Source organism: Phalacrocorax aristotelis, chromosome Z (assembly GCF_949628215.1).
Source record: "Phalacrocorax aristotelis chromosome Z, bGulAri2.1, whole genome shotgun sequence".
In the NCBI taxonomy this organism is placed as follows: domain Eukaryota; kingdom Metazoa; phylum Chordata; class Aves; order Suliformes; family Phalacrocoracidae; genus Phalacrocorax; species Phalacrocorax aristotelis.
In genome coordinates, this window is record NC_134311.1 from 28,036,624 (window position 1) to 28,323,702 (window position 287,079).

General features: G+C 43.3%; 2 protein-coding genes across 13 annotated transcripts; both read right to left on the minus strand.

Annotated features, from left to right (window-relative positions):
* Positions 1 to 57,595: 57,595 nt before the first annotated feature.
* NRG1 (neuregulin 1) lies at positions 57,596 to 241,555 on the minus strand. 12 transcript variants are annotated; one of them, XM_075080069.1, is made up of 13 exons: positions 241,242 to 241,555; positions 209,868 to 210,045; positions 203,407 to 203,531; positions 195,385 to 195,435; positions 192,388 to 192,438; positions 90,559 to 90,688; positions 83,753 to 83,811; positions 77,482 to 77,505; positions 72,822 to 72,924; positions 69,372 to 69,498; positions 67,541 to 67,671; positions 66,826 to 67,029; positions 57,596 to 62,801 (listed from the first exon to the last, which is right to left on the minus strand). In XM_075080069.1, exons 1-13 carry the CDS (start codon positions 241,450 to 241,452, stop codon positions 62,150 to 62,152), a joined length of 2,046 nt encoding a protein of 681 aa, XP_074936170.1. In that variant the 5' UTR covers positions 241,453 to 241,555; the 3' UTR covers positions 57,596 to 62,149. The 12 variants fall into 12 exon arrangements, with proteins under 12 accessions (XP_074936170.1, XP_074936169.1, XP_074936168.1 ...); XM_075080068.1 differs by lacking the exon at positions 83,753 to 83,811 and adding an exon at positions 84,465 to 84,532 and having other exon boundaries at positions 67,541 to 67,668; XM_075080067.1 differs by lacking the exon at positions 83,753 to 83,811 and adding an exon at positions 84,465 to 84,532 and having other exon boundaries at positions 241,242 to 241,554.
* LOC142050847 (uncharacterized) lies at positions 162,415 to 163,758 on the minus strand. The gene has a single exon (XM_075080081.1). The coding sequence runs from the start codon at positions 163,646 to 163,648 to the stop codon at positions 163,487 to 163,489; it is 162 nt and encodes a 53-aa protein (XP_074936182.1). The 5' UTR covers positions 163,649 to 163,758; the 3' UTR covers positions 162,415 to 163,486.
* Positions 241,556 to 287,079: the final 45,524 nt, after the last annotated feature.

The window sequence follows — 287,079 nt, forward strand, 5'->3', positions numbered from 1 at the left end:
CTAGTTAACATTCCTTTTGTGATGCTACTTAGCCCATTTTCATTCTTTCACAACTGTTCCTGACTCTTAGGCCCCCCCAGTGCTCTTATCTGCTGCACTGATATGACCTGGTCTCATCTATATTCTCTTGTATTGCATGGACTGAGATTGCCTCTTAACTGCTCTCTGACAGGTTAAACGTGTTGAGCTTCTCGGGCATCTTATGCATCCTGTAGATCTCAGTGTAGTTTTGTGGATCCTTTCTCCTCTGTTGAAGCTGTTCTTCAGCCACCTTCTCAACCCCATTTCCACTGAGATGCCTACAGGAATGGAAAGCAGATAATTAATCATGTTTACTGATAAAATGATAACAAATTCAGACATTTTAACTATTAGGATCCAGTGACTGCATGTGCAGCAATTGCACATCAATCAAGTCTTTTAGTGTGCTACATTCACACATTCACTTATGTCTTTTCTTGACTTAAGTCATGAGCCCATGGCTTGTTTCTTCCTTGCTTTTGGGACAAAACGATCCCAGACTTGCAAAGGAAGGAGCAGATAAGGAGAAAGAGAGTCCTTTTGGCCAGACAACAGGAAGAAACTCCTGCTAGCTCTCCAAAGAGCACCTTCATTTTGTTTAAGCTAAGGATACCATGCTGAAGGAAAGAACATTTTTATGAAAATCACTCAGCTGAGTAGGAGCATCCCCTGCCAGACCACAAAGAAAGAGGCTCTGTAAGTCAAGATTGTGCTTCCGCAACCTGCCACATGTGGAAAGTGTCTCCAGTTTTCAGATGTCATAAATACTGTGGCTTTCAGTGCAGTGTTTCTTATGACAGGTTTGCTACTAAAAGTGATGTCTGGTCTGCAGTTATGGAAAAGGATGCATGAAAAAGTCACTAATGCAAACTACCCAATTAGTTGTTCAACAGTGGAAAAGACTGTCTGAGAAGAAGGGTCTGCTGATAACATGAGTTATGCCATGGGCATAAATAATCCTACTGAGTTATTCTGAATAGTTCTGTGTCAGCTCAGAGTTGTTGAATGTTTGTACAAATAGAAGGGACCTCTGGCTCCATCCCTGAGCGGTATCCATGGTGTTAGGCTCAGTACTGGGAGGAAGGCTGGAGCTCTGGATACCATGTAGCAAGAGTGGGAGCTATAGGTTTAGTGTCAAATCCCTATGACCTTTGCAAGTCAGTGGGACTTTGGTCTTGTTGGGCCACCATGGAGGCCTTGTCACCATGGACATTGAAGACAAATGATCCAAATCAAACAAAAGGTGTACATTTCCCTTGCAGTAATCGAACTGCTGAGAGTACCGTGTGGGCATTCTCTTTCAGAGTTGAAAGGGTCATAATTCTGCTGAGTTTAACTGACTTAGGACAAGAATTGAGTTCAACAAATTAATGTCCAATTAAACTAAACTGAGGTCATAGGGCTTTAGTGCAATTTAACAAATCCCTTTTCAAAGTTATTCTGAATTAATTTCCTCAAATGTTCCTGTGCCAACAAAGAACAAATGTTTGTCTGCAAAGGGACATTAATTTCGTTAATGTTATGGGATTAACATAAAGCAAAAGAGTGATTTGTGGTTCGCTCCCTGTGCATAAGCCATACTCACGCTGGCCTAAATATACTAATTTAATCTAATCTGCTCTGGAGCACGCGTTGTGGAGGGGACTGTCAGGAATAGCTCTTCCAGAACAAATCCTGGTACAGAAAAGGGCTGAGTGCTGCAGAAAAATCTGTTCCAAAATACCAGGCCAAATTTAATTTCTTAATGTGTTGAATGGCAGTCCTTTGTTACCTTTGCAACACAATAGCACAGAAAACTTATATCTTCTTCTTCTGGGCACTTTAACAGCATTACCTTTTTTTTTTTTTAGTGCTCAGACTTGAAACAGATAAGGAAAAAAAAGTAAAGCAGTAATTTAAATTCCAAAGCAGTATTAGGAATGCATTTTGGGCTAGCTGTGCTGTATGTAATTGGAAATCTATAAATACATCAGGCTGACGCTGGCTAAAGCAAAGCCAGGTTTACTTCTATTACTAGTAATCTTTGGAGTGGTCTTGTTCTTTCTCTCCACTCCTGCCCCCCATCCCTTGTGACAGAAAATTGCACATTCCTTTTAATGTAATTACAGCTGCAAATACTACTACATGTATAATTTTAGTAACACTAATTCTTGAAATTAAATCCAGAGTAGTAAACTAAACAAACTGAATCAGAAATTGCACAGCAAGTCATGACCATGAAGGTGAAGAGAAAAAGATGGATCCTTTCTGCTTGCTTCGGAGCAGAGAGACATTTTCAGACCAATTTCCTCAGAAAATGAAGGTTATGCAGTAATTGTGTGCATGCCCCAGCAGTCTCAACATGTTTTGAATCTGTTGGCCAGTTCCAACCCACTTTGACAGAAGAGGAGAGATCTCAGTGATAATTGCATTCCCCCATCCTAGGAGGGGGACAGAGAAGTCTCCGCTCACTCTCCTGCTGAGGAGAGGGCTTGTGTTAGGCGTAACTGAACCCACACAGGAGACACACTGGAAAATGCACTTCGTTATTTCTATTGCTCAAGGAATGGCTTGGTTTTCCAGGAGTAGACAACCAGACATCCCCAGATTTGTCCCAGCTGTGGGAGAACACAGAAGGATTGTCTGTCAGTGATGGTTTCCAGTCAGTCTCTGCTTCTCTTCCACCAGGGAGGACATCAGCTCTTTTCCTGGCACAGCTCACTGCTTCTTCCACCGTGGAGGAAAAGGGGTTGGCTAGGGATGAGGAAAGAAGGCACTGGGAAGCCGCAGAAAACCAGCATTTTACTGTCCCTGGGGGAGAAAATTATTGCCTGCCCTCAGAAAGTTAAAATGCAGTGCTGTGGTGGCAACAGGTTGGGGTGGGACAGTGGAGTGGAAGCTCTGCAGCAGCGTGCTGAGGTAAAAAGACGCTGTGGAGAGATGGTGGGGGTGTGTAAGGCACGTCAACATTTAGCAACCAATATCCCATGGCAAGAAGGTCTGCAGCTTGCCCACTCCCATCTAGGTCACTCATTTAGCTGCAGACACCAACGTGCCCCTCTGTCCCCCTGTGTATCCCCAGAGCGAGCTGATGAGCATACTGCATGCACTGCAAGCTCAGTGCAAAGCACCAGTTGCCTCCAGAAACTTAAGGGTATGAGCAACAGCGATTTACATAGAAGTGCTGTTTCATTCTGGAGCTTTTCTGCCCCTTTTTGGCTTTTGTGCAGCTGATGAATTATTTAGTAAACAACTGACTGTCTTAAGAAAACTGCTTTGACTGCATGCGTCCACTAAGATGCTCTGGTGACATTCAAGAACAAAAGCAATTTAGAGAGGGAGAAATACCAGAATAGGCTCTTAGTAAGTCTAGGAATATTCGCAGTGCAGGCCTTGCATTGAGATCAGAACATTGCACAATGAATAAATTGTGGCTGACATTTGATCGGTGACTCATTGCCCAAGTATTTGGAGAGGAAGTATTGATCCCAGTGTGCTGGAACACCCCAAAAGTGTTGATAAAAAAATGCCTATTTTAATGAAGCCTTTGGGGAAAAAATAAAGAAAAAGAAAACATTTAGGACCTTTTTGTTATGGCTGCTGGCAGTTTCTTGACATTAATTCTGGACTCTCATTCCAAGCTTGCAAATACTTTCCTCTTTTTCATGTTTTCTCATTCTTTTTCCTATAGAAAGCAAAACTGTCAGACTACAGGGATATTCCCTATTTTTGGCCGACAGTGGCACCGTTTCTTGAAATTTAATGGTATGTGAACAGATTTGGAGCAGATGACTGAGATTGCCCTTGAAGTTAAATATCATTTATGTACGTAATAATAATAATGGGGTGTGAAACCATAGAGATTATAATAAAACAGCTTATTATAAAAAAAGGTATTACATTATTGCCATTCTGAGAAACTGATGCCTGCTAGAAAGGCAATATCATTGAAATTAAAAGGCAGCTTTGGATCCTGCCAGATGACCGTGTCCTCACACAGAGGGGTGCTGTTCTGGATGTACTGTAGTGCTGATAAATCAAGCATGTGATTGATACTGTGAGCAACAAACCATGTTCCTACTCATAGGTAAGGTCAGATTTCCTTCTCTGCCTCCCCCAGTGTACGAGTCAAAAGCAATCAGGTCTTTCAGGGAGATGTGGAACATAATGATCCCTACTTTAGATTTTTGGGGAGTCTGTTTTTTCTCCTCTAAGCACATTGTCATTGTTGTTCTGGAGGAGAAAGCCCATCTCTCCACTGTCTGCACTACAAGGGAACACAGATGAGGTTCCCCTGTTTCCTGCCTCCTTTTGGAAAAGTGAGGCAGGGAGAAGGGATTTGGGCTGGATGTTGCTGGCATGGATGTCCAGGTGCCTACCACACATGGTGTGTTCCTTGGAGCCATGGTCTGGCTAATCAGGTATTCAGCCTCCACTGGCTGTGTCCTGGTCTGTGGGCTTCTTCCACTGTCCAATCTCTTGTCTTCACCTTTCAGTGGAAAGTCCTCACATTCTGTATAGGGGTGAGTGAGAGGTCCCAGATGGTTTTTGTACAGCAACCCTTTCTTTTTTGTCTACATCAGATGTATCCCTTCTTGTTCATCTCATGCCACAGAGAAGGCTTTTGAACAGATAGCCCTTCATACCTGGCTTCTGATGCTATCTTGCTGTATTTCTGTGATTACAGAGGAAAACCTTGAACTCAGGAAGGTCATCAGAAAACCTTGTAGCTTTGGGAAGCAATGAAGCAATGAAGTTAAGTAATATGTAGATGAAGCTAGTACTGAGCTCCTGGAGGTGGAGGTAAGACAAGTGACATGCTTTTTTTCCTTCTGCCATGGACTTCAAAACTTTGTGCACCACAGGAAACCTCTGTCACTCTGTGACTTTGACAAGACTGCTGTCTGTACTATGCCACCAGTTAGGTCCCTTGAGGGATGCTGCATTAATGTGGAGCCCTACAGGATGGATCTTCAGCGTGCACCATCCAGAACACCATCACCTCTCTCTTATCCAAGTAGCGTTACAAAAACCTCTATGTTTTGTGAAGCTCTTAGAGCTGAAACAGTGCAGTGACTTCATTGTTTCACAGATTAACATTAGAAGTCCCCAGGTAAATCACTCAAAAGAGGCCCTAAACCAACAACAGCTCCTCTGTGGAATATGGTTCTGCACTGGTCACAGGTGGTTTTTCTAGCCAACAAGCTTTTTTCTACTTGCCATTTTAGTACCGGCAATTATTTTAAAACCACCTCTCAGTTGGCAGATCCTTTTTGTCATTTGGCAAGGAAGGGAAAACTTGGCATTTCAGAAGTAGAGCTGAGGAATGAGAATAGGTTGAAATTACACAACAGTGCTGTCTGCCAAAGAGTGGCATGGCACTTAATCAGCTGAGAAGTGCTGTGTGCTTTACTGGAGAAATTAATACATGAAATTAAATGTTTCTTTCCTCTTTTAAAAGAGAGAAAAAAGAATGCTTAATTTAAAAAGTGAGGCTTCAGTGCCCATATCTTGTCCAGAAACAGCTCTGAGGTGAATAAAATACATATTGAGATCAAAGTTCTGTGATGAGGTGGCACGTTGCTCCTGTTCAGAGTATTACCTTGCATTTCTTCTGCAGTGCACTGTAGCAAGTCAGGCTGCCAGGGCCAGGCAGGCAACATCCTGGCTCACCAGGTCTGAGTCGCCAGCAGTCAGGCAACTCTGCGCATAGAGGCAGCTTTTCACTGCCATGGTGAATGACTGCACCACACTCTCCAAATCCAGACGGGAGCTAGTGGCTATGAAGAATTCAGCAGGAAGGTGGTGGGGAGGTTTGAGTGCTTGGTGCCAGCTCTGCTTAGGAGGTGTCAGAATTTTAGTCTTCTTGGCTTAAGCATTGCCTGCTTTATGCCTTTCTCTTTTGGTGTAGTACTTCAGCTAGACTGCATTGTTCTGCCTTGGTTTCTGTTCCCAGAGTGAGCTGAGGTGTGCTGGAGGCAAATGGTCCCAGTGAGTTGTCACTGTATACACTGATGGCTTTGTTGCTGGGACACCACAGCAATGGCAGGTGGTAGAGCAATAGCTCAGAATATGAGATCCAGCCTTGCTATTTCTCCCCCCTCCCAAGCTGGGCAGTGGAGGAGAAGTGGGATAGCAGCCATTGTGCCAACAATTTTGCCAGCTGCAGGGAGCTTTCTGTAGGCTAGGCTGCGCCAAGGCGAGGGCAGAGCACAAAGACGCCTCAGTGTGCAGGAGGCATGGGCTGCGCGGGTGCAGGATCCCAAGTTCCCCATCTCCAGGATGTGTAGGAAGACCATGCATGGATATCTTGCCGTGTAGGGAGGTCTGGCTCTTTGCCTAGCAATCATCTCTTCTTTCAGGGAGACGGTCACACACCAGGGCAGAAATGCTGAGGCTTGAACTCATATAGAGCCACAGAAAGGAAGCGCTTTTGCATGTGGGCAGTGAATTTTCACAGCTGACATCATTAGGATAAAGGCTTTGTGTGACGGTGCATTACCCAGCCCCCTTCCAGCAAGACAAAGGCTGGCATTTTAATGCACAATCATTTTTCCTTGGCTCCTCTTCAATGCTTTTCAGACTGAGGAACATCATTCAGCAAGTTTAGAGTATTGCTGGGACAGTAAAAAAACCCTCTCTATGTGTCTGAAAGTAAGAAACATGGAGGAAACAGGGATGTAATATAAAGTAAGTTGAGCCCAAAGTAAGTCCAGCCCAAAACATCCAGCATGAGAACAAACAAAAAGGATGACCTGCCCAAAGAAGTCCTCTCTCCAGTCCACAACTCTGAAGAAGAAACCATCTACTTGGCCAGGACACTACTAGAACAATTTCATGGAAAATACACTCTTCCCATTCTCTTGCACACTTTCTTGATATTTTTTTTCTCTCTACTTTTATTATAACTCAGTCAAAGGTTGTGATGCCCAGAAAAACATTCCATGGTAAATGACCAGTCTTCAGATCTCTCTCTAAATTAGCCACAGCTTTGGCAAGAATGTAGTCCATACACTATTTTTCTCCTAGGAAGCTAGAATTATGTTTTTCATGCTATCTTATTTTGCCAAACCTGACTTTAATTTGCTTGGTTAACATTCCTACTGGAGAGAGCTAGAGTGACCTTTCTGACTTGCAGGATGGATAAACACATAAAGTAGTTTAATGTGAAGCAGTGTGTGATTTGATGGTAGTATTCACTTGAGGGTAAAGACGCCTTGCTTTTCTTCTCCCTTTGCCACTTACTTGATGTAGGAGCTCAGGGAGCCACTTTGCCTCTTTGTGCTTTCCTGTCTTGTAAAATTAGGCCATTTATCTCTCTAGGAAAGGTCCAGATCTGTCTGTTTGCAGGGTGTGTGCCACATTGGGACCCCAGTTCCAGCAGGGACCCCATGGCATTACTGTAGTGCAATGCATAGACAGGTTCCGCAGGACGAGCCTCACCAAGGCAGGGGGCTCTCTTCACATTAACAACCAAAATATAAATCAAACAGCCTGAGTGCTCTCTCCAAAGAGCCTGCACAGCTGAGGAGTGAAAAGCTCCTCCAATACAGTCCACTCATCTTAGTCACCTGTCTTTTGGAAGAACTGCAGGCTGGAGGTGTCGAACCAAGTAGACAGGAATCAGATGTCTTGGCTGCACTAGACATAAGGCTACACATGGTTGAAGTGAGAGACAGGGACTCTTGTCCCATGAAATGACCTAGTTCTGGGTTCAGAGGAGGAGAGAGAACTAGCAGATATGTAGAGATGAAACTGACAAAATGCAGCTCTAACTGGAAAGAAATATTAATTCAGTAAATGAAATTCTTGTTGCCAGTGTTGTGTTATTTCTTGCTGATGGTGCATATTTATGGAGTAACAGAACTTTCTCCGTATTAATGAAATATAAGCAAATTCTTTAAACCCTTTTAAGTCTTAGCCTTGCTTAGGTGAGGAAATACTGGGCAGAATGTACTATTCTGTGCCTGGGCTGCTTTCCTGGGAAATGTAAAGTGATAAATGAACTTGCTGGATAAAGGTTAATTGCCACCTGCAGAGTACTAAGACGATATATTGACGAAATTGTAGATGAGCAAATCCAGAGTGAGCACAGTACACCAGAGCTGAACATTTTACAACATTATTCTGTTCTGGATCTGTTCACTTTCAATTTAAGGTTGAGACATTTTAGATGTGTGACAGATACAAGAGGATTCTCCACTAGTCTACCAATCCATGACACGGGGTTTGCCTGCACAAAACCAAGTTTATCTTGCAGTAATATCTTGATGTACCTGTATCACTGCAAACAGGCCACACTATCCCACTAGCTTCATGGTTTCACCATGAGTTAATATTTCCACATGTGGTTCAATGGTAGTATCTTCTTAGTCTTCCACATCACTCCTGCATAATGAGCATTGTGGAGATATTTCCATGAAGTTTGCTCCTGAAACTCCATTTAATTTTCACCATGGGTGTGTCATGTTCACATGTCAGACTTCATCCTGATGTGCTACTGCAAGTGTTTTAAAAGCAGTAATGGCAATTGCAGCTGATCATTCTTCACTTGCTATTTGCTCAGACTGTGGAGAGTGGTGAGAGATAGCTTGCTGCAAATGCAGAAATCATATTCTATCTCACTGAGGGACCACTATGAAATGCATACTCTGCCAGTCTAGGTGATCTGACAAACTTTGATACAGAAATGACTTGATAGCATTCCAAAAGACGTGTTTCTGAGAAACTTTTCCAGTTTCTCATAATCAAAAATATCATTGCCTTTTTTTTTTTTAAGACTGCCAACACAGTGCTGTTCAGTCAGCGCATAGCTATTATGAGGCTGTGAAATCTCTTTCTGAATCTGGCTCATGAAAGATGTAGATGATGGTGGAAAAGCCCAAATGTGGAGAGTACTGTGGAGAGTACCCAGGAAAGAGGTGCAGCTGGTGCATTACGGTCCCAGCATTTGCTCTGGGTAACAGCAGAACACAGGACTGCTCCTGAGATATATTCTGGAAGCATAAAGAGGATCAGGGCCATTGAAAGCACCTGCCTGTGAGTGCTTCCTCTCCTCAATGCCATCCAGTCAGCCTCCAGTGTCCTCCTTAAAACATGGCTCAGTGTTAGAAAAACATATACAAATCCTACTAGCACAGAAGATAAAATTTCTGCAGTTTCTTTTTCTTGCTATCCATCAGTGGATGGATAGTGGATAGTGGATGGATCTTTCCCTTCAGTGGAGTGCTGCCCAACATATGCCAGGGTTTCTGTGCCCCATACTCCTTTGGGATGTTGCTGCACAGCTTCAAGATGTGAGTGGGGTCCACAGGCTCTTTGCCTTGGGCCACAGTGGGAGCCGGAGAGGGGCTGGCATGGGCCCAAGTTTATGAGAGGCAGATGGGTACAGAATGAGAGAAAACTCTCCCAAGCAGCATCCTAGCACAGGCATACCAAGGCAACAGTACATCATCCTTGCATCAGGAAAAGAACCAGTGCTTTCAGGACTTGATTAATCCAAATTCCTCTGTGGTCCAGTTCTGTGCAACCGGGCAAGAGAATCATAAGAATACGCCTACCTGGTACTTTTCTCTGCATTAGGGATATCACAGAGCCAACACAGGAATAATTCTCTTTGCTCATATGAGAAAAGCATGCACGTGAATTACCAGCTATCCAATGTGCACTTTGTTGGTTGCATTTCTGATTCTCTGCAGCTTTCCAGTTTTTCCCAGCATTGCTGTCAGATGCATATAGAGCAGCATTTAACTGTTGTGGTGTTCCCCCCACCATTATGTTAGAAAGAAAAACTGTTTTCCACCCTTAGCTTTAAAATGGGTAAATGTAGTTCAGATGAATTAGAGCCTCCTACAGATCCAGCTAGGAATCACTTGTACTACCCAAGATGGCCTGCTGAAGCTGAATTGAGCGCAAGCTCAGGTCCAAGCAGTTTGCTTTACCTAGTATTATGAAATATGTTAATTATCTTGAACAAGTTAAAATCACATATCTAAATCCTAGACTAGATGTGGCCGTAGCCTTATGTTGCTCAGAAAGGGCTTGATCCCAGCTGGTGGACGTGGGCAGAACAATAATAGTATCCAGCTTTATGGTAGCTGGGGAGAATATACAGCCCCTTTGTTCTGGACACACCGCCAAGTAGCAGGCCTGGCCCACAGGCAGTTTAATTGCAGCAATACTGACAGCATAACACTGAAAGACAGAGCTAATAATATCTAAAAATTTATTAAGGGAGGTCTTGCAATAAGTTCAGAAAAATGCCCACTTATGCCACATACCTTGGCCATTTTTCTCCACACACCGTACTACTCCGACTCTGCAAACTAATCCAAAATAGGGGTAAGGATAATTGGACTGTTACATACTTGCAGGATCAGGATCCTTTGATCCTGCTTGTACCAGAACAAAAGAAGTCAAAGATAATAGAGAATTAGGATGGCTAAGCCCGAGGTTGTTCCTAAACTCCTGTTGTCACTTTCACATTGCTGGTTTATGTGACTGCATACGAGGAAGTTGTGCAAGTCCTCCTGCCAGTAGTACAGCAATGATCAACACCCTGGTACTACCAGTGAAAGACTTGATCCCAGTATAAACTGATGTTCCAAGAGCATGGTTTAAAACAAAAGAAAGACTAAACTGGTACCAAATGAGGTAATACATTGTTCAGGATCCTCTGGAAGTTTCTGCCTCCTTCCTGCACATCTCTAATCTTACTAGTTTTCATAATTTTGTCTCTCCTCCTGCCTGTTGGGGATCAGCATGTGTTAATTTATTCCTGCTGAAAATCTGAATCTTGGCTTTGGAGACTGCCGACTGTAAGACAGAGGAAACATTTTTCCATTTCTTCTTGAAATCACAGATTTCTAATTTGAAGTATGATCACTGCAGACCCAAAAGCAGGAGGTAGTCCTAAGAAAACCATGGAGATTTTGTATGTCCTGGTTCCTGTCTCTCATATGTAAAGAGACTCTTCTCCCCTGAATTTATGCCTTGGATCTTACTGCAGAGGGAGAATTAAAAGGCTGTTACCCTCAGGTCTAGTTTTGATAGATTTTGGTTTTTTTCCTTCTCACGGGGCTAAAGAGAACTGAAGAAGGGAAATGCCTTGTGACCGACATGACTGCTGTGGGAGAGAAAGGGGAGAGAAACCTGGCTGGGAGGAAGGAAGAAAAGTTTATGGCACCCTCCAAAATGGTAAAAGCCTTGTTTAACTAGGAAAAGATTGGCCTGAACATGGTCTTCATGAGCAAAGTTTGCATGTGCATGAGCAATGGGCAGGCCATGACACATGAAAACCCGGAAGAGGGATGGCAGTATTGCATCTCACCTCTCTGAGGGTGTTGGCAGTTATTTCCTTGTCTGCTCCATATTTGTCCAGCCTAGGCAGGTCCTTAATTATCTTAATTTTGTCACTTCATGCTTGAGTCAGAGACATTCAAAATTAAATGGTTTGTACCCAACAAGTTCTGTTGAAGAAGCTTTTGGTTATTATATTACAGATCCAGTCCTGCAATACAGTCCCCTCAATACAGTGTCAAGAAGTAGACATCACACTGAAGTCCACCTGGGATTCATATATCTGGCCATGTACTGGAATGGCAATATGACTTGCAAAGGCACTGTAGCCTCCATCATGTGATTATGATTACAATACCAGCCTACCTTTTATACAGGAGGAACTTGTCATTAGGACAGTCTAAGGTGTTTTTAAAAGTGTAATTATTTTCTGATTTTTAGAGGTAAGGAAACTGAGACAAAGTCAATCAAATTGCCCAAGGTCAATCAGAAGTTTAGTGACAGAGCTGAATTCAGACATTGGGCTGACTGGTGGGTCAGCACTAGGTAAATGAGGTATTTATAAAGCCATATTATTTCCTAATATAAAAGTGTCCACGCTAGAGGGTGCTGCACTGCTTTTTGAAAGTAATTTCCTGTATTTAATTTATTTAAGCAAGTGCTGAACTCAGGTAAGACTTCTTTATGCTTGACAATGAGAGTCTAAAGAGCAGGAGCTGTTCTTGGGTAACTGCATGTGGGCATGCACTTTTGTTCTGGACAATTAAGCTCATAAGTAGGAAACAAAACTCTTTTTTAGGTCAGTGCATTTGCAGGTGCATTTTCCCAGGAAACCCTGTACACATACGTAACTATACATGTGGATAAGCTCTCTTTTTTTCATAAAGCCAATGAAAAAATTACAAAGAAAAATTCAGAATTTTAACAGAGGTGGTGGAACAGAGTTTTGAAGTGTTTTTTAAAAACAGATTCAATCAAAATGTTGACAGTGAAAATTTTATGGGCAAATATATAGATATAATAGATTGTTTTACCAGAATTTACTCAAATTTACCAGAAACAATCCAACTGACTTTTAAATATCTTTCAAAAGTATGCCTACCGATTTTTCAACCGTCCCCCTCATTTTCCAGTAAATCTAAGAAAATTAACTTTGAATTCACAAAAACCTCTTAATTTGAAAATTGTCTGAGATGAATTTGTGTAGCTCAGAGCCTGTGAGCACAGGCTAGCTATGACATCAGGAGGAATGACATTTCTAATCAGTCAAGGGATTGGGTGAGATTCTGCACCCTCTTATAAGGGAATAAATCCAGAGAAACATTGTTGAGGTTTATGGTGGCATTAATTTCAGGTTATAGCATCAGCACCATGTTACCAGAGGTGTGAGCTTATGTCCTTAACAAGAAACATGCATACACATGCATGCGTAGATGTGCATGTGTACACACACAAAGAGCGTGAACAACAGCACGTCTCAGCTACATTCTTTGGAATGATTTTTTTGGCCTGAGAGTGGGAAATCAATTTTGCTGCTGGGAATGTAAGAGCCCAGAATAGCTATTATAGAAGGAGTTAAAGGGTAGTTTTCTCAATGGGCAACTCAACAGGTCTTAAATCAAACACCAGTGAGAGAATCCATACCATGTGGAATTGAAATGGACGTAAATTATGCTGCTTTTTTTCCTAAGCTCTCTTCTGTACCTTATGTTAGCTTTAGCCAAATTACGGCGTCTACTATATTTTTAGATATCAGACTGTGGGTACTTGTGAGAATAAAGACATTACCTGCACGCAGATCGAGAAATGCAGTTTTGAGCTGTTCTTATCAAACCATGTCTTCTCCCTGATCTTAGGTCCATTAACGTGTGCAGGCATATTCTCTAAAAATCTATGTTAAGGAATGTGATTTGCATAACATCTTTCATGAAGATTGGGGGAATACTGATTACTCTGGTGAAAAATTTATGACTGAGATCAAAAGGAAGGTTGTCAATTTTTTCAATTAAGCTGCTACTAGTCACTTTTCAATAAATTCCCCTATAGTCACTGTTATATGTCACAGAATCCCGGAATCACGGAATCCCAGGTTGGAAGGGACCTCAGGGATCATCTAGTCCAACCTGTCTAGGAAGAGCACAGTCAGCACCCTGTCCAGCTGAATGTTAGAAGTGTCCAATGTGGCCGAGTCAACCACTTCCCTGGGGAGATTATTCCAATGGTTGCCTGTTCTCACTGTGAAAAATTTCCTTCTCATGCCCAGTCGGAATCTCCCCAAAAGCAACTTGTGTCCATTCCCCCATGTCCTCTCCTTGTGACTCCGTGTTAAAAGGGAGTCTCCATCTTCTTTGTAGCTGCCCCTTAAGTACTGGTACATAGTGATGAGATCCCCTCTAAGCCTCCTTTTCTCAAGGCTGAACAAACCCAGTTCTCCCAGTGTATCCTCGTATGGCAGCTTCCCAGTCCTTTGATCATCTTGGTGGCCCTTCTCTGGACCCCTTCCAGCCTGTCCACATCCTTTTTTTGTAGCGGGGACCAGAACTGTACACAGGACTCCAGGTGTGTCCTGACAAGCGCTGAGTGTAGTTGGATGATGACGTCTTTATCTCTGCTGGTGATGCCCTTTTTGATGCAACCCAGCATCCCATTGGCCTTCTTGGCCGCAGCAGCACACTGTTCACTCATGTTGAGCTTCCTGTCCACCAGGACCCCCAGGTCCCTCTCCACAGAGCTACTCTCCAGCCAGGTGGATCCCAGTCTGTGCTGCACTCCCAGATGATGTTTTCCCAGGTGCAAGACCTCACACTTGTCCTTGTTGAATTTCATAAGGTTCTTGCTGGCCCACTCTTCCAGCCTATCCAGATCTCCCTGCAGAGCAGCTCTCCCTTTTGGAGTGTCTACTTCCCCACTCAATTTGGTGTCATCTGCAGACTTCATCAGGCTACATTTGATGCCATTATCCAGATCACTTATAAAGATGTTGAATAACATTGGGCCCAATATTGATCCCTGGGGGACTCCACTAGTGACAGGTTGCCACTTCGAAAAAGAGCTATTTGCCACCACCTTTTGGGTGCAGCCTGTCAGCCAATTCCCCACCCACTGCACAGACCACTTGTCTAGGATATAACGCATCACTTTTTCAAGGAAGAGGCTGTGGGGAACCATATCAAAAGCCTTGGAGAAGTCCAGGTAGACACCACCTGCCCCATGTCAACAGAGCAGGTCACTTTGTCATAGAAGGCCACCAGGTTTGTCAGGCACGATCTGCCCTTAGTGAAGCCGTGTTGGCTTTTCCCAATCACCTGCTTCATTTGACTTGTGATGGTCCCCAGGAGGATTCGTTCCATAACTTTTCCGAGGGTTGAAGTAAGGCTGATGGGCCTATAATTACTCAGATCCTTCCTTGAACCCTTCTTGTAGATAAGGGTAACATTTGCCTTTGTCCAGTCCTCTGTCCTTTTAAAATGTCTTTTTAAAATGACTGCGTGGCAGTGGAACTTGTTATGTGTGGACCTGAAAAGACAATATGGCTGGAAAAGTATGGTATGCATTGATTAAAGAAATGTCTCCCAGCTTCCCTCAGAAAGGCAAATGCTACAATTGGAGGGAAGAGACTTGCAAATTAAAAAGCTCTCTCCACAGCAGCCAGCCAATGCTGCATTTGACTGCACCCATTTTGGAGCTTTTCACTGACTGTCCCCAGTTTCTGTGTTGAATTTCCACCTCTCTATAGCTGCAAACCTGTGTGGCACCACTGGTTTCCCTGTTCCCTGGCTTTGGGAGGAGTCCCACTCCCTCTGCTCCATGGCACACTTTGCTATGGCGAAAGCTCTACCCTCATACATCTGCTGCTTGTGGTGTTTGGTCGCCGCCATAAAAACAATTGGTTTCATGTTTGCATGGAAGCAGTTCAGAGGTGATAGCTTTATCAGAAACTCTGGCAAGTTATTCTGAAATTCTGAGCAGGCTGTTTAGACAGGGGAGATAATTCCAGGTGCTTGAACAAGGTGTCATCTGCTTTTGCCCTCCAACTTTGCCGGTCTGATATGTTACTCCAGGTGGCTGCTCAATGGATGATGACAACCCCTCACCATGCTGAATTCCTGTTCAGCAGCAGTCACTTCAAGAAAATATGTTGTGAACGCTTTTTGCACAGGTGTACTCTTTGCATGCCATGGCTCAGAATGCAAGGCTTATAAGGGCCCCAGCAGAGCAGAGCTATCCAGCCTGGTGAAGGAGCTTTCCCTGAAGGAGGAGCTGGGCAAGGCAGATAGAGTAACCTATTCCTGAGCCCTGCTTTGTGGTCACCACCAGGTTTGGGAGGCAGTGCATGTCTGGTCAGGGCTCTGAGGTGCCCCTGTCATTTCAGCATCTTTGCACGGTGGAGATACTTCACCCTACACGATACAGGTAAAGCCAGCCAGGGACAAGACATGGTGCATCCTTCCATTCCAGCAGTATAAAATACATTGGATACTCATTTATTGCTGTGCCCTCTGCACCTTCCCTTTCAGCTCATGGGATGTAGGTTTCATTGCTGTCAGAGGATATTGCAGAGCCACCGTTCGAAATCCAGATACACAAACTGTCAGTCATGATTTATATTCAAAGAATTGTTGTTGACTGAAGAAGATAATACTGGCATTTCATTGCATTTGCTTCCAGCCAGGCAACTCTGCACATCATGAGCCTTGTGAGAGTGAGATGCTCAGGTCCTAGGACAACTGTTCCACACCAGGGAAGTCAGAGGGGTAATGCTCTTGTTGCTGCTTTCTTCTCCACTGGCACTTGCAAGGTGATGCCTAAAGGCTAGGCTAGCCTGAGATCCAGCCTGCTAGCAGTCCAATCAAGTGGTATCTGGCACTGAGGCAGTGAGAAGATGGCTATATATTTCCACTCTTCTGAAGTGGGGTGCAGAAGTCTAAGCCACAGCCTCCTTGCCTACACTACCCTTATTGAAAAAGTATCTTTGGCCATGGGAAAGCCAGGCAGAGAGTGTAAAGCTCCAAGGAAACACTTTCTGTTTCATTCTGAGAACCTTTAATCATCATTAAACAGCTGCAATTTATTTGAAGGTGTCCAGTAACTTTTGTCTGAAGGTCAGCAGGGAATTCCTCCTGAAGTTGAGGAAGTATTCATGTTCCTCTCTGGCTCTTCAACTCACCTACTTTTCATTCTACTATGAGTTTGTTCTATACTTTTTCTGCAGGATGCAGAAAGAGGAGGGCTTTTTCTCTGTTTTGGCCCTAAATAACTTCTGCCTTCAGACAAGGTGCTTAAATGGGTACCCAGGCCATCCCACGTTTACTCTCCCTGTGAGAGGTGCTCTTCCTGTATTCATTACCACGTTATTTGTAGGGAATGAAGAATCAGCATCTTAACGAGAAGACAAGAGTCTGCTAATATCTTTTACCACAGAGGAGGGATAGGCTCACCTGTCTGGGGGAGCATGATGCAGGGCGCAATCTCACTTGTGCATTCTCAGGCTCCCTTTCAAGCCAGATCTCCTAAAACTGCGTATTTAAGTGGGCATAAGACGCACACTTCCTTTACCACATTGTTTGGCTTATGATTCATTGTGGTTCCTCTCTTCGCTAGCTGGTGACATTAGACCTTTAACCCAGGGAACAGCAATGTCTGGTGATGCTTGTATTTCAAAACCTGGTGGACCACGTGGGTGGGCTGTTTATTTGCACGTGGCACTATTTATATTGTCTTGTGTTAAAAACCTAGGAAACTGCATAGAAATATATATATAAATTTCACCACATGTTTCCAAGAGAACATTAGAGCTAGAGGTTGAGTACTTGGGAGTTAGGTAATGCCAAAAACACTTGAACTCCCTCCTGTGTGTACATTATGAGACAGTCTCAAGTTACAGGATCACATTACTCCTGTTTCCACAGGACAGACAATACTAGGTGCTGTAAGTTGGAGGAAACCTTGATTCCCTTTCTCCCCTGCTACTGTGACAGAAATTAGGGGCTAAAACGCAAAACAGCAAACTGTGAGGAAAAGGGTAGGGTTTGGAAACAGGTGTAAGGAGGAAAATGAGCCAGTTAAGATGCAACACCTTCAAAGTGTGCAGTAGTGTTTGGCATAAACGTTCTGACAGCAGGTTGCATCTGCCTTCATACTATTCCCATGTGCTCTAGTCTGCCCTGGGGACTTTATGCTGAAAATTGTAATTATGTCAGGCAATAAGCTTCACCAGCACAGGAGAAATAGAAGGGAAGGGGAAAGAGTTGTAGAGACAAAACACATTTTGCTTTCCGATTCACACTGGTGTTCCAGAGGTGTGGGAAAAGGAAGGGATTTCATAATACTAAGTTACAGAGTTATGTGACAGGTCAGCATTTCTGCTAGGTTTCTCCTCCACATTGGCGTGGAGTATCAAACTCCATGCATTCAGGCGCTTTGCAAGTATTTTATTGTTTATTCCAGGGAGCATAGTAAACCTACTGTCCCCAGGCGTGTGTAGCAGTCTGCTACATAGTAACACTTTGTTGTTATAGTAAAGAAAAAATCTTTACCCAAAAAAAAGAAGAAAAAATGAAGAAAATGAAAGGGGAAAAAAAAGAGTGTAAACATAGCCTGACAATATCTTCACTTTGCCAAGACTTCATTCATAATAGTAAGAACATTTTTATTAATATTGAATTAACTTCAAACAAACACCGAGGACTGAGGTAAAATGGGTGTCAACTAGAAGAATGGCATAGGAACAGAATAGATGAAAAGTGTCCTCAAGGTCAGCTTTAGGACATCTGTTGTTCATAACGTGTCTATATATAAATATAAAATTACTTGGATGAGGGTGCTGAAAACCTAGGCAATATCCAGCTCTGGTTTCCGTTTGCTCATTCTGGAGTAATTCCACAGACTTTAGTGGAGAAGGTCCAGATTTCCCCTGGTTAAAAAATGGAGAGCAGAATCTGACTGGAGAGCTCCAAGTTTACAGATGATGCAGAAACTGGAGGATGAGCAAATAACAAGAAACAGTGTAACCAGATTCCAAGGGATTTGGCTTATATTTAGATTTGGAGCCAGCAGATGGCAAATGCAGTTCATTGTCAAAATGATAAAGTAATGAGGCTGAATTCAAGGAGACAACCTAGGGAATAACTGCTACATACAGCAAATGTCTCATCATAACTAGAAAAGAGATTATGGAAAAATGATTGAAGTCCTCAGCCTGTTACACAGCTACAGAAAATAAAAAGCCCTGTGAGGTACTATGGTTAAGTGCTGCAGTAGAGGGAAAGAATATTAAAGAAGGTGCACAATCGCCATGCTATCTAGGGCACTTACTAGGCAATTGTCTCTGGTTCTTATCAGTATACAGGAAAGCTATCCGATCATGTTTCTCACCTCTGAGGTTTGGCACTGATCTGGGCAATGCAACTTAGGAGAAAGGACACCTTGCTGTGGCCTTGTCTCCGTCCTTTCTTTCAGTACAACTGCTGGGTCCCAGTTGACTGATGAAGATGGAGAACATCTCAGTGACACAAGCATTGTACACCCCTGCAAGAGGGACTGAAAACCCTTAGGTTCCCCCCAGAGAAGAGTGCTTTAGGCTGGTAGGTATGTCAGCATTTCAGGAAATCTACATATTCTGCCTAGGACCTGTATGTTGGTCCAGCCTTGTGATGAATTCTGAATGATCAGCGGGAACATAAAATGTTCAAGAGGAAACAGTCTATCTCTATCCACACATTCATGCTCTGTGCTGGTTCATCCTGTTCATAAAAAACATTCACATTAATTAACTTACTTTACAGAATCTTATAAAAATTAGAGATGGAAGTAACCTGTTATTAGATAGCTAGTAGTCTCTTCCCCAGGGGAGTGATAGGACATTGTTTCCTATGCTATAAATTTCTAATCTTAGTGCAGTCTTAGTTCAGCAGTTTGCCTTTCTTAATTTCTTGATTCTGCTCATTATAGTTACTAGACCTGCCAGCATCACTTTGGAGCCAAAATGCTGATGTGTTGAAATAACACTTTTTGTGGTGATACTATTGATTTTGACTAAATACACAAGAGAGTGAGGCTGAAGTTTCGATTTTAATTTCAGCTTTGTTCTTCCATAATCAACCTCCCTGGTAAAACAACTCTGCTTGTTTCAGTGTTCTTGACTTTTCTAATTTGATTGTGATTTGTTCTGTGTCCTTTGAAACTTCCTGTGTGAGGGCAATTCTGGGTTATATAGGACACTGCTGGTTATATCTTCTCTGGTCCTTTCTTAGCAATTGCCTCATTCTCACTCTGGCAAGCAGGGCTGAACAGTGCACCACCTGCACAACCCTCTGGCAAGGGCAGGGGGTGGCTTTGATCGCAGCAAAAATGTAGGTGGGGAAAAGTGCGTGAGATAGATAGCAATGCACACAGCGACACTTGCAGTGGATCAGCAGGTGTGTGCCAGCCATGTGCTTAAGCCCTAGCATTTTATAGAGGTCTCTCTGCTCTCACAGCACAGACACCCTCTCTGGCAAAAAATTTCCTGCCAAACCTTCACAAAAATCACAGCAGACATCCAACATGCAGAAACTGCAAAAAGATCTGAAAGTTAGTTCTGAAAAAAAAAAAACCCACGAAAAGTAGCAAAGTGGTAGAGGAGAAGATCAGAAATATTCTATGAACTTACTTAAGGATGCTCCTCTCGCAATTACTTCTATGTGAAAATGCATGGATCCTGTGTTGTGGACCAATCTAAAACCTAACAGGAGAGATTTCTATCAGAAAAGTCCATGATCAAGCAGTTTAGCAGTCAGCATTTCATAGATTTAAAGGTCAGTAGGGACCATTAGCTCATTTAGGCCGACATCCGGTAAAGCATACAGCCTGTAGGACTTCATCCAATTACCTCTGCATCAAGCCTATAGCTTTTATATGCCTGTAGCACATCTGACTCTGAAGAAGTGGATTCCCCTGGTCAGCCACTTTCACCACCAAACGCATGTGTTTTTCTAGCCATTTGGATGCTTAAAAGCTGGAAACTCAGCAGTTTACAGCCAGTCGCACCATGTCTGAGACTGCAGCATAAAGAAGGCATGTGCAAATCACACAGCTCCAGGATCCACAATGTAGTGAGGGCTGAGGACACAGGGGAGAGTAGCAAGTGGAAGGTGGCTCTTTTTCATGGATGACACTGTGATGAGGCTCACCTGGGCACCCAGGCGTGTCTCCAGGAAGACAACAACATCTAAGCTATGAGTTACAAGTGGTAATTTTGCCTTTATAGTCTCATGTCTTTCTCTGTGTCAGACAAAAAGTGTCTATCAGACAGCAAAAAAGTTTCTAAATGAAGGTTGCACTAGTCTTTCAATTATCTCTTTTACCTAGCAAGGTTTCTTCCAATATTTCCAAGTTTAAGAAGAGGTATGGTTGTGGTTTCCAATTTAAGGCATTATTGTCAATCTGGAAATTCAACTAAGAAATAGATATGTTTAAAAAATCTTTTGAAACAGAGATGAGCAGAATTTATTGAAAATTTTGTCCTTTCTCTCTTTGCAACCTAGTCAAGAATGAAATTATATTTCACAAGAAAATTACTCTTTAGTGATAAACTGTTATAAGTGGCTAATTCTTTCTAAGGGGGGTGGTGCTTTAATTTCCTGTATCTATTGTTGGATTTTTTCAATAAAAGAAGCACGAATAGAAGAATTTATGAATACTTTTATATATGCAAAAGAGTCTGTTTCACTTCTATTGAAATACAAGTCTTTATACATAGAGGTGGTGATTCCTCAGGTAATGTTAACAGTGAAAAATTCTCTGCATAACCAAGGAATTAGCAGAAATCAGGAATATGCTGAACATCCCATCTGCGTTGCAGGAGTAGGACTGAGTGTATTACACAAGCATTCTCACCCAGATTTAGAAAAAATGCACTTTGTCCAGGGGTCACACTAAGGAATAATCATGCAAAATACTAATAAAGAATAGATGTTTGAGTGCATGTCTCCAGCCCTACCTACAAACTCCCTGTGAACATACCTCAGCATAGTTACTCATCTCTAACTGTAAAACCTGCCTAAGCCCTATCCTGTCTTTGACATGCCACTCTGCTGCAAGGGGCTTTCTCTTGCAGCAATTCAGCTCCTCCCGGTTTGACGGAGTTTTCTGAAGTGTTTTGTGGCTAAGAAATCACCGGCTGCTGCATGATAATGCTCCTCAGAAAAGGTGCTGGGCTCTGTTCCAGCTCCAGTGGCAGGATCAGAAAAATATGCAGAAAAGGAGGTGAAATGGATGAGTACACAGTAAGGAGTTTAGAGAGAGGCTGTCACCCAGGGATGAGGTTCAAGCTGCAGAAAGGAGTGGAGAAAGGAGTGGTAGAGGAAAGGGGTGTCAAACGGTGATAAATAGCTGGACATGCAGCTGTCCCCACACCAAAACCCCAACTCCCCCTCTGCCCCATGCACCTAGGGAACAACAGTCCTGAGGCAGCAGCCTTAGCACCTGGCACTCATTGGGGCTGTGCCTTCAGAAGGGTCATGAGGATAGAAGGTGAGGCAGATGTAGCCTGGTCTCCCACTCCCGGCTGAGGCCAGTGATGCAAGGAAAACCTTGCAAATGTTATTCCATGAGCAACAAAAGGGGGTTCTACTTGCTGAAGCACCAGCACTACCCAGCATTCACAGTTTGGTACCCAATCTGGCAACATGTGCTGCAGCAGCCCTCTTCCAAAGCATTCATGTTTTCCCTCAATCGTTCTCTAGAGGCTGGAGGCCTTCTGTGGTTCTGTGCTTATGGGAGTGGTGAGTTGGATGAGCTCACACCATTCATGCCTGGTAAGCTTCAACACTAAGCGTAGCTCCCACAGTCATTCAACACGTACATCCTTCTGCGCTTTCATCTTGGAAGGCAAGCCTGGCCTCACTAAACTTTGCTCTCCCACGCCAGCCTCCTTGTTTACATCAGAGTAGCAAATCTACTGAGAAGGCCTATTAATTGAATTGCGTCTGTGGCCAGTTTGATGCATTGAGCTAAATTCTTAATAAAGAATAATGGGAGATGGTGCTGGCCACAGAGATTATTTGGTTTCCAGGAAACAGCTTGCAACTGAGAAACCAATATGTTCAGTGCTAGGTGCCAAACTGCCAACACAATCCTCCTGTTTTGTCCTGCAGGCAGCTAGCGACCGGCCTCTGGTGAGATCGGCCGGCCTGAAAAGCAATGGGAGGAGCTGCCCTGAGCTCCCCTACCTTGTCAGATTTCCAGTAATATGTCAGAGCAGCTGACCCCTGGATGACTCAGCCACATCTCAGAAGCAAAATGCCTGGCAAGAAGATCATGCTGGAGGAAAGGTTTTAACAGCTGGGAGAAGCAGCACTGTCATTGTGGCAGAAGAGGAAAGGAAGAAGGGGAAGATTGAATAAGGCAGCATGAGTTGGCCTACTCAGAGACCAGCATGTAAAGCTCTGGGGACAACAGATGCCCCTGTTGATGGTGGGCTGGGGTTTTCACAAGACAAGGCCATCTCAAGAGCCAGAGGGATCAAGCTCTGGGTAAGCTACTCTGAAGATGAGAAGTGTTGTATCCTTACTTATGTGTTTTCTTACAAAACTCAGTTAGACTGTGATTTCAGAAGTCATTGGCCAGGTTCACCAATAAGCTCTGTCTGCTTTGCTGCTGCTCCAGGGGCTGAAACAAGACATCAAAGTGCCTTGTCTGATGAAAGCATGTGTGTTCTTCTTTATGCAGCCAGAGCAGCAACAAAGGAGATGAAACATGCCAGATACTCCAACCCCTTTGTGTCTTCTCAAGGGTGGGATATGTGTTCTAACAGAAACAAACAGCCAGCACCACATGAGGAGAATTACTGCCATTACAGACAGGCTGTTCATGGACCACTGTAGCTATGGAGCTTATGTTTCCATGGCTTCATGTCCCATAGCTAAAGCATAACGCCCCCCTCCCCCCCCTGAAGTCTTCTGCACCACTCATTTGACACAGTATCCCCAACACTTTCCTATCTCTTACATGGATATCCTCTACCTTCAGCTGTCTCTGTGGCCCTTTTATGTACTTGAACATTTGGCTTACAAAATCAACTCGAGGGCTGAGCAGAGACCAGAACAATGACTATCCCAGTTGTGAGCAGTGGGACACACTCAGCAAACACATGAGCTTTGCATTACATGTGCGTATTCCTTTCCAAATATCTCAGTCCTCTGGGCCATCTCCACTGCCCTTTGGGCACAGCTTGACTTGCTGAAGTTCTCACGGAGTGAACAAAGATCCTAGCCAAAGATGTTACTAGGTCCAGACCCCCTGAGAAAGAAACCAGAAGTCCCAAACTCTCTGAAAGGAGAAGTACCATGTCAATGTCAGTGGTAGTCTTTTTAAAGAATAAGCCATGGTTGTTTAAACATCTGTGATATCTATTGCTTACACATGCCCTCTCTTTTATGTCTTTCTTAAACTCCTCAGGTGGGAGGAAATTCTCCTATCCTGAAATGTAAGCCTTTCAGATAGGGATACTGATACCAGGATCCTGCAAAAGCAACAAGGATTAACAAAACCCCTTTCTGAATACTTGGATTTCAGTAACCCAGGAAAGTGTCCTGTGATCTGCCTGGAGCTGGTTGGAGGTTTTCTAATGTCTCTGGGTACAAAACCAGGAGTCCTTAACCATGGTGCAGGTGTGCTCCAAGCCAGGGTTTTCTGCCTTCTCAGCTGTTACTGAGTGAGCATCCAACACCTGTCTATTTCTCTGGGCAGCTGCATGATTTGGTAGCCATCAGACAGTCCATCTCTGACTTTTGGGGTGGAGCTTTGGTCTGATCAGGACTTGAACGAAAGAAAAGAAATTATGAATACGAAAAAGAAAAAGCCATTTCCTGAATCCTGGCCATTTACTTGTTCAGGAATTAATAATAAAGAGTTCTAAAAAGACTTATACCTGTGTTTAATACTATAATCAGGAATAATTGCACTGAGATTAATGGCACTATTCACAAGATTAGCTTGCTAATATATATAACTTTGAAGGTTCAGTACCGCGAACTGCACAGTCACCAGAGGTGCAATACACATATGCTGTAAACCTGTGCATCTGCCTTCCTCATCCCAGATTTACAAACCTAGTGTCATTGTTCACTCATGTAAGGAAATCTTGCATTTTCTTGTGCAGAAGTAAATTCAGGCAATATAAAAGGCTATCTTAATCCTCTTCTCTATGATCTCCCCTGTGCCTGACTCCATGCTTCTGAAAAGTTTGCAGTTCAGTCCCAAATGTTACTTCTGTCACTCTTCTGGGATGAAACATTTCTCTTTACCTTTCCTTTCAGTCATGCCTTATAGAGTGGGTGGCCCATAAAGGCTGTTTCCCTCTTCAGTGTGTTTGAAGGCTTTACTTTCTATTTGAAATTGCTATTTTCTCCCACAGTTGAAAGGGAGAAACCATTGTCACTTTGCAAGCATTTGAGCCTCCACTGCCACACCAGAAAGGTACACTGCTCAGTACAAGTACAAGCAGCAATAAACTGGCACGCAGGAGCCTTATGCTCCCTAAAGATTCATCCATGTAACTCATGTTTGTTCCTCATGCGAGTACACAGTGGCTCTGGTTCTCACTTGCTCAGTTTCTTTGACTCTAAGCAGATTTCCACCAGCAGAGCACTCAGCCCCTGCATGCCTATTCTGCTGTGTAATGAAGTATTTTCCCTTGTATTTTAATATGGTTTTGTAATATCACAAGCTTATTTATATTTCCTTGTATTTCTTCCCAACAACAGAATAGATAACAGAAAGCTGCATTAATGCTGCAGTGCTTCATAATGCTCTGACTTTGCTCTTTGCAGAGTAGAATTGACTGCCTTATCACACTAATGGAATATAATGTAGGGACATTAGAAATGCTCCAGAGATACAAAATGATAGTCAGTTTAGTCCAGGGACTGCCGACAGCAGTGACTGGCAACCAAATGTTTTGGAGGAAGCAATAAAACATGCATAATATTCCTTTCATTGCAAGACTCTTCTTCTTCCCATTGCAAGCACAGGGAACTCCTGTCCCAAACCCAGCTGCAGATCAGTTTATTCCCCAAGCAACAGGGCTAAGTAACCCACAGAAACGTTATCCCAAGCAGAGTAATTACAAATGCAGATTGTCTCAATTTAAGGCTTCTAATCCCTTTTTGGGAGTCTTACTGACAAGTCTGCTTCTCTGCATGGCAGCCCGAATTTAATTAGGCTTTGTACAAGAGGAATTCCCCATCAGCCTGTGCTTGCCTGCCTTTTAATTCCATCACCTGCCCTTCTCTCCCAGGGTGCACAGATAAATACCCAGGGTGCACGGCTTGATTTTCCCTTGCAAGATGAGCCTTAAGGGTTTCATCCTGGGGCTGCACATTCAGTGCCTGTTCCCCGCAGGACCTGCAACCTGGCTCACTGTGCAGCACCCTGTTCAAACTCTCTGCCGTGCTTTTCAATAGTTCCAGCAGAAAAGGGTCTGTTCAGGTATTGTATGCCTTCTCCTCTCCCCAGGGCCAACTCTTCCTGGGCATCTGTTTATCATTGAGGTCTTTCCCCAAATTCCCCTCTGAGAAAATCAGACCTGGAACAGGCCCTTAGCAAGAACTGTGGAGATACCTGTCACACAAAAAGTCTCAAGGACGGGTTTCTGGCTGGAAGGAAGGGAGGTTGCCCATTGGAACAGGTGGGGAGCATAAGTGAACTGGGCTGCTGATGTGGGAAGGGTGGATGGCAGGCTATGTTTGAGGAGCAAGCTGTCCGGAGTCTGGAGTTTTTTAAAGACAGACAGATTGAAAGCATAAAGTGTTTTTTTGATGAGCCTTTCTTTTGACATTTCCCTGCAAAGCTGTCCTCTGCAACCTTCCCCCCTTTAAAACTGATTTTGAAAATATAATAAAAATAATTTTGTCAAAATCTCAGTAAAGGCTACAATTCTTCACTTCAACTTTGCCATTTTGTCCGTCATAGTGCCATGCAAGTGTGCCAAATTCATCATACCAAAAGCTCCAGCTTGGCAGAAATAAAACACTTTTGATAATTTTCATCAAAACTGGCATGTTTCTGTGGAATGTTTCAATGTAATCAAAAGGGCATTTTCCGTCAGACAGCTGTTCAGTCAGAACATTTTTGACCAGCTCTAATCAGACATTTAGCTAGTTTCCAAATGCACCCAAGAGATTTAGGCACTCAAGGCCCAGTGCAAGGTTGAGAAGTTTCTTGCTCCTAAAACACTTGGTGCTGGTTTGTGTTGTCACTCTTCTTCCACTTAACATTCAGCAAGACCAAGTGGTGACAACAGAGAAGCAGAAAGTAATTCAGAAATTGAGGTAAAGGGTCAGAAATATCATCAAGGACCAAAGCTGGGATGGAACTCCATCTGAGGCAGAGCTAGCTGCTGTAACGAATAGATCTAAATACACGCCCACAAGGGCACAAAGGAAGAAAATGAGACTCAGGGAAGGAAGGACTTCAAAGAGGGATCATGGGTATTGGTAGTTATTCTGCCGGGGAAAGTCCCACCACACTGAGTTCTTTTACTGGCCAGGAAACTTTCCTAAAAGTTGTTGGAATGAAAGAACCACACTCAACCGCCAAGGCTATGCCAAAGGCCTGTAACATAGATCAATCTCCTTCTAAACTGACATCCTCAGTGCAATGGACCCAGAACCACTGAGGTGAATGAGCAAGGAACCAACCACTCATACCTGAGACTGTGTGGCTGGGACAGTTTATAGCATATCTTCTCATCTTGCTCTATTCCTGTACTCTTGCTATCTTAATTATTTTTACTTTTTCCCATCTTGAAGATTGTGCCTTACAGAACTGAGAACTAAATGCATTCAAAAACATGTAGGTAATTGCATATAAGACCTTTGACAGCTTTAATCAACATATGGAATTTAAATATATACTGCTATACCCCTGTGGATTAGTAACACTTTTAAATCCGCCTTGAAATCAATATTTTGCATCAGTGACTAAAGAAAATTAGCAGTGGGCTGGGACTGAAATTGAAACCTGCAGCTATCCTCACCACATCCACACAGTTCTGTCCCTCTAGGATACTGTGCCATCTGGTATATTGTGATCAGGGCAGTCAACAAAATTGAGTTGAGGAGCTTTGGGAGCTAGGAGCTCTTCACTTCAGACTTTTACTGAGATTAGGAACAGATCTTTCGCTTCAATAATCACTGTGGGCTATAAGTACTAAACCTCTCATGCATGCCCTTTCCCACATCAGAGCTGCTCTGAGTGTCAGAAATGCCTTTGCACCCCATTTCTGAATCCACCTCTCCAAAATAAAGTTTTCCCACTGAAGCTATCTCATCTACGTTGGCTGCTAAAGTCAACTGAAAGTAGCACCTGAAATAAATTTTCCCAGTGTGACCTTTCTGCAGGACACAGGCCACAGAGCCCAGGCCTCTGATGCATCTCAATTTTCCATTGGCAAAGTGCTGTATGTGTCCCTGGCATGCCTACATCCTCATCTGATCTGCTGCAAGACATGTGTGGCTGGTAAGTTGTCATAGTTGGCTCTGCAGGAAGATGCATAGCTTTCAATGAAAAGAGAACCCACCACTTATCTTTCAGCAATTACTCTATCTGTCAAACATTTCCATCATCTTTTGTTTTTGCAGCTCCTGAATTTAGAAGGATTTTTAAATTTTTTTTTCACTCTCTATTATCTTACCTTCTTATTGTTTTGCTATTTGCAAACCACTCTTTATAAGACTTCAATATTTACATACTCCTGAGCATTTTCCCATGCAGTCCAGCAAATTTTAAACTTCTGGTCATGCTTAGTTGTCCTGCGTGGTTCCTTGCCAGTGCATCAGTAACCGCAGGATGAAAACCACTGCTTTTAGAGTGAGCAATCTCCCATCCTTCTCTCTCTAAATAAACCAATGTGCTTGAAGCCTGTTACTTCAAGGCATCATTCTCAGACCTTGCGTAACTTATGTATCTGGTTTCTGAGCCTTCCATTTTTCCATTTTATGCTACCTCCCTTTGCCTCCTCTAGCATCCTCTCCATACCAGTGGCACCAAGCTGGACACAGCAGGCCAGGGATGGCGTCACTACGGTTAGAGCCAGCAGTCTGTAACTCCGGGTCCCCACTCCTTGTTCAAGGCTCTGGTACAGGAGGATGGTGTTAACCCTTTCAGCTGCAGCTTCTCACTCAAAATGTATGATGCTATGCTGCCAGAGGCACTGCTTTCCAGAACTGTCTGCCCCATCATCACAAACTGCTTCTTACTAATTTTTACCAGGCCTACACAATGGGCCATACACAGTGTAGCAATTTGGATTTCCCTGAGGAACCCTTCCTTAACCATTCATTATTCTATGCATTCCTGTTTCATCTGCAAATTTTATCAGCAATGATTTTCATGTTTCCTTCCAGATTATTGATTAAAGTATTGAACAGCACTTGGACTGAAATCCATCCTCAGGGATACAACTAAAATCATCTGCATTCATAGATGGGTCCACTTGAACAATTACCTTCTAAAATCTTTTTCTTTTTGTCCATTTTTAATCCATTTAACAGGCCTCATTGATTCCTAGACCATGCTTATTTTAAGGAAGGGGTACTTTAGAACACAGTGGAAAGATATTCATTTGGGAAAGTGCATTCATTCTGGTCCTGGCAGCCTAGGGAATTGATGTTGACTTCGGTCCTCATGACGTAGCATTTATTTGTGTTTTTCCACTATTTCCTACCACAGTTGGTTGCTGTCCAAGCAATACGAAGTATTAGAAATTAGAAATACTACCATTATTTCAGAGATGCTGTGCTTTATGCTCTTCCTCACCACCTTTTTTTTACAAAAGGACTTGCCTTCTTAGTGGCAGGAGTTGTTAATTACCACTAGGGGCCAGCGTTTTACACCTGGTGTGCAGAGTTACTGCCTGAAAGTTTCAGGACTATTCCCAAACAACACTTTGTTTTAAAAAGATGAAAGGAGGAAACAGTGTTACTCTCCAGTTTAATGCTTTCGATATCATCCAGGCTTCCTTTGCTGGCAGAATCATTATGAATGCCAAGTATGATAGAAAAAATCCCTGCCACTTTGACATATTGGAAATGGCAGGCTGGTGGACCCCTTAAAAACAAATTATTTGTCTTTAGCTGCACTTAACTCTGTGTATGCTGTTCATGCAGGCAGAATTTGTTTTGTTGTGCTGTGGAAGAGTCCTTTTCAAATATATGGCTATTGAAACTGACGCTTTCAAGTGTGTTGAGGGCCCAGGGAAGGCTTTCACTCAAGAATTCAACTAAACAGTTCTGGAAAAACATTATCCGAAGAAACATTGCTTTTAAGACTCCAGGCACACACAGTCGATGTGTGTAGGTTTTTGTAGTGTGCGTAAGCAAGACAAACCCCAACAATGAGCCAGCAGTATAATGGAGAGTCTGTCCTGACTCCCACAGAGAAACCAACCCCACATAGAAGCCAAGTAGCCTGTCTAAACTGAGGAATAAATTAATGCGATCACCCCAAACAATAGCAGCCTGGGAATTTCATTCTCCCCTCCAGGAAAGCCTACAGGGCACAGGAGCACAGGAGATGTTACTGTCCACAGCACATGTGTCATTGCTTGCCAGGCAGGTGCATCACTGCGCAGCTCCCATGCACAGACCACTTACCCCAGAGACTGGTCTGGAAAAACTCAGTGAGAAAGAGGAGTTTATCATGACATTTTTTGGACATTGCAGGGCAGTCCAACGCAGCTTTAGCAGTGCAATGCAGCTGAGAAAAGGATAAATCTAATAGCCAACTAACAAAAAAAGGTGAGAAATGAGCCACACAGTGGGCACATATATTGCCAACAGAGAGGAAGATGGAGGCTATTACAGTGCCTGCATATGAATACAATATGTATAAATATCTGCTTAAGATATTGGAGGAGACTACATAGAGACTTGCTTGGCAGGTGTTGTAAAGGTAGTAAATCCCTCCATGTATCTAGACAGATTCTTAGGGAATGCTGGACAGGAGGTGATAGTGGTGGACAATCAGTTATAGCTGAAAAAGGGATGGGTAAGAAGGAAGATTCTGCATACAAAATTTATGGCTTTAAACAGTATAATCTTTGAAAGTCCTTCCAGGAGTGTGTTCAGGGCCAGTCAGAGATGTGGAAAAACAAAGCCTTAATGTATAGCTGAGTAAATAGGGAAGGTGTGAGGGGGAAATGTTTCATTTCATCAAGAACTGCCAAGGAATAGATTTCTGGAGTGGAGGGACTTCAGCTAATCCAGCACAGAAGCAGTCTGCAGCTAAAACAGTTCAATAGCAAATCAGGAAAAGAAAAAAAAAAAAAGGCAAGCAATTAAATACAGAAAACACACTGTATGGAATGATGCCTCTGAGAGAAAGTGTACCCCTCAAAAAATGGGTAAAGTAGAAGCTCATGGAAAAGAAAAGAAAAAGAGCAGTTTGATGCGATAACGATTCTCATTTAAGCAGAACACAGACAATAGGAAATCAAATCATAATATGTATGTACATACATAGGTATTAATATAAATATATGTACATATTTCTCAGAAAATATTGGACGTCTTAGAAATAATGCGTGGGAACAGATGACATAGTTTTAAATGAAACTACTAATAAATTGGATGTACTGTAAACTTGGTGGAAGAGTGATAATTAATAGAGCACTGAAATGTCACGCCAGGTGACTACTTTGCCCTGAGCAATGTGCAATGCCTGGTTCAAAAGAAAAAGGCTGACATGATTAAACAGCAGGACAGAAGGTGTACCAGGAGGAAAACAAGTTCCGATACCAGATGAAGACAATAGGAATCCTTCTGGTTAGTCAGCGTTATGAACAGGCAGGTCAAAAACCTTGGAGGAGCAACTTGCCAAGGGCGTATCTTTCTTCCGCACTCATCAGGAGAAGGGTGCTCTTCATGGGCTGTGTAAAAGGTGTGGGTGGTCACAGAGATCAAGGTGAAGAGATAAGGCCATAGCAGAAAACTAAATACATTCTTCATATCTCTGTTTACTTGAAAGGAGCTCTCTGTGGTTCACAGTTCACTTTCTCTTGGGATATGCTGGAGGATCTGTGTCTGAATAAACCTTTAGAACAACTTTATAAAACAAAGAGTGAAAAATTCACCATGAATGATGACATCCATCCAAAACTTCTAAAGGAGCCTAAGTATAAAATTCCCATGTCAGTTACCGTGGTGCGAAAGCTATCACTTAAAAAAACCCCAGTGCAGAAACAGCGGGTGGTCAATATCAGTTTTAAAAGAGCTCTGAAACGGGGTGTTGAGGTCAATACAGGTTAGTAATTCTGGTATCCAAGTTGAGCAATACAAGACAGAATTCATGGATACAACAAATATGATCAAGAAGAGTCCTCAAGTTTTGCAGAGGGAAGTCATATTTCACCAATCTATGAGGGTCATTTTGAGAATCCACTGAACATGTTTGTGAGGGAGATCCAGTTGTTAGGTACTATGTGGGTTTCTAAAAAAGCCTTTGACAAAATGATTCCCTCCAGGTTTTTGGAGAAGCTAAGCTCCAATGAGCTAAGAGAAAGATAGTGCATAAGTAAAGAACAGGTTGAAATAGAGAAGTAGTGAGTGACTAAAAAGGTTTTTACAATGAAGACAGGTTTCTAATGAAGTGGATCTATACAGAAATGGACATTGCACAGCCTGTTTACAAATCATTGGTAGAAAGAGCGGTTGCCTAATGAGGCAACCCACTCCGGCAAGCACACAAATTTGGGGTAGTAAAAAAACAGATGCTAAGAAGGTTTGCATAAAACCCTCAAGATGCAAAATAACATAAGAAAAGGTTGTAGACAAAACTGTGGTATTTAATACAAAGCACTCCCTAAATGGAAACAGTAGTGTCAACACTGCATACAAAGTAGTGAGTTGTGGAAGTCACAATTTCACTAAAATCCAGGTTTTTGTATTACTGTGGGTTGGTCTGAAAAAAACACTAGTTCAGTGAACAGTAAAAATACATTTTTAACAACTAATGTTAAAAATTAGTAGTTGGGAAGACAGCAGAACAGACAATATTCCTGTGTTAATCCATATATACCTAGGATATCTACGTCTTGAATACCAGCTCCAACTCATTTGTCACAGAAGAATTTTGTGCAGCCAGAGATGCACACGGGGATGACTAGTGTGTGGAGAGGCTGCAACATGAAAAGTGATAAATATAAGCAGGACACTTCTTCCTGAGAAGAGGTGGCTGAGGAGAGATATGCTAGAGTTCATGCTAACAATGAAGTGTGATGTCCAAACCCCAGGAAACCTGGGTTTGTAGTGCTGCAGCAGTAGGAATGGATCCCAAAAGAGGGAAATGCACTTGGGTGTTCTGAGCTGACAGAACTTGCTTTTAACTTGAAGTTTGTGTATTCTTGTTGCTGCAGAAGTTTAACTTATTTGTCTCTGTATGTAGAACAGGGATGAGAGCAAAGAAAGGTGAGGACACACTGTTCCCTGAAGGCCACATGCACTGTTGTAGGGAAATATTTCTCAGGAGATACACTTCTGAGACCGACACATTCTTCAGCAGAGTTTTCTTATAAATTTTCCTTAATTCTAAACAAGAACCAGGACAGGCATATAAAGGCCTTGAACATGGTGTGCTAAACTAGCAGATCTCATACTCATTATCATCTGAGTAGCAGCATCTGGAAATGGTCCCTCACTGTGCCAGATGCTGTACAAACATGGAAGAGAAAAGCAGTCTCCCATTGCTCTACACCAGCTTTTCCTTCTTGTGTGTATTAAGCAGGTTGACAGGAGGCCAAGGTGCTAAGCTTGAGGCTGACATTAAGTGAACAGTGGACGGTGAAGGAAGCCATTTACTATATGAAAATCACAAGGCCTCAGATTTTTAAGTTTAGGAAATCTTTGACAATAAAAGGTGCTAATGCAGCCCACAAAAAATGTTAAAAATAATTCCCCCACCCCACCCCCCGATTCTGTTCGAGTGGTCCAGGACAACTGAATGATCTTTTGTCTTTGCAGCAGGGTGGTCCTCATCCACATCATCCTAACTCTTCCACATCACCTGTCTTCCACATCATCTATCTCTCTTCTATGATGCTATGTCTTTGCTACCCAGTCCCCTGGATTGCCAGGTATCCTAGCTGAAAGCCACTCTTTTTAGTGGTGACTGCAATTCATTACTTTACCATATTACCTCTGGATCTTCCATCTTAGCACTCCTCAGTTTCACATTTCTTTAACTAGATCTCTTCACCTCTGCACTCCTTTCCAATCACAAAAGCACCACACTGATTATATTAATCAATTTGGCTTTTGAAAGTAGAAGAGCATTTCTATCTGTGTTCTAGTGTGTGTGTGAAAAATCCGTAATATGAAAGAGGAAGGTCCTTCTTTTTCATGGTGTGAGCAAAAAGCAGAAGTGCCAAAGTCAGGACAGAAAGAAGTTGTAGGAGAGTAGGATATTCTTAAAAATTTTGAAATTCTAGAATGAAACTCCTAAATATGAAACCCACCAACTTGCTCAAAACAGCTTTGTGCCAGCATGGGCTGGGGCTAGTGATGTTTGTGGACTGGTTTCATTGCTGAACACAGAAAAGGCGGTTGGGAAGGCCTTCCTGAGCCTCATATAAACCTGCAGAGCTGTCACTGCTAGGCTGGAGCTGGTGTGAATTTATAACTGATGATAATTTTCAGTATATGGACCATCATCAGTTCAATAGCACCTTGGTCTGCCTTTAATTAGCCAAGTCTTGTACTTTGTTAACTCTGCAAAACAGTGGGAGACAGTACACAAACTGTGGCAGGGAAGGTTTAACCTTCAAGACAATCTCAGCAAACTGGAGATTCTGTTCAGCAAGGACACGCCCAAGGTACTCTATGAGGAAGCAATGCTTCAGCTGCACAAAGAAAAGATGAGCAAATCCTGCCTCAAGACCAGCTCTGCAGAAGGGATCTGTAGCTTAACACAGGTTGTGTTGCAAAGACTGACACCCTAATAAACACTAATTCAATTTAAAAAGGAGTTTCCAGGACTGGACTTCTTAAAGAGCTGCTTAGATTGGCACCTGACAGGGTAGAGAGGGCTGCAGTTGCCCTTGCTCTAGGATATCTGGTGACTTCGCTGTGTGGGCCTATTGCATGACCATGGTCTCTGAGGGGCTAGACTTAGTGATAAAACAAATTCTTAAAGCATGATCATAACTGCTAAGGCTCAGGATAAAATGGCCGGAAAAATACTCATTCAGAACATTGGGCTTGTGTTCTCTGAGTGTTTACTTACAGAAAGTGGGATAGTGACTATAGACTAAGCTGGAATTAATACTGTTTCCCAAATGCCTTCTCTCCATCCATAAACAGACCGAAATAAAAAAGGTATCGGAGGAAACCCGGAGAGATAAGAGCTATTTTCCCTGGACTCTAGTTGTTTTCATCAGACTATGTAAAACTAGCCATGCAGTGTGGGTGTTTTTCTCTTAGCTTTGGTCCTCTTCTGGGCTGTGACCCCTGGAAATACAGGACCTCACTTTTGCTCCCTTGGTAGCCAAAATCATAACTCCCCTCTTGGGACAACTCCCAACATCTTCAATCTCTCCACAGCCCTATTTTTATGGACAGCACCCCATCCAGCCTGTGATCTCCCTTGCCATAGGATGGGTAAAAGTCTAGGAGATAGAGGTCTCTAAGGAAGGAGATAAAGTAAAAGTATGGGGTCAATTATGTGATGTTCTGGAGAGGAGAAAAGAAAGGGAAGGCATGGGACAGAGGCAGTGTTCCTGTTGTGCCTTTCTCAGCCATTGGGCATATGGGATTGGCCAAGTCCCTTGTGAACGAGATATACAAAGTCAGAGTTCAAGCTACTGTGAAACCTCTGTTCTCGTAAATGACTTTTAGGTATTTTATTTAGAAGGAAACACTACATTCAGACAGACTGATGTGATGGGAAAGTCATAGGGAAAAGGTACTGAGTAACTGAGAAAAAGCAAAACCAAGCAAAATCATGAAGCAAGAAAAGGAAGACTGACATGTATAATCAGTAATATTCCAGTGACCCGGCCATGTTGTCTGTATCACTGGAATGAAGAGGTTTAATTCCTCCACAGGTAATCTGGAAGTGCAAGTACACCACAAAAATCGATGGGTTGAAGCCTCCATAATTTCTCTATGCAAAACTTCTCATTCCATTTAGAGCTACACACTGTAAATTAGTTGAAGAAGAGGCAGTTCACACACCAGTCTTAGAATGGACTTTGGAAAGGAAATAAAAGGTGAGAAATCCATTGTGTTTGAATTAAGTGGAATAAACTATTGTCTAGCAACAAATACACCAGACAAATATGAATGTTATGATCTCCTGTGATAGCCTGGATTTTACATACACCTCTACCTTCAGGAGTGATAAGCATGGCAGAATATAATCTCAATCAAATAAAATAAAAAAATAAAAATACAACAACAAAAAAAACCAGCTGCAGGCCATCATGTCTCCAAGTTAACAACGTGAGTATAACAAATGTAATAGACATATCCAGCTAGGAGATGAAGGAAAAATCCAATATCCAGTCATGTTGGTGATTGCTTTGGAGGGCACCCAATGTGCAGGCCAAAGTTCTCTGTCCTGACTATTGAAGACAATTAGTGCTGCAGCAGCCCTTTTTCCAGTCTGATTTGAAGTGGACTGTGTCACTGCTGAACACACCCTAAGAAAGGAGTAGGGCAGCCTTTGCCTTTTCATATCATCTAGGAGACACTTTAAGGCTACCTAAATTTTACCTCACCAGTGAATCCAATAGGTCCCTAAGATGTTGGCACAATGAGTGTTATAGCAGAGAGCCAGCCCAGATATGCCTTGTCCCCTTCTGGCCCATGAAACACTTGCCTGCAGAAACTGATATTTGCTGCAGAGCTGTTATGTATGGGCTAAGGTCACGGCACCTCTCATGGACCTTGTGGCAGGATGACTGATAAAACACATGGCCAGCATTTGAATTAAATCTGGGTAGTGGATTGTTGTTATAGGACATTAGCGTCCTCAGCAAGCCCTTTGACACACTTAGAAGCAAACCTGAAAACAAATTCATGCTACTTGTCCACATGGCACAGAGCCTGCTGAGAGTTGCAGGCTGATTCATGTGACTAGGCTGTTAAGTAAACTGTATCAAGCCCATATGATTTTATGTAAGGCCAAAACTGTGGGCCAGTGGCTGTCCTTCCAGCTCTCTGGCATCTGTTTGACTGCTGCAACCAGGCAAATCTTTGTTTTGGTACCTATATAAGATTTCACGTAACTGAAGGCAGGATGCAGAATGTGGCTAATCCCATGGAAGTCCAGGGGCACTCTAGTCCAGCCTAGCCCTTCCAAAAGAGGGCTTGGTTACTTGCACACAAACAGTTTATGCACATAGGACCTCTCCTGTGCCTCACTGAACCATATCCTCCTGACATTGCCAGGAAACTTTTTCTCTCACTCCAGAGAAGAGGAGCTGCTGCTATTAAGAGGAATCCTTAAGTAGCAGACAGGGCAATGGAGATTTTGATTTTAAATAGCATTTGCCACCAGCTCTTGGCATTCAGGGCCAAGAATAAACTACTGGGTTTTTTTGCACATGGCCCAGCACATTGGATGTCACCTCTGCAGAAAGGCCAGTGCTGTTGTCCAAGACATACATACGCAAATGCAGGTAGCCACCTGGAGTGAAGGTCCAAGTGACTTTTCAAAGGCCCAGCTGTGCCAAGCCACAAAGACACTTCAGATACCAAACCTGAAAGCAAAACTTTGGGCAGGGCGTGTTCTTGGGCTCATATCATTGTGCAGCACCCTCAACAGCATGGTAACTCCCAGCCTATTAGCAACAGGGGCTGCTGAGTGCAGGGACTGTCTGCAGCTCAGATGATGCTGCTTATAACCCATCTCACCTGCACATCGAGGGAAACATGGAGTTACTCCTGCTGTGGCTGTAGCAAAGACCGGGATCAAAGAAGGTCTTACAAATCCTTAAATTGTTGTGGCTGACTCACTGTAATTCATCTGCCAGAGCCCTAAAAGTATGTTTAAAACCTCCCTCAGAAAAGGTGGTTTATCCTGGCCTAACTTTCATTGATATGTTTAGATGTGCAAACCATACCATTTAGTTAAATCCCTGAAAGTGTTTTTACATCAGGGCTTGCACAAAGGGTCAATCTTAGTTAAGTCAGCACAACGGCTACATGGAGGAGAGGTCAAAGAACCAAACAAGAAAAGTGTCAGAACTTACACACAAACCAAGGTATTCCTTTAATTCTGTTACAATACAAGTAGTTGCATTTGCCAGGTAATGTGTTTGTGGAGTCAAGGAAGAATGTAATTGTATCCATGCAAGGAAGGACAGCTGGACTCCATGAAAGCTGGAACCATCAATTAAAAGAGCCTCCTAATATTTTTAACTGGGGATCCAGGTATCAGTGAAAGATCTTTCAAAATGAGCCTCTAAGCATTCTGATGGAAGTTGCAGCATGGCATGATCCATTTTTGTTTTCCTAACAACCCACAACTCTGTTATCACAGATCACAGGCTGACTTGGGGAAACTCCTGAGCAGTGGTGGAGCTTCAGATCACCACTGGCTATGGACAAAGTCCATCAGAGAGTGATGAGAAGGCATCTCAGCTTGATAGCCAAGGCAGTGAAGTGTCATACACAACCGGATCAACTGGGGTCCAATTTCAGCTTTAATGGAGGACAAGACTCAAATTTCACATAATTTGATCCTTATAGAGATCTAGATGACTTAGCTGTTCTTCCATGATACTCTGCTAGCAGTCAGAGCAAAAAAAAAGTTGTGTGCCCTGAAGATTTGTGACTTTAGCATGTTACCCCTCAAGTTCTCAAGAGGAAAATGAAGCACAGGCTGTGATACTGGTAGGACTCATAATTCCTTTCTGGGATGAAATAAGTTTTGGGGCTCTTGTCCCCAAAGTCCACTTCAAGGTGACACCTCCACTGCCCTCCAAGAGACCTGCAGATGCCTCCTTGGTCTTGGGACCATGAAGGCAATAGAAACAGTTGGATTTCTGTATTTGTTCACTCAGAGTAGTAATGAGTTAGAGGAAAAGGCAACTTGTCCACTTGCTTTTCTCATTTTGAAGCAGTGAATAAAGAGAGGTGGGAATTTCATTCCTCTCAGAAAGTTTATCAAACTAGCAGAAACACTAACAAAGACAGGTTTCTCATAACTCCAGCGCACTCTCTAAAGATTTTACAGGATTTCTATCTAAGCAGCATTGCTATTCTTCCTCACTTTGTCCCATCCACTGTTTCACCCCTCCAACTGGTCCTTAAGTGGTGGTTGGACAAGAGACATAAGTTAATGAGGCATCCCACAGGCCAAAGAAAACACTTGGTGAACTCAAGTTGCGGTGCCTTTTTGCAGTGGATCTCCTACCCAAGTTTCAACTTCCAAAAAACTTGTGGAGATTTTATCTACTGAGATGTTGGTGAATACCTGCAATGGCTATTAAAGGGCAGAATGACTGATGGCGAGCAGAGAGCATATTTTTATATCCTGATTCCTGATGAAAATCAAAGCAGGGTTTTTCATTGAGAAGGAAGTTCTGTCTTGAAAGATCCATTTTCTGATATTTTGGGATTTTGACAAGTGAAAATATTTAAGGAAGGGAAGTACAAGCAGAAGTAAATTTTGGTGCTCTCAGAGTGCTCACATGCACATTCTAACAAATGCTGTAAGTATGGATAGTGAATGCAGAAATTTCTGACTAAGGTTTTCTATTTTTATTCTCACCCATACTACTTTATGGTTGTAACAAATAAATTTTCCAACCCACTCTACAAATAAACTCTCCTGCTTGCTGTCATCTTTTTTTGCCCTCCAAACTGCAGAACTAGCTAGAAGGCTACAGAGTTCCCAGCAGCAAGAATGCATTACTTCTTCATACTTGATTATTGTGAAAGTGAACTGAATAGAAAGAGTTCTGCTCCAGGTGACATTTGTCATTTGTCCCTGTCGGCTTATTACAGGTGCAGAGCATTGGAAAGAGGACAGTCACCTGGCTCCTGATGGGAGCAGACTACTGGATGCTGTTGGAGGTCAGTCAAGATGTTATTCTTCATTCTTCCTACCACGTCTTCACTTGTACTTTAGGAAAGCTGATACTAGATGGGCAGACTGGTATGCTATAAAACTACTGGCAACTACAGACAATGGAGTTCCTTTCCAGAGGAAATGGTTTTCTCCACCACCACCTGAGCTCCTTAGATGACTCCAAGGCATTAACAACCTGCAATCCCCACAGCACACCTTATTTTACTTTGCAAATGGTTCTATACCACACACTTTTGCAATACTCATGCTCTTAGAGCAGGGCACGGAAGTCTGTCCTTCCAAGGTGCTGAGTTATTGCTCTTTTCTCCCTGAGGAAGTCCCAGGCCTATACCTATTCAGGCATACTGCAATCCATAATATCTCACCTGGGGACTGAAGTCTACTCCTTAAAAGAGCATGTACACTGCCATTTCTGACAGCAAATGTCAAACCACTCAGTATTTCTTTTGTAATATCCTCTAGGGTGGAAGTGTTTGGGTTTTTTTTTTAACAGAGACGGAAAATGCATTGCACACCTTAATTTCAGGACTGTCATTCAGAGAGGCAAGCAGTAGGAATTGAGAAGAAAGATCCCGTTTCATATGCCCAATGGGCACACTGTTCTGCACAGCATGCTTCTCTGCCTGCTAAAGGAGTGCTGTCAGGTAGTTTATGCTGCAGGCTTGACCTGGTACTGTAGAACAGCTCAGGTGTTTCAGGTATCTTTGCTCAGGCCTTTGGTTTGGTGTAAGGAAATCAATCAACCCATGGTCAACACAGGTGAACTTCCCAAGCTCAGAGTGGAGGGCCATGAGAGGAGTACGGGGCATGAGGAAGGCATTATACCCTTTAACAGTAGGACTTGTACCCTTTAATAGAGAGGCAGATAGACAGTGTATCTCTCCCATTACGTGATCCCCACCTGCTGATTTAATAAGTTTTTCTGGGACCTTGACAAGTCAGAGAAGTACCAATCTGGTACCAATCTGGTACCAGTTGGCATCTGACTGCTATGCTCAAGCAGTAAGTAATGGAGACAATTGCCCACCATAAAAATTATTCATATGCCAAGATTTTAAAACACATTACAACCCCTCTCAGTTCCCTCTTGTCCCCATTGCACCTGCTAAATCAACAAAGGAGGGGTCAGCGGCCCCTGGCATAGGATGCAAAGAAGACATGATAGTAAAATTTATAGAGACAGCAGCATCTATAGAAGGTAGCAGCACTTTGGAAAGGTGGAAGGCTTTTCCGGTCTTCCCTGAGTTTCTACCGGCATGTTCAGTCTCCAGTTTGGAAGAGCACTCTGATATACCAGAGAAAGGTTCCCCATCACTGCCCTGGCAGAGTGTCAGACACAGCAGGCCATCAGAACCGACCCGTCTGTGGATGCTGGTTTTGTTCCAAAGACATCTGAAGTACGCATAACACTCATTGCCACTTTCCTGGCCAGGGCCAGATCTCTGTCACACTTGGCTGTCCAGAAGGCTGTTAGGGCACCAGATATGAAGCATGGTTTCCTCCGGCTGCTGAAATGGCAACACTACTCCTCTGCAGCTCCTGGTGCCAGTCCTCTAAAGCATGTCCGGCAACAAGTGAGCTCATATGACTTGAAAATCAGGATGAAATACCTCATCAATGTGAAATCCATTCTTCTGGGGTGATTGTCTGGATTTTTTTTAAACTTTGTTTTTTTAAATCATTGACCTCAGACAAACCAGTGGATAAATTATATTTTTTCCTATGTCAACTGTTTGTTATCAGAGGAAATGTCCTCAGAGTCAGGACTTGCTGTTTTTTGTGTTTTATCTGTGCAGCAAATTCCATTAAGTGAAATTTAATGCCAGAGCTCTAAGGTCTGCATTCCTGGGGAATGACTGTTTGGGGGGCATTGTCTTTGAATCAGGAGCAAACACAAGCTGATAAAACACTTGTTGGATTATTTAGTCATGCCATCTTTTGCTGGATAGCTAACACACACATACAAATCACTATAGGCAAAAATATTTCCTAAGTGGAACATTGATGATTCCTGAAAGATACAGCAATGGTCTTGGGCAAGGAAGCAACCTTACTGGTGATTAAGCTGTTCCTGACATACATAACAGCCTGAACAAGATCTCCCTTGGCCCCCTCAGAATGACAAATCTTGTTTGTATCTGGCGATGTTGTGCAGCAACGCACATGGGGAAAGAAAACATCATCCTATTTCATCTTCTCAAAAACATAACCATGGCTGATTCTTCATTGCTTTGCACCATGTAATTTAGTAGCAGCTAGAGGAAGCCTAGGAGTCTTCTCATCCCCATCTGTAGAAAGGAAGGCAGAGGAAGCTGGGGCAGTACAGCTGCTTGCTCTGCTAGGGGGCCGAGGGTCTGACAGCACTGTCAAGCATCCAAAGAGACTGACATTTCATTAGGGAGGCACTGCACTGCTTGCCAACCTCAGCCACCATAGCTTGCCATACTTCTCCAACTGGAAACTCACCTATGGCACATCAGTGACCAGAGATGAAGGACTTGTCTCTTTCTCCCCACTTGTCCCTCCTGTATCCTGTTATTTTCAGGACATAAGAGAATACATAGACTTAAGTATCAAAATTACTACTACCTGGTATCAAGGCTCTGTCAAGACCTTCCTACAGCACTGCTGCTCATAACAGACATGAAAGTTTTGTTGGAGCACCTTTAACTTAAGGTTGATGTGCTTATGAAAATCAGTATCTAATCTGCTAGGTTGCAGAATATGGCTTATGCACATGACTTGCATATGGATCAGAAGCTGAGGGATGAATAATGCCCAGATAGTGAGAACTGTTGGATTTGTTCAGACCCATGTCTTTGGCCACTATGGTTTTTGGAGAAAGCTGACAAGTGAACGCAAGGCATAGTGCTGTCTAATAATTGTTGGAACACTAAAGCAGCACAACTGTCATGATGATCCCAGACCTAATGGTGTTCAGGTTATGTGGCTGATACCTACATGGTCTACACCCAATTTTGACACCATGAGAAGGCTGTTAGTTTGAGCTAGCCACTAATCAGTTACCTAAACCTCAGGCACAGGGAGAGCAGAAAGACTTCTTTCAGAATGGGGATAAACCACTTTATGCTTCTCAATCTGAGAACAGGTCAAGCCCAGTCTTCTTCAGCAGTCTCCCTTGCTCAGGTACGTGAGGTCACAGTCAGCCAGAGCAAACTGGCCTTTGCTTTCTTTTACAAAGAAACCATGCTTTCACAGACTACCTTCTCAGAGCTGCCAGTGCTAAACCTGATTTATATAAGAGGAGACAGAAAACCACAGGTTGCAAAAACATTTTAGTCTGCAATATCCATTAATTGACTACTCTTTCCTGAAGGTCCCAGTTTTTGCTGAACAATGGCTCAAGTGTTATCATCTGGCTAAGGACGACTCTGCGTGGTAAAGTGATTGCTCAGCTCTGCAGAAACAGCTGAGGAATGCGCCTCTGACTCTCCTCTGTCTTTAGAACAGATGCAGAGACTTTTCAAAGCAATGGACAGGAAGATTTTAGTACCTGAGGAAAGAGGACGAGCCTACACCTCTCTAAGCCTGACACAAGTGAGCTGCAGAGGACTAGAGCAGAGCAGGAAGAGGTAACCTCTCTCAGGATCCCCAGCATAAACACCTCTCCAGCTCCTAAAATGAGTGCTCCTGTCTTTGTGCATGAGAGCACAGCCCTGCACAGAGCAGCCACAGCCACATGGTAGCTATTGCCTGACTGGGATGAGAGAAGGAGCAGCTCAGATCTGATGGGTCTGTAGCAGGTATGGGGCAGGAACTTTAGTCGTTCTGTCTCAAAGTGAAAAACAGCACTTTATGCACTAGCTTACTCACTACCCCAATGCAGGACTCTTGCACTCATCCCTGCTGGAGCTGCTTGTTGCAAGATGCCTTAGCTTTTGTAATGCGGAAGGCTTTTGCAAATAGGCTTGCTGCAAGTAGAATCTTGCAGCTCCTGTAGCCTGCCTTCTACTTGCAGCTCAGTACCTTTTCACCTGAGATGTTGTGGCTGTGTTTTCCAGACCATCTGCTGGAGTGTTCTCCCTTTATTGTTTTGCTGCTGTTCTCCTGGTCTTGCACCTGTGACTCTGCCAGCGCCGCTGTGACAGACTCCCATGGGAAGTGACGGCCACTGACATGAAAACACTGATTTCCCCCTTTTTGCCTTCCTTTGGTTTATTTGGTTTGTATTCGGGAGCCCCGTTACGTGTATGCAGAAAGCTTAACAACCAGTCAGCGTACAGCACTTATACCTGAGCGAAGTGTGCATTACTGTCTACAGAATCCCATAAGCAGGGAGAACCAGGAGGGACTCTGTGTGCCTAATGAAAAACTTTAAGATTACTATGGGGAAGCATTATGGGGGGATCATCAGCTGCCCTGGAGATGAAATCAGGAAGAGGACACTTGTCTGGGAACCTCCATTGCTTCTCTCCCCACTTGCTTTTCTCTTTCTCTCATTTAATTTTTATTTTACCCCAAAAGTAACTTCCACCATTACAGTCCATGCATAACACCAGCTACAGACTCTGCTAATAAATAGTTGTGCGTTGTCTCAACATACTTTTGTGCAGCATGTTCCATGCTCTATAAATGACAAAGCCAGAGAAATTATAGGCCTTGGGTAAGACCTTATCCAGGACCCCCTGCACTCATTGATAAGGGTGTGTATAGGTTCAGTTTCAGCTCCTGGATTCTTCTGTGTTGCCTGCAGGGGAGCAGGAGTAGTCTGGGGGGCAGCTGCGGGCCCCACTGAGGGCTCCTGCAGCTCCCACTTTGTGAACAACTGCTGCTGGAAACCTCAGTGCAGTTCAACTGCACTGCAACTGCAAATCTGATTTGCAACTGCAAATCAGATCAACTAGATTTGGGTGCCTGAATGTCCTTAGGAAATTGTACGTATGTGGCAACCCTAGCTGAGTGTGCTAGGTCCCTGGCCTGGCTGAAGGAGTGCCAGGTAAGCAGGCTGATGGCCAGAAGTGCAGAGAAGCATCCGCATGGCCATGCTACTGTAGATGCAGTAACACAAATCAGTTGCAATTGCTTTTCAAACATGGCCTGCTAAATTTGCTAGAAAATCATTGATCAACCTGACAAAGTTCATTAACTACAATGGGTCCACAAAAAGCTGCTGTTCCTTTTGCTGTGTAGGGGCATCCATTGGCCCCCTATAAGGAAGGCTTGCCTTCAACAGGATGTGTTTGGGAATGTGAGTGTCCAGCTGGAAAGAATGAGAGCTGCTGTGCAACAGCTACTTCGCCTGATTGAAAGAATACAACTGTTTTGCTGAGCTCTGTTCCCAGTGTTACTGTGATTATGGATTCAGTTGTTCATATTTTGTCATAGGCATTTTTCATGGATTAGGCATTTCATTTCCACACTGTCATTAAAACCATGCTGTGGCTCCAGGGTGCTCCATCCCTCTGATGAGCCATTGGCTTGCTGAGCCTACAGAGGTAAGGTACTTGAAGGGACATGATTTTGTAAAAAATAGGCAGCTTATTCTGCAGCAGATATGAACCATCTGATGCTTCATAGGTGTCAGGTAAACATAGCAAACAGACGATGTCAGCTCTGTGGTAACGAGACAAAACGGACCTACATCCTTTCAGGGCCAGCTTCTGACACTCTCTGACTCTTCTGACTCTAACCTCTGCATTCGTGGCCCTATAGAAGACACTGGAGTGATCTGGGCCCAACAGCTACTAAAGTGCTAATGCTCCGGATATCCCAGGAGCCAGCATTGTCTAAAGGATTAGTACAGTAATTAACACCTCTGCATTTCCAGAAGTCCAGCTTTAATGACCTCACCTCAGAGGTTGGGTTTCCTGGCCAGACTAGAGCCAAGTAAGGGTTATTTGAACTTCAAGCAGTTCAGCTGGGGAGTATAATGATGTCAAAATAGGAGTTTTCCCCATCACAACGTTACCGCACAGGATGTGTCTTTGCATATTCCAGTGTGCATTTGCACTTTGTTACTAAGGCCAGGCTGGATTTCCAAGGATCCAGAAAAGCACCAGGTTACCTTCATGAGTCCAGTTTTGCAGGCATTGCCACTGGGACGTGCAGCTGGGCTTCAGGAAGTCTCAGGATTTAATGCAATGTGTGCAACTGTGGCTCTTCCTGACTGCACAAGTCTTCCCTCTTTCCTCCACACCACACCTCTCCCTGTCATCATGGCAGGTCTGTGACCCATTGTGGGTGGACCTTTTACCCCTCTCCCTGCAAAATTGCCCAGGCAGCAGTGGAAAAGTGGTAGTGAGGCCACCTCAGGGTTACTGCTGGGTGACCACAGCTCTCCATGATAGGGTGGTGGATGTCAGCTGAAGGATGGCTCAGGACCAGGGCATCCCTTGCCAGCTTCCTATAGCAGGAAGCAAGTGGGCTGTCAGCGCCCTGTGCTCCCCTGGCTGTCATGAGGAGAGTTGAACCCACTGCAGCACTGCCAGCCACCCCCTCTCAGGCAGAAAACCATGTAATCATAGGTCAGACACCACCTAGTTTGGGGTCTGGTTACAGTACAGGTGTTGCCTCTGTGCTAAGCAGGACAGGTAGCATTGCTAACACTCCTGCAGGGCTTGGGGTTGGCCCCTGCTTGTTGCCTGAGGGAGTCCTGCAGCCCTCCCCAGAAGTGGTCCTCATGCCTCTTCTACCCCCTTGCCCTTTCATGGGTGGCTGTTTGTCCCAGATCATAATGGCTAGGCATGTCCTGCTCTTTGTTTCACCCTTCCTGGCCTTTCTTTTGCCCTCTCCCAAACTGGCTGAGCTGCAGCAAGCGACAGTCACAGGGGCACTCAGAGCTGGGGCAGCAGGCAGAGCTGAGTCCTCCTTAACCTGACCACACAGCCTTCTCCTCTCCACCTTTTTCTGTCTCTGCTCTCCTGCTTTCCCTAACTCATCTCTCCAGGATGCCCTGCCCCTGCTTTCCCCACCTGAGTGGCTCTGGGGCAGTCTGGAGGAGCCCACAGGAAGAGGCAGGGAGTCTGCCAGCTCCTCCAGGTGCTGCCCTTCTGTCCCACTGTTGGGGCTGCCAGGAGGACAGCTGGTACCCTCAGCCATACAAAGCAGCCCGAGGTACTTAGCACAGAATCTGTCATCTTGTGCCTGAGGGTGAATGGGAGGAGAGTGAAGGGGAGGAATTACCTCTCCCCACTGTGTACAGCTTAGAAAGAAACACAGTTTGTTATGATGGCAGAGCATCAAGCATGTTATTGCTTAATTTGCCTTGCGGGTGTCTTGCATGGCTTACATCATAGCATTTCAGCTCAGGTCCATATGTTATCAGCTGCTAAAAGGACTAATCTGAAAAATATCTGACACTGTATGTAACTCCCCTAGCTGCTGAAATAGTGTAAACAGATATGCTGTGCTTCTGTTAACACTCTTAGACACCCATAAAAATGCTAGTCACACAAGCAGGTAGATGCTTTTGTACCCCTGAAACCAAAGATTGTGTCCAGTTTTGGGAGAGGTCTCATCCTGAAAGAAGGAATTAAAGATAGGTTTGTTGAGGAATAGGAACAGATAAGAATTTCCTCTACAACTTAGTTCATGTTTGTCTCCTTCACCTAGATCTCATACCTATGATCACACCTACGATCACATACTCTATCTGATACTCTGGGCTGCACAAAATGGCCAATATTGGATAAATGCCTTACACGCAAGCACAAGTCCAGTTCTTCAATGTGCAAGGTATTCACAGCTAACCCCAAAGGCAGGGTAAAACTGGCAGAAGTTTGTGACCTAATCAGACTCCACTCCTACCAGCCTGATGTTGTGGTGGACAAAAGGCTTCCACCTTTCCTCTTTCTTTGCCCTTCTGGCTTGTCAACATCACAAGAGACATTTGGCCTTTATTTATGGGTTTGTGTCTTCCATCTGGCCAGTACACCTATCTTTTCACTTCTTTACTGTACAATGTCCATTTCAGAGCCACATTTGGGTGGTGTCACCAGTCTTGCCTGCTGTATTTGTCTCCCAGGCACCAGCTTAGGACAGTAGTGTGATTGATCCAAAAGGTGACCTCAAATTTCACCCTCTGAGGCTAAGATGGCCTCTATGGGCAGTCCTGCATAAAATACAGCAGCCTGGGAGCCAGATGACATAGTGTTGTCATCTATAAACTGGTGGCCTAGACCTGGAAGGGATGAAAAGTGTAGCTGGCTGTAGTCAGTCTGCCTTGAATAAACCTGGGTCTCTTCAAGGCTGGAAGGGAATATTCCCATCCACTTTAAGTGCCTCATCCTGGAGTCCCTCAGAGAGAGAGCAAGTGTGGGCAGAGACAAAACAGCACAGTGCATGCAGCTGGATGAAGCAGATCCACCCCTCCTTATACCATGGTCAAGAGTTATGCCTAACAAGTAATTGCATATTTCAAGGAGATAATTGAATTTAACCCTTCCAGCTAGGTCATAGAGGAGATGCCTTGGCCGAAGCTGAGTCAGTGCCCTTAAACCAATTTTTCTTGCCTGCTGTAGAACAGCCTGAGATAGCTGACGTGACTAAACAGACTAGCAGCTACATTCACAGTCTCATTGCCTCCTTTAAGCATGTCTTTTTTTATGAGACCTTGCAGCAGGCAGACCTTTGATAATGGCCAAAGCATAACTGGGTTGAGCACTGAACAATTTGCACAGCCCATGACTTGGTATGCGCGCATTTAAGCAGCTGGGACTGTGCCACTTGAAGAATACACAGAAGAAAACATTTATTATAGCTGGTAACTAGGTAAAACATTGGAGATCTCACTGATTTTTTTCCCCAGATCCCTTTAATTTCAAAATTAATAATCTGACACTCTTCAAACACTGGTACTTCCTTGCAGAAGACAAAATCAAGGGACTATAGGAACATAGTTACCCTAAAGGGCAACTTAAACTATACCGTGGTTTCCCTTTTGTCCATATTTTTGTCTGTAACTTCTGGAAACCCTTTCCTGTTGTGTTCATTTAGCCTTCAGTGCTCTTAATGTGAAATTGACTTTGCCTGCCCCCTACCAGGGCTTTTTTAATGCACCAGTAGCACTGGATAGAAGAGATCAGCATTAAAGTGAGACCGAAAATCTGTTCAAATTCGTTGCTTACGCTTGTTCCCTACAGCAACATCATCTACACATCCAGAAAATTATTTTCTGGGGGGCTGCACTTCAAAGCACAAGTTGACTGAAAAAAAAATTAATTAACCTTCTTGACTTTTGCCTTGCTTAGGCTATTTCCCACTTCCACAAGTCTGTTTTATTTCTCCTCCCACTGCATAAAAACCAGAAAGTAACTCAGCGCCATCAACTAAAAAAGAAGCCAGACGATGTATTTCAACATTTTTTAAGCCCTTTATATTTTCTTTTTCTAAGTGCAGTTGCAAGTGACAAACTTTTAGATATATTTTCAATCAAAATGTTGTAACAGGGAACAAGGGACTTTCAGCTCCATTTGGTGCAGAGCAAGATAGGGAGGCAATAGAGTGCCAGAGCTGTAGGGTACCCTCCCCAGCTTGTGACCTTACATGGGTTGGATTTTTAAGGGAGATACAGTTTTTAGAAATTATAGCTATGACAGCTAGTATCAGACATAAATGCTCCTGGTGACCTTCTTGTGAGAAGGGACTTGTTCAGTACCTGGTGGACACAGGAAATATGGGCCAGTTTACCAACCCACACGGTCCTGTGGGGCAGGGAGAAAATGTTAACCCATCTGCCGCTAACCCCTCTGCAGAAAGAAAATTCTCAGTTCTCTGCAAGCGAAAAGCTGTGCAGCTGGATGAAGTGTGGCAAGAAAGGAACAATGTTGCTATGGGAAGCTGCCCTGGCTGCAGCCACCCAGGAGTTGATCTGTCATCTCGGAGAAGAACTAGATGGGGAAAAGACCAAAAGGCAAAACTTTGTCCCAGTTTGGGTTGAGAAGCAGAGTTTTGTTTTCTAACAGTTTGTGGTTTTGTTCTCTGAGGCCAGAGTAGAATTAGACACACAGTAACCAGGACAAACATCAGACTTGGGATTAGGCTCAGCATTTATGTGCTGTTTTGGAAGACCGGTGTGTTTCTACTCTGAAGTTTGGAAAAGTCAGAGCAGTGAGGATGCAAGAATGCTCTAATGAGCATAATTCAGACATCACACAGACCTGCTAATTGGCCCAATGCCTGAGATGACCACATAAACATGCCCCAGCCTATTAGTTAAGTCACTCTTCCTCCGTCCTTAGAGTAAATGAGGAAAGGCTTCAGTTTCTGGAATTGTACTGCTGGTAACTGCAGAAATCCATTGTCATTTAGTTTTTGCCATGGAGGGTCTCAGCTTGTCAGGAGGCAAGCAGACCTCTCTCTGCTCTGTGGCAGACTCCCTTGCTGACTGAACAGCACTATTTATTTCATGTTTATTTTCCTCCAGCCCTGCTTGCACAGGGGTAACTTCTAGTGGTCTGTTCCGAGCCACTGTGCACAGTTGTTTGCAATGGAGAAGCAAGTACTGTCGGCTTCTTCAACAACAGCCTGAGACCTTATGAAGCTAGATAATTTAGCAGTCCTATATGGTTTTCTTTATCCTCTTAGTACTTGTTCTTGACGGCCAGGCAGGTGTTCCTGTTAACTTAGGGGATGCAAGAAAGATGACCGCTGTGCACAGTCTCTCTAGAATAAGCTTTCCGTGAACTAATCAAAGCGCTTGTCCTGTCCCTGGCCATTGCACTCTGGCTGCAGCATGTAGGTGTCAGGGAGATGGGGACCATGCATGGGCTTAAAGCAGAGCTGCAACTCCCAGCTATTCAGCCCAAAGGCCTGCGGTGCTGTCCCTAACAAGGGTGGGGTGTTCCTAAGTGTTATAGCAATGCTGAATTCTTGTTCCCTTTCATTAGCAAGAAATTTATGCCACCCCTTCCCAGTTATGCCCTTTGAAATGCTCCTGCCATCCTTCCCAAAGGACTTAAACACTCATTGTCGGTCAACTCTTGCCCTGTTCCACATGGAGATGTCCAAGCAGACTTACTAGCCAGTCCACAGGAAATGGGAGCAGTAGAGAGATGCTTTTTGCTTCCCATCTTTGAAGCTGGTCATGGCCTATTTCACATGCACCCTAAAGTCATCTTCTGAGCACCAGCCATCATGGAACAAGACCAAACTATATTACTGAGCACTCCAAAGAGCTTTGTTGTGTTTCAGCTGCCAGCAGGGGCCTTGAGACATTTTCCTCTCCTTTTATATTAATGACACCAGGCTCAGATGCATTTTTGTTCCAAGGTCCTTCCAAGAACTGGGGCATTGCATGGGATTGGTATTTCGTACTCTGAACATATGCCATTTCCAGCTGAAACTTCCTGCAAATTAGGTGAGAGAGAACCCAGAAGTATGTTAGTGGTAACAAACTTCAGCTGTTACAAGGTTACATACTATACAGCACTGTGACATTATCACTGTCACTTACATTAATAGCATCAGCAATCCTATTTTTAATCCCAGTCGCTGTATTAGCAAAGTGCTATTAACAAAGCGGTTATTCATGCCGGTGCCAATCCTTTGCAGCTTTGTGAATGAAAGCATGAACACTTGTTATCTTTTGAGAAGCTGCAGAGTGCTCATCTGCACAACCAAACTATGGTGATACTGAGATTAATCAGCACATGCAAATGAGGGCTCCAATTGTTGTAAAAGGTTTTCTCCTTCAGGCAAGTCATTACTCACAAAGACCAAGGAAAGCAGTACAGTTTCTCCTGGGAAAGGAATGGGCAAAGGCTCTTGCATTTAACCCAGTTATCTTCATTTCTATATTAAAAGTGAGCAACAACTTCTGTGGGGAGGCACGAAAACATTAATGATTCATAAGCAGGATTCTATTTGCCTAACTACTTTAGAGCTTTTGTACTTCCCAAGCCCTTCCTACAAAAACTGACCTCAGGTGTTTCTCCAGAAATTTCGCCCAAGAGGCAGGATCCATATATGACATGGGTCATTTTGTACTTCGACAGCCTGAGTCAGATATCTTGGGGAGAGGGATGGTGGGTAATCTTCTAGTCTGAGTTCAAGAGTGGGTGTTAGGATCACTATGTTTAGCCATAGAGATAGCTCAGCAGTTCCTGGAAACGGCAAGTTGGCAGATCAATGTTAACTATCACAGCAGAGAGCTTGATCTGCACTTCAGAATCTTTACAGAAGCCTAGCTAAGTAGCCATGTGGCCCTGCGCATGCTAGGCTCTCTGCTGTCACTGCTACCTTGCCTTCAGCAGTGAAGGGGCCATCCACTCTGCTTAGAGGGTTTCAAGCTTGCAAAGTCTTGGGGACTCTCAGAGAGATCAGACCTTTTAGAGTTACTAGGTGAGTCCCCTGGGAGAGTTTACATTTGAATGAGTGCAGTTACATGATTTATGCAAAATAAACATCTTGCATGGGCTTGCGTGGGATAACATCCAGCAAGTTCTTGCCACATAGGTACGATGTTTGTCTACAGGTGGATGGGACAGCTGGTTACAGAACTACAGTCACTGGACACTCATGTCACTGCTTGGATGTACAAGAATGGTTGTGACCTTGTTGTCTCAACCCTAGCCACCAAGAAATAGCACCACTTAAACCAGCTGTTCTCCTCTCCTGCAGAGCCTGCAGTGCATTTCCAGCTTGCACGGTGCAAGCTGAGGCCCCACGTTGGTAGAGGGTGCGGGCATCTACTGTTGAAGTGCTGTCTGTGCCCCCAGGCATTGGAAGCTGAAAGTTTCTGTTGCACTTGACCATCTCAGCTCCCACCCACTACCCGTCCAAGAAATCAGGGAAAACGTTTGCTTATTGGTGCAAGAGATTGTTCAGCTTCTAACTCACTGGATGCCTCTGTTCTGAAGTAATTCTCACTACCATAGCTGTCATAGCAATCTATTGACACAGTGTCTGGTTTCAGGCCAACATATAGAAAGTCAAGCTATGCATTTGTTTCTTCGTCTGGGTTGGAACAAGCACTGCTGAGATCCTGGGTCTCTTCACTGGCTTCAGGAAGAAAGCCCTGGATAGGTGTCTTCAAGCCAAAGGGCTTCCCTGCCAGTCTGGGAGCACTTAACACCCCTGAAAGAAAGTTGCAGCCAAGTATGGCTGACCTTTGAAACCTCCACACATGCCTAGAGCATGACGCACTGCAATGCACTCAGATGGCCGCCTTATTAGAGAAATGCTCTGAATACTTTTGGAGCTCCCAGGTCAGCCAGGTCCCTGGGTGCCACTCCTTAACTGCAGGGGGTTTTGAGCCTCTGCACTGAAGTTCAGCATCACTGTATTCCTCAGGCAGTATGGCAGATTTCCCATCACTGCAGTTTGTGATGAATAATACCTTGCTCGGTAAGTGTAACAAAGCTAAATATGGACTTGATGGCAAAATTGTTTATCTTTTACTCCTGAGACAGAACTCCATAGCATCCTCTTTGTTTTGCTTCCCCCTGAAAGCTCTTCCAATTTCCTCAAATCTGAAAGATGCGGCACATGCATCTGGGAAGGTGGTGGGAAACAGGCAAACTCAGCCCTTTCAGATCTTCAACCAAAAATATTTCTAAAGAACACCCTGGAACTACGTGCTGACATTGATGATGTGATCCTGGTTAAGTATCAAAGAAGGAGCAGCAAGTGTGCTGTTCTGCAGCTGAGAACCTATTGCGATCATCTAGGGACCAAGCTGAGAGCTGTTCTGCTGCTGAGCCAGTAGAGCGATTGTCAGTCAAATGAAGTTGTAAGGCACCAAGTGAAGTTTACCAAAAATACCACGATTGCCACGTCTGAAGTCCTAGTATTGCAATTTTAACTAATTATGAGGGGCACAGAAATATTCAGACAGGGTCTGGACTATACTGGGCAGCCAAATAAAGGAAAGAAAATTACCGTGAAGACAATACTGTTACCTGGAGTTCAGATTACCTGGCCTTCTAATCTGTTACCCGGACTACAGTAATCACAGTTTACTCTTTGGATTTGGTAAACCTGTTTGTAATAGGCCATGTAAGTCCTATTTGAAGGAAGTTGGCACTTGGAGATTGAAGTAATAGGGACTAAAGTATAAGAGTTCCTTTCTGTTGTTTCATTGATATGACCCAGGATGTGTGATTTAGTACCACGACAATTGAGCTGCTGATTATGAAACTGACACAAGATAGCTGTGGTCTGCCAGTTCTTATCTGGAGTTTTATTACTTTAAGCTTTATTTCATAATCATTAGCCATCAGCTAAATATTGCATGTTTTAGTTGAATATGGTATGACAGTATGTGCAGATGCTAAGATGTTAGAATTACAGGACTTTTTTTTAATGATCGAAATGGTTCATGTATCTCTATGACAGTATTATTTTGTTCTCTAAAGCTTTTATTAGCAGATGATTTTAGAACTGGGTGCTGAATTGCAGGGTCCCAAATTTATACTGTGGCATTCATGTAAGTAGCCTTTATTTCCTATAGTTTTGGCTTACAGCTTTCACAGCCCTAGTGGTTCCCATTGCTTTTTCCAGGAATGATGCTGAAGGCACAGGTGTCCGAGTCTCCTCATATACATTCAGCAGATTATTGTCTGTTTCTGTGGAGGATCTGACTCATCTCACCCTCAGCTTTGTGGCCTTTGGGGTATGAAAGCGGTGCATAAGATGGGAAACTCACAAAAGCCAGAACTTGTGACAAGAATTGCTTTTTGGAGATTCTCTTTGCCACGTACAGAGGACCCATCACTTGGGCATCTTCAGTAACTTTCTCTTTGGGATGAATCCTTTGTGTCTAGGGTTATTTCAATGAAATGAGAGACACATTGTCACCCTTGACCCTAGTCTGAGTCCCCTCAGTCTTCCACCTTACCAGTCCCTTCTCAGTTGGGCCCTGTGAAGGCTCCTCTGCAAGCTGTGATCCAGTCTGTCCAATTGGGGAAACAAGAAGCATTCCCTTTCCATCTCTTCAGAGCCGTACAGGTCAAATACCACCCTCATTTTTTTCCTCTCCACTGTGCAAAAGGTGTTTCCTCTTGGATGCAGGCAATTTTGCAGCTGCTGAATGGCCTTGTTGAGGCATTTTTCCTTTCCTGTCGCTAAGCATGCACTGAACATCAGGAAATCATTACAGCAAATTGGGAGACACTATGTGTGTGCACACATAGTGAATACATCACCCAATTCTCTGTAGTAATATGCAGGGTAGGTTAAAATACCTCCCACACAATATTTAGCTTCAGAAGCTTGGTTCCAAATTGGCCATTACCAGAGTAATGATTTAATCAGTTGTTAACAATCACTGTATTCCCCACCAACTGATGAGCATGTAACCTTGCAATGACTCCCTTGCCACCTCCTCTGTTGCTGTCATCAGGAGACCTGGCCTTATTTTGGGTGGTTTCTATGCACTGCCACAAGGGTTCCTCTCTCCTGAGTTCCCAGGGCATTGCATCCAGTGCACAGAAATCTCTTGCTATTCCCAAGGGGAAGAAACAAAATGGAACCTCAGCAGCTGTCATTTATGTTAAAAGTTCAGCTTCCAACTAAAGTTGGTGCTAGGTTACCTCCTGGGCATAAGGGCTTAGAGAGTGAGGTCTAGCTTTCAAGGGGAATTCATTCTGTTCATACTGATGGCTGTGTCTCAGGCTCAGACAATCTGTACAACGCCTAGAAAGTGCAGAGCTCTAAATACCCACTGGTGGAGAGAGCCACACTGTCCTCAACTCCATTGACATGGCAGCCTTCCAAGATATGCATGGGCCTGATCATGTTCCATGTCCTCCTTGCTGGGAGATGTGGAACTTTCCTTAAAACCTTGTCTTGATGGGTGGAAATGGGGGCATCAGGGTGATTTGTGACATTTGTCCTGCCGCACTTAGTGTGGAAACATGGGGAATAATTTTACAATCAGTAGGACTTTCCTAATAAGAGCTACTTTGTAATGACTCCAGCAAAAGGTCATAGCATCAGGTATAAGAAACACTCTGGGATCAGGAAATCCCAAGTCTCTGTGCCTTTTTTCTGAATGGTAAACTGAGATTTAGCTCTGAAGCATTCCCAGTGCCATTGTTAAGTGTCTGTTGTGACTAAAGAAGAGCTCTCTGGCTCATAACCTGAGTACAGTCCATGTTGCTTTGCTTGGGCTACACAGGTTAAACATCAGCAACTAGCTGCAATATCTCAAGGCATTTGAGACAGTTTTCTCCCCATCAGCTGTAGCTGAGACAGAAAGAACTAACTTGGGGAATGCGTCATCCAAATCATGTGCTCATAACTGGGTGGAGTTGGCATGCTGAGAGCATACCCAGCTGTGGGCTGCAGAAATGAGAAGGGTTTGCTTGCTTTTCCTGTAGTGTTCCCTGAGGCCATCTGCTTCCAGACCTTGTGGAGAAGTGCAGAGGCAGTAGCTTGGCAGAGAGAGACAACAGGATAAAGACAGAATAGAGTGACAAACAATGTTTTTGAAAGGATGGTCATTTGGCACACACAAGGATGTGTTCCCTAAAGCACTCTGGTCTGTGTCAAATGGGATATGAGGTCCTTAGACCTCATGACTCTGAGTGGTTCTTGTGGTACTTAATTGCTTCAGAAATCCTCTACCTTCCTCTCCCACCCAAGAAAGGCCAGTGGGGATGCCTGAGTAGGAGACTGTCTTCTCAGAGCAAGCCATTCCCATTTCAACACCCTGCAATGGAATATAGGAGGAACATATTCCTTTCCTAAAAAGTAATACTGTGCAATGGGATGCTGGCTTGGGCTTGCTTTGAGGTGACAAGGCCCCACCCAACTAAGACATTCAGGTGAGGCAAATAGCCTGAGCACCCTGACTCCCAGCTACAGCACCCCTCTGCATGCAATGGTAAGACAGGGAAGTTATCAGAAGGGAACTGAACCTGTCCTGAGGTCTGACTGGCCTACAAGGCCTTCATTGTCTGTGTTGAGAATGGGGTAGGGAGGGTGACAGAAAACCCATACTCCTTCCTCCCTCCCTCCCTCCCTCCCTCCCTCCCTCCCTCCCTCCCTCCCTCCCTCCCTCCCTCCCTCCCTTCTTCTATCCTTCTGTTCCTCTATCCCTCCTCAGTTGGGCGTCTCATTCAGTACCTATAGGTAGGTGGAAGGAATCTGACCTATGTGTTTCTACCAGGCCTGGGAACAAATGGACGTGAAACACATCCAAGATGTATTTGTTGCATTCCTCCCTCCTTTGCTCACTCCCAGCTTTCCTCCTGTTATTTAATGCTTGCCAACAACAAATGACTTTACATACTAATGTTGTGTAACGACAGCCAGATCAGATATCTGCACAGCCCTCTCTCCAAGAGTGGCAGATAGGTGAAGAGGGGTAAGAGCAGGGCAAGATTACATGATATTTTACCTTATACAACCTCCCCATGTTTTCAGTTCAGATATTTCCCATATTTGATGTGGTTTCCAAAGATTTAGTAATTCTCATTAGATTACTGCCTAAGATCTGGACCCATGGAAAATTTTACAATCCACAACCTCTTGCAACAATGCATTCTCCAAGTTCCTTACCCCTCACATGAAGAGCCATAAATTTCTGAATATGATGGCCAGTAGTTTTGACTGATAACTCAGTTTCTTGTATAAGAAGAGGTACTGAACAGCCAGTCCTTTCCTACCCTCTACAAGATGATTATGTTCCCATAGACCTTTGTGATATCTCCCCTCAGTTGTCCTTTCATCCAGACTAATGAGTCCCAGCCTACTCAGTGCCCCCTGGACCTCACCAGCTCCAGACACTTGTTCATCCATGTTGCTCCCCAAACCCTTCCCCATTATACTATTTCTATTCTGAGACAAAAAGACCAGGACCATTCATTGTATTTAAGATCTGTACAAATCATGAATTTATACAGTGGCATGGTGATGTCATCTAATAATTCCTAGTATGTAATTTACTTTATTGACTGTTACTGACCAGTGGGGTGACATTTTTGTAGAGCAGGCTCTCACAGCCCCAAGACTGTGTTGTGTCTGCCCCCATCCATCTTGAGCAGTAATAGTCAAGGTAGAGCTAATAAGCCTAATTTAAGAAACTAAAAATGTTTCACCTAGGAACAAGAGTGTCTGCCAGAGACCTCCATAGGGACAAGTCAGAAAATTCAGGGAACAGTAGCCCACAAAGACAGAACAAGACCTTTACAACAGTGTTTGGATCCAGAAAGATGGTGGCTAGTGACCTGACACAGTCTGCTGAGCAGCTGGGCCAGTAGAACACATAAACAATTTAATCCAGCACCTCTTTTACTGAAAATGAATAACAAAACCTTAATAAATCAACAATTACTTATTGCTGTATTTGGGATAATAAATTCTTTAGTTTATCAGTAGCTTGTGGCTTCCATAGCATGTTCTTTGAACAGTTTGCCTTTCAGTTACATCCCCTTTCTCTCCTGAACAATAAATTAGCATTCATTTTTCTTTTAAAGGAAAAGAGGGGAAAAAGAGGATATATTACAATTTTTTCAAAGCAAAAAGAAAAATGCAACATATTTTTGACATATATCTTAAAATAATATGAGGATAACTTTCTCCGCATGTTAGATGCCTATGTATAAATAATAAAGGATGTTATGTTATTTACAGTGTTACACAATAAACTAAGAAAGTCTGATTTAACACATAATCCATAAAGACAGTAAATGATGAAAACATCCAAGTATGTACAAGATGTATTTACAATAGAATAGAGAATTACAAATGATGATAATTGGCCATGTTCTTTGTCTGCCCTTCTCTGCAGCATTTCATAGGTGCTTTTTTTGTTTCTTACTAGAAGTAAGTCCCAGCTGATCCTAAGTAGCCACACTGCAGGGCCAAGAAGTGTTCAACAGGCTGAGAAGTGTGTCCTTTGAAGGGACACAAGTTTGCTATCCTGGATGCTCAGGAAACTGCTTGCAATGTGTGTGAGAGAAGCAGGGAGATGTAGCGTTGTTTTTGAGGACTGGAAAGAGAGCTTTCCTGTTTCCCTGATAAAGGCAGTGATTGATCTCTTAAACCTGGGGGTATTGGGGTGGCTCAAGTGAGGAAGGGAATAGCTGGGCCAAGAGAAGGGAGTAGATTTTTCTCTGTTACATGCGAACCTCTGTGGAGCTGTAATGATTTACACCAGCTGAACAGGCAGGCTGTACCAGGTTGTGCACAACATATTCCAGCTATACACCCCTGAAGGAAGCCTTTTATCCTGGAGTAATTCCTGCATATAAACACATACACAGAGAAAACTCATGGCTCAAGGTAAATGACATGGAAAGAAACCAGGACAATCTGAACAACTCTTCCATCACTGGAATATTTCCCTCCTCTTCAAAGTATGTTTCTCCTTGCCATGACTTTCAGACAAAAGTTGGCATGGGTTACACAGTCATGGCCCAAGGGTGTTGGGACTGCCTAGCTCAGAGGTCTGGGTAATGAAGCGAATATCCCCAACAGGGGAGCTGGCCTTTCCCGTAGGCACTTGCTGGCTCTGCTCCATGCTGCTGCAGTCTCCAGCCCCTTGGCCAGCAGGAGCTGGCTGCAGCCTGCCAGCAGAACCTGTGGCCATGTAGACTTGCTAACTTCAGGGTGTGGACTTGACTGACAGAAAGCACCCTTGCGCTAAAAGCAAGTCCACAGGTGAGGGGCTACATCCTGCTCCTGCTTCTGTGAGTGCCAAGCCAGGGCAACTCCCATAACTCGCTGTTGCATGAATTGTGCTGAAAGGCTGGATTCTCCCCAAAGACCTAAGGGCTTAGGCAGCCATATCCCCAATTGTATTTTCTTGTTCTTAGGTCCATGTGAAGACCCCAGCCTAATTTCATGCTTACCCTAAAACACACTACTATATGTACCAAGGAGCAGGGACTGCATACCACTTTCACTTCGAGGCACTGCAACAGAAAAGGTGTGACATTTTCCCTTAGACCTACACTGAATAAATATCACATATACAGCTCCCAAGCATGCCATTGCTCCAGTTTTATACTGGCCCTCTATAATCAGTGTTACAAGCCAAATTATTTACTCCACTTCAAAGCAAGTTCTCTTTCCATCTTGATTAATCTGTCTGGGCTATCACAGACACTTCAATGAGAGCTGGCCTTGTGGGCGGTCTGTACTGGAGGAGATAACAGAAGACCTGTGTTATAATCTCTATTCTGCTACTAAGATGGGCGATTCTGGGGCAAATTTCTTGTTCCTCTGCCACCCTTTTTCTGTCTTGTCTGTCCTGTAAGATCTTTGCAGTATCAGACACCTTACTGAAAGGACAGATTTTCAAGTGCCTCTGGAAACTGAATGGTGCAAATCCTTTGGAAACTGGTGGTCTGCATCAGGAAAGCCCACCTGGCACTCTGTACTACTGAGTTGCAGAGTTACTGGGGAGGTGGATGTTCTGCTGCATGGGATTGCAGATAAATAGGCATGACTAAAGGGATGAAAATGAGTGTATGGTATCTAGAATTTGCAGAGAGGTTTTGTTTTGGTCTGCAAAGGCAAAGTATGTTCAAGTACATGCCAGCTAGGGAAAAAATGGCAAAGGGGACTTAAGTCCAGACAGTATGTATTTGACAAACTTTGCCATCTCCCATAGACTTCTCAAATAAGCAGTGCTATTTCAGCCACCACGTAGCCCAAAGCTAGCTAGATTCCTAGCCTTTTGCTTCTACCACCAACATTCTCGTGTACAACCTCGTCATCATCTTCATCTTGTATTATGTTTTTTTGTTCTTTTCCTGCTGAATCTGGTGGTCAGGTTGACTCACCCATGTTCTTACTAATGTGATGTGGTTGATTTATACAGTGAGCAGCTCAGGGATTTTCATCATCCAAATAAACAGCTTCATTTACTAGACTTTGCTTTCAGGTCTCAAATCAATAGGACACCTTGTTCAGCGAAACTCTTACGCGCATGCTTAACTTTATGCATGTGTTGGATGCATCAATGGGAGTCTAGCACATGCTGAAGATAACTTTTGCTGGGATTAGCATAAGCGTATGCTTGAACAATTTACTGAGTCAAGACTTTAGTTCCTCAGGTCTACATCTCACAAAATTTCCTTGACTTATTCTCTTCATTTAACTGGGACCAACATGTGGCCCAAAGGATGAGTGCATTTTGGCTGAAATTGTTTTTCTCTTGACATGGCTGTTATTTAGAGTCCAGTAATACCTGTAGAACATATGTTCTCATTTTCAGAATCCCCGGAGTCTAGGAAAAACATTTGTTTTCCAAATCAATCCTGAGTCTATGCTGTGCCAACTGAACACATAACAAAAATCAAAAGAAGAGAAGAGGCAGAGTGACCCTGACTAAACTGATAGGAATTCAGTGCAAAAGAGGCCACTTGCTTCTGTCTGAACGGATGCAACAGCTTCAGCACTGACAGCATCCTTGTTCATTCCTAGACAAAGACTTCAAGGCCGTCACTGGCTATAGAAACACTGAGAGCAAATAGCCACTCACACTACGGCTGTAACCCACATGGTGTGCTTGCCTTCATAAATGGGCTTTGCATTGGCCTTGCCTCTCTCAACCCAAATAATGGAGTCAATAAAGGAGAATAGAAATGAACTCCATACTCCATACTTCGGCTACATCCTTCCTACTTGCTTATACTTTTTCACCATTCAGCAAATCAGTTCTTCCCTGAAAGTATTTTCTGTGTCCAAGAGCAACCCTCACTCCAACAGCAACTCTAACAAGGTATTGCTAGAAGCTTGTCAGGGTTCCTTCTGAGGTGGAGAAGAAAAAGAGAAAGTTGAGGGGAAACAAAAGGATAAATCACCTATTAGAAATCAACATTAAAAAAGAGAAGTGAAAACTGATTGCACTTTTTTTAGTGGCATTTGTTTTCCAGCTAGATCTCTTTCTTGCTTGGTTACAGATATCTGCTATTATATTTGCCCCATTAACTTAAACTAATATAAATCTTTTTTTTTTCTTTTTTTTTTTTCTTTTTTTTTTTTTCCTTTTTTTTTAAATAGAGTATTGGGTTCAAAGCCTCAGCTAACCTAAACCCATTTTCTAAGGGATAACTAGAACAATTAATATCTGGAAAATAATGAAATGGCAGCTCCTAGTGATTACAAGCTGACCTCTGATTAATAATATATTTGGTTTAAAATCACAGTATTACTTTTGTTCTATAAGTAACATTATTTAATGCAGGTTGGCTTTTTTTTTTTTTCTTTTTTTGTTATCCTGCTGTAATTAATAGTAGCATGCTGTTGGATCTACTATTGTCCCAGTGCTCAAAGAAGCAAACCTTTTGGCTGGCAGAGAGCAGACAAAACTGATTTCATATACAGAAAGCAAATAAAACTTCTTATAGAAGAAAATTTTTTTTCTTTCAGCTTTTTTTTTTCCCTTTTTTTTCAGTATGTGTTTGTGTTTGTGTTTCTGGTAGGGTGGGAGTGCCATTACAGGGCTTTTTGATCTGGGGATTCTACAACAAGCGACCAGAGGGACTTCTGCAATTCTTGCAAATCATACATCCAGTCATTATAATGCAGTGCACAAAAAAGCCAGGACAACTGAGGGCTAGAGGTTTTGCAAAATACTATGGGACAGCAATCATTGTAACTGTACAAAACTTGCTCTCAACGTAACATAACATAAAGGCACCATTGATATCTTTCCCCATTTTTGAAATACTGTAAAAAATTGCTACATATGGCACATAACACATTTGTACATACGTATATTTAATTTATAAAAGTTTTTTTTTTTCCCTCTCCTGTTTTCTATCAGCGGAATTGCTAAAATAAAATAAATTGTTTAATTTAAAGGTGGAATACTTCATTATATAAAATAAAGTTTTACATGTGACTCTATGTGTTTTATGTTTTATACAGCAATAGGGTCTTGGTTAGCTATCACACTGGACAACCTTGCTTGCAACTCTTCTGGTGTGGAGAAGCGATTCGCCGGGTTAGTCCTACTTTCAGCCAGCCGGTAGGCAGCGGCTGGCTCCAGACTGGTTGCCATGGGGTTCGGTATGCTCAGGAATGGTGTATCCTCGCCTATTCTTTCGTCTTCGGTTTCGGTCTCAGAGCTGCTGCTCTCAGAGCTCGTGTCGGAGTCCGCTTCCGCCCTGCTGGAAATGTGGCCATTGGGCTTTGTTCTTTTGACCCTCCGGCTGTTGGTGAGTTTCTTTGGAGGCTCCTGTGCTGGTTCGTACTCCTGCGTGGTCTCGTACTCTTCATCCTCCACTATCCGCAGAGGACTTGGTGGCAGGCTGTTGCTCTCGTGGGCAGGATTGTGGTGAAAGGAGTTGAACTGCTGAAGGTGGTGGTCATATTTCTCACGTAGCCGTGGTGGGGTCACCAGGAGAAGTGGTCGCTCCTCTTCTATGAAGGGACTCACTGCCACCGAAGGGATGGATACAGTCAAGCTGGAGGCCGGTGGTGACATTTTGGAGGGGGGGGACTTGGGAGAAGTTGGAGTGTGGAAATCGACGGGTGACATGCGAGCTGGTGTGGTCATAGCTGAGACATACCTGAAGAAAAGAGATGGGGAAAGGTTGCGAGCGCAGGAGCAGTGGTACACAGATGTTCAGGTGGGCTGGGAGGGAAAAGGCAGGGATCCTTTAAGATCCCCAACATCCTCACACAGGACTACCAAGGAAACCTTTCTGTTGCTATTAATCCTATAAAACTGCTGACTTCTGGGACTCTGGGCAAAAACGTTTGAGAGCAGGAGGAGCACAACAAAGCCCCCAGGTCTCTTCGCCTCAGAAAAGCCATGTAGATGCTGTAAATTATTTGCCAGAAAAATTCCTGGAATTAATCCAGGAATGGGATTCAGAGACTGGGGGGCTGCCAGGAACAAAATGCATTTGCAAGTATTCTCTCAAAATGAAAAACGCTGCTGCACTTCTGGCAGGATTTGACCAGAACATGGGATGCACACAAACAGACAGGAGGAAAGAAAGAAAAGCAACTGATGGACAGTCCTCTTGGGGCTTCACCCTCTTCTGGCAACCAGACTGTCTCAGGCTAAGGAGGAAAGCAAAGTTTGGACAAAATATAGATTCTGCTAATTTTAATCACTGGGGGTAGTCAGAGGCGAATTTGCAGCACTGTCCCAGCAGCTTTGTACTGCTCCACTCCTTGGATGCTAGTTACCCTGGCTTGCAGATCTATCTGCAAAGAAACATGAAGCATTATTTGTCCTCATGTGGGAACAAGTGCTGACAGAGAGGACTGTCTGGCCTAGAGTTCATGACTGCGCTGCAGAATTTGCCCCTATTCCTTCACAAGTTTCTGTGGGAAGCGTAGTGGTCAATGGTGATTTCTGAAAACAAAGCTCAGGTGCCAGTACAGAGCTTGTCCCAAAGAACGAGGACAAAAAATGTGAGGGTCTCAGCTGGTTTGAATCAGTGGAGCTCCATGAGATGCTATAAGGTCATGCAGACTCACGTCAGGGGAGGATCTGCCTGAAACCGCTTGATCAAAGGCACAGTGCCCAGCATGACGTTTTGCATAGTTTGGCTTTGGTTTCATTCTTATCTTAAGTTTACCTGCCTGAATTTCACCTGTGTCCAAATTTAAAATCTTTCTAAACTCCATAGAAGTTATTTCATTTTTTGTTAGTCATTTATTTATCTGAGTCTGAAATTACCAAAATAAATCTGAACCCAACTTTCTTATCCAATCTATGACTCAGTTGCACATATTACACTTGATTAAAACACGAGTTATTGGATAAAAGATAAACTGGGACAGATCCTGAACCAATGTGTAGTAGAGTAACTTGGTTTCAGTAGAGGCACATTGATTTTCATCAACTGAGGAACAGGAGAAAGAAAAACAAAACTGGAATTATGCATGGGAATGAATCAAGTTGGTAGCTAGTGAGAGCAGAGGGCAATTAATAGGCCTGTGCATTGGATGAATGAAGTAATTCTTTATTTTTCCTTCCATGAGTGAGTTTTTCATCCCTTTCATATTTTCAAATAGGCATTGTCTGAAAACCTGAAGCCTTTCTACTTCCCCAGCTGGTACACTGTTGGATGTACATCTTTTTGACACACTGGATTTTAGCTAAACTGGTTCAGTTAATGCACTAAGTTAACTAAATGTGTTCACTGTACTACGCACACTTCCGTCAGTGTCAAGTTACTGTGTTTTGCATTCACACATTTCTGGTGTATTCCCCCACACCATAATGGGACAGTACTAACAAGCTGTTGTCCATGAGCTGAGGCACAGGAGCCAAACACATACAGAACTAGCCCATCCTGAAAGGAAGGCTAAAAGGCAATAGATTGACCCAGCTTCACAGCCAACAAGAGTTAAACCACGCTGGCTTAGTGAAAGGGGACCACAGTGTGTCCACAACCAGCCAACGAGCATTAACCAGTTACATGCTGCCAACTTCATCACATAGTCCAGCCTTTTGTGCAGATGGTGTTTTTTGATCTTGCCTCCTGTAAGATGGCTAGGGACTTTCTAAAATATAGGTGCTTGGGTCTTCTGCTCATGTAAATGGGTGTCAGGGCATGGGATTCAACAAAAGGATGGGGTAATGCAGAAGAACTCCTTGTAATATCTATTCTATTTAATTTCAAAATCGTGAAGGAGTTGTGGGACTGGAAGGTGGAGGGAGCACAGCCTTAATCTACCAATTCACTGCAGAGCAATATTTGATGCCTTCAGGAAATAATTTGTCAGCTCATACATACCTTTACGTTTCAGAGTAATTTTTAGTTGTAAATAACTCTTATTTTCGCCCTTATATACACACACACACGTGCAATCCATCTCAGAAATAATCTACCATGTATTTCCTGCTTGCCAAAAACAGATGAGGCCTAATTTAATGCCCAGGGAACTGTCTTCTGCATTCCAAGTTTATGGTTGTTTCAGGCACAGGCTAGGCCATCAACGCCTGGTGAATTATCACCGAAATGTTGCTGCTTTTCACCTGTAGCATAACCTTCAAGAAACACAATACTTGATGAAATGCATTCTTTCTTTTCATCAGAAGGGGAAGGCACACAATCCTTTTTGCCGCCTAAAATCTAAACAGGTCATATCAGAATGATGCTTTGGCTGTCCCAGGCAATGCGGGATGACAGCACAAATGATCTTTGCTTCTACACACAGATGCCCAAATAATAAGCTGTAGTACTTGCCATTGATGGGTGTGTGGCCATGCATCCTCTACAGTTCCCCGGCAGGAGGTAATGCAGTATTTACTGCTATAGGTCCTGATCCAACAAAGCACTTAAGCACACACTGAGGTCTACCTGCATGAGTAATCCCACTGATTTCAATGGGGCTACTTGCATGATTAAAAGTTAATCTTGTTGAAGTACCCTGCTGGCTTGGGGCCATGGCTGTTTATGTCACATGCGCCACATATCCTGAAATTAAATTCCATGGTAAATAACAGATAACTTTGTTAAAAGGAGAGAACCAGTTCACTATCCCTAGTGGTCCTATAGGCCTTATTCAGAGACCACTCACCATAGTGCCTTATCCCACTGCTAAGCAGTTGGTTTTTGTGTAGCAAAGGGAGTACCACAGAAATGGCTTTTGCTGTACTTGCACATTCATTTTTCTGGAAACCACAATTTGTCTCCTACACAACTCAGTCTCCTTGGGGATTGCCTGGCTGCATTTTTGACATCATGGACATCCCTGAGATCAAATCCCTTGCGATTTCACCATGCTCAGGGAATTGTTCCAGCAACCCTTTGTTTTTCTTTTCTTCTGCCTCTGATTGTTGGGAGCAAAGCTCTCTTTAAATGTATTGTTTCTTCTCAATCTTTCTTTTGCCTCTCTGGGGCCATCCCATGCTCTTGAGATAAAATCCTAGCCTAAAGCTGAGCAGACTTTTTCAGTAAAAATTTTCTCGCAACTGATGCACTTCTAGGCAGGCCTTACGTACTGATGAACCAGCCTTTTCAGAGAAAAAGATTACTTTGTTGGAAAACTCCTGGCCAGCTTTACTTCTAACTACTCTTGATTTAATAATGACCTGGGTTCTTCTGGCTTGCACTTTGTGTTCCTTGCTTTTATTTAATGAAGCATGAAGTGGAATTTTTGAAGGAGATAATGGGTATAGGAGCTGAAAGAAAGTAGGTGGCAGCAGAATTCCTATACTGCTTAGGAGTCCTTAGTGCCCTCCTCTTATGGATCAATACATTGCTTTCTCTACACCTTCTGTGTCTCACAAAATTCCTCAGTTTTCTCACTAACTTCTTCAAAGAAACTGATAATTAGGCAAATATCCATTTTTACTTTACAATGGAAATTTCTAACAAATTACCTCAGTGAAGCTTATCCAAATGTGAACTTCTGGCTATCAGGAATAAAACCAGCAGAGGTAAGAAGGGAAGAAATACTTTTAGTAGACTTTAAACTACTACCAAGCTCTCCACCTTTACAAATGAGGAGATGTATGCCCTACATGAAGAGCTGCACTGTTGCGTTTCCTCTTGTGTGCCCAGGCTCTGAAGCCATCTGGGAACACCAGCCCTGGCCAGCTGAAAGCAATGATGTGGTGTGTCCTACCTTTCACTGTGAGGAGAGTCTCGGTAGGAGTCAGGGGTCTCTCTTGCATGCCGGAGGAAGCTGTTGCCTTCCCGTGGCCCGCTGATGCCATTGAGGCGGCCCCGGGGCCCCGCTGGGCTGGTGTGCCTGCTGTTCTCCATGGAGGAGCTGACGAGCACTGAGTGGCTTTCGGAGAGGATACTTTCAGTGTGGCCATTACTCCAGCTGGAAAGCAGCAACCAGGAAAGGAGAAGAAGGGAGGGAAATGTGAGAGGGTGCTGCGGTGGCAAATGCAGATGAGCAGAAATTTAGCCAGGGCTAAAGGAAGGGCTCTGTTGCTGCTCAGGATGTGCAGTGTAACTTTCAGGTTGGTAACTGGGGCTGCAGTGTTTTGTATGAATCCACATGCATCAAGATGATTTTGCATGTGTGGATAAAAGCAGAGGTAAGGAGGGCTTTCCAGTCACCAGAACTGTCACTGATTTAGCAATTTGCATATACTAGAATTCACTGTAACAGTACTAGAATGCCATTGAGTCAATAAAGCTCGCTCTTTGTAAATTCCGGGAAAGATAATTAGTTAGGTGACATGATATCAAATATTGTTAGTCTTAAAATGAAAACAGTATAAAGGGAGCATAGATTTTTCTGGGTTTGTTTTTTTACACATCTTTTCAGTTTTGAAACAGCAACAGATCAGCTATTACGGGTGCTGTTTGCTTTCCCCCTCCAGTACCTGTGGCTGGGTGTCTGGGTGACTGTCACGGAGTGATGTGTTGTTGAGGTGTAGTGGCTTGTAGAAAATGAGGTCTCTGTTTCTCGCTCGATGACACGCTCACTGGAGATTACGTTTTTTGAAACGTACTGCTGAAAAAACCCAGACAAACCTCAGGTTTACAAACTGTAATTCATAGCACATTTGCAGACATAATTTCCAATCCATCTCCCCCAGTCGTAGCTTTTTACACAGGCCAAAGCACAAACTTTGTCACTTAAATACAGGCAGAAACCACACTGACACACCTGAGCACATTCATGTTCACCTTTGCATACATACCCATCTAAACTCAAAGTAGGAGGAAACAAATGAGGCAATTAGTAAAGGTCTGCATCCCTAGCAGGCTATAACCAACAGACATGAGGTAAAGGTTCTTCAGTGAGAGGATGGTCAGTCACTGGAACAGGATTGCCACAGCACCAAGCCTGCCAGAGTTCAAGAAGCATCCGGAGGACACTCTTAAGTCATATGGTTTAGTTTTAGGTAGTCCTGTCAGGACCAGAGAGGTGGACTCGATGATGCTCATGGGTTCCTTCCAGTTTGAGATATTCTATGATTACACATATTTAACAAGGGAAGGAGAAGCCATCATGGATAGAGACCTGGAAAGGTAACACTCCCTTTACTACCTGATACATCAAAATTCCTAATTTCTCATGCAGAAGACAGAAATAGTTAGCAGTAGGAATTGTTCCCTACAGAATAAGAATCTGGGTAGCAAATAGCTATTTTCAGTGCCCAAGGATGCAGCATGAGGGCAGACCTATTCATCAGGGGATGCTCTGCAGAATGGGCCAAAGCCTCCTGAGATGGGGCTGGAGGTGTGAAGTGCCCAACCTCCTGCACAGCTTTCATCTGGAGCCCCTCCAATGCTGTTGCTGGTAGGACTCTCCATTCTCCTCAGTGGTAGCTTCTGGTTTCCCCTCTCTTAAAAATCCCACCATGGATTTAGGTCTTCTGAGGGGAAATACTGAAAGCTGAGCTCTTCTGAAAAGATGTCTTAGCCTTAACCACGGTTAGTGGAGGTGTTGCCATTGACTTACCAGAGCCAGGGCTCATCCCTGCAATGAGCTGTCATGAATATGTATAGCGATGGTGGAATAGGAAAGCAGGGATAGCTTGAGGTGACAGAAAGGCAGTGTCCCCTATGGGCACCAGGCTTCCCTGGGAAAGGGAAGGAGAGGAGGAAGCGGCTACAGGCAGTATGAGCAGGGCCTCTAAAGCCAAGTGGCTTGGCCAAAGGGTTAGTCGAAGAGTAACTCTCTGCTCTGTTCTGACAAATGGCTGGGGGATGCTGGTGGAGTATCTGCCCCAGTCCCATCTCCCCAGCCACTGATACTGTCCAGGTGAGACCTTCATTCAGACTTTTACTCCTGCTCATAAATGTCACATTCCTGATCCTAGGTGGCTGTCCCTACTCCCCAAACCAATTCCTAGGCCAGGGGCAGTAGGAAGAGCAAGACGTGTGTTTGACAACAATTGATCCCTACAACACTTAACTCTGTTGTAGAGCCATTAGTATTTTTTTTCTGATGTGTTTTTCTTGCTTTTGGTGTCCTAGATCCACAGGCACAGCTGCAGCACTGTGGCATGCCCCAGTAAACTGGCTGTTTGCAGTAACATATCTCATTTTACTGCATATTTTTTGCAAAGCCCCTAATTGTTTCTGTCTGGAGAAAGCCAAGAGAATTCAGTCACAAGCCTGTGGCAGGTAGAAGGTTAAAGGCTGCTGGGCACGCTTTGCTGTGGCACTGGCAGCCTAGGCTGAAATGTGGGCAGTAAAACCTACATTCACCAGCTGGACGTTATCCGGTGGTGGGTTGGGGTGGTGTGGCCCGTTGGCCATGTTCATCACATTGTTCCGTTCCGAGCGCAGGCTCTGCCGAAGGCGGTCGTGCAACTTTTTCCTCTGCTTCCTGTGCACAAAACACGGAAATAATTTTAATAGACAAAGGGAAAGCAGCTGCACCTTTCAGCATGTTGATGATGATGATAGTAATATAACATGATTTTTTTTGCCAGCATTTTCCCCATCATTGCAAGATCTCAGAGTAACTCTGAAGACCATAAGTCTGATTGCAGCTGGAGCTGTGGGGACCTGTGGAGGGGGAAGGATGTGTGGGAACCCTTCCAAGAGTCAGCAGGCCACAGAGGGATGGGAAAAAGTGTGAGGAAGAGAGAAGCCATTTCTAAGCCGCACTCTGTCTCAGGAGGAGCTTTCTTCTGCACTCAAAAGGGAGGGAAGAGGGATTTTATCCCAGTCACCTTAACACCCTCACCATGGCCATGGCCAGGTTTCTGACAGCCTACCAGGTTACGCTTCTCTATTCAGCATAGGGAATCGAGGTGGCCTTACCTCAGGGCTTGCTTGTGGCTGTTGCAAAACAAGGCATGTGCCACAATCATTGTGATCTGGTAGCTACATATGTTTTTTGTGGGATTTGTCCCTTACCTCAAGAGTGCACTCCAGATACATAGCTGTGTTAAAGAAGTGAAGGGTGCAGAGGAAACCCCAGAAATCCAAACTAAGTGAATGTGTGAGGTATGCCTGAGTCTGCAGCCATCCTGGCAGCTCTGGCAGGTTTTGTTACAGCACCATCAGATTAACTCTAGAACATAACGATAACCAGGTGGATGCCAGGACTGCTAATGCATTAATCGACAGAGCCATGCATGAACCACATGTACTAATGGCATGGTCTCTGGATGACTTGAACGCTTCTACTGTGCCCTGTCCACAGCTGCTACTTCCCCAGTTGCTAATCCTTCCAGCTCTCCTCAAGAGATGTTTTCAGGAGATCATTACAAGCTGTCAGTAACAAAACTTGCAGCATAGTAAAACCTGGTGCTGTGAAGACAATGCAGAATGCACTAAATAGAACACCAAAATAAATAACTGGGGAAAGAGCTATTCAATTTCAGGCTTAATTTATCAATATTCCCCAGTTTTGTCTGATTATACTGGAGAACTTCCACCATCCTGCCACAGAATCCAGGGAAATGAAGGGAGGATGCACGCTCCAACACACTGCAGAGTGCATATGACCTTGGCTGTGGCAAGAGCTATAATACACACAATTCCCTAAACTGTACGCAGAAGTACAGATAGTTTTGGCAGGGCAGGACAGTGTAAGATATAACCATTTTCAATCCCGTTTTGAACTCAAGAGGACTATCTGAGCTTTCCAAAAAGGAGGGGGAAGGGAAAACAATAAATATGTTGAAGCTTGATAGCCAGGGAAGCTTAAAGACAAAGAAAACATGACTTGACACACTGTATTTTACATAGTTTCTCTGTGTGTATGTGCCTGGTTAGTGGAAGACGTTTAATTTATGACAGTCCACATGAATGGTATAAGCAGACACAGCTGCCTTGGAAATACTCCTGTCTCAGCAGGACACAGTCCCTGATCCATGTGGGCTTTGTTTTCAGAGGATAACGAGGCATCATCTGAGGACACATGGGTGGTTAAGGCGGATGGAGAGTGCAGTGTGAGGAGATACCTGAGCAGCTACCCAAGACCCGCTTGGGCTGAGAAGCAACACAGAAAAGGATTTAACTTGATTTCACAGCACCACTTCATGAGACCTTGGAGACCTGGGGCACTGAGGACAACCCAAGTCCCCATACGTAGTAAAGAGAGAGGGTTCTAGAGGGAGTTTGAGTTCAACATCTACGGATCTGAGACCCTGGCTCATATTGCCTGGGAATCTGCCCCTAGAAAACCCCATTACTTCTCACCTTCAATGATCAGTATATTTGCATTTTGCATGCTTCCATGTGTGTCATTTGTCCTCTTGTAAAAGGATACTAACTAAAAAAAGAAATTACTCCAGGAAACTGAGAAGAAAGAATAATGGGAAAGCTAATGTCTACTTCATTCATTCCGAGAAGCCTTTCAATAATGTAGGTGACGTGCAAATAAAGCACCTCTAAATTAAGACTCAGTGTCAGAAGATACTGCCTTAGCATTTGCCCAGCAGTATCTCTTGCAAGAAGACCAACAAAATCTAAGCCATTACAGTTTACTCAGTGTGTTCTCATAACACCATTCCAGGATTTCCCCAGGTTTCTGGGATTTTCCCTGTTACGGGGAAAGAGCATGAGCAGAACATGTCACAGACAGCAGTCTGGCATCACTGCTGCATTTGGAGGGCCATGAACTGGCATCTCACTTTCACTCTCATCAGCTGTGTTTGAAAACATTTCACTGTCGGCTGGCAGTGATCGCTGACGTCTGGGACAAATGTGACAAAGCATCCAGACCCCTGACGGATTCTGGGGGCTCTTTATATAGAAAACTGTACTTCAGGACACTGACTAAATGTTTGTTGAAATTCATAAGGATGTGCTGGCTGATTTCAATGAACTTCAGACCAAGAAAGATATCGTTTATATCTGGCTTGCCAGTTGTCAACTCTAAAAGAAGTAATTGATTTGATTCTTTATTACTGTTTCAGTTGTTCCCCACTGATCACTGGCACAAGGTTGTGGGTGGGACCAGCATGTGTGTGTGGCTGGACTCTCACTGAGGGGGTCAAATAATTCCCCTCCTCCCTGCCTTTTAACACATCCATCATTGGTGGGGCTTGCAAGGAAAACCAACAACCCAACTGCCAATCAGGCTCTGCAACAGTAAATCAGGTTTATACAAACGTAGAAGATTTATGATGAGGGTTTTCTGTGTTTTGGTGGGTAGATTTATAAGAGCAGCCAGAAGTTTTGGCAGCACAAATCCTGCTGATGTTCAGTGTAATTTATGGTCCAGAGTGCCTCATGCATGTTTGAAAGTCACCCCCAGTAATTTAGAGAGACTCACAGAATGCATTTAAGTAAGTAAATTACTTTTGCATTGGGAGCACATTCATGTTCAGTTCTCTGGTCTTTGTTGGTTAGTAACTTTTAGCACATTTAATCTTGCCTCAAGTACAAACAAACTACACTGATATGTAAAATTTATGGGTGATAGACAAAGAATTGCAAGTCTGAAATTCGCTCGAGTCACATTTGAAGGGTGAGGAACCTTTCAGATACCTGTCTTATTTTTGCACTGCTGGTGGACATGGAGACCTGCACCCATCTGGCTTGGACCAGAACACCCTGGCCACAGGTTTGTCTTTTCAGCTCAGCTTTGGAGAAACCCAGATACAACCTTATGGTCAGAGGACTAGAAGCTACCATCAACTGGGAAAGCCCTGACCAACAACCACAGATATAAAAAAGAAGGTAAAAGTTTACTTGGTTTTGCAGTAGGCCACCACACACATGATGCCAACTACTAGAAGAGCAATGCAAATGCCAGTTATGGTCAGCACCCGTTTCTGGTACAGTTCCTCAGCTTCTAGAAAGGGACAAAAACAGAGAAGGTCACAACATGGAGGATCATTAGGCAAGGAGCACACAGTCAACAGCTGGCATGCTACAAACCACTGTACAGATTCACACAGCCACACCAAAACACAGCCACCACCTTCAGGCAGACTCATTACTGACTGCAAGGAGAACAGGACTACTTCATAAACTCTTCACACAGTACTGGGGATGAGCGATCATCCATATAATTACAATCGAAAGTAATTTTTTTTTGTTTAAGTCAACACGACTAATATCTAAGAAACAACTTCACAATTGACAAACACTCAGCATTTGCTGGAAATAAAAATGCAATGCACTAAGGTAATAACATAAATTTGCAAATGCTTTGGAAGTTTTACTCCGCAAAGACAGCTGGAATGAAGGCCAATTTTATAAGCCTTAAGAGAAATTTATATTCTTATTATCTTTTTTGGATTGTTTTCATATCCAATGTCCCTCTGCCCCCATGACAATTTGCATCTCAGTTGTCTTTACAGAAGAGAATTCAAAATTTCTTTCTACATTTGAGACATGAGCTTGGCTTGTAATTATACCACCAATGGGAATGAAGACAGGTTTTGAGCTCTGGTGGAAAGATTCAGACTTTTTCTTTAGTGCTCCTCCAAAAACACAGCAATATCAACACACAGCAGTGCCTTGTATCAGAGAAATGCTGGGCTTCTACTTGCATCTTTTGTCCAACAAAGGAACTGCTCTGTCTAGAGTGGCAGCCTGCTCAGTGATGACAACTTGTGACTGATCTCGTTCATCAGAGATATTTCACTGTTACAAAGACGTTAGAAGCACTGGTAATGTTTGGGTTGGAGCTACCCGTGCATTCCAGCCTCGCTCATGCTTGGCAGAGAGCGTCGCTGCATGCTGTGCCGGGGAAACGTTATGCAAGGAGCACTGAAACAGAGGTGAGTTCTGTATTGACGCTTTAGAGATGCAGGCTTGCTTTCCTGCTTTAAGGACAAAAATGGGTGTTCAGCTTTTCTCAAGTCTTATTGTTGATTAAGCAGACAGTCCAGAATACTTGCCCTGGAGGATCCAGACCAGAGGGTGGCCTGAGGTCAGACTACAATATTGACTGGAATACCAGCAGGTGTTTAAAAATAAATGAATTAATAAAAACTGCATAGCTCTACATTACCTTTCAGATAAATGCCAGCATTATTCCTGCTGGAAGGGACTTACATGAACATAAGAGGTCTGTGGGGCAATTCACCAGGGGGTACAGGGATGCGCAATGGTCCCTCACATGTGCCATGAGTCTCTGTCCAAGCTCAGGCACTTAAATGATGTACTGTCATAAATGCCATGCCAGTTTAGGACAAAATGCTCTGTGCTGAAGAGGAAGCAGCCATTCCTCCATTGTGTTTCCTGGGCTTATCTAGTTTAGTTTTAAAGTTGCTGTGGGCAAATGGCAAATATTCCATGCAACAAATCACAAAGCAAAAAGAAATTCTAATTTCTCTGATACAATGCACCTTACCAGGGAATGAACTTGTCCTACAAGCCAAACCCACTGTAAACAAAAACACCAGCAAACAGGTCACGAGCACTGTCAGACAAAATTAATAGCACTGATTATTAACAAGGGGTGAGAAAGGTGGGGAAAGAAGTGAGTTTGAGTTTGGTAAAACTAGGATGCTGCAAAAATGTATTAAAGAAAACAAAAATATAATCCAAGAACAGAAAGTCAAAAGAGGGAAGGAAGGAAGGGCTGAAACTCCAAACCAAACCAAGACAGGACAAAGAGAAAAAGACAAAGGTGAAATATAGGGAAAGACAAGGTTAAAGGGTTGAGAAGTCAACTGCAGGCCTGGCACAGCATGCTTGATACTGGAAAAAACAGAGTGAAGAAATGCTTGGGGACAAAAAAAAAGAGGCTGAAGCAGAGTGTGAAGGGATTTCTCATACAGCATAACTCCTCGCCTAGGCTAGTTAGTGGCACTTGATCCCCTTCCCATTTTGCCCCTTCTGAAAGCGCTTATTAGTTAGCCATGGAAATGGTGTATTACGAGGATGTCACAGGAAACAGGAGAATTGTGCTAAGCAATTTAGGGCAAATTTGCAATGCTTTGAATTATTATTATTTTATTTTTGGTCATGCTGTCAGCTGTTAGCTTGTGAAAGCAAAATGAATAAGGACATATCAACCTGTTTTTCTCGGAGGGGAAGGGAGAGGAAGAAGATTAATTAAGAGTGAAAACTGCTTGGTTCTTTATACTCAGGGAAAAATTGCACTAACTGCAGGAGGTTTACTCCAGGCTGAGGCTGTTGCAAATGAGCCAGGCAGCTGGCTGATGATGGCCTTGCTAAGGCTGACAGTGGGGTGAGGCTTGTTGCTTGTGTGTTGGATGCTCCTGGGCTCCCACCCAGTGCAGGGAAGGGATTGCAGTGAGGCAGCAGTGCAGCCCTGAGCAACACTCCTCGCACTGGCACATCTGCTGAGACTGTATATCTTGAGGGCATGGAGAAGTAAAACCCTGGGTCTGCTTTCATTGCCTTAATTCCCTCCCTCACCCTTTGAAATGAGGCGCTTAGGATGATCCAGCTTTTCATGGTGTGCATGAATGGTGCCACCATGCCCTCCCTCAAGCCAAAGGGGGCATAGCTGCCTGGGAAGGCACACATGTCTGGGCACGTCTCGCCCAGCAAACCTGGCTGCGCTCCTGGCTAGCAGGACCTCCTTCTCCGGCACAGTGGGGGCCGACTGGGGGGATGCCCAGGTCTTCTGTGGGGGCCACTGCAGGTGGCAGCAGATGCTGGCAGCTGGGACGGGATGGGGATCCTGACCACAGCTCTGCAGGAAGTGTGTTGCCTCAAGGATGAGCCTTGGCCACTCTGCTTAAGGCCAGAAGAGTTTTGTGAAGCAGCGACTGATCTTCCACAAGGCACTTGCGGTTATACCGGGTCTTGCTCCAAAACTGCCCCCTCTGACCAGTGTTAATGTTTACAGAGCCAGTTAATGATGTCCAGCCACATAACATGTGCTGTGTTTCAGTGCTCATCAAACTAGCTTGAAAAAAATTAATAGCAGCCTTGGGAAAAAGTCCACAGAGAAATATATGCGCAGTCCATAGAGGAATGTACACGCAGTGAGACTTTAGAAAAGGTTTTAGGCTGTTAAGTATTAAAAATCATTTGAATTAATTTTTTCCACCCTGCAGAATGTTAGGGAAATCAAATCAACATGAGAGTTAAGTCAAGATATTAAATCCCTCTATGTGCAGCTTTCGAACATGCACATTATGCAATTAATTTCACTTCACCCTAATTTATACATAATTGATGCTATATATGGTCTTAAATTTGCTCTGTTTTGAACTTTTTCTTCTTACAGGTCTCTGGGGATTTTTAAAAGAATTTCATTCCAAAAGGTGGTTCCACTGATGTAATTTCATATATAAAGCAAAATTTGCAAGTCAGTTCTTAAAGAATTTTAATTTAATTCCTCATATGTTATTGTAGCCATATATCTTCTACTGCGGTCTTGTACTTATGAGTGAGAGTTAATATTATCTTGTGATAATAATAATAACAGTAAGCTGGGTTGTAAGAGATTTTTTAAATTTGGACTTGTAATGGTTTTTCCACAGTTCACAGCTTAAGTTAATGACATTGTGTGGGGGCATTTTAAATAAGAACATGAACTAAAACTTTGTGAAAATCATCCCTGGCTTGTTCTTCTCATTTGCCGTGAATTTTAGGAGATTCTGAACTAAAACAGTCCTGAATTCCAAGTTAGTCTATTCAAGAGATGGACTACTTGTACCTCTGATTATTAAATGTTAGTTAGACAAGTAAAGTCTTATACTTATAAGGTCTATTGCTATTACATTTAAGCTGGAGCGTAAAAATAGTACCCACTGTCAACATTCTTGGTTGGGTGCAATATGAACTTAGTATTAGAAATATTGAATATATTTGCTGACTTGAGGTTCTGGAGACCAGCTGTAAACCTTTACTTAAGTTCCTAAATAACTTTCAGTTCACTTCTAATTTACAGACCTAGAAATGAATGCATATCATTTACACATATGTATATGCATCTGATTTACATACTTAGCTGTGGGTTTAGACATAAAACTTTACTTGGAAACCAGAACTCAAAACTGTAAATTTGCAGAATTTTAATTGGCTCTAACAGCTTATCTTTTTTTTTTTTTTTAGACTAGTTTGTCATTTTACTTAATGCTTGCAGTGTTTCCAAGATCTGGCAACCCTAGGAGAACTTAGCAATAGCAAATGTCAAAACTAGTCAAAATTACACAGCAAAAAAATGAATGTACACTCTGTTATGATAACTTCAGTAATTGCTAGAACTCCTCAGGTCTGGAATATCCTATCACTATTACCGTTTTAGTGAGCTGATCTCTGCTAACATTTTGACAAGGGTTGTTATAGCTGTATGATCCCTTCTAAAGCATAAAGAAATTGGTTAGGAATTGAAAAGGGGAGGTGGAGAAAAAAATAAAAAGGGGTTTATCTTTCAGGCTCTAAAATCTGCAGGCTAAAAGGAATGATTGGTCCATACCCATAAATTCAATCCCAAGATGCTCTGCCAATGCAGAAAGTTGACAAAAAAAAAGAAAGAAAAAAGAAAAAGTTTCAGAAAAGAGCAATACACTGTACTCAAAAATAAATCACACGTAAGGATTATGGCTATTCTGTGTCTGCACATGAAACAGGACAAAGGGGCATGTACGTGGGCACCACGCGAGTGCGCCTCTGTAAGTTACATGACCAGACCTTCTGCAAGGGTTACACACCAAAATAGGTATGGGAGATCTGAACAGCCACAGTGCAGAGAATGCAGCAGGAACCTTTAACCCTTAAAGATCTTACTGAGATGAAGGGGTCTATGGCCTGAGGATGCCATGTGAAATGGCTGATTGTTTTCAGATGGGAGAATGAGAGCACAGGGATGCTTTCCAAGGGGCAGCATCCCCCTGCAAATGGGTGGTGCATTGTGCTCCCGTCTGGCCCTGCTCCTGTCCCTGGTATGCAGTTCCTTGCTCTTGTGGGTTGCAATCTGGAGGTGGCTGGGACTGTTTGCTCAGCAGTGGGACCCCTTCTCAGGCACTGGAAACGGACTGCAGCAGAGCTCTCATTTCTGGAAGAGGAGCCAACGCCTTTTCCCCTACCTTTGGGCTGCACTACCTTGGCAGAATGACCCGCTGGCTGGCTGGATGCAACCTGGCATGCAGGGTCTGATGCCGTTTACATAGATCACATGCCTAAATTAGCACCCCCAGGCCCCAGCAGCTGGGGTGAGGAGGAACATGGGCTTCCCCGGCAGGTACCCTAGGAAACCCTTCCCACAGGGCTAACACCATAACCGTAGTAGCTCTCACTTTCTTTGTCCTTTTGTGCTGTGAAATTTAAATAAAATTCTAATTTTCTGACGAAATGGATTTTTTATGCAGTTTGTACACATGAGGAATGCCAATTCTTTCCTGCCAATCAGTAAAATTTTAAGGGTTAAGCAAGTTGGAATCCATCCAGGTCTCTTCCTAAAGAGCCAGTATTACATGCCTACATGAACACTGCTAAAAATATACATTAGTTGCATAGAAAGCTTGGTTAAGTCTTCAGTAAAATGAATGACATGCCCATGCACATATATTGCTGTATTTATGCTTGCTTACAGGTAAGACGCCTAGCCTGGATGTCATTCATATCATGCAGTTTCTATTTCAAATAATTCAAATGGAAGTTGGTACATAAAATGGGAATATATTCTGTCTGAAAGCCCTAACAAGAAAACATGCTGAAGAAACATGCATTGCTTATTCAAACCTAGATGTCATGTAGCTCTTATTTATCTTTGGTATTCCTCGCTACAGTCCCTAGACCTGATTAAAACAAAACAGAATATCCCAACACTTCTCGTTTTATAAACAAGTCATTATTTTTGATCTTTTCCTATTTAACCCAATATTATTGCATACTTTTTACATACAATGTGGTTTTAATTGAGTATTTGTCCAGGTGGTCTAAGAAGAAATACAATTAATTATTTTTAACAACTCAGTATTCATTTTGGATGTGATTTTTGTGGAGGCAGTATTAGAAGTAAAAAATGCTTGGGATGCAAGTTTTTTTCCAAAAAAGTGCTCTACAACTACAACTCATTGGATATATTGTAGGATGGCGGGGTCCAGGGTCTACAGAACAAGAGTATGATGCCTGGAAATGCTGGAACAGGTCCTCCAGGACTGTATGCTGTGTTCATGAGTGATGTGCCACAGCTGCTGGGCACCTTAGATTTTGGGGTGGCTACTCTACAGAAATAGGTGGGTGGGTAGCCTGGGGACATGGTGCTGCCCAGTGAGGGGTTAGAACAGTTGCAGGTTTGTGTGGAGACCTTGCACCTGACAAGGAAAGGACCCATCTGTATCAACTGCATGCAGCAGCAGAGAGGTCCAGGGAGACCAAATTCACCTCTGAAGCATTGAGGTGCCATGTGTCCCAACTCATTATTAACTTCTCTTATTAAATGTGTCCTGTGAGTAGTAAGAAATTCTAAAAAAGTTTCTTTTTCATGTAATTTGAATTGAAACCAACCTAAAATCCCTCAAACTATCACAGAGCAGAACCCCTACATGTCAGCCAATTCTGCTTGAGGGGCTGGGATGCTGTGCCCGTTTGTGAAGCTTAGGATACATTTGGATCCTAAATTTTGATTCATTTCAGTGGTACTCACACTGCAAAATTAAATTTGGATGTAGGATGTCAAGTCCTATGGCTCCTGTAAAAGTGTTATACTACAACTAATTTATGTCACATAAGTACAGAAAATGTCCTTTCTTACTTAGGATATCTATCATAGCAATTTGAGCATTTAATGAGCATTAACTGAGCAGTTTGTAGAGAAAAATGTTGTCTTTAACCTTGAGCTGAAGATGGACAATGACATTTTTCAAATCTGTTTGTATCATTTAGGGGTCTTGGTCTCAGCACATAAAGAATACAGTTCAGGGTGCTGAAAATGAAAATTTCAGGCAAGATTGTCTAGTACCCTAATACAGATGTGACCACTTTAGAAATATACAGAACTTGAGAAATACTGAGCTAGTGGAATTGCTGAACAATGGACTTTTGAAGAACTGTAGTTTATGTGGAAAGACTGAGAAATCAAGGCAGTTACAGAGTAACAGTGGTTTTGGTCATCCCTCCAGAATATCATAGCTTTACTCAGCTCTTGCCCCCTTTAATTTCTCAGCCAGGCTCATCTTGACAATATGAGGCAGGGGCTGTCGTCTGAACAGAAATTTCCCTCTGCCTCTCTTGATTCTGTCCCTCTTGCTCACCAAGGATGGCAGAGCTGAAATGAGCAGTTTAAACTGGTGTGCCATGCTGAAACATTTGCCTTCAGGAAGGCAGGGACCACATTCAATTCATGCCCAAGACGGCTCACAGCATGCCCCACAAGTTATTGTATACTCACAATACATACGTAACTGTTAACTAGCAAAGTAAGCAAGTCAATTGGCCCTTTGGGTGGGGTTCTTGGCCCATCCACGGCATTTGGGAGGACAAAGAATTTACCTGTGATTATGCTGTGGAGAAGTTTCCTCAACCTTCTATTAATCTGAAGCTCTGCTAGTGTTTCTTATCCCAAGGATCTTTCTGCATAGCCTTGCTATAAGAGTTGTCATGCATAGCTACATAAAAATTAGCCAAATTTTTTCATGTTAATTCATTACTTTTATTTTCCCCCATTTGCCTTGCTTCCTTACCTTGAAGGGGATGAATAAGTGAACATTCAAATACAGCAAATATATCTGCATGGAACAGATGGGTTTTTGCAACACACTTGTGGACCACCTTCTGGTATCTTACAGACCAATGGTGGGCCATAAGCCTCAAAGTCAAAACCACTGCAGAAAAAGCCAGGGTATTGGAGAAAACACCTGGTAGCAGCTGTGACTGCTGTCCTCAAGGAAAGGGCATTACAAGGTCTGTTAGCTAGACCCAGAGATGAGCAAAACTAGCAGTTTTTTCTTCAGTTTCCCTTGGTCTGCAGTGGTGGTAAGCACCAGCTGAAGGGGAAAATCTGCACAGCTGCAGTGCTGGAGGTAACTGTGGTAGTGGTTTATCTAACAAGCCATGACCTCTCAGCCACAACAGGCTGTCCTATGGTTTGGTGTGCTTGCAAAGCTGAAAACCAAGGACAGTCAGCCTAAACATATGCTCTGCAGTAGTCTCCCTCACATCCATTCCCACTTATGCCCACACTTCCACTGACAGAAAGGAAAGACATTTCTATGGAAGACCTTTTCTTAAAATGGAGATCCATCTAATTTCCTGTGCCCCTTTTCAACTTATTTCTAGTGCACCACAACAACTGAATCCTCCAGGGCTAACCAAACCACTGCCAAGATAAGCCTTGCACTCTGTTGGGACAGGGGATTTCCAGAATGCTCAGCATCGGCCTTGTTTTGATCTTGCAAAAGGCCCTCAGCAAACCTCGTAACTTCAGGACTCTTACAAATACCAACGCTAGGGCGGATTTCTGAAGCTAACTTTTTCTCAGCAGCCAAATATAGAGCCCTAAGATAGTAACAGCTCATCAGTAAGCACACTTGGTGTGGAATCCGGTTCCCTCTTTATTTCCAAATGAAGACAGACCCTTCTAAAAGCAAGTAAAATTAGATAGCACTGTACAGTTCACATACACGCTTTTGTCTCCTACTGGCACTTACGTTGTTTAGCAGCCCAATTTGCTCTGTACTTTGCAAAAGCTGTATCTACGGAGCTAAGTTAATCACCTGCAACACTTGGTACAAAATATGACCTTGGCTTTAAGCTCCAAATGCAACATTTGCCTGAAGATAACTCTCATTCTAATCCCCTCTTTAATGGTATGCTCTGGTCTGTGTTGAGTGTAATAATAAAAAGTCATATAAATGCTTCTTCATTGATTTTTTTTTTGTTAAATATAAACGTACCCTCACTGGACCCTTTACAAAAGTGTCATTTTAATATCTGTAGCAGTTTAAGAAACCTGATTTTATACCGCAGGTGCAGGGTAGGCAGAAGTGCCAGAGTCTCATAGCCATTGCCTGGGGCTCTCAGAGTAGCCCGAGGTAGGTAGTGGTGGGCTCCCCTGCCAGTGCATTTCAAGCAAAGGAGGGCTGGACCAGCTAAGTACTTACAGCTGAGCATAACTCTTGCAGCAAGGCAAGAGCATTTATGCCTTTTCCACAGAGGCAACTTCAGAAAATATCATCCCAGTATCTAATGCCCAAAGATTCCTTTAAAAATTCCAACCAGAGTGAGGAAAATGAAAAACTAATGAAGGAAAACTCACAAACTCACTTAAACCTTTTTTTTTTTTCCCTCGGGTAGAAAAATGAATTTATGATCACCATACAATTCTTCCACAGTTTTCAGGGTAAATTCAGCAGCAAACAATGGAACTTATATTTTACCTGCACTTTTCACCACAAGACACAGAAAAGGCCATTTAAATCTGTTATTTGGTAAACTTACACACTGTAACAGAATAAAAATTTTCAAATCCATAGTTACCAGAGGTTTTTTAAAAATAACTCACACTAATAAAGCTTTTAAAACAGGGCATAAAATACACACTTGAATGCTGGAAGGTTTTGTCTCCAGTCAGCACCCTTGGGATTTACATGGGTAGCTTCCATGATGGGCAGTATGAATTATGTATCGAGATTTTTCATCCATCAGTATAAGAGAAATCTATGCATCTCCTCAGGCTCCAAAATGTCCAGCACATGCTAACAGCTTTTTGTCCTATATACTAATGGAAATTAAATTAAGCTAGCATATAGTCTCTGAAATCTTCCTGTGCTGGCAAGTGATCCATCAAAAATTAGTTCCTATAATACTCCTCTTAGATCACCGTACTTTCTGATGCCAGCAACAATTAATTGCGAATAGTACACATGCATTAAAATGTAAGATGTAAGCAATTTTCTTATATGTTACCTTTGACTTTTCTATAGCCAATGAGAGAAAATAAATATTCAGTGTATTTTCTGTTTCCTCCCTGACAAGTAATAATAATTAACCCGTCCATCCACATGAAAGCTTATGAAATATGTGACTGCAGTGCTGATTCTACCAGCAGTATGACACAGAGTTCTCTGTGTGTGTGTGTCTGTCTGTTACATTTCTTTGGCCAATGAATGTGGCTCTGAAATACCTGATGTCTTGCACCTGTTACCCACAAATAAATATATCAGACCCCATTGTTTATGCTGTCTCTCCCCCTTTTCTTTTTCATTCTGTGCTCTTTCCCCTGAAACTCGGACAATGAGGAGGAAGAACACTTTGATCCTGTTTGGCATGTGCTCATTAGAAATGACGTAAGCATGTCAATTACCTTTAAATTTTAGATCTGAAAGAAATCTCATATGCAAGTAGAGGATTAACTACCTGTCCCTTTGTTGGGGGAGTACTGCCCTATATAGCGGCTCATAAGCCTTTTGTAGCAAATAAAATGTGAGACTTTGAAAACATAATTTTTGCACTTTTACTGCTTGATGTCAGTGGGGAGTCCATATCACACCATTCAGTGTTAATTTCACAGCGTTCCTAGGTCTTGCATTTCCCCATAACCTCAATGCCAAACAATCCAGGAGAGTATTGCAATTGCTTTTTGTTATAATTTTCATGCAACAGGCAGAGACAATCAATATTAGGCCTTAGGCAACAAATCTAGTGTAGATAAAAAAAAAAAACTGGAGGAAAGATGCAGCGACAAGAAAGCAGCACCAATTTAGCATGCTTCTACTGCGGCACAGACAGAAAGGTAGTGGACGTACTGTAGAAGCTGGCCATTACGTAGTTTTGGCAGCGATCACCAGTAAATTCATTTGGGCACCTGAGAGGAAAAACAAACAAAAAAAAATGGTAGAGAAAAAACAGAGAAAAGAGAAGAGGTGAATATATGCTAAGAAAGAAGCTCCTTCAGTGTGAACTGATATGACTTGGTGAGTTCACTTTCAGAAACTGAATCTCGGTTTACCATGTGAAAATGGCTCAAGACGTTGAGAGCAACTCATTTGCTCTGTGGAAATGAAAAGAAATCCCCCCCTGAAAAACAAGCCAAAACCAAACCAATCCAGATCAAAGTGTGTTTCGAGATGTGAGACAGAAATTCACCATTCCAAATTCCCAAATTGCTTTTAGGATGCGCTTTCCGCAAGTCAGCGAGGACACATGATCTGTACATCACTCATCTCCATGAGTTTGCTCTTTTAGGGTTGCACTTTACAGCAGTCTCCCAAACAAGAAAGCTGCTGATACGTGCAATACAAATGCATCTGCGAACGGATGGAAAGATCAAAAATCACACAAATGAGAAACATTTTGGGGGTCAATAATGTCATGTTGTACAGATTTTACTTTAGAGAATCAGGTCATAAATAAGTGCGTAAAGAGGCCAGTTCCAGCTGAACTGTGAAAACACCAAGTACTATTGATTTTGTTGCTGTAGTTGGGGAAGAAAGCAAAGTTCAGATTATTTTAACATACTTTCTTGGTTTTGGATTTTCATGGGCAGAGTTTCAGTACATCTTGCTCCAGTGAATCCAGGTTGGCACCTAAAGGGCAAAAACGTGATAAGCAATAGTACACCAAAACCACTGCACTAACAGACTGACATCTTCTGGCCTATGGAGACGGGAGTGCATTAAGTGACCTCCTGGTTAGGTGTTAGTGAAAAATGATCAGACAAGGGGCAAGAAAGTGTAACCTTTCCAGAAGATAACACTTCGCAAAATTTACAACAAAAATCCACCAGAGAAAAAAATCTAGGAAGTCTTTTTGCTTGTCTGTTTTGAAAAATACAGAAAAATCAGGGCTAGCAAAAATGTATATCAGCTCATTGCTTATTCCACCTCACGAAGGTACCAGATTGAGTTTTTTTAAAATTTGCAATGCAGTGTATAACAGCAATTTGCACTATTGCTTTCACCTGTCACATAAAATCTATGAAAATACCATGATTCCCTTATTTCTGTAATGGCATGGTGTGTCTTCTAGAAATTTCCTTTGAAGGGGGATAGTTAAAACAGCAATCACAGAAAAGCCAAAAAAATTCCAAGAAGCGAGAAGACAAACTCAAACCCAAAGGCAGGAAATATATTCAACATGGCTGACAAATGGAAAAATAGTCAGACCAGTCAATAAGTAAGACAAGAAGGCAGAGGTGCTCTCAAAATTTGAAGCCCCACAGCTGTCCACCCTTTCAGTTCATAAGCTCTTCCATGGAAAACTTCCCTGCAGCTTTCCCCTTGGTCATAGTGAACAAACTTCTCTTTTGTACTTTGACTGTCTTTTCTTCTGCTGTTGGCTGCCAATTCTTCCTTCACCTTTATTCTCCATTTTCGGACAGAGCTAAGGTGTATCTTCCCAAAATATCGTCGTAGCAATGCAGGTTCCTGTGTTTCAGACATAAGTGTGAATGACTGTCCACCACACTAAACATCTACAGACGTCAATCTTCTTGCCTCGTCTATCTTCTATCCACTCTTACTCAGTGTGTAACCTGAAATTACCGAATATCTGCTTCCTAGAATATACCTCCACTTGTCTTTCTGATGCTCTTCACGAGTTTGCCATGGTGAAAGAATCTTCCCTTCTTTTTATGTTGCTGCCAATATGGTGCTAGCCTCCTTTTCAAACTGTTCCATCATTTACTTGCCAGGAGCTGAAGAGCCTTCTTATTTCCTAATGCATGTTGTTCAGAACAATCCTCTACCTCTTCTAGCCATCCAAGTTTCATGTGCATTGAAAGCTGTAGTGATTTTTTTTAATTCCACTCTTCCACAATTGCTTCTAGAGCTAAGGGTCAGGGGTGCTGCCCTTGTAAAAGTGGGACTTCGGAAAAGCACTTTGGCAGAAGACCAGTGTCAGGCATAAACACTAGTATCTTGTTCAAATAAACCATGCAGGGATTATTTTTGTATAATAAAGGTATATTTTGAGGATCTGCAGATTAGTCTTTGGAGATGATTTCCTGTAATGATATATTTTTTTATTAAGGGAGTTTATGTTCTTCAGAGCCAAGGTCGCATCTTTTGATAAGTACCCAGTGTGGAGAGATTCCAGTGAGTCTCCACAGCTATATTAGTTGAGAAAAATGCAACAAGGATAACTGTCATGAAAGGGTGATATTGCTGGGCATGATAGAAGACTTTCTGTGCCTTTGATAGAAAGCATTTTGGTCTGTGTTTCTGAATGAGAGTAAAAATGTTTCATCCCTGCGATTTCAGTTTTATTTTGCACTATGGTCATCTTGTTAAATATCCATCCTGGGAAAGCTGGCATTCACACCCGCATTGGCTTTCATTTCACAGGGACCTCTACATGTTGTTCATCAGGCTCAACCCTACACAATCCCAGTGAACATGCTGCTGATTAAAAGCCTCAGGCTTTGCTCCTGCTTCTGGCTTGTGGTGGTTGCTTGTGCTTGTGTTCAGATGTTGGTGCAGCTGTGGAGGTGATGAAAACAACTCGAGCACTGGTGCAGACAATGCTGAAATCGCTTCCAGACTGAGCAGGGTCAGCCCTGTTGAGATGGCGCTGAAAATAGTTCAGGTGTGTTTATACTCACTCTGAAACTGTTGTCAGCAAATGGACTGCAGCACCTGCTGCTGAAAATGGGTCCAGGGTGGGCCAGCCGAGATGCGAGCCAAGATGAGCCGGTCCGCTTATGATTACGTGTGAACGCTAAAGGCATTTTATTGCTCAGACATGCAGTGCAGCACTGTTTCCACTGCTGTTTGGCAGGTTGTTTACTGTAGACTGTGCTTTTTCAAACAGCTTGTGATGGTGTAGTTTTCAAAACAACTTGTCCTACTTGAAGTTTCCAGACATTATTTCTTGTTGTGTCTTTCTTTTCTAGTTCATTACCCATGTACCATTTTCTTTCATGACACTAGCAAAAGCTGGAGCCAAGCAACTCAGAGGAACAAGTGCACATTTGTACTGCAAGAGCCTTATAATTTCCTTTCTGCCTGAAAGAAAGGCTACTAGGACTATTTATTTATTGTATTAACTGGGTGAAATTACAATACTAAACCACGTATACTAAAATAATTGCCTTTTTCTTCTACAAATATTAGTTGCAAAGAGCAGTTCAGAAGGCACTTCTCAGAACATTGAATGCATATTATCAAACTGTTTTCAGCAGGAGAGGAATGGCTGAATGCATCAGGACCTCACATTTCCATCTCATCCACTGACTGTAAGCAAATGCATTATGGGGGAATGTTTTTTTTTTCATGGGAAGTGCAGTACACTTCCATATTTAATAGTCCATTTCATAGCCTATAGTCAGAGCTAGTATTTCTACCTTGCCTGGTGAATTAATATCTCTGGAACTTTTGCTAGCATAATGAAAACAAATTTTCTCTTTTTGCTGTTTTCAAGAACCTTCTGTAAATTTCTATTCCACCAAGGCCTTTACAGGATGACAGATATAGAAAATGTCTGTATAGTTAAAAAGTACGTAATTCACTCTTTTGCTGTTAAGAAAAGAAGCAGCATCCTTCTATTAGAAAGAAGCATTATTTTCATCCAGTGAAATTTGGACGTAAATTCACTTCTTCAGTAACAACAGAAGCAGTAGAAAAGATGATCTCTGTGAGTAAGGAATCAATTAGTGAGACCAGCAAGGCCTTCATGGTAGGATACTTCAAAAGAACATTCTAAAAGCATAACAGATATTATATTCATATAGATTTTTCTTCAAGCAAGAAGCATACGCTAGGAATCCTGATTTTTTGTCTTCAGGGAAGTTGGGGACACATTTCCAAATGAACAGAAATGACTTAGGAACCTCAGCCTCATAGGAAGCCACTAACATCCAGGCTTCCAAAGTCTATGGTGTTTTCAAAATGTAACTCATACTCCTATGAAACTTCTGAAAATTTTATACAGTAGTTTAAGTAGTCTCAAAACTTCCTTTTCAACTTTAATATTTTGAGATTGTTTTGTTCAGTCTGGGGCCATAATTAAAATACATGTAGTGAACATGTATGCTACCACAGATGTAGCAGTACAATGCATTACTGTGTCTTCACCCATTTCTTGGGTATGTCACATGGTTACCTCTTCAAAGCCGGAAATTTTTTTGATGTTCACACCAGCATCCATGAGAGCAAGATCTGATCCAGTCTGGATCATTATACTGTGCATTTTACAAACCACATTTTTTTAAATACATAGCTAGATTTTAACAGAAGATGGATTTAGGAGCTCCTTTTTTATAATAGAACAGGGGGTTTACAAAACCAGAGATATCACTTGGAAAATTCCGTGGTGGTTGTGAATCTGACTCATGTCTTTTTGGTTAGGGATAAAACCAATTTAGAATGATATGGCTCATGCTTTAGAAATTTTGTTTTTGCTCTCAACAGATGGACCATATGGAAAAATGTGAACTTGCTACTGAGGCAGAAATATGAAGAGCAAGTACCATATTTCAAGCATTCTGTTTCCACAGGCATGTTCTGGGGGAAGATTTATTTTCTCAGAACAATGAAGGCAATGTGTACTGGTTAGGTACTTATTTTAATTAACACTGGAATACTAGAATTAAAAGTAGACATCTGTATTTTTAATGAAATAAGAAGAGAACTGTATTTTGTCTCTTTAGTTTCCCAGTACACCCACTTTCAAGTATTCACACTTTCATTTCTTACTTGGCTGTATTGTGTCCTGTTTTGCTCTACAACATAAAGTTTCAGTTCTGGCAAGCATTAGAGGGCATAGCAAAAGGCCCTGCAAAATAACGGTGGCTCTGACTGTCCTTAGGATAAGAATCCTTTTCCACTGCCTTGCTGTATATGAGATTTACCCTGTCTGATTTTGCAGCTCTGATGCTTTTTCCAAATAGGTCTTGGGCCACCCAGAGAGAAGCACATCTGCCAAATATTGGAATTGCCTTTTCTTTCAACTCCAGCCCCAGAATTAAATGTTATTTCTTGTCTACAAGAGGGAAAAAAATCCCCAGTTCATTCAAGCATCTCTGAGACATTTTAAAAATTAGCCAATCTATAACATCATAGAAGAAGCACAGTCAGATATCTGAATTAAAAAAGAAAGTCCCCATGCCAGTGAAAATGGGATACCTCTGAAATTGTCAAGACAATGCAAGTTATTAGCAAGTCTGCTAGATGCTCAACTCTGCTGGCCCAGAGTTTTCTGAGCAGCTAGGAAGTTGAAACAGGCAGGTAGGCTCTCGTACATGCCCTGGAGAGTCATAGCAAATGCTCATCTTGCACAGCTGGCTTATAAAGGTCATGTAAATTTAACACAAATCTTTCTCTCTCTCTCAGAAAAGAATCAAACCCAGCAGAGCCAGTAATCTTTCCATATTGACTTCAGCTAAAAATGATTCTAGAATCAATGAAATATTAATCACTTCCAGCAACAGAGAAATGTGCGAGAAACCAAAGGAAAACAAAGCTCATAAAGACAGGTAACAGCCTTATACAAAAAAAAAGAAAACTCAAAAGTAAAGAACATTGTGGGGTTTGGTGCTTGTGGATCTTTTTATCTTTTTCTTTTTTTTTTTTTTTTTTTTAATCTAACAGCAGAGTCAAGCAGTCTATGCCTGCCCGGCCTAATGAAATCTTCATAGACCGTCACCTAACTCACCCACCAGAATCATCTTTACAATTAGCGTTGTTTGAGTTTTCAACCTAGAAGACTGAAAATCTACGCAGTTACAGCAGATGACAGTCTTTACTGACAACTGTCTCTTGTCTGTCTGAAAAACAGCAACACCCTCATGGAAGTGTCCCCTTTCCACTCAGTCCTGCTGGGTCCCAAGGATGCTTCCCAAGGTTTAAATGCTGAGTTTCCTCTCAAGCCAGAGAGATGCAGCAACTCACTACAACTAGTTCAGCTCCAGAGGTAAATGCTATATGATGCACTGCCAGGCAGGAGGTGGACTCCAGTGCTGTAGCTCTTCATGGATATTCTTCAACATGATGGACTATTGCAACAGCCTGATACAGCACAGGCCAACATTTGAGAAAGGTGCACAAGCACACCCTTAAAACCACACACATAGGACTTTCTGAGTCAAGATCCTCACAGGAAATAGTAACTTCCACCAATTACCATGACATTAATTGTTTTTTATGCAGTTAAACACAACAGCAAAACTCCAGTTGTGAATCCGGTCTCATCAGAAAGCATTCAGTTACTACAGCAGACAACAAAAATAACCAGTTTGTCCTGTATAAAGGGTACTTATCCAATGCAGTTATCCACACATCTATTTTCGCTATTTGCAGTGCATTTAGTTTACAGCATCTATTTCATTATTTCTAACAAAAGGCTCAAGTTGTGTGTCTTCATACCATGTAAACATCAGTGGGGCTTGCTGTGCCAGTATCACATGGGAAGATTTCCTGGTTAGCCTCTGTTGTGCCTCATATATAGAACACAGAGGTCATTCTTGGTAGGTTATTTTCACACACACATACTTAAAAATGAAGAAATATCTAAAGCTGCAAGCACAGGAGAAGAAATTGTTCAGGTGCTCCTTTAAAGAAAAAAGCATTTCTGGAACCTAGTGGCTCCACCAAAGTATGCAAATAGGTTTTCTTACCTGCACAGGTATCTTGGCGGGTTTGGAAGGTCTTTAACCATGTAACACTCTCCCCCATTTACACAGAAGGCTTTCTGCTTTACGTCACATTTCGTGAGATGACTTGTCCCCGTTGTAGATGTGGAAGTGGCTGGAAAAGACAAGAGTGAAAATATGGATCAGATTGGCTTAGTTTTCCCTCCTGACTGGTAACTTTACTTGTATGTGAGAGAAGAAGTAAGGCCAGGGAGGATCTGTCAAGTCCTCTGAGCTCTCTATCTGCTGCTACCACAAGCGCTAATTACTGACACTGTGTTTCGTTGATTGACACAGGGGCTGGAGTTTAAATGCATTCCTCAGAGATACAGTACCCCACACCCAGCCTGGGAGGAAGGGAGGATTTCACTAGCCCTGTCCTTAAGTTTCTGCAAGTGATGTATGCTTCATTAAAAATGTGTAATTTATGTGCAGTTACTTATATTGCATTAATTGCATTCAAGTGATTTTGGGGTGTGAGTCATTTCAGACTGCTGATATAGTGCCCAATAAAATGAGGCCCTGGATGAGGTTTTTTCCTGGCATTGCCTTGAAGTATACATTTTTCAGTGGAGTTTCACCTGAGGCGCCATGCTGATTCAGCCCCTTAGTACTGAATTCACTTTGGTTCAGCCACTGCCTTCTTCCCAGGGGAGGGGGTGACTGACTGAATGCAGAATGTCTCTTCCCCTTCTCATAAACAAGAGCTGTGGCTGCTCTGGTTTGACTCTGTAGAGAGGGAGAGGACAGGGGAGTTGAAGGCATTGTCCCTTCCTTGTGCGATTATGATTGTCACCGTTGGGTCCACAGGAGTCTTTGATCCAGAGGCCAACCTTGCATCTCCTGCAGATGTGCTCATCTGCATGGAGCATTAACATTTATGGGCCACCAGTGCTGCTAGACACCATTAGGTGTCTAAATTGCTATTAAATGGAAGTACCACTGTACCTGCAGTGTTTTTTAGCTTACCCTCTGCTGTGGTTAGGGAATACCTGGAGAAGGCAGCAGTAGGGTTTGGTTAGCAACCTTTAAAGATGCTGACAGGGTAGGATGAGAAATCCCAGCCTTTTAGAATTGCCCATGCAGGGTCTGTCAAGGAAATGATAGTGCTCTGACCAAAGGGAGCAGCACTGTAGGAGAGACAGTACTCAGCAAAATCCCCACTGCAGCCATTGCTGGTAACCACTAGGGTAAGGTGAATTTAGCTGAGGTTGTCCTAAACTAGCTAACAGTAACAGGAGTGTTGGGGAGGCCATATTATGTTTTCAGTCTCTCACACTGCTCTGTGCCTGCAAAACCACCTCCATGAGCTGAGCTAAACCTAAGTCAGGCATGTATCTGCTAGGCTGCAGCTGCAAACCCAAACTACCCTTTCTGGTTGCCCCCTAGGTTGGCTAAGCTTTGCTCTAAATTCTGCCAAAACAGAGTAGGCATGCATGAAGCCCGGACACCAGTCAGTACCCAGCTCAGGAACCATGCCATTGATGGGATATGTGACCTATAGCAAGTTATTCAGGTTATTCATTTCCCTTGACTTTATCTGCCTAAAACTGAATTGTTTAATAGTAAGGTACTCTCCACCTCTCACAGGTAGAAGCTCAACTTATCCCCACAATGGGTGTGTCTGTCTCCCTACCTTGACTGAAAGCAAGTTTAAGCTCTTTAGTATATGCCCCTATTTTTTTAAATGGCTTAAACTAAGTGAAGTGACTATGTGTCTCTTGAAAAAAGTGGGAAGATTCCTGCAAGTTTTTTGTTTAGCCATCTCCAGACACATAGAAGTAAGAAATTTTGTTAGAGTGCTGAACACATCCCAGTATTTTCATTTCTGAAAGATAGCTTCTACCCTGAGGTGGAACAATGCTTTTATCTACTGACTGAGTCTACTGGAGTTGATTAGAAAGCTGCAAGCACCTACACAAAAGTTGTCTGATATTCAAAGCCTTTTCTAACATGAAGGCACCAAAGGGCCATGTTTATAGTAGGTGATGTGTGATGTTCTACTGTTTGCTGCACACACTGAATCCAAAGAAAATATGCTTTTAGCACACTGGCCTTCAACAAACACCACTTACACATTTCAAGTTCTTTCTGAGAATAAGGATGAAGTAGTCCCTGCAACATTTGATATTCATGTGTTTTGCATCATCTTCCAAGTAAAATTGCATTTTTAGTACTCAACACTTGGGAGAAAGGGCCACCTTGCCTTGCACCATTTTCAAAGTGGCTTTAGCTATCTTGTTAAATAAGACATGAGATAGTGACTGGGATATTTAAGTCTCCCCTTTTACTCCACCAAAATCCCATCTGCCCGTACAGCTAATGCCTCTCATACCACTTCCTTCCTTTGCCATTAATCATCTGCATGCCAGCTTCTTTTTTCTTGCATGACGCCTTGCTTGCATGGGGTACCCTCCTCTGACAGGCCAGGAAAAAACTTCTTATGACCTCTTCCAAAAGTCAAACTCCCTCTTTCTTCTCACTGTTGCACCCACCTATTGTGTCACATCTCCCCAGATCTTGATCTTGACTGGGGCCTCTGGGTGCTAATGAAACGCAAACATGGAGTACTAATTCCTCTAGTACACATTCCTTTCTCCTGGCCCCTCAAAGCATGATTTATAACTTCTCAGACCAGGATAAATTTATGCCTTGTCTAGAGGCAGGAAAAGGGGTCATGTTTTAAGAGTAGTCTGACACTCTTTCAGCTAGCACTGGTTCAAACAGGACTTTGCACCCAATGTTGACAAAAGGCTGGCCAACAGATTGCCATCAGCTCAGCGGTGAAGGGTCGTCTATGCTTGATGACAGTGGGTTGACCACTACCCTTGACATGAGTCTTAGGATGGGAAGATTTGCCTTGTGCAAGAGCCTTTCCTTCTTCACCGGCTTGAAAGGAGTCTGGATTGTTATCCCAAATGAGATGCCTGACATGACAGGCTATGGCATACCAGGACCTAAGATGTGGCAAACGTGGGTAAGTGAATCCCATCCATATAGTAATGCACCTTTTGAAGCTTTTGTGAGAATTAACAGTTAAACTCACAGCTAAGCTTATCCCTGCTGATAGCCTATCCACCATTGTGTCCCTTTACTTCATTAAAAGACTTCAACCTGCGAGACAAGTGGTCTGAGGATGTCCTCGAGCTCAGAAAGCTAATGCATTAATTTGGAAGGGAAAAAAAGCAATATAATCTGCAGCGTTTCTGACAAAAACCCATTTTGCTACCCTGCTGGCTAATGGAATGTTTTAAATTGAATTATAAAGGTAAATCTAGTAGCAAGTGGGCTTGCAGCTATCTATAATTGTTTTCATGGTCTTGCAGCAGCTCACTCAAAAGCAGATCACTGTGGAGTTTCAAAGTAACAGTTTTCCCAGCTCACATAAGTGAGCTTTGGATAGCAGCAATTGCTCTGAACTGATTACTAGAGATGGGAATAATCTGCAGCTCTCAGAGAATTCTCATGATACAAGGGCTTTACACATATTTGTGAGGAGTGCCTCTACCCACGTTTTTGGCATCACATGTTCAAAAGTGTTGTATAAATCTTGTGTGAGAATTTTCTTTGCATTACTGACCCTCTGGCACTGTAGTCCCAAACTGCCTGAGCTTTGTAACTCCATTGGGTGAGGGGAGGAAAAAGTCTCCAGTGAGTTAATTCTGATATTAATTTTTCTTTGCAAAGGATGGATGCATAGTTTTTATGGCATGTTGCCAGTATTCGGTGTATGCACTCTTAGTCTATTTTGCAAATTAAATACATGAAACACTAACTATGGTTTTGGGTTTCACTTAAAGCCACGTAACGGAAGAAATGTGGTGTTTGGGAGCAGGTGTTCATCAGAGCCCACTTCATACAGCCCATAACTAGCCCCAAAACACTGTGTTTCCATACATCTCTAGCAGACGTGGGCTTGGAGGATGTATAGTGGGAATGACCGGCAGTGGTGAGGTAAAGCACAGCTGTAGACCACATATCTATGTGTTGTTCTTTATTCACCTAGTCAAAATTCATGCCTCCTTTCTTTTCTGTAATGTTTTCTTCAGCTATACAAGCACAAGATAGAAAAACTGGTTTGTTCTAGAGTCCTATACCAAACCCCTAGCTTACTGAAAGGACTAAATTACATTCTGTAATGAAATTTGAAAATACCATGCGGAAGATAACATCTGAAAACACTGCATACTCTACCATTTTTTTGTCCTTCCCTGAATGCAGAACTACCACACTTAAAAAAGCAACTGCAGTCAGTATGAACAAAGTCCCCACTAATGCAAATATTCACATGGCACTGAAAAACAGTAAGATTTGCTCCCATCTACAGGAACTGCCTAAAGCCATTAACAAGAAGAAATATAGGAGCTATTGCATCTTTCAAAAGCTACTCTCTAAAACATGAATTACTGTTGTAAAACTACCTTAGGATCATTTAATATCAAGCAGACACAACTTCATTTAGTTCTGACCTTACCTGGGGAATCTCTGACTCTTTCTTGTCCTGGAACAGAGAAATACATTCTCCTCCTCTCTCTCAAGAGAACCTTTCCAAAAAATCCTCTGAAGTTCAGGGGCTACAGCAGCAGGACTCCCAGACCCTGCATAGGTGAGGCAGCCTGCTGAGAGGAGCCCTAAGGATCTCTGAGTACAAACTGAGAAGGAAGGGCATTGCATCATAAACAGAAGAGTACCCAAGTCTCTTTGAATTGAGTTTCTGCAAAGCTGGTATGAAATCAGAGGACACACTCAAAGTTGTGCAAGGTGACTAGTAGATGCTTATGACTCAAAGGAGACAAAGTCAAGCGGCGGCTGCAGCTCAAAGGAAGGTTTGCCATTCTCACTGGAAGGCCACTTACAGGATGTACATAGGTCACCTTATTGGACTGCAGGTGGAGACCTTTCCAGTATCCTTTTGTGAACAAAAAGAGCAAATTACTGGAGAGGAACAGAATAAATACTTCTGCTTATCACTGTTTTCTGACACTAAGGTGTGAGCAAAGCCTACTTGCAGCTTATGCCAATGTTAGAGGAAGGGACCTGCATGGATGGAGGGAGGGGCAGAAGGAAAGGAGGAGGGGGAAAAGAGCACACACAAGCGAGTTTTGGGGTGATGAAGTGTGTGCCCCAGCAGAAAGTCAGCTTTACTAACTCACATTCCCTTACTTGAAGTTCATTAATTTCTTTAAAAGCACAATCCAGTTCCCTCTTGACTTGCTGATGGGCAGTTTAAAGATGTCTAGCCCTGATCTGCAGAGTAGATTGATTTCCCATGTAACCTTGGCTGTAGCGCTTAAACACTCTGTGTCTCAGTTAAACCTTCTACATTTTCTTTCCACTGAGTACTGAGCCTTTTCGACTCACTCCAGCTTCCCCAGTGAGTCCGACTTGCAAAGTACTTGGACTGCAGAAAACCTTAGCATTTCTGTACTGCACTGAATGAGGAAAACTGCTGGTTCCAGCGTAACTGTGGGCAGCAAAAAGCTATATGGGTACCTTCAAGTAGAACAGAAGCCAAAACCTGAGAGCAATCAAAAACTAGTCCCTTTCTGGACAGGCAAAAATTTCCATTTTACCAGGTGCATAGAAGGACATATTTAATGTTCTTCATACTTAACGGTTCCAGAGCTGAAACTGCATCCTTGTAGCTCTGAACATACCAAAGGTTTAAAAAAACTACCAACACCAACAAATAAATCTCACAGAAAAAAAAAAAACCAAATCTCTATAGGAGGCATTTATGGTCTGTTTCATGGGGCTGCTCAGAATTTTTCACATTGCTTTGGTGATGTCATACTCTAAACTGTCTGTTCAATCTAGTTATAAATTTTTTTCAGCTTCTCTCTTCACGAATAACATGCAGTGTAACAGATTCTTGGGACCTTCATAGGAGATCATTTAAGGAGCCTGCTGTTTTGCCAGCAGCTGGAATTAAGTGCTTACAAGTTAGTGGAATTACTCTCTGGCCCTAAGACAATGCTTTCTCACTTTGGCACTATCTCTATGAAGATCAGAGCCAGCAAGAAGGAAACAGGAAATTGCTGGGTCTGCAAGATAGAAACTTCAGGAAAGATTGAGAGCACATAAACTCTTGCTGAACCAAGGCAGCGTGTCCCTCTTCCCCCTATGACACCGACTCGGCAGCAGTTTCCCCTCACAAATCCACCCTTAGCAAAGCAAAGGAAAGGGGGGAAAAAAAAAACCCAAAACAAAATGAAAAGACAGACGCTTTAGCTCGCTGCACCACCCGATCACTTCCTCCCCGATAGGCCAACAGACTGACCCAGTTGGCAGGCGTGCGACTGCAAGACCTGCACAGCATCTGGCTCACCATGGAGGGTCGAGAGGTGACACATGCTAAAGACAGCCTGACCAGGCTCTCTTCACACTGCTGGGGAAGGACCAAGAGTGCCTATGGAGAGCAGGCCCTTGAAACTGCAAAGAAGGCTTAAAAGAGGAAGTGAAGCTTCAGAGAGCAAGAGCTGCCCAGACAGTGGACTCCTCCTTCAGTGCACTGCTAGGAGAGCTAATGCATAAAGAAAAGAAATTACCTGTTGCACACGTGAAAAGCCATCTTCTTCTGCATGTCAGGGTGTAGACACCAACCCCAGGAGAACTGATTGCACCAAACCACTGGGCAGGTCATGTTTTCCTGTTGGTATCATGACCCTGTCTAGTCAAAGAGAAAGGGCCTATTGCACTACCTACAGTTGCATTATAGCCTGGAGAGGTGACCGATGGGACCTAGCTGCAAACCTTCCTCCTGGCAGGAGGACTGGACTTGAGCTATAAAGCAGAGAACTTGGGCTCTTTTCTCAAGTCTCAGATGCCCTGATTCTGCAAGGCAGCACGGGGAGCACCCTAATGCAAACAGCATCATTTCTTCATACAGGAAACAACCATACACAATGGTTTTAACTCAGAAAGACTTTTAATTTAAAAAAAGTGGAAAAATGAACATTTGGCAGGACTGAAAGGACAAACACACAATCACTACAAGGATTATGAAGGCAGATCGCTGTCCTTCAAGGAACTGCCCAGAGAGAAATCCTTACACTATCTTAAGACCCTGCCAGATGCCCAAATCCAACTGCAGGTTTGGCATGGCAGTAAGTTTCCTGAGGCAGCAGGTACAGCTGTGCTTACAGTGCTCTCCCTTCCTCGGCATGCAAAATCTGGATTTTTTTCCTTCTCCAGTTCACATCTCATACTTTCCGTGAGGGTTGATCATGTGGTTCACCATACCAAAATAAATAATAATAAAAATTCTAACTCTCATTAGCTGTAGTTAGTCTCAAGCTCAGATAGCAGAGCTGTCCTACTGCTTCTAAAAGTTACTGTGGCAGAGCATTATATTACAGGTTCCACCTGGCACCAACAAGTTTGCCTTGATGGGTATATAGTGATAGTGACATAACTATTTCCTTGTCACACTGAGTATTGAAATACTTCCATCCTACTATAACATGGTCAGTCAAAATCTGTTCTTACAGCTCTTTCCTCTGAAGGATTTTTTTCTTATTAATTTCAAGTATCCAATTGTATTTCTGCAGATAAGTGCAAAATCTCTTCTCTTCTTTAGTCATATCTGCTCACAGAGATGCAGGGACAGCAAAGAGTATCCAGCAGCTTTTGAAAGGAAGCATGTAAGCTTTCCATTACAAATGATGTTTCATACAGAGTCAACATGATAATCCTTGTCAGGAGCCCTACTTCAGGAAAGCATTTCAGGAGAATATACCTAAAACTGAGCATGCCAGACTACATTAATTCAAGATAGCACTCAAGTACCTGCTTAATTTATAGTCACATTCATTTCCATGTTTTTCCTTGGTGTCTTTAACAAGATTTTCTGAAGTAGAATGGATTTCAGCACGGTGCCTTAAGTGTCTAGCTTTGTTAAAGGCAAAGCTTGTCCACTGAAATAGCCCATGTTAAACAAGTTTCCAAAAGGAAGCTGTGTCTGCAACCTTCCCTTGAATAATTCTAAATGTCCAGTCCAGGATTCCTGGGCATGCATTAATCTGTCTCCTATTGTGTACTCTTCAGTGAAAAACATTTACTAGTTTATTAATTCCACAATGAAACAAGCTTTCATTGATTTTGAGGCACATCTTCAAAGTCATTAAGGGCACGTCCCCTCCCGGGTCACCATCCCCAAAACACAGAAGACTATCTGTTGCTGTAGGTGGCTGTAAGAAGAAGCTACTGGAAGCCTGAAGTATGAAAGGGATGTGCTGGCCCTAAGGCAATTACAACTCAGTCTCTTTAACCAGCCTGAGGTCCCTGAGGGTAGTGAGGAAAAGCAGAGTGGCAGAGATTGGCTCTTCCCATGTAATGGTGGCTCATGGAACACCCTTTGAAACACAGACTAGTACAGAAATATACCTCCATTTCAGAGTCAGAGATATGGAAAAGGCAACTTCTCTCAGAAAACATGAAAGGTTGCTCTTAGGTTGCCAAGTATCTCCTTGATATCTATGATAAGAAAGCATTACAAGAAAGGACCTCAGTAAGACTGGCAGATATGGCTGGTAAATAAAGAACAAGAATGCTTATCAAAGACAGCTTCCTTCCTAATGTTTACTTTATTATTTGTATTCCAGCAGAGATTTCCAAGGCCTCAGATAGTTTATGTTTTTTAAAGGTGATTTACAATTCAAAACAAATTTTGAGAAACAACTGGTAGAAAAGAAGAAAGAATTATTCTCTCCCTGTTAAAGCTTATTCATTACATTTGAAATGGACCATTCCCCTTGAAAAAAGGTATGAGAAAGCATTTGACAGAGCTGCTGGGTCTCTTACGCAGGCTTTGCTACAGGATCCATCCTCCTGGCCTGTTTTGGAGTTGCACACTGAGACCAAGGAGAAAAATCTTCTCCGGCCAAATGCACACGGAAATTTCCACTGTGCTATCTGCCAGAACAGCCATGGGACCTGCCTTTTCTGAAAAACACAGCCTTACCACTTCCCTACTTGTCATTTCTCTCTCCAGAGGACAGCGGTGGAGAGAGACGTTATTAGGTGCTTTGATGTAGCAAGATCCTTTGGACTCTGTAAGCAGGGTCCTTTTACAGCAAACTGTGAAAGCACTTGAAATTCCTATCAAAGGAATAGTTTTCTGCAGTAAGGGAACCTTTTCTCATTTCCCTCCCTAATTTCCATCCTTTAGGTATGAAACTGTCACTTTTTATAGTGCTGTTTGAAAATGTCTGTATGAAATGGTACTCAGGGAAAACATACTCATATCAGTAGAAAGGCAAAGAAGGATGGCCTAGAAAACATGACTAGTGGGGCAAAACCGAAAGATTTCAGGTTTCCTAGCCTGAAAGTTTTTTTCAAACTCTGGGCATCAGCTCAGCGTGTCCCCGGTGAAATCTGCCTGTGATTACTGCCACCCCTGCCCAGGACCTCTGTGAACTGCTGCGGATGGCAGTTGTGAGTGCAGAGGAGCAGGTTCTTCCACCCAGAGCCAGTCCAGCAAGCCTGCCCTCCCTCCTCTGCCCTCACTCCTGTGACTTCTCCACCATCTGCATTAAAAGGTGTGCAGTACTTCCCCTTGGGCTCACTGGCAAACTCCATGGCAAAACTTCAGGTTACTGCAAAGGGAATGCTGTCCTTAATACCTGCTATCAAATTGGTTTTGTAAAAATGTAATGGTAGTATATTTGTTGCAATGGGAGGGACTACCTTCCATCTATCAATAGCACTGTTTGTTCTGGCACTTTATTTTATTTACCTGCTAACCTTATTTTATTCAGCTGTTACTTCTTCAGTGAAGTTATTTTTTAATGTGCTGATACAGTAACTGTCGTTTAATCAGTACCTGTTCTCAGGAAACATCAGAAAGGACTATGCAATAAACATTTGTCACTGTGCCAGACAGTTTTTAAATGTTTATGAAAAGGTTGGCGGTTTTTTTTTTCACTTTAAAAGAAGCACATTAAAACAAGCATAAGGTTATTTTTCTAGCCTCTAAAAAAGTCTGGTAAGAAAAAATACAACCATGTAGAAAAATAAAACGTGTTCATGTTGAGACTAAATGGCACATTTCCTCCAGCAGTTAATTTCTACAGTCTGGTTATAAATCTGTCAAAAATCAAATTTAAAATGGAATGCTAACAGATTCCAAGCAATTGCTGTGTTAATGGAGTCACTGTCATACTCATGTATTTATGCAGACACAGATCTGCAAAAGGAATGGATCCGTAGGAATAAGAAAATGGTTCAACAGCCTGAGCGGTGTGTCTCTCTGCAAGAGGCAGTCTCAGAGTGAAGGACAACATACAATCCAGATGAACATCATACTTTCAACAGAAAGGCAAGATTTTTGTCCCGCTAAAGGAGATGTGGCAACAGCGCATGCACAGTCACAAGGGAAAACCTGTGAACAAAAAATAGACATGGCAGCTGCCTTTCTATCGTAAACCATTTTTGCTAAGGCAGTGCTATCTTTGGTCCTTGCTCTTCAGCTTAGAATGGGTTCTTTGCTGGTATTTATTGTTTCTGTCACTGTAAACAGATCTGGGATGCTGTTGTGTACCAAGATCAAAGAAAACACCAGCCAGAAATGCAGAGTTCAAAGGGCATGTAAAGGGCAAGAAACAGAGGTATGCAGAGATGGGCACACAAGAAAACGTCAAGAAACTCTTCATGGTGGCAGCCAAGACTTTTTGTAGTTTCTTCCACAAAAGAGAATATTCCAAGTAAATGAAGATACATGACTTACAGAGAACCCCTCCAATCAGGGGGCAACATTTCAAGTGGCTGTTTGCACAAGTGTTTTATGGGAAGCAGCACCAACTGTTGCCTAGAGGTAGGAACCTGCACCTGTAGGGTGAGCGGGAGGGAAGAGGGGATAAGCTGTGAGGGGGCTGGCATGCAGTGAGATTAGAAACCATGGGAGGGATGCAGAAGGAAAGCACTGGTGACACGGGAAAAGTCTCATGGGATGGAGGTCCTAGGTGTGTGGGTAAGAGTGTGTGGTGGTGTCATGCACAAGGACACAGAGAGTCAAACGAGTCATCCAAACTCTTCCTTTGAAAGCACTACATGGGGTGAAAGGATCACCTTTCTCCTGTAGACTGGGCCTAATCTTTCAGGTTCATTGCAAAAAACTGTTAGTGCATGTGGTACCCTACCAACGACCTCCTGAGCACTCCATTTGCTCCAAATATTTTGAGTCCCTTTGTATCAAAATGAAAGCACATTTTCATTAGTAAAGCTTTTGCTTTTCCATCTTCTTTCTGTCTACAAACTGAATTGTTAAGGGTTTCCCAAGGGATGCATCACTTTTATGGTGCCATGGGGTGTACCTTCGAGGGAAAAGCCTTACTAATGAGAACTGTGTGTGCCAAATGTGTCATTACCTCCTGCAGGTGACTGAGGAAACTGCCACCTAAGAGGACAGACCCTGGGGATTGCCCTTGGCATATTCCTTGTCTGACAGCATTATTTCCTGGGTTTCAGCCAGTAATTTAACGAAGTCCAAAAGACAACTCAAAGCTGGAAGAGAATTGTACACCTGAGCTCAGCGAAGACAGGTGTGGTTTCCATCAAAAAACAGAATGTTCTTCACATGCTGCAGTTATTGGGCAAATGTATCAATCTTTTCCATGCTTGTTTTAGGATTAGTAACAAAGAGAAATTTCTGAAGGTCTCCAGGACAGGCCAGCAACTTGGCACAAACCAGTGAAAGCGGAAGCTACAAAGTGCTCAGGGCCAACATTTTAGGTGAGCACTTGACAGTGGCAGCAGTGGAGCTGTGTTGAAGTTATGGAAGACGTAGGCTTAGCATTTATTTATTTAAAAATATTGCCTTGCAGTATGAGCTAAAACAAGAAGATCAATAGTCTGAAACATTTAAAAACCCTGAGTCAAGCCTTTAAAATCCCAAGATTAGTTTAGAAGGACAACAGCAGGATATAAAAAAATCATTCACTCAGTGTTTTTATTGTTTTGTTGCTTTTCAGCCTTTGAGTCTATCTTGTTTTGCAAGCCAAAAAGTTAGGCTTTCCTTTTTTCTTTTCAAGTGAGAGCTAAAATGTAGCTTGAAGAAAGAAACCAGTGCTTCAGGGATTCTGCCTACTTTGTGTGCTGGTAGCACTGCAACAACATTTACCATAGCCTGAGAAGCCATGCCATCCACTGCAAAACTGACTCTAAATACTCCTTGCAAAGGGTCCCTGGCTGCTGTACCCAGAGTGAACTGCAAGGAGCAAATTACCAGCCTGAGAGGTGATGAGGGTTTTAGTAATGACCAATTTTTTTTACTCGTAGGACTATTGAGACAAGGTTGACCCTTTTCACAGGACAAAAGTAGTCTCTGGCTGATTTTCTCTGGGGCTGAGGAGTGTGTGTGGGAAATGACTCAGATGTGGTTTATGTGGTGGCCTCATGGCTGTGCCCAGGCAGCTTCACATCCATGTGCTGCCAGAGCTGATGCCACTGGCATGAGACTGCACCTGAAAGCTGCAGGGGCTGCTTGGGGGGAGTGATGCCTCTGCACTTTCTGCCATCAGACCTCCTCTGCAGCCTCCCTTACCAATTTGCACCTCCAGAAACTCAGCAAGGTTCCTGGCACAAAGACCCCAGTGATTATAAAGTAAGAACAGCAATTCTAGCCTAAATCCATTCTGCCTGTCACAGGATGCATTTCTTTACTGGAAAATACTTCAAGGTCAATGAAGACAAGGTAATGTTTGAGTATCTCAGGGCAAAACAGAACGATTTTTTCTTTCTTCAGGGTATTCTCTTACAGCCAAGCAAAGCTGACTTCATGTCTTTTTCAGCTTTCCTGTTAAATCAGAGACCTATGTCAGCTGTCTGCCTTATTTAACCTTGGTTAGCAGGACACAAAACGTAAGTGACAGATTTGTGTTGTGGCAGACACTGTTGTCTTCCTCCCTTTATACAACATGGCTTGCTTCATTCCTCCAAAGCCATGTATTTTGTTACCAGCAGCAGCAATGAAAGTCTTCTGTTGGTAGTACAGCAGTGGTGAGCTATGTTACAGTGCCTATGCAATCTTTTACTATCCCAGTACTGTGCAGATGACCCCTGGGTGCCATTAATTTCCATGGCCTTTATGAAACTCACTGAGTGAGATGAAATTGCTTTTTACTGTGCAAGGAGTCTGCTTTGAGACAAAAGGGCAAACAGGCCATGAGGATTTATCTGCCAGAGTCACTTATGACTTGACTGAAACGAGAAACTGATCCCACAGAGAGAGAGAGAGTCCTTCTCCTCTCTGACATTTTTGCACAATTTATCTGCTTCTATTTACATGCACCAATGAAGAGTGTTCCTTTGAGCACAGTTTTCTTTAATGCTTCTAAGGCTAAGAGCAGCTATTTGAATTAAATAGTTTGAGACACTGCCCACATGAAAATGAGTTAATTTGAGCATCTAGATAAAATTTTTCCTTTTTAGCTAGGGTTGAAAACAAAGACTGGCTTAAAACGTTCACTTGCGAGGAAAGATAAAAGTCTAAATCAGTGGATGATAGCTCTGATTAAAGAGTTGACTAATGGAAAAATTACTTTACAGATAATAAAATGAAACTAAGTATCATATGAAATAAATTTGCTTAACAGCTAGCAGTAAGTCTTTTTTTCTTGTTTTGGTATGTTAGTTTTATGTGGTCTTTCAGAAATTTGCTGTGGAAAAGGATCTTCCCCTCTTTATTTAGGCTGATTAGACGAAATTTGGGTATCAAAGGCATATCCATTAAAAGATGACGCAAGAAAAAATAAAATTAAAAAAATCTTTCATGCATTTTGCAAAGCTAGAAGCTAGTTCAAAAAGCCCAATGAATATATTAAACAATTTTGTGCTTCCGAAAGCATGAGGAACATCTTTCACTTTTAAGTTTTGTTTCCTAACTAGTAATCAAAACTAAAGAAAAAACTTCAAGAAGTCAGTAGATAGCAGTTCAGAAGAATGAAACAGCAGTTAAGAAAAACGTTTACTATTTTTAGAAGGATTTGAAAATAAACAAATTGAAAAGAGGTTTAGGATTTATTTCTCTACATCCTTGGAAAAGAATGGGAAGCCTGACAGTCATACTTTTCCCTGCAAGGAAACAATCACTGTCTTAATTCCATTTATCATTTTGCTCTAAATTGTGACTAAAGACGCTACATGAAAATCAGTTTAAAAAAAAAGAAATAAAGCTTTGAACTGAACAATTATCAACATCTTTTAGGTGTATTGTCAACACACACAGCTCTTGTTGGGTGCATATCCTGTGTATGTCTATCAGACTGACGCCGTACATGCTGTTTTTGTCATGGATATCCATTAGGGGAGCAGAAATTCCCTATATCTGAAAAGTAGTGATACAGAGTTTTCAAGGAATTCTACCAACAATCCTTTCTTTTTTACTCATTTAGTGCTCAGTAGTTGGGATAGCCACAAAGTGATTCCTCTAAAATAAAAGACAGAAGCATTTTGCTATAGCATGCTACTGGTTTTGGTTGGACCAGCTCAAGACCTCTTGGGCTGGTTTGCTTTTCAGACAGGTTGGGTTCATCCTGCCTTGAAGCTGCCTTGAATTAGGGAGTCCAAGCATGGAAATCAAAAATCACCACAAAAATCAGCAGTCTCTCTCTAAAATCTGAGTTTAAATGCAACAGTATGAACTCCTAGTGGAATTAACCCGGATCTGTCTTGTAACTGAGATCAGTGTTTGGCCCAAAGTCAATGGCAGCCACATTTTACAAATGAGTGAGAACAGGATGCCATTCATTACCTCCCGTCTTTCGCACATATTCTGTGTGATCTGGTGGAGTGTGTCCCATTGGAAAAATAAATGGAAGAGGTTATCACTTTGAGATAAAATGGGAAAAAGCAAGTTTCAGGGATTTCATCTTTCACCTGATTATCGCTTGAAATTTGCCAACTAAACACTGTTTCAAGAAGTTGGAAAAGAATTATGGCTGCCTATAATGAGACTTCTGACTCCCTCCAAAGCTGAAGTCCAAGCCTAGCTCTCACTGTTGTAGCAATGGACCTACAGAGCGCAATGTTTAACCCTTTCTGTCTTCAGATCCTTTCACGCTCCCCACAACAGTTTATTTTAGGCTGTGCCAAACCAGCAGTCCAGTCTGCCTGCCTGAGTCTTTGTTTCTCATAACATTTTTTCCTTCTAGTCCTCCAACAGCCCTTCTGCTTCACCAGTTGAAGACATTTCAGTTTCTTCTCCCTACCCCACTTATGCACCCTTACAGTGTTGTCCCTGCATGATGTAAGGACACCAGGGATATTTTGGGGCTACAGAAGCACCAGACCTTGACAAATGCTGCCTTGCCCTCCTGTGGGTTAGCGAGGCATGAGGCAGCAGGTGACATGGTGGGCTCGCAAAGATGCAACGTTCCTGTGATCAGCTTGAACAGGTCTGTTCTCTTCCCTTGCCTCCAGGTATGTGTTTGCCTGGAGGGCAGAAGTGTGTAATCCAGTGAAGTAAGAGAAGAGGGGGGTGGGGGGTGGGGGGGATGTCCTTGCGCAGGAGCAGACTCAACACAGTAACCAGACCCATCAGTAATTGCATCCCCTGCATATTCTGGTGTGCCTGGCTCCTCTCCTAGACTGACTGCTCTCTGGAGACGGGTCTGGTTATATCTTGATACAGAACATGCCCTTGGTGTTAAATAAAGGGTCACAAAGAAAAGCCTCAGTTCAGCTACTTAGTCTGACAAAAAAGGCCTTTTAAAGCATTTTTGAAGTGGTCCATTTTGCTAGGACTTCAGCAGCCTATTTATTATACAGAGCTTATTGCTTTGGATTTGAAATTGGAGGTTCAGCTTTTCTGTGGGTTTCTTTTCTCTAGCCTTTACCTAGGCCTTTCTGGATTTTCAGTAGAGAGTGAATTAGAAGCAAGTGACAGGCACATTATGAGAGGAAATTACCAAGCAATACAGGGCAAGAAAAGTGAAGCAATTATCTGAGCTAATTCCAGCCAATGAGGTAAGGAAGCTGAAGAAAGAACCCCCCCTTTCTTAGTTTGTTAAATAATATAGTTAATTAACCTTTGAGCTTCAACTTTACACAAAACCTAGCCCAGACAGCCTGCTTAAAGCACTACCTTGGTGTAACATGCACATACACCATTCACAAGGTGTACAAGGCATGTCCACTGGGAGACCATGGGCCTGGGTCTCCACCTTGCAGGCTCTCAAATGCCTTGAAAAGTCCTGCCTGGAGTCACACTTTGGTGAGCAGCTCTGGAGGAGCTCAGGTCACCTGGTCCTGCTATATTCAGTGCTAAGCTACGTCCAGCAGAGCTGTGAGAGCATCCTCTGTCTATGCAGTAATGCCAGCCCTGCTCACTGAGGACAGAATCTTTCCGGTCCCTCCTGCAAAAACCTATCCAGCTCAGTGCTGCGTTTTGTGTTCTGCTTCAGCAATGCTCCAGCCACTTGTGGAGCTGATTTAACTGATCAAATGATGTCTTGGTTCAGCCTGTGCTTCCACACATTGCAGCCTACACACTGCAGCCTAGTAATACTGTCTCAGTCCCCCCATTTATGATACATGTAATTTTTTGAGGAGGTCATATCTTTTCTTTTGCAAAAATCTTTCCAACATGCAGTCAAAGCAATACCTAGAGCAAACAAGCATGGATGCAGATCATGCTTGTCAGTCATGATCATTTTATAGTGGCCTCAGGGAAGGTGGGATTTCAAAGACTCAAGTCAAAAGAATGAAATGGAGTTTTGGAGTTGGTGGCATGCATTCTGGCAATGCTCTGCTGCAGGAGGAAGAGAGTCCAAGGTAAATTAAATACTTCAAGAGGTTATTTGCTTATAGAATGTCATAAAAGTTACTTATTCATGTAATGAAGAAAGAATAAGCAGAAGATATATCTTTGGCCATTTAGAGCATGTTTGTGATTCTGGTTTTTTACTTCCTAAGGAGCATGTTCAGCCATTAATCTTACAACCAATATGTAAAACAGACTGCAGTGCTCTAAGTACTTCTGTTCTGAAGGGTCAGCAAACCCTTAAAAGGAAAAGACATGTATGGGAAAGACAAAAGCGTATATGGATCCCAGGACTTAGAGGACTTTAGATCCTTTGCGTATGACTGTTATTTTTGTCCCTTGGAGCGCTTAAACTAAAATGCTTGGTCTCCTGCCTACTAAATATAATGTCTGCAAAACTTTTATTAAAATGACAGATCTCACTTCCAGGTGGACATCTAACCATGTGGAATCACACATCACATTCAATTCCCAATTCCCTGCTCATAGGTCTGGATCAATCCCATCATTCCTTAGAATCAGTACACTACCACAAAAAAAAAAATAGTTTGGCAAGATTTCACAGCTGATGTGAATCTTCCAGAATTCAGCATTGTCCTTGACTGGCTATACTTAAATGTTTATTCAATTAAACCATGATCTCATGTAGTATATTTTTCATAGGTGCTGAGTATGAGCAGCTTTCACTGAAACCAAAGGGACTGGCAGGTGCTTATTACTTCCGTTTAATTAATCTGCTACATTTTGTTCAGACATTCAGGCACAACAGAGATGCCTCATGGTAGTAGGAGCGGGTGGCAGTTTTCACTGAAAGACCAGTGATTTATGATGGGGAAATCTGATGGCACATTGCCAAAGGCTAGCAGGCCATTGATGTCAAGCACTGGTTTTGTGTATCTGAGCTGATCAATGAATTTGGACAACTGAGCATTTGAACTAGCTGAGACTGCCCTGATCAGCTGCATTAACAGTTGCAGTAAAAAGTATGTTAACAGCTCTTCTATTTTCTTTCTCTTAATTCTTCTGTTTTCCACGCAGGTTCAGCACACTAAAGTGACACGCAAGGTACGTGGAGGTAAAGAGACAAGGGACACTTTATAGCTACAGCACATCCAGAAACTCTAAAACATTGGAAAAAGGAGCCTTTTCTAAGGTTCCCATGAGGATCCAGGGGCTTATGCTGTGATTGCTATCAGGGTTTCTTCTTCCAACAAGTTAACAGGCCCACAAAAAGCCCTCATTGTAACTGCATGAACCTATTTCAGATTAGATCTAATCTGAGCTTGACCTCCTCTACTGCAGAAAATGCTTGGCTGCATGCTGTCTTTGAAAGTACTGGAGTCTGAAGGGGAAGGAGGAGATTTTCCTGTCATATGCAACAGATGTGATACTACTAAAACCAGGTGAAAAAGTGGCTGGGAAGAGACCACCTCATTCCTCTCAGGAAGCAGCAGAAGCAGATGAAACTGCACCTTTCTTCCACCTGTGTACTTATTTGTATATGGCTCTGTGGAGGTGCCCTTAAAAGTGCTGAACAAATGTGGACAAGGCTGTGGCAGAAGAGAAATCCAAATAGAGCAAAACCCTATTGCTTCACGCACATGGAACAGCCACTGCTGGTCCCAGGCCCTGTTGGGAGGGAACTGGACTTATAGCTCTGGAGCCTTCTGCCTCCTCCTCCCCCTCCTCCTCGTCCTCTTCTTCCTCCTCTTCCTCCTCCTCCTCCTCTTGCTGATCTGGTTCTCCAGTCTTGCTAGACCTCTAAACCTGACTGACTAAGACCTCAGAAGAAGACTCACGTGGGAGATACCCTGTCTGGCCATGGGGACATTTGCATGAATTGCTAAGGTCCCTCATCAGGAGCAAGACGGAAAAGAAAGCCAGTTCCTGCATGGACCATGGTAGACCTTTGTGCAAGGTTGCTGCCATAGAAACACCGACACACCCATGCCCGATATTGCTTCTTGGAATATGGGTGAACAGGCAAAGCAGCAACAGATGGCTCAGGCCAACAGGACCATATACAGGGAAGGACTAGTGGCTCTCTGGTGTGCTTTCCACACAGACCCTAAATCACATTCCAGGTATGTCTCCACCAGCTACAAGGAGTGCTGAAACCAAGTGGCTTCCTCATTAGAGTGCTCAGAGTTCAGGCTGAATAAACACACGCTCTTCTGCCCTTTCACCTCCAAACCAGGAAAGTAACTTTTCAGGCATCCTATGAAGAGCTTCTAAAAGAACAAACCACCTCATTTCAGGGGTGTCAGCCTGCCCCAAATGTGATGTACAAAACATCTAAAAGAGAGCAAACTGGTTAATATCAGCTGGGTAGGAGCCCAGTGCCCAGTGCTCCGGGCTTCTCTGAGCACCCCAGCCCTACCATGCAGAAACACAGGCAAGAATGACCACAGTCCAAAACCTTGTTGCCTCAAATGTCTTTTGTTCCTGAGATCACAACAAACCCAGTTCCACTGCAGGTGACCATCAGCTCATGGACAGCTGGGCATCACTCTCATGCTGCCAAGCAAGAGGAAGACCTCAGCATGGGCAGCATCACAACAACTAAGAGGGAACCCAATCACAGCCAGAGCATGAATAGGGCAAACAGCTGGTCTCTGGTATCAGTCCCGAAACACTGAAGCAAAGTAGTGTCTGTGGGAGGTCTTATTCATGGATTGTTTTATTTTTACAAGCCCCTGAACAGCAAAGACCTGGGGAAGTTGAAAACCTGGGGTGAGGGTCAGGGTGGATAAAGAAAACAGAGACTTTCTGCTGCTGATACAGTGTGTCATGCCCTGGCACCAGGGTGGTTTAAATATCCTCTTAGTTCGTCTGGCTGCTGGAGGCAGAAACCATCTCCTTCAGCATATGGAAGTGTCTGTGCAATCACTGTTTTTTTTTTTTTTACAAGAGTACAGACATATTATTATAGGAAAAAGATCCCTGAAAGGGTCAATGAATTTCCAGGCTATGGGGAAGGCAGACCAGAAATCACAAATGTACATCGGGATTGCTCTGGGAGTGTGTGTCTTATCCCAACAAGAACTAAAATGTTACTGATTTCATTGTAAGATTTACTCTATTTTTTATTAGTATTGGCAAAAGTAAAAAACGCAATTGATTTTGCTTTGCAGCTATGGTTTGTAAGTGAAAAGATGCGTCAGCTCTTGTATCACACATTGCCTATGCTTCTGTCTCACTGTATTTCACTGTCCTTAGCCTGTTTACTTCAGAAAACTGGACCTGATTATCTAGAAGACTTTCTGTGTCATGTTTGATTTGCCTTTCTCTCTGCTTTACTTTTGAGATAATACATTCTCTGTGTTAACAAAGCATACGGGAAGTTTTCTCCTGTTCTGAGAGATCATTTGAAAACCACAAGCAAGAGAGCATGATATTAAAAGATATCTCTTGTTACAGCATCCAAAATGGGCTGTTTGATAGGGGCTACAGATAGTCCTAGTCCAGCAGAGTGAAAAGAGAATGATGTAAAAAACTAATACTGTTCTATTCAAACCTTAAGTTAGACTGAAACAACTGGGCAAGAATGCCTCATTTTTCTGTCATCAACACTTATTAGTATCCAGAGGAACAGTGAGCATTTTTAATTCAAATCCACCTGTAAAGAGTCAGGTTTCAGACTTTAACATGCTGCTTCTTTCTTTTTTTTTTTTCGTTGAGAGCGGAAGTCTAGCTACATCTGTTCCTAGCCTGGATCCACACAGAACCTGTTGACGGGAGCAAACCCATTCATTTTTATCACGGGTTTTATATGAGGCCCGGATGTAGTCTTCTAGAGACAATTGTGTTTCCTGCAGAGAAGATCTGCATGGTGACAGGAGAGCAGAGTAATCTAAAGCAAACTCTGGTCTGCTCTCTGGAAGCCAATGGACGTTCATCAGCAGCAATACTGCTCTATAACTTTAAGCAAGTTATCAGCTCAGCCTGTGTGTTAGTACAGGTTCTGCTGCTCACCCCTAGCTGCTTTTTCCTTGCCTCTTTTCTTTAGTTATCCAGTTGTTAGGTGTGGGGCTGGAAACAGAGGAAGGCAAGTCTGTGTGGCTAAAGCATCACTTGGCAGCAAATGATGGACCCAGGAGAAAGGCTTGTATGGAGGACTGGTTCTAAATCCGCTGTTGATATTCACCTTGGCAGCATCCCTCTCTTGTTCAGTGGGTTGCCCTACAAGTTTCAGAAGACATTCTGCTCTGTGGTGGGCTGACAAACCCGGTACAAGCCAGAGCTAGAAGGTCTTCCTGCCCATGTGTTACGGGACTGCGCTATTGTGGTGCATTCCTGTCTGTCTGGAAGCGCTGGCCAGCTGCCATTGGAAAGCTGCCATTTTTGCCTCGTGATGCTGTCGAGTGGCCTGAAGGACCCCAGCAAGCTTGGTTTCTGATAACCAGATAGATTAGCCAGCGACTTCATCCGCTCCTTAGCTAAAGCGTTTCCTTCTGCTGACCACTCTCATCTGCATTGTTTCCTGGACTGAGCCAGGGCAATCTCCCTCTTCACCTACACATCGCCTTGGCCCATATTCCTGTTTTGGTGCAGGATTTGAAGTTGGCCAGATACTTCCACTTGTACCATTACCATACAAATAGTTCCAAGAAGAAAAATCAGGGTCTCTGACAGTTTCCACTGAGCAGTTCCAGTACTTTCCTGACAATCCCATGCTCAGAAATCTAATCCACTGAAACATCATTCTGGTTTCAGCCTAATGATTTCCTGTGGCAACAAGCTCCACAGTTTAACCACATGTAGTATAAAGTAAGATTGCCTTTGATCAGCTTTTTACTCCATCAAGCAGTGGGACTGAGCACATCCTTGCTTTCGTACCAGTGGACAAAGAGAGCAGAATCTCCTGCCTACCCTCTCAAGGCTATTTTTAAAATCATCCATCCTCTCCATTACATCCCCCAAATCTTTCAGCTCCAGTCTCCTCACATAGGAAAAACTCTGAGAGTTTTTACAAGCTCTCTGCTATATGTTTGCTGGATCCCTTTCTACTTCCTACTTATTACATGTCCTACTTACTATAGCTTCCCTGCTATTCTGTCTGTGAAATGAAGCAGCAGGCAGCACTCCAGGCAAAAGTACACCACCAATTCATATGAAAGCATCAAAAGATTTTCCCTATAGTTTTCCCATTCCAGTTCACACATTTCCTAACATCTACTTGGGTCTTTGAGCACAGTGGTGTATGCAGAAGAACTCTTCATTTGGATTTAAAAAGCAAAAAATTACTGAACTAGAGCTGTGCTGAGGCAGTGGTGGAGTAAGATGTTTCTATCTCAGAAATATCATAACAGAAGTGAAGACCCACCCCTAAGGTGCTTATAACCCAAAGTGACTGGATAAAAGATAAGAGGTGATGTGCCCTAGGATAGACAGAGAGTCTATAGCAGAGGCAAGGAAAATGCTTTGTTGTCCTTGGCAAAGGCCAGGACTGTGGGTAAGCAGCTTAGTTCTGGCTTTCCCTTTGGGAAACGGACAGTTGGGCTAATTACACCTATGTCCTGTGTCAGCTCAAACAATCTAATAAAGTGGGAAGGTCGAACTGTGAGAGAAGACTGTTAGGATCAGGTCTGTCTCCTATAGTCTGCTTTCCTGCATCCAGGGTCCTACCTTTCCCACTGCCCCTTAAGAGGCTCTCTTCTTCCTTTTTCCCCTCGTATCATGTACTGTTTGCCAGTTCTGTTTAATATGAATCATGAGAAATAACTCTGTTCCTTGAGCTCTGCTCTAACAGATCTGCCCAGAAATGGTCACCCAAGAGACAATGAAACTTTGACTGATCTACTTGTAGCCAAAGTTTAACTTTCAACAAAGAAATAAAAAATGCCTTTGATCCAAAGGTTTCAGGGAGGAAAACAGGAGAAAACCAAAGATAAAAAGTCAGCCAGTTATCCCTGAAAGACATAATATACTCCACAGTATATTTTTCAGGGTAGAGCGGAAGGAGGAAATGGGGAGCTCTTAATTCTCGTTCCTCATTCCAGCTGTCTCAGGGGGTCCTTTGAGTCTTACAGCTGGTCTGAGTTATAAATAGGTGTATCTCTTGCTCTGTGTTTCTTGTCTCTGTCATTCCCTTATTGGCACATCTGGTCCAAGAACAGCCACTAGGCAGGAAACTGTTGCAGATGCTTTAGTGAACTTTCTTACTGAAGTGACAATTTTCCAGTAACCAGACTCATGTTGTTGAGCCTACATGATGCTAAGTGAAGAAGAGACCCTCTATTTCCTCCGTCCCACATTTCCAGCATTGATTTTCTAATCTGTTTCCAGGTGTATGCGTCATTTCAGAATAGAGAAATTTCCACTATTGATATCATCCTCTGTCTAGGTTTAACAAGAGATTGCTTTGCATTTTGGAAGTAGAGAAGTTGAACAAAACAGAAGAAAATTAGCTAACCTTGACATTCAGAGGAAACCAAAATCCCACAGCAATAAAGAATAACCTAATAAAATGGGGGCAAACTTTTCCAAAGACTTAAAAGCAGTCTGTTTCCACTACCAGGACCTGATTTTCAGATGCAGTCCGTCTCCCAGTGTGGCTTTCTGTGGGGTCTGTTGTCTGTTCGAGGTGACACTGAATGCTGCCACAGTGAAGTTTTCCAAACTGATTAGTGCCTCTCTTGCTGGTCCTTTGAGCAAGCTCCCTGCTGACAGGTTTAACCCAGAGCTGAGGTTGCATCATGGGTGCTGAGCCCGTCCCAGAAACTGGCCTTTGATGCATGGAAGAAAGGTTTGAGGTTGCCTAGGTCTGCTGCCACAATGCTGCTTGTAACACTGAAGAAAAGGCAGGAAAGAAGCATGCTGGTTTGGGTTGGACAAGAACAATATCAGTAGGAAAGAGGGGAAAGTGTACAGGCAGGATGGATGGATGGTCAGAAGGAAGTTAGGTTGCTCTCCAAGGGCTTTTTTTCTGCCCTTTTCTGCAGAAATGCAGAATTCAACCCAAGTCTTGGGTGACTGGGAGTTGTTCTGTTAAGCAGACATGCTTTTTTTGTTCGTGTCTATTCAGTAGGAAAAGATGCATCTGAATGATTGGTTGAACCCTACTTTTTTTTGGGGGGGCCAGTCTCCTGTTTTCCCCCAATTCTTCTTTTCCCCCCTCCCTGTTCTGCCCATTCCATTGCTGCAGTCTTACCCTTCCTGTACATCTGAAACTTGGGAACCCCTCCCTTTGCCTCCACTGGGAGCCCAAATGCTGACAAGTGCCTTGATGCAAACATGTTCTTTCACAGGGGCAGCAGCTCTGTGAGATTCTTCTGAAAGGTCCTGGGAGAAACTGGTCTTGGCAAAACCCCTGTTATGTTAGAAGAACTGCCACACCTCCTGCCCTGCACAGAAGGTCCTACTGAGATTACTTTAAAAATTAAAAAGTAGCATTAAAAATGGAAAAGGTTTTTGACTGGCCCCAGTGTTAGAGTGGAAGAGAATGATGTGACCTCTCAGTTTCATATTGACGTTCACACTTAAAGATGTGTGTGGTTAGATCTCACTAAACTCAATATATTGCGTCAGCATATGGGACTAGATATTAGGTTTCCTGCTTTTGACTGGGGATAGGCTAACTTCTGGGTTTTTTGTTCACAGAATCTGAAACGAGAAAACTTGTTCTGCTTTCCCAAAACTTTTGCTTTGTTTCTGTTTTAATTCTGAATCTGCATTTAACTACAGAAAATTGTTTTTGCCAGACTGTATCTGGCTAGGGGCCCAGTCACCCAGTGTCCCCTCTCGGTCAGTGGCCGGTACCAGATGCTTCAGAGGAAGGTGCAAGATACTCTGCTGATGCTCAGTTATGGAATAAGTAGGCCCCAGGGAAAATTTCTTCCGAAGCGCCGTTAGCTAGAGCTTGACTTCTGTCCTGATGCCCAAGGATTTATATTCCTTCCAAAATCTCTTGTTTATTTTTAAGTATTAACCATTATGACTCTGGCTAATGTTGCTCTTCATGTTATGCCTAATCCTGTTTTGAATGGGCCTGCAGTCTTTGGCTTCAGTTATATACTTTGGCAGTGAGATCTACAAGATAATTGTGTATTGTGTGAAAAAATATTTCCTTCTATTAGTTTTCACTTTTGTCTTAATAAAAATGATTTTGCTATTTTATCCCTCCCTCCCCTTTTCCTGTTTTCCTCACAAATAGATTCCAGCCCAGAGCTGGAGCTGAAGGGCGAGGCATGTACTATCGATACAAGCTGTGCCAGTAATTCAAAGATAGGCGATGGGTTGGAAGGCATCAACTGGCCAACCCCAAGCAGTCTGCACTGTGATGTGGCAGCTCCCCAAAAGCAGAGTTGCTGTAAATAGCTTTTAGAGTCATAGATATGTCTAGAACAAAAGTTTGAGTTTGTTTTTTTTTTTTAAACTATATTGTAACAAGTTCTAATTTCAGATATCTTAGTTCAGCCATTTTATTTAATTATTTATTTGTATCATATGTTCACTGCTTTGTTACAGACCAGTGGCCTTCAGGGCCAGAATTGGCAAATGCAAGGGTAAAATTTGCCTTTAGTTGCCAGCCAGCATTCCTCCTTATTCACTAGAGATACTTCCCCGGAAAGGAGACAGATGGCAATGCCAGTGACATCCTTCCTTGGAGGTTTTCCAGTGAGGAAAACTTCCTTAAATTAAAAGCTGAGCTTTCTGAGAAACCAAGTAGAAAAGTCTGCATAAGTAACTTATGACTTACTCTTGAAAGGTTCTTCACATCTCTTAGTATATGGTAGGTGAAAATTACTTTCCAACATTGCCTGTCACCATGAAGGCTCTCTGCTGGAGGAGCAAACTGCCAGGTTACCAGTGGCAGCCATTCACATAGTCTCAGGCTGAATGGGCTCAGCTGGCCTCCATCAAGCTATAAAGATCCATGACCCAGAGACAGGAGTTTCATTTACTCCAAGAATGCATCTTCCATGGCTGACTCTGCAGCAATACAAAATGCTCCTCATGCTCTTTGTAGCATTAACTCCATCTTTTGACTTAAAACCCCTAGTATTGCCTTACACTTAAAATCTGCTCTAGTCACTGTTCTGGTAATTAGATGTGTGCCACAGCCTGTACTTCATAGGGGTTATCTTCTCTATCTGCTAGGAAAAAACAGATTTCAGTCCTGCAGCCACATTAATCACTAACCAAGCAAGCTGTTCAACTAATAAAAATCTGAGTCTTACAACCGATTCAATTTAATGAACTGATTTCATTACCATTTCAGGGCCACTCCACCATTATCACCTACTGAACTGGAGGAAGTTAAACTGCTTCATTTCTAGTAACTACTTATTTAAAGGCAGAGTAGAAGTGGCATGGCAGTTTCATTCATGGGTAGCCACTGGCCAGGGAATTCAAGGAAGCAGCTGAAAAGAAAGTGGGCATGATTCCTACGTGAGGCATTCTGGCTCGTGTGATCTCAGGAGGTCTGGGAGATCACCCAAGCCAAGGTACAAGCAAGGTACACTGCTTACCTCAAGATTATCACAGTCCCTCAAACAACAAGATGGTCAGCAAAGGACAAAAAAAACTCAGTGAAAGCCTGCACACAAACAGCAAGCACATGATAACTGTGAGCTTGCCACACCGCACTTTTCCTTTGCAGTTGCTCTGCATACTTGGGCATTGCCTTGTGTGAAAAAACCACTGCCTCACAGCCCTTTGCCTTAACTGGTCTCACAATAAAGTCATTGCTCTGGATGTCTGGAGTCATGGTGCCATGACAACAGGCTGTGAGAGCATAAACAGGTGTATGATCCTCACTGTGAGACTTGGCAAAAGAGTGGCAGATATTTATTCAGTAGTGGGTGTTACTAAGCAGTAAAGATTAAAACCAACACAAACAGAAGTAAAAGGAAAGGCAGTGAAGACCAGTCTTCACAGGTCCTTACTCATTGTTAAGGGCAGGCACAAATTGTAGTAAAGGAAGAACACCTTCGCCACAACTTGCCTTTCTCAAATGGTGTGTGAGAAATAAACAGATGTCTCCTTACAAAGCCTGTAGAACTGTCTGCACTTGGGATCCTGTACAGCCATAATGCTTTTTTGCAACCTTGTTTTTACTTTAGCAGTGGTACACAAGAGGACATTGACCCTCAGTAACAGCCCCTTGCTTGACATATATCAGTCTAGCTTTACTTAAGAAATCCCACCTCACTCTGACCCTGGTGTTGCAAATGTTTCTGTGCAAAAACAGAGCCTACACATATGATGGACTCTGTATATTCAGAGTTGCTTACAGAAGCGGAGGCTCGTCTTTTGCCACCTGCACCATGGGAGGCATCTCCATACCTGTGAGCTGTGTGCCATCTCAGTAGTCTGTGTACATGTACCTTCAGAGCTCAAAGGCCAGAGGCCAGGTTCACTTAAGAATCCAAGTCCCCACACAGTTCAGTGGGAGCCACAGTGCTTAAATAGGGATTAAGAATCTAAATATATTTGCAGTAGTACCCCCAAGAGACAAGAAGGTAGCAAAGGATCTCCTGATTACCGCTGACAGATATCACTCCAAATGATTCTGTACCAAGAGACATAGATCCTAGTAAGCGCATCTCGTGCTGCTTAATGTAGATTCCAAGCAAAGATAGGCACGGCATGCACATCCACTCCCTACAACACTATTTTTCTAGGCTAAGTGCTTCAGAGAAGTTAGGAACACAAGGATTCACTGCCTCAGTTTTCCTAACCTCTCCCATATTCCATGAACTCCTTGAGCACTACATAAAATGCCGTCGTAATATAGAGAGAAGAAAGTCCTTTCCTGATGAACTACCTCATTCCTGATGGCTGTTGCTTTGCTACTTCCATTCTGAACAGACTGTCTTGCACACAAGGAAGTGTTTTGAGTCTTGGACATACTGACTGTTGTGAGTCATGGAGCAAGGGCAGAGTGCAGAAGGAACTGCGTTTAGCAATCTGCAGAATCCTGAAAGCCTTTAGTCCTCTGAGCTGTCCTCTGTTTTTTTTTTCCGCCGTAGGTGCTGCTGCTTTGTCTTCCTTTCCTCTCTTCTGGGGTGTTTGAAGGGGAGAAGAAAATGATGCAGACCTAATATGTGATCAAAGGCCAATCTTGCTTTCTGCACAGGCATGGACAGACCTTACCTATCCCAGGATGCTTGGCATGACATTAGTGATATATGGATGATTTTGTAGGTGGGACAGTGTAGCACACTTCCTCTGGTTTCCAACCGTGTTCAAGAACTATCCAGGGACTTATTTTTAGCCTCAGAGGCAGATCATGGTGGCTGAGTAAGGACTGCAAAGAACATCCTGTAGAACCCATCTGACCTAGACATTTGCAATACCTGTGAGGAAGCTACGCATACCCATTTGGCCCCAAAGTATGGCACCTAGCCACAGCTAGGGTCCTGCCTACTTGTGTGGTGCTGCCTCCCTCTCTGTGCTACCAGCTGTTAAACTGCACCAAAGGACAGCTCCAAACTCTTTAAACACTTTCTGCTTCTCCTGGTTTTTCATTCAGACAAGTACCTGGAGGATGGGATATGGGCATGGAGTGGAGATGGCGGTGAGAGAGGGCACCATGCAACAGTCAGTCTCTGAGCGACAACAACATGAACGATGGCAGCAAAATCTGCAGAGGACTTTAAAAGTTACATGATTGCAACCAGCTACAGACGAACAAACTGCTATCTGCCAGCTGCACCTCCCTGACGAGTGATGCTGCCAGTCACGCCAGCTTAGCAGGATGGGGGAAACTTCACCCAACTGCCTGTTCCTCTAGAATGCTTAGTCTTGTCTGAGTAACCCTCAGCTGCTGATTCCCAAAGGACAATGAAGGGCTGGAGCAGTGTATGGCAAAATACAGGACAAGCAGTTCCTGAACCCCTTGTATTCACAGCCAAATTTCACTCATTTCAGCTCTGAACACTCAAGATTTACCTGTCACGCATATATAGTAAACGGGATGGGCTTCCATCTACTGGTGTATCAAAAGATTGAAGACATCCCAAAACTTCTGTGGGAAAAATGCACCAAGGAAGATTGCTCTTGGAATTAATTTTATTGCCATCAGAAACACATACGTTTGGAAAAGCTTGGAAGAACCTGTAATTTCCTGAGTGCATGCAGTGTCATGGGCACCCTGGGGATACAACTAGGCACAGAGTAATCCTGCCTATATTGTACTTAGTATGTGATGATGAACCACAGGAATGATCTGGAGAGAAAAGCTAGTGCCAGCTGATTTGGGCAGGCAGAAGTAACATGATGCAGCAGCACTGTACGTGCAGTCAAGCTGCTTGGACTGAAAATTAACTGAGGCATCACTTGAATTCACACTTTAATTCAAATGAACTGGGAAGACTTAGCAATTGTTTTAGCAAATGTCCCTAGCAGTTATTAAAGCTTGCCCATGCAAAGGCCCTGGCTATCCTGCCAGGTCCTCATGCTGCCCAACATTTTTTGCATATTGAGCACAGAAAGAAAGAGGATGTCTGGCCTTTTGGATTAACAGATGAAATGCTGCTGTGTAATTAAAAGAGGTGGTGCTTTAATATGGATTGATGCCTGTTTGTGCTTACATGCTTACAAAGGTAAAAAGGCTGAATCACCCTCATTCCAACAGTGCTTGGACTACTAACAAATCAAGAAATCTGAGCTGGAAGCAGCCACGTTTTGCTAGTAACACAACACAGGATGCCAAAAAAGAAGGAATGTTAAGACAGTTGTAAAACTGTAAATCAACCTCTATTAACATGTAGCAAGATTGCTGCAATTTTTCATTCTCTTGACTTAGAGAAGATCTATTTTCATGTAACTACAAAACCCAAGCCAGAAATTTGGAGGAGTTTATTTGGTTTACCCTTTCCTCTGGGCTACTATGCTTCACTCTTTACACAGGCCAGTGCATTGGCTTTCAATTAAGACAACAGAAAACATAAATCTAGGTTTCTTGCTGGAGTTGTTTCTGTATATCGTCCTCCGTCTTTATCCCATCCAGTAGCCACCAGAGACATGCAAAAATGGTAATATTGAGTTTTTATGTTTGACAACCTTCCTCCTCTCTCCCATTCAGTTATCCTTGACTTTCTGAAGCAATTAGTCCCTAGAAAGGACTAAATGTACATCACAGATAGACCAATTTCACTTGACCGCAGTGGGAGAGAAGATTAATTCCGGGCTTAACAAAGAAAGCTAATCACAGCCTTAGCTACAGAGAGACCACCAGGTCATCTTTGTTTTGAAATAGTAAAGTCTGCTTTTTACAGTGGCAGCGTCTGTAGCACACAGACTTTGAAACTATGGTAGTGGGGAAAGAATTGGTTGCATGAGTGTTGTGTTCAAATGGGTTGTTGACACTGCTGGCATTTCTGAAATGCTACTTCTTTAAGTGCTTGGACACTTGTTCTGTACCAAGGCAGGTAATAGTACATAGAAGGGCTTTGCTCTCACAATGCGTAACAGTGAAAGGGAACCTAAGGGGTGTGTGGAGGTGGAGAGGAAAAACACAAAAAATGAGGGCTTCTGGGGAGAAGAGCGCTACAGTATTTGTATCCGAAGGCAAAATGTAAAAGCATTGCAATAAATTATTGCACTGTTGACTTGATGATGTGTCTCTGATGGGCCAGGGCACAAAGAAAATGATCGCTACTCTGTGAGTCCTAAACTGTACGTAAAGGTAACAGTTTTTCACTATATATAGGGATATATAGAGGAAAATGCGCTTAAAGTAAAATGTGATGTGGGATTCTGAGACCACCACATACAATCTTCATCCTGAAATGCTGCAGCATTACCAAAACGTAACTACCATCTTAGAACATCTTTCTGAGTTATCTCTTTCTTATGTACTGGAAGTGGAAAACCCCAGAAATAACAACTATAAATTTAGCTAATCTGCAGAGGACTTCTGAGGGAAAGCCAGGGCAAACGTCTAGGGTCACAATAAGCTCTGTTTCATATCAGAAGATGTTGGGACACCTAAGCACCTTGGTGGACAGGGATGCTGCTCTTACCCATTAACTGCCAACAGGAGACTTCATTCCCTGTTCCTGCCTGTGGAAAAGCCATTCTCAGCTGATAAGCATACACAAAGTCCCAGGCTAGAACATATTTTGAAATCTGTGATTCCCAGATCTCAACAGCTTTCCATCCCCAGGCTGGCTGTTTGTTCCCAAAGCTGTTCTTTGTGCCAGGGCCTGTGACCCCTGGCACGAGCCTGCTGCTAACTCCTGCTTGCACCTCATCTCTGGTGGTCAGCAGCTTGGGCAGCCTCTGTAACTTCCCAGTGCACAATGCCCTGATGCTCCCTCCTCTGCTGCTTTCAGGCTAATGGTGATGCACCATTGCACTGCAGCCAGTTCCTGACCGTGCAGGGCTGCTGCTCCATGGCCAGTGTGGGGTTTGCAGAGCTGCTTTGCTAAGGTGCCTGTACGTTTGCAGATTTAGAGGCACTGTTTGACCAAAGGAGTTGAGTTTCCCAGGAACAGTGGAACAGTTACTGTCTCTCAGCTCCACAGAGGCTGTGAGAAACAGTAAAAGCTCTCTCCCACTGATGGATCTACACAGGGAGGTCCCAGATCCAGTGCTGAGGCTGCAGGCTGCTAAAGATTGACATGGCAGGAGGATGCAGGATACACAGGCAGCCTGTGATGGACACCACAAGCTGGGCGAGCCCTGAACAAAGCCTTGGGAGCTTCCTAAGAGCAGTTGCAGAGAGACTAACAAATGGCGCACTCCCCTTTTTGTGCACCCTTATGCACCTCACTGTTTTTGTAATTTTGAATGCAACTTACGCAACAGTCGCGATGAAACTAATGAATCAAACACATCCCAGTTTGGATGAAATGCAAATTCAACCTGTTAATCACAACCCAACAGGAGTCATTGTTGCATGGCAGGTAAAAAGAGTAGCAAAGAAAATTATGCAGCAACCACAAACGCATGCCCATGCACACACAGAGAGATGCATGCACACACACTTACTCTTGGACACAAAAGGCTAAACAACAGAATGTCATCCAATGCCGGAAGTATTGTATACTCGTTAAAATACTGGCCAGACTGCTTTATAATTACTATCCCAGGATTTTAAATGATGGCTGAGTTTGAGATGAGGCTTTCAGAACAAAAACTGCCAATGAATAGAGGAGGGAAGTGGAGTTGAAGAGACTGAAAGGGATTTAGACATATAGGAGAGACCTTTCTCCTAGAGCAGCCACGATTAGTTTGACAAGTAGCCACTGTTTCTAAGCCAACATTCGTTCTTTCTGTCTGTTGGGGCATTATCTTAGATGACCAAGAAATTATGGAAATGAATGGGAGAAGCATAAGCTTTTTAACATTACTCACAGCCTCTCATAGCAAATCAAAGGGGAAAATAGAAATGTGGCCTGCGCTACATCCTCTCAATGCAATTGGAAGGATCACTGATCATGCCAGCTCTTATCCTTGACTGTGATTTTTTAATGCTATTGTTAATTTTTAATTGGCTCTCCATTTGCAGTTTAAGACTGCAGCAAGTGAATCAGCTAGTCTGTGTCTTTCAGCTAAACGTAAACCAGATCATTCATAAAATGAAAGAAAAAAAAAAGTAAGGAGATGAACAATGATGAAAAAAATCATGCTTCAGGGCAATGTGGTCTTCAGTCACAATCCCAGACAGTTATTCTTCCAGAAGATAAGTAACACCCTGCAAACTCCTCTCAACACAGCGTACAATGCTGACTCACTCCAGAAGGCAGATCACCTTTATTTTGCCTTAATGGTGAACTGGGCAGCTGTGCCAAAAGTGGAGTAAGAGCTTTTCCTCTTTTCTCAGGAATCCTGCAGCTAGCAGGTATACACTTTCTCTTTGAAAGTCCCCTTATCCTCTCTCCCCCCACCTCTCTTTGGGAGAACAAGGTTACCACGGTGAGCATAATATCTTCCTAAGAGGAACTCACTAAATCAAATCAATCTGCTGCTGACATCTCTCTCCTCCCAGTAATTCCCTGTTGTCTCCTCTTTACAGCATTTGTGATCCACAGAGGCAGAGATATTTTAGACACCTTGGTCATAACAGCAACAGGTTAGCATCCCACATGGTTGCAAACTGGGTGCCACTGGAAAAAAAATGTCTGTGTGAAGAGGCTGAATGAAGCAGCAGACTGATGAGCCATTAAGGAGCTGGCAAGAGTCCAGTGGGCCAGTAAATCCCTGCCCAGGGGTTTTACTGGCCCACTTCAGGACCTTCAGGACCACTGCCAGAGACCAAAGCTGTAACACAGACTGGGCTGGCAGTTTTGTACCAGGTGTTGATCCTACCCAATTCAGACAAGGTTTCAAAACCAAGAGGTGGGAAAGTAGAAAGCAGAGGCAGATGTGAGTTAATGCTCATGCTGAGATCTGGAAAGGAGCAGCTTATACATGGCTATACACAATGCAGGACACTGTACTACTGTGAGCTGCCAACACACTCTGTCTCTCCCAAACATTAGCAAGGCTGTTACCTTTCTCTTAAGCACACCGACAACGTAAACGAAACATTATGCTGAATAGTTGCGCTTTATAGAGGTGTTCCTACAGCCACATGACTCTGAATCTGGAGAGTCACCTGTGTGTGTGACTATGTGAGCACATCCACTAGAGGCTCACAAGGTATTCTTTAGCATGGGCAAACCTGTTCTTAAAAAACTTTCCTAATCTTGCTCTTGGAAGAACAGAAAATACTTTTTCACTGAAACTTTCCGAACAATGTTCTACCTACAGCATGAGGCAGGGAAAATTTTCATTTGAATAGTCCAAAGTTGTATATGACTGGCAACATGGGCTTATCATGGTAAATGCCATACAACCTTAGCTACAAGGCATTAGCTACTACAATTTAAATATTAAATATTTAAAAGAAATTAATTTATTTGTTATGCAAGACTTCTAGGCAGTTGTTTGCTATTTCTGCTCAGCACTGGATGGCCTCCTTTATGCTTAACACAGTGTAAGAGAATGACAGTGATGTCATTCACTGCTGCAGAGGAAATAAAAAGCTCTGAGCTTAGATATTGGCAGGAAAAAACAGTTTTGCACTTAATCTCTAAACAAGTGTTTAAATAAAGTTTGTTTTTCTTGCATGCTAGTCAGGGTCTGACAGAAGGTTGGTAAACTTTCCTCAGGCACCCAGCCTCCGGCCAGATGAAAAGTCAAGGCAGAGCTGAGGGACCAAAAGCACCAGGGTGCTGTATGCCCCATTACCAGGTTAGCAACCGAACCTTCCTCTGACACCCTCACATCCTTTGCAGCACCTGTGGCTTTCCCAGGTCATGTTAAAAGAGGTGAACGTCTCTGTAGCAGTGGCTCCTCAATTTTTGCATGATGTTCAATTAGAGGTTTCTTAAGGGACCTCAGACTGCTGCGCATTTGGGTCCTCCTGATCAGTCCCATCCTCTGAACCTCAGCTCCGCTGGTGGTGCCCCAAAACACTCACTCCTTTGGAAAATTTGGCCCAGAAACCCTAGTCTGTAACAGGCAAAGCTGGTGCAAGAGCTGAAGGTCACAGTTGTAGTACGAGGTTTACTGAAGCAAAAGGACAAGCTGGGGTTGTCTGTGTGACTGGCCACGAGGTGCCTGAGGTCTGACACTAAAACATTGCCTTATGGGCACGTGGCTGTGGCTGTTACTTCACACCTAAGACAGTGACAGCACTAAGCTTACATAAAAAATGCTTATGTAAAAGACATCCCTGGAGGCAATCTGGGAACCACAACATGCAGAAGTAATATGCGTGCCTGTAGCACAGTTAAGGGCAAATACAATGCATCAGGAAACCCTGATTTCTTGTTTAGGTTTGGGTTTTTTTTCCTGGTAAGCGACATAGCTAACAAAGACCCATAATGTAATTAATCTTAAATTTGGAGAATGACAGAGATGAAAGAGGAGTGCATCTAACTATGATAACAATTTAGATTTATTTTATATTCTAGCACTGTTAGGTTATGTGATGAAAGCTCATTTGGCCACCCACGAGGGAGTACACAGAGACCACGGCAGATAGCAGGGGACCCAAATCATACTCTACCTGGCCCCTCCCAGGCCCATCACAGGAGCCAACAGCCACACATTGAGGGATGAAACACACCACTATGATCCAACCGGAAAGGCTTTCTGGAACAGCTTTAAACAGAGTGGTGTTGCTGCCTGTGGGCATCTGGGACTCCTTATGGGATGCAAGGGAAGTGCATTTTGGTGTCATACAAGACTCATGATGAGATATTTAGGGGACGAGCAAATGGCAGGGAAATTGAGGGGTCTAGGTGGTTTGGGGTGGAAAAAGCATGGGAAAACGGGGATAAAGGGACAAAAGGGGGCTGGTCATGTGTAAACAGGCTGTCGATTGGTCTGCTTTTGTGGCTGTGCCTTGCATCTCATCAGTGTAGTCTGCCCAGTCTTCTCATTAAACACCATTTCTAACTCTTTTCCTGGGGGAGGGGTGTGCACGTGTGTAAAACTCATGTGTGTATGTACATGTGTCTGTATGCATGGCTGCTGGGAATGCATGCCCAGCCTTATTGCTGCCTGGACCTTGGGCATGGAGCTGCCGCAGCCTCACCTAAGCAGGGCTACCAGATTTGACCACTTCCTAGCAAATGAAATATATTGTCCTCAGGAGTATGAAATATTGCCAGCATAGGGTAGAACCCTACTAATTAATTACAAAAAACATACTTCGTTGTATCACAGACAACAAAAGCCCCATTAATTCTGCTTCCAGTCCCACATGGCCGTGGGTATTTTAACTGCTCCTCACTTCAGGTACAGATAAATGCAATGTACAGCTCCTTGAGCTGAGGTGATTAACGCAAAAGATGTACATGTTAATCATTTTTTCTTCCAATAAAAGTTTTCAGTTCAAAAACTGACATAGTACCTGCTTGAGAAAGGGAGACTTTTAAACAATTTGGGGAATTAAGAAGATCTTGTCACATAGAGAAATATTTTTAAAACAAGGTGGCTTGGTGGAAAACACAACACCATCACTTTAGAAATAGTATGTGCAATTTTTCTCGTCTATTGTAAAGCTGCCTGTGCAGATGTTTTTAGTAATATCAGGTCTCTCAGTGTATACAAGATACTATCTCCTTTTTTTTTTTGGCTGCAAAATTCTGTCTTGGAAGACATCAGGGACACAAAGCACATGTTGTGTTTCAGACTGGGGATGCTGACTGCAACCTGAAGGCAATAAAGTTTAAGTGAAATTAAAAGTAACAAAGTTTTCCTTTGGAGATGCTCAGCTGATAAACAGACAGCCTGTAATGATTATACGTACCCCAGGTTAGTTTGCAATGAAGAGAAGAACCTTTGGAGCATGGAGGGGTCATTTCTAGGGGACCAAAATTCAAGGAAACAGCATCAAACAGGTCACTCAACACAGCATCTTGTTACAGAATATCCAGGGTAATGCCCCAGGTGTCTATAACTCAAGTCAGCTCTGGCAATTTCCTCACAGTCTGCCCTCTAACCTTTCTTCACTTCCTGGTGTTTCTCTAAAGCCCTGAGATGTGGTTGTTTGGGCTGGTGGAAGATGAGAGTGCCTTGGCAACAGGTGGCCAGAACACAGCTGGACCTTCGCCCATAGCCTCCACGGCTAGAGTGTGCAGAGGCTACTCACTACTGCTGCGGGCTACCCTCAGGAGAAACAGGACAAGGAGGGACTGGTGGGGGTGCCAAATCCACAGAAGGGAAGCCCATTGCAACATTGGAGCTGCAGCATCCTTTGCCTTCCCACTCCTCTCTGCTACACTCCTTGGAGACCTGCTCCAGAGCCCAGCTGCTCTGACCCATAGGGATTGTCTTTTACTTTCCAGCTGAAGTTCACGCTCTCTTCCTCCCTCTCACTGGTGCTTGTCCCTTTTCCTGACCTAGGAAATGGCCCAAAGTCCAGCAGTCATCATATCAGCTACAGCAGGCCTTTCCAGTTGGCCCTTTTTCTCCTTTCCAGTTTGTCGGTGCTTCCGAGCTGATTTTGCCCTCTCATCCCACCTCCTAAATGGGAACTGATGTTGTCTGGTACTTCTCGGGTATATTCACTTGGGTATCCCTGGTGCCCAGGTAGTGCTGAACTAGCTCATGACTGCAGCTTTGGCAAAACACTCACCATGCACATGGGGACAACCAAGCTTACAACAGCTTCCAATCATCCATGCTGCACTGCACACAGGTGCCTTGGCACAGCCCCTGTGGGTTCCTGAGACTGTCCTTCATCCCTGGGGCTATCCTACTCCTGAAGAAGGGGAGGTGCTGCCTAGCTGGCTGCTCTTCCCTGGCAGACAAACCCAGACATCTGGCAGGTCTCCACTAGCCACTTTCCTGATTAGGTTACTGTTCTTCTCCTTTCCTCCTCTTTTTAATGACTCTTAAGTTATTTGGCCTTTGCTAAATATGAGCCAGGTGTAGATAGGGTCCCTCTGTCAATAAGCTTTGCGGTATTTTGGACTCTTCTTCCCTCCCTGGATGCCTGTAAACAATCAGTGACTGCTGGAAAGGATCTCCTCCACCTCTAGTTTTTGTCTGACAAGATTTTCTGCCCTGACATGGTCACCATGAACACATGCTACCATCATGCTCAGCAGTGTGGACTATCCTCTCTCTGCCTTTTCATGGAGATGGACACCTACACTGTTTCACCAGGGTGCTCAGCAAAGAACAAAATGTTGAATCCGCTTTTTTTCTACACCAGCCTAATTTCAATGAAATTTGCCTTTGCCTGAACATGAGGTATCTGGCTTCTTAAAAAAAGCATTAGTAACTGAACTGTGTATCTTGTTCCTCACCTTTCCTGGCTCTGTACTTTCTTTCTCTGTTCTTTATGGTTTGCCCTGTTATTGAGATTATCTGTCTTATGAAAACAGCATGCTATAGACATTGCTCCACAGGGGCTTTCAGACTGGGTCATTAATGACAAAACAGCAGAACACTCTCTGGTCTGTTTTTTTCCCATTGTATTGTGGCCATTGCTTAGGTCTGCATGAAGAAGACCTTGAGCACAGTTTCTTCCTCATCTGAAGATACACGCTTATCTTCCAGGGCTATTTGTTTCTTTGTGCTTTGGATGGCTCTGGAATAGTACTCAATTGACTGTTTGCAGCCATGTCTTACATTCAGAGGAAAGCTTTGATGCTTTCCTTAGCATCCTAAAACAGAGGAGGAATTTTTTTTTAACCTATTAATGGGCATGAAACTTTTTTTGATGATTCATTTTAAGCATGCCCTGCTAAATATAATGGCTGCTCGCAACGCTTTTGCTGATGGCAGAATATTTACATGTCAGACCACTGAAGATTTAATTGTATTTTTTTGCAGTAACACAGGTAAGCAGGCAGCAGAACCCTCTTCATAACTCATATACATGAGTACACACCATAAGCTTTAAATGCGGTAAGGTCTGTATTGGGAGGCGGTATCTTTTGGTGATGGATTGAGTTGGAAAGATATGTGAGCTTTTGAGCCCACCAATGTCTCTTTGGGCCTCTACAGTTTCAACAAATTCATCTAATCCCACAATGTTCTTATAATTCACAAGCACCACTTTCTGCTGGTGTTCTAGGGGTTTAACTTCACAAAGGTCAATGTGGCTCCCTACGTCTGTGGTGGATTTGGCTTGATGTACGTATGTACTGAATATATTAGTGAACATCTCTTAGTGAGATTGACTGAGCTCACTAACACAGTGTCGACATAGCTGTGGTTCCAAGCCCAACCCCACGGCTGCTGGGTTAGTAGTTACAGGTGTATTGTGCTTGAACACAATATCACGTAAGTCTCTAAGCTTACTACACTTGTGGATTTGCTCTTGCCACCAACATTGTGCCAAACACTTCCCACCTGTCCTAATTTATCCATGCTGCAACTGAACCAAGAATATTTTTGAAGGCCTTACTGTTGCATCCCATATATCATTGCTCATAAGACAAGCAATTCTGCTGCTAATGCTCAGCAAGCTGGGTACACTCAGTCAGAGATCTGTGAATTACTGGCCTGTCTCATATGCACCTTGTTTTCCTCCAGCCCACAGACAACTCGATCGCCCTCTTTATTCAGAGAGGTTTTTTTTATTTGGAGTCACGATTGGCCTACTCCCTGCAACATGGATGCTAATTAATAGTTTCCAAGTTGTGTGTAGGTATGAATTATCTCAGTTCAGTAATGCTAACAGCTCCGCTCCATTTTTCGAGCTCTTTGCTTGCAGTCTCTTTTCTTTCCCTCCACTACTGCCAAGGGTCACAGCGGTTGGTAGAAACAGGACACCCTGGGAAACCATGCCCTATTTTCACTTTCTTGCCTCTTTCTGTGTGTTGGAATGGGAGGAACTACAACTGCGGTGTCTTCAGACACTGCCCTGGGTGACTTCAGTGCATGTCTCACAGCCTAGAAATCCACCCTGGGGCAGTCAGGAGGGTAAGGAGCCTCATCCACGCAAATGGCTTTCCCAGTGAGTCCAACATAACCAGCCTTAAAATCTAGCTGAGGCTCCCAAGGCTGGATCCTGCCCAGGCTCAGCAATGCAATTGTACATCACTGGCATTTCTCCCTGGCTGACCTGGGCAGTGGGGATCTGCTGGGTTACCCCAGGATCTCTGGTATCGTTCCTCGTTTTCCTATGCAGTGCCTGCTACACCATCCCTCCACGTTTTATGCAGCTTGTGTTGGGTTGGAAATACAGACAGGCACAGCGCTTAGGAAAATACCTAAATGCCCTTAGTCAGCATGTTTCAGCTGTGAAGTAACTCAAGCTGTATTCTCCAGTTCTCGCAGCCTGACCTCTTCTCATTTCCTGATGCTTTCCCTAAACACTTCCATGTAGAAACAGCTCTCAACCCCTCCGGGATCTCTGCAGAAGGCTCCATGTATCTGCCTGCTGAGGCCCAAGCAGCGAGGCAGTGCTCATAAAGGAGGTGTCAGAGAAAGTCCTTGAATGACAAACAAAGCAAGCAAATAAGAAGAAAATCATCCACACCATGCGGACCTTCTCTCCAGCCTAGGCTGCCTCTTACCTGTCCAGCAGTGACCACACTCCCCTTCTAATGGGATATTTTTTTGGGCAGCTGTTCTGAAAGCCCCAAGTGAAAGGTTTGCCTCAGAGAGGCAACTTTGCCTGGCCACTCTGTCAAAAACAGGTGCCCATATCAAACACACTCTATTTGTAACATTTTACCTCTGAGGAAGATGCTCATGACTGATGTTGGCTGAAAACAAGAGAACTGAGACGAGGGTTTTCCTTACCCTTAACTAGCACCTACATTGGCAGGAAGAGGAAAGCACACATACACCTCAAAAGCAAACTGCTTACCTTGCCAGTGTGGAGTTAAGCCACAGGACTGGAAACAGAAGAGAGCAGAGCTCTCAGGAAGGCATTGCCACTGGGCATGGGGAAGAAGTACAGCCAGGGACACTACAAGGAATAGGCATTGCTGGCTGTGCTGAGAGTCACACGAGGCCTGGGAACCACCTGGCTCTTGGCTTCAATTACTGAGCAGCAGGACTGCACTTCAGAGACTACTTATCACTGCAATAAATCTTGCTTCTCACTGAGCACATGTGGAAGCTGAGACATCTGACAGTGTGGAAGGCTCATGTAGGCAGGGGTTTGGCAGCACAGGCAGGCACCGCTTCGTACAGAGCTACACACTATTGCCAGTAACGCGACACAAGCAATACTCTGTGACTAAAGCTGCTTCTTATGTGTATTTTCTTGGGGACAGGGCAGGCAGTGAGAAGAAGGGTATTTGGATGAAGAAACCTCTTTTTAAGCAAAGTACAGAAAACAAAATTTAAACCAAATCTACAGCCTCACAGCTCGTGTACAAACCCACCATGGCTTCTGCGCAGGCTGCTGACAGGGTAAGCCTTTCCTTTAGGGTGAGGAGTAGGTCCTGTTGTGCACCCTTTTTTACTGCTGCATTTGCTGCAGAAAGCATGAGATGTCAATGCCTTCTCACACTGTATCCGCACCCGGCTGCTGCACCCAGCAGTGAGTCAGCACCAGATGCTTGCAGGCTTGGGAGTCTCAGCTTCATCAACTGTAAATCCCTGCAGCTCCACTGGCTACAAGAGCTCCTCAGAGCAACACCAGCTGGAAGCCTGCCCCTGTAAATCTCTGGGGATGAGCTGCCCAAGCAGCTCCGCCTCAAGCTGGTCCCACACAAGGGCCTCATTCTTCCTGGTTCCCGAGCCCATTTTCACTACCCCTGAAGCATAAAGGGGTTTGGTAGAAAGAGGAGCTAGGGCCCTTTATTTACACTTAACATGCAGGGTTTGCTTCATCCCTAGTCTAAATAAGTGTAAATGAGAGTCACAAGTTTGTGTGCCTGTGTGTATGGGAGGCTGCAGCCTGCTTCTGTTCTCCTGGCAAGAAAACAGGCATTTGTAAAACCTGCACACACCTAGTTTGGAGACAGACTGAATATCCATTATGTATACACTAGCAGAAGCCTATTTTTAGCCACTAGGCAACGATAGGGTGTCTGTCAGCGCAGTGTTCAAACCTCATCCAGTGCCTGTCATTTTCCTTCCCCCTCTCTTCATGTCTTCACCTTCCCTCCCCCAAAATTTCTCCTTCTTATGGAAACTTCCCTTCTTATGGGAGACATTTCATGAAGTTGGTAATGAGATTCCATCTCCACACACAGACAATGAATCATCCAAGGAATTTTTCCCTCCTTCCTCCATGACTTTTCACAACAAGCAGATCCACTGATGATTCTACGATCACATAACAGCAAAAGCAATGTTTTATCATCCTGGGGGTGCTGCTAAAAGTGATATCTGATTTTCTTTCTTCCTTTTCCTTTTTTTTTTTTCCTTAAAAGCCAGAGAAGAAGCTTGTTTGCATTGCTGGCCTGTATATTGAGATGAGCAGGGTATGAAACATAACCTGAAGAGACTATCCTTCTGTGCTATGTGCCATGTGATACTGCAATATGAAAACCTGAAACATGTACACTATTTTATTACCATAATGACTTTGCAAGTGCATGCACCTCATGGTATTCTAAGTCAAAATGAGATCATGGAACAACAGGGGTTAACGAGTGACATAGCCCTCACATGCATTGCTAGAGCCAGGGATGACAGAAGCAGCACACAATCTGCTAAGTGAAAGGGCTCTGCTAAAGGCCTTAGCAGCACCCAGTGCTCAAAGTGTTGACATACAGGCACAGGCACAATAAATTTTTATTCTGCTTTGGTTTATGGCATGTCATATCCAAAGACATATCTCAAATGGTCTGAGGCGCCAGAAAGCAATGAAAAGACTGGCAAACCAATGCAAAAATGGATAGTGTTGCACTTCCAAATAAAATCAGTGAAATTCAAGCATTCCAAACAACTGCAGAAAACAGGACTTTACATGGCTACTGCCCAGAAACATTCAGCTACGCAGAGCTATTATTTTAACAGCCTTATACATAGCCTCTAAATCCAAACTATTTTTTTCATTCCAAACTCTCTAAAACTAATATCTAAGCCAATTCCTTTATTTCCCCTCACTTAAGAATTCCCTTATATCCCCTCATATCAGGATGGAGTCAGTAGGACTACTTCTAACATGACTCCATTGGAACAAAGGTATTTTGTCACTGATCTACAAAAAGTTACTCCAAATTAGCGCTGTACACTCAAAAGTGTAGTTTAACTGTGATTTCAGAAGACTGGCAGTAAAAAACAACCAGGGTAGTAACTTCTCACCTGCTCCAGCTCTGTCCTCAAAATATACAAGACTGTACCTTCCCTGTAACTTAGGAATAGGCAGACCCAGCAGGCAAAAGTTGCTCTTGCTGTACTCATGGAGAACTGAAAATATGCAACAGTTGGGAGTCTCCCCAGTCATTTATCTTTGAATTTCAATGAATATTTGATCACTAGATCATGCTCCTCTCAAGCTAATTTACAACCTCTTTTTGTCTCTGTACTACCACTCTCAAAACTTGTGGACAGGGTAGGAGTTTTCCAAGGCTAATTCGCATGTTGTGTCACCTAAAAAACTGCCAGTAATCATCCTGTTCTTGGCTGGCAAGAAACGTTCAAGAGCTCCAGTGATGGAATAGTATTTCAGGGAGCACATGCAGCAGTGTCCTTCACTCAGTAAGTGATCAGAGGTACCTAATGGCTGAAGAGGAATGGAAAATGAGGGTATTAAAACAGTCTCTGTAGTCCATGGTCAGAGGAAGGTCACATCACAATGACCAAAGCATTTCAAACAAGATTGCTGTACTCCACCACCTCCTCAGAAGCCAGCTTCTCCACTTCTGCTGCATGGTGAGCTAGCAGAAACTGATGTGCTGACTGAGAGATGTCTTACAAATTACAGCCTGGAGATGCTACTGACTAAAAGCAGGCTAGCCGTGATGCCACTGTACTGCCTGCCTATTTGCTTGCTGTTGTAGGCTTTGCAGAAATGGAGATTTTCTCTCATCTTACTTTGCAGATCTTACAATAGGAGTTGTGTGAACCCAGAGGGCACCACCTGCCGCCCTCTCCCCCGCTTCAGACAGCTGTCATCGGAAATTTCCACGTGGCATTCCTCACGTCCAGGGTAGGTATTTCTGCCATGGATCAGTTTTCATCCCCAACACCCTAAAACCAAAGATAACCCCCAAAGCAGTGCTGTAGAAGCAGCAGGTTTGTACACCAGGAAAATTACTTCAGACAGCCGACGGGGTGTTACAAAGGCTATTTCACTCATGACTAAGCTGTTTTTTGACTTGCTGGGTCTTTTAATATTCATGCAACATTTCTTCCTTCACATTGTGCAGTAGATCACTATTTTTCAAAGCAAAGTGCCACAGTCTCTGCCCAAGAGAGGAAAGTGCAAGCAAATCTGGGTTTGTCTGTGTGGCATTACAGTTTGTCTGTTTAGTCATTTAATGAGAGCTTTGCTGCTTGCTTTTCCTCCTTGATTTCTAGGAAAGAAGCCTGTGCAAGCTGTGGTGAAGAATACTAACCCCTCCTAAAACAGGTGCTTTGCAGCAAAGGCTCTGAGGCTCTCCATGACAGATCTGCTGGGCATCAGGGACCAGGAACAGCCCCTGGCAGGACAGCCTAAGGCCTTGGAACGCACTACACACTGCTCAGGCTCCACTTTGCACCCCTAAGCTGGCAGAAGCAGGGTGGGATGACACTGCACCTCTGGTTTGGTGCTTAGCCCTGTTACTGCTATGTTTTTTTACAGATGTGGAGCCACCCACTGTGGCACCTCCTATGATCCTGCTCCGCTACCCACACACGGCCCCTGCTGCCTGCACCCTCACACAGGCAGGCACATACGCATGGAAGGAAAAAGGAGGGATGGAGGGACATGGTGAGGAACAAACCACTGTGCAAGGGTTTTACACTGGTACCCACACCAGTTTCAACACATATGCGCCCAGCACAGAGCTGGGTGATGCTCTTGCTAATGGTGATACCCACTACCAGCACTGATGCCCAGGGGTAGCGGCTTGAAAAACGCAGAGAGGGGGAAACTACAAGCTCAGAGCTGTGCTAAAGCAATGAAACAGGACCTGATTCCTTCTGAATGACTGTGGCTCAGTTAGCTCACTCACACCGTTGTCCTAGCCTTGTAATGGAAAGGACCACACTGCAGAACAGTCCAAGAACAGTTCCTGCCAGACTGTGTGCTAGAGGCAGAGCAGGCTGCTTATTTCTAAAATGATCTCCTTTGCTGCATGGTTTTGGTCCCGGACATTTCCCAAGTATTCACATCACCTCCTGAGACCACACACACACATCCTTGCTTGTGGGTCCTGTTTCCATCCACTGCCAGGGAACATTACACAGAGTTGTCTGCATAAAACCACATGCCTTGAGATGAGGTGCAAAAGAAGATGAAAAAATATATATTGCTTTACTTTAATGAGATGACCACGAATGAAGCTTAAAAACTAAAGAAACAAAACTCAAACCATGGAGAACAAGGAAACTGGGTTCCTCTCTGTTCCAGTGTGGGGTCAGGCAGATGTGCTAGGGAGGCATGAGCAGGAAGACAGGGTGGAAGTTGTCTGCTGCTGCCACAGCTACAAAACAAGCTGCTCCCTCCTTTCCGCCACACTTCCCCTTCTTCAGAATAAGAGCTGTTAAGAACTATTCTACTAGTTATGTCTTCCTCTCAAATCCTGCTACTGCTTCACATCACTTTCCCTGTACCTGCAGCTACCCCTATTTTTCCCTGTAAATGTCTGGAGTGTTTCTTGCACTCTCCTCTGGGTTCTTTCTGTCCTAGCTTGGGAAGTCAGTCCCTGCATTACCCATGCATTTGCTGCTCAGCTTTGTTCATCCCTTGCTCACTTCCTCTGACTGTGTGTAGAGCTTGCTCCACCTGAGCTTCAGTTTTCGGTTGAAGGCCATGTGTGGTGAAGGAGGACCAGCCTCAGCATCAGTAAGAGCAGAACACCAATGAGTCACAGGCCTGAGTGAAAGTGAGATGCAACTCTCTCTGGATGTGCACATCCAGCTGGCTGTCAATGTTATCTATTCAGCTGGAAAATCCCAGAGGAGGCTGATTAGCATGAGTGAGAGCTGAGGTGGGGTATTCTTTGCAATGAAAAGCTTTTCAGGAAGCACTGACTTATTGCAACTGGAGCATTTTTGCAGAAATGCCTGCATTTATCTAAAGCTTTCAGCAGGAATATGGCTTGGGGTAGCAGATTTTGGAACAGGCCTGGGTGCTTAGCCAGAGTGTAAAAGATCTGATATTGAGCCCCTTGTCCCCTGAAGTCGGAATGAATCTGCGTCCCACTTACTGTGATGGATTATGTTCACTGCTGAAGTAGTGCTCAGTGTGGGGAAGGACTGGAAAGGACTGCGTTTCCTCCTGGTGCCCAACTGAAACACCTCAGCCAGAGTCCTAAGCAACCCAACACCACATCCGCGTCTTCTTATGGCTTATATTCACAGAGACTACCTGTACCCTCAGAGAGCAGAGGTGTGAAGACTACATCCCCTGGAGGATGAGTCTGTGGGAGCTGCAGGAGCACAGCAAGCCAATTTTTAACTGAGGACCAGGGGACCTGGCCACTAACGGCCTCCTTTCTCAATCCTTCTCCAAGTTCCATTCCCTAACACATGACTCTTGAACCCAGGGCAGGCCAGTCTGCTGAGTGATGCTACACCAAGGACAAAAGCAACCCTGGTTCATTCTTTTTACATGTAAAACCAGCACAGCTGTTCCCAACAATTGCAGGGGAGTCTTTGCAGATGCAGCACAGGACTTCTCAGAGGACAAGCTAAAGGTATCTTTGTGGAGCTGCTCTGCAAAAGCACTTTAATTGCTTTTGACACTGCAGACTAACTTCATTAAGACCCAGGCAGATGACTCAGAGTAGCAGGCTGTACTGCTGAAAGGAACACAACGGGACACAGGGAGGAAGACAGCTTTTCCACAGTAATTAGAAAATATCTGTGTTGTGAGTGGAACTGCCTTACATCTTGCCTTCAGCTGGATTTTAATAGCAGGTGATCAGAGATGTCCTCAAGGACCAGAAGATGCCTAGTAGTGCCCAGTATATCTGGCTTGTGTTGAAAAGAATAAAGTAATGGTTTTCCTTGAACTGCCTAAGCACCTCCAAAGCTAGGTACCCTCCTTACTTCTTTGCAGGAAATAGAAGATTGTTTCATCCACCCAAGCACTCCACCATCAATATCCACTGCCTCCACCTGATTAGACCGTGTTAGGCTGGCAGAGCAATATCAGTATGTGTAAGGGAAGGGAATGTCCTTGCCGCATGACTGAAGCTGGAAGTCAAAACCTGAAACATTGACGACCCATCTGGCAGCAAAAAGGACACAGCACACTTTCCACCATCATTTTGGCAGGCTGAGGTCCAAGCTCCCTTGCTGTGCATGCTGTTACCTACAGTAACTAATATAAGTGTGTGTCCTGTTCCTGAGAAGCTGGCATGACCCCACTTGCATGTCCAGAAATGCACCTCAGACAGACTCTTTGCAGCAGCAACCACCATGTCCCACAAGAGCTCAGGCCTTGCTAAAACCATGCTGGCAAGAGGACTTGGAAGCAATCCCATGTGAAGGCTTGGCTATGAATTTGGGAATTTCCAGCCCCTGGGTATCTGCAGTTATTGCTACGAGCGAAATGACAAAGCTGTGATGGAGATCCTCCTGCTGAGACCACACTGGGAGAGCTGCTTCACCAGCCGCATGTATATGGCAATGTGAGCTGACGGAAAGGGTACCTCCAGCTCCTCCACCCCACTGCAGTCAGTGTGGGTCCAGTACTCTATAGACTCTGATTGCAAGAGTCAGTCCCCTCACTGTACAGAAGAGGGAAGACTTGCTGCCTTCCACAAATGGGCAGCTAATTACAGGAGCTCCAAGGTTTTGTGCTTTTTTCCATTTTTTTTCCCCTCTAATGTAATATCTAGCTTTCAGGTGAGACCAGCTCATTTCTAGGCATACTTGTGCTATAGATCACTCAAACTCATCAGCTAATTTTCTAGGGCTCTATTACGTCCACTTTCATATGAGCATGTAAGAAATACTGTGAAGGCAAGAGAAAAACGTCACTGAGTGCAGCTGAATCAGGAAAGCTTTTCCCCTGAAAAAATAAATTATCTTAACGATATTGCAACACTGAACACTAATGAGAATGTCTTCTTTTATTCTTGTCCCCTCACTGTGAAATAAGTAGCTATGTCATGAAAACTATCAGACTCTGAAAAGTTACCAAATATTTGTCTGAATGACAGAATTTTAATGACGGAACATTGTCCTGAGAACAGTTATTATGCAATATGTTTGCAGATAACTTTGCCAACAAACTGAAAAAGCTTTCTAATTTAGTGCTCATCATTAATTGCCAATGCTTTCAAAAAAATCTTGAGCAGCATGGTCATGGCACTTTATGCTTTCCTACATCTTTAAGCACTTCATTAAAATAACTATAATAACTAATGAATGCAAAGCAGTCTATAGTGGCTGTTGCTGTGCAGATCTAGTTGTAACTGCAGAATGGAAAGGCTTTTTTCAGAACCTGCTTTTTTATTAGAGATTTTTTACTTTTTGCTGCAGAGATTATGTAGGAGCAGCTGCAGCTCTCCACACTTGAGATGTCTGTGCGCAAATTTATTTGGTTTCTGAAGGATTGAAATATGCTTTTCCTCCTTTTTTTTTGGGGGGTGGGGAGGTGGAGCAGGGATGGATTTTCAGCTATATGTTTCTGTGTCCAGACTGCTCCTGGTCAGAACCCACCCTGGACAACCCCTCCATGTCTAACCATGATAAATAACAGCTCGCAAGATAACCTTGCAAAGAAAGGCAGATGTCAAATTCTGCTGAGTCAGTCTAAGCTATCTATTCTCCCCCATCATGGGCCTGATCCCGTTATATTTAATTCTTGAGGTTGATGCAAGTGAGAATTGCAAGAGCAAATATGGCAAGGGATTTCCAGGTAACCAAACAGACATCTTTGCACTTTTTCAAAAGCTTTTTACACTTCTTTTTCTAGTGACTTTGAGTTAGTTCTCACTGGTAGTTTATTCTCATAATCAATACATTTATGGAATGAGGGCACTGTGGTAACAGCTTTCTAAAAACTACACAAAAAACCTCATTGCTTTTCTGCAGCATCCCACGAAGAGCAATGCTCATGAAGGCTCCCTCATTTTAATTGCAAATCTTAAATGTGGCAAGTTTTTAGAATGGGTGTGAGATTGCACATCTAAATGTGAACTGGGTTAAAGCTGCTATAAACCTGGTACTATTATCCTCTGAACACATTCACTGGATTTGTGTTGGTTTGGTAGGGGAGGGTGAAGGACTCCTTTTTGGGGAGCTCCTGGACTCCAACACCACCATTTACAATTGCATGGCTCCCAGGCCAGCAATGCCAGTGATCTCTTGTCCCTCTGGGTCGGAGACGCCTTGCTGACTCTATCTATCCCTGCCACAAGATGCATGCCGTGCTTTCTGGCACTATTCTGCTTTCTACCAGCTGACTGTAACCACCACCAAAGAAGCAGTATGGATGAGGAAAGTGGTTATACATTTAAGATTTTGTGCTGTGCCGGAGGGGACTTGACCTTTATCCCTGGCTCTGCCACATGCTTCCAGTGCAGCATAAGCAAGCAAGAACATTCTCAGACATCTCAGAAATCTTGTTTCACTGACTTTTCTGACAGCTGGGGCCTGATTTTTCCAAAACATTGTGCCTTCTGATGTGCTGCTGGCAGGGGCTGAATGGGGACGACAGAAGTCCCGATGCTCAAGCCATGAGTGCATGAGGGAGAGGCTTTAGAAGGTGGTAACACATTTACAAATAGTTACACCTGGTCCAGCTTCCTTGAGGAGGGGCAGGAGCATCTGCAGAGTTACAGAAGAGGACACACATAGGAGCTAACTCAGTGGGATGGTGTCTCCTCTTTTGGCCACTATCTCTCTCTTGCAGGTACCAATGGAGATTCCCAGCTGAAATCCTCTGCCTCAGCCATCAGATAATTTGGCCACAGAACCCATTTTTCAAATCACATATAAACAAGTGAGTGACACAAACTGGTTTATGTGACTCATGGTCTCTGAAAAAGCACCCTGTAAACAGTTTTTATGGTTAAAAACGATTATAATCTGTCAATTACAGCATGCTACGCAACAGAGCACAAGTGTTCCACATTTCTGTCATTTGTCACACATTGCTATGGCCTGTGTCACACACTGGCAAAACTGTAAAGGTTGAGAAGTTCCGTTATGGTCTTGAGAGCATGAATGCATAGCAGGCAGTCTCTTCACGAAAACTGATTTTGAAAATCAGGAGAAAGATGCCGCTCATTGGGAACAAATAAGCAGAATGAATCAACTGCATAAACACAGGTGGGGATGAATTACTCTAGGAAAGGACATCTGAGTTGTTACAGATCACAAATGGTGGGAAACAACAAAGCCACAGAAAAGGCACATCCCATGCTGTGCTGCATCAGTAAGCCTCCCCTGCAAGCCTGGAGACTGCTCTTTGAAGGAGGATGTGGGCAAACCAGGGAGAGTCCAGAGGACAGCAACAATCACCCTAAACATGAGTTATTATACAGGATTGAATAACTTCAGGATCAGAAATGCTTAAACAGGGGAACAGAAATGATATGCATTTAAACTTCAGATAATTACGCTGGCTTTAGCAGTGTAACAATGTAATGCTACTGCTGCAACAGATCATTGAGTGCCAAACTCCAATTTTGCCAGGATATGGAGTTTCCCTACCGATGTCAGACACATGCCTTCTGAATTTACCCTTTCACAGTTCAAATTCAAATGCAGCTCAGTGCACGGGAGAGACTAGCCCTCCAGCAGGCCATCCCTTTTCATTTTCAGGGAAGGTTGTTCAGCCAGACAACCTGCTCTATGCTTCTTCCCGTAGAAGGATATTAATTAAACGAGCCTTGAGTCAATTGCCTTCTTTAACCTTTAAACTCTTACGTTAAGATCACTAACATCAGACAATACATCAAAAGGAGTTTAGTTTTTAGAGTGTGCTTATAATGAAAGCATGGCTCAGTTTTCAGCAAAAATTACCAGTCTGCTTGGGGCAGCTGATAAAACCATTTGGTTGGCTCAGATCTACTTTACAGACTCAGCAGAGGGAGGGTTGTTATATTTCGTGAATACAACCTTCTGTGCAACACAGGACACGCAGCTCTTGAGATGGTAGAGAAATTAGTGAAGAGAGAAAAAGATCCTGATGCTGTGTTTGGCAAAATGTTCTGTGTGTATGTGCATGTACATGTGCATATAAGCATGTGAAATTTTGTATGGGGATGAGGGAAAAGCAATATTCACAATTCATCAGCTTAGTGTCATTTGGAGGATGCCGGATGTTTATTGCTGGGGATAGAATAGTAATTTCCTGTGGGAAAAGACTATTAGTGGAGTAATTCCAGAAAGTTTCAAAAACTACCCTACGTGCTTCTGAAACATTCTAGAGGTTTTTAGACATTTGTAACATCATCCAGATCTTCCATCGATAACATGTATGGGCATGTTTACATTTTATTCAGCCAAACTGGAGACTTTGTAGAACAAGGACAGTTATTTAAAGAAAAAAGCCATCCAGAAATCTGGCCTGAAGAGCTTGCCATAAAATAAAATGAATTAAAATATGTCTTATTGTAACAAAAAAAAAAAAAAAAAATCTGTTAAAATCCAGATTCCTGAAGACGCCAAAATTTGAAGCCTGTGTTCTCAATAAAAGGTTATGCAGTCTGTCTTGCCAATTTTAAGTGTTCAAAATCATGAAATTGGCATGAAAATGAAAATATCTCTTAAAATGACACATTAATTTTTGGCCTCTGGATTTGTGAACTTTAGCTGCCCAGATTTTCAAGCTTATTTTTGCAATCATAACAGCTAGAAATTAATGAAAAAAATGAAATTACAGAGGAAAGAAGTAGAGATTTTCAAGTAGTATCAGGACCAAATGGGCTGATACTTTGACAAGAAAACTCTGAGTAAGTACTAAGAGCCTTGTGGTAATAGCCTAAGTGTTGGCCCCTGCAGAACAGCCAGTGTCTCTGTCTGATGGATTTTGCAAGTCACTCTCCATTGCTTGTCTTCTAAGTGCTGCATTGGTGGAATTTATCACTTGGCTACAAATGAATTCTAAGACAATTGCTCTGACTGCCTATGTTTCTGAGGTGCTTTTTATTACAAAGCACATATCTCCAAAGAACAGCTATCTGAATTAATGTTTGCAGATCTGTAGTCGATAGCCATTAGTATTTTTTGACAACCACTAACCAAATTAGGGCCACGATCCAACTGACAGCTCACACTATCTACACCAGTTGAATTCACAAAAGCAGGAGCTTTTATAGCCAGCCTAGGTAAATAATGGCTGAACAGATGCTGTGGGGAAAATGTGCTATGGCAGCAAGAGCCATGGCCCTTATCACCCCCCTGTTTGCAGGCAGGAAGGCAGTGGAAAGCAATGCTGGATTTCATTTTTGACTTGCTTGCTATTCTCCCTGAACAGGGACAGGTTTAATGGGAAGCAGTGGACCAAGGCTGCACCTGCAGAATCTGTTTTTCAGGGGCAATGCAACCTTTCTCTAATGCACGGGCAGATTTTCAGAGAGATTTAAATACATAAGTAAGGTGGTTGACACCTAAGGAGATTTGCTAAAAGTCTCTAACTCCCCTCCTGGAGTAAAATGCATCCATTCTTCCTTCTCCGCTTCCTTCTCATACAGCTTTTAGGGGGAAAATGAGACAGAAGATAGAATATGTTTGTCAAGTGTTGGCCACACACGATACACGATTCATTCTGCTTAGGGTAATTTCTACAACTTCATTGTCCACCAATGGATCCCAGCAATTTGCCACAGAAGGAGCATACATCAGCAATAGGCGAGCACATATCTTCCACGGCTTTTAATGTTAGCCTCATTACTGTTCCCTCAATGCCTTTCATTGCTCTGTGTGTGTGTGTAGGAGGGTTGGGTGTGAAATTGCCCCAGGGGAGGGGAATTTCACACCTGAGTATAGAGAGGTTAATTTGCTATATTCTTCTGCAGGCATAGCTGTGGGTCTGGAGTATGTGCAATATGTTAACTTGCATAATCAAAGAAGGAGATAGCCGTAATCCTGACCATTTCCAGGTGGGTAATACAAAGCAGACCAAAGCCTGTATCACAGAGGGATTTTGGTTCTCTCCAGTCATGCAAAATGTGCCCCAATATGTTCCTTATCTGGGGTGAGGGGGGCAGGTTTTGAGCTTGGAGATGCATCTGGTGGTGGGGAGGGAGGCAGGAGGAAGGAGGGACACAGTGGTCTTGGTGCGGAGCAGTTCTCATATTACACAGCATTAACTAAGGGCTGCTACACAAAACAGGCCAGCAGCTGCGCCTTTGTTTTTGTAGGGGTTTTGCGTACAATTAGAGCCTGAACCAGCAGGCAGTGCAGACTGAGCTGGGCTCTTATGGCCATAGGACAGCCTTCTGCTCTCTCTTTGCACTGCCCCTAAGGAGTAGGCACAAACTCAGCCCTAGCTGGGCTGTGTAAAGGATGTCCAGACTGCTTGGGAAGTGGTTTGTTGTTGGCCAGGCAACGGGGTCAGTGCACACTGCTTCTGCTGAGGCTAAAACCTGCGGCTTTCTGTCCTGCACCTCCAAAACCCTCTACTGGCCTTTAGTCCAAAGCAAAGTTGCACCCTTTCAGAGCTGCTATGTGACAACCACTGCTCCTTGTGCTTTGCCTTAAGAGTCTGCACTCAATTTCTTAACTTCCAGCATCACAACAAGATGTGCAAATACCTGTTTTACTCATTACTTGTTTAGTGGTCTTCTGCCAGCCATAGAGGGGCAGGCAGTACCTGGACAGCACAAAAGCCTGCCCGTACAATCACTTTTGGAAACCAATTTGAACTAGTAGAGTTGATTTCAGATTACAGTACTTGGCAGCATCTGGATGGGGTATGTTTGTCCCAGAACTAGGTCCTCCCAAGCCTGGTTGTCTGTCAAATCACAGCTTCCCAACGTGCTATTCAAAGGCAGGGAGCTGTTCAAACGTGTGTGGGAGATGACTGGCATTGGCTGTGTAAGCAATAGCTTTGGTAAATCGCTGCTGCTCCAGCAACAGGAGCTGGGAAAATGGTCAGCAGAGAAGACCTGACCCAGAAGCCTTATATTCAGCCCCTTGTCCTGCTTTTGACTTGCAGCATGAGCTCAGTCACACTGCTTTTCCCTTCAGCCCTGCCTTGGCTCTGTGCAGTACAACACCTTAAAGGAAGGGCTCTGCCTCTTATCTCAATTCGTTGGCATAGCAGACCTCAAGACATACCTTATAAAGCTAGTAACAATAAACACATTAGCAAGTTATTAAAAGGATCTGAAATGTTATGCTGACTTACAACAGCAGCCTAAAGCAGCCATATATATGTGCATCATGTCCAGTTCTGGCTCTGCTGAGGTCTGTCTTTTTGCAATCTTCAGAAGGAGTATGGCTAGGGTCAGAGCTGAGGGAAAAGCTGCCTCACCCTGGTGGGTGGAACATCCAAGTCCGCCAGGGCTGAATCTTACCTTCACCAGTGTCCTTCAGCACTTTGGGAGAGCCTGCATTCACCAATCGCAAGACTGGGAGGAGATTATCCTACATCAGTATGTAGGTGCAATTTAAGACTCTCGTCTCCTGCTGATCCCTGCTGGTCGTGAGCTACAGCAGAGGCTGCTACCTCTCTTCTAGCTCATCCAGCAGGCAGTGATGGGATCTGAGCATTATCTCTCTCCCAGTTGGCCAGGCCAAGCAGCATGACTTGGCACACACTGGAAAAGCCTGAGAAACATGCTGCAATTAGTTGGCCACATCCACGATGACAAAAGTGTGAACATGAGGAGATGCTGCCACGCCAACCCTAAGAAAACAGACCCTGTTGCCCATGTTCCACAGGGCACTGTGTCCCTCAAAACAGCACTGTTGTGCTTGTGAAGTGGGCTAATTATTTCTGCCCCCATTTGGGTCAAGTTCAGCCCCTGTGGGAGCACATATACTCTTTGTGGTACCTAAGTAGCCACATCAATATACCACTTGGAAGAGTCGTGCCCCAGGCAACTGTTGCACAATGCAATATCCTTTTGTAACAAACCAGGCCCTGATGGGATTTCAGCACCCTTCCCTGTTGCCACATGCTCCTGAACTTGCAAGAGCTCTGCTCACTAGCGCCAATGAGACCCGGCACTGCAGGAATGACAAAGCAGGAGTTATGTGGACAAATGCATTTTATGAGAAGCAATTACAGAGGTGAGCAGATCTGTGCAAGAGGAACCGAGTAAAACATTACTAGGAAAGGTCTGCTGTAACTGTTGTTTTGAGAGAAATGGCACGGCTTCAGCCCCTGCCAAATTGTTTAATTTTCCCTAAAATTGGCAACACACTGGGAAGGGGAGTGGGAGGCTCCACGAGAATCCTCATTTACTAGAGAGCTTTCTATCCATCTCTGGAGATTTATGAAACCTTGTAGCTTGTTCTCTGTTAATGTCTTATACTCCTGAAAAGCCCTTTTCAGTTAGAATAAATGATGGCCTCCCCCGCCATAGCAAGAACAGATTGTTACGTAGTTCTCCAAAAGGACCTGACTGAATTGCAGCATGAAAGATGAAACAGCATGGCATTTCTTTTGAAGCAAAAGTAAAACTAGTTACGGTCGGTGTCTATGGTCTTTCATTTAGCGGAAGAAAGACAGATGAGTAATAGATGGTCCCCTGGAAATATTGTTCCATGAGCTCTTAGTTGGAATCAGGTAATGCTAAAACACTTAGAGCATTCAAGATTATTCTATTTAATCTCCATAACAATATAGTAATTTTAGCCTAGTGAGAAGCAGTGGCAACTTCCCTTTTTCCTCCATAAAGACCTTGAATCTGTAAGTGAAAGAAGGTCTTAACCATGTCCCAAGGCAATAGATAAAGAGCCTTTAGCTTCCCTGTCATTCTCTAGAAGTGTCAGATATACAGGACATGATATAAGGCATTGCGATTAGGAAACAATATACCACTGAAATGTTTCAGGTTGCAAGGGACCTCTTAAAAAAAAAAAGTGCCTTGGAAATACAACGTAGATGAGGGTTGAGAGTTGGGAGACAGACAGTTAATCACGAAATCAGTGACAGCAATAGGACAATGAAACTTGTTTACTACAGATGTTTTTGGTTTTGAGTTGTCAAATCTCTAAGGAAAGATGAAGGGACAGGGACATACCATGTAAGGCCGCCACCCACAACATCCTGAATCCATGTTTCCCAATTATCTTCCACATATTAAGATTTAATACCTGTAAAAATCCATATCAGCCCCAGAGACCATCCCAACAAAGTAAATGAAAACAGGTGCTGAATGTTCCAGAGCATTCTGTGAAAGCTTAGCAGTCAGGCCTAAGAATACAGCTTCATTAAACAGGCATTAGCTCACACATGCACTCTACTGTAGAATCAGCTATGAAAAAATAGGTATGTTTCTTTCTTCCTAATTTTGACTCTTATAATCAGCCCACTGCCATACCCACCGATTCGTCGTAAATGTTTAAAATAGCCTACAGTGTCCTATCTTTCTGCCTGATCTGAATGCAAACAGATGTGTCACACAACAGAGCATCACTTTGATGGCTGGTAGTTTGTGAGCTAAATGGTGCTTTATTTTTTGGTGTCTAAGAGGTGTGCAGCATTTTGCCTCATGCCTTGTGGACTGCAGCATTCCGCAAAATATGCAACCTTGCCCAGTAACAGAAGATATTGAGAAGTCTCAGAGCTGCTGTTTCCCTGCCTTACAGCTGACTATTCCTCTTGTATTTACCTAAAAGTACTTGAGGTGTAGGATGGATATAGGCTGTGACCTGAGAAGGTGCGAAGGCCAGAAAAACATGTAAAAAGTGTACAGAACTAGCACATCCTGACCCAGAGAATTTAGCTATGCTGGTATAGTCAGACTCCAGAGAAGGAGTCCTCCTCATAGCCTGCGGTCCTGAACAACAGCCAAACAAATGCACAGCCCTGTACTGGTACCCTAGCACCAGTCTTCACCTAAGGGGCCTCATGTCATTTGCTGTTCAAGCTTCACCAGGTTACTGTGTAAATCCACCATTCCCCTGCTGCCAGCAATGTGCACCCTGGAAGACGGGTTAACATCAAAGGGGTGCCATGAATGAGATCTGCCTAGCACGTAGAGGGTAGGGACAAGGGAGCATGATGCAAGGCTCTATGCAGCACTCCTTAGGGACAAACCACAGACCAGCGGCACTCTCTTCCTCCTGGGGCATGCCTCCTAACCATACGTTTCACTCCTGCTCTGTACAAATCTCCACTCCGGCTGTGAGTAGCCCCATGCCAGCAATGGCATTTATAAGTGGGAGGCTACATTGATCATACTCAGAAACTGAACTCTAAGGTTGCACTGTTGGAGATAAGACAGAGGGAAAAGACACTTGTCTGTTCATTTGCACATCCATCTGCCAAGAAGTACAAACCACAGTCTCACCTGGGTGACACGCTGGCTTTATATGGCTGGTAAGGCCAGTTTCATCTCTGCCCAATGGACCACTGGAGAAAAGCAACACAGAGCAAGGGCAAAGCAGAAATTGATCTTCCAGCTCTAGAGCCATGCCAGGATCCCTTCACTTCTCCACCATCACTGATGCTGGGCCAATGGAGCAGAGGGCCTGGACTGCCAGGCAGCAGAGGGCTGCTGCCTTTTCGATATTGTGCATTGTCCCAAAAAAGAGGTAGGATCCCGCCCTCTTGCAGTGCACAAGGACCACGCAGAAACTCTTGCCCCTGCCGGAGTCATCATGTGCTCTGCTCCGCTTCCACTAATTTCCTTGCAGTTTCAAACCAGACACTTTCCAGAAGACTTGTTTCATTTTAAAGATGGATTTAAGGTGGTGTCATGGTGTCCTGCCCTCACTGTAAAGTAGCAGAATAATTTGGGTTGTGGCTGAAAACATGTTTGAGTCTTCTGTAAATGGCATCACGGCACAGCTCAACTCAGACATAAAGAGGATACAGCTCCCTGGGGTGTCCAAGGCAACTGGTCATATGCTGAGTTTGATATAGGAGATATTGTCACATGCAAACCTTCATTTGACCTCCTTCCTCAGATACAAGTCTGGCAGTGACCCAATCCCATGCATCTGTGCTCTGTACCAAGCCGCCTATCCATAACAAACCCTGTATTAACATTGGCATTTTCCACTCTGAAGCAACAGCATTAACCTATTCAGCAGCTGATTTCATGCAGGACACTGGGAATAAAGCACATCTAATGTAATCAATCTTGCACTTCTAGCTAAGACAGTGCTTAGGTTGCTTTTTGCTAACAGCAGCAGCTATACAGAACCAGGATGTATAGAATCCCTGCTGCAGAGAAAAGCAAACTGGCAGGAGAAGAAAGGATTGTTCCTGGCATCATTTCCCCACCTACACAGCAGAAGGCAGAGCTGTTTCAAGCCAAGCAATTATCCTCAATTTATTACAGTAATGACAATAGTGAAGGGCAAAGCTAAAAAATCCTTCTGGACAGGGCTGACCAGCAAGGAGGAGGGGGTTCTGCCAAAGAGACTGCACTCAGACCTATGAGTCTCCCACGGGTGTTCAGAAAATGCTTATGTCCCTTCTTCTCCTACCTCAGTGGTCTGCCTTTTTGCCTGGTGAGCTGGAGCCATCCCTGCCCTGCATACCTGCCAGATGCCTGCACCCTTCCCGAGCAGCACTGTGGGGACTGCCCTCCCTCCTTGCCAAAGACCTGGCACCCTGCCACCACCACAGCAACAGGGCGGCAGAACCTTCACAGCTCCTCTTTCTCCCCACCACCATGCTCCCCCATCCAGGAGAGTGCAGGATCCTTCCTCCCTCAGCCCAAGCAGGAGAGCCATGTGGTTACTGCTGCCCAGGGAGAAATCCCCTGGCCAGAGACATAGGAGGTGATGGTGTGAAGGTCGTTCCGGCAACCTTGTTCTGTGCAAGTCAAGACTGCTAAATTTAATGGGGATCCGTGAGTGGCTGAGGAACTGAGGTCTGGAACCATGCTATATACGGGACCGTGAAAAAACAGCCATGGGAGCAGACAGTGTTCAAAAGAACCAGCTGATTCTGTGTATTTATGTACAAAAATTGAAACTAGTGAAGATCTGGAATGAATAACTCAATCTCTATTAAAAACAATAAAAATACTCCAAAACCAGAAACAAACAAAAAGAAACAAACAGGCCCTGCAGCTGGTTGAGGTTCAGCCAAAGGGTGAACAACAAGTCTTCAACATTCAAAGCTCTCAACTTTGGGAAATGTGATCCCTAGACTTTGGATAAATTGTAAATTGTCAAATATCAATGAAGTGCAATGTTACTATTTTTTTTTTTTGTGAAGGAAGCTGTTAGCTAACAGTCTATTACATTCAATGAAGCAATGACGGAAAAACGATTTAACCTGAAATGTCAGTATCTGATTTTGTTTACATTTATTTCATCCAGTTTTAGTGATAAATGCCAGAAAATAATGTCTTTTAACAGTGAAGATGTATTGCCTTCCTACATATTTTAAACAATATTTCTTACCACAAACAAACAAACAAAAACCTCTGGAATTGAGGGATTCTGGAATGATTTTTGCTTTGTTGTATCTTCATGCAACCATACTTAGTACCCTTTATTTGTGACTTTTCTCCCCTTTCTTCCAGGGTTTTCATTAGTACATGCTACTCTCTAAAGAGACAACAGCTGCCTCTCAGGCTGTGGGACTTCATTCCTGGTGCTGCCACAGGTTTCCTCTATGATACTGGGTAAATCACCAACGCCTCTGTAAGAGGAGCTGTTGGCACTCAGAGACTGTTAATTCACCCAAGCAAGGCAAACATTTGTAAGCTGTCACCTACGATGTTATTATTGACTCACGCTCTGTAAAATGGGGCTGGCAAGTATATTTCCTTAGTTCTCCCCCAGGCTTGTAATGGATATGAGTGCAGGCTGCTGTCAAAATGTGTGTTGCAGGGTGTTAGTGGAAGACCACTCTGTTAGAGTTCTCTTTGTCTTGTGCCATGCAAACTCGGGTCCTAGCTGGTCCTGCAGTGTACTTTGCCAATGCCGGCAGTGACACTGCAAACCTCACAGCACCAGCCCTGTGCCAGTGGAGGCTAAACAGTGTGAACGAAATTTTCATTATTTCTGCAGCAACACCCTTCTCTACTTGCAGGTCTGGATATTCCCACATCTGCCCCCCTGACACTTTCAAAGGGGAAGGTAAAGTGCCCCCATAGCACAGCTTTGTGTGGTTCAGCTCAGGAATATCTCCCCGCATCTTGAAAGCTGAACAACCTCCCCAGGATCTCAGTACTGTTCAGCACACAGCCCAAAAGCCTGTGTGACATTTCAATCACAGTCGCCATTTCCCCTTCAGACTGAAGCCCATTAGCTGCTAAACTAGGCTACTTCCCAGTGCTCAGCTGAAGGAAGCACTTTGTTGGGAGTATAATCAATCTTACCACAAAACTCTGGCTGGTACTCTCTCAGGTGATTAAACAGTCACATGGGAGAAAAATGACACTATTCAAGGGTTGCTCTTAACCGAGCTAGGACATGAAAAATGAAAAGTGTCACTATATTACTTTGACTCCCTTACATCACCACCCCCAAAAAGGAGCCATGAAGTACAGCCCCTCTGTGATGGACTTATGCATAATTCAAAACACGAGCTGCCTTCAGGAGCAGATTTCTGGGTCCAAGTCTGCCGAGAATGCCAAGCAGCATGAGCTTGAAGGCTTCTCAAGCAACGAAAAGGGCAGATCACTAACAGTGTGAAAAAATGAAGCACAGGAAAGACTGAGGTTGAGATCACACATGGGCAGTCACAAACTGACAACTTTAAAAGCTCTGTTAGCTAGTGAACATCCCCAGAAGCTCTCATAGTGCTACAGATATCTCTAGATTTGTGGTCCTTCTGCTACATAGTCTTCTTATGCTTTATGAATATTCACCATATGGGCTCCCCACAAGCATGGAACATAATGGTCTTTAAATTAGTAGAATTTAAAGCAGAATTAGTGTTAGATTTCAAATGGTCATTCCAAGGTTTCTTCTACTTTTACATACAAGCCCAGAGAGGCTGAGCTGCAACTGGAAAGGTAGAGAGCATTCTCAATCCTGAACTCACCTCAAGGTAAAACAAAGGCCAGTGTAGCTGAATGGCCTATTAGTTTTCAGTGAAAATTAGAGTCAGCGTATAGGTAAAGAGTTGTTTCAAGTAATTACTGTAAACATGAAGAAATCTGCATTCACTCGAAGTCACCAGAGAGTGGGATCTGAATTTGCTAAAGCTTCTCTCTTTATGAGATTGGGATATGAATCAGTTACTTTGGGGTAGCAAGATACTGTGGTGCAATTGGTGACATTACTGGTTGGGACATGCGTTCTTCCTGAGCAGTTGGTTGAGGTCAGTTAACCCCTGAAGTAAAAATTCCAGCAGTTGAACTGGCTTGCACGTAAAAAACCTGTTGTTAACTTCCAGTTTCAATAATCTCTTTTCAGCTCACTCAAACATGACGCAGTGTTTCCTTGCCAGATCTGAACATCCCAAATTTTCGCTTATGTGACCTGTCATAACACAAAGGTCATGGTGAAGTCATTTGTTTGATCTTTCTCTAGTGGCTGATGTTTTTAAGTCTTCCTCTGCAGGGGCAGTATTTAGAGGAGGTGAGCTACATTTTCAAGCTGTAATTTAAAAAACTTTGTCAATGTTTTTGTTAAGTCATCATTTTGGATTAATTCTTGGGAATATTTTGTCATTATGCCATTACCATTTGTAAAACAGAGTAATGTATGAATATTAATATATGAATGAAATGTAAGTTAACATCCGGCAGCAGCACTGGTGTACCCATTTGTTAAAATCAATGTATATTAGCATCCTGAAAGTATCAGTGACAGCCCTGAAGCCCTGAGAAGACATTACAAATAATCTGCAAAAGCTAATCTGCAAAAGCGAAAGCAGAACATAACCACACATTACTCTGCAACTTGGGGAACCTGCCAGATATCTGTTAGGGGCAAGTCAATTTAGATACCAAATTCTTTCTTGATTGCTGGCATACTGTCATGTCACACTCGCTGGACCTCGGTTCTCTTTAGGAAGAATCAGAATATTTTTCTATTTTCTTTGCCTTCAGTCCCCTCCCCTGTCAGCTTCTGCCCAGCTAAGTGGCTTGAGGGAACTGATACTTCATCTGATTTACAGATAGTAAATCTGCTTCCTAGGCTTGTAGCAGTTATCTGCATACACTTACAGAACATGTCTTTTTAATCCTTCCTCTAAATTTGGAGATGGAAAAACTGCACACACTAAACAGTCGATTAGCAACAATTAGGAAAATTACAGGGTTGCCTGAAAAGCTACTTATCTGAGAGATCTCCAATAATCCCTACAGCATGGCGTATTCAAATGTTTGGAGCTTGCAAGAAACAGAGAGCTTGCAAGCCATGTTCTTGAACCTTCACATGTTCAAGAAACAGTGTATTTGTTGGCTTCACTGGACAGACACCATTTTATAAAGCAAAAGGAGAATTCTGAGTTATCTTTTTGTTAACTGATTTTGAAGAAAAGACCCTGTGTGCTAATGCATTTATTGGCTTTTTGATCCTGAAACACAGCTTTTCTTTGCGCACAAACAGAATACATACACGGCTGTACATCACAGAAATTACATAGCTGGAGGAGTTTGCAAAAATTGTTAGTGATAACCTTCAAAATCTATTAATGCTATGATGAAATCAATCTCCAAAAAGCAGGGTGGGCTGACTAACCTCCATGAGGCAATGGCTGGAGTGCACCGCGGGCTTTTGAATAAAGTGATGGGAAGTAATTCAATGAGAGGGAGCCGCTTTGCAGCGTTCGCTGCACAGGCAGAGCAGAGTGGCTGCAGCCCTCAGGGAGGCTGGTGAAAGCAGGGTGTGAAGGGCATTTCCTTGGATCTCAGCATCAATGAGGAGACCATCCTCAGCATGGCTGGATCACAAGAGGATCTGCCCTGCAGAGCTTCCCTTAGAAATGGAGCATGGTCCAAGCATGGATGATTGCATTCATAGCCCAGCCCCTCAGCAGAGAAAAAAGCTGCTTCAGGATCTCCTGCAAGTCCCAGGCAGACTGCAGGTGACATTGGGTAGCAGATTCCTCCTGCTTTCTTTCAGTCAAGAAAGGATCAGACCTCTCCTGCTCTCCTGTGCTTGGCAGATACAATCACTCTTCCCAATTTCCTGGTACTTTCCTGGCTGCTTAATGATGTTCCTCTCTTGCAAATATGAACTCAAGCCTCTCCAAGCCTCAGTATCAACACAGCATGAAGCCTTTTTGGCATCCCTCTTATCCCATGCTCTTTAATTCCTAAAACCCTAACAATACACTTACTAGTTTGTTCCCTGACCAGCTCAGGCTAGATGCAGAAATGATTATTCTTCTATACCCCTGCAGTTGTCTCTCTCACTGTGATATACTTCATTTTCGTGGCTAAGGCAGTATTACCTTCACACTGCTAACCATCCTGCTGAGCACACCAACAGCCCAAGAAAAGCTATCTTGAAAATGTAAAAATGTCTTGCAAATCTCAGCTATCTTGAAATTATTAGCCATTGTGACTTTCTTGATATAATCATGCTCCTTAATTCCCATGTCCTGTGATGATAAAAGATGCTTGGGTGTCCTGCAACCTAATCAGCCTGAGTACATGCAGCAGACCCACTGTAGGACAGAAACACAAGAGAATCCATCCCATAAGCAAAGTGTCGTTAAGCTGGGTAAACAGGAGTGATGCACAAACACCAAAATCCTTCCCTCCCACAAAACCATGCTCTGGGGCTGTTTCCACTTTTGGAAGGAAGAACCAAATGTTGGAGGAGCAGAGACAATAAGTTGAATGAAGGGCAAACTGATGCTGTGGTCCTTGGGCCAACAACAGGAGAAATGTCAGCAGGGCACAGAGGGAGAAATCTTTCAAAGCATGAGCAGGAAGTCAGGGAAATAGTGGAGCCTGCACAGTTAAAACCATTGAGTGTCCTCTTGTTCACTCAAGAAGACTTGCTAAAGGCATCCTTCAGAGCAGGAGAGAACCAGCTGCGGAATGAGAGAACTGAAACTCTTTCTACACAGCATTGCCAAGGAAAGGTGATATTTGTCTTTTCTTCCCCTGACTGGCTCTTAGGATTGTTGTTCCACCCTAGTAAGAAGCAGCATGTGACCTTGGGGGTCAAGAATAAGGACAGTGAGGGTCCTTGCACGTATGAGACATGGGTCTTCTGCTCTGACTTGACATTATTACTGACTTACTGCTTAAAATATTAAACAGACACTGGTGCTACTTCATGCATCTTGGGTGCTCCTGAACAGTGACCAAGGCACTGAACAGATTTTGCTGTCCTTCGTTGGGATTTTGGACTAGCCTAGGTATAAGTATCATATCAAAATTATAGCTCTATTTATCTGAAAACTAAGAAAGCGTGAAGGGGATGAAATAATTCAAGGACTGAAAACAATTCCCTCCATGGGGGGAATTATAGAGCTCAGCCTGCCTATCCTGTCAAAAAGGCTTATCCAAAGCTGAGCTGATTACAGTGTATATGCACCTTTGTGAGAGGAAAATAGATGGCACGGAAGGGCTTTTTAATCTAGGAGAGAAAGGTGTAAATGAACAAATGGCCAGAATACAAACATGTATTTTCAAAGTCAAAGTAGGTGGGTTTGTTTAAAAGTGAAGCTAGAATAATGGAAAAGGCAGACACCGTCTCGCTCTGAGTCTTCACACCACAACTGGTAGGGGTCTGGAAGAAACCTTAGTCAGGAGGATACTCTGTCATGTAGGTCATGAACCAGAGTATCCCAGTGCTCTGCTACGTCTTACAGGGCTACAGACATGAAAACCTTTATGCCAGTGGAAATCCAGGCCATTTCCTTCAAGCTGAAAAACCAAATTAATTACCCAGATTAATTTAGTATAGTGAAAAGGGTAAGTTTCTCTTCTCGAGACCCAGTTCCAGCAGCTTTACACTGTCTTCCTGTTACCACCTTAGAAGATTCAAGTCATCTTGTCTCTTCTCTTTTTTCTTGCATAAGAGAAAGGTTTTTGAATTAGCTTGATGATACTCTTTTTTTCTCCTTTGATCTGTCTAATCACATGAATTAATTGACTGATAAAAATTGTAAAATTCAAATCTCTTTCAGGAATTCCATAGAAATACTGAACTATGTCACGAATCATGCTTAAGATCATAGATTCATATACTTCCCCCTGAGCCATGTGACTACCAACCCAGTATTGATTTCCTTTCATCTCAAAAACTGAAGCGATATTCATTGCCAAAATAAAAAGCTGTCTGAGATATGAGAATGCACTGCCAGCAAGTTCCAGGATGAAGCGTAGATATAAAAAAGTGGGGGAGGGGGATAGTGAAAGCATATGTGAAAAAATATTAAAATAAGGCTTTAATAATAAAACAATACAGAAGCAAAGGTAATAGAGGGATGCCACTGAGCCTGTGCTGGATGGACTTTGCCTCTGGTTTAGCTTAGAGCAGCCCTGAGTGGCAGCCAGCCATGTTGCACTGGATTTATTCCTGTCCATTTTCCCCAGCTAAAACCTTTCCTTTTGTCTCAGTAACTAAGGCTATACTGCGGATGGTGGGGCTGGAATGAGAGACAGGATGAGACAGGACAAACTGCAAATAAGCAGACATTACATTGCCCAAAAATAATGCATAGGTATTTCCCTCTTGCTGCTTTCAAGAGCTCTCTAATTGCCAAACAACGGTTGTGCTCCGGCTCTTGAGTTTAATGTGTACATCCTACTGAGTCTTGTACTTCATATAACATTTTAATGTGAAAGATCAAGATGTGATTCACGGTGCTTACTCTCCAGGAAACTAGGCTCCCTGCAGTATAAATAGTAAAGATAGCCAGTGTGCCTACTATAAAACAATCCACAAAAAGGCAGTGCCTGCTCCTCTCCACAGTCTGCCTGGGGAACAAAAGGGCAGAAGCACTTAGCAGGAGATGCTCTAAAACTGCCTACCCATCTCCAAAGTTACGCACTATGACTCAGCCCTTCCTTGATTTCATGTGGCCTGAACATGACCTGAAGCACAAAGACTTCTGTGTTTGTTCAACTTAGTACCTTGTAGCTAAAATAGACATCTTTGGGTCCAAACAGATCTGAATTCTTCAAAGAAAACATTTATATTCCCTTAGTTAGAGAAAGCCTAACACTGCTCCATCTAGGTGAAGCAGACCTTTTTCCTTTCAGAAGTCTTTCATCACCTGCTGTGGCATCTTCTAGCGCTGTCTGCCCTTTCCTGACAGAGCCAGAGCAGTCTCTGCCCAGGTACTGTCTGCAGTAGATTGGCATCACATGTGCACTCCCTGAACCAGCTGCCTCATTGCATTGCTATTGATTCTGAGTTGGATTTCTGCAGCAAATCTATTGCATTTCCATTAGCAAGACTGCAAATGATGAAAACACTCATTTATATCATTCCAGCTCTGCATCACAATTAACCTGCTACTTAGCCTCCAGCAAGCCAAATTCTGCCTTGTCATCTGATGCTGAGAAAGTTCCCCAAGGTTTCTCTGCACCTGAGAGTTATGCACTGCAAATCTGAGGTGAGCTGCTGTGGGCGTTTACTTGCAGCGCACAAATAGGAAATAAAATATTTCACTTAGAAATACAATATATTCTGAAGGATGATAATTTCAGTCCCCTGCAGTGGAAATCCGAATCCTGGGTTTTGTTATGACATCAATTTTTAATCATTTTTGCTTAGAAACTTATGATGCAGTACAATCACAGATGCCATTTTTAGTAAGGAGACAAAGGCCATATACTCTATATACCTATGGTATTTTCTATTCTTACACATGCATATGTATATAAACAAGGAGGGAGACCATGCAAAATTTCCAGGTAGCAAGAATATGTAACTTATTCTCAGTGAAGTTTACAAAGTAAAATAAAGCTTTTAAAAATAAATAAAAGTGCAGATACTAATTTGCACTGAGAAATTCAGACGGTTATTAAGAGAAAATACTTCAGGAAATACTGCTTTTTCTCCATCATGTTCTGTGCATGATGCATGGTGCATGAAAGAAAAACCACACCCATGAGGTAATTTTGAAAACCATGAATTTGGGGTGCTTGTCCAAGAGAAAGAAACACAGGACCAATCAGTCCAGTACTCCTTGGTTAAATATAAGAACTGTTTCTATGCAAGCAACGAACATTAAAAAGCGTTAAAAAGGTAGAGATACATAAAGAAACAAAACAATGAAATTGCCTGAACAAACTGTGTGTTGTTGAGGGCATTTTAAAGACAGTTTGACCAACTGGGCTGGGGAGAGGAAGTCTCAGTTATCACTTTAGAAGGCTTAATGGACCTGAACTCCCTAACAATTGCAGCATCTTGTGCATCTCTCCCCATCAGTCCCAATCCCACTTCACTCTGAGTGTTCCTGCCACAAGTATATACATCTGTAAGCCACCATGACCTTTGGGAAAGCAGAGAAAGAAGGGTTTCAGGGAAATACAGACAGGCTGGCTCAGTACAGTGGCACTTGCTTTATTGCTGCTGGTTAATGGAGGCCCAGTTGTGTCTCCAGGGCTTACTGAGATCAGCATCTCTTTATTACACTCTTGAGTTAGGCTCAGAATTTGTCTGGTATCTCAACCATGATTAATTATAACTTCCCAGTGTCAAGACATTGTTAATTCACAGGACACACCAAAGAAAAGTCATGGCTTTCAAAATGAGTCTTCACATTGTGTAGCAGACATTTAACTTAGAAACTGAATTGCAAGGCTAGTCTCCTATATACTCATTGGAGAAAGAGAGTTACTCCTGCTAGACTCACACTGGGAATTGCATGGGGGAGGTTTTTCCCCTTATGCTGACTAGGAAGCTGAAGGCTGCCTAGCTTCCTAATGTAGGCACTTAAGTCAGGTGTCTGAAGCTAATCAACATCAATACTCTATCATAAATGGAGCAGCATCTGCTTTAAGGTGCTCTCCTCCTGCACTTTCAAGCTTTGGGGAAAAAGCAATCTCCCTTGCCGTGCTCCAATGCAGAGTAACAAGGAGAGTAGAAAGGCTGGTATATAGCCTGTGCTGTATCATCTGCTTTCCTCTCCTGTGAGTACAGTTCCCTGCAGCTCTCCAAGGCATCCCTGACCTTGACACTGTCAGAGGCTGCCAGGCATGGACTCAACCCTATGGTGTTGTGATGGGGATTTGAACTGCAGAGCATGGGTCAGAATTAGACTGTTTCAAGAACAAACACTGTGTGAAGCTGCTATGAACAAACCCTCACTGTCCATAAATTGAAGCTTTCAGCTGGGCTGCAGCACCTATAACTGGAGGGAAAGGCTCCCTCCAGCCTGCTAGAGAGGTAAAATACAGACTTTCACAAATCACTATGTATAGGAGAAAGGACATCAAGGAGAAAGAACAAGCGGAGGTGAAAGACGCAGAGAGGAATTTCAAGGAATATTTACAGTATAATACCAAAACAAGGGACAGGCTAGTTTTCTTCCCATTTTTCCCATCCCTAGCTCTGAAAAGACACAAGAAATTCAGCCATTGTGCCTGGATAACTTTGATGGGGAGCTGAGACCATTTGCTACGTAAACACCCACTACAGTCCTCAGAGGTATTCTTTTAACGCTTTTTCCACTGCAGATATTAAAGCAGCAGCCTTTGCTGATGCTGGCCCAGCACACCTGAAGTGACAGCAGAAGTCAGAAACACAAGAAGGGATCAGTCCCAGTCAGGGGTTATTGACAGCAGTGCACAGCCCTTCCTCCATTTTGCCATGTTTTCTTGGTGAGGGCTAGCACCAGTGGGGTAGGAGAGAGCCCTGCCTGCCCCCAAGGGGCTTGCACAGGTCGTGCTTCACCCACCCACCCCCCCCGCGTGTTTTGGTCAGCACAACTCAGTGGGCACAGAGGTAGGGAGATGCAGCATGGCATGAGGTGTGCAGCTGGCCCATAGGCACACGGCACCCAAGGCGGCCAGGGAAGCCAAAAGCAGAAAAGACACAGGGGCAGCATGGCTGTATGCTGGGGAGGTGCCTCCTCTGGACCCTGCTCTCTGCCAGGCCTTTTGCTCTGCTCACAGGGAAGCCCACTCCAGCAGAGTCCTCGTGCTGTGGCCTACCTCCTGCCCTGCCTCTTGTGTGCCCCAGTGGCACCTTACCAAGTCAGGAGGGCTGTGATCCCAAAGCCAAGGGCTCAGGAGCCTCGGTTTCAGGGCAGAGCCAAAATGCAGGAGTGCTGCATCCTTTGGCAGAGCGGTCACCCCAGAAAGGCACCATCACATGGACCTTGGTGGTGGCTTTGGGGGAGATCTGTCTATATGGAAAGACAAGGCAGTGTAAAGACCTGTAAAGACGGGAGTGGTTGGTTTGCAGATGTATAGACACAGTTATTACAGAACCACAGTTTTGACAGTACTACAGAACTGCGTGTATTACCAGCCTGGGTAAAGGGTAGAATAGTATTTAAAGGTGTTGGTGTAGGAAGAAGTAAAATTTAGCTCCCGAACTGTGTTAGCACTTTTACAATCTGCATGTCTTCTCAGAGGGAGGGAGATTGTACGTTAGTGCGTAATATTATATCCCGCTTGTAATGTAATCTTCTCTGGTGCAATCATGCTAAGATTGCCATGCTCCATAAATGTGGGAATGCTTTAAAACATTTGCCTTTCCTTTCTGTTTCAGCAAAGGAGAAATGATATTACAATACAAAATGTAAACCAAACAGAAAGGAAGATATTATTTCTGTATTGATAAAGGGCAAAGTATAATAATAGGAGTGAGACCAGTCTTGAATCTAATGCACCAGACACAATTACTAGGATTGTCTCTCTTCTGCTTTCTCTCCCAGGCTCCAGGAGAAAGAAGAATCAATTAGCTCTCTGCAGGCTATGACCTTGAAGGATACAGCTTTAAGGGGAATATGCTGAGTAAGACAGAAAAGAGAGGAGAAGAGGAGAGAAGGATTTGGAAACTCATGGAAAAGCTTGGTTCAGAAACAATACATCAGCCACAGAATATGAGATGTGTCAGTTCTTTTTTTATTTCTGCACTGGAAAAAAAAAAGATCAGCACAAAAGGGGCTTTCTGGAAACAAGTTACCTCACTCTGCCTGAAACGGGAAAACGGACATTGAGAGGTAAAAGAAGGGACAATCCAATTTGCAGATGCTACTTTCCAAGCCATCTCTCTGAGAATTTTATAGCTGTCAAAGGCATTCATAAAAAAAATAGTTATCACTGATGCAATCTGTCAACCTCTCCAACAAATCTTGCTCTACATAAAACACAATGATGTGTTTGAAATGCAGCTGTTTCAAAACCCCCAAGACAGTGCTTTTAGAGCTGTCCAAAAAGTTCTTTTCATGCCTCTTTGAATTCTTAGGCAGATCTTCTGCAGTGTACTTTTCCAGCTATGAATTCTTATTTTTCTTTGTAGGGAATTACAGCCCCTTGCCATAGTCAGAATTACATGCCACAGTTAGAACAAATACTGTCTTCACAACCTTCTCCTTCAGAGCAACCCAAACTTGACCTGCTGCCAGTTCTCCCTCTCCTTTCAGTCTGTACCTGTCTGGAAGCCTGTGATGCCCTAAAACACATTTATCTTAATAAAATGAAGGCAACAGTAAAAAAAAAAAAACAACCAACCCTCAACATCATCACCTAATTTCTGGACAACCATTTATTTCCCAGATGTGAGCGTATCTGAATGGAGATAATGGCTTTTTGTCAGCGACTGTTCCAAAGAATCTTTTTTTTTTGCCCCCTTCATTTACTTCAGAGACGAAGTTAGGACATTATTGATAAAGGCTTGCCTCACATATGGAAATTCAAGAGGATGACGGATTTTCCTGGGATAGCTAGCTTTTTGCTTCTCCCTCTCACATTAATGAGGCCATTTTGACTGGGTGGTGATCCCTGCTCACTTTATGAAGTAAAAAGTGCTGTCATATCTTTAATGTCACTTATTATATTTGCACTACAAAAAAAGATTTTTTTTTCATCAGTGATAAAAAAACCAAACCCACTTTGTATAGTTCTATATAATTGTAAAGGTGGTCAAGTGTCCCAATAATTCAAGTAATGTCTTACCTACCACAGACAAAGCCCCCTGTCATTTAACTGCACAGCAATATTTCCCTATTAGACTGCCTCCATCCGACCAATTCTTTTAATCCAAAGGCTGGTTGTCACCCTTTATCTAAGCAAAAGGCAGCAGGGCTTCTACAGGAACACCTACAATTTTCTTTCAGTAACTGGGGAATTGCTCTCCAAGACTGACTCTCGGCTGAAAGGACCTCCACTGAAATCACAGTAGTTATGGTTATTTTCACCGGCAAGGTGGTTATATCTAATCCAGTTGCCACATATCTATACCGAGTCAAGTCCTGCTGGGGATAAACTCAGTAGCAAACTTCTGGTTACTTCAGGGCTCCAGGGTGAGGTCCCATATGTACAAGTATGTACCAGTATGTACAAGGTGGCCATCCTGCAGCGTTACAGGGAAGGCACGAGGAAGAATAAATGAGATGGGGTCCTGCAAGGCAATTTGCAAGGAACAGTCACTCATTCTGATCACTGCAGCTTTCCAAAGGAAACTCGGTCCTGTGCTTTCAGCACAACGGTGCACTGCCTTCTCTTTTACCAGAATTGCACAATTTTACACAGCTCAGGAATTGCTGGCTTGATCTGCTCCGGATTTGATGGGTTAAAATGATGAATGTCAAAAAAATTACACTTCAGCAATGCGGTACTATGATGCTTTATGATCGCTACTGAGAAAGTAATCCAGGTACCCTGGATATTTTTTGCTTTAAGGATGAGAAAGACTAATTTGGAAACTGACCCCTCCTGCATTGGCAAGAGTGCTTGCCTGAAATGCCCCACAAAAGTCAGTGAGGCAATGTCTGAGAAACAGGTTCAACAAGAATCAGCTCCTAGAGGAAGGGGAAGAGAAATGTGTGCTATGCTTTTAAGAGAAAGGGAAAGATCATAAGCTAACTGCTATATTAATAATTCCCAGTCTCTAACTGCTTCAAATACGCTGTCGCTCTTTCCCACTGTTCTCCCTAAGTGTTTCAGGAGAATGACAGGGATGGTTGCCAGCAACAGACTTCAGGAAGGAGGTAGCAGAAGTGCTCTCCAGGCAAGGCAAAGCAAATGAACACACACGGAAGATCCAGCACAGGACGCATATCAAATTTGTAAGGAAAAATGCTGATAGACCATGTGGAAGAGCTATCAGACAAACCCTTGAAGTAAATCACATACTTTCCTATAAGTGGATGCAGGGAAAAGGGTGGTACTGGTACTTTAAAAGTGTCCCAAATGAAGCCCTCTTTATTGCCACGCACACTGCAGAACTAGGTTCAGAGGCCCCTATGTGCTCTCCTCAGAAGGTAACCCATGCTAGCACATTTAAGCTTTGCATGCCAATCACATGTCCTCCTCGGGGACAGTAGCAGAACAGCTAAGTGCCTTTTTGGTTTGGGTTTTTTTTCTGTTTGTTTTGTTTCTGTGGAGGGAAAAACAAAGAAACACATAGCTTCTACTTACAAAGTTTTGGAGCAGTTTGAAGATTGGTTTCTGTTGCTTGCGCCTGAGACGCTGTGGTAGGCTCCAGAGCGGGTGGTGACAGCGAAGGTGCCGCAGAGGACAACAACCCAACATCTAGGATGCGGTTATACAGAGAAGGCTGGAGGAACGGTTTGGAGGGCACCAGCGAGCTGTCACTTTGCACTGTCACTTCAGCCTTGCTCTTGGGGCTAGGTACGGGGAAGGGTGAGGCATACACCTCCGAAGGCACCCAGGCAGACAGAGCTGTAGGATCCACAGCGGTCTTTGGGTCTTGTCCTATCCTCCCAGGGTCAAGGTGGGTAGGAGAGTCATACTCAAAAATCTTGTCCACAAAGACCCACTTGAGGCCAGCAATGCAGAGGCAAAGGCTGAGCAGGCAAGCCAGGATAGGGGCGATGCAGATCTTTTCAGAGTTGAGGCAGCCCTTCAGTCGCTCTGCCTCCAGGCACACACAGCAGGTCGCAGCAAGGCCTGCTATCCCCTGGACCCTCCTGTCCTCTCTTTGGGTCCCCGGCATGTTCTCCTCAGCCGCGACCCCGTTGAGGGACGCATCAGGGCTCAGCTGAGCAGAGGGGCTGGGGAAAGTGTCGGCAGCTACTTCAGACATGTTTAAGCATCAGCTCTCAAACAGCTCACCTCCAAAAGGCCTTAACTCTACCACAGTCCATTACTGTGAGACACAGACAAAAAGAGATGGTAGTAATAGTCACAGTGCTCTGCAAAAATCACAGAGTGGAAGTCAACAAAAGGTCCAAGCTCAGCAACATCATCCAAACTGGGAGAGGAGTAGCACGCAGGAAAAATGAGGACCCCCGTAACCCCCTGCCCCTGAGCCCTCAGTCGCTTTCTCTAACTCTCCAAAGCAAGAGTAGCTTTGCAATTACTGAGCTCCTGTTTGCTGGCCACTTTTATAATTCCTTAAATGCCTCTCAAGCAATTCCAGCTCTTCTGCAGGAGGGAAGAAACATCCCCCCAAAAGCAAGCACAACAAAACAAAACAGGGGGAAGGAAGGTGACAGGAGAAAGAAAGCCACGAACACCGAACAAATGGACCAGATTAAGTGAACCAATAGCCCAGAGCGAAAGGCAAGACTCTCACCTTGAGCATCTGAGGCTGGTATCTGATTAGACGAGGAAAACAATTGTCATGCGGTAGAAGGAGCAAAAGCAAAATCTGTAACAACAGCGGCAGCGGCAGAAGTGACAGTAGCAGCAGCATCCTGTCGTGTTACAGCGGCGGCTGAAAGAGGCTGAATCATTACAGAGCAGCAGGTGCTCGCTGTCTGAGCATCACTGCAAACAATATCATTACACAGAGGTTTGAAAGGAAGAGCGATGCCAAGACGGTGGTAACTCCCTTTCTCTCCCCTCCCTCTTTGTCCTTCTTGAGCGCTCATTCACTTTCCTCCTTCCACCCCCCCACCCCCCCCCCCCCCGCCCCGCTCCGCTCCCCCAGCCCCCTCGCAGCCTGTTTCCCTGATGTACCGACTCGCTCCTTCCTTCCCTACCCCACCCCCCGCCCTCTGCAGGGCTGGTCTGAGGGAAATCAGTACACCCAGCAACGCAGGACTGTCAGTGACTTCCTATTTTATCCAATTAGGGGGAATAAAGGCCATCAAATCAAAGGGAGGGAGCGGGCAGGAGTTGCGCGTCCGCCCGCTCCCCCTCTCCAGCCGGAGCGCGGCCAGAGGCGGCGGCCATCGATGACACGGTCCTCCAGCGAGGACCGGGTGTCGGTAGGGGCTCTTTGGGCTGGACTGGGCTCGCACAGGCTGATATCCGATCTCTCCCAGGGGGAAGACCGCTCTCCAGCAGCAGGTTCTTCCTCCCTGACACCTACAGACAGCTTTTCTTTCCAAGCCCCTGAATAAGTTTCGTTCCCTAGGAATAATGCCGGGATGCACCTTAGGTCAAACAGAGGGAAAAAAAAAACCCAAACATTCCCTGCCTCTGACAAATTCTCATTTACGTTATTTACAAAGAGGTTTGCATTTTATATATATATATATATATATATTCCATTTTCCAACCTCCTTTCCAAAACACTCCGAAACCAAAAAAGCAAAGACTTCACACTAAAGCCAGTTCCTGAACATACTTTTCACGAGCTGGCATGCTGCTAGCATATATCCTCACTCTCCCTTAGACAAAAAACAAAAAAACAACAACAACAACAAAAAAAAACCCAACCAGAAAAAAAATCGAAGAATTTTATTATTAACAAGGCTTCCACTTTGTTCTTAAATTTGCCTGTCATTCCTCACCTCTACCAATACTTAGCACTAAATCCCATTTCCACCAGTGCAATGTAATGCAGGGGTAAATCAACAGTCCAGTTAACATAATGAAAGTAAGATTAGAATCAGCTCTATTCCCAGGCTCTTTTGTCTCCCACAGGAAAGTACACTGGTGTAACAATAAGACATATGTATAAAAAGAAATTTCCAATTCCTTGGACTTTGTGAAAACATTTGCATTGAAGATTTGGCAGCATGAACCCCCCTTTCTCATTAGTGTAAATGGCTGCAGGAAGTGTAGGGCAACAAAGAATCAAGTGGTCCTAATTTTTGCTGGTATCTTAGTCAGGCATCCAAAAGGTTATTTCCTTTGTAGTTACACATTTTTGGTAGTAACAAAAAAGATGTCTGTCTCTACCCTTCTTCTCACTCTGCCCCGCCCCGACTTCCATGGGAACATTCATAACATTCACATAAAAAAGGTTTATCAAAATCTCAATGAATCCCGTAGTGTTTTCACAGACTCTCATGTCAAGGACTAATTGATGGATGTCTGATCACAAAGCTTTCTGTGAGGCTGTAGTAGCCAACTGAAATAATCATGATGCTACTACATTCAAGTGACTGGAGAATTTACCTTCAAGCACAGCCAGTGATAACACTCTCTGGAAGAATGTAAAAAGATGAATCATCATACAATCTAGTCTACATTATGACTGAAGTGTCTGGTCCAGTAACCTCAGACAGAACGAACAGCTTGCACTGCATATTTACATACATGGCTCCTCTTGTTACAAAGCACATGTGCTCCTTAGTTGGTAATATTCTGCATGAGTGCAGCCTCTTTCAAGTATCTTAAAACCTATTTCAAACAGCAGTAACAACACAGCCACTGTAGAAGGGGTAACACCACAGCAGCGTTGCCGTGACAGCTGTGGTGGTCTCTGGGTACAGGTAAGCAAGGTTTCTAGGGAAGGTTGTACCTTCTATTATATTAACTGATAAATCTGGCAAAACCAAACAGACTTTTACACACGCAAGTTGCTCCTCGAGTATGAAGCTGAAGCATCACTCTTCAAAGGAGAGTGCAAGCTGAGAACCAGCTGGGAGTAGAGTCTTCATTGCACAGGTGAGATACTACAGCATCTGAGCGCTTAGCACAATATTTTTTTAAAATGTCTTGCCTTCTTTATCCATGTCTAAGTTTTCAACCCTCCTATTTCCAGTAAGACAATTTTCTCTGCTGTTGCTGCTCTGAGCTTGTGTTTAATCCACTGTCTTGTCCACATCTTTTCTGCACTGGCTTTCCAGGCAAACTACCTGTGTTCAGTCTTCCACTGTAATCTTCACTGCTCTCCAGCCTATCCATATTTAACTGCTCTCCTTTAAATTATGCTCCTGCTTTGCTCACATCTTTCTGGTGCTGAGGTGAACAGAAATGCATGTGGAGATCTTGCACCTTCCTTACAAGGGTTGCCATGAAGTTATTGTTCACAATGCTACCCAGCTGGATGGAGATACAGACTGTTACCGTTTCAGACCATGGGCTGCCACACCTGCACGCGTGGAGCCCTGTGAAACCTCAGAGCCTCTCGTCCCAGGAGCCCGGTGGGGACACTTGCAGGGGTTCCCCTGCATGTGGGTGCATTGCCCCCCCACCCCCCTGCTGCCAGAGGGGCTGTAAGCTCACAGAAACTGAGGAAGGGCTCTACTAAGGGGGTCTTGTCTGCCAACCTGAGTCCACCTGACTAAATGGAGCCAGAATAGCTTCTACTACCTCCCTCGCTTTTTCACGCTCTCCTCCACCCGGCGCGGCCCAGCCTGCCTGCACCATTTCCTCCCGGCACGCAGCCACCTCCAGCCCCTCCCGCCGCCTCCGCGGCCGCAGCATCTCCGTGGGGCCTGGCTCCCTTCCAGGCTGCAGTACCCTCCTCTGCTGCAGGTCCCTTCCCCCGCAGCACCTCCAGACCTGGCATGCAGGCTGCCTGCTTCAGCACCGTGCAGCCAGCTCTGCTCAGACCTCACGTCCCCCTCCCCAGGCAAGCCTGCAGAGCCGCTTCACCTTCCCAGCCCCGCTGAAGCTGCGGGGTGTTGGGGCTTGTGTCGAGAAGAGCAGGGTGGCACCCTGCTTTTGGAGGTGCCTGGTGGATCCCATTATTTCCTGGCCAACAAGGGAGAAAGGCAATGCTGAATCATCGGCCAGGCTGCTTCCCTGGCCCTGCTCCACGCGTGGCCAAAGCCAGGGCCAGGATACAGCCTGCCCAAGATGCTGCAACCCGATACTGCACGGGGCTGGCTCCTCTCCGGACCTTTGGAGAAAAACGCAACCCCACGCTCTTTACCGCACCTGGGCTGGTAAGGGAGCACATTGCCTTTCGTGCCAGCTCTTGTGGCTGCAGTAAAGGCTGATGGTCTCTCACTTTGGGTCTGAAGATACGACTGTAAACTGAAGGTACAGTTTGCTGGTTTTGGGGGCCCTTTCTGCTCCCCTTTCCCCCCAAAGCAATGCAGAAATACTTTCCTGCAGCTGCAGTTTAGAGCCTTTTACATTTCTGTAGTGACATGCTGGCACTGGCATGCTGTGCTTAAACATGTGTTCTGGCCCAGGCTGGAGGAGATGAATGCCTTGGAGAAGTGCCAGCAATTGGTTAATAGAAAGGGAGACCCTGGAAGAAAACAGGAGGGAGCATGACCTTGGAGGTAACAGAATTTTACTAGGGTAGCCCATGGGTGGGCAATATAGAAGGATAAGGAAGGAAATGACTTGCCTGTTTGTAATTATGTTAGGTCCTTGTGCAAAGATTTATTTCTGATTATTATGTGGCTTGGGCCTCTTTGGTTTAGAGGAAAAAGTAGTGTGATTCTATACTAAGAAGCTAATCTGTGACTGAGATTTGGAGTCTTGCCATAGGTAAGTAACAGGCTGAAACTCAGAAGCTTACAAAATTGTGATTTTATTTTGTGGGGTGTTTTTGCAGAGAATCAAGTGTTATTTTACTAAGTTCCAATCCAAAAAAACTCAAGGAAAGACACAAGGCCACAGTCAGCATTAACCTCCAGCCTGTCATGAGGATGTATCTGTTCCTCTAGTTCTATGGATCCTAAAAGGAGATTGATTTCATATTACCAAACTGCAGAGGACCACTCTCTCTGGACAGCCACAAAGATATGAATAAAGCTTAAGTAGATAGGTGATCACAACTGACAACATCCTGCAAATTAGAGCAGCAAGTACCATTTCACTCAGCTGACCCTTCAGTCATACCATAATCAGCCCCAAACCTGCTGAAGGTTTTGGAAATTAGGCTTGGTGAGTCATTCTTATGGAAGCTATTGGATTTCAAATATCCATCTGCTTTAAATAAAGTCCCAGTAGTCCACCTAAAGATTCTCTAAGAATCATGTACTTTCTTCAACTACTGGGACATTAGGAAAGTAAAGTATGTCTTCAGAAGTGGCTATTCATGGTTCTGCTGGATCAGAGCTTAAGAAAGGATGCTCAGGGGACCACACATCAGTGCAGGCCAAGTGATCTTCCCCCAGACCACTGCTTTCCTTTAAGAACATGCCAATTCTTCAGAAAGAAGCAAGCAGCAATATGTGGTATCAGCTGCTCCATCATGTGTTTGCACTCCCTTTTTTCTATACATCGAGAAATTAAAAGCATTGTAACGAAGAAGCTAAAAAGAAAAAAAAAAGTGCATGTTCATTAACAAGAGATTGATGAGGAAGATAAAAGGATCTCTTTTTATTGATTGCAGGCACTTTCTTCAAATTAAATAAGTGCACTGTTTAAAGATGGGGGGGTGACCCAAAGCAAGTAAGCTGGCCCAATAAGCAGCATCACTGCCAGCAGTCATGGTGTGGGAAGGGTGGGCTATCACACATGGAGCAAACGATTCATTTATTCCTCCTTTCAGTACTTCACCAACCTCCCCTCCCTAATCCATCGCCCCTGGATTGATGCCAGCACTCTCTCCCTTTGAGTCCTTCCAAAAGCCTTCAGTAAAAAACTCATCTCTCAGCTCAAATGGCACAAGGAGAAAACCTCCTTTTGCTTCTATACTGGTCCTGTCACTGGAACGGCAAATGTTAAAATGGGACAGGCTGCCACTCGCACACACACTCATCCCATTCTTCACCTGATGGAAAGCAAACAGGATACATGTCCTGTTTGTATGTCTCTGCCCATTCTCACCACCGTTTTCCCTTTATTTTTTTAAACCCTCTGGCTATTTGCAGCTGTATATGACTGTGGAAAAGAAACATCAAGCCTATAAGAAAATCCAGGAAAACATGAGCAGTAAAAATACAATCCCTTAAGCACATATTCAGCCTTAGATGTGGGTATAAATACGTCAATGCCAGCGGATCAACAAAATCATCAGTGTGCTTAATTCATTTGGTATAGGAGGGCTGCTGTGGGAAGACCCCTTACCCTCAGACAACACAGGAGACAGGGACATGAAGAGGCTGTATCCAAACCACCTCCATATGCTCAAGCCAAAACTGGAATTATTGCACTGGCCAGGTAGGTGTGTCAGAAGCAGGTGCTCATACTAGTACATTTCTTGGAAACCTCTGGACCACAGAATACAAACTTCAGTGCTTGTGAAAGTATTTGGGAGAGCTCATGTTGCAGCATTTTCTGTATTGATATCATGTGCACATTTACACCAGGGATTTACAGCAGGAACATGGTTTCTGCAAGTCCAATAGCTGTGGCTTGCAGAAACAGTGATTTGAAAAAACAACACAACTACAATGGCCGTTTCAAGAGATGTTTATACTTTAAATAGCTACAGCCAGTAATTGAAACTGAAATCTGCCATAAAACAGGCTGTTATTTCGGGGAACCAAAAGGTTTTCTGAGTCTTTTCATCTTCAAGTGAAATGTGAGACACTGAGTTTCTTTTATCCTAATCAAAAACAGAGCTAGTGGCACTACACGAGACACAGAAATCCAACATCAAACCATGAATGTCAGGGGTTTTCATCAATGGCACTGACTCATTCCCCCAGCCTCTTGCTCAGACAAAAAACTGGGATGAGCCCTGCCACTGTTCAGGTTAATGATAATTAGCTCTGCCATGTGTTAAAGGAGCATTTATGAGATGCAAAGACATGCAATACACTCAGCTAGGCTCTTCTGCCTGAGGGCAGAAGCAGCAAAAGGAAGAGCATGTGCAGTTTGGTTTTTATGTTGTTGGTTAGTTTTTTTTCCCGCAGATCTGGCACCACCTTCACCCCATCGCTGGAATACGCAGCAGACGTGCTAGGGCAGTCCCGATTAGTTATTTTCACAGTGTGGCAGTGAGCTGGGGCAGAATTGTAGTCACAGGACCCAGGCTCGCTCATTAACTCCCACCCACCTTAGTGCTTAAATGCGTCTGCACGCCTGCATTTGAGCCAGCCTATTCAGATTGAAGAAATTCCTCGTGGGTGTTCATGGGACAGTGGCAATACTATTACTTAGCATAGGTATGACTATGAAGGATTTTGTGCTGGTCAGCCTTCATATCCACAGTGCCGCTGCTACTGGGGGAGTCACTGGACACTGATAATTTAAGTAAAGGTCCCCAAAGCTCTGAATCAAGGAACTATCCCTCCCCCATTGACCCCTGGTTAATAAAGTACTTAAACATGCATCGAGTTAAACAAGTGGTGAAATGCCTTTCTGATTAGAGATGGGCTACATCATATATCTAAGTGCCTTTTTGAATCAGAGCCTAATTCAGGAACTGAAAAGGCATTTTGGAGTGTAGTGCTGCGGTTTCATGATAAACAGTTTGGCAGTAATATCACCCTTTTCCCTGTCTCTCCTTTCTTTTTGCTCTCTCTGTTCTGTCACCTGCACTAATTCAGTACCATTGTTCACGTGGCCAGGCTCTCAGCTGGATCACAGAACTGATTTTTGACTTAAAAAGAATTTATTTTAATATATTTTTTTCATGGGTGAGCTTACTAATTCCCAACCTGGCCCCATACACATATACAGGCTGGAAGAACAGGATCAGGACCACGGTCCAGAGGACCGAAGTTCCTTGATATTGTCTTCTCACCAAAGACTTTGCATAGTGAAACCATGACACAAGGCCCTTGGGCAGAAGCTCCTAGAAGATCTCAACAGGATACCCAATATTCTGAAAAATCTTTACTCTACTTACTGCACCTTTCTTTTTTTTTGTAAAGACAGAATTATTTTTGCACCTGCACATATTCCCAATAGCTCCTGTTTAAAACGTAAGGCACCAAACTTCACTTGACTTTCAAGTGTCATTTTCAAAATTCCAACTACGCATGGACTTTTTCATCGAGTAACTCTCTAGCGTATGTATATTCAGTATTTTTGCTATTAGAAAAACAAAAAGAAAGACATCAAAGATATGGAGCCAGCGTACTGCATGGAAGAATTTCTTTACCATTAACTGAACAGGTATTAATGATAGGACATTGACATATTACTGGCTTAGATTTGTAAAGTGTGTCTTACAGTACAGTTATACAGTCAGAATCTGCAAGCTTCTGAATTTTGCTTGCAGAAAATGTTATGATTTCAGCTCAAGAGCTGGTTTGCTTAGCAGATACCTCCAAATAATGAATTTAAGCTACCTTATCCTAAATCAAGATATTAACCAGAGCTGGTTGGTTCAGCTCTTGTCATGTCTATATGTAGCCTAATTATGCTCACGTTAGCAGAATTGAGGTGTTCGCTGTTTAAAACAGATAAGCAACCCAGTATTTAAAACTGCAAAAATTCCAACAATAACAAAAGCGACAGCTCTCATCGTGCCTCAGAATGCTAGCATCATCAGGGACATTTAATATTTAATATTCTTTCCTAGTGCATTCAGAAAGCCATAGAAGGCATGAATCACTCCTTTGGCATTGGCTCGAAAACTTTGTCAATTTCCAGCAAATAATTAAGAAGAATTCAAATAAGTATGACAAAGGAGATTTTATGTCTAGTCATGAGTTTTCAGTAGTCTAATCAAATATGGTTTTATTACATAGCTATGTTTTGAATGCAAACCCCAGCCTATGTTTTAAGATGTTTTATCACATATTTCTCATTGCTGCACCCAGGCTCCCTTTGTGCTATACATGGACTGGTACAATAGCAAAACTCTCACCTTTTAGACATCAAAATCTGAATTGAAATAAGATATTTAACTCTTCTCATACATAAGACTTTAATGTTCCTGCATCAGGGTGTGTCTTGTCAAGTGCAAGAGAGGAAAACAACAAAGAGGAAACTCCGAAACCTTAAAGAAATTTATCTGCTGTAGTTTCATTTCACTGATGAAGTTCAAAGATACAGAGCAGACTGTGCTGCTCCAGACACTGAGCAGATCCTTACACCAGGGTAAAATGGGTTCATTATAACTTACTTGCATTTAACATGCGGCCACGCACAGCACAGGGCAATGTGGGCCATTGCTGCTCGATAGTGTAAGAACAGTAGTGCAGCTTTGGAAACACCCTCTTCTGCAAGACATTGGACAACTGAGAAATGGAGCATAGGAGGCAGTGACAGAGCAAGAACCAGGTCTTCAAAGCCAAAAACAGGTCAGAGGAAGGCGGGCGAATGGAGTCTTTGCTACAGAACCCAGGTATTTCTAATCACCACTACAGAAAACAACAGTATATGGCAGAGGGTTTATGCACTCATATATGTATACATACAGATATATATATACACATATACATATATATGTGTATCAGAATGAGTTCACAGCAATCATCATTTCATTTCATTTGATGGATGCATTGTTCCTGCAGCATTTCCTGCATTCAAACTTCAGGTCATGTCTACCAGGGGTGCCTTAGGTCTCCCTGTGTTTCACTACAGAGGCTGTGGAGTGGCAACAGGACTACAAGAAGGGGGTAGAGGGGACAGACTGCCTTTTTCCTTCTTCTTGAGGGTACCTAAAGAATAAATGCATTTACCCTGAAAAAGTAATTGAAAGGGTTGGCCAGACAGGTAGAGCTGAGTTCACCCTGTATCCCATGTTCCCAGTCAAGCTCATCTAAACTGCCATCCAGAGAAAAAGTCAAATAAAACAGAGCTGTCCTCACGGACACCCCTGTAGGTATGTTATGCCTGTGGTGGGAAGGGTGGCTGTGATAGTGAGAAAGGGAAACGAACACCTACAGCCTGCAAGACGAACAAAGGGGCACTTAGTGACCTTGGTTTGTACACACATGGACAAGGTGAATTGCGTCTATAAATTCCTTTCTGATCAGGGCCATAGTTTGAAGCCAGACTCTCTGAAACTCTACCATTCCTTCAGACATTGACTGCTGCAAAGATGGGGCCAAATTTCTTCCCTGTTTGGGCAAGATTTCAGCCTGCTCAGCCACAGCAATAGTGATCTAATACCTGCTTTCACTTGAGGATGCCTTGCTCTTGCTCAGAAATTCCCTGCATACTGCTTAACTGCCGCTTAACTCCAATTAAATTAAAAGCTGCCAAAGGGCAGCAAATCCTCTCTGTGTTTCTAATTTCACACTAAACCCTGTGTCCTTCCTTCAGGGTTTTCAATAAAGGTACTGTATTTTAACAACTTTCCACATGCTAGGGAGAGAACAAAGATGTGACCAAAATAAACCAAATTCTAAAGGCACAAGCTCCACAGGGCAAAGCCCAAGCTCCCTGGGGCGGACCAGGCTGGCACACATACTCATGGGCATAATATTGTTTCTACTTATTCCAGAAGCCCGAAGCTCATCTGAAAGAGGAAAAGGGAGGGTGTCCTGAACTTTTAACTCCTTTTGCCCCAAAGAGCAAAGATGGTGCTCCTGCCTCACTGGTCAATTTGAAATTATTCTCTGGAGGCCTTGTAATAACTCTTGAAAAATACATGGAATTCTGTCTATTACCTTAATTTCTTTCATTAGGCAACAGTTCATGGTTTCATCAGATAAGCAGCCCTGTTCATCTACACAGGAATCACTCTTGGAGGCTTCCTTGAAGGACACAAAATGGCTAAAAGTTAACCAAGTGAAATGAAAAATAAAAAAGATAAAGTTTTGGCCTGTGTTGCTGAGTATGTGCTAGTAACACTACACAGTGCAGGTGCAGGCAGACAATACACTTCTTCTAAACTAGCCCACTTAAGAAGTGCTAGCATTATCCCAACAGTGGCTATTAGGGATAGATATGGGCTAATTAAAAACCTATGCAGCTGAGGTCTAGTCAGCATTAATAATTAGCTGTAGCTGTTTTCACTACCTTCCACCCTCCACCTCCATCTCTGTTCCTCCTCTTACAAAAAAAAAATCTCTGTGCATGTATGTAATTACAGGAAACATAATGCATTATTAACGTGGCTGCAGCAGACGGAAAGTTCAGGTTTACTGCTCACCAGTGTAGGGGTAAGCTGTAGCTGCTGGCAACAGTCAGCTTGCCAGTGCATTAGGTAATGAGAAAGTTTCCAAGAGTGCCAACTTAAGTGGCTAAATAATACCAGCTATTTGGAAAAGCACAGATGCTGGGAGGAATGATAGGTCTGAATCTATCACTGAGAGAGCCAACTGTGGACAACCTGTAGGACTTATTCCAGAAACAATTAACTTGTGACAATAAGGTTGTGCATTTTCTTTGATCCATGAGTATGATTATGTTCAAATAAAATTATGCAGGTCAGAAGACTCCAGAGGATGGGCTGAGAGGAAACAGGTACAGATAGCAGCATGACACAAAGCACCCCAAAATAAGGTCTTTACCAAGCCATTTTCCCATCAAAAGAACACAGTGTTCACGGTGAGGTGGAAAAAATCCCCACACATGTCCTGTGATTTCAAGGAATATCAGACAAGTCAGGCCGGAGGTGCTCATTTCCTGGCACACTGAATAATGATCTATCATTCCAGACATGTATCTGTCAAGCTGGTATCTGCACACACATGCTGTAGAAATGCCTTTCAGATTTCCTTTTCCACTTATCCTGGACAACATACTATGCTGCATACAAATATAGACATATAGCCAGAACCCCTGAAATGAAGGCTTAGAACAGCAGAAAAAATACGGTGTGACTTGAACAAGTAATAAAGTTACAAATTAGACACATGGATTAAAGTCACAGAAATTAATTCAGAACAGCTCCCCCAGTGGGATGCCTTTGTGCAGTCTCAACCTGAGTCACATTTTGTCTTTTCCCCTCTCCAAGGGGTTCCTTTTTCCATACAAAACTTCAAGTCCTCAATACAGTGCCTAAAATGTAACAATTGTAGAAAGCAGCAAGGAGCTGTCCTAAAGCTGAAGAGTCAGAAGCTTCTCCCACACACAGCTGATGTGTCTCGTGGACTTCAGGGATCCGCCAAAGCAATGCAAGTGAACTTCTTTCCTATTAGGGGCCATAGGCCAAAGGGGAGGACCCTGGTCTGCAGCCAGAAGCAAAGGGCTAGCATGAAATTTGGCACAGGCAACACTAAAGCTTCATTGTCCCAGATCAGTATGTGACTGAACAAGACCTGCAAGAGGGTTGTCACAACACCAACAATCAGGTTGTGGCCCCTCACTTCACCCTGCTGACCATAAGTCCTCTGTAGTAGCTTCTTGCCAACAAGGAGCTACTGTTTCTTCTTCATACCAGTTGGCCATGATGGGGATCAGGGTAAAAATCACTGCAGTCCTGCCTATGAAGATGACTTTCTCTGGTTTAAGTGGCAACAGTTAACTATAACCTTTTCAGCTACCCATGGCCTGTGACTGTTTCCCTACTGCAGACAGGCTTTTTAATACTGCTGTAGCGAACTGTACTCAGATGACACAGAGGAATCCTTTGGTAATTATCCGGGCTAATCCTATTAGGCAAGAAAGGTTTTCAATTGCTAAAGCAGCAAAAAAACATTTCAGAGAAGGAACCCACCACTTCAAATTAAATTAATGCGCCCTTCCAGCCCAGGATAACCCGATTATTATTGTACATAAGAAAAGTTGTATTAACTGAAATCAAAAACTGTTTAACATTTTAAGAAGTTTTATTTTAAAATTTTAAAAATGTATTTGAAAGGCCTACGAATTCAAAAGACACCACTCTGCTTTTCTGCACACGTTTTATTTGCACTTCACTAGTCTAGAGTTCTGCTTGTGTGTTTTCCAAGTAAGAGACAGATTTTTACAGAATGTGCATAGTTTTATAAGGATTTATAAGGATTTTACCTTATGCTCCAAATTTGTGCTACAAGAGAGCACAAAATTTATGTTCCCCAATTTCGCTGTTATTTTAATGCTGTGGTAACATGACAGTGGTAGAGTTAACTCTTTCATGAGCTCATTAGAAATTCAGCCAGAGTGTTTAAAATGACAGTAACTTGATTTATTGAGCAATAAGAGTAATTATTCCTTTATGGCGACCAGCCAAACAAGTAATCTTTTAATAAGGCACGTGAAGTCACTGCATTTCCTTTATGAGAAAAAAAAAGTACCATTTAAAAAAATAAACGTGCCTAGGCACCTAAAATGGGCCTAACTTGGTACATAGGCGCACCCAGCCACGTGACCTATGTACCTCAGTTCCCTTCTCACAACTGCCCCTGCTCAAGACTAAAGGCTCTCCTCCATTCCTTATCTTAGAGGGTGCTGGATGAACCAGGACTGCTCTACTGTTCCTTTTATCATGGTAGACTTCACCCAAGATGCTAATAGCAGCTTTTGGGTTCATTTTAAAATAACCTCACATGGCTGCACCTTTTCTCCCCCTTGGGAGTTTTCCTTCTCTCCCAAGAGCACATTTTTAATTCTGGCACTGCAGGCTGTTTTAGGGAGATACTCCAAGTTCCTCTTGCTGAAGTAAGTCTTCAGCTTTGCAGAAAATGATTAAACATTTTCTACACTAGAGAGATTAATGTCACTAAAGCTTTTTTCTAATACTTTGTGGACAGAGGAAAGACATGGTGAATGCTATCTCTTCACAGGCAAATAGTAAGTGCATTTATTTCATTTATTTGATGGTGGTTTAATGCTTCCCCCCAGCCTCCCCCTTTTTATTTTTTTTTCCCTTTGGCCTCCTTGTACCTCTGAGGAAGTGTTGAGGCTCTAGGAGATGGGCAGAACTGGAGACAACCTCCTCTGCTCCATCTTAGTCATCTCCAATGTGTTGGCTGCCTGCCTCACTTCCCACTCAGCACATGAGTGTGGAACAACCTTTGGCAAGTGTTTGGACTAACCCTCGTGGGAAATATCTTATGTTTTGAGGCATCTAAAGTCACTCTGGGCACTCACTGGGGTGCTTGCACGTGCAGTTCAGGGTTCATGGGTTGCTCCCTCAGGAGCCAAGTGTTGGTCTGGGATTCCCAGCCTGCAACCACATTCATACTAGTCCTAAGGGATGTGCTCAGGGTTGCTCAGGAAACCTTTCCTTTGATCAGTGTCTTGCTAACATCCAATTGCTAGACTGTCTGTCTTTCTTGAGCATTCAAGAATGTGTTCTTGTGATAGTTGTCCCTGTGATACATTTCTGTATTTGCAGATGTACAACCTCCCTCAAGTAAAGGATTTAGAAAAATGTAAGCGGGACTGATTAGAGACTCTGGGAAACAGAAAGGTAGTGTTTGATGCCTGACCAGCAGCACTGAGCTGTGCTCACCCTATGCAGGAGTGTGAAAACACAGGAGAGACATGCAGATGCTTTGTGGGACCTCCCTCCTTCATTCATTTAGCAAATACAAGTAACTGCAAGACTTCTTTACAGCCTCTCACCTTATGAAAACACAGCAAAATATTTTCATAAGTGGAGGGAATTATTTTCATGAGTGATGAGAGACTATGTATTAAAAACTATGGTCATCTCAGAAACACATTGCTGCTGTCAGTAACTAATGTACGAGATAGAAAACACAAGCAACTAACTTTGAGCCTGTCTTCTTTTGTACAGCTGTCTTTCTAACTGAGATCATATACATAATTTAATGGATCAATCCCTTTCTCCTTCCCCACAAGCATTCCTATTTGAACATCTACATTTTCTCGTAGTAGCATTATGCATCGTGTCTGAAATCGACATGATCATGGAAATTCCCAAAGGAACCTGCAGCATGGCTCACATTGCTCTCACTGCACAGGAAATGCAACCATTCTTACTCATCCTTCCTCTATAATGAAGAGTCAGATCCATTGCCTTGCTGTGCTGAGGAGGAAATTGCTGCATAATCGCTTTTCACAGCTAGACAATCCCCTCTTTCCAAAGCAGGCTAAGCATACAAATTGTGCAGACATATTTGATGAATTTCTAACAACAGTGGGTGAAATGACAGGGCAAGGTGAGTATCAGTGACAGAAACGTTGTGCTGGTTACCTGCCGAAGACATTGTTTTCCGTATGTTCATCCACATATTAATTGTGGGTGACACATATTAATTGTATCTGCTCTGGGACAAATAAACCATAATCAGGTCAAACTATGGCCAGTCGTAAGGTCAGTTAGAAGTCTTGAAATGACACGCATCCTTCTCAGCACTTCACACGGGCTGCAAAATAACACCTCCAAGGTGTCCCAGTTTATGATGTTAAATCAGCAGCATAGTGGGCTGCAAGGAGCAGGCCAAGTTATGCCTCTCCAGCCTGCCAGGTCATTTTACAGCTCTCTGTAGTTAGATTTTCCTGTATGGGGAATAGACACATTTATTTTCCCATGTGGGAACAGAAAAGAAAAAAAAAATCTTATCTGCCCTTGAGAAACACTTATTTGCTTAGGCCTCCTTCAGGTCAAGTTCTTAAGGAAATTTTGAGAAAAGATTTGATAGTTGCATGGAAAATAGGAACACGCATTCCCTTGCTGCATTAACAAAAACAAATGCTTCTCATGCAAGGGCTAGTAAGCCTCATGCTTTAGCGTGTAAGCCAATCCCTAATCACAAGAGGGCAAGGATGAAATTCTATAGGTAATAAAACAAGTCCACAGTTTTCCATGACAACTATTTTTGCACCTTCTTCTCCCTTTTTGGCCTTGCCCACAGTTAGAAACAGTAATCTGTAAAGCATTGACATATTCTGGTGCTCTGAATTCCCACATCAATCATACACGACACTATTCAAGGTGTCTGAAATGGCATATGACTCCAGCCGAAATATTTGATTATGTGGCTTGCTGCTGTAATTGTTTCTAGATGATGCAGATAAGGGATAAGAGATGCAGCAGACCAAGAGAAGATTACACTCCACTTAGTGGCTTAGGGTTTAATCATCTGTCATCCTTGACTGCCCTTGGTCTATAAGGTGCGAAAAGCCCCCTTCCAAAGTCATGGGGCACTAGTGGCGTTACGATCAGGAGCCTGATCCAAGGCATAATGGGGTAGTGTTGCTATGGGAGAGCAGGAGGGAGCTGGAGCCCTCAACCAAACAAGATTACAGAAGAGACAAAACTCCCCCTAGATCTAATGAGAGGAAAAATAGAAGTCAGAAAGGTTGAGTTATCTCTCACGGTCACGTCTTAGGAGGAAACTCATTTAGCAGAGGCATCATCTTTCTGTTGTGTCTTTCCCCTACCAGTCCCTGAGGCACCAGTTGCTGTCTGCTGCCTGAGACAGGACATGGGGCTTGGCGGGTGCTGCGGCTGTCCAGCCTGCCTGCTGTTGCATATCTCTGGCTGGTCTGCTTCCCCATCATCTGTGAGCACAGGCTGGCAGCAGAAATTCTGCCCTGCAGCAAACGCTGTTTTCCAGAAAGTCAGGTTCCCTTTCTTCCCTGGCCAGGTAGACGAGGTACAGCAGCATGACTGCTTCACACATGGTCAGTTTGACTGGCTGACAGCTGGGACTCTCGTTCAAGAGCCGGTGATATTTCAATTTTGACAGGTGGTATTGTGCGCAGACATTGTGCCAAAAATTAATTGGAATGACTATTTCTGCAGGGATACTGAAGGCCAAGACATGATCATGACTAGGGCTGAGGAAGAAACAGCCCTCAGAGATCAGAAAAGTATGTAGAGCTCCTTAAAGACTCACTGGACCCTTATTAGTCAGTGTTTCTTACAAATGCTGTAATGTACTTTGTCAAGCTGACAATTTCCTGCAATAACAAAAGGGAAGATGCCAAGAATATGGCAGTGTTTAAGAAATGAATGGTGAGATCTGATTGAGACAAAGGATCAGCATAAATGCCAGCTCATATACAAATGCTGTCCCTCTCCTTTCTGCTTAGACTAGCATTTCCTGCACTCCACCACCCCTTTAGTACTAGCATACAGCAGATGAACTTGAGAGCAGTAAGTCTAAACAAGTGATAACTAATTGTCCGCTGTCTCACATTCTAATAAGTTAGCTGATGCCCGTTTCTTCTTCAACATCTTCTTTAGGATTTCTTTTTTGCTTAAGGAAGTTTCAAAATCTCCAGCAATCCTGTGCCAATGCATCAACTACGGACAATGTGTTTCTGATAGAGCTACCCGCTCCACATCTTGTTCTGCAGATTTTATAATAGTATATTTGGCTCACTCTTTTTGACTATTTTTTTCTCCATCCAGAGAAAATTCTTGATCCAGTACTTCATGCATGCTGCTTTTGGGTTGCTGTGATTGGCAATCTCATATTTTACAAGATATTTACACATAATAAAAGCCATTCCTCAGAATGAAACATCATACAGAGGAACAGATTCTTACAGAATTAAAAGGAAAGAAACCCTTTTCTGTACCCAGCCTTCCTTACTGGTCAGTCACCTGCTAATAGTGCCCATGAGTGTATAAAATCCATTTGCACATTTAAATTGAAAAGCTCCACTTGCTCAGCCTGCCTATAACTGTGCTCTCTTGCTGGGGCGAATATTAGGTCTCTGATACATGCATATTATCCAGTGAACATATAATTGCAAATGCAATCTAAATCCAGTTATCTGGAGTTTTACTGCATATTTTCTACACATAACTCAAGCAGTAAGTGCAACAATACACCAGCTTTCCAGGTGTCCATTTGGCTGGAAGAATTAGCAAGGTGCTGGCATTTAGGTCCTACCCTCTAAAGTGTAGTTCAGTCACGGTGTTGCTGCCAACATGAGAGGTCACTTATACACTTGGTGCAGGATACGGACATTGTGGTGAGGACACCAAGAATCCTCTCCATTTGACAGAAACGTGCAACTGGACAGGTTAGGGTAAACACTCCCTAAGCCACGTCTAATTCCTTCTCCCCTGCCTCTAGGAAGGCATTTCACCAATGCACAGCCCAAATGTGCTGGCTGAACACACGTGGAGAGGACTTCAGGCTCGTGTTACCCCCTATGAAGCTTGGGATTGATCCACCACTTGTAGGGATCGCTACATTGGCTCAACTACTACTAGTCTACCAAAAAAAATATGGAATCCACTTCACAGCCTTACTTTCCTGGACCTATCTTAACCTCCTCCTCCCTCCAAAAAGACAGATATATCAAGGGGTTACAAGCATCTACTCTGCAGATGTAGCTGGCCTAGGAAACAGGGACAGCATCTGATTCAGAGCTTATTACACCAGAGAACTGAAACACCAGTTCTGCATCTGACAGACAGACAGACAGACATTTGAATCAGCTGCATTGCTGCTCAAGGCAATTCTTCATTCTTCCTGCAAAATTAATGTTTAAGATTATTCTGGCCTCTCGCAGACTCTAAGACAACTGTTATCCTACTGTCTGTCAAGTATGAGTTGCCATTGCAGAAGCTAATGGGTTTTGTGTAGATCGTTAAAATATTCAAGAACTATTCATAGCCTGCAGCTTGTTTTAAGCCAAAGGTTTCCCCAGTGGGAAATGGAAAGAAAGAGCTGTTCCAGGGAAATAATAAGTCATACTAACAGTATAAGAAGTACAGTGCAAGATTAGACTCCAAATCCTATTTCACTGTGCATCCTCTGGAGTCAGTGGAATCACTCCATGTTTGCATTGCTTTAAATAACATAAAATATTAAGGAATTCAAATCAATCAGTGCTACTTTTGGACTTTCTTAGGATGGGAAAAAGCGGTGTGTGTGTGTGTGTGGCATTTGATCAGGTGAAAGTACCAGACATTTAAGCCTACTGTTCTCTCAAAACAATAACTAAACTGTTGAACTAACGCCCCATGGCATTGGATGCCAGTGCTTAAAAGCATACAATGGAATTTTAGCAACTACTGAAAGAACATTCTCAGTTACTATATATAAAAACACAGACAGTTCGCACAAATAAAAGCATCACATGTGGTTAGTTCACTTCTAATTTGAGAAAAGTGGGAAAAAATTTCTGCCACTGACAATTTGTGCCACAACTGGCAGAAGTAGATCTAATGGGTAGCTTCCTACAACGCAGGCAGCCATGGCTGTCACAGCTAGATACCTGCCTGCAAAGTAGCCATTACCGAAAAAAATGCCCTCATTTCCGCTCCCCTCCCCCCCCCCCCCCGAAGGATGGCTTATCTTTGTCTTGTAAAAAAGAACCATTGCAGTAATACTCCTCAGAAAACCTGCTGGCATTTTGGAAAGCTCATCTAAATACCTGTCAGACGCTTCACTGTATTACTAAGAATCATATTTCGGATTATTGTCAATAGTACCAGAAAAATACCAGTAATAAAGTTCAGATTCCACTTTACAAACTTCAGAAAAACAATGACTGTATTAACTTCTGAAGAGCTATTACTACCCCATGTATAAATCCTAAACTGTAAATGCAGTGGCTCATGGTCTTTGTAAAAGCTTCGGCCTGCAGAGCTGTGTGCAGTCAAATCCTTCCTGACTAAACATCAATTCTGAACATTTATAGATCTGGAGCAAGGAGCTTTTCTGTACTGAATAAACAAACCAGAAACAAATGAACAAACAAAAAAGCCAAATGCTCATGGCTGGAAAAACTGTTGTCTCGGGACTGGAGCGTTACCTCATCTCTCTGTTCAAAAGCAGTGGCTGCAGTTGCTGAAATCATGAGAGCTGTGGTGTAATGCCAGACACTTTGTAACCCACAAATACACCATGGCCGGGAAGGCTGGGTGGGGTAGGCACCCTGACCACTCAGATGTGCCTACGCTTCTCAGTAGCAAAGGGGATGGATCATGCTCTCAGTCCAAGAACAAGTATTGTGGCTGGGCTACATCTATGTCACAAACTACTTCACTGTGGCTCTAACCTTCATTGAAAATAATTTACGTGTGTGCTTTTTTCAGTTCCCAGTGTGTACATTGTGGGAAGGCTATGTCTTAGCTCACATAGGTGGTGTCTTTATGGCATGATTATGGCTTTATGATTAATTCCCTCTGGTTTGGTACAGTATAAAGGCACCTGGTAGTGTTTGGGGGTTGCAATGTCTGTTGGGATGATGTGGGAGGACTGCTTAGAGTGAAGGGAGCCAAGCTGGTAGGGTGGTACCCATACTGCCTTCTGGGAAATGTCTTAATGCACTTAGTCCTTCATATTGTGCTTAGGTGAGTTGAAAAGCAGTAGTTGATGTGAGCCAGAATGACACAAGAAAGCATGTTAATGAAGAAATGGGCAAACACTGCTCTAGCACTCCATCCCACTCCTCAGCTTCACTCCACTTAGCACCCTAGGTTTAACCTTAATGATTATCCATCATAAATTAGAAATGCCCCATGCTATTTTAGCTTGCAACAGGATTAATGCAGTCTGGAAATCGGAGGGCTGTGAAAAGTTTCTTCCCTTGTAAAAAGCAGACCCCTGTAGAAGGGAAAATTTAGAATAATTGTGCCAAAAGACTTTAGACATCTGGATACTGTGATTAATATAAACAACTAATAAGGGCTTTGAGCTCTGTATATCTGTAATGAAGTTGAAATGACTAGCATGAACATGGGCAGTCAGGAGAAGAAAATCTTGTGAAGAAATGCAAGAGTATTTATATACATAGACACTCACTGGAAGAAAATACTGACATCCATCAGACATGACTCATAAAGGACAACTGATCCAGCATATAGCTTTCTTTTAAAAAAAAGAGCGGGTGTGTTGGGATCCTTGCCATGCATTTCCATGTTATGGTGGATGCCACTCAAAGTTACTGACTAGCTGACCACTGCTAAACATTAAGGAAGATGCACACCTAAAGGAAGATCACACTGTAAAAGGCTGCTCTTCAGTTGCTGCAGTGACTGCAGTGATTCCTTCTCCTCTCTGTACAGGGGGAGAATATCAAGAACAGCACAAACCATTAGGAACCTGTGAGAACATTTTGATAATGAAAGCCACAGAGGATACAACTTTCCATTGTTGCATCCAATCAGGAGAGGTTACCAAAAGGCAATTTAGAAGAGATGTGGACATGAAGGATGGGATGACAACTTCTTCCCAAGGGTTTAACTTGGCTGCCACTGCACTGTTAGAATACTGATAGAATAGGAATGTGAAAGAAGAGTATTAATTTTAATTTACCTGGTAGGAACTGCTATAGTCTAAATTGAGTCTCAGCCATAGCATCCCACTGCGTTTGTGGAGAAGATAATAAGGGCACACAGTGATGGCTTTTCAAAGCCATGCCTCTATGAAAAGATCACATTTGTGTATACAGTGCTCTGCCTACGGCTTTCGAAATACAACTTCTGTCATGTAGCTTAGATTTTTAAGAAGTAAAACATAATTTATGAACGGGTTATTCTTAAGCAAATGGAAACTTATTCAAAGCCATACACTTTACAAGTGATGTGGAAAATAACAGTGAACTTTTCTGCTCATCTTTTATCTATTGCTGTGTTGCTCCCTGCTCTCATCTTCTAGAAACAGATCCAATCGAATGCCAAGGCACTTCCAGTTATTAAAGTGGTAGGGACTCCCTGGATTCCAGCTCAGAAATCAAAAGAGCCTAGGAGACTGGGTAGGTATCTTCCTTTCCCCTACTGCTCTCTAAGAATTGTTCTTTCTCCCTAGACGGCAGCATCTGCCTTTTGTGGCAGTTGTTTCAGAATTGCCTGAATTGGAAAGTCAGCATGAAAATAAAGCATTGGACCCAGTCTCTTGACTTCTTTATATTTCAGTTGTGTTTCTGCTTTTTCACAGACTTCACTGCCAGACCATGAACTTGAAACAACCCTTCATGGACCAGGGCCCTGCTATGCCACAGAGTCTTTGTTTACAGCCAGTGCAGCCTAAGATGTCCTCTGGGAGAACACGGAATAGAAAACCTGGAACACACCAGCTAAGAAAGCCAGCTGTATGTTCCTCTCTGTCAATGGGAGCCCAGCAAAACTCCAGGCTCGCTGGGGTAATTTAGATTTGGAAACTCAGTTTCCCTTTGGGAAATTCCTCTTTGTTGGACCTTTCCCACCACAGCTAAAACAACAGAAACACACCCTCCAAAAACAAGAAAGTGGGCTACAGACATGTCTTTCTCAGGACAGAAGGGCTTCCTGAGGGGCAAAAAGGACCTTGCATTGTTAGTTTCTCCTGGGGTTAACATAACAGCGTGCCACAGGGCAAAGCCTCTTTGCAGATAGGTAGATATTGTTGGGACGGTAGGTGGAAGATAGGAGATGAACAGAATTTCTGGGCTATAGTGTTAAGTTGGGAATTGCTTATTGTATTAAAATACAAATATTATTTTGTACCCATGCATACATTCATAATTTTTGTCTGTTCTATCCTTTTTTCACACTCACTCTTAGCTCTTTAGCTCCTTTGTGCTTCCCTACAAAGCACTGACATTCTTGATTTTAGCGTGGTTAATGACATATCTTGATTCACCAGAATGCCTGAAATAGATACATGCCTCTGTCAAGGTCATGTATTCCATGTTGTTCACAGATGTCTGCACAGCTAATATCACTGCCTGTCATGTACCTTCATTCAGTATTAACTACCTTGATACCTCAGAAATCACACGGAAAGGGGAAGATTTTGAGAAGGCTAATCCAATACCACGAAGTATGTTCATAATTGCTACCCGGAAAGGGTATAGCCAGCAGGGAACAGGAGTCCGTGAGCACCCATTTTTGTCAGAGTGACAGCACAGGGACTTCTCCCCATGAAAGGCACAGAGACCAAAACACCAAGGTCAGACCACCAACCCACCCCTGTGCTACAAGCTCACATCCTCCAACATAGCATAGACTATGCTGCCAAACCAGAAAGATGCTGATTTTGGTCTCAGGTGAGCACATAGTACATGTCATTTCAGAATAGTGTGGAGAAGAAGTCATAAAACTAATGCTCTGTTAGGAAAGATTTTACCATGATTAGACCTTCTGGAAGACCCTCAAATAAACCAGGCCTTGCCAGCAGACCCCTGAAGCCAAATTCCCAAATGACTTACCTGTAAGTCATAGAAAAACGAGATCCTGACATACTCGGGGATCTCATGGAAAGCTGGGGATGGAGCCACAGTCTTCCATCTCTGACACTTAGCAATTAACAACATGGCTTTTGGCTTTTAGCCAGCTACCCTGTTGTGAGGGTGTACCAGTGGAGAAACATTCTGTTTTTAAAATAAGTAACTCCTGATCCCTTTTGGTGAATGATGGGAAGAGTTTCTGTTAGGACCTTGGAGAGAACAAGAAGATCCACAACATGTCAAAATAAATGGGAGGTGGGCCTGTGAACTTCTTTCAAAGGTATTATAAGCAATAGAAACATTTGAAGTAGCTTTTGTGACATGTATGCCAGCAGAGTAGACTGCTGCACATTTGGTAGTGCTTTTCATGGTGTAATCCCAGACCTCAGGAAAGCACAGCCTGAAATACACATATCCAAATCATTGCCTTTATGCTTACACATATATACTTTATAAAACTATATATGTATACCTATTTATACATAAAACACTACTGCCTCATCATATACAAATGCTGAGGCAAGGGCTATCTGTATAGATTTATTCTTACATGCACAAATATATAGATAGCTAAAGCCAATGTCCTTAAAACTCTTCCACTGGCAGCTGTATTTAAGCTATATAAACTGTTGCACTTATTCCTTTGTGACTGTTATGTCAGCTTCTTCCAATTTTAATACTGCTTATACAAATAATTTCCTTTTACCTCTCTGACCTCCTTGAAGGAATAAACCCCTAGAAACCCCAGCACAGAAGATAATTGACTCTACTAGTGGTGTTATCTCCAAAGTTTGACATATACAAACTTGCCAGTGGAGCTGCCTAACCCAGCTCAGGTCCTCCATGCCAACCCAAGCTCTCCTTCAGAGCAAGGCTGGGGGACCAAGAGTGCAATTACAGAAAACCTGGAAGATTAAGTGGTTTGCAAGCAGACATTTAATGTCACACAAGCCTTAGGCTGGGAATCACGCAAAAGGTTGAAAGCTGTGTCTCTGGGAAATGTTATCTATTCCCATGAGTTTGCCCTATCTGTGAAATTTAAACACAGGAAACAGGATTTGTCATGCCAGATCAAATCATAAGGGAGATTACCACTGCATTGCCCACTGTGCTTAGTGTCCACTGTGGAGAAAGAAACTGGAAAATACTGCACACTGTGCTAGGTTTTAACAGGGGATTGACACGTTTTCATCTCTGCTCTTTCAGTAGGATTTCACTAACCAGGAGACAAACTCGTTTTACATTAAACAAGAGCCAACCTCAAGAGCTTTAAACAAAATCTGACCCTGCCCTCACTCACTCACTGTGTCCTTAGAACAAAGCAAAGTGTTTTCTTCAGAGATGATTATTCAGAAGAATAAAACCACGAAGTAAAGCAAAATGCATGAGGTGGTATAGGGTTTTCCTCTGGCCCACTGTCCCAACAAGGCATCAGGTATATGGCTTTTCTGGAGAAGCAGCCTTTCAATCCATGGAAAGGATGAGTTAAATACTGACAGTTGAAGATGTCAGACTAACTTACTACAAGAGCAGGAGCTGGGAGTCCTGCTGTGCTAGCATAACTGAACCTTCACTATCTGAATTTCTTCCACTTTCTCAATTGGTTACAGCATTCACCTCTTCCCATCCTGCTCCATGTGACTCTGCCCTGTTACTAGACTCTCCTAAAACAATTCTGCTCTTTCACCCAAAGATAGCCACATTTCAGAAGTCACTGAGCTGTTACCAGTGTATTTAGGTTTTATGACAAAACAGCTGAGCCTTTTTCAGATGAAAGAAGTTAAACACATGCTCAATGGTTAGGCAGTGTCTTCTGATTTGTTCTGATCCTCACACTGTTGTGCAGCCCTGTCCATTGCACTATCATCTTCTTTGTCTCAGTTATAGTGAGAATATTAGATATTAACACCCATCAAACTCACAATAAAACGAAGCCAAAGAAAACAGAGTAAACTGAATTCATGCAGAAACTTCATATGTACTATATTCCGCTGTGCTGCAAGATAGCTAGTCACCAAGTCACTATGTATCTTAAAAGAACTGCAATTCACATGGACCTCAGAAGATAGGAAAGAGTGGAGTTTCACTCTTCATCTGCCTTTTCTTGATTCCACAAGTTTTGGCCACGTATCAAAGACAAGCACACTCCTGTAGGTACCTGTGCATGGGCACTATTAAAAAAATAAAATAAAGGAATCTAACCAAAACTCCAAACATTGGATAGCTGGACAACTTGAGTGATCTAAGGACTTGTTACAAATCAAGATGACCCTTTAAACAATTGCTTGAAATAGCAACAAAATCAGAAGGTCTTTAGGGTCTTGGGTCAGTATCCTGAAGGCAGAAGAAATAGCCACATAAAACCTGTATCACTGGGGGCCCAAGCTTTCTGTCTTCCAGGTGTGCTGATTCAGGTTTGTATGATTCTTAGACACACTTAGTATTTTTTGGAAGTGGACTCTTGTCATGTACTACATAAATAAATACAGGGGAGGAGAACTGAGTTCGCTTTAGGAGATGAAAGGAAGCAGAAACTTAACTCGCTTGTTAAGATTTTAGGACACAGATGATTTACTGGCCTGGCTGCTTGCCTCAAATATGCAAAAATGTTCCTGTTAAATTTACTCCCTAAACCAATGACCCTAACACCATGTCATAGAAGGTCTTACTGCTCAGCATGGAAAATATTTATCAAAGCAGCTTAGTATTGTACTTGAGAAAATGTGACAGGCAAAAAGTCTGCATGCCTCCTTTCTACATGCTGTATCTGCTCTTCATTTCATACGCAGGTTGGAATCTTTTATTGCACCGTGAGAAGACAAAGTGTTAGGAGGGTGCCTTGCTATGACAGGCTTGGAGCTTGCAAGTTAATAATTCCAGAGCGAAGAGATGAGCAGTCCAAACTGACACATTTCTTCTCCAAATAATCTTTCTTTTTAAAATTTCTGTGCAGGTTTTAGAAGCCAGCATGGAAGTCTGTGGGAAAATGAGATTAATTCATGGGACAGATGAGCAAACACTGTGTCTTTCCCTCCAGCCAAAATCTAAACAAACTTGCTCTGTACTCTTCTGAAAAAGAAGCCACAAGCAGGTGGGATCAGCCTCCTACCCGCTCTTTATCCAAAATCCCGCCTCCTGAGCATCGTGACAACCTGCTCAATGATGGACAACAGGATGAATGCTCCAGAGAATATGCTCCAAGCACAACCAATGCCATGGTTGCTGGTTCACCATCTTGCATAAGCAGACAAATGTAAACTGAGAATCCCAGCGTAAGACAATCAGGTCTGAAACATGCAGAGCACATAGTATGCACTGGCTCTTTGCTGGAGGAAGAGCCTCCACAGACAGCATAAACAAGGGCATGACGGTAATGCTGTAAGGTGCAACTAAGCAAATGGTTATGTCTGCAATAGAGAGTCTGAAAAAGTCCCAGAGGCTCTGTCCAACTTCCTCATTTCCTACTGCTACAAATCCTCAGGTTTTGATCCAATTTAGCCCTCAGAGCATGGGCTTCTAGACTGTTACTGTACATAGAAACAGTAAGATAAGGTGACGCATCACTGCTGGCCTGTACACCCATTCTGTGCTGTAGGTGGTTCCCATGCCAACAGGAGCTGTGGTCACTGTAAACTGCCTGTATCCCACCACTTCCCTTTTCTGCTCTTGCACTATACAAATGTTACTGCAGAATACCTCCACCAGGAGACTGTGTGCAGTGCTGATGATTTTAACCTAGGCAACCTGATTGCTTTTGAATTTCTTTCCAGGTATGCTGTAACTTACAAACAAGAATGTAAGTTTTTGGGACCACTTTTCTAAATAAAAGGAAGAGTGCCATATGTCTGATATTTTTGCCTGTCAGGGTGAGAAGCCAAGATTCCTTTAACAAGTCCCAGAAGAGTAAAAAGACACGACATTTTCATTCCATTGTCTTGAATACATAATTGACTGAACCATAAAACCAAGGCACTAGAGTGAAGTCTCAGATTTACTTTTTCTACTACAACTTCTGAGCAGAAGAAAACTACAGGGCCATAAGACAATTGTTTTAGAGCACTACAGTCCTGGAAACAAGGGGAAGAAAAATGTCTTCCATCCTCAAATTGTTCTGATGTGCTTAAGAATGGCCTCTGCAGCCCTTGGTAGTGAGATCACACAGGGCTCCAATTGCTGTTGGTTTGTTCACTTCGTTCCACAGGAAAAAAATCCACCATAGAAAGCTCCATCATCAAGGAAAATGAAAGTTGTAACTTAGGTGTCAATATTACACAATACAAAATAAACATATATGGAACAATCCTAGGGCTGGGGTGGGACAAAGCATGGGAAGCACTTCTACTTGTCAGGGGCATTGTTAGCAATAGATACCACAAATTCTCACACTATGAAACAGGACACAAAAGCAAGAATTTCCTCCTCTTCCCTTGGATTACTGACCCCCAAAACACTCACCAGCCCCTTCTGTGAAACTGGGAATAAATCACAGTCTTTCCCTTCTCCTTTACATACGAATGGAGGCCCACACTCCCAAAATGGGCTGGATTTTGAGGAGTGTAGCTACTTGTGCACATAAAAGAGGTAGGAGGACCTTCAGTTTCAGGATATCCACTGTGGATTGTCCTACAGAGATGGGATTTTTTAAAACTTTTTGGACTCTGAATACCTGTCTGTCACTGGAACTCCAAAAAATCAAAGCATGACACATGTCTTTTCACTTGTGAAAGGCCGGGGGAGAGAGCCTACTGAATCACTCTGCTGTTCTCAGGTCTTTCCCAGTGTCTGGCCAACAGTGACAGTGCTGGCATGTCCTCTGAAACATCTGCTATTGTCTGAGAAGTGGAAGGAAACAGTTTATTTTATCTCCTGTAGCTGTTACAAGATTGACAGTGACAAGTGTGAAATGGACATGTCCCACTGAAATTCAGAAAAGAAAAGCCCTAAGCAACTTCAGAATAAGTACGTAGACTCAATTCCCTCATCACTCTGTAGTGTGAGTAGACATTCACATCTGTTAGCAATAAACATTGGCTCCCTCCTGCTTTGTAGGACCTTTCCTACTCAGCATAGGCAGCAATATGCAATACTGCTCTCTCTTCTCCATTACTTATTTTAGTGACTTGAATAGTACTGTTCCTGATTTACATCTATGCAACTGAGAACAGAAGAAAAAGAAATGACTGTTTTAAATTGCTCCAGGCATTATTCCTGCCTACCCTGCTGCTAAGCATCAGAGGAAGAAGGCGGCCAAAAACATTAACTCTTCTCACCTTGTTGGCAGAAAGCCTTTTGGTCTTTTAAAATAACCTATCATATTTCCAAAATTCCTTCAACACACACTTAAAACACTAATCAGTCTAATAGCTGAGATCAAAATCTACAAAACCTAAATCTTTTATATCTCATACAAATTTTGAAAAATGTTCAGAGTACTGTGTCCAGAGATTTGGCTTTCACCATTCCCCCTTGTGCTGCTACAGTAGCTATTAGATGTGAGTTAAATGCATCTATGTATAGCATCCTACAGAACACACACCATATTTTATAGCAACACTAGAACTGTCGGGGTGGACTGGATCACTGGTCTATCTCACCTGCCATCCCCTTCCTGACGGCTGGCAATACTTAGTGCTTTAGGAGAAGGTCAATACGCTACCTCCTGCAACCCTGCTGACTTTGATTGTATGAAGAGGCCTTCCAGACCACTCAAAATGTGGCTGGGGAGATGGTGGATCTGGGTCTAGTAAAGAGCTGGAAGGCTCTACCTGATGGTTCTCAAAGGTGAAAGTGCACAGGATTATGGCTGTAAAGCATGCTTCCCTGGGAAGCATCACTACAGAGGAAGAAGAGTCACCTTCCCCACTGGTACCCCTGCAGCTCGCAGTGTGCCCCTGAGACAAGCAGAAAGACAACCTCTCCTCCCCCAGAAGGGGAACAATTTATGGTTCTCTGTCCCAGCTGAGGGAAGACACACAAAAAGATGTGCTCACCTTCATCATCCTCTTCCCAAGGGCAGCAGGGGACAGGAGAAAGAGCCTGAGGAGCTCTACCATGCACCAGCTGGCATGGAGATGAAGGGAAATGCACTGCAGCTGGGGATGGCTGGACCTGAGGGATGTTCCAGCTACCCTAGGACCAGGGGCTGTGCAGGCAGAGGAGTCAGTGTTTGAAGGCATGCATTGTGTGGGGAGGGCAGGGAAAGGAATTCCAGGTAGGAAACACTGGAGCAGTTTCCTCCTCCTTTGCCCTGCCCAAATGCGCACTTTGACCTCCCTGAAGGAAGGTGTTTAGCTCTCAGTCCGCAAAGGACACGGGTCTGAGAGTTATAACATATATAACAGCTGCGCCTGTAGTGCAGGAATCTTACCCAGTCACTCCCAAACCCTTACTGTAGGTTTAGATAGAAGCACATTTTTTTTTCTGAGCTACGGAGTAAGATATGTACCTGAGGGTCTTCCCAGCAATAATGTAAACAACTTGTTATATACTTACAGGAGGAAGTGTTTGTTCCTTCTGTTGAAGTTTGTATCCTAAGCATGGGTTCTGCAACACACAGAAGTAACAACAAAGGTGTAAGAATACAGCCACAGCTACATTGCTATACTCGAGGAGCCTGAACATCTTCCCCCAGTAGAGCTTTCTTTATTGTTTTTTTTTTTTTAAGTAATCAGAAACCCGCCAAAGCAGAGAAAAAAACGAGGCAGCTCGAGAAAGCAAAGAACTTCAAAGTCGGTACAGCATGTCCCAGGCACACTGTGAATAATCAGTTACAGCAAAAATGCTCCATAGTCCTGGGAGGGAAGGCCAGGAGAAAACTGGCATAAGGGAGAGCAAAGTTTTCAGCTGTTTGTGACAGCATCAGAGGAAAGTGGAAAGCAGTGGGACTTGAAGCTCCACTTGCTGACCCAGGAAACACTTGCTTCCTATCTTCTTCCTACATAACTCCAAATGGACAGTCAAGCCTCCAGATCTATCACAACCATGGCTAAGGACCTCTGTGGCTTGAAAGAGAGCAGGGCCCATGAGTGCCATGAACTCTGCAGAGAGTTGTAGCTGGAAGGGAGAGCAGGACATGCTCCAGACCAAAAGGGGACATAGCACCAGCCCCAAAGTGGTTACAAAGAAAGGAAAAAGAAGCAGCATTCTTAAGATGGCAAATAATCATGTAGGACAGCTGAAGGAAATGAGCCTCAACATAAATCACACAATGGAAGCACTCAGAAAAGTTAATGGAAGAAGTAAGGTACCCTGAAGCTAGGGCTGAACCTCCTGAGCTGTAGGAACCTGAACCACGCAGCAAACCAGAGCCATATGTTTGGGTGACTGCATTGGCTTTCACCGTCTTAGTGCCTAGCAAAACATAGGGTGTCATGCATGAATAAAGAATTCAGGAGTGTGCTTGAGGAGTGCTATCAGCTGGAAAGAAGAGTTTGCAGAGCCCACACTTTGCCTAAGGTGGCAATGTGATGTGCCACTGTGGAGAGGGATGAAGGAAGTCAGGGAGGCTAGCAACCAGCCTGTGCATCCTAGGAAGCAGGTCAGGCATGCTGCATGCTCTGGAGTGAAATATTTAACAACATGTTACATCATGCAGAAAAAGATGACTCTCTCCCCTAATAGAGTCACTTTTTAGGCAGAGTAAAACCACACTTAAAATCTAAGACTGCTCTGTAAGTCCTCCTATCAAACAAAAAAATAACTGTAGCAATACTTCAAGAGACCTAGCTTCTGGTGATTTAAACACCAGCATCTCACAATAGTCCACATCCAATTAAAGAAGCAACACTCTAATAACTCATTTGCATTTGCAAGGCCTGGAAAAAATCAGCAGCGCCCAAACCCCCAGACTCTATTTGCCAGCGGGAGACTCCTGTGGTGACAGATAAAGCTGACATGGTCTGCACCCAGGGCTGGGTGAGAACAGCAGCAAAAATGGCACCTGGCTGGGTTTGGGACTGAGCAGGTCTCTGCTCCAGCCACGTGGGAAAGACCTGCTCAGAGGTCCATGAGAAGACCTCAATAAGCAGCCACTGAACGTTTTGCTTTCTGCTCTCCTTCAGGACAACAGCATGGTGTGCTGCTTGGCATGAAATCTGGCAGTGCAGTGATTCATCAGGAATGCAGCCAGCCTTTTGAGCCTCCCAGCCTCTTCCTCTCCAGTGGCACAATAGCAGTAAAGAGAATAACAGTACTGTAACAGCAGGCCCTGGAAGGGACACAAGCAAGGAAAGAGACCACTCGAGAACAAGAAATTTGGTTCATGGGAAAGAAGGGAGCAAAGTGCAGGGACTGCATTCTTGCTGCACAAGGGAGAATGCAAGGCGAGCCCAGTGGAGTCCGTGACCAGCGTGTCACCTCTTTTGAACAAAAATGGTTCCAATGGTTACAGGACACTTGCTATTAGCTATGTGGTCTCATACATATCCAATGAGGCACCAGTGACAGGCTCCACTGAGAACATGAAAGAAAATGGGTACGTCCAATGGCTCTTCTGTCAGGCAGCAGTGCCAAGATTTCAGAAGTAGGTCGCCACACACGCAGATGCATCAAAGGAAAGGCTGCAGGCATGCTAAATGCAAAATCTGGCGATCACACTGTTTTCCTTGATCTAGCCTACAAACACTGTCATCTCACACTAAAACCTGTCTCTGCCAGACATAGCTTTCTCAAAAAAGCTAGCAGGACCCCAGCTTCTTTGCCAGGCAGGATATGTGCATCTTGTAAATCCTTGGGACGCTCGGCTTATACATGCCTATCCATAGCTCCCTCAGCCAAACTCAGCGGTAGAGACAACTGCTTGTGTTGTGTCCATATATAAAGTAGCTCTAATAGTTAAAATAATGAAAATTACTTCTCACTGGGGTCAGTTCCAGGAGTAACTCTGGAGGTGTCCAATCCGTAACTGCAGGCCGGATGCTGAAAGCAAAATTCCACCAGCCTGAAAGGAAACCATCTGGAGAAGGCTCCTAGTATGCCAAGGCAGCTTCAAAAGTGGTTAGACTACTGACAGTGGGTTACCTGTCTACATTCACAGACCCCGCAGAGCTGTCAGGAATTGTATGTAGAGACTTGAGAAGCACAGCAGTCTAGGCAACAGACTTTCTGGAGGAAATATCAATATGTCTGTATACTCCGCAAATTCATATCCAGCTGCTAGGGTTTACAAGAACAGGAGCAACAAGTGCTTTTTCAAAACACAGTTTCTAACAACTCAAATACTTATTCACTTGGGCTGCTGCAGGTTGATAACTGCAGGCCAAATTAGCATCCTCAATACATCTTCAGGATATTAAAAAATATGCTTAATACTTCTTCATTCATTTCTCAGTCCCTGAAGTAGCTCCAATATTCAAGGCGGTATGCAGGTACTGAGGCGCTGGATGCAGGTGAATTGTTCTCTGCTAGGAGGGAGTGATTTCAGAGCTGCAGAAGCAGTTTCAAGAAGAAATAAAGAGAAAGAGATAGAAAGACTCTGTTAATTCAACTTACGTGAAGAAGTTTTTGCCCCTTCTGTTGATACTGGTATCTTGCTGGTGCTCTCTGGAAAACACAAGAGGCAATAAGAAGTTATAATGTGGAGTCAGACGATCCTCCAACAGCATTCAACTCGAAGAATGGACAAGGTAAAGGGGGAAAAAAGTGCTCAAAGAAGCAAGCTTAAATTCTGCTTCAGTGGGCAGAGGCTGCAATCAGACACCAAGTTGCAAAAGTTTCCTTTTGGGAAAAAATGAAAAATGCTGGTGTCTACTAGTAGGCCTGAAGAAAAAAGCCTGTTTCTTCTGAAAGGAATCAGTTGTTCAATCTCTCATTCTCCTCTGGGAATAACTGATCAGTAGCAACAGGAAAAATCATGCAGATGGCTCTGCTTCTGGAAGGCGTCAGTGTGAGTATTCACTCCTTATGCTTCTAGGCAGTTAAATCTTGCAAAGGCGTGTTCCTGTTCATGTCACTTGTATTGCTGGTAAGTACATCCAATAATGTCAATTGCCACTTCAGGGAAATCTTCTAAGTCACACATGCAAACCCAGTCCCCCATGGGATGACTGCTTGGGGGCTCTGGGATGGAAATCAAAGAGTTGATTTTCTAAAGAGACTAGAAAAATTGCTCTTCCATACTGGTCCTACACAGATACGCTATTGCTAGTGACATACTGCCATGGACTTCTTGCACCCACTTCTTGAATTGCCTCATGGCTATGGGGGATGATGCTGCCATGCTCAGATCCTGGCTAATGCCTTGCAGAACGCAGATAGGAGAAAGCAGAAAGCCTTCGTTTAGGCTTCACAGACTTCATAGAGACCTTGCTCCAATGACACCATCCATCTGTCCATGCGCTGCTGACCATGCAAGCCACTACTGCGTGTAATTTCCTAGGTGTGAACAAATCACCCTTCAGCTGTGTGCATCAACAATCTTTGCCTTCTCCAAGTTCTCAGAACACTTTTCAGCCTTATAGTGGTGCAGTTCAATACAGGTGCATATGTTTCTACTCTACAGATGGAGAGGAGCCACAAATGCCAGGGAAGAAGTCTCACCTTCAATCCTCAAGGCACACCAAGAATTCTCTGGTAGGCCAAACAACAAGAATTCAGAAAAATTATTTTTCTAAGAATAAGAGTTTTAGGAAAAGGCAGCTTGGGAATTTTTTTACTCTGTTCTGTGATTCCAGATCAGGTGGCCCTCTTCTTACTGTCTTCAACAATCCACAGGAACTTGACCAGAAACAAAACACAGTCCAACTGTCTTCCCTTCAACATCCCTCTCATCAAACCTCAGTGTTGAGCCTATTTTTTAATTTCTTACTTGCTGGCTCTTCGTTTGTATTTTTTTCATTTTGGTCCAGTTTTCTTTGGCAAATATCTTGTTTGCCTAAGCAATATGTCCCAGTTTCATGTCACTAACATGAGAGAACTTATTATACAGTATTTCCCTGATAGTCAGTGGTGTATGGCATGGAAATGAGTATCATAAGTAAAATTTTTAAGGTCAAAACCTTTGCACTAGGTCTTAGAACACAGTGCCCTGTAGCCAGGCAGCTTTCAGGACCGTTTTTTGGGTATGGAGGCAGTTTACTGTTGTGCAGCTGGGTTGTCCGAGCAATTAACATTTCTTAGTCACAACAGGAGACAGAACAGGTCTTACAGCTGCGTAGCTCAGCACCTGGCACAACTGGAGCAGATTTTTCTTTCACCATTAAAGAAACCATGTTCCATTTAGTGCCCTTGCTGAGCTTAATGGAGCATTTCTTACTGCTGCCTCCCCAACCCAGCTGTGTCTGCACAGACACTGGTGGGAAGCTTCCCTGTCAGTGGAAAATACAGACAAAGCCTCCCGCACCTGAAACGTGCTGGAAATTGTGTGGCAAGGTCACACATTACCAAGCCCTGCTAGTAACATTTGTGTTAGCAACAATAGCAGTGGATGCTAACATTTGGAAGATGCAAAACCTGTGTGTATTGCTTACTGAGGACAGTACACCACAACAGTAAGAGAGGCATTTTACTCCACTCAGGAAGACCAGCACAGATTCACATGACAAGCCATCTGAACACAAGAAGCAGAGAGAAAAGAGGCTGCTTGTAGGGAGCCATCAATACTTGCCTGCAGTTGAAGAGCTAGAAGCATTTTTCTGTCATAATACTTGTAGTTGCTGCTGCAGTCTGCCAAGGTATGGAGATGGCAGCCTGCAGTACTGCCTTCATCATCATGTTTAAGTTCCCCTGAGGAGCAGCTACCTCAGATGCTCTATCCACTTCTGTCCCCTGGCAATTCTAGGAGCACTTAGTTTTGGTGAAGTGCTGTTTCCTGAAACTGGATATAGTTTTCTGGGGCTTTCTTATGTAAAAATATTGGAGGATGGACAAGAGATCCTTATTTTGGGATGTTTTAAGGGGCAGGTCCCTGCAGCCTCTCAGTCTGATGATCTTAATACTCCGGCCAGTTCCCTCTTCTGCTGTCTCCTCTGGCAAGACAGAGAAAAGCCCCCCCCAATGCCCACACGACTCACAGCAACACACCACCTTTCTGGGCTTGGTATTTTGATCTATGCTTCCAAGTAGAGAGCTTTGTTTGTTCTGCGAAGAGGAGACAAATCATTCCCTGGGCAACAAGCTCTGCTGCAATGCCTCTGAGGGAGGCAGGAGGTCCTCTTCCTCAGAAGAGACCTTTTCTCTAGTGATAACCAAACATCTAACAGCCCTACAGCTGGTGTTGTGAAGAGTCCTCTGCATGCCATCACAGCCCTTTTTTTCCTTCAGTTAGTTTGCCAAAGGCCTAATGTAAAAAGCCTGCTTGACCAAACTGAAGGGATTTATTTGGTTGAACCCATGGGGTTTGATTCAGGCCTTGAAGGTGTCTCTAAGAACCCTGACAGGGACAACAACTTGGGCTCTGAGGAGGATTCAAACACCATGAACATCACAGGTAGTCAGAGCAGCAAACAAGGTTTCTGTCATCCTGAGGTTTACTTTCTGGCAGTGTTATAAGACTTAAGCCTCTTGCATTGATTGTACCATTCAGATGACACATTCTGAATTACACAAAGAATGACACAAACTAGCACACACCTTGAGAATAGGGCAGTATCTGAGACCTCTGTTATTCAGTTTATAGATGGAAGAGTAAGGAGTAGCTGTGTAGAAGGTAAGACCTCAGAGGCATGCAGAAACATGTGGGCAAGGACACAGGGAGATCCAACGGATAAAATGGCTTTTTCTTTCTTAAAACTACTGTGCTTTTTACCTTTTCGTAGTCCTCCAAGAGCCTACTGTCCTGAATTGGATTATAAGAGCACTGCCCTCAATTCAAGTATGCCAAATTGCAAAGAAAGCTACTTTTAGGGGACTTGCTATGCCTAACTGAGTGTCAGCCACATTTCTTTCTATGTGGAGGCCCAAATCAGTGAAATTGGTCCAGGCATGCTGATTTGCACTAGTTGAGAATCTGACCCATTACACCAGCCAGTTAAAAGCAATCTATCGGTCACCTGTAACTATGCTAGAGAGAGGAGAGATACACTGATTTCCTGCTTTAATCAAGTCTCAGGCAGATTAATGTGTGAGTAGAAGAGACTTTTCTTGCACCTGAAGTATTTCATAGTTGGCTACATGCTCTGTGGGTACTAGACACAAGGTGGTGCTTTTATTTACTTAATTCTCTGCTATCTTCTTGAAGGTAAGCTACTGGCTGCATTCAGAAGAGGAACAGCACACTTAACTTTAATGAATGTTGAATATCAGATTCTTACTGACTACTGTACAGCTCAGAGCTCTTAGTACCACTGCAAGTCCTATGGATACAAAACCAGAAGCTTGCATGGGTCACCATGTAGCTAATGAATTTACCAAGTCTTACTTCTGCCTACAGCTGAGCTACATGAACAGATCACCTGAGCCCTTCATGTTCCCTTTAATTCAGGCAAAGTTCTCTCACCGCCCCCACTCTGGACTCAAACTACATCAATTCACTTTACACAAATGTGCAGGATAAGTGCTCACACAAAATCCTGCACACAACCCAGCAGGTATCCAGCACTGTAGACTGCTACCTTCTGCAATGTCTCTGCAGGAATCCACCCTTTTGCACCCTGAGTCGTGCTGGGCACAGCAAACATCCTTAGAGAGGCAAAAGATTTAGGTCAACAGGTTTTAATGGAAAAGACTGACAAAACATTCAGCTGGAACTGTGGTGTGCTCAACACTTTAAAAAACAAGGACACTTACCTAATTATCTAAATAAGGGGGTTTGTGAGCACGTTTTCAAACACAAAATTGAAAGCTTTGGCTGTGGTATGAAGTATTCTCTCAGTGTTATTAAGCATAGTAAGGTCTTATGTTAATGAGAAATCCCATGAAAGAATTCAGTGCAAGAATTTTGCCTGGCTAAAGTGACAATTTAGGATTCAAAAAAGCAGTTACTATTGTATTAGCAAACCTATGCACTATTTATACAACTCCAGGAGAACTTCTTACCTCTATTCTGACCTCAATTACAATCTTTCTTAGGGGACAATACATGAATAGGAGTGAATGAAAATAAGAAGGCAGCTCATATCCTGTGGGCAAGTTATACTCATTATAAATTTAAAAGAGAACAGAGTAGTTCCCACTGCTTGCTATTAAGACTAGTAAAAAATAGTGTTTGTCTACCTATTTTTATATTTGTTGCCTTTTTAATCCACACATATGGCTCTATAGACAAGGCTTTATGTTCCTTTCAGTAAAAATGAGAACATTTAACAGTCTATGTAGGTTAATACATTTTGTGTGTGTGTTGTGTGTGCGTGTTTATGCGTAGCAAAAACTTTCACAGGAGCAAATTTGGCAGTTTTAAATAACAGCAATGTTAATGATAACGGTAACAGCAACAAGGATAGGAGTTGCTATTGCATTGACTATTACTGTTCAACACAGAAAATTTTACCTTTTCTGGGAATGAGATCAGGGAAAAATAAAGCTCTTTGCTCATGAAAACAAAAATTATTTTTTTACAAGTTTTTTATTGAGAAACACTCATTTTTCTATGCTTTGGAGCAGGGAATTGAAGTTAGCAATTTTCAGACATGTGACCTTACTGGTCACAGTAAGGTGTGGCTTTTCATATTCTTGGGGAAAAAACCCAAGACATTTGCCCTGTTCTTCAGGTGTTTTTTTCCTACTACCCATTACTAGCTGATGTTAGAGACAAGGCATCATGCTAGGTAGACCTTTGGTCTGGCTCTTCTGTGGCATATATCAGCAAAGAAAATTTCAACTAAAATAGTTAAAGTTTGACAAAATTCTAGGGAATTAAAACCAAGATTTTTATACCAAAACCCACTAATCTTTTAGTGGAAAGAGAAATAACCCCATGCCCAGAAATACTATCACCTTATCTACCCTTAGTCTTAAAGCACTCAGCCTAAAGGGAAAGGAAGATCTAGTTTGCAGATAGCAGGGCACACATGACAAAGAGGACCAGGTGAGGTCATTAAATTAAAGGTCATAATTAAAGTTATGGTTCACATAGCAGAGCAGGTCAGTATGGCCACAAGAAAGTCAGGCCCTCTGATGCATCTTTTTTTACCCCACTGTCGCCCTATCTGCTAGAGATGGAAAGAAGCAGCTTCTCTGCCTTACATGAGAGGTTCATCACTCTCAGATGTCCACACACCAGTTTTCTGCAGGGACTCCTGAGCTGCACTGGACCCCAAAAGCCCACTGGCAGGAAATATGCTGCTTTTTCTCTCTTTTTTTTTTTAACTCTCTCTTTCTTATGAGTAGTGCAGGACCACACAGATATATAGGACCTGAGTAATGACTGCCCTTCAGGGCTCATTACCGAGTTTGGATCCCAAATCTGTCATTAAGCAAGCAAGGGGAAGAGGTCAGGGAATGCGGGGGAAAGAGGGGTGAGGAGGTCACCCGTGCAGGGGGTCTGTCCCTGTTTGCAAAGCAGATGTTGCCCTCTGAGGCCTTAGGGATCCATTGGTCTTAAGTCACCAGATGTTGCCCATGCTGTTCCTCAGATCCAGATGGAAAATTCCATCATTAGGAGGAAAATTAGCAACAATTTTACTGGTAATTTATAAGCAACAACAAGCAGAGGGGGCTCAGATGTATGTGTGGTCACTAAATACACATGATTGATTTATTCATCCAATGAATGCAGCTATGCCTGATTCTAGATTATTAAATATCACTGAGATATTCCAGTTCAGATATCACCGAGTTTCCAGTTCAGATCTTTACAGACAAGAGCCAGCTTCCAGGTTTAGACTGGATCCATTCAAGGCAGTTTGCATGCATGGCTGTGTTTTAAACAACTTACGTTTCACAAGATTAGACAGATTCTAACATATCAGTTATAGCACATAACAGCGCTTGCCTGCAAATGTTTTTATTCAAAACCAAGCTCCCATCCCCCTGAAGCAGGAGTGTTTTGCTGTTATTCAGCACAGCCCAAAGGAAGTTGAAAAATCTGTGTCATGAAGCATAGGAATGAGGTCCCACATGTACTCCCCAGCCACGTCACCATTCCTTGTCTGAGAAAGCAATAGAGGATGGCCAAACATTTTTTTGCATTTATCTGTATCATTGCCTAAAGGTGAGTTTTGGAAGTTCCAGTATCTTGGGAACAGTATAGGAGCTTTCCATGTAAGCAGCTAATGAGCAACCAAAATTTGTATTCATGGAAACCAAGAGCATTTACAAAGCTACACAGAAACACTTACCCATTTTTTCTCCTAATAACATTCTGGTAAATAACACCTAATCTTTTATATCAGTCTCCTGACATCTGATCATGATTATAATACCATACAGCTAGTATGAAATCTTAGCACTTGAGATTCTTTAGTTGATGAAATAGAATAGCAAATACACAAAGCGAAACAGTCAAGCAATTACCATGTGACCACAAAACAGCAGATAGCCAAAGACAAATCCCACTGGCAAAGGTTTACATTTGTTCTTCTATTTATTTAAACAACTATGTCCCATTTCAGAGCACAACATGGAAGAGGAAAGCATCCCTGGTAAATTCCCATTGCAACAACATCTTTAAACCCATCTCAGATATGCATAGAACTTCTGCTCTGTTTGCTAATGAGGGCATGTTCCTTTAATACTTCACAACCGGCTGGACACTGGAGTTTGAATTATAAGAGCTGAATTAGCCTATGTCACTCTTAAGAAACAAGATTTTAGCTGAACTGCAGCCTCTAATGCATTCCCAAGGAGAAACAGTACCGCTAAAACATTTGTGTACAATGGAAACACCCATGAAATTTCATCAGAAGCAATTGGAACTTCCTGTAAATGAAATGAGCCCTGCAAAAGCAGCAATCTATAATAATTTTAAATCATTTGGGTAAGCCTGAATGCTATCTGCCTCATGAGAAGCTCTGCTCCTCAATAAATAAGTTTAAATCACAGTACCTGAATTACATTCATGCCTTTAATGATATTTGTTCAAATTCACTCATGTCTTTGCCTCCATTATTTTAGAAATCAAAAGAAAAACCTATCAACATCTGTGAAAGTAAAAATAGTGGCAATCAGAGCCATACAAATGTTACTTGGAAGACAAAGAGAGGAGTGCTGGTTTAGAAGTTCAGACTAGGACATGTTTTAGGTTAAATGAAACCTTCCCCACAGGCCTATCATGCCTCTGCTACTCATGTGCACTATGGGAATTAGAATAATATTCCCTTCCTTTCTTCCTCTTCTTATCCTGATTATTTATACTGTGTCTTAGATTTGGTGTTGGAAAGCATCTCACAGAAAATGCTGATCTCTCCTCAGATCTGTAGGAGGCATCCCTTTTGTCTGGATAAGGAAAACCGAACTTCTCAACTATATTGCAGGCAAGTCAGGCCTGAATAATTTTCTTAGCACACCTAATACATTTCAGCATTTCCACTTCTACTTCACCTGCAAAGCTTTTCCCTCCTCCAAACCCTTTTGTCCTGGTGGCAGCTTTAATACACGGTCTTTCTGAATGTGATAGTAAAACAAAGAGCCAAACCTTACCATTGGTGTCCGTGATGATAACACTGGCTTTAGTACTGTCATTCCCTAGTTTGCTGCTCACTCTGCATGCATATTCCCCAGCGTCAGCCAACGTGGCTCTGTAAATGTGAAGCTCTGAGTATTTCCTGTGAAATCAGAAAAAACATGTAAACATCCTGTACTGGAGTAACAGTCACTGCATCGACTAATGCACTCTTTTATTTTCCTCTCAGCAAAGCATCTTGTCTTCCATTCTTACTGACACATTAACACTATCCAGGTTTGAAAGAAGGGAGGAGGATAAAAAAATATCTCTCTTACAGGCTTCTGGAAAACAGGCATATTAATGAACTCAAATACTTGTTTATGCTTTTCTGCTTGAGAGGAGTCTTGTTCTTCAAGGAAATCTGAAAAACAACCTTCCTCTCTCAGCTGAATTGTTGAGTATCCAGATGCCACGGAGATGGGTGTAATATTAAAATAGATTACCCTTTCCTACAGGTTCATATTGCCAGTAGCAGAGTTCTGGGTAAACACTGTAGTTTCCAACATCTGACTAAATAATCATGAGATTAGGACACACCACTCTCTTTAACAACCTCTGAAACCCCCATAGTAAATCATTCTCCAGTGCTAACAAAAAATTATGGGCAGGAGCACAATTTGCATGAAGCTACATTTTGTTCCTGGCTCAGAGACGTAATTTAATCAGTCTCCAAGGTTTTAAGATTAGATTTTAAAATGCAGAACTCCTGCCTACCCATTAATTTGGTAGGAATATGTTCTGGTGTCATTCAAGGGGTCCCCAACTCATGTGATGGCAATTATCCTATTACCTAGACTGTGGAGAATGACTAGCTTGGGGAAAATACACACATTATTGCTGTTCCCAGTTTCTGTTTAAAACAAGTGTTTTGGAGAAGTTTTTGCCTGTAGGAAAGCCTATTCATTTATATACAGAATAGTAACTTAGTAGAGTGCACAGGCATTGGCTTCCCTAAGTTGGCCTACCCCAACATGAAGAACTGATCCCCAGGAGGCAGGGATTCTTCACTCTAAAAGCTTATAGTCACCAGCAGGTCTAGCAATGAATGCCAAGCTAAACAATGTTCGAGGAGTTGTTTTGCCTTGGCATAGCCATGTCTCCTAACTCTCCATGCAGAAATTATAACTGGTTACCCGTTCTGGGAACCATTGAGCAGGATTGGGTTCAGACCAGGAACAAGACACTTGTAGCAGGAGCAACCAAAATGTTCAATGCCACTTTCCAACGCATCCTTGCGAGCCATCCCTCCCTCCAGCACAGCAAACTATCCTGTCTCCTATCAAATACCTACTTATGGGCAACTCAACCTTCCCTGCCCTCTATGCAAAGGTCCTACTGCTGAGGAGTCAGCACTGTGGCCTTCATGGGATGAGAGAAGTATGCTAAGTGGACTCCAGCTGTGGTAGAAACCCATGTTACAGGAGTTTCTCCTCATGTCATGAAAGACGGCTGCTTTCTTGAGGCTGCTGGGCTTGCAGGAAGGAGGAACAGCCAGGTTAGGATTAGCAATTTGCTCAGGTTTGCTCAAACAGTAAACAACTGAACCGTTGACTACTATGGCTCCTTCTCAGGCAATGTTAGGAGCCCAGCTCCCAGTGCTGGGAAGTAATTAACCGGGCTGCCTTTCAGATGGCATACAAGAACAGACTGTAGCTGGTGGCGACCATAAATATATGAGAAAAATGTGGTTGAGACACTGACAGAAGTGTCCAGAAGGTGAAAGCTGCTGTCTCTTTGGGTGGGAATTTTGCACCTGACTAGCAGCTGTAGTTATACCACAGTAGAAATGGCCTGCTCTTCAATCTCCTGCCAGCCACCTACACACCTGCCTTTGCAACAGCCTGTTAAGGGCCTGTCCAGGAATGTCCAGCAGTAGTCTACACCACCTAACAGCTGGAGTGGACATGCGATATTTCCTATATCCCACAGGTTATATTTTAGTCATGCCTGCAGACATTCATCTAGATGGAAAGCAGCCTGTAGCCTCAGGGTGCTTCAAGAGGCAATGTAAACAGGCTCTGTTTTTTGAGGAACTCACTTCAACCCAATGATAAGCAAGAAGCACAGCTGCAGCTATATCACTTTTATTTGGGCATCCAGCGTATGTCCACTGCAGTCTCTTTTCCTCTCGGTATGATATTAAGTAATATTGATGCAAAACACCTTTGTGGCACTCTTGGCTTTTAGAAGAAGAAACTCTTTGCCTTAAACATTTATTTTTATTCTCTTTGTTTTACATTATACCTACAGGAAAAGGTAAGGAATCGTGTCTTCCTTTTATGATTTTATGATTATATTAAAATAGGTGAAGTGACCGTATTTCTTACAAAACTACTTCTAACAAGCCAAATTTAGACTTATTTTTAAAAAAAAACAAACCCTGTGTAAGGAGTGTTCTCTCTAAGAGCAGGAGAAATATTATGAATAATTATAGCCTTAAGAATATTATCGGGACATATCAAGACAGAACTCAAAACAGTCAGAGCAGAAGATGACTTATTAATGGCTGTAAATGAAGTAGCTCCCTAGTAATACAGTACACCAACTGTACTCACTTAAAGCCCCTCATAAGGGATTTTGTATTCAAATGCTTGTCCTTTTTTTAGTCTAGACCGTGCTACACCAAAAAATATCTCTCCTTATAAGATTTGCTTCTGCTGTATCTTTAGCTCATTGCCGCTTTGACACTGCTGAGTTTGTATTCATACATGAAAGGGAAAGAAATACGTCTGCAGAATGCAGTCCCAGCCCACCTTATCTGACTATTTGATTTAATTTTGCTTCCAGCCTTCAACTGTCATCGAGAATTGCCTGTCTGCAGGCAAATATCCAGGCTAAGCCTGGATGAAGCCCAAGGTACAGGGCACTTGCACACAAAGTTTTGTCATGCACTATTGCATCCAAAGCCATTAGCTAGGTGAAGTGGCAAATACCTTCCCTCTGCCCCAAAAAACCCCAACCCTGAGGAAGCTCTCTCTTCACATAATAAAGAGTGTCTGAATCTGTACAGCACACTACCCAAAACACAAATGTGCAGGCTTTACCTGGGTTTGAAATATGAGATGGAAAATGAAATGATACCACTACAAATGGACGGCATGGGAAAGTTAGATAGCAGGTGAAAACCTCTTGTCTGTTGCCTGACTTTTTCTGTATATCCATTAACGCAAAGGAATAGCTTAGAGCTTGGACACACCAATCAATCAATCAATCATGGCATCATGACTCATCAGCAATCATAAGAGCAGCAGTAATTGCTGCTGACTGCATGCTCTTACTCCATGACAAATTTTAGGCTAAAAGTGAGTGCTTTAAATGACTTTCCTTAAAATTTAAACTCATTCAGTTTCTCTTGACTTTCCAGTGTAAATGAGACGGGGGGCACAGTCATTCGGTGTGATATGTCATCACATGTCGGGGCTCTGCGCCTTCTGAAGCAACCACCCTGAAATCATCCTAGTGAGCTTAGAGGAGTGATCCCCTGAGTTCATTTTACATGCAAGGCAATCTTCAGAAGGCTAAGCTTTGAGAAAGCCTGCATTGCCAGAGTCTTCTGAACTCTTAAAAAATAGGAATACACAGTCAGCATCTGCCCCACTTCTGCAAATCCTTTGAACCAGTAGTATTCACGCTGGCCAAATGCACCCAATAAACACCAAACTGCAGTATTATCTTTTCCATGCATACTCCAGGTGCCAAGCTAAGGTATTAATTTTCAGTTTCTGAGCCAGACACTTCATCATTCTGCCAGATATTTTTGCAATTCGTTAAAAAACCTACAGCTAAATAGCCTCAGAAACATTTTTTTTTCCCAACAATGAGCAGGGTTTTATTCTGCCATCACGCAATGAGAAAGGTGATTTCTTGCAAAATATGACCATTGGGCACTACTTACAAACTTTGTGAGGTTTTTATAAATATGTGGAAAGCATTATTCTCAAGTGTTCAGGTTGAAGGAGTCAGTAAGACTGTGGTACCATGCATGCTAATGGTTCTTCAGAAATATTGCCTACTTTTTATGCAGCTATTTGACCTTTAAAATAGACATTAATCCCAGACAGCTCTACAACAACTCTAGCCTTCCTAGCTGATGCTTCCCACACGTGGTAATAGTAAAAAATTCACACTAAAATGCTTGTTGTCACAATATGGCAGCATACAAACATGACAAACATTTATCAATGTGCCATCAAGAGAAAACTGCAGAAAATAAGTGAGGAAAAACCTCCTTGATCATCGATATTCCTTTCATTTGCAATGGGGTCTTTATAATGTGGCTTTGTCTATCGTAATCTGCATGTTTTTTAATGCATTCATTTGCACTGTATTTTCCCCCATTTCCCTTTAGGCTTAGAATAAGTGCCTGTCCCACTTTTTATCAAAATGAAATCTATCTCCTCTTAAGCTGTTCACGTCTACTCAGTCCTGGAAGCACACACAAACAGCAAAAGAAAAAATGGCAAAGCACTGATGCATCCCCAAACTAAAATCTCAAAGTAGAAAGGCAAGGAAAATCCTTCAAATGTTAGCAGACATCTCTTGCCTTTCCCCTTCTCGTACTCTATATCTAGTGACTTTCACATCTCTAACTGGAAGGGCTTCTCTGTTCCACTCTAACATTTCTGTTTTAAAATAGAAAATAGAAGAGAGAAATTCCAATGATGAGTGATACCCTTGTGGTGGGGGTAGCACGCAGAAGTGTGACATGCAGGTCAAAGCCTACACTCTGCCCACTTACAGTGGGGGAACTGGACTTCAGATTTCCGTTTTCCAGCAAAAGGCCCAATTTCAATTTTTTCATTATGTATCTTTTGGGAAATTTTAAACATGTTTTGGCACATCAACCTGAAAAATAGTCTCACGCATTCCCCATGCACACTCTAATCAATAGTTATTAGCTAGTTTCCCTTCTGCCAGCTCCTTAAAGTTTTGTGGGGGAAAAATAAAAAAATAAAAAAAAAAAAAAGAGAAAGAACAGAGCTGGCAGAAGGCGCTTACTGATTCAATGCTGAACTGACAAAGCCAAGCCCCAGAAGGTGAAATCCTGGCTCCAGTGAGTTTGATCAATCAGCATCAGCCAAGATGTAAGAAGAGAAAATACTGTTTGCCCCCCACAGGCAGCGCTGAGTTCCTGGGGAAGCTGAGGACCAGGCTCTGACCTGAACACTTTCTTTACAGAATAGACTGAAAATACAACGCTTGCAGAGACATATGGCCCTGCAAATGGGTCCAGACAATTTGCCAGGCTATCTGCCACCTGGAACAGCTCCATTTTGCAAATGCTGGAACAAGACATCACAGGTTCCTTTTTGCTCTCTGTGCGACCGTGGCACAGGGGCTGCAGTGATGCTGCTCTCCCACCCTCTGTGTTTCACCTTGTGCCCCAGGCTGGGGTGCAAGAAATTGCAAGGGAGGGCAGGACATCTGGTTTTCAACCTGAGTAACTCTGAAAGGTTATGCACCTGTTTGATTTTGGCTGCTGTTTTGCCTAATGAGATGAGACGAGACCTGACAAGAAGTATGGGGGCACCTGACACCCTGAAAGGAAAGATCTTTTGCAGAGCCCACCCCAAAACCTCTTCACCTTATACAAAGGGAAGACATAGCCAAGTACAGCAGATAGCAGCCCTGCCTACTAAAAGCAGACGTGAGAGTTGAAGGGCTGTGTTCAAACAGATTTTCATAGCTTCTTTTGATGGATGAGTGGCCACAGTTGAAACTTTAACTTGAACAAGGTAGAGACCAAACAGCAAGAGCCTTGTCCTGTCTCAGTGCAGAAAAATGCATTGTGTAGCTTCTCCTTCCTGGCAGAAACAAGGCACCAGACCATGTTCTGGCACTGGTAGTGACATGTAGGGGGCACTCTCTCCCAGCCAGGAGGATGATATTTGCAGGCTTTGCTACTCATCTGACACTTGCTAGACCTGTGCCGCCTTCTGCTTGTGTGGGAATGCTTCTGGTAAAAGACTACTACAAGCTTGCATAAGGCATTCAAAGCTAATGCAGGCAGCATTCAGCCTTTCTTAAGGACTACATTGCTTGCAAAGAATATCTCAAAAATATTTCCAAATCCACATTTCTTTGATATTTTAAATGTTCTTGGATTTTAGACAATAAACATAAGGTACCTCTGTTCTCGTCAGTAGTTTAAAAATGGCCTGTCTCCAATTTTACTGGTTACAATTATAGCCTTTGGCTATAAGAAAATAAATAGAGCTTGAAAAGGGAAAATTATTTATGAAATATTTATACCATACTACCTCTTCATCCATACGTTCAAGAAAAATAACGTCAGTGTCTGTTTCCCTAAATTTTCTTCCTCTGTAACTCAACAGCTTTTAGCTTTCTGATATTGCAATTAACAATGCCTGTGCTCTGGTGAACAGCTCTCCCCATCCCTCCCAGCCCCATTTGTGAGAAATGTCTTTGTACTTACTTTTGTTTTTTGGGGATCTTGATATTTTCTGGTCTGTTTTTTTTGGTTATTTCCTTTCCATTCTTCAACCATTTGAATCTGAGCGCAGGGTACTCTGAAGTGGTTTCACACCTTAGCACTAGCTTCTGACCCACAGAAGCCTCTTGGTTTTTCATTTCCTTCAATTTGGGAGGCACCGCTAAAGAAATAAAAGAACAAGCTGGTGATTAGGCCATTCTCGTATGGGAAAACAGTGCTAACTCAAGCTGAGATAGGCAAGCCACAGAGAGCAAAACACCAATCAGACTAGCAACACTTCTACATCAAAACCTGAAAAATAAGGATAATTTTTGTGTTACATGTATCACCCTTGAAGCATAAGGGCATAACTAATGACAGCCTAGTTTGGCCCTTTGGAGTCCCCCTACATGGGTCTTACAACCTGCAAGCCATACACAGCCTTAGCAAAACTAAAGTTCTGCTTCAGAATACAGTATGAAGCACTAACAACACTTAATTGATCATGTGTATCTAGACACAAGACAGCACTCTGTGGCAGGCAGCCCTGGTAGGCAATACAGAAAGGGAGGATGTCTTGCTGCTTTATTTATTTTGATTGCTCTGAGTAAGTGGCTATCTGAAGGCTCCAGGTGCAAGTAATGTGACAAGGAGGTAAAAGCATAAATAAATACTCAACACCTTCCCTAATCTGAGGGAAAGGCTTTTGCTCTTGCCAAACATTATACCCCACATTATACACCTACCTCAAACCTCAGCTTGGCCCCATCTTTTCCCTGAGGCAAGAGACAAGAGTCTTGGAAGCCCATCAAGAGAATCAATATCAATTAAGGGTATTTTGGACCCAGAAGGGGACAGACACTGCATTGAAAATGCTCAGCCAATGGCTCCTGCACACTGAACAGCTCCAGCTGATGCATCTCAATTTCTACTGTGTTGTAGCAAAGGTGCTTCTTGTGTGGGTAAATCTCAAACCATTTAGGGCTTTCTAAGTTAGACTTCTAATTTTTCACAAGCAGTACCTATTTTTGAGCATAGGCTTCACAAGAACAATGCAGTCCCTCTGTGGGACTTCATTTGATCCTGTGGGTTAGCTGTAAACCAGCCTCTACCATGATCCAGTATTAAGATAAAAACTCCTAGTTTAACCTTACTTCCCCCTGGGGCTTAAGAGAACACCTTTACCACACAACCAGGGAGGGCTAATACAGGGAGCTACAGCTGGTCAGCTGGTGGGTGACAGCTTGTGAGTCCATCCTGGCTCAGCTGTGCCCTGTCGTTGGTCTGTACCTCCAGGGAGTCAGTATTCCCGTGCAGCATCTCTAGCTGCAGTGTGTTTTGTTTCTTGAACAGTTGTAATGTTGTCCAAGGAAACAAACTGCCAGCAGAGCCAAATGGTTCTCATAACATGCAGATCAAGAATGTTCATTGGGACACCAACAGGTCTCCAATATGGTCCTGTACAAGAAGATATTTTAACAACCTGGAATACACTTGATTACATTTTGATCTCTCATACTTGTGTGTTTGGGGAAGACTTGCTGATGTCAATTGCCCTTAATTATTATTCCAGTCAGACAAAAACCAAGCAGCACCATCACGGCCATAATTATGAGAGGCGTGTATAAAGAACTGGATACACCCATATCTGATAAGCAGTTGCCTGCTGCAGGCAGCAGCATGGCCTCTCCAACATGTCACGCAATCTTTCTGATCCCACGGAAGTCCAGGGAAAGCCTGAGTTCTGATTGAAAGTTCTGATTAAAAGGAAGGTGACAAATTTTTCCATGCACTTCTGCTGGTGTGGAAAACAAGTCCCTGGCAGGAAGTCTTAGCCTAGACATCAGCAAAACATCTAAGAGGGAGACCTTCTCTGGGAAGGGTGTTGGTGGAGGTTTTACACAGGGGGTAGGCACATGTGTCAGGGTGGCACTAGGATGGATCGGGTAAGGCCCAGGATTTCATGACCAGAGAGAAATCTCCCCCAAAATGTCTTCTTATACGTTGGTTTCCATTTTCTACCCCCTTACACTCCCTCTTACACCCACCCCCACCCCCTCACCCCCCATAATTTTGGCAATTCCAGAGTGTTCCCAAAATGCTGCCAAAACAATTTTTGCTTTCTGAAAAACAAATGCCCACACACCATTCTGAAGCCAATATGTTTAAATATATATACTTTTCTGAGTGTATGTGTATTTGTATATATACATACATTCACGTAAGCACACATGTGTAAATATTCAGGCATTTACCCAAAAGAGAGAAAGAATTTTTGAAAAATACCAATCTTTAAATTTTCTGACAAAAATAATTAGCACTAATTAACAGCCTTACTACTGAGGTATATGGTTACGGTTTCATTCTGTTATCAGAGCGTTAAGTTTATAGTCTTTTGTCACTATGTAAGAAAAGGAGCTGCAGAGGTGTGAAATAAAAAAGCAATATTCCTTTCTTAACCATATTTCACTTATTATAGTCCTAGTCCGTATCATGTGTAAATTAAAAGAATAACCACAATTGCAAGGATCAAAATTTTTGTGCTTAAGACTTCAGCTGATTATTGATTTTCCTGTCAACATAGCAGTGTGAAACTGGGAATAAAAGGGAGACGCCATTTTGTTCCTGAATTTTATTTTAATTCAATGTTATCTGTTCAAAATGACTTGCAGATTTTTACCTCCATTAGAACTGCCAATGAAAAAAAAAAAAAGCATTGAATTAATATGCTCAACTCTTGCCATAATTCAGGAGTTACCAGGAAACATAAAAGAGGATTTTATCAATGGCAGTGACCCTCACTAATTCACAGTAACTCACTGTCCAAGCATGCAGGGTCTCCAGGGAAAGCAGTAAAAGCTGTTCACAGACATGACAGAAAAGAGATTGTTTCTTTTTTTTTTTTTTTTTTCTCTCCTTTTCATTTACACTATGTTTGTTTCCTTTCAGCTGCAGTTTTGCAAAAGTTAATCAGACCTGCCAGGCATATGAGAAAGCTCGTGCTGATAAAACTACAGGACTGGGTGCTTGGATTGAGATCAGCTACAGCGTCCACTGTTGCAAGAGGCAGTTGACTTTCATCACAGTCTGTGCCAATTTCTCCAGCGCTGGCAAGACAGACCTTGTCTGCGGGGTAAAAACGCTTTCAGAGGAAGCAAAAATGCTTACAATGATAACTAGACATTGCTCCCCCTGACACCTCCCTCCACTCGCCTCCTACCCCCTCCCTCATTGTCCCCACAGCATCTCCTGCCAGCTTGGCTCCTTTCCACCGCTCCTTGCTGCGCCTGTCGGGCAGCACCACTCCCGCCACCGGCGAGGCTTCTGCGCGCTGCTCCGCCTGGGGCTCGCTGGGGCTGGCAGCAGCAAGGGAGAAGGGGCAAGGAAAACACTTTCTGCATCTCCTACACATGGGTGGAGGTTGAGGTGCCATCTGGGACAGGATGACTCGGTCGAAATGTATTGTGGAGATGGAAGGGAGCCTCCCAACATTTCCTGCTGGTCGTGTTTTGGGCAGTGCGGTTGTGAGCAGCTCAGGTACAGCGGCAGCAGAGCCCTCACACGTTCCAGCCGTCACAGAACGGCAAAAGCCAGGTAGCAAAGCAAACAGACAAATCCTGAAGAGAAACAGTGGAAACTAAGCGTGGAAGCACCCTGAAAGTGGTGCTGCTCGAATGAAAAGTGTGGCGGGATCCACTGTATCTGTATTCCTCCTGCCGAAACACCGGGAGGGCCTCACATTTTAAGAGTCAATTAGACACACATAAAGGTGCCCATGTTTAACCCCAAGCTTTTCACACTCCCTGGTCAGGACTTCTCTCTGTGACCTACAGACCTCCCCTGGTTTGACAGACATTGTGAGAAAGCAACAGGGGTGATAACAGCAAGAAAGGGCTGTTGCATTGTGATGAGACCTCACAAAGCAGCGGAGCGCTTAAGCCAGCTAAAGTCCCACATTGTTGGAAGAGTTTAACAGACGAAAGCATGCAAGGTGTTAGATCTCTGCCTATTCAGATGTCCTGAATATCTGTCATTTTGTTAGCAGGTTTTTTTCAGAAGTGTGTGTCCTGCACGCTATCATTGCAGATAAGGAACACGCATTTCCATATTCTCTCTGCAAAAGACTCACTGATAATGTTCGCCTGGAGATAACTTCTCCCTCGACTTTGGTGAGCTTGGCAAAGCACTGCAATCTCCTCACCCTCAGTGTTTGATTATATAGTTAATCTGCATGGAAGCTCAACACATTGAACAAATTAAACAGGAAACCTGCAAAGTATTATCACAACTACACACTTTCAGCTGAAATTCCAGGAGTGGTTTTATTTTTTTTTCCCTTTTCTTTTCTTTTCCTAGGAAGGCACAAAGCCTTTTAAGAGTCTGAGCACAGGAATGTATTAGGCATGCTTGCCAGTAGGCACATGTGCACAGTTTACTGTGCAAAATTGTGACCAACAGCTTGGTGAGTGGTAATAGAAGCCACAAGAATAACACCCATTGCCTTGGCCTCAGACTTGTTTTTTTTTGCAGCATAATGCTCAAGGCAGGGCAGTAATGCAAGACAAACTATATTATTTCCAAAAAGCCTTCTCCCCTTGCATACGAGACTGTAATCAAGCCCAGGTTTATCATCAGCAGGCCAGATTTTCTAAAGCCTTTCATATAAACCATATAAGCTACACTTTAAAATGTATACTGCTCCTGCTTAGACAACTAAAACAAACCCCCAAAATTTCTGCTTTCTGTTGGTTTTAATCCTCCTATCATTTTCTCAGGCAACATCTGTATTCTGAACACTTTCCAAAACCTGGCTATTCCCTCCCAGCTTGCTGAGTCTCTGTGCAGATTACTTACATGATAAAACACTGCAGGTAATGATGGGAGATAATCCCACACAACCAGCCCTCCAAAATACCTCTGGTAACTGAACATGAGCTGAGAGATTGGAAAACTAAACAAATCATTTAGCTACTTAAATGGGAATTTCTCAGTTCTGAACTCTTTTGAAAATACTGTCAGATACATTTCAGCTTCTGGGTCTTGGTATGATTTGAATACTTATGTCCGTGTAGAAGAGCAAAAGAAAAAATGCAAACCTGTCATTTTTCTTGAGTACTACATGTAAAACCAAAATCCACATAATCTAATTCTTCCTAGTGCTGTTAAAAGGAAATTTTTGCAGAAAGTTTAGGTGTTGTAAAGGCCAAAACAAAGGGCAATGCCACAGGAATGGCTAGCAACATGGTCAGGAGCCAAGAAACACGGCAATAGGGAGGGATATAGCACTACAGCCACGTTCCTTGAACATCGGACCAGCAAGGGACCAGCAAATGCCACTATAAATCAGAATAACTACTCCCCCCGCAAAAGCTAATCACAAAGCCAAATGCAACCCTGATAATCCTGACTGGGAACTGTTCATCTCATGTTGTGGAGTGTTTGAGTCTAAACTAAGTGATCCTGACAGGTTTAGGTATGATGGTGCTGAAGTCTCACTTGGTCCTTTCAAAGTAATGGTCCACCCAACAAACTCATAGATATCCACCTAAAGTATTGATTTATTTGGGGTGAGATACTTTCAAGTACATGGTATGTCATGCCAGTGTTCATGGATATTTACCTCTAGCCATGAAGCTGCTCTCTCAGCTTGCGTCAATCTTCTTTTCATTCTCCCTGTCAGAACCCCAGTAACCTCTTCCAATGAGAGTATCATGGGCCAACTCATAACATAACATTGGAAAGGCAGGATTTTCAACTGGACAATGAAAATGGACATACAGAAGAAGCACTGTGCAAATGGAGAAGGTCTCACTACTCCCCCCTCCACCATACAAGTAAAAAGCAACTCCCCTGGAGACAGGAAAAGGATGGTAGTGACAAACCAGCATGTCTAGAAGTATCACATCCACGGGGCAAAGCCTGAGAGCACCCATTTATTCAGTGTAACAAGATAATGCCAGGCTGTCCAGTCTCCTGCAGTCACTCAAGATATCAGTTTCTGAGCTTAGGCCTCCTCAGAGACAGGGAACTGTGTTCAAAGATAGCAAAATGTAGGTTTCACAAGAGAAGCTGGGTGTGAGCAAGTGTCTAACCTAAAGATTACAATTTAAAGGTCAACACTTAATTTATTTACTGATGATTGTGTCTGCTGGAACACACCGCCTGATTGCATTAAATACTCTCTCCTCTGGTTCACAATGCTTCAGCTGTCTCCAACTGGCTGGATCCCTGATAAACTTTGATGATCCTGTTAGACACTGTCAACACAAAAACCTGATCATGCAAACTGAAAATGTGGGGACAGCATAAAATAAGTATACTTGATACCCAATAAGCAATTCAGGGACAACCACTCATAAAGTTGATATAAAAATCTGCAGGCCCATATTTTCCATACCTAAGTACATAAAGGTAGACTCCAGAATCTTTATTGGAGCACTAAAATTAAAGCAAACCAATGCACAGAAATGCTATGCAAGCATAAATCACGTGGACTTCAAGAGGACTTGCAAGTACTCAGTGATTTTTTTTTTCCTTATGAAGCCACTTTTGATTTAGGAGCTGAATTTCAGGACTGCATATTAAAAAAGTTTGTCTCAAGTTGTGTGCCTTGAAGTTAGATGAGGGAAGGAAGTGTGGCTTGCTGCATCATACACATATTTCTTTCTCTTCTTTGCTCTCTTCTGTCCTCCAGTGTATTTTCATCACTTATCTCTATGTTTGCTTGAAAAAAGACATGCAGTACATCACCAGAGACTAGGGCAGCTGAAAGAACCACCTAAAAGCTGTGACTGCAGTGTTAAGTTGGCTGGGTCTGAGACTATACTTTATGGCCAGACTTGGAAGGTTCACTAGATCACTGGGCTGAGAGGCACGTAAAACTTAAACTTTGGGTCTCAGCTGTGGTACACGTGTAGCCATGTCGGTGCGCCCTAAGATAACTTTGGAAAGAATGAAAACAAATGGAGAGAAAAAAGGCAAGGAAGGAAAGATATGCAATGCAATAATATTCTCCTTTGGTATAATTTTACAGGTTATTTCTCTGGATTACTGATGAAAATCCAGTTCTTGGCTAAGTGCCTTTTATCCTCTTTTTGGTAGAACTGACTTTCTTTTTTATAGCTTCCTTAGAGCTCTAACCTTTCAATCCAAGGGCTCAAAAATGTTGCACCCATCTTCTCTTCCTCTCACATTTAGTATTCTCTGGCACACTCATATTTGCCATCATGAGGAAACAAAAAGACTTCTGTGTGTTGAATTCTCTAAGCTTTTCAAATCCTATGCACTATCTTATAACTCTTGTTCCCACCTCCTCTGGTCTCAGTTGCTCCTCCACTCTCTCAGCATTTCTCCATCATGTTCTTTCCCTTTGCACTGTTCTAACAAAGTTGGGATGCTCATATACAAAGGACACGAGTGATTGCTTTCCCTTGATCCTAATCACAGAGAGGCCCATTTTGCCTCTGCCTTACACTGTTTTCTTGGCTTTGTAGCATTTTCTGATTCTGCAATTCTTCCACTTCACAGACGAAAGTGTACCATGCATCAGCCAATAAATTGCCCAGTGCAGATCTATACATGACAGGCCTTCATAGTCATCAAAATCTTCCTCATCCTCTTGAGACTGTGGAACTCTTAAAAGAAAGAATAATACCACACATCCAGCATCATTACCAGCACACTTCTACGTGCCTGGTCAGAGGTCTTTCTAATTAAGCATGCCAAATTGCCCTTAATCCCAGAAAGAGCTCAGTCATATACATATTGAAGCAACAGTCTGCCACATTAGTGCATGATGAAGAATTTAAATAACACCAGACAATGTTGTATTTACAGGATTCACATAAATTTTCCCAGTATTAAAAAAATTCTCCATGTTGAACAAGAAAACCAGACCTGCTGCCCACATGGATGCCTTATTAACAAGTGATACAACACAGGGAGTAGGGAGTGCCATGACAGGTGAAATTCAATTAAAATGGTGGTCAGAAGGCTATTCCCAGACTGTGGGATGCGGGGTATCTCAACAGGTGACCACTGACCACCTCATCCTGCATGGGTTCACAGAGTCACTGCCACCACCATCAAGGATACCCAAGTAATCTGAGTTTGGAGATGTAACCACTGGAAAGTATAACTAGGAGTATATAGAAAGACCGGAAACAGCATTTACCAAACCAACTGCCTCCCCAAAAGTCCCAAACAACCTCCCTCTCACAAAGTTAGCAGAGGCCACATCTACTTTTCACAAAGTAGATGAGAAAACCTCTGGGCATCCCCAGGCACAATTGGCAGTTTAGGGGGTTTATTTTTCTGCTAACATTCCTCCCCAAAAAGAACCACTCATCCATGTTGAAATTTTGGGGTGGGAAGGTGGAAAACCTGAACTGAAACCCACCTGATGGATTGTTTGACATGAACAGAAACAAAATCAAAATGTAGAAATTAATTTGGAGAAAACAAGATTAATTGGAACATCTAAAGGAAGAAGTTGCTGTTGCATTACAGGCTGCGTGAAGTATTTACAGCAGTGAGAAGAACTTTGAAACTTTCAAGACATTGATTTGCTAATGCACAAGTCAAACTTAACATTATGGGTATTAGCTCCTCATTCGCCACTTTCCTTCCCCTCCTCTCCTTTAAAGCTTTTGTGGTCAGCCCTCCTAGGAATACTCTCTTTTTGGGATTTATGTGGGTGTTCAGCACAGGCTGCAGAAGGATGTAGGCCTACAAAAACATCTTGTGCTCTCAAAGACTGCATGGAGGAAACCTGTGGAAGGCAAAAGCAGCCTGACACCCCAAAGTGAAGACTACGTCCACCCAGACTTAACCAGAGTTGCCTCTAAAGTTCTTCTTAGTCATTTTCTTCTGGTGCTGATTGCAGATGGAACAGAGGATGTGCCAGCCCCATCACAGCTGCATAACACCTGAAAGAGCAATCCCCCTACCCCTGCCTGCCGAAATCTCCACCGGATAGAAAAACTCAAGAGCTATTGCTGGTGGAGCATGCTGTACCTCCACTCTTCAATCAATTCAGAAGACAACTGCTTTAATACCTACATGCTAAGTGGAAAATCAGCGTGGTCTGACCGTACCAGAAGGGTGCCACTCCCACAGCAAAAGGATGTGCTTGGTCAGTCTTTGCCCCTTCAGTTGTCTGAGATGGCCATCACTTGGAAAGATCTGTTAACAAAATCTTCCCTTTTTTACCAGAAGGTATACAAACAGTTCAGCCAATGAGACCGAAAGCCACTTGCCTCTGCAGCTATGGCAAAACATAAAAGGAAACTGCAGTGAAAAGGAAACATTTTTGTCACACTTGTTTGAAAATGTGTGCAGGCTACCTTCTGACAAAAGAAAAATTAAACTAAATTCTTAAGAAAAAATATTACTAAATACCTGCAATCAGGAACAGCTCACAAAAAGATCTAATAGGAAGTATCTTCACTGGTTAAATTATTATACAAGATTAGGCATCCTTTTAAAGGTCAACCTCCAAAAAATCCATAACCACATGATCAGTAAAGCGTGCAGAAACATGTGATGGTCCAGCAATCACTGGAGGAGGGACAGGAACACTTTATGCAACTCTGAAATGGCTTCTGGACTGTAGGCAAAAGTTCAAAAATTATGCAGGAAAAATTACAAGCCTTTTTAAAAATGTATTCCAGATCAACCGTAAGTGGTGAAATTACATACCAGGAAATCTGTGTGAATGCTAAGGAGTGGGCCACACAGGACGGGGGTCATCACAAAAATACAGAGAACTGCGAAATAGATCTCCAGACCATTAAGTCCAGCCTGGAGCTCTGGGTCTGTGATGATCAAGCCCACACTGCCAGGTGTTTATGTAACCTTTTGTCAAAATCCCTCAATGGGTTTATAATCTATGACTCTGTGAAGACGACTATAACATGCATTAAACAGTAATTATTTAACATACTATGTATTTTGTGATTGTGGCCACCAGTATCTATTGTTGGGGAGGAATTATGGCTTTTATTGTAGGAAGGTGATATTCTTTAGCAGAAGCCACAGGCAGACCTTCTAGAACCACTCAACTACATAAAGTGTACTAAGTAGTGTGCATAATTTACCAAATCTTATTCCCCAATCTAGGATTTCAATTAACAGAACAGAGACTATATTGTAAAGTTTAGCTAAAAAGGAACTGGAGAATAAACTCCACATAAATTCTGAATAGGCTGCCAGTAAAAAGAATAAAGACATGGTAAATCAAGTAAACCTCCCTTCCCCCCAGTTCTTCTTTTAAGCTTACAAATGGTTTTCGTGTGTCACAGTTTTGGGTAAAATCACAGCCTGAAAATTGATTATATCAAGTGTGCAAGTATCCAGGGCTTTATATGCTATACGATAAGAACTGAAGGCCCAGCACAGTACTAAGGTAAAATTCAGGCCCTGTGAAAATAAAATGCTTTGTCATTGATTCGATACAGCTACACTTTCACCCCAGAAGACAGAGAAATGTGCCACAGCCTTTCTAAGGGGAAAAATACAGATCTTATCTATATCCAAATTTGCAGATTTCTAAGTAAAGCATAAATCAATTTTATTTAAACCAATGCAAAGTCTCAGTGTGAACACACTTAAACTGATTTAAAGCTGATTTATGATTAGACTCACATTAAAATCAATTCCTTAACAAATTAAGTTGAATCGATAAACTTCTGGATTAAATTAATCCTAACAGGTCTTTCTAGAGGCAATGTTCTCTCTGCTTCAATTGAATTGATTTAAGAAATCTGACTTTAATGACAGTGACTTTGTGTGTTAACACTCACACATGTTAACATGCATTCATCATTCAGGGTAGAAAGACATCAATGTGATTATAAACCTCTATGCAAAAGGACTAATCAGAACAACATCCCATCCCTTTCCTAGACTCCTTTTTGTTTCATTCTCAAGAATAATAGCCTTGTAAGCAACAATTTTGGTTTGCTACTACTAAGCTGGAGATTTTTGCATATCATCTCCTGTGATTTATCTGTCCCACATAATTTCTAGTAAAAGTTTAATTTTGTTGTTATTTCTGTGACAGGAAACTCTTTCTTTCCTTTTTAATTTCCAGCCAGGACACTGACTTCAATCATTAATCACCTGGACTGTATATACATAGCATCCAGCATAAAATGTGCTGTTCTGTGGCTGAGAAATTACTGAAGAGCATCAATAGAATGACTGCAGGCCAATCTGCAGCAAAGCTGTTTCTACCACAAAGTTCCACTAGACCTCAACTCACCTCTGTTCAGCTTTGGACATATCAGCTGCAAAGACAGCAGCAATTTACACACTCCTTACTGTGCTAGCAGAGTCAAAATCTCATGCAGGATTTCCCTGAGACAACTCCCCAGAAAAAAAGCCCAGGTGAGGAAAAGCAAGAAGGTTCCCACATGCTGGTGTTGGTGTCACGCTGTAGCAGCCCAGCAGATTGCTTATATATTTCTTGCAGAGACAGAATTAAAATAAAGGCTCCAGCCTCATCACGTGTGGCCGCTGTGCCTCTCTGAAGCTAACTGAAGTAAATGACTGCAAAATTTCTTAGATGAGGCTGCTGCTCCTTGAGAAACACAGGAGTGATATTTCTTCAAGGAATAAGATGAGATCGAAGTATCAAACCAGAACCACATCTCCCTTTAGAGAGCGTCTGTGTAGTGTTCAGATTAATTCTTATGTGTTGTCACTTTTTTTTTCTTTTAGTAGCCTCAAAAAAAAAAAAAAAAAAAAAAAAAAAAAAAAAAAGCGCAGTCTTTCATGAACAAAACAAAACCACATTATCCTAAAAGATGCTATCATGTCAAGTTCCAATCTGGATTGTCATTGAAAATACCATGTAACAGGCAGAATGCATAACTTTCTCCCCAACTGTGCTGAACCTTAGGGGGTTGCCAGTCATCTCTTTTATCCAATTTTTCTAGAAGACATGAGAAACAAACACATATTACATGAATAAATCAAAGATAAAGGCTTGATCCTAAAAAGATTTGGGAAAACCGGGGTTTATAATGGAAACTGTTGTGCCACCCAGCAGCAGAACTGGCAGGTGTACCAGGTTTCCAGTAAGACTCAGTCCTGCAAGGCGGCATGAGTACAGAGAACAGGGCTGTCTCATAGGAAGCCCAGCGGCAGGCAGGATTCACTTCCTGGTGATGAGCAAAAAGATGAGTCTGCTATTTACCTAAAATGATGTATCCACACCCGGCTTTTCTCCCTTTTTTTGTATCTCTGGCTTTTCTCTCACAGATCATTTCACTACTGCTGGCATCATGAAGCAACATGCACACCCCTGCTTAGCATTGTCCATTTATTCTCTTCATCATGAGCTGGGCAACGGCCTGAAGCCCATCCAGCATATCAAGGACCCTCTCTTGGGTCTCATAACACTCCCCTGTGTTTGGCTGTCACAACCACCAAAATATTCCCTTATTAATTACAGTCTGGGATTCTGCCTACACACTGGGGAGAAGATATAACTGTGGGGAGACCTGGTAACACAGGGGCTGAAAACCCCTGTGAAAAACAGACAAAGAAAATATATACCAAAGCCTCCTCCTGATGGACTGGAACCTGGTTCTAGCCATGTGTCCTAGCATTTCAGTACTTCCTTTTGCAAAACTTGTCTTACAACAGTAAGTACATAATAATGAAAGCTATGCAAATGAAATCCACAAAAGATTGGTGGAAGAAGCCAAGAAAGATCTGAAACAGTATCAGAAAGGGGTGTTCAGAAGAAAGAACATAAGGGATGATTTCACCACATCTGCTGAAATTTAATATCCTGAGTCCCCCTTCTGGCTGCAAAGGGAATTTTATGTAGGAAGGAACCAAGCAGGACACCATTATTGCTAAGAGAAGTGGAAACAATCAAGACAGAAATGTGCTCTGTAGGTGATAAGCATACTGTTTGCACAGTATTATCTAATTCTGAATCTCTGACAGTCTACTGAGAGATGTCATAAAACCCAACATGGCTGAAAAATGTAATAAAAACAACCAAGAGTATAATTATACTGAATGTCTACTGTATTGTTCCCCTTTAGTCATTGCTTCTGGAAAGAACTGAAGACACGCTTTGGACTTTGGAAGTCATTATTTCCAGGTGTGATCTTCTTTTTGCAGAGTGTTTTATCTAATGAGCTTCAGGAATTTCCAGTAGTACATGAACAGATCAAGGATTAAGGAAAAACAGTATCAAAATAGCATTTTCCTGGAGCCTCCAGAACAATCAAGCTATTTGTGATGGAGGGAGAGTAAGTGAGCACACATTGTGTGTTCAGGGAGGTGTGAAAGGCCCCAAAAGCCATTCTTATTAATAGGTCTGACATGAGTTGAGAGTGCATAGAAGACAGTCAAAATCCAGCAAAACAACAACAAAGTGATCATCTCTGCTGGCAGTGCGTGGCACCTCCATCTGCAGCCTTCACAGACCTGTCCAGGGTTGACTGAACACATGACAAACACAGAGTCTAATCGTGGAAGTCCAGGTTTCCACTCCAACAAAGGCAAAAAGCCCCAGGGTGAGGTGCCCTCTTTCTCACAGTATCTTCATCCTGATCTTTCTGAGTAGATAAAAAAATTTTGACATTTTTCATTTCTCAGTATTTATCGGTGCTCATGAGATGGAACTGTTTTGATAGTAGTGTAAGGTTTGACGGCTGTTAATCCCCATGGCTTGCTTCCCCAATCTTAAACATAATTTAAATAATCAGAGGAAGCACTGACCTAAACAGCAGGTTTTAATCATCTTTTTCCTTTCTGTACCCCCTTCTTTCTCCAAAATGAAAAAAAAAAAAAAGAAAGATTCTTACTGCTTGCTAACTATTATGACACTCTTATTTGTTATTAAGCATAGCCCTTATTCTCAATTTGATAACTCTGTTTTCCAGGCTCTCAGGATATGCTACCTCTGCCCTCCATTTAATTAGACATTGTATAACTGAACATACACATAACCACCCTATAAATTCTTAGATTTTTTTTTTAATGCTGGAAAATAATCTGTTGTCTGATGTATTTGTTATTTGACTGATCATTCAGCAAAGGGATTGAGATTAAAATAAAGAAAAAGGGAATTTTGACAGGTCTTGCATTAGCTGAATCTGCTAGGCAGGAGAGGAGAGAAGAAAATATTTTACTATTATGTCGTTTGAAATCACAGTCAACTCAATAAAAAAAGAAGGACTAAAAGTAACTTTATCAGTCACATTTGAGTGTGGTCATCATGTGCTTAAAAAAGGAGAGGCACCTCAGTTTTAGGGATACAATGGAAGAGAAAAATGCAGGTTTTCCCTGTTTTAACTCTCATTCAGCAACTTCACTTCAAAAAAATTGGTCATCACATTGAAACAGATGAAAAACGTAAAAAACCCAACCTTTCTCAATCAGCAAAGCAGACGAGTCTAACATGCAAAAAATATCTCAGACAAGTGACATTTCTACACTTCGGGCTTTCCATGTCGGGAAGCTAGTTCATGGAATGGGATGAGAATTTACAGAGCTTTGATTATTTTACACTCAGTCACTTCAGGCATTGAATTCATATTGACTGGAGTGGCTTACTGCATTTTAAACTGGACTATCATGTTAGAATCCACAAAAATGAATGGTTCCTCACCCATGATAATGTGTCCAAGCAAATCAGAGAGGTACAGAGAGCCAGCCACATCATGCAGGCAGTCTGCCTAGCACAATACTTGTACTGTATCCCTTCTTACTAGGCATGATGTGAAATATTGTAAGACTGGATGGCTAGGCAGGGAGCTGTCCACTGGGGCTAAAATTTAAGAAAATCACTCTAAGGCAGGTGCATGCGATGTAGGAGGACAGTAAAGCTCAGGAAAAAAAAGACATCACCCTTAACAGAAGCTACAGTAGACTTGTGATGGGATAGCTGCACACAGAGAACAAGGAAGAAAAACTTGACAGAAACTATCAAAATCAGCACAGCTTTCTCCCTGACCTCTAAAATTCACTTCTACGCAGACCCAAAAGCTGTATCAAGACATGCCAAGTGCTACGAAATGTGACTACTCAACTCTCCCATATGCCCCAGGTATCCTGGGCGAAAGGTCCTCAGCAGAAGTAAATTAAACTGGTGCATACAGCTGAGGACTCCATCTTTGGCCACTTTCCTTGCAACCTGTTGCTTGACCTTCGGCAATGTTTTCACACAGCCTAGGTTAAACCACTCCTATACCACACCTGATACATAGGGCTAGTCTCTGTACAGTCTGTGGCGAGGGGTGCAGAGAAGCCCCTTTGTACCCCAAGTGCCCATGCAACGGATGAGCGTGGCACAGTGCAGACTGATGCATGGGGAGCTGGGAAGGCGGGGTAGATGTGGAGGAATTAATCAGGATTCACTGAAGGTGTGCATTTTTCCTGCGTTAGTTAAATCCAATAAAAGACCAAAGCGGACATGTCCCTACCGAATTTGTGTGGCTTTATTTTAATTCATTCCCAAAGCAGATTGAACTCCAATTCACTCAGAATGGTTCATTTCTGAACAGGAATGTCCACTCCAGGGCTTCCCAGAGTTGAACTCATTCACTTTAAATGTTAATATTTTGAGTGCCTTACCTGGACCAGTTGTAGGGCTGATCACCTGGAGGGTTTGTGCAGAGCAACAATTGGGCTATAAATTCACAGTTTAGCTGACCAACCTGCTCTTGTAGGCAAGCCATTGTTCTGGCATAAAAGCCTAATCAACTAAATCCGCCCCCCTCTGAAATGCTTATTCAAAGTTGCTGTGGTTCTGGTGTGGCCCATGACATACCGCAAGGGTTCTGGCTCCGAGCTCTAAAACAATTAGTCTGGGGAAATTAAACGGTGCTTTCTGTGCACCTGTGACTGGTTTTGCTCCTGTGCCTGACAGCAGTGCCTCTCCGACACCAATGCACACAGGCTGCTAGCACCGCTCCCAGGGCTTGCTGTGCCCAGGCTGCACCCTCACAAAAAACCGTCAGGGATGATGGTGCTGTTTCTCATGAAGCTGAATGGAACCACTGGTTTGGCAAAGCAGCTGCTTGTGAGGGTCTCTGCTTAGAAGATTTATATTTTAAACAGGCAACAGCTAATATCAAGGGGGAACAGATACATTACCAGCAAGTAATTTCCAAGCAGCTAATAACTGTTTCCCTACCCACCAGATCCTAGGATGCATTTTCAGGTTTAAACATAACATATACATTGTAAATAGCGGAAACATCTGGGGTTTATTATAACACCACTTTGTTAGCCTTGGGCATTGTACAACTCCCGCAGGCCACGGTTCACCCTTGACCTGCCAAACACGATTACTGTACTCAGGCAACTTCCCCTGCTCCACAGCTGCTCGCCTTCCCCTCCCCTCCGTCAATACTCATTACCGCTGTCATTACGGCTACCATCCTTGAGCAGCCAGTCAAAAACGTGGGTTGCCATGGTCACTGCATGGAAACAGCGTGGCTGTGCGGGTGGGGAAAAGATGACGAGGATGGCCAGTGAAGTCATTTTGCCTGCTGACCCCAGGGGAAGTAGGGCTGCACACCACCACCTGCATCGGCAGCCTTTTGCCTCCTCCCACAAGACCACCTTCCCTCTGTGTCCCAGTCATCCCACCCTCATTGCAGGTTTGTCACACCTCAGTTTCCTCCCTTTCCCAATCTCCAGTGACCCTGTCCCTCTCCCCCACTCCTCCTGAACCCTCATTTTCCAGCCACGTCTTGCTTCCCAAGCTCCCACCCTCCTCCCTCCTTTTCTTGCTCTCCACCAAGGAACTATCTTCACTCACTCATTTCCCACTGCTTGATGTCCAGCCCCAGTAATTCCAGTCCCATCCCAGCACATCACTTTTCCTCCGTTTCTCCCCTCCTCTGGAACACACTCCCAAGCTGACTTGCCCCTGCCCCTGTGTGTGTAACACCACAGCAGCACTGTGGGCTGGGGCTCTCGTTTCCCCTGGAGACTCAGCTGGGGATAGATACTTATCCCGGGCTAAGCAGCAAGGGGCAGGCATTATAGGGCTGTTGGGACAGGGGTAGACTGCAAAACTTTATCTGAACTAACTCAAAGTGTGAATCTAAAGTACTTCAGTTACACTATGGTGGGGACGCACTTTCAGAAATAAAATGATCTTAATTCTGGCTGGTTTAGAGCTACGTAAGAAAAAAGAAATGCAAGTGGTGATCCAATATGGCTTCATGCATGCACTTTAAAACTCATTTGGATGAGCTTTCCAGGTGTCCCTGCATAAACAGGCTGCTGACCACAGGCTCTTGCCTTCCAAGCGTGCATAAGAAGTGCCTTTACTGCCTCCAGCTGATCCTCCCTGCTGAATGCCTGAACAAGTAGGTAGGAGACCAGTGCTCAACATTGCTGTTCAGAAACACAGGAGAAAGAAAATAGATGTGTTTCCAGCATCTCTGTCCGCCTGAGAACCAGGAGCAGACCCAGCAGCCTCCCAGCCAAGTCACAACCAGCTGCACCCCTGCTTAGAGCGCACAGGATTGAAACGGCTTTCCTATGAACCCTCTGTTACAAGAAGCCTACCCAAGAGGTAACAACCATTCCAGCAGCAGTACGTCCATTTGCAGAGTGCTATCAAAGCTCCTTTGCCACCCCTCCTTGATTAAAGCCTATTGATCGATGCTATATCCACCCTGGCCCTGGAACACAGAGTTCAAGTGCTGATTATGCTACTGGGGTAGTACCTCTATTCTCTCCCTTCCCTGCAAAATAAAGGCAAATTTCTGAAAATAAACATCTGAAATGTATTGCCTTTATAAAGTTTTATTACTCAGTAGCCTGGTAAAATCCTCTCTGTTAGGAAAAAAGATATGTAGCATTGTCTCTTTTTTTTTTTTAAAGAATTATTTTAAAGTTTGTTAACTTCTATTTACTGACCAATTTAAATATCATCCTGGAATTATGCTATGGTAAAACAAATGTACATCTAGACAATAAATGGAATTGATTCTCTTATGGAGTAAAAGACCTTACTAAATGAGGTATTCAAATATAACCCCCAAACCCTCTCTGAAGAAGCACCTGGTAATTCACTTTTTGGATCAAATTGCAACTCCACAAAAACTTTATGACCTCATGTGGTCTTTCCACCCCCACATTCCTCCCTAGAAACATTATATACAGTATGCTCCAGGCAAGAGGGTTTGTTAGAAATGCTAAAGAGATGTAGCAGGCACCAGGGCAGCAGAAAAGCACTGAGAACATAAGAAATGGGCAGCTGCTTAAGGAAGGACTCCCTGAGATGCTGATACATTCATTCCCGGTCAAGTGCATATCCTCCACTCCTTCTTGAAAAATCCTCCACACCCAATATTTTCCCTTGTCAAGCAGGCTCACATGCCCACCCTTCACTCCATCCTCAAGCATGTTTCAGCACCCATAAAAATTACCATCCCGGTCAGACAAGAAGCTAGTCTAGCCTAGTATCCCATCTCCAGCTATGGCTGATGGTGGGTGACAGGGAAAAGAGACAAGAAAAAAGCAACCATAAAAAGGCAATGGCCTTTGGCCTTGCATTCATCCAAGTCAGCGAGCTGCAGAGGAAGGAGGTACTACTGGGTCAGGTGAGATGCTTGGGAGCCTTTGTGGTGGGAAGCAGATGCAGAAGCTGCCTCTTGCTCCTCTGGTGGGGCTCAGAGGTGGTGGGGAACCTTGGCTGGCTCCAGGAAAGGACCTAGCTCCTTGAGGTGAAGCTTTCCACTGCAGCAGAGATGGCAACCCTCAGGCAGTGTTACTGGACCCATGTGAACCCGGCAGATGGTCAGGGGAAGGATGTGCAAACACCTGTGAGGGTAATCCTGTCTTATGTTTTTTATCTTATCTACTCCCTCGTTATATAGCCAGCAGTCACCATGGTTTTGTGAATGGAAACAGCCTCACAAAAAAACTCCAGTTCTAAATACCCCAAGTTGTTGATTGTCCCTCAACTTCAAAGCAATTGATAGCCCATATTTGTGCATGGTTCTTTGGGATTGATCTGAAATGAACTGGGTTTTGCCATGAAACTGGTAGCAAGAAACGTCATAAAACATGCCATGAAACAAGGTGATCCTGAGGCTGCTTGGTATTTCTTTAATTTGTCAAGAGAGTTGTTAAACAACTGTACTTTAAAAAAAGAAAAAATCAAAAGGTACTCACTATTCTGGACATTTCAACACTTCCCTGCTGTGAGCCTTAGTGGAGAGATTCTGCTTTTCCATGAAAAGCTTGCTTCCCAACACTACGAAAAGAATATGCATTTGTTCCTCTTTAAAACATGAATACAGAATTAAAAGGGTTATTTGGGAAAATGCACTGCTTTCTCACAGTGCCTTTCAGTTCTATTCTTTGCAGACAGCAGTGATTTCCAAATTTGTGCCATCCAGCTGTTGGCATATTTCACGGGACCACTCCCCAAGGGGGTCTCTCCAGGAGCTCCAGCATTTTCATGGAACCATGAGTTAAAAATGGCTTAGAAAATAAGCCTTTTCTTTTCTTGACACTTCCCCAGTGGAGAAATTTTCTGATGTAATGTAACTCTAGGAGGTCTTGAACACTTCAAAATTAACTCCTCTGTTGCTGCAGTTGCGATAGCCCAGAGTGTATGTGTGTGCACAAGTGCGCATATATGTTTGCACTGATATTGCTCTAGCATGACTCCAGGAAAAAAAGTTTGCCTTCTCTTTCCAAAAGCTAAGTAAATAAGAGTAGAACAAGAAACAGCTATCACTTTGCTGAAGTAAAGGGGATAAGATGAAAAAGATGCTAAAACACCTCCAAAGGCACAAGCACTTGATTTCACAGATCAGCTGAGTTAACCATTAACCTCGTCAGCAAACATTAGGTATTTAATTTAATTTTCTTTCTCTCCCTGTCATCTCTAGGCCAGCAGACATGAAAGACTGCATCATTGCAATGTCTTCCAATTACTGTTTTTGCAGGACAGAAATCCATTTGTTACTCTCAGATCAAATAATCTGCAGTGTCATTAACTGCATTTTCACTTGGCTCTTTTGGGACTCGCCAAAGGACACCCAAGGTGGCCTTCTCACAGTTTCAGATACACAGGTACCCATGTAGGCTGAGAGAAGAGGAAACCTAACTGTAGGCATATCTTCACCTTGCACTCAGCCCCAGCTAGTTCCATTTACCAGAGTGCTTAGGCAAGTGCTCAAGTTTAAGTCTGCAAATAGTCCCAGTGATGTTCAAGAAGTTTCATGCATTCCTGACAGGTCAACTTGCTTGTTAGTAGGGTGGAAGATCAGGCTACTTCCAGGGCCTAACTGTGCACAGGACAGACAGGAAGATACATAGACTTGGTGACCCCAGAACTGCCTGTAATGAGTAGGCAGGATTGGATCCACTCTTCTGCCTACGAGCTAAGGTCCCCTCTCAACTGCACAGGTGATTTTGCTACAGCTGGCATCAGGTATTTGTCTTGGCCATGGCTTTTTCCCCCCAAGTGTGTGATGAAAGCTTTTCTTCCCCTAGGGATTTGGCTCAAAATCACCAGCAGAAACTTTTATTCTTCACTGTGCTGTGTATGCAGGTTCCTGGGACACATTTAGGGAAAACTGCTTACACTGAAGCAAGTTAGCATTACATTCCATTTCTTGACACTTATTCACACAGTCTAAGGGCCCTCCAAAGTAGAATTATTTTTTTAGAGCTCAGAAATAGATGGAAAAAACTGACAATGGGCTGCCTCAAGATCCTTATTCTGATGCCCCTGGACAGCACAAAGTGCCTAAATCTTCTCGCACTGTGGGAAGTAAAGTGGCACTTCAAACTAAATGATGGTATAAATTGGAGCAATTTCTGGGCTACTTCATTTCATAGTGGTGATAGCAGGGCATGAGCAGCCTCCCGCCAAAGCACTGAGAAGCCTTTGGTACTGGAGGGAGTCTGGTGAAAATTTATGGTTTGGCATCCCCATGTAAAAGCATCTTGGATAAGTATGCAGAGGCTGTACACTGTGTGACAGAAGACAAGGTTCCCAAATATTTTTTTATTATGCAAGCATTTGAAGAGCTTGCAAAATGAAGTGTTTTCACATGTCCTCCTGCCATTTCACCTCACTGACATGCTGTTTCATCGAGGTACCTTCAGGCAAGCTCACTGTGGCAGCCAGCACTCAGCACAACTCCTCACAGAAGAAGAGTCTGACCTTTTGGGAAACAAAATGGAAGTGAACACCAAAGACTCAAACAACAGACCCTGAGAAGAAAAAGAGCTATCTAGACCCGGCAGCTTACTTCAGCTTTGATGGCACTTGCACAGAAGGTCAACCTGAGGTAAAGCCATGGAACCCTAAAGTGAATCACGAGTAGCATTTAAAAATCCATCCTGAGACTAAGCCATCATCTGTCTATGGTGCCCTGGGCATCTCTCTTCAGCACCTCCCTGTAAGAGGAAGCAATATCACTGGCAGCAGCGGTGCAATTATTTCCATACCTTTAAAATAAAATGCCTACAGGAAGATACTGTTCTCTCAACAGCTCTTAGAAATTATATTGCCTCCTTTGTCCTTTCTTGCAGACATCAGTGAAGATGACATCCCCTTAACACCAAGCTCTGCCTTCATCCTGCTTTTAGGTACAACTCACACTGCAGTTCCCGTCTCGTACCCTACCTGGAAACTGGAAGCAGGCTGGTTAGTGCCAACAGCTTCTACCAGTCAGGTGTGAGCTGGAGAAGGGATGAGAGCAGACAGCACTTTGGGGATGGGAGCAAGGACACGAGCAGCTAGGAGCAGTGGGTTCTGGCATTTGTGGAACTGCCATGAGCCTCAAGACAGACCTTGTAGCTAGGACGAGTGGTGAGCATTTTGAGAACACAGGAGTGGGCCTGACTTAAAAGGATAGTTATCTACTTCAAATTCCTCTCTCTGACCTCATTTTAAAATCCCCCCCAAACCCCTAGTTATTGCTCTAAAGTAGTTTTCCAATTTCTGGCCTTGCGTGCACACAGCCAGGAAAATCTGTGCTCAGCATCAGTTTCAATTTCATTGACAGTTTCTTTTCCCCACAGTTCATTTTGTCATCCACCATTTGCACTTAACCTTTTGTACATTTGCAGCACCTTCTCACATGCCATGCGCAACATGCTTAAGAAAAAATCAAATTTAAATCAAAATGTATCAGCAGACAAAAAGATGAGGCCAGGACTGCTGGAATCTACAATGTTATATCTAGCAATAACTTGCTCAGAAGGTTAGGCTAGAAGCCTGACACACAGGAAAAAACTCACCCACTAATTTCTGCATTCATCCCATATCTTTTGATGGAACTAAAGCACATCATTCAAAAAATGGCATCCTCACCTCAGAAGCTGTGAATGACAGAAATCCTCCACATGCCCAGGCAAGACCTTCCTCTGCATAACTGTCTTCACTTTTAAAATCAGTGCCTTTTAGCTAACCTCATCATTGCACTGGCAGTTCCATTCATCCTCTAAAGCTCCCACAGAGAATACACTCTTTACAGTGTGCTTTATACCTCTGCATTTCCAGTCCACCCTTTCCAAGAACATGTCTGGCTAGCAGCTTTCATGTTTTCAGGTTCACTTTTCAAAAGCTTAGCTAACTTCTCCAAAACTGCCTTCTCTTGAGATAATCATGACACTGCTGTGAAGCTGGCATGGTTCATTGCAGAAGTACAGCAGAGGGCAGAAACAAGGCGATGGCTACCTTGGAACACAGTTTTTACAGGTCATATTGCTCCCACTGGAGGGGAGAAGCTCTGCATGGGAAGCTTCTCTTCTGCTCTTGCAACAGGACATGCTTAGAATCAGCCTGCTGGAAATTTTTTCTACTACTACCTTCTCTCTGAGGGTCTCTCAAATCCTACCAGCGACACTCCCCGAACATGAAGGTCTGGCACAGAAGCACAACTGATTTCTTACCTGATGTACTTCATCCCCATACCCTCCCCATGGAAACAGCTCTGGCCACAGAGGTGGCTGCACAGGACCAGTGGGGCAGCAATGTTCATGCTACCTAAAAAGACCCCCCATCTTTCTACCCCCTCTGCAATAGACATATCAACAATGCGCAGTGCCCTGCAGGTAACCCATTTTCCAGAGGGAAAGGAAATTTTTTGCACACCAAAGAGCAGGGCAAAAGACAGGCTTGTGTTACCTGTATGTTATTCTTATCTCTAGAATGGCCATACATCAGGAAACAGGGTGGTTTGAAGAAAGAGGTTAGACTGAGGGTCAGGAGACTTTATTTCTGTGCTGGCATCAGACTCTGGTCTGGTGTGACCTTGGACGTGCGTAGACTGTAGGCTTGTAGTCAATAGGATCTTGCATTCAGACTGAACTTGCTCCACACAGGGAATTTGAAGGGTAGAGATTTCAGCTAGACCTCGAAGGACTATGATGACACAAACAATACCAGTTTATGTGGCGCAACTCAAGGCTACATGCAAAACCATATGCACAGAATAACGGGCCTTGTTTCATTTACTGGAGTCTGTTCCAAATATAATGCAATAACTCAGAGCAGTTTTCAGTGTTGTTTCATATATGGGTGCAATATAGCATTGACAGAACTGCCCCTTTTCTCTCCTTTCAAAGTACAGTGAACTTCCCCAAAGGAAAACTAGAAAGTCTGTCACTGTAGAAGCCAGCAATCATGCTAAAATATCACATACACACACACACACACACACAGAGTCTCCCAATATCGAATTTAAAATTTAACTCTTCTGGCAGTAACAGGAGTGGGAACAACCTCTATCAGTCACCACTGCAACTGGATGTTACTGGGATTTTGTTTAGTCATCTCAAGTATGCATTCATGCTTCCGTAACTGTCTTCGAAGGAATTAACCATTAGCCGTAGGACATGGCACGTGGTTGACTCAGAAGTGAAATGAAAGCTGTTAATGCAGGAGAAAGGCATTGAGCAAGGCTCAGCCTGAGTCCAAGTCTGAATGCCAAGCCCAAACTGCCTGACCTGGATTCCCCCTGCCTACAGAGGTGGAAGGACCATCAGCTCGTAAAACCTGCCAAAGAGATGCACAGAGGGAATGAAGAAAGGCTCCCAGGCGAACTGTCACAAATGGATTAGCATCTCTCTTCCTCCCTGACCTGTGAAGCCTGTGGACTCCTTGTCAAAGCTAGGAGGAGTCAAAAGGTCCACAGTGAACAAACTATATAACATGGTCAATTTCTCCCCAAATCTAATGCTCTCACAGCAAATCACACAACCAGAAATGCAAAAACAGACACAGGAGTATTCTGTGCACAAATAAAACACTAGCAGTTATTCCAGACAGAAGGTTACTTTGAAGACCCCTGTTTGTCCCTCACAAAATACCTTGCTTTATATTGTTTTTTTCTCCATTAACAGAAATAGAGCAGAAAGAAGGACAGAAAGAAGGACAGGAAGAAGGACTGATGGATGGAAAGGAGGAAGAGAAAAGAAGAAAAAGGAGGGAGGGAGAAACAGAGAGAAAGGGGCAAGGATGGGGAAAAGAAGGGAGGGTAGAAGAAAGAGATGGAGGAAGAAAAGGACAGAGAGGGAGGCATAAAAGGACAGCAGCACAGATGGATGGAAAGGAAGAAGGGAGGGAAGAAGTGAGGGAGAAAAAGAAGGAAAGAAGGAAGGAAGGGAATAAGGAAGAGAAGAAGAAAGGGAGGGAGGGAAGAAAGGAAAGAATGAAGGAAAAGAGGAGAAAAGCACGCGTGTGAACATCCCTGTGACCTCACATTGGATATTTCACACTTGTATTTCATGGGATTAGAGCAGAGTGTTGGCCAGGACCCAAGTCTTGCTCACAGCTTTTCTACCAGTTTACCTGCACATCCACTGAGCTGCGGCGCGACTTAGCAGCCCCCCACCCCGCCTTCATTTTCAGGAGGCTACTTTCCAAACGCCATCCTCGCATCACTCTCCGATATTGGCGAAGTACCCACAGAGCCAAAGGACTGAAAATCACCCTCCTAAGTCTCCCCACGGCTCAGCCCAAAGCGCCGCTGCCCTGGGGCAAGGGGCAGCCACCACCGCGCAGGGGCCGGGGGGGCCGAGCGGGGGAGGGCGAGCAGGGGGGTCGAGCAGGGGGGGCGAGCGGGGCGGGCGAGCGGGGGGGCCGGGGCTCCCGCTCCGGTACCTGCCCGGGGCCGCGGCAGCAGCGCGCTCCCGCCGCACCCTCTCGCGGCCGCCGCCGGCAGCGGCAGCGGCACCGGCACCCCTCCTCAAACCCTCCTTCCTTTCCTTCAGGCCACTAACGGACACTTTCTCCTTTCATTATTGTTTTGATCATTTTCGTTGTTTTCAAAGCAGCACTTCCACAGACGCCTCCGTGAGGATCACACGCAAGCACCACCGCGGTGCCGGCGCGGTTCCTCCCTCACTTGTGCGTCTGCCGCCTGCAGCCCCGGCACCGACACCGTAACTTTTCAAACGCAAGCTTCTCACTCTGTATTTTTTCGGGCTGGAACAGGACCTCCCTTCGCCCCCGCCGACCCCAGGACTCCGTGTATTTGAGGGAGCAACTGAGGGTTAACTGCAACAGTTCAAGCACATTCAAGCGGTTCTTTGTACAGCTAGAGTGACTCACACAAAATATTGACACTCGGTTTGTTTTCTTGTATCATAACGGAACATGATAAACTATCAGTACTGTTAAAGGCGCATTCACTCTTGTTACTTTTGGAATGTTAACAAAACACTGATTTGGTAAGAATTCATAGCATTTCCAGAGCTTCTGACACCCTGCGACATGATTGTTCTTCACTGTTTTGCTTTTGGATTTAAGTACCTGCCTCAAAGGACTATCAGATGCTTAGGGATAGTTTAAAAGGGGGAGGTCGGGGCAGGGAGGTACTTGGAGGAAGGTTTTCCACAGTTCAGCACTTAGGTCGCCTTACTTTCAGAATAACAACTCAAGTGCCTAAAGTAGAATCTGTTGTCAAAGATGCTCGGTAGCTCTTCCTTGATTTTTGTGGCTAGATATTAATGAACAGAGCACCCACCAAGTTTGCTTGAAGACCCTGTGACTTTGATTCAGCAGGTGAGATAAGTGGGCTGCCCCAAATAGTGAAGTGGGCTGCCCCAAATAGTGAGTGCTGAAGTCTTCTGAAAGATCAGCTGCATAGGATTCTTTTCTTTTTGCACTTATGAGAGCTGTTTCAAACTGTTTCACTCGACTATTTTTTTTTTCCTTTTCAGTTAGGGCCTTTCCAGAAATCCAAGAAAAGAAGCCCACAATTGCAAATAGACAAACTCAGATTTGAGTGTCAGCTCACAAGCTTTGCCAGGGATTAATGTTTTAAAATCCTTGCATAGCTTAGCAGATCTTGGTATTTCTATACCCAAGATAAAAATTTGTTCAGCCTTCCCCAGCTATCAATATTTGCACAAAGTTCAGAACAGTTTCTGCATTTATTTCATGGGGGGAATGTCTTTCTATACACATGCAGTATTTACTGGACAACTGTACTGGTATGTCCTCATAATTTTATTTGCATTCCCATGACTACAGTCAAGTACTACTTGTAGTGTTAAGTCAAAAAAGGTTGAATGGTGACTAATCTCATTTATTCAAAAAACAGGAACACACTCGCATGCTTTTTAAAGGATTCATTCTCAAAATTGCTCTGAAGATTGTGTGGAATGTTTGGAGCATTCAGGCATCGTACACAGGTGGAGAGGCTTTCCTCCCAGAAAAATGTACAGGCATACCAGCAGCGCATAAATATTTTGGCCTGGAAACACCAGAAGTTGTCACTCCTTCTAAGCAATGGTTTGTCTCTAGAATTGGAGAAGTTTTACCAGAAATCACAGCTCTTATTCCATCTCCAAGGCTCTTGCCTTCAATTCATGCGAAAATATTAACCTGCCTTCTGACCTCTCTGTATGAATACTGAGTATTAGTTTAAATTTTGCAAGCCTCAGACTGAGCTGTAATCCTCCCAGTCAAGCCCTGACCTGCAACCTGGTCTTTTATATGATCAAAACTATTTCTTCCTCTGTTAACCAAGCCTGCTAACAGGATGCAGTCAAAGGTGATGCTTAGTCACACTCATCCCATCTGAGCTTCGTGCTGTCTATTTTGTCATGTAGTCTCAAAAGTCTGGCATTTTATCTAAGTCTAAATTAAATTTCTCACCAGGAGGTACTTATTTTCTGTGCCCCTTCTCTGGGCTCTACGTTCAGAACAATGCTGCTGAGGTTCTTCACTGAAATGATGATTGGGACCCATCTTTGCTGCTCTTCCCTCTTCCCCCACCAACTTTGTCTTTCTATACCAGTTCCTACAGAGCCTTGCTCTTCCTACCACTGCTGCTGAACTAGAGAGTGGCTGACATAACTCATCGCCACACAGTTCGCTGCTCTGACAGCACTGTCAGTCTTTGCACCCATCAAGATGTTTTTTTTTTCAGAAATACTTCATGTCTTCTCACGCTTTGTCCTTTCAAGCCCAGCAGCCTCTCCCTCATCTTCTCTGCTAAGCAGAAACCATCAGAAAACTCACATTCCCCAAGATGTCTGCAAACACTTGACCAAGGGGCTGGGCAGCTGATGTGCTGGTGCACCACCTTATTTACCAAAACACAGCTCTTCCACAAAGGGATTTTTCCTGGGCTGATTCGTTTCTCTCACTTCACTAGCACTACCTTACATGGTCCAACACTAAGGCTGGGCTGGCAGAAGGTTCAAGAGCTAACACAGCGGGCCCACTCTCAGCCTCCCTGCTCCTGCTATAACAACAGCACCCTGAGTCTGGAGCAGTGCTTCTGTGAGGGGAAGGTCTGGAGACCTTGCTTCACCACCTCAGCTTCCCTGCATTAGGTTTCTCTGCCCTGACTGGATATATTTTCAGTCCACTGGTGATGCCCTAGGAAGCTCCACTGGCAGACTTGTCAAGCCTGTCTGCATGCTCAGTTGGCATAGAAGTTCAGTGAAATCACTCGGAGAAAAGCTGTGAGGTTCTGTCCACTTGTAATACTCTCTCCTCAGTTTTCCACCCCGTGTATCTATCAAGGCCCAGAGTGCCCTGCTGAAGGAAGATACAATTCCTCTGGACCTGACACAAACCAGACAGAATCAGTTTGTTCAAGATGACTTGAAGGGGGGCAAATATTCTTCTACATAATTTAAGTGACAAAGAAACCATAGAAACATGGACCTCCCCAACCTTTTGTAACAGAGCCCACATTTCACCTGGGCAACGGAAAACATGGTGATTTTTTTCCTGTGTTACCACTGTACAGCTAAGCAGAGGAGACCAAACCTGCTCAGGTTTTTTATTCAGTAACTCTCTTTCTTCTCCAACAGTAATTTTGGAGTTCCCAGCTAAGTTATGACAGAATATAGTAAAGAAACCTCTTCTCATACACTTTTTTTTCCAACTAATAACACTGATTCTCAACCTGGTGACAAGTTACCACAGGACAATGCTTCCAGACCCAAGACTGAAGGGATATGTGATATACTTTGACAGCCAAAAGCAAACGAAGCTGAAAGAAGCTATGATCAGAAAAAACAGCACCAAACAAAAAACTCAGGATCTGCTAAGGACTTCTGTGCTAGTGCGCAGACCTTAAAACTGGTGACTGGCTGCAAGCTACTCATGGAAGACCATGAGTAGAGGCAAACTACTGACAGAGGAGAACACAGCAGAGAAGACGACAATTCCTGGCATAATTCAGTTTAAGAAAGCATGTAACTAAAAAGCAAAACTTTCAAGGCCTTTCAGACTGCACATCCTAAACACACCAACTGATCATCAGGTAGGACTGCAAAACTCTATTAGCAAAAAGGAGAAATCGTGGTCCCACCAAAGTCAGAAGGCCTTCGTATAACCCCTAGAAAATACTGCATGTGCAGCCCAGTCATTAGTTCAAGCTGTAATATATTGAACAGAGAGAATAAAAGTCCATTGCATGAAATGTAAAACTGCTGTCTTGCTACTCTTTATGTTAGCCAGTCTTTCTGCTCTTTCTCTTCTAAAATACCAGTTCTTGTTCTAAGTGTCCCCCAAAACAGAAAATATCCTTGACTAACAGGTTAGATAAAATTTGTAAATGTAACATTGCCAGATGACATTATTTGATGGTAAGTCAAGTGTACAGTGATGTCTTATGCTATATTTTATTCTTCTGTTAGATACCGTACCTGCAAACACTACGTGGATTAGCTACACATGTGCATTACCCTGCCACATACACTCATCTTGGAAGGAGGGGGGTTTTAATTACATAAGATAGAAGAATGCACAGTTCTTGCCCACACAGGAAACTTTGGACTAGTAATGTCAGATATGGGTGAAGGTGGTACTCTTCATACTGACAAAAACATACTAGGACTTTGGAGAACTGAGGTAAGCTCTTGCCAGAAAAGATGGACTTTTTCTGGTTCAGACACAGACATATTTTGCCTTAGTAGGGACATGAGTCCTCTGGAGTTTTAGCAAAGACTTAGGAGCTAGCCATGATCTGAACCGTGCCTTGGTGAAGCTCAATCTATACTTGCCACCTTTCAGTTTTTCAGATACAACTCTCACCATGGCAGACACGATCAAACCACAGCACCAGAACTGGGAATTAAATACACACGGATACCTAGATTTTAGGTGATTTATACCTGAATGGATTCTTCAGACTTCTGCAACCCTGCTCCACTGGAGATGGAAAACTATCCACAGAGCAGGAAAAAGAAAGCTCTCCTACAAGAATGGAATGGGACACTGCGGGACTCTGAGGTGCGCACAGTCAGAAAATGCATGTCTCCTTTACGCTTCCTTGATAGAGCTTTCCTGACACAAATCCTCCAACATGTCACTGGCCTCCTATTTTCTAAGTCAACCACAAAACCAAACAAAAAAGACCCAAACATTTCAAACAGCCCAGCTGTCATGGTTAAGTTTGCCAGAGGTTTATTGTTCCAAGAGGCAATTATTTTTAGCAGGAGATGCTCACGATGCTTGCATAGTGTAGCGGCAAGCAGCGTTATAAAAACCCAGTGCAGTGAGAGAGAGGGAGAAAGAAGGCTGAAAGGAGAGTTTGCCCCTAGCTTGGTGTAACAAGGGAGATCTCCCTTGCTGTACCTGAAAACTCATTTATACCCACTACTGAGCAGAAGCTGGGTGAGCAGTGTGTTCAAGAGACACAGAGAAGAAGAGAAGGCATTGGGCAGTGCTAGTTTGTAAAGATTATTAGCCCAAAGGGATACGTGCTGCTGCTGAATCACACAAATCTTCCCTGAGGGCTGACGATTAAAGTCTACAGCAGCATCATGTTGGCCATGATGCCCTAAGCAAAATTATCATATAAATAAATATATGTAGAAAGTTTTACTCTTCTGGACTTTCTGTTTATTTGGCTGTTAGGGGGGGTGGGGGGGCAGGGAACCCAAAGCAAAAAGGAAGCCCAAATTCAGCAACTGGCTCTGCTTTTCATATGCTTCTTTTAAAACAATTTCCCACAAACAGCAATGAATTCAAAGAAAGAGGCAAACTAACCAATAACTCTAGTTATACGTTGCTGTTGCAAAAAGCTAAGTGCATCTGTATGTGCTGCTAGGCTTTCTGATAAACTAGGTGGCATTACATGAGCTCTCTAGGAAAAGCATCATGTGTTCATATGTGCTTGTACAGCACTAGGAGTCTTGATCTTGACTGGGGCGTTTGGCTGAGAGAAATAACTACAGCAGCATGCTCAGCTGCGACCCTACCTTTTGGTCAGTCCACAGAGTCCTGCCTCTGCAGACACCTACAAAGAATGAGAGTATCACTGGCAAGAATCCTTGCGCTTAATAATGGGGATACGTAAGAGAAACAACACGTGCTGCTAAGCGAGCGAAGGATCCTCTTTGATCGATCATCCCCGAGTAAATAGCTCCAAGTTTAGACAAAACGCCCCGCACAAAAGTTTGCTATCTTTTCAACTCAGCTAAGTGATTTCTGGGGAAAGGAAGGGACAGAAAACGTGCTTTGTAATAGGAGAGATAGTCCCACACCCTCAAAAAAAAAAAAAAAAAAAAAGGAAAGAAAGGAAAAAAAAAAAAAAGGAAAAAAGCAACAGCTGGCCGAGAACCGCTCAGGGTTTCGGGGCCGGGGCCGGGGGGAGGGGAGGGGGGGTTGACAGACCGGCCCGCGGCCGGACAGCGAGGGGATCGCGGAGGCGCAGCCGCCTCCGCCGCTCGGCGAGGCCGGGGCAGCTCGGCCAGCAGCCGCCGCCGCCGCGGGGCAGGGAGCCCCTCCGGGCCGGGCAGGGCCGAGGCGGGCAGAGCCGGGCCGGAGCGGGTAGACACGGGGCGGCGGCGGCGGGGCCCGGGGATGCGCCCGCTGCGTGCGGCCCCGCGGGTGCGGGAGGAGCGCGGTGGGTCCGCGCAGGGCGGTCCCGCACCTGCCGACGGGCTTACCTGTGGCGGACCCGGGCGCCTCGCCCTCCTCCGGCGGAGCGGGCTTCTTGCCGGGCCCTTTGCCTTTCCTCCCCTTCCTGCCGTTGCCGTCTTTTTTCTTCTCGGCCACCCCGGCTCCGGCCGCCGCCGCGCTCCCCGCCGCCGCCATCCCCGCGGCCGCCCCCTCTGCCGCCGCCGCTGTCGGTTCCCGGAGCGCCCGAGGCTCCAGCATCGCTCTTGCCCGCCGCCGTCGCCTGGGACTTGAAGCAGCGACTTCCTTGGAAGTTTTTGGAAACTCCTCTCCGGGCCTTTTTTTTTTTCCCTTCACCCCCCTCCCTCCTCCTCCACCCCCTTTTTTTTTTTTCCCTTCCTCTTTTCCCTTTCTTTCCTAATAATAATAATAATAAACTCCAGCCCACATACACACCCCCTCGGCACACGCCTTACTAATGCCCGCCCCGGGCACGGCACGCTTGCTCTCGGGAGGAGCCTGCACGGCCCCAGGGTGTGGGGCGGCCCCCCGGCCCCGGCCCCGGCCCCGGCCCCAGCCCCGGGGAGGCACCGCGGGTCCGGCGGGGCGGGGCAGGGCAGGACGGGGCGGCTTGTTGCAGCCTGGTGCCGCCCCACCGATCGGCCAAGCCCGCGGCTAATCGCGGATGCGGGTGGCTGCGCCGCTGGACGACCTGTGGGCGCGCCGCGGGGGAGAGGCGCGGGGCCTCTCCCCGGGCCGCGGGTGGCCCCGCCGCGGGGTCGGGGGTGGGAGAAGCGAGAGGCGGGTGCGGCTGCTGTGGCCCCGCAGGGTGCTTGCGTCCTCCTGCTTACGCACCTGCTTAAGCTGCGGCTTCCTGCGGGGTTACCGGCAGTGCCGCCCCCCCGGCGGTAGCGGATGCTCAAGGGAAGGGGGGTTTGCAAGGCCAGCGTGCACTCCCGCACCTGGTGCTTTGGAAGGGGATCCTGCCCCCGGCGAGGTCTCACAGTCCGTATTCTCGCTCTGGGTCCCTTCCTACTTTTGTATCCTCTCAAGGGGCTGATCCCAGCGCGACCGGTTCTCACAACTGAGACTTGGTCAGGCCAAGCCTTGCTGCAGCCCATAGATGAAACTGCACCTGATACAGCCGTACCCGAGACAGCTTTAAAGTAACTGTTAACTGTGTAAATACACCAACTGAACTCCACTGTCACACAGAAAACTTCAAGAATCTGCCCATGTAGTTGGTCAGTTAACCTGAGCTGTATTCCCTGCTGGTGCCAATAACCATTATGTGCAGGAGATGCACTTAACACCATTAGGTGGGAAACGCAATACTCTGAGAAGTTACAGGAAATATCTGCACGAACTGGAACGTTTTCCATCTATGCTCAGAAAGGTCACGCAATGGGGCAAAGTGGATAGGATCAGAGTGTAAACTAGGATTGCTACTTAGCAGTTCTTAGTCATTCCTCCTTCTCTTGAGGAGGCTATTCTGCATGTCCCTCAGGCTGCAAAAAACATTTATAATGATCACCATGCACAAAAGATGCTGTAGAATTGTTTTTCGGTATTGTTTGATTGCAAAAATGAAAAAAATCTTCCTGAGTCAGGCCTGAAGAAGACAACCCAAACCCAACATACACTGAGCTCCCCATCTCCTGTGGTTGAAAGTTTTACGGCTCAATTTTAAGGTTCAGTTTTTTCAAGATACTCTTCTTGAGCAAGAAGCTGCTGAATAAAGTGATTGACCAGCAATACTGGGTTTTCAGCATTTGGACTTTGAAACAAACAGGAAAATCCCAATGACCATGTAAGTTCTGTCTCTATGGTCAAATAAGAGTGAGCAACACCGACTGCAAAACAACAAGGTGAAAAAATAGACTTCCTAAAGGGCCTGGCGATACAGCATCAATGAACAAATCAAACTGGGGGGGAGGAAGACACGACTACAGTTCTTGACACAGAAAAGTTACAGAAGTCGCCTGCTGCACGACGCGTTTGAGCAACATTTTTGATTTCTTGATACACGTCGTTACGACATCCTTTCTCAAAACTGCCGAACGGAAAATGAGGGAATAAGCCCCAGGCGGGGGGGAGAGAAAGCAGACCTCGTGGAGGAACAGCTGGCGATGGGGAGGTATTACCGGCGGCAGTAGCGCGCTATTGCCTTAAGGGGTCACTACTCAGCAAGGAGGGAGCCTACTCTGGCGAAATGTGAGGGACTGTGTTGGGTAACAAAGTGTATTTTTAAACAATCTCGATATAACCTGGTTTTCTGTACTCTGCAAAATCTAAATGCTCAAGGTAAACATTACCTTCATGCCGTATGCATCAGTATTAGGCCATCATTCCAGGGAGTTATCAGTATTGAGCCTCAGCAGGGTACAGGACTGACCCCCGCCGAAGACTCTTTTCAAGTGTGCAATCCTGTGAGAAAGCCCTGGGAGCCCAAGGATGCACTCAAAATGAAAGCCTAAAAATGAAACATCAGACTCCTGACTCCCTGGTACCTTCTTTGTCAGAAATGGGAAGTTTATTGGGAAAACGTAACAGAAATGTGCCCAGGAAATAAGCCTATTATTCCCAGAAGAAAGCCTATAATTCATTTTAGACAATGTGTTATAGATCTGGAGTGGAAGGGTGCAGTTGACTCCTGTATACACAGATGAGAAAGAAGCAGGTATTGCTTATGGCATGTAAGACTGTCTCTCCTCCCTTGCTGTCGCCAGCTGCGAGACTTCAACAGAGTGGGTAGCAGCCGATTTAACACCATGTTAAAACAGCTGTTTCCCCCCCTCAGTTGCAGTACTGTGGTAGACAGTGTGCTTGTCAGAGACTGGCCAGAAAATGCATAACCTACAACAATCTTTTGAGCTGCTACAGCATAGTCCGATCTACTATCTACTGACTTCAAAGCACTTTATCAGTTCCCATGTCCAAAGGCCACTTTGGACTTCCTGAAATAGACAGATGCAACCATTTACATCATTTCAGTGGAGAGGAAATCATAGCTTAGACATGTTGCACAATCTCATAAAAATTACACAGCTATTCGGGGAACAGAAGTCAAACTTTTGTGTGCATCACTTCATTGTAGGACAGGTAAAGCAGAGTTGCTTGCTTGTCACTAGCACACAGGTTGAGACTGCGTATGGAGCTTTTATCATTCGTCTCCTTGCTCTCTCCACGTCAACTTCCTCAGGATAAAAATCAAGCTCTGCCTATGCCCAAACTTATCTAGCTGTTTGTAATCTGGCTACTCTGAACCTCTGCACTTTGTGCAATTATTTACATCACGCAAAGTGAATACTGAGTGCTGCTAAGTCTAATTTTTCACTCATATAAACATCTCTGCAAAATGTAATGCTGGGCAAAAGAGACAGACCAGTAAACAAAAATAAATAAAGAGTGCTCCAGAGTAACAAACAGTTGAATAAAACTTCAACAATCTGATTTTCTTTTGCTTCTATGTTCATTTTTACAAATACAGTGGCCATACAAAATGGACTTAATTACAACTACTTTGAGACTCCAGTGTCTTACCAAGAGAGTATAAAGTCGTTTAAGACCTTTTTTTTCCCCTCACAGAAAATGTACTCATTTAACAAAATTGGTTCCTGAATTAATAAAGCTCATGGTTTAACCCTTTCCTCAGTCTTCTCTTAAACTGAGGACTGCCATTTTCTCTTTTTCTCCATTTGGTGTTCCTTTAAAACCCAAGAAGACAGTGGGAAGGCAATCCACATAAACTTCAAAACTGCTTGTTGCCACTCCATTGGTGGCAAGGAAACAGTAAGGAACATCAGCATAGATAGAATTACATGGTAAAGATGTATCCTAACCATAACTGTGAATAAAACACATTATTATCTTAAATTGGACTTGAAATTCTGTCAGCAGCTAAGCACCAACTCTTTGACATCTACTCAGCTGAGTCAGGACAACAGTAGCTTTTGTTCTGCTGACATTTTGAAGATGCAAATCTTGATTACACAAAAGTATCCTAACAGCGGTTTAAAGGTCGAGCAGACAGGCCAACATCTTTGGCAACAGCAGCAATCGTGACAGGTGATGACGTCCTATTAACGTCTCTTTTCAGGAAATGGCACACTTCAGAGTTATTTGTACATGTGTCTGTATATATGTTGCTACAAACAAGATCAGATAGCCTCCAATTCACCAACAATTTTTACAGGCTCAATTCATGGAAGTTTGGGAAACAGTCACAAGAGAAATGGATACTTCAACATTTACTGGTTTTAGATCATCTAGTCGCAACTGCTAGTGCCATTAATGTGCAAGACATTGATGCTGTTCAGTGTGGGATGAATGAAAAAGTATTTTTGTGTAGTTAATGGGCATAAGCTTTATCTTCCTCAAAAACATATCAGGCCAAAGTCTCTACAGGCTAATACACGCCTGAAAAACATCACTAGTTATAACCAAGGATATGGCCTCTGAAAATTAAGTGAAAAGGCATGGAAGGTGAAAATTGATTAAGTGGAATAATTTTGGCACCCCCTGTTTGAATCCAAACTCCTCCAGTGCTGGCAGTACTGACAGCTCTCTTACTTCACTGGTGTGACTCCACTGAGCAGTGCTCAGTCCACACATTGTGCTCTCATGGAAATGAATCCAAATTAATTTTTTAAATATATATTGAAACTTCATTTCCAGTTCTGGCTGGATATTCTCATTCAGGACTAAAAAATTCTTAAATTAATTCCAGACCAATTCAGTTGGTAAGGTAATGAAGTCTAATCACATTAAAAGCTCCTTTGATCAAAAACGCCAAAACAGAACCTTAATGTGGTTTAACAAATTAACATTAAACATATCTCTTTTGGATGCAGATTGATTTTCCTCACTATAGGCAAGACTTCAGTGGCCAAGCATGATAAGCCCCATTGTCCTGGTGCACTCACAAGGGACCAAGGGGCCTTCCAAATTACACTGGCAGACATTGGGCGTAAATCCATGGTTAATCTGTGCCCCATCACAGCCAGCATACATTCCTCACCTCTGTGGTGATACATCTCAGAAGGGATGTTGGTCATGAGTGCTCCCAAGCCTGCACCCACATGGTCAGAAGTCTCAAACTGTGCTCTGCCCAGTGGGTTTGGAAAAGCTATTTCTGCCTCTGAGCCATGGAGCTGCACAGGTATGTCTGTATTTTTGAGGTCTTCTCCACCATAACAGTGGTGGAGTTGTGGCCTCTCCGCTTCCCTGTGACCCCCTTCCTCTGCAACAACATGCTGGACTGTTGTGCAGTAAGCCGACTGACAGAGAACATAGGCACCAGCCTGCATACTTGCCTTATTGCAGGAGCAAAAATAATGCTCCTGGCAGGGTGCAGTTAACATTATTACCTCAGTGTCCCTGACTAAATCACTTGGGTAGTCCGATGGGTCCCCAGGGGCTCCGCTTCATGCAGCCTTTGCTCCACAGGCTCTGTGAAGAAAACAGCGCACCTTTGGAGTCAGTCAGTGCACCCTAGAGTGCTTTGCCTGCACTGCCACTCAAGGCTGTTACAGCCTTCTTCATGAGATTTTCCCCATGGCATGCAATGTCCAAGATACGTCATCTTCAAAACACCCCTGTGGCTGTGTGGCAAACCTACTAACCTCTTGCTTTACAGAACTGGAAAGGAGTTAGAACTGACAGGGGTTTAGAGCCAGCAGCTCTCAGCTGTGAAGTTCCAAAGTCTTAATGATCTGGTCATCAAAACAGCATCCTGAATTAGGCACACAGGCTCCACATTCAGAGCCTGAGGAGTGTTCAGTACCCAGTGGCGGGATTCACAAATGCCATGTCTGCTAAGCAAGAAACTACCCAAGCGTTAACAATAAAACAAGATGTCTCACTGAAGCTTAGGAGGCTTTCAACTCCATGCTGTAGAGAGGTGCATTCACAGCCCCAGAGTGAAACAAAAACATCAGAAAAAAGGAGGTGCTGTTTGAAAATGATTGCAACAAGGACAGACTCCCTCCCTCCTGCCTGTGCTAACAGCCCAGTGTTGGAAAATGTCCTCTCTCCAAGAGGGAGAAACCTGAGCTCGGTTCCTTCATCTGTCTGAAGAGATGCAAGTGCACAACTCTCAGGAGTTAGCCAGACCCTGAGACACTTTGGCCAAAAAATTTTGGACTGGTGAAATACTTAGAAGAGCAGGAACTGGAATTAAGACGACCCTTTCTTTCACTTAAGTGCTTTGATCACTAACGTGTTTTCTTTGTCTCTGGCCCAGTAAGTGGTGGGGGAACTGCAGCTGGAGCAACTGAGGTTTTTCTGTCTTGTCTAGAGTGTACCAACAGGTATGACCCCATAGGCCAGACATGCAGATGTACATTTTTTGTGTGGATTTCACTGAGTGCTCAGCTAAATAGCCTGCTGTTAAATGCAGAAATTGTTTGGATCCATTTTGTCATTAATATACAAAATGGATGATGAGACTTCCCCCACACGCACACCCCCCACATGTATATAGATACACACACACACACACACACACACATCCACATCCACAGCTAATTCAGAACTGCTGTGGTTCAACTGGAGCTTTTGCTGCCCGTGAAAATCAGTTAGATGAGCAGCAGTAAACAAAACTATATTGCGTGTGGGGAGAGGAGTCTCTCAGCAGGCTTTGCCTTCTCTATAACTCTTCTTATTTAAATCCTAAGCAAAATGAATAAATACAGTGTAAGAGAGGATGTACAGTCACTCCAGCTTTGTTTTAAGGTCTTTCATCCAGCAAGATAATTAAGACGTGTCCAGTTAAAGCCTGAACCAATGGTAAAATTCCCTGCTGTGCCTTATCTGGGTAAGAAATATATACCTATAGCTAGCAGGTCTTGACTGTTTAGCTCAGACTGCTAAAACTTGTGTGATTAATTACAGTGCCCCTGGTTAAATCCCTGATTTAGTAGGCATCATACTAACCACAGTAGTATTTCTATGGTAACTCCTCTGCTTAAAGACAGGCACAGAGGTAGGTACCTTTCAGACATGGGGTTTGAGAAAGATTGTTCTTTCAGAAAGTTTTCATGCCCTTCCCTTTCTAAATAAGTGAAACTTTGAGTAAAATGTGTCTGATATGCCATTCCTCCTATCAAAGTTTCTCAGCTGCAACCTTCGCTGAGAATTTTCTGTGGGTAATACGTTATCTTCACTGAGTTGTTTCAGAAAGTTGCATGCACTTCCCATCACATCCAAGCAGAAGATAATTTTGGTAGGCTTGCCTCAAAAAGAGAAATATGGTGTGCAGGGGTATCATTTCATGCTGTGAAATAAGGATTGAAGCGAAAGGTTAAATAGGAAACTAGTCAAGTGGTAAATTAAAGCCCAGGGAAATCCAGTTATTTCAAGCCTCAAAAAATAATGTTTTGAAATTGCGTTAAATGCAGGGCACTGGTGGGTGGGGTGGAGGTGGAGTGTTACCTGCAGACAGGCCAGAGCAAAAAATGTATATTTGTCTGTTTTGAGCACTGCCAGCCACTGGGGAGGAAAAATGTGCCCCAGATACACTTGGGTGCTCTGTAGTTATCCTAAGAACAGGGTACCTGGCTGACAGACAGGATCTGGGAGCATAAATACAGAAAATTGCTCTCTACATGCCCAGTTTGTAATCTGCTTTAGGAGCCTGCTCCTGGCCATTGTTAGAAAAATGGATATTAAGCTGGATGGGACTTTAGTTTGACCCAGTATGACCAGTTCTGTGTTCTTTTGCTATGCATGCAATTTAGCAAGTGCCTAAGGTTTCAGGTTAGTATGGGTCTTCATCATATTTCTAAAGGCAAGTGGTAAATTCAGTGATCTGTAAGTGAGCACTGGTTCAGAGCTGTTTATAAGAACTTGTTCCTTCTTTCCAGACTAATTATTTTCCATTTTTTCCACAAGTGTAGAAACACGGTGTAAAGTCCTGTTGCCCTATCCTTCTGCCACAGTTAGGCTTACCAGACCCCCATGGTCACCATCTCCTACTTCCTCATTTTGGGGAACCAGAAATTACCAGGCTATACACCTATTAAAAGTTTGGCAAGGGGAAGTTAAAACTACATTTTAAAAAGGTCTTAATTTTTTTCATGGTTTTGTAAAACCATGAATGAAGGTATTATAGGTTGCTTCATGATGGTGGGAAAATCTAATTGAGCAGAAAGTATCAGACAAAGGGCTAAATATGACTTTGTTTGGCAAAGGCATGGTAAGGAATATAGTGAACATAGTGTGAAAGTTGAAGAAAAATCCAGAGGTCAGATCCCTGAAGGTGGAAAATTAGCACAGCTCCTTTGAAGCCCATGGAAATAGAGACCTGCATTCCTGAAAATTTGGCCCTAATACATCGTTACTATTTCCAGTTAAGCCCTAGTTTAAAACATATGGATAGAAAATAACTTTGTTGTTTGCTGACTAATTCCTCTCTTTCTAAAGAAAGTCTGAACAGGGATTCAAGCTGGAGACCCTCAGCACTTTAAGTGCTCTGATATAATCAGGCTGGTGTGACTTCCTCTGTGGACAAAACTTTTTGGGAAACACTCTTTAGGCAGAACTCTCTCCAGATCCTTAGGTCATATATACGCACAAGCACACACACACACACACAAACACACGCACAAAATACAACTCAGGAGGTGATACGGGGCCACACAGATCCCAGTAAACACAGTACTTTACAACACTTGAAGACCTAAATACATGTATATCTGGCGTTCTTTTAGATCACTGAAAAATTCCTACAAGCTGTGCCCTGGCCGCCAAGTTTCAGTGCTCAAAAATACAAATAACTGGGACCTGGGCACTTCCCTCTAGGGCAAAGTTTTTTAAAAACCTTCATTAATCCTACCGGTAGGAAAACAATGCGGAACTGGGTTGTCAGGGAATAAAATGTGTGGTGCCTCTGTCACTAAATTCTTTCAAGTGGTTTTAATTGACTCATAAAACATCCATAACTAAGCCAAGGCAGGAATCCGATTACCCTAAATGTACAAGTCCTATACAATTTGCTGGCAAAACACTGAAAGTTGTGGGATTGCCTCACCAAGCAGAAAAAGAACGTATTTTAATGTCAATTCCTCCTGCAAGCTTATTCATGAGTTAAAACTGACAATGAACATGGTGTTTCACAAGCTCAGACCTTTGTTCATGATTAACCCACAGAAAGACCGCAGGTATATCAGTCATAAGGGAGAATATGAAAATGCTATTTGATAATTTGATTGCTATGTGGGGCTCTATGCTAGCTCATTATGCAAACCCATTTAATCCTATAGCTTGCCCCTGAGCTATTCACCACAGCTGCTGTGGAGAACTTGGTAATCTAAAGTCACCATCTCAGCTATGTCACCTAAATCACAAAGTTTATGTTCCAGGATAGGAAGGTAACATTTACAACCAAAACCAGGGACTGAACCTAATGATGGGACTGACAACGGCCACTGTTTCCAGTGCATACCGACCTCTATTCTCTGTCAAGGGGTATTAACTATTCCTCTTTACCAGATTTCATTCTGCATCAGGTAAGTAATGGTCAGCCTCCTATTAGCATTCCTTATGTCTGTCACTTTACTTGCATGGGATCTCCAGAGAAAAAGACTCTACAGAAAAACCAAAGAGAATACGGTCAACCAGATCCTTATGCTTTGGTAAGAACCTGTCAGTGAAACCTGAGGGGTGTCAAAAGTGCCATGAAATATATTCTGGGATGCACCAGTAACTGATGTGTTTACATCAAGTGGTTGTACACCAGCACTAGTGGTAACAACATATTAAACAGAGAAAACAAAGAGAAGACATTTTTGTCAAGTTTCTTTGCAATGTATCAGTTGCCCAGGGACATTGACCAAAAAAAAAATCTCCAAAGGACTTGTGAGACTTAATAAGTAAGTCATCCAAGAAAAGTATCCCTGGGGAAAGCACACTTCCAATATGGTACTTTAAGATTTACCAAAGCAACACCTGCCGTTGCCTTCTCTCAAGCTACGGCAAGTAACAGAAGCCTTCTCTTTCAATATTGCAAACATGCTGTTATTGCCAATATTGCCAATATTGTCAATATCCTGTTAGCAGGCAGTGAAACAACATGTATCCAAAAAGAAATCACAGAGACTGAACACAGGCTAAAGAAATTCAAGAATACAATTGACTTATGTGCAAATACTAAGCCTAGCTCTATGATTTTCAGTGATGCAGGGACATGTATGCAACTAAACAAACAAGAGGCATTCTACTATCAGCCCATACTGCAAGGAAATTGGAAAGCAAAATATTGCAGTGAATGCAAAGCTCTGGGACTGTGATGGAAAGCTGGATATTTTGCTGGATTGCCTAATAAACCTACAGAACAACTCTGCAACAGGCGGACTTGTGAGAGGCAAAAAGAAAGAAAAAAAAACCCCCAGCATAACAAAAATTAATGCAAATGTCGGGTGATTACAACAAGGCTTTTTAGCATTGTTCCGTAAATATGAGCAAGAAATGGAACATGAGAAAAAAGCAGGGAACATGCAAGACAATTGGCAGAAAAGGGAAAATAGCCCCAGTGCTTCCCCACTGTATGTGAGAGTCATAAAAAGCTAGGCTGGCTGGTGCCATTGCACTGTCTCAGACCTCCCATTTCCCTTGGTGCAGGATGAACAGTGCTCAGCATGCCATGCTGCCCTGCTGGTTTCTCCACATGCTCCTTTCAACTTCTGGAGGTAGAACTGGAGTCATCTGGAGGAAAAAAATTAGGTTTTGCATGTCCTTCTGAAACATCTTGGGCTCGCCCTGGTCTGAAACCTCACCAGAGCCTCTCTGTACGGACAGATACCATTTAACAAAGTGCAAGGTAATGGATAAAGAAATCTCTTGTGTGCGTGGGTTGAATTGCAGTCTGCAACAGCAGATGGTTCAGCAGGTGCATGACTTGTCTACAGCAACAGGATGCAAAAGATATTAAAGAATCTGATGAAGTGTCTGATGGTCAGGGACACCTCAAGAAAATAATAAGTCACGTTGATATGGATCCCAGTGTTCTGGCAAAAATAAGTGAGTGACTGCCTGAGTAAAGTGCTGAGAGCTAGAGGATAAGCTGCACTAGTTTGGAGAGAATAATTAGCTAGCAAGAGTTGCTGTAGTAAAATTAAAATAGTTAAGGATCAGCAAAGCAATCAAATGGAAATGCTCTTCCCTATGAACAACTAGGGGAGGCAGGCCTAGTTTTGAAATGGCATTTTTCTGAACTTACCGTAGTTTCTCAAGTAAGCTAATGGCTTTGGCAGGCTGAAATGTGATGCAGAGAAACCCTGTCCTGTGACTTCCCTTGGGGCAGCAAAATGAGTGCCCTAGCACCCCAGCTGACCCCACATATCACAGCCCAAGTTGTCTGAGGATCTGGATAGGGTGGATGCAATGAGGAGACTGACTGAGGATAAAAGTACCAACATCCCAGAGTCACTACTTTACCAGCAAAGAGTACACAGATGCCTACTATCTGTTTGTCTGTGCCTGTCTGGTGGCATGTGATTAGGACAGACACATCTGCATTTTTGAGTTGTTGAAAGGTGCTGGGGGTTGGGATTCAGCATCTCTTGCTGTCTGAAATGTCTTGGAAGGAGGGTTTGGTCTCCTGGGGCTCCACTGAACCTCTGTACAAATGCAAAATTTGCCCAAGAAGGGGAGAGGTTTGCCACTCCCATGTGTTTATTTGTTTAGGGTGATATGTTCAAAACAAAGGTTTTGAATTGTCTCGTTTTGGACTGAAGACCATGGTGAAGCCTTTCTTTTGCCCCACTTCTCCAATGGTTTTTAAAAGCCTGAATATTCCTTCAGCAAATGTCCATCCTTGCATGTCCATTTCTTCCAGTTTGTCACCTTGCTCCCTTGGCCTTAAGACAGCTGTTTTCCTCTTCCCCATTCTGCGGAAACCCCCTTTCTCTTTCGGAGAGGACATGTTCATGGCTTGGAAACTGCTGAGCCAACCTCTCAACCTCAGTCTGGAAGTTGCACCTACTCAGCCAACACAAAATCTAACCCATCCTTCAGATGTTGCATGTTATATTTACAGGTTGTGGTTACATTTAAAGCAGCTTATATTTGTTCTTACCAAACGAAAATGTGAAGAATTTATAGACAAGTTTAAACAAACAGGTGGGTTCCGAGTCAACTTCTTCAGTCATTTGTGGTTTTACGTGGTCAATTAATTCCTATTAGCTCCAACATCCATGAATGCTTTCTGGTAACCACCAAGAAAATGGCAGTGTTCATCTACAAGAATTGTCGTCAGTTCTTGAAAAGAATGTCAGCAGCACCATTCCCTTGGTTTAACTGGAATAATTCCTAGCTTTTAGGGGTTCCTTTAATGACACCCTTTTGAACAGAGGTGGAAACTCAAGCATAAAGCAATGAAGCTATTTGTTCGGGGAAGTACATCAAAGGTGTGTCAGAACCATAAAGGTGCCAGATCTTCAAAAGGTTGTTCCATCAATCTGCAGAGCATCATCTTATCTGAGATCATTATACAGGACACAAGATATTGTCTGTTTGTCACTTTCAGGCTGTGTTGCTGATGAAATCAGGTGGCTGCAGTCTGAGATAGAATGCAGGGCACACTCAATCTGCTATGGCCTTTTTGCCAGGCTACACAGACAGGGTGCCCCACCAAGTGGCCCTACACATAATATAACATGCCACAGGCCACAATCTTTGAGGAAGTCTGGCCACACCAATTTAGCCCTAATGGGCCAGATCTATTGCTCACAGAGATCAGTGAAAGAATGTTATTACAGGTATTTTACCAGCCACAGAAAAAGTCATTGATAGGAAGAAAAAAATCTGGAGTGGGGGTTTTATATTGTGCTGGACTAATCTCATGTCACTTTCAGAAAAGTTAGTGCTCTCCGGGTTAGGTGGAACAGTGAAAATAGATTTTGTTCCCTTTTCATGGACATTGATTCAAGGCAGCACGGATTTGATCCCGCTGGTACTAAACTCCCAGTAGTGCCAGAGGGCCAGAGTCTGCCCAGGTGACCCCAGTGTAATGGCAACACCAATGTATGGACTCAAATTTCATACTGTAGCCATTTTACTGTCTGTAACAGTGCCCATGGAGGTTGAACGTCACCATAATGCAGGCTATCAGTGACTGTATACACAGCTGGGATCGCTTGCCCCCCCTTTCCTATTCTTCACACAAAGTCTCTCTCCCAAGCCCTTCAATGCTTCTCACATTTTTGAGGCTGGACATGCTGAAGGAGGGCTGGTGCTCCACCAAAACAGCAAACTCCATGCTAGGAACTTTCAGGAATAGAAAAGAGAAGAAAACAGAGAACATCTCTCTGCCAAACTTGACTTGCAGCCACATTTTTTAAAAACCTGTGCAGTCCTTGTCCCTGCATCTGCTTTGGGTAAAGTACAAAGAAGAGCAAGAGAGAGGGTTGAAGACATGCAGTCTGGTGGATGTGACGGAGTCCCATGTGCTCCATGTAAGTGGAACAGAGAAGGTGATTAGAGAATTACTGAAGTAAGGAGCATTGGTAAAACCAGAAAGTGGCAGTTTCAAGTACAACCCCTATTATTTTCAAACATGAAAAGGAGTACTTTTTCATACAACATTTAGCTAACTACATTGTGGAACTCCTTACTGCAGGACATTGTGGATGGTAAAGATTTACATGGAGTTCAAAAACAATCTGATAAACTTATGGACAAAAAATTGTTCAGGATCTGTTAAGTCTAAACTGATCACCCATGAGACTCAAGCTCTTAGAAGTTAGGAAATCATTCCCAAAAATCTCCATCTGCATACCTCTTATGTCCTTACACTCTTCCACCACTATGGGCTGTCAGCTATTTTCAAGGGCAGGATAGCGGGCTAGATAGCCACGTTCTTGTTTTTGCTGTGATCCAGCTTGTCTGTTTTTTTGTTTGGTTTTTTTTTTTTTCAGTTTGTAAGCTCTACAGGGCAGATTGATTTGTACAGAGGAGAGGGGTGATCCCCTCAGCTCAGGGGCCATCGCACCTCATCCAGGCACTACGTCCTGTTTGGGGCCCCAGAAAGGAGAGACAATGAAAAATCAGAAGGGCTCCAGGAGGCCACTGGGTTGGTGGGACTGGAACACTGTCTTGCAAGGAGGTGCTGGTTCAACCTGTGGCAGGCTTCAGAGCATCTGACAGCACCCTGGCAGTGCCTGTTGGGAAGGGGAGTGACAATGGGCATAAGCTGGAGATAGAGACATTCAGGCTGGAGATAAAGACACACTTCTTCCCCATGATGATAACCAGGCAGTGCAACAAAATGCCCAGAGAAGCTGAGCCTTCTCCATCCTTGGAGACTTTCAAGACCCGGTAAAAAAAACAAACCTTATAAAGCCCTGGGTAGAGTTCCTTGTGCAGAAGACTCTCCATTTCCACTGAGTCCTCTGGACCCAAAGATAATGAAAATGCTAATGAAATGCCATCAGTTCAGTGTGTAATTTCTCTTTGCTTCTGAAATGTATGTATGCAGGCCTTGGCACTTATAGTCATGCGAAAACAGAGATTAACTTCAACTTCCTGCATAACAATAATTACCATTAGACTGCTCTGTCCCTGTCCTAAGAAAGGAAAGTACATTAACTCTGGCAAAAGCAGAGAACAGGTTTTCAGCTGGTGTAAGTCAGTGCAGCTTCGCTGAAACCAACAGGCTGTGCTAAGAGTCTGCCTCTACCTACTTTGAACGTCAGTCCCTCACCTTCCCCTGTGCTTATATCAGCATCGCTACACGGTCAGGAAGGCCACCCGGGCGTAGCACATCAGCAGGCTGCTTGTGATAGATGATGGGCAGGGAAGCTGCTTTGCCTGTGCACAAGGGTTTGCTTGTGCTCGCACAGGTTGCACAATCTTGCTCATGCCAGCAAGGAGACTAGCCAGACCTCTCACACCCGCGCACAGAGGAGGAGGGGGCTTCTTCCTCTTCCTCTTGCAGAGCTGACAAGGCCCCCTTTTCCTTTCAAGAGCGATGCTGGATGGGCAACAGGGTGCGGGCATGGCTCTATCAGCAGCCGTGCTGTGGGATCCTAAACAGCACACTACAGAGCTGTCTTTGAACTGACGATGGGGCGCTGGCGTGGCTGCACGGCTTGCCTTTCCTAGAGCACTCTCTGCCCACAGAAATGTGCTTTTTAAAGAGGAATGGCCCTTGCCTGGGATTTACTAACTCCAAATATCCATTCTGCTTTGCGTTGGAACAGCCAAGAGTAATGGGCTGGATTAGTGCCTCCATTGCCACAGAGGTAATGTAACAGCAAATTTATCTGTTAATAGTATTAGCAAAAGTCCTACCAGCAGGTTAGGCATTAAACTAGCTTTGGTCTCACCTGTGGGCCTAAAAGATGCTTGTGCTTATTTAAGACCGTATCAGCATCACTTTGCTTGTGAACTCTGCTTGCTATCCATATCCTAAACAAAGCATCACCTGACGCCTGTTTTTCTTTCTTTCTTTTCCCAAAACAAAGTGAGGACACAGACAATGGAGGTGATAGATAATTTCATTTGTGTCCTCCAGTTTGAGTAGAAAGGGGGCAAAATCCTGGCTGGCAGCAACAGCTGTGCCCAGATGGAGAGCTGGAGCCTACCCTACATCAATATGGTTGAAATGGTGAACATACTTTTGAGTCTTCAAGCCAAATTCCTCCCAGCAGAAAGGAGCTCCCAGCATCACCACTGCCACGCAGGAAAGCAGTGTCATGGAGTGTGATTTCTGAAGGATCCTGTTTTTCTGTCCAGCTTTGTGATGCAGTTTCTCCCTCCTCCCATTCCAAAAATCCCATTAAAAAATGCAGATATTGACCAATAGGCATGGCAAGCTAATGAGAGACATTCTTCCTCATTCCCAGCATACACTCAGACCGGGCAGGATGCGTTGCCACAGAGGGACCTGTGAACACATGCACTGGCTGCTCATAGTGTTCAGGAACCAGGTGCACACACTCAGCAGAGAAGAATTTCCGTACACCTTTTGGTTTTCCACCTGTGTTCAACCTCTTAACTGCAATGCATATCGGTTACTTGAGTCATCCCATTTAACTCAGTGGGACTACTCACTAAAGCGCTACTCATCAGGAGAAAGGGTTCTTCAGGCAGGCCACAAATACCTGATCATGCTTAAATTTGTGCATGCCTGCTCCAGGCGTAATTTAAACACCTTCACATGATCCTTTTATCAGCCATAAGCTTTTGGAAAGTCAGAGAAATGCAGGATAGACTGGGTGTCATAAAGGAAAAGCATAGGACATGCAAACAAGGAGTACATAATCATTGCAAAGAAGGAAGCAAAAAGAAGCAGAAAAGTAAAAAAATGTACAATACATGGGAGTCTTTTGAGATGGTCGAGCACTACCAGAGGGAATATTCCAATTTTTAATGTAATGGACTATTTCAAAAAGTGTAGAAAATTATGTTAGGTCACTGCATGGCCTGTATGCCTCACCCACCATACACGTAAAATTTTTACTAAATGAGAAATATACCACTATATTTATTATACTGGAAGACATGAAACTGGGAAGAAGAGGTATTTTGGTTATCTGATTTGAACAACAAAGCTCTCAGACAGAGGCTGCATGTCACCGATGCTGTTCTTTTGAATAATCGAGATTACAGATCTCATAGAATAACACGGGAAGACTTGTAAAATATTACACTAATATTTACCATCTTCTTTATCTGTGTAGTGTATTATATGTCAACCTTATTCCTGTTTTATAATCTTGTTAGGTATTTTCCTAGTGGATAATGACAGCAATATATGGTCACTGTTCAAGCACCATAGAAATATGCAGGTCGTACAAAGGTGTTTCAAGTTTCAGCAGGGTTGACTTAGCCTCTGCTGCCAAAGAGGAGGGAGGTTATTCTGTCAGACTCCGTCAGATGGGATGCTGTTCCTCCAAGCCTGGCATTCGCTCGACAGGCAATAAATATCCCGAGTCATTTCTTGGAAACACCAGCATTTCCTGGTGGAACTCCTTTCACCCCAAACAAGTGCACACCCTTCCTGTACAGCACACCGCGAGACGCGTGCTGGGGCCAGTTGGCGCCTTGCAGCAATGTCTCAGCAGGCACAGGAGTTACCTGGATCACGCTACTTTCCAGGAGGCTCCTGGGCCAGGCAGTTTTTAATACTGCGTTGTGAAGAGCAAAGAGCGTCTCATCTACAATGGGAACAGGTTTTTCTGTTGCCTCGATATACTTTGCAGCATGTGTGCAAATCCACTGATTCAGCTCAGGGGCGCTCTGCTGGCTGGACCAGCCAGATGATGAAATTGAAAAGTAGGGACCAGCCAGGTTAGGAATGCTTCTGAGTGATGATGTCCAGAAACCAAGTCTTCCCTTGACCTCATGGAGTAGGAATTTTGCACAAAGAATTTTACCAAAGATTTCACTAAATTTTCAGTTGCTCTGGGAAGACTTGCTTTCAACAGCATTTGATCCTGCTGCTACCTGCCAGCTCTGCTGAGGAAGCCTTCATGGTGCTTGGTAGCACTACATCAAGCAACCTGAACAGAAAGCATCAGACTAACTGAATCATGGAGAACATTTGCCTGATGCATGTCTAGGAAGAAGAAATTTATTTTTTTTCCTGGACAGATGTGTCTTTTGAGGAGAAAATGAGACATTTTGGCCACATTTGGGTCTACAACCCGGGCTATTCCCGCATAGTCTAAGTAGACCAGTGGTACGTGCCTGGGCCCTAATCTTCTCTCTTTGCAGGTATTAAGCTAATTAGGCTTGAGTCTAGCATAAGTCACACACCTTCCCTCCCCTTTACCGTCATCCTTTATAAACCACTGAGAAACTTTCCTTCTGATTGTTTTTTTTTAACATATGAGGGATGACCAAGGATTTTAAACTGCAGTTCCTTAGGAAATAAATGTTAATGCTGCTGCTGAGGTTGTGTTCCAGATCTGTGAAATTGTGCTTTTTGAATCTGCTTTTTCTCCCTGCCTTTGTGAAAGAGGGTGGCTAGAGATGTCTGCTGGCTGTCTCTCATACCTGAAAAAAATAGCAAAGCTGAACTGAAGTCCTGCTAAATCCTTACGACAAACAGCCTCACAGAAGGCTCTGGGACTCTCAGGCACTGGCCCAGGCTGTCTTCTGTAGCATTCATCTTGGCTTAACAGGCAGAGGGCTGACAAACAATTTTGTCTGGGCTTGAGAAACAGAAGAGAGGAGTGAAAGCCATACACATACTCATTTTCAGAACAAAGGCAAAACATCCAATGACCACTTCAGCTTCATGATTGCCTAGCTACACACAACCTTTAAGCCTCTATTTACCCCAAAGGGGGATCTTTCTTTTTCTTTACTTTTCTGTGTCAGCTAGCTGATATTTGTTCAGGGTGGAAAATCACTGTTTAGATCTACTTTGAAGGAAAATAATGCGCATATTAAGAAAATACTCTCTCAGTTAGCTGTGCATGACCCAGGCATAAGGCATTTTTCCTGTGTGTGCTCACACTGTAACTGAAGTCCAGTAGGAAGTAGGCGTTCGTAGTGGGGCATTACCTGATCTGTTTTGGCAGCCTGGGAGCAGAAAGGAAGGACACGCTCCCCACTCCCTGCCTCAGCAGAGACAGCCCTGTGTGCTAGATGAGACCCCACCACTGATGGGGGAATTTGCAGTGGGTTAAAAGCACAGCTGGCATTCTTCTCCTAGAGAAGAAAACAAGAGGAGTCCTTTAGGGTTAGGATCAGAAGTATCTGTGCTTCACCAGTTCTTAGGGGCTGTGTGGCTTCAGAGAGGCTCCTGGCAGCTGCAGTCATTTAAAGTGACTCTGGGCTGCTCTGCCTTACATGCACAGGGTGAGGAGGGACAAACACCTTCTGAAGCTGCAAATGTTTGAGCCAATAGCCTCCACAAGTATGAAAAATAACAGTACTTCTTTATCTTTTAACATATTTTTGGTATTATTTTGAAGAGTCTCTAATTAAACCCAAACTTGCCACTTCTGAATTACCTGACAAGCTTATGTATCATATATGAACTCATATCGCTCTGCTCGTTTTGTGTGATTGTTTACAGGCGTAGCTGAAAATCCACTGATTTGAGTGAAGGATGGCACCTAGAACCAGGCTCAACATGTCATTTTGTATTCCTGCTTCTGCATCCAACCAATGGTAGAAACATTTTTAGTCTTAAACTTTAATGAATTTATAACCAGTGAAATTCACCCCTTCTGCGCCAGAGGACAAAACATATAGCCATAGCCCCAGGAGCCTTTGAGCCTTAGGAAAGCATATATCTGCTTGAAATGTAGCTGACTAAAATCCACAGTAAAACTTAGAGTAATATTCTGAAGAAAGAAGTAGAACGAGAATTAAAAGCAAGGTTGTGTCACATCCAATTTTTAAAGCTCTGGTCACATTGTAGAGAACATAATCCATTCAACTGACTTTTACACAACGTTCCCTACCTTGCATTAAGTGGTCTTCAACTCGCTACTGCTTAACCTTTGATTTTAAGAATGACATTTCCATTTACTTCAGGGGATGGAAAACTTCCTTAGTGCTTTAAGCAACACCCACCAAGCTAAGCCAATTTTTGATACTCAGTCTTTTACAAGTGAGGTTTAGTTTCCTTCCACCAGGGAGCAGGATCAGACTCGTGGAGACACCCTAGGTCTCTTGCACTAGGCTGAAGCTGTGATATTCTTTGCAAAGAAAGCATCAGCAAATTCTTGAGGTGTATATATTTAAGGTGAATACTTGATCCAACCTAAGCAGCCTAAAAGTCAAGAGCTATACTGGAGGAAGAAGTCACAAGGGAAAAAAGTGTGATTTCTGACCATGCTGTGAAGGCCAACTGCACTTGGTCTGGAGAGACAGGTTATATTCATGGAAGTACTTCCTAGTTTTTGACTTTATAATCCTAAAGTTCCTTCTACACAATTTTAAAATGTCAGCTGATAAAACAGAAATAAAAAGAAATCTTGTTTACACCACAACCAGAAGCTGTAGGGTCATGTCAGGAAGTACTCCTGAGCACCAGATGGACAAATGGGTAGGAATGTGCTGTAACTGTGATGATTTAGGGATAGAAGTGGGTCAAGGCTTGAAGGGAAAGGTAATGTCTCTTAATTGGACCAACCAGTACAGCTGGAAAAACCTGATGAGCTGGAGAAAGAATTGTGTGCTAGAAATTTGACTGTATTTTCTCATATATCAGCTACTCTAATTAAAGATTTGACTTCTCCATACAAACAATATGTCAATTAAATAGATAGAAGAATTTCTTTCGAGACTGATTTTGAAATTTGGCTTGGACCACCATGCTAAAATCTGGGACCCATTATTAAGGCTCTGTCATAACTGCACACCCTAGGTGTAAGTCATTAATTTATAAACATCACAGAGATGCCTCTAAACTGGACCAGTTTCGGCAAAACCTGTTAGAGGAGCAACCAGCCATAGCAGCTGCATTCTTCCCTGATCTGAATGATTGCTGCATTTATTCATACAACAGATGGCCAAGATAGGTCTTGAAAAACTAAATTAAAATAACAGGCGCAGCTTTATCACTAATTGAAAACTCATGAAAGTCAGAAGTCTGTGTTGGTCACAATGACATCTCAGTTTGGTGGCTTTTTAGAGGCAACATCACTTATTTATTTCCCTTTGAAACACAAGAAGACCAACCTGGGCAACAGAATAATGTCCCCCACAGCAAGCATGCAATGGAGCTGTACAACTGAATGATGACACTGAAACGAACTTTCCCTTTCCTGTGGAGAGCGCCTCACTTGGGTAGTAATGTGTGGAGCTTCATCTGTCCACAGAGTTTTCAGTGGCACAGGCATGTTCCTCTGCCCTATCGCCACCAGTCACTGAGTGAAAATGCAAAAGAAAGGGTGGTACACCAATAACTGTGTATTTGACTCTTCTCAGCTGCAATGGGCGGAACTGTCGGATGAAACAAAGCACAAGCATGTGTTTGCTCCGTTCTCCTGTCAGTGCACGTCAAGAAAACTCGGTTGATTTCCTGCATATTTCAATCACACCAATCTTGCAAATATTGTTCAACCTGTTGTCCATGACTACAGCTTAGAGACTTCTCCTGTAAATTCCTCATTCCTTAGGCTCCTTCATGAACAGATTGCTTGTTTGCAACTCTGTCTCTCAATACACTGAAAAATATGACTGTGTCTAATAGCAGCCATTTCTGGATGCAACTGTTCTAAATAATTTCTGGGGATAAGAGAAAATTAGAAGTGTAGAAGGATAATCAGTGTTCAGTGATAGCAAAGTTAAGTATTTTCACCAACTTCTAAAACAGGTAATCAGTCAAAATATTTCATTAACACAAAGTCAAATATTTAATTTCAATAAAGGCATTTAACAACTTATTTTCTTACTGTCTTGCTTAGAGTTTGTAAATAATATCAGGTCAAAGCTATAAAAGTCAAAACAAAAAATATTTATTCTGTTAAACATTGTATGAATTTCACTTTGTGTTTCAATTCAGGATTAAATTATTGTTGCTTGCATCACGTCATTCCTTTTTTATTTGAATCAAAAGATGCATTGTTTTTGTTGCAGGATAAGGAAAGATTATTTTCCTAAGTAAGTTTTGCTAAATAGCACTACATGAAGCTTTAATTAAAATCTAATTAAAATCTAATTTAATTTAATTAACTTTTTTTTTAAAAAAAATCCCTAATTCTTTAGTTACAGGATGAGTTTGAAGAGATAAAATGCACAAACACTTGCAGCTGCAACAGTTACATGCTATTTACGAGTGGTGGGCAAATTCGTGAGTGCCTCCAAGAGTGAGAAGCAGAATCCTTGTCAATAGTATACATGGCTTTTAAAACCCTTGCAATTATCCAGCTAGCTGAGTAATGAATGTTTCTAACCCCTATTTAGAAACGTGGCAGTAAGGTGTATGGGGAGCCCAAAATGGCCAGTGAAGTGCTGAAAGGCTGGCAGTAGAAAGTTATGCTGGTAGGAAGAGATAGAGTTTTAGAAAAAGAGAGGAGCTGAAGCTGTGGAGGATGGATGTGACTGGAGGGAGTCTGAAGGAAGGGTGGGGGAAGGAGGCTTGTTGCTTTTCCTTTTTGTAAGAATGCAGAGATCACTCACTAGAAGGGGAGATGGAGAAGGGAAGGAACACTGTTCCTTGTCCCTCACACTCCTTGGCTTCCAGTGCCACCCGCAGGGCCGGATCTTTTCAGATCTCTGCATGCAAGAGATGGAGATCACCTTTTCGGGTAGTATGTGCTCCTCAAACAGATGTGTCTCCCTTTCCCCTAAAGAAAGCAAAGCCAAAACAGGCAGCCTCAGTGGGGCTATCTTCTACTACTAGCTGTCAGTTAACCTAGGGTGCTGCCTATTTGTCTCTACCTACAATCAATCACACAGAAAAGTTTTTATGTTGAGGCCTTGATCCCTTGGTGGAAGATAAGTATAAATGGTGCTATTGAGCTAAGTGAATATATTAAGAGACACACACACACAGCAAAACCCCAACAAAAACCCTGCCAAGTGCATGAAAAAGCAATGGATGTATAAACACATCTTGGCTGGCTTAGAGGTGATGTTGAAAAAAAATATCAAATGGAGAAGTATCAGTTTCTTCTACCTAGGTTTATGTTAGTATGAGACATCTGGTAACTCTTCTGAGACCACATCCTAACATTAGTCTGCCAGAAAGAACTGCTTAAGAGAGAGGTGAGGAACTCTTTTGACATTAGTGTCCTTGCTGATCTGGTTTTGGTTGGAAGTGATAACCACACAGTCCAGAAAGCCATTTTTCCTCCTGCCCATGAGGATTCCTTTTTAAGATGGCATTTATTGCTGAATGGAGGCTGACTGCTTAACAAACAAAATCTAAAAACAACAGACCTGAGAAGCTCCTTGAGTGCTGAAAATGCAGCAGGGACAGCTTTTCCATGTTGATGCTTCCTTTTACAAGAAGTGTTACAAAAGACATCACAAAGATTAAGCAAGCAGTGCACGTGGGCCAGGCTATCCTAAATCTCACTTTATTTGTGGTATCCTTTTTCTCTGCCCATGCGACTGTTGAAATCCATCTGCTGTGTCTTGTCTTCCTGGCTGCAGGTTCAGGTACTGGAGTTTTGTTCCTCACAAGCTGCAACATTAGGATCAGTAGTTAATGAAGCTGAGGGGTGTGTTTCTGCAACATTCTCCTGTACACTTTCCAAAGCCTAGAGCGTAAAAGCACAGGTGTTGACAGAATCATACAATGTCCTGAGTTAGAAGAAACCCACAAGGATCATTAAGTCTACCTTCTGTCCCTGCAAAGGACAACTGCAAATTCACACCATATCTCTGAGTGCATTGTCCAAGTGCTTCCTGAATATTGTCAGTCTTGGCGCTGTGACTACCTCCCTGGGGAGCCTGTTCTAGGTGAAGAACCTTTTCCTAATATTCAACCTAAACCTCCCCTGGCACATCTTCCTGCTATTCCCTTGGATCCTGTAGTTGGTCACCTGAGAGGAGAGATCAGCGCCTGCCCCTCCTCCTCCCCTTGTGAGGAAGCTGTAGACCGCAATGAGGTCTCCCCTCAGCCTCCTCTTCTCCAGGCTGAACAAACCAAATGACTTTAGCCGCTCCTCATATGGTTTCTTCTCTAAACCCTTCACCAACTTCGTGGCCCTCCTCTGGACACTCTCTGGTAGCTTTATATCCTTAATGTACTGTGGTGCCCAAAACTGCACACAGTACTCAAGGTGAGGCCGCACCAGCGCAGAGCAGGGCGGGGCAATCACTTCCCTTGACTGGCTGCAATACAGTGCTTGATGCACCGCAGGACACGGTTGGCCCTCTTGGCTGCCAGGGAAAACGGCTCATGTTCAACTTGCTGTTGACCAGAACCCTCAGGTCCCTCTCTGCAGGGGTACTCTCCAGCCTCTCGTTCCCCAGTCTTTATGTACATCCAGGGTTGCTGTGCCCCAGGTGCAAAATCTGGTACTTGCCCTCGTTAAACTTCATACACGTGCTAATTGCCCAGCTCTCCAGCCTGTCTAGATCCCTCTGCAGGACCTCTCTGCCCTTGAGAGTGTCAACAGCTTCTCCCAGTTTTGTGTCATCAGCAAACTTAATTAGTATTCCTTCCAGTCCTGCATCCAAGTCATTTATGAAGAAATTAAAGAGTACCTGCTCCAAGATGGATCCCTACAGAACCCTGCGAGTGGTCGCTAGCCTGATGTAACCCCATTTACTATGACCCTTTCAGCCCGACCCATCAGCCAATTGCTCACCCATTTCCTTATGTGTTTATCCAGCTGTACACTGGACATTTTGTCCAGGAGGATACTGTGAGAGAGTGTAGAAAGCTTTACTGAAATCCAAAAACATTGCATGAACTGGCTTGACCCTTGGTCAAGTTGACCTTGGTCAACTAGGTGGGTAAGCTTGTCATAGAAAGAAATCTAGTTTGCTAGGCAGGACTTTCCTCTCATGAAGCTGTGCTGGCTGGGACCAATGACCGTGTTGTCTTTCAAGTGTTTTTCAGTAACTCCCAGAATAATGTCCATAATTTTGCCAGGCACAGAAGTGAGACTGATGGGCCTGTAGTTACCGGGGTCATCCCTGTTGCCCTTCTTAAAGACTGGGACAATGTTTGCCAGATTCCAGTCAACTGGGACGTCTCCAGATTCTGAAGAGCACTGAAAAGTCTTTGAGAGAGGTCTTGCTATGACATCAGCCAGCTCTCTAAGTACCCTCAGATGAATCCCATCAGGCCCCATCGACTTATAGGGATCTACCTGGAGCAGCAAGTCCTGCACAAGAACAGGGTTGATTAGGAGTTTATTATTCCCACAGTCACAGTTCTCTAGCCCAGGATCTGGGATACCCAGAGCCCACCATTGGTGTTGAAGATGGAAGCGAAGAAAGCATTAAACAGTTCTGCCTGTTCTATCACCTGTTTGTGAGGTGATAGACTTTGAGAACTATCATACTACAGATGTCTAAGTAATACAGATAAAATAACTGTGTTGAGGAATTTGCATTGGAAAAGTTAAGATATCAGAAAGCAGTTAGCTAGCCTAACTTATCTGGCATTATAGTGGAAGTCTCCAACACCTATTATAACTCTCATATGTATTTAATTTTAACATGCACTGTGCACTACCATGCACAGAGAAAAAGAGCAGCTGGAGGAGTGAGACAATCACATACACACCCCACTGATTTTTCTTAGTGTGAAGCTTACTTTTGCTTGTGCCGGATTTCCTTTCCTCTAATGCAAAGATTATGTTGACTGTAAGCAGCAGTGCTGGAGGTTATGGAAACATGTAGCCATACTGTCTGCTCTCTCTTTCACACACCTTGCTCTCCTAAGTCTGTGTCTCTTAAAAAGATAACACCTTTGTTACTGACACATATAGAGGGAACTTGCAGGTGACTTCACTTATGCTCAAGGAAATGGGAGAAAGAGGCACAGATGTCATTGTGCTGACACTGCCCAAAGCTGAAGGAAACTCTGCCAGCACTGAAAATCAGCATGTTCAGACAAGCAGTGCAGGGGTGATACTTCACTCCAGCAAGGATATATCTGTATTAGCAGATGCAAGTGAGGTAGCTTCAGCATGTGGGCGTCAAATGAAAACTAAAGTATACGGTGGATTTAGTGACTTTCAATTTGTTAGCTTTACAGACGTGAGTTTGCAAACAGTTTGGATAATTCTGTGACCCAAAAGAGAAGCCAGCTGTTCCCAGGCTTCACTTTCAATCACTTACTCCTACTCTCTTAAAACAAGAAGGGGGAAAAAAGCACATACAAAGAAAAAAAAAAATCCTGCTTCCTGTTACCAGAGGCTCCAACTGTCACTCTGTTTTGCTTGAAAAGGGCAGTGTACTTGTTCCCCGGGGATCAACAGGCAAATGGCTACTGCCCCGCAAGGAGGGCTGTGTGCTGCAGCAGAGATGTGTGGTGTGGTGTCTGGAAGATTCAAAGGGCTTCCCCTTCCCAGCTCTTCTCTGGAGTCTGCCCACCACTCCCACCAGGAATATCAAAGTAAAGCTCCAAAGGATCTGTCCTAACAGGAGAAATGTTGTCAGCCACGGTGGAGAATAAGGCTGAAGCAGTCAAAATCTAAACATGTACAAGTGATTATGAACAGAAAACTCCGCAAGTAGCATTGTTTTTGTTTTTCTACTCTGGATCTCAAAGCTCTGTACAAGTTGTCCTCCCCATGTGTCTCTCAGACAGATGAAAGACTCTTCCACCATACCATGTCTCCTGAGTTGAAGATTAGACCAAATAATTAGGGAGTGCTGCATGTAAAATGTAGTGCTGTTAGGGTCTTGTGGGCCTGATACCACCATAGGGCATATCAAAGCAAGAGTAGAGAAAAGATCCAGCAGGCTGAATTTTGAAACAGTATCAAAAAGGGTACCTTCAGTTTGAACACACCTTCTCTGTCATGTGTTTCTCCCCAGCAAAGCTGCACCTCAGTGGATAGACCTCACCCCTTCTTTTTGCCATTGCAGTGGGATGGAAGCTTCTTGCTGTATGAATCTCAACTAAGGAACCATGGCACTAGGAACGTGTTTGAGCCGTTCAGTGGGGAAACCTGCTTGGAAATGCACAGGACAGAAATAAGGTCTGTTGTGGGACTCGTACCATTGTATCTGGATTTCCACCAAGCTTATTTCTGAATGCTAAATCACCCTCAGCCAAAAAAGAATTGCAGCTCAGGATACTTTATAATCCTTTGGCTGTATTGCTACTGTATGGACAGTAATGAACTCTCAAGGCAGCCATTTATTCTGGTAAAAGACCCTTTCACGTCACTCTGGCAGCATATTATAGGTTAGTATTGGCTGCAAATTGTATTTACACCCACTTAGCACCCCTGCAACAATGTGAAGAGAACTTACAGAAATGAGAACCTGCATGTTCTGCGTGCTCTAGGGATGTAATAGTCACTATAAACTTCTACTCCAGCTCAACATTAACCACACATAAAGCTGGTTTGCTTCTGGATACACATTTTAAAGGCATCCAAGGGACCCAGTGACTTCAGCCACATTTTTTAAAGCAATTGTGGTATAAAGGACCATATGATTACACTGTGCTTAAAAGGTGGCTGTGTATCTTTCCACCATTCAGCAGCTTGTCTTAGGTGTGTCTTGCTTTTCTGTAGGTGCCAAATGCCATACCACTAACTTACTCAGCCACTGACTGTGCTCAGGCACAGAGAATCCCCTGAGCTCTGAAGGTCAGTCTCTGGCTGTCCCTTGGGCCTCTGTTTCTGGTTGTCCATATGGACAACCAGTCTTAGTATCAGCTCCCCAAAAACCACTGAGATGTATCCAGGGAAACTTGCAAGTACAAGGTCACTTATGAATATGGTGCTTCAAGCACATAGGAAGACTTTTTTCTTCTTGGAGATGTTGCTAACTGATTTCCCAAGCTCCACAGAAGATGGGCAACACTCCTGTCCTCTCAAATATTATGTGAGTGGAAAGCTGCAGTAACATAAAGGGCTGTGGATGGTCTGCCTGGCTGCCAAAATGAGAGCTCAACCCAATTCATGGTCATCTGTCCTCTAGCCTTTATTCAGTTTCCCACTGTGTGAAATCTTTGTCTCCCATTTTTTTTTATTTGCACCCTTCGACTGCAAAAGACCCATTTTTTCCTGCCTCAGAGGTGAGAACACCTAACTAAAAGGCTATGTCAGATCTCAGTGTTTCCACAACAACAGAAGAGACACCTGTATGCGTCATTTCGCCAGGACAGAAAGGGAAAATCATCAGTCAGACAGCATACTGGAGCGGTCAATTGACTACTAAGTCAGCTGTCAAACAGATTATTCACTTGAAGTAGTCAACCACTCCTGTAGAAAGAGGACTATATGCATTTTCTTCTGACATCAAGCTGGTAGATACTTGTAAAATCTTCAAGAGACTCTGGGGAAAACAATGTGGTCTTTTCAAATGTACCTTCTTGAAAGCACTGTGGAGAATCTGTGGAGAATTGGTTTTAAGTTTTTGTTCAAAAAGTGAAGGGAGGAAATAAACTAGAGATTTGACAACTTTTAAAGGAAATAAATCCAATTCATTTTTGTCTTGTAACTTACAAATACTCGGAGCAGTCCTTGGTTTTCCTCCAGATTCTTTCAACAGCCTCACACAAGGTGGGTATGAATTCCCTGCACAGCTGGAGCAGCTTCAGTCACTGTGTAACTGGTTTTCTTTGTGCGTCTATAAGCTGAGCCTATTTCTAAATAGACCTGAAATCTCCTTAGCACTGAGGCACAGTAGCACTGCTCCTGTATTTATATAAAACCTTGAAGGCAATTTCACACTGCCTGTGTGGTGCGACTGGGATATGAGGGCTTTGAATAATGAGCCCTAGTGGTTTTGTCTGTCATAGGTTATGGTGTAACCATCCCCTGCCTTTCCCCCCACCCCTGATTAGCACTCTGAGGAAATACACCGGCCTGCGGTGTAGGCATGTGTGCTTCTTTCACCTCACCATGGGAGTAACATCTTCTGGCAGAGAAGCAGGGTGGACAGCTGGGAGCAGTAATAGTTTGATCTGCTGCAGGTAAAGATGTCAGAGCTCATGACTTGGAGTGCTGAGTGTAAGTCAGAATCAGTCTTATTCATCCTTCAGCTCCAGGTTTTGTGCCCAATTCTTTTATGTGATGCTATTTGAGGGCCCAGAGCCCTACAGAGTGACTCAATACCAGAAAAACCAACAAGCTCTTTACAGAGATGCTACTCAGGTAGATTTCTGAATATTAGAAAGACTGAAAGGTGCTACAGAGCCAGTTGTTTTCCACTACATTGTAGCTCAGTACCTGCTCTAAACTACCAGGTTTACACTGCAGGTCTGTTATAGCAGCAAATATTAGCAGAAGGGCAGAAAAAAATCAATATAATGTTTTCAAGAAATCAAATCAGTCTTCAAGGTTGGGGAAGATATTTTCTTCAATAGAAGGACACCAGATAGCATTTGTGCAGAAGTCAGAGCAGGCCACTGATGAGTCACACTCTTTAGAGACAGTTGTGTACTGAAGCTGAATTGATAGCGATATATCAGGCGCTTAGCTTCCCATAGGGCAGGAACAATGGGTTTGCAGCCCAAGGACCCAGCAGCCATCTCCAGTCTGTGGGATACCAGCTGGCCAGGCATCTCGGGAGTGTTACTCTGCAAATGCGCTGTGGGCAGGTCATGGGGGACTGTATGCGCACCTGCAGGAGAAGGCTGGCAGTTGTGGCTAATTCAGCTGTGTACGGGTCTGCCCCCTGCCTGGGAATAAAAGGGTATCTCAATCCATACAGAAACTGGCTGCCTTTGCCATCAAGGCTGGAGTACGTGGGGACTTGGAGTAGCAAAGCTGACAATGGAAAGTTAGCTGTTGGGAAAACATCAGTTTCTTTTAAATCATGTGTGCAGAAAATGTTTGTCCTGTTTGTGTCCAGCTGACAATGGGGAGAGAACATTTTCTGTGATTTTCTGTGACTTTCTGATCTACAAGAGAAGATCTCTATGCAGACCCAAGTCAACAGAAGCAGCTACATATGAAAAAAAGGCTATTGAGAGAAAAGTTAAATGCTGGTTTGAAGTTAAAATTTAGTAAATTTTAGGGTGTAGGATATCTATGGTAGTTAATTTATTTCTGGATCTTCCACTCTTTTGTTTTCTGACTATATTTTGCTTTCATGTTAGATTACTGGAAATAACAGAATGGGTCATACTTCACTGAAACTATTAGCTTGCCTCTGCCAGTGAAAACTCTGCATTTATTGAATTTTGGCAGTTTTGAATTTCCCAGCCCTGAACTCTGAGAATTACACCAAAACAGGCAGGCTTCTTTTTTAACTTCAGCTTTAACTAATCATTAAAAATCAAAAAGAAATAAAATACAAATATTGGGGGGGTGTGGGGATGAAAACTAAAATCACCAGTCCCTCAGTCCGTGGACTGGCCTAAAACTGCAGGTACACCTTTGTGTACGTTTTGTGTAGGTCCTGATGCACACTAAATCTGTACCTCTAACTAGCTCTCCTGCAGACATGTTCCCATATCATCTACAGGTGCTCTGTACAGTTAATGTATTGACCTGACAGACTGTGAATTCCAACCATGCTCTGTCAGTGTCTTGTCGATGCAGTCTGTTAAATCACTTGGGCAAAACTTCTCCTCATGGTATGAACAACTAGTATTATAAGGGAGGGAGCCTGCCTGTGTCAGGGATGGGGAAAGCTGTTACTACAAAGCTCTTAGGAAACTTAGCTGCCCTGTGAGAAGAAAAGCGTACCATAGTCCCCAAACCTGAAAAGGCTCCACTGTGGTTTCTGAATGTTTATAAAGACAGACATAAAGTCAGAATAAATGAAGCTGAAATAAAGGCAGGCTTTCCTGTCTGAAGAGAGTTTTCATTTTACTTACCCTTTCGTAGCTGCCATATTATAGATTACTTTGTTATTTGTTCTCCTTCAACATTTTTAGGGTGCCAGCTTTACTTGCAGGTTTTTCCAATTTGGAGCTTGAAGGCCAGGTGCAGGTGAGTCATTACAGTAAATGTGGTGGTGCTGGTGCCATGCTTTACAGCTAGAGACATATTCTGATGCTGCATGGAGCTAAGCCAGATGATGATGATGTTATCATCCTCAAGGTGCTTATCATCACCCCAGGGAAAATCAGCCAGGTTCATTTACACACTTAAACTGCAGGGCTTGGGTTTGTGTTATGCCAGCTGGTTTTGCCTACAGCTTATTGGGGAACCACTCTGCCAGCAGAATTGCACAGGTGGCAGCTTCCATTGGGGTAATGCTGACACTTTCACCTGCACAGCTGGCTCAAAAGAGGGTGCCTGAACCAAACAAATGATTAAGGGCATTTCTGATTCAGAGTGTAAAGTCCCGATCCACTGTTCAGGCTCTTAATTGACACTGACAAATATCTATGAAGATCTGAGCTTAAAGTCTCTTGCAGAGTATGATGCTATTTAATTCTATCCTTAAATTGAAAAAAAAAATTTTTTTGTATATCTTACAGCTGGATAGCCCCACACACTTGAAACTGAGAAACAGATTATTAAAGGATAACTCTTCCAAGGCTTTGCTCCATGCCTAGGTTCTGTTCCCAGATCTTCATAGTGCACAGATAACAGTTCCTAGATCTTTATACTCTACAGATATTTTGTATGTCTAAAAACTTAACATTGAGGCTCATCCTCATGCTCTGAAAGATGGGATTGAATTGTCTTCCTTTTGTTCCATTCACTTCCCAGGTTTGTCTTGTGTTTCCCTATAATTCCCTTTAGGTTGCATTGGTGTTTCAGATAAACAGTGCAGAAAGAAGGCAGAGGAAGGGACTAATTTTGACAACACTTATCCTACCAGATCACCAACTCATTTCAATTAATTTCTTAAGGCTTTACCCCACTAAATGACCAGTATCTCAAGAGAAGTAAGCCAACTGAACTATGTCGGGTGACTCCTAAAGGGCAGAGTGCGACCAATGCCACACACCTGCAGTAAGGCCATTCTGTACCATTTACCACCTCTTATGTTGATTCTTACAGATCACAAATCTTTGTCTCTCTTTTTTGATCTACCTATCAGGTTATCATTCCTCAGAAACAGTGGAACCTTCTAAAATTGCATATGGGGACCCAGCCAGAATATTAAAAGGATCTATTACAGCATAGTGTTAGGATGCAGACACTTTGATGTTTGTAGGACTGAAATTAACAAGTAGTTTTACAATCTTGATCACATAACACATTTCTCTTTACCTTGATTTCCTCTGTCCACTCCAGACTTTTGCCTGAACAGACTTCTGAATAAATTCTTCCCTTGGATATAGGGTTGACACAGCTCCCATTTTTCCTAAATGAACCTTGTTTCAGTGCTTTTTCATCTCTCTTATGACCCAGCTGTATAAATACTCTTCCTTATTTATTTGCTGAAATGCTTTTCAGTTCATGAATTCATGAACTGAATTCATGTGTAGTTTACTCCCTCTTCTGTAAAAGCAGACAAACAAGAACATTGCTAGGTTCAAATCAGAGATTTGGTCTCCAGAGCCACTCCAGTTCTTTACTGTTGGTTTCTAGCATTTAACAAAACCCTTTAAAAATGCTCAGTTACAATTCTGAATGACATAGAAAACAGTGCCATAACAAAAGCCATTTACCGGATTCCTTCCATTCTCAGTTTGTATCTCTGCTTTATTTAGCAGAACAGTCCAAGACTTCGGGTGGAAACTACTTGTTTATTATGAGTGAATAATTTACAATGAGTAACTTATTCAATGAGCTTTAACTACTCTGAACAGAATGTCTGCTGGCACAAAATGATTTCCACAAATGCACTTTATATTTTAATATATTTGATTATTCATGGCTGGTTGACCCATGACTAGTTTTATATTTCTGATGAACTTCATAAATAAAATTAACCTGAAGAGAAACTGAGGTGAGAGGCTGTGATGAAAATATAAGCTGGTATTAATGGATTCAGCAAAGCACTTACAGACACAGATGCTTAACTCTAAGGACTTACATTAGTTCCTTAGACATCAAGAAGAGTTAGGAAGTGTTAAATGTCTCCCTGAATCAGGACCCAGGTGTCCAAGTATGAACACATATTTTGAAATGTGGCCTGCTAGGTTTTAGTGCTCATCCATGACACATGCTAAATGCTAAGAAACTGAAGACCATATTATGAGGATTCCCACACACAAAGTACGTTTGGAGGAAAGCTGTGCTGTGTCGTTCTTCATTATTGAGGCAAGACTGTAGAGTGATACCATTACAGAAAACCACCAGAAGCTCAAACTGATCAACCTCATACATCCTCCATAGGGTTATGGCTCAGTGTCTGACTCTATTCCAAAATATTTGACATGATCAATCCTTTAGAAATGATGCAAGTGTTATTCTGTATTTTTGCTGTGACCTACAGTCTGAAACACACTCAGAGCCCTCTTTCCCCTTCCCTGCCCTTGGCACAAGCTCACCCCGCAACTTCAGTGAAGTGCTGCTGATGCGACACAGGCTGTATTGGCAAGACAATGGAGAGTGCTCCTCTCCAGGAGCAAAATCTCCGTATGAAGAGCATGAGACCATTGCAATGGCTCATTCTTAAAACAAAAAAATCTGCTTGTCCATCCTTTTGCTAACCTACCACTGTACTGTGACAAAGAGAGCATTGTTGCCAAATGAATATCAGTAAGGAAATCCATCATGTGATTTCTCTTACAGGATGGCTACTGTGGATATCATGGTGGTAGTGCAGATGTACATGTGTGTGTATATATAAAATATATATTTGTGTGTATGTATAGGTGTACGTACACACATGTATTTGTATATACATATAAATACACATATAAATTGATATGTATCTGTATAAGAAGTATGAATGTATAAACTAGAATATGTTTTTCATCAACACAACTGAAGATGTACATGCCTAGTCTAATAGGTATTTTTCCTATTCTGATCTTTGAGAGAAGGCAAGGAAAATAATAGGAGGATTAATGATTCCAGGTGATTTCCACAGAGAAAAATAAACCTCAAATATCTTAGCAGTTTCAGATCTGGAGTTAGCAAATAATAAACTATCTCTCCCTCCAGGAAGGAGCAAAGGCCATTAGACACACAGAGCTATCCTGTATACCAGAGATAATTAACTTGGCTTTTTGCTGCACAAAGAGGCGTATTGTAATCCTGCTAACTGAGCCTGTCAGTCTGTAATGAATTGCCTTTTCCTTGCAAGCATATTGCTATGGACCCCGCTATGATCTCCGTGGTGTCTACAGGCCAGCATGAGCCGTCTGTATTCTAGGCAGATGTTAGCTCTATGTTTATAACTGGTTGCACTGATCAGCTCATCAGCTAAACCAAGCACAGCAACCAAAATACCCGCCCCACTTTTACAACAGCTTGAAAACACTCTATGCTGCTACAGCTGCTTAGCTGGGCTGGAGACAGAGACTTGAAAACGTAAAATATGACTGCTCAAGCTAAATACCAGCCCAGGTAGGCTGTTTTTGAAGGGTTACTTCTAAATCAAAATAATTTAGAAAGACTGGAAAAGCACCAAAGAATACTCCTCCCATATGATAGGACTAAACTGTATTTCCATTCAAGATATTTCCCATATAGCAAGCCCTGGGTTATCCAGATGACCCTTATTTGGCAGGCCCTTTAAATCTGAGAGAAATTCCTTCAGGAACATGGCAGAGGTTGTATCTACCTCAAATCCTTTGCCCTGAAGGCGTCTTCCCCCTTCAGCTCACCAATGACATTTTTCTCATTCCACTTTCCACAGGAGCTGCTCCATGAGATGGAGCAGGTTGTCATACATATTGCTTCAGTGACAGAGCACTTGCAATACTAAGGAGGTTCAATGGGTTGGGTGCTGGTCAAAACTTTGGGAGATAGCTCCATAAAATGCATATGAGGCACAAGGACAAAGGGAGGATAAACGCAGTGAAGGCTGCAGACTCTTCAGTAGTGCAATCCAGAAAGACCTTAGCTGACAAAGGTCACAAATACAGTGAGAGCACAATAAAACACTAGCTTGTAAGGGCTGACTTCAGGGCAGCATGAAAGGGGCTACATCCACCTGCTAAAGAAAAGTCACAGAAAATTACATGGTGTCTTTTAAGTGGCACATATATAAGAAAACAGCTTAGATCGTTGCTGTCAGATCCAAGTGCATGGAGTAGACAGGGTTAAAGGGCAAAACCAGTGACATGGGGTAAGGATGCTTGTCTTCTCTTTCATATTTGGTCTTTCCTATTTAAATTATAGCTTCCTCAAGGAAGCATGCCATTTGTTGCCAGCTCAGTGCTCTACAGAGTCCACCATGGTCAGGCAGACTTCTTGGTACCACCCTAACACAAAAACAATCAACTAAGGATGTTAATAAGGGAAACAAAGAACTCTCAGGTGAGGACAGCAAAGTCCATGTTTATCTGCTGCTAATGATTACTGATGTCAGCCTGAAATCCACTCTCAGAGCACTCACCTTGACAAAGCAGCAAGGAACTTTTTTGTTGTTTTTAATTTCAGGCTGTCATGGTCACACCTATGGCAAGCTACGTATTTGTCATTTTCCTCTGGATGGTCCCAAGTAACACAGGGTTACTGTGAACTGCTGCTGAGTGGAGTTCAGCCAGAGCTGTGGAGAGCCCTTTCACCAAGGTGAGGAACCTTCTGATATCCTTCCCCACCTGTCCTGGCAGCAATGGCTCCATTTCTTACTTGCCAATGCCAAGTGTTTACAAATCCTGAGTCAGGGCGCCAAACCTCACAGGATGTTTAGAAAGACCTTGAAACTGCGGCTGGAACTGAGGGTTTTGCTGTCCCATCCCAGCACCGTATGATCCAGTTAGAGAGCTATGCTCTACTTAATTTCTAGTTTCGTCTACAGCATAGAACAGCTTTAACAGCTGAATGGTTTAATATACCTTCAACACAGAACACTTTGCTTGTCTCTTGGAGAACTTCTTGATGGTGGGAAAGGGTGGTTTCCTCTGACGCAGAGGAAGAATATGAGCCACAGGCTCCAAACTCCCTGGCACAGAGGGCAGCTGCCAGACCAGGCCTCCTAGCAGACATGTAGGATGTTGGATGACCAGTTCATAACGTCCAAGACCCAGATCTCCCAAGCTTTTAGCCAGTGTCTTCACTAGTGGGAATCCCCCATCAATGTTTTACTGGTCACCATGAAAACTGAAACCTTCACCTGGATCTAGGGCTTTATTGAAAGCCATTTATGTCTGCATCTTAACAACTACAATAAAAACAGTAGGATCGGGGGGTGGGGGTGGGGAGGGTGGAGGGGATGGTTGTGCTGTTATTTTACATGGACAGCTCTGAATTAGCTCTGAGGACACTGTGATAAGGAAGGGTCCAGATGTTGCCTCCCAGCTTATAATGCACCTCATTGCTGGAGTTACCATAAATGTTTTAGGCTGGTGTCACAGCACAATATCAACAGCAATGTTTTAAATGACAAACCACGGCTGCGAAGTGACCACGTTTCTCTGAATTTTAAGGCAAACACTTTATCTCAGTTAAACCCTTAGTAGCCATGTGGTTTTGCCCATCTCCTCAGGAACATTTAAAGTACTCTTCTTCTTGTAAACAGTTTAAAGTCATAACGGTAAACATAGAGGCCTAAAGCTAAACTTCCATTCCTTACACTTGTGTTGGTTATTTGCAACAATACCAGAAATGTTTACCAATCCACCAGCACAGTTTACACTGAAATCCCCCACTGATTTACCTCTTGTGCCATGATTAATTGTTGGCTTAAACCAAGCAAAAGAGAGAGAAGGATACAGCTTGCACACCAGTTCAGACCTTTTGCTGACTAAACTGCAGTTTTTCAATGTGATTCAGAAAATCAGCTCAATACCCAGTGTTGTAGATTTCTCCTGGATTTTTCAGTAATTTGCAGTGCTTTTACTAATCCTCTCAAGAACCACTGAAGGCCAGAAAAGACAGTTATTGTCAAGAACAGCCAAATGCTTTGTGAGTGATAGCTCCTTCTGGACAGATAATCAGGCGAGATGCTGGGCAGCAGATCTCAATGACAGCACTGTGGTACCTCCTAGACCCTCCTCCCTGTTGCTGCTCACTGTGTGCTTCTGAGATGAGGTTGAAGTCCACTATGCATCAGAACAGCTCACATCAAGATGCACTCCACATGAAATAATGGGCTGTGAGACCCTGGAAATTATCGAAAGATGCTACATCAACCTAAGAAAAGTGTCAATGCAATTTTCCTCTTGCCTACTTGAATAGGATTTCAGGGCTCTAACTTTCCAGCTCATGCTATCCAGCACTAAGTTGTAAACACAAATGGAGTATAAAACAAGAGTCAGCTTAGGATATTTTTAAGATTCAGCAGGAAGACAGCAGGATGACAGAAACAGCAAGGATGACAGATGTCCAGATCAATGCCTTAGACAAAGCTGGCACAGTTATCAACAGCAGAGCAATGCTGCAACAAAGATAATAGGAAATCACTGAGCACTGAAAAAAAACCCAACTGCAGAGCAGCACAAAAGTTTCTCATTTTAATTTAAACACTCTGTGTAGTTTTTCAGCAACCGTGGCAAAAAGATGGGCCTTGCTGCAGACCCTTATGATCAACAGTCTGGAGATATTTCACAGCAGGGTCACAGCCTTCGAGGTTTTCCTTTGAGTCCTTGAAACAGAACATGAAACAAAGAAGGGATTCCTGTAGTTGATTCAGATAAAGAAGTATCTCTGAAAACCTACCATTCAACACCATCTTCACAGAGTTTCTACTGCAAGATGATGAGCGTAACTAGAGTAAGAAATGTGGATTTCAGAGGGAATCTGGTCAGGTGCACAGTCTGACAGAGATCTGGCTGTGATTCCAGTAAGTCAGTAATCTCAGCTAAGATGACACTAAACAATGCATGGATGTCAGCAGCAAAAAGAAAGTTGTCTACCATGGGTCCACTGCAGTTGACAATGGGCTCTAGGGCTATCTTTTTACGATTTCCTCATCATTTATATAATTTAGATTACTATAATTAGAAGTTGCAACTTAAGTTTACTGACTGCTGTATCTGTCTGTTAGACACACAAGTATTTCCTAAGCTCTTATTTGATGGATGGGTAAAGATGGAAATAGCTTTATGGGCCCATCCACCAAAACAGGGCACTTCCTAATGACTGATATGCAGTGTGGTGGAATATTTTGGGTTTAGCCTTTGGTGATTTCCTTTATTTTAGGCTTGCAGGCTGTGACTGCAAAGAATGCACATAAAAGGGACAGAAATCAAGACATTTTTCCTTATGCCTTGAACAGAAACCAGATTACAAAACCTCCTGTTTTAAAAAAGAAAAAAAAAAGAAAAATCTTTCCATTTTCCAAGTGTCTACTATTAGCCCAGTTGCTCATATTTTCCAGAAGATTTTTTCTTTTTTTTGTTTGGGGGTGGGGTGTGGGGGGGGGTGTCAAATATATCTTTTTTTTCCAGAACCCACACACAGGAGTTCCACAATCTCATCACTGCCCTTTGAGGCCATTATCACCTCTTTCCAAAATGCCTCTGTCCTAGAGCACTCCCAAGGCACATCCTGGAGAGTTCATTTCCTCACGTGTCACACACATCTTTTTGTCCTTGTGGGAATGGATTTTGAGCTCTAAATTAGATTTCTGATAGAAAACATGCGACCTTCATTCTTCCCCTCCTCTTTTATAGTGTCTTTGCTTACTGCCTAGACCCTAACTCACTCTTACTGTAATATATTTTTTTGTTGCTCTATTATTTTATATTTTTTAATTTTATACTTTCTATGTGTTTCATAAAGTCTCCTTAGAAGATTTGCACTCAGATATGTAAAAGAGTGGGAAAACCTTTGCCTTGCCTTTAGCAGTGCTTCCATCTTTGGAAATAATACTGGTGCTGATACAGAGCCCTGTAACAGGGATCTAGGTAGAGAGTAGGGTTACATGCAGGCATCTTCTGGTGGAAAACCATGGTAGCATTAGCGGGCTGCTCTGCCTAGGGTCTACTTTTTGGGGGGAAGCATACAAGAGGCAAGCTGGGATTCATGAAATGGACACAGCTACATCTAGCAATTCATACAACAACAATTGCCAGCCTCATAAGCAAAAGACAATATAATCTTTAAGAGACACAGCAAAGTTCTCAGGGCTAAACTTTCATTGTTAAACTATATAATTTACCGTCAGTATGGGAACAAGCACAACCTACACTCCTGACATGTAAATAAGAGAATCAAGATTTAGGCCAAGGGACTTCCTTAGCATGTAACAAGCTGTTTGGTTGAAAGATATACAAACCTGAGAAAGGGAGAGAAAAACAAGCAAAAGAGATTAGCTCTGTGTGGAAGAGCATCAGGTTTAAGGTAAAGCACTGATCTGAGTGTAGCACACATTTTGTGGTCGTCTCTGCTGCGATATTGAATATGTAGCCATTGCTTATGGGGGGGATTATGCTCAAGGATGAATATAATTAATGGTACTAACATGCTTATAAGCCATCTCGCCTGTACCCTAATACATGTGAAGTCATAATCACATGCACATACACACAAAAGTACACATCAGAAAAATGTGAAAACAAAAACCATATTTAGCCTATACTTGTAATAAATTTGCACATTATTGTGGATTTTTTTAACATAGTAAAAGTAGTCCATGCCCATGGAGATAATGATAGATGATTGGGAATTAGATAAAGAAATAAATAAATGAGACAGGATGCCTCTTCTCCAGGGCATAGAAAACCCCCCAGGTAGTTCACATTGAAAACTATCTCAGCTCACAGAGATGTAACAGTTCCCTGCAGTAAGGCAGATCTCAAAGACGACAATAATTTCTGAGTAAAAATTCCTCTTTGGTAAGATCCCTGGTGATAAAACTCTCAGTGACTAGGATAGGGTTCTGTAAGCATGTACCTCAGTGGTTTCATGGTGGTATCCATATGGAGCAAACCAGCATCTAGGCTGGATTTTCCCCATGCTATAAGGCATCAGGCAGCAGAAGCAGGGAGCTACCACAGGCTAATCTGAGGAACAAGCTGGTACTTGGATAGGGCTGACTCTCATGGTAGTTTGCACTTTATCACTGCCTTCCCTCAAGCCAGGGAAACACACTGCCTTTTGCAGAAAGGGGAAGATGGTCTATTTCCCAGGAGAAACTCTGCACAAAATGGAGACATTCCAAAGCCACCTATCCTCCCATTTCTGTCCTGATGAGGGGATTTTTGTAGTTTCCCAGCAAGTGCTATCTTCTAAGCTCCTTCTCATTCCTTTTTCATGTACCTAAATTCTCATATTTCTAATGCATGGCATTTGTGTGTATAAAACAAAAAAAAAAAATGTTGTCTCAACTGCATTAAAATACGGAAAGCTATATCCTAATATAGGTATATCACCTATGTAGAGCTCTCAGATTTTTCAAGATGAACTGGGAATATTCCCCATATTCCCATCCAGTTGGTCCTTAAAGAAAAATTACCCCAGTCCCACTGGCCCACATGGGTCCACACTCCTTTCTAAAGCCCATATAATATCATAGAATCATAGAATCACAGAACCATTTATGTTGGAAAAGACCTTTAAGATCATCGAGTCCAACTGTTAACCTAACACTGCCAAGTACCTACACAAGCAGTCTATTGCAAGCTTTTTCATCTGGGGAATGCTGCTGGCCTGTCAAATGTTTCTAGTCTTTCTTTCCCATGCTTACTACCTTCTGCTGACAATTTTCTTAGAAGACTTCTAAAACACGCTTGGGACTTCTTGAATGTCATGCTTCCCTATAGAATATGGTCACAGTGTTGCCAGGGAGAATGTTATGCAATGCCTGAGGAAGGAAAGGCGGATACAGTGATCTTGGTCAAGGTGAGAAGCTGGAAAAGAATTTGTGAACAGGTATAGAAGGCGTTGCTGAGGTGGAATCCCTGTGAAGGAAATACCTCTTACCATGAAGAGCGCCTGGGCGTTCTCTACATTGCGATGTGCCATGCACACAGGGAGTATGCTTAGTGTTGCATAGTGCCAACCAGGGAAAAATAACCCTCCAAAAACCAGAGCAGAAACAATCCCTCCTCAAGACAAAGCAAAACAAGCAGCCCTCACCCCAACATATTCTTGCCAGGAAATAGAGTCCACAGGCCTTTAAGAAAACTGCTATGGTGCCAGCTTGCCTCAGTGTGTTGCAGAGCACACTGTGTTCTGAGCCATCCTGAGAAGCAAAGAGAGCCCACAGGGACTCAACCAGTGTCCCCAGGACATTTCTTAACTTACAGTTTCATGAGGAGTACACATTCATGAGCTGATAATCGAATTTTGCCAGACATCTTCAACGTAAATATCTATGAGGCTTAAACAGAGACACAGAACCACATCCTGATGCACAGTTTGGTGTACTTTGTGCGGTGGAGGTGATAACTTCTCAGGGCACAGGATGTGCCTGAATGAGGTGGCAGTGCAGAGGGGAGGTGTTGGGAGCAAGGAACAGTGGTATATGGGAAGGTGAGATGTTGCACCAAGTTCACATGCATTTTGCTTTGTTCTCTAGACTCAAAAGGGGATCACACCACTGGCATAACTCAGTTTTATTTATCCATATGAAATAATGTCTTGTGTTTCTGCACTACTGTAGCACTTGCAAGGACGAGCAAAGTTTCCTAAGCACTGCACAGATACTGTGGAGAAATACAATACCTGCCTAAAGGAGCTTCTAACCACAGTGGCTTTCTGTTTACTTTGGGACTGAACTCATTTACCTCAACATTTCCATCATCTTCTGACATGGAAGAACATGCTTTCAGTGAACCACAAAGGGACCTAGGATTTTCAGATCTAGTTAACTATTATTCTTGTTGTCTGCTTTACTGCCCTTCTCTATTATATGGTAAATGGGAGTTACAAGAGAGACATCTTGCTGCAGAAAGAAGTACGGTGACCTAACAGGTACCCCAGGATTAGGTAGCAGAGAATCTCACCTTTTCCAGAGGTTTCAAGGAAGATGCAAACTTGCTTTTGAACTGAGAGCTGAATCAATGCCCTAAAGTGAAAATGAAACTCTACCTTTGTCCCGCTAACAAAATCTGAAACACTTGCTGCAAATTGTAAGAAAGTGGGTTGTTAGCTGGGGATTTACGTGGATGGGTGTGTTTTCTTAGCACAGCACTGCCTGTACTTCACAGATAGCTGTGGGGAATGCTACCCCAAAGAGCAGAAAAGAAACTAGGCCCATATGGCAAAGTTGCTGTAGTGATTTCTTTGAAATAATTAACGGTTAGGAGGAGGCTGCCTGCTGTTCCACATGTGGAACAACAACAGATGGGCAGTGTTATATTTCTCTGATAATAAAATGACCTAATGCTCTATTTAGAAAACTAGAAATGCTTCTCCCTGACTGTTTACAGATTTTAGAAATATCATGATAAGCAAACCCAGAGAGTTCAAAGCAATGATATAAAGGACAAGTGGATAAATAATGACCCAACTTTGTTACGAAACATAGTGGAACTGTTGTATTGTTAATATAAACACAGATGACCTTTATTTTTGCTCATTTTTCGTCCCTAGGACAGGAAACAGCAGATAATCTTTATCAGCCAGTAGAATCTTCCACTTTGCTTCTACTTTGGAGCTGTGGGGCAGATTGTTGTGCTGTGTTTAGGAGTATGACAATGCTACTATCTTTTCCAAGCACATGCTGAAAAAATGATATGGGTTTGAGAAGAGGGACATACGGCTTTGGGTAGCCCAACGATTGCACTGACCACAGCAATAAGCACCCACTCCCATTGCTCAGAAGGGGGGCCTAAAACCAAAATGACAGCATTCAATTCACACATATGGGGCTTCTGTATAAAAATACCTAAGGAAAACAAATGGATTTTCTATATCAGGAATTATTTATGTTCCTTGGCATGAAGGAATGTAAAGTTATTTTACCTGTGAAGGCTATGACTGATAAACCCTAAAGAGGTCACCTCGCTCTTCTGCTCTTGTCCTCATTCTCTTTCTTGTGTTGGTAACTAGGGACAAAAGAAACCATATGAGAGAAAACTAACCCTGAAAAATTATGCCATGAGACAGTAAGTTGTTACTTTTAAGGCTGATCAGCTCCCTGGTCTGGCTGGTCATACGTACATGGGTACTAGAATTGGTATAAGATGTCAATGCACAGCTGGGGACAGGGAGGTAAGGGTGAGGGGCACAGGACTACCCCTTTATTTTCTGTAAGGACTTTTACTGGCTCAAAGCAATTCTGAAACTTGACATCAATGACTCATTTCATTGTAATACTACAAATACAAAGCTTCAGCCAAAAATTAGGTTCCAATAATGCTGGGAGCTGTTTAAAACCAAAGCAAGAGTCACTCTGTGCTCTGAAATGCTGGCAAAAAAAATTACTAGCAGAGACACAAACTTAGCTCCATTTTCAGATGGAAGACAGTAGGTGGGAGATCTGTATTGCTTCAGAGATCTCTTTTCAAATACCTGATTACAGTTACCAAAGTGGACTAGCAGAGACCCAGTATTTAACCCACTGTTCAACCAAATAAGCCCAGTACTTTTATTTGTGATTTTCTCAGCAAGATGTAAAGAAGCATGTTTCTTTGGCAGTACTTTTTCTCAGGCTTTCATTGTACCAGTGCAGCTCTTCCCCCATCACTGGAGCCCTCCAGCATAGGGGTTTAATAAGCTATTTTGCTTCCCAATTTGACAGGACAATCCGCTAGGCAGGGCAATCCCCCTTTGGGTGCCCTTCACAAATCCTAAAGCACAATGAAAAAGAGACAATGGACTTTCTGTACTACTCCAGTACAGACCTCCTGCCAATCCCTCTTTCCTCACAGGCAGGCCAGCAGGGGTAAAACAATCCTGCCCTTTCTAGAGATGGCAGACATCTTGGAGAGACACATGCTTCTCTGAGAAAATGTAGATAGGAAGGCAACATACAGGCAGTGGGTAGAAGGCAGGTCTGTGTGGCAGACTGGGAATCAGAACCCAGGGAAATAAGCTGCTTTCTTTATGACAGTCAACAGCTGACATCTGTGACCTCTTCCTTGGGTCTCAGTTCAGTAAATCATATATCTACTTCATTTGGGGGCATCTAGTGAAACTTAGTCTTCAGGGTTGTATTGCCTGCATGTTATTAGAAATGGCATCTGGCCGGCTGGGACCAGGCACAATACAAGGGATGGACACTTTGTGCCCATCCAATTCCAATAGGAATTACTGACAGTAAGGATTCTGCTTTTCACAGGCAGAAACTGCGCTTCTCTTGCCATTTTCTGTATCACTAGGTAATGGGAAACACAGAAATTATAACAAAAACCACAACTGAGTCTACAGGAAAATACATTTCTTTGTATACCCACAGTGTTCAGTTCTCATCTGGTTCCTCAAAACTAAAGTGTTCAGACTCATTCCTTGTATTTAGCAAAACAAGTGGAAAATATCCATTTTCTTCCTTTTCAAATAACATGCCTCAGAGTGGAGATGAAGCAGTTTCAAAAACAGGGGTGTTTTATTTTGATAGTGGAGTAGGGGTCGAACTTCTTGGAGAATATACCATGAGATATTTCTTTCTTTCTGTCTTTTTTTTTTTTTTAATACTGCTGTTAGTGAGAATTCAAAAATCAAAAACTGAGTCAGCTACCCCTTGTCCATATCCTGTATCCCCTTCTGTTTTGAAATTTCCTTAAGAAATCACAAAACTACAACATACTGTTGAGATTTTTAGTGGCTTTCTGGTTTTTTTTAAGAGATTATATTTTAAATATTTTATGCCAAATCACACATACGAGCTAAATCTTTCTTTGCATCAAAGCTAGGACCCTCACTTAGTAAGAAGACCATGGGAGCTGGAGTTACAAGAAGAGGCATCATGTGCATTGGCCAAACTGCTGCTGCTGTGCCGTGACACAGCTCTGGGTCATTCTGTAAAAGTTCATGTCCTGTAAGAGCTGCAGTAAAGATACAAGGTGGGGGAGGAGTGCTGTTCTTTGCCCTGGATGGGAATTTCCTACAAGTTTGTGCAACATCCTTAGCACTATTAACAAGGATAAATGACTATCATTTTTAGAGTGTGCTTTTCATGGTTCACAAGTCCTGCACGCTCTGCGAAAGTTTTCTTGTATTTGAGTCTTTTCTGATTGCAACTAGTGACCTTCTGATTTTCAGAGAAAAATGGAAAGCATCTCTGTGGAAGGCACCTGTGCAGTGCAAGCCACACATCACAAGCTTTGGGTTTGTAAAACTTTGACTTGAAGGCAGATTCTGCAGTGAGTGACTAGCTCTAACATTATGCCAGCCTAATCAAGCCCAGCATGGGCATTTCTCTGGGGCAGCTGCTTGCCGATGTGTTGAAGGTGCATGTTCCACTCCCATTGAACAAGACCATTTACAAACCAGTTATAATTTTGTAAGCCACTCCTTAACTATAGCCTGAGATCAGTAAAGCAACTGTATGCATTGTTCTTCAGGTAAATATTAGCTAAGGACTTAGACTGAAGCAGAAGCTTAAGTGTTTTGCTAGCTTAGGGACAAAGATTCAGACAGTCTTAAGATTTTCGGACAAGTGCCTTGATAGTAGACTTGCAAATCTGAAGTTGGTACTATGGAGATTACATGAAGGCAGAATTCAACCCTAGAAGCCATGCCAGCAGAGTCCAAGTCCAAGTATGAGGTTAAGTAACTCTGTGCCATGTTTTCTCTGCACTTCTGTGGTTTTTACAACTGAGTTTAAGCATAAAGGACAGCATGACATTAGCTATGCTTGAATTGCTTGTAGTCAAGGCTCAGGCATGACAGGAACCTGTCCAATGTGCTTTATTCTTGAGAAAAAATGTTTTCTTAACACTGATGCTAATGCTTAGAATGGCAGAATGGTTCAGGTTGGGAGGGAGGCTACTCTAACTCGCTGCTTAGAGCAGGGTCACCTGAACTCTGGACGGTTCAGGACAGGTTGCTCAGAGCTTTGTTAAGTCGGTGCTTGAAACCACCACCAACAGAGATCCTACAGCCTCTCTGGACCCCTCTCCTGATGCCTAATTACCCTTGTAGTGTTTTTTTTCTTCATCCTGTATATCCAGTTAGAAATCTCCTGTTTCAAATCATGACCAATGTCTCTCCCCCTCCCATAACGCACTGCTGATCCCATCCCCACAGGCACCAGGGTGCTATGAGGTCCACCAAAGCTGCTCCTGCTCCAGGTTGAGCCAGACCTATCCCCATAGCCTCTCCTGGCAGGGTGAGTGCTCCGGTCCTACCACCTCAATGGCCTCCATCGAACCTCCTCCAGTCAAGTCTTTCTTGAACATTGTTCCCTACTTCAAGTCTTGTTTTCTCCATCACTTGCAGAGGGAAAAAGGGATATAAGGAGAGGAGTGGAGAGGAGCGGAGG

Excerpts from the sequence above, each read along its gene's own strand:
- LOC142050847 (XM_075080081.1), bottom strand. The coding sequence starts at position 163,648 with ATGCTGCTGCTACTGTCACTTCTGCCGCTGCCGCTGTTGTTACAGATT.
- NRG1 (XM_075080067.1), bottom strand. The coding sequence starts at position 241,452 with ATGCTGGAGCCTCGGGCGCTCCGGGAACCGACAGCGGCGGCGGCAGAG. Across the intron at positions 203,532-209,867 it reads AAGATCCCCAAAAAACAAAA|GAAATACTCAGAGCTTCACA; the intron begins GTAAGTACAAAG and ends CTGATTTCACAG. Across the intron at positions 84,533-90,558 it reads CCGCCAAGATACCTGTGCAG|GTGCCAACCTGGATTCACTG; the intron begins GTAAGAAAACCT and ends TTTGCCCTTTAG.